Source organism: Schistocerca serialis, chromosome 7, assembly GCF_023864345.2.
Source record: "Schistocerca serialis cubense isolate TAMUIC-IGC-003099 chromosome 7, iqSchSeri2.2, whole genome shotgun sequence".
NCBI classification, from domain to species: Eukaryota; Metazoa; Arthropoda; class Insecta; order Orthoptera; family Acrididae; genus Schistocerca; species Schistocerca serialis.
The window spans coordinates 377,864,896-378,153,253 of NC_064644.1; the positions used below are offsets into that span (position 1 = coordinate 377,864,896).

A 288,358-nucleotide genomic window follows, 5' to 3' on the forward strand; every position below is an offset into this window, starting at 1 on the left:
TGGTACTGCGAACGGCTGAAAGCAAGGGGAAACTACAGCCGTAATTTTTTTCGAGGGCATGCAGCTTTACTGTATGATTAAATTACGATGGCGTCCTCTTGGGTAAAATATTCCGGAGGTAAAATAGTCCCCCATTCGGATCTCCGGGCGGGGACTACTCAAGAGGACGTCGTTATCAGGAGAAATAAAACTGGCGTTCTACGAATCGGAGCGTGGAATGTCAGATCCCTTAATCGGGCAGGTAGGTTAGAAAATTTAAAAAGGGAAATGGATAGGTTAAAGATAGATATAGTGGGAATCAATGAAGTTCGGTGGCAGGAGGAATAGGACTTTTGGTCAGGTGAATACAGGGTTATAAATACAAAATCAAATAGTGGTAATGCACGAGTAGGTTTAATAATGAATTACAAAAATAGGAGTGTGGGTAAGATACTACAAACAGCATAGTGAACGCATTATTGTGGCCAAGATAGACATGAAGCCCACGCCTATTACATTAGAACAAGTTTATATGTCAACCAGCTCTGCAGATAATGAAGAAATTGATGAAGTGTATGAAGAGATAAGAGAAATTATTCAGGTAGTGAAGGGAGATGAAAATTTAATAGTCATGGGTGACTGGAATTCGACAGTAGGAAAAGGAAGAGAAGGAAACGTAGTAGGTGAATGTGGATTGGGGCTAAGAAATGCAAGAGGAAGCCGCCTGGTAGAATTTTACAAAGAGCTTAACTTAATCATAGCTAACATTTGGTTCAAGAATCATGAAAGAAGGTTGTATACGTGGAACATCCCTGGAGATACTAAAAGGATTCAGATAGATTATGTAATGGTAAGACAGAGATTTAGGAACCAGATTTTAAATTGTAAGACATTTCCAGAGGCAGATGTGGACTCTGACCACAATCTACTGGTTATGAACTGTAGATTAAAACTGAAGAAACTGCAAAAAGGAAGGAATTAGAGGGGATGGGACCTGGATAAACTGAAAGAACCAGAGGTTGTACTGAGTTTCAGGGAGAGCATAAGGGAGCAACTGACAGGAATGGGGCAAAGAAATACAGTAGAAGAAGAATGGGTAGCTTTGAGGAATGAAATAGTGAAGGCAGCAGAGGATCAAGTAGGTAAAAAGACGAGGGCTAGTAGAAATCCTTGGGTAACAGCAGAGATATTGAATTTAAGTGATGACAGGAGAAAATACAAAAAGGCAGCAAGTGAAGTAGGCAAAAGAGAACAAAAACGTCTCAAAAATGAGATCGACAGGACGCGCAAATTGGCTAAGCAGGGATGGCTAGAGGACAAATGTAAGGATGTAGAGGCTTATCTCACTAGGGGTAAGATAGATACTGACTACAGGAAAATTAAAGAGACCTTTTGAGAAAAGAGAACCACTTGTATGAATATCAAGAGCTCCGATGGAAACCCAGTTGTAAGCAAAGAAGGAAAACCAGAAAGGTGGAAGGAGGATATAGAGGGTCTATACAGGGGCGATGTTCTCGAGGACAATATTATGGAAATGAAAGAGGATGAAGATTAAGATGAAATGGGGGATATGATACTGCGTGAGGAGTCTATCATACCACTGAAAGACCTATGTCGAAACAACGGCCTGTGAGTAGACAACATTCCATTAGAACTACTGACAGCCTTGGGAGAGCCAGTCCTGAAACTCTACCATCTGCTGAGCATGATGTATGAGACAGGCGAAATTCCCTCAGACTTCAAGGAGAATATAATAATTACAATCCCAAAGAAAGCAGGTGTTGACAGACGTGAAAATTACCGAACTATCAGTTTAATAAGTCACAGCCTTACAGACGAATGGAAAAACTGGTAGAAGCCGACCTTGGCGAACATCAGTTTTGGATTTCGTAGAAATGTTGGAACACGTGAGGCAATACTGACTCTACGACTTATCTTAGAAGACTTAGAAGGAAAGCCAAACCTACTTTTCTAGCATTTGTAGACTTAGATAAAGCTTTTGACAATGTTGACTGGAATACACTCTTTCACATTCTGTAGGTGGCAGAGGTAAAAAACAGGGAGCGAAAGTCTATTTACAATTTGTACAGAAACCAGATGGCAGTTATAAGAGTCGGGGGACATGAAAGGGAGGCAGTGGTTGGGAAGGGAGTGAGGCAGGTTTCTAGCCTCTCCCCGATGCTATTCGATCTGTATGTTGAGCAAGCAGTAAAGGAAACGAAAGAAAAGTTCGGAGTAGGTATTAAAATCCATGGAGAAGAAATAAGAGCTTTGAGGTTCGCCGATGACATTTTAATTCTGTCAGAGACAGCAAAGGACTTGGAACAGCAGTTGAACGGAATGGACAGTGTCTTGAAAGGAGGGTATAAGATGAACATCAACAAAAGCAAAACGAAGATCAAGGAATGTAGTCGAATTAGGTCGGGTGATGGTGAGGGAATTAGATTAGGAAATGAGACACCTAAAGTAGTAAAGGTGTTTTGCTATTTGGGGAGCAAAGTAACTGATGATGGTCGAAGTAGAGAGGATATAAAATGTAGACTGACAATGGCAAGGAAAGCGTTTCTGAAGAAGAGAAATTTGTTAACATCGAGTTTAGATTGAAGTGTCAGGAAGTCGTTTCTGGAAGTATTTGTATGGAGTGTAGCCATGTATGGAAGTGAAACGTGCACGATAAATAGTTTAGACAAGAAGATAATAGAAGCTTTCGAAATGTGGTGCTACAAAAGAGTGCTGAAGATTAGATGGGTAGATAACATAACTAATGAGGAGGTATTGAATAGAATTGAGGAGATGAGACGTTTGTGGCACAACTTGACTAGAAGAAGGGATCGGTTGGTAGTACATGTTCTGGGGCATCAAGGGATCACCAATTTAGTACTGGAGGGCAGCATAGAAGGTAAAAATCATAGAGGGAGACCAAGAGATGAATACACTAAGCAGATTCAGAAGGATGTCGGCTGAAGTAGGTACTGGGAGATGAAGAAGCTTGCACAGGATAGAGTAGCATGGAGAGCTGCGTCAAACCAGTCTCAGGGCTGAAGACCACAATAACAACAACAATTCAGTGTCCAGAAATTGTTCATCCATATGTGTGCAAGCTTCACTACCTGCATTAGCTTTACTATGCTTCATCACTTTATAGCTCACTTTAGCACACCCAACTTCAAAATATTGAAAATGTAACTCACTCAGTAGTTTCAAATATCTGTCTGCTAAAATAAATTCAAACTCTTTATTGGGTTCCATAATTTTTTCTCCATATCTTGTGTTCAAGTAGTAACATCCAGTAATGTTATATGAAGTGTTGTAATTAGGCTGTTTAGGTTTTTATATTCGTAACGCCACGTAGCGCTCTGTATGAAAATCACTGGCTGCACTGTGTGCAGTCTGTCGCTGGTTTGCATTGTTGTTGGCTCATGTAGTGTTGGGCAGTGCGTAGTGTTGCGCAGTTGGAGGTGAGCCGCCAGCAGTGGTGGATGTGGGGAGTGAGATGGTGGAGTTGTGAGAGCGGCTGATCTGGACAGAGACAGTAAATTTGTAATACTGGATGTCATGAACTGATATATATAATATGATTTTTGAACAATATTAAGGTAAATACATTGTTTTTTCTCTATAAAAATCTTTCATTTCCTAACTATGCCTATCAGTAGTTAGTGCCTTCAGTAATTTGAATCATTTATTTAGCTGGCAGTAGTGGCGCTATCTGTATTGCAGTAGCTTGAGTAACGAAGATTTTTGTGAGGTAAGTCATTTGTGAAAGGCATAGTTTAATGTTAGTCAGGGCCATTCTTTTGTAGGGATTATTGAAAGTCAGATTCCGTTGCGCTAAAAATATTGTGTGTCAGTTTAAGCACAGTGACACAATTTTTCTAAGGGGACATTTCAGTGTTTACTTCTGACTATTTTTAAATGAAGATGCTATCAAGACTGCTTTAGCTGTCACAAGTAAGTATGTTGATCCTCTTCAATAGAGTACCCACTTATATAGAAAAAATTTCTATAATTTTCTTTTAATAAATGGAAGCGATTAAATCAAAGAAGTGTAAAAAATGTGACATATAGAAGTGATTTGATGACTTCCATTCACTCTGCTGTACAAAGGACAAAATTCATATAATATAAGGAAATGTTAATAGCTGTCTGAACGTAGCACTGATAGAATTATTTGTGTATGCCAAAAAATATCATATCTAAATATTATAAGAAACATTTAAAAGAAATTTATAACTATGAGCTCACTAATCTTTTGTTATGCACAAAGAATTATACGTACTTCATCAATTGTTTAGCATGAAAACGCATCTTCAAATAAAGATATAAGTTGTCAAGAATTTAAGTTTGAGTTTGCTTTTAGTTCAGCATCTAAGGATTTGGATACAAATAATGTAAGATATGTCTCTGAGAGTGCAGGAAAATATTATATTTTGTAAAGTGGTATCTAAATGTTAAATAGTAATGTTTGAAACAGTCTTAACAAACATTTACTATTAGCCAAAGACATAAAATTAACAGAAAAACAAGAAAGTGAGTTTTCGTTTTTGTACAAGCGTTTGCTAAATTTTTTACGTACTTTTTATCCTATATCTTCCTCACCACTTTTGTTTTAAAAGTTCTTATTGAGTATTTTCTCTAATAAATGAAGAGCAAACTGGAGCAATTCACAATTCCTGAACTGCACCTCTTTTGTAATGCAAACAGATTTACTGTCTATAGTAAACAAAAAATAAATTAACTGCATTTATTAACCAACACAATACTAAGGGGGGAGGGAATATTCTACGGCCACCTTTTGAAAATACTGAAATCTAGTCAACTGCCTATATTTTAAAATTCTTAAAAAAATTATAAATGGTTTTAATGAATTTCTCAGTTAAAGTTACTGTAAAAAGTTCAGTAGTACATGCCACTTTTCCCATTGTGTACCGAATTCAAGTTCAGTAGTACATGTCAACTTTACAATTGTATACTGAATTCAGTATCTCAAGTTCAGAGCCATACTTACACGTCAGTATCTCCTTAACAAGTTGGTGACAGTAAAAGTAACAAAATTGAACGAATTTTGCGTCTTTAAATTTTTTTGTGGTAGTCATAAAATTGTTACTACACATGATGTGACTTCATAATGCTAACAATGTGCTGGAAGGAATTTTTAGGTTCCAGAGCACATTTGTGCATCATCAACTCTTTAAAAGGAATTTTTATATTTTTTTGGGTGGCCATAAACTGTTCCCACCACCTTGGTAATGTGTACAGTCTTGTTCTAAATTGAAAATGTTGATGAAATCTCCAAAAGAGATGACTTTTGGAATTGGAGGAAAATCATCTCACTTTCTACCTATGTGTTTGGGTCACAAAGACACAGAAGAACAGTTAATCAATACATATATATAGAGAATTTGCAGAAAGACCATAAACCATAAATTGAGAGAAAAATTTAATTTTGTTTACCCAAATTTCTTCTTGAATGCATTAAAGCAAAGAATTAAGAGAAGTGTGAAAGACTGTGTAAAAACACATAATGGACTGAAAGTTTATTATATACTGTTCTGCATACACAAAATGCTCTCAAATGTAAGAACTGTGGAATTTATGTTTCGAGCACAGATGTATAGGATCACAAATTAAAGAAACTTTATCAAGCTTTCCAAAAGAGGAAAAAAATTATGTCAAGGATGTCTGAATTTCAAAATTATTGCTCACAATGGATGTTAAACAGAATTATTGGCTGATACATAGCAATCAATATATATGTTCCATTAAGAGGCTCATCTTATATTGAACCACTGGAAAAAGTAAAAGACAAGAAAGCTTGTATTTTGTCAAATATTGAGATCAGAATATTCTCTATGGCCCATAAAATCTGCATTATCTTCTGTGAAGGAAGATCAACTAAGAATTAGTTTACATTGGTGAAAAACCTGAAAATTTCGAATTTCTAGTTATGGTCGATAATATTCCCAATCATCATTAATGTGCTGAACATTGTTTACTTGTCTCACGAAAAACGTCAAGTATACCTACTAAAAATAACAAAATGCAGGAAATAAAAGTATCTAAAATTACTATATTTTTAAATAGGCGAAAACTCTAACTATTGTTGGATAAAAGATTTACTTCAGCTCGTTTCGACATAAAGAAGCAAAATTTATCTGATAACTCTGTCTACCCCATTTTAACAAGAAGGAAAAGTTGTATGATTACAAAAATAATATTTAAGTTAAAAAGTCATTAAAAGTAGAATTACTAGAAGAAGGCTCATATCTAAGTTTTAAGAACTATCATCGTACAATGAAGGTCGCATTTGTAATTAACACAGATTCTGTGAGTTTGCTTCTAAAGATGAACGAATGTCAGCCAAGCTCCATATACAATTACTATCAAAAACATCAACCACGTGGTTTGTCTTACCATATCAAGTCTATAAATGGAAACTATAAAGATCCAGTTGTGCAAAGAGGACCAACCTGTTTTAAAAAATTTATTGGATGTATCGAAAAAGAGGTACCAGAAATTTGAAGAATTTCTTTCGAAACTGACCAAATGAGACAAATAACACCTGAAAAACGAACAAATCATGCAATATCATAAAGTTCTTCGTTGTGAGGAACTTATTATTCACAGACAACCAAAAAAAATCACCTTTATGATAATCTGACTGGAAAATACTTAAATCCAACAACTTTAACTCAAAACTAAAAAATCCAACATTTGTACCTATTAATCTACATAATATATCTGGATATGAATCACATTTTTTGTACAAGAGCTTGGTTACCACGATAAAGATATAGATTTAATACCCAATAATGAAGACAGATACATCAGTGTTGGTAAGAAAATGGGAAATTTGAAAATGAGGATTACTAAGACATTTATGTCCGTTTCTTCAAGTCTTAACACACTTTAATCACAACAGCAGAAAGGTCAAATGACAAATATTAGAAAAATTCTCTGAGAAAGTGTAGTCAATCTAGCCTTTAAAAAAGGTGTTTGTCCTTATGATTATAAGGATAGTTGGAATAAATTTGAAGAAATACAGCTTCCACCGAAACTAGAATTTTAAAATAAATAAACTACTATGATATAAGCGATGAATACTACAAACAAGCAAAACTGGTCTTAAAAATTAATTTCAAGAATATTGGTGACTATCACATTTTGTATCATTTAACAGATGTTTTGTTATTTGCTGATGTGTACGAAAATATTAGAAAAACCTGTATGAAAATCTATGATCTGGACGCATCCTCGTATGGATGCAATTTTCTAAATGTTTGAAAAATCACTTGAATTATTACACAATTGTTACACGGTTCTAATGACTGGAATAGGTATAAGATGTGGTATATCTCTATCTTGTAAGATATATGAAGGTAAACAACAAATATCTGAAGGATTATGATGTAAAAAAGATGTCACATTATCTAGCATATTTAGGTGCAACAATCTGTATGGTTGGGGCATCAGCCAATATTTGCCATATGGAAGACTTCAATGGGATGAGCACAATTGTTTTGATTCCACAAAAATAAGCGAAACTTCAGATAAATCTGCACATGGATATAAGTTTGAAGTATATCTCGAATAACCAAATTTACCACTTGCTCTTCTAAACAAAATTATAAAATTACACAAAGTTTTAAAAGTTGATTAATCTGACTGACTGAAAAAAATACATGGACATGAATACAGAAATTTGAGTAGGCTACTCAAATCAAGTTTGTACACTCTGAAATGGCCCCAGCCAGACTGTTTCATTACAAAATGTCACTCGATAGGCGGTATGCTTTATCCGTTAATCACATAGGTATGAAACGAGGGTTAATATACTTTTGGCTACATATTTTCTGTTACTTTTCAATGCCACCTAACTCCCATTTTTGGCTACTTTGCAAGATCACCTTCCAAAAGCCACATGTTGGTGTTGTTGTTGTGGTCTTCAGTCTAGAGATTGGTTTGATGCAGCTCTCCATGCTACTCTATCCTGTGCAAGCTCCTTCATCCCCAAGAAACTACAGCAAACTGTATATTACTGAAACTGCTTAGTGTATTCATCTATTGGTCTCCCTCCACGATTTTTACTCTCCTTGCTGCCTACAAATACTAAATTGGTGGTCCCTCAATGCCTCGGAACCAGCTGATCCCTCCTTCTAGTCAAGTTGTGCCATAACTTTTCTTCTCTCCAATTCTATCTAATACCTCCTCATTAGTTATGTGGTCTACACATCTAATCTCCTCCTGTAGCATCATATTTTAAAAGCTTATATTCTCTTCTTGTCTAAATTATTTATCATCCATGCTTCAATTTCATTCATGGCTACGTTCCATGCAAAAACTTTCAGAAAAGATTTCCTAACACTTAAATCTAACAAATTTCTCTTCTTCAGAAACGCTTTCCTTGCCGTTACTGGTTTACATTTTATATCCACTCTGCCTCGACCATCATTAGTTATTTTGCTTACCAAATAGCAAAACTCCTTCACTACCTTAAGTTTCTCATTTCCTAATCTAATTCTCTCAGAAACACCTGATTTAATTCTACTACTTCCCATTATCCTCCTTTACCTTTTGTTGATATTCGTCTTATATCCTCCTTTCTAGACACTATCCATTCTGTTCGAAGTCCTTTGCTGTCTCTGACCAAATTACAATGTCATCAGCAAACCTCAAAGTTTTTATTTCTTCTTCATGGATTTTAATTCCTATTCTGAATTTTTCTTTTGTTTCCTTTACTGCTTGCATGTAGCTCATGGTAAATAGAAGATGTTTTAAGGTTAGTAGGGTAGCGAATACGAAAGCAAATCGTCTTTGAAATACCTTTAACTTTTTTTATACATTTACTTACAGAAAACAATCTTTCTTTATTTTTGTTTGGTGTTGTTGTAATAAAAGCAAACTTAATTTTTAAATTATAATTTAAATTTACATTCAAATTATCTCACTCTCTGACCATGCGTAATTTTCCAGATTCAAAGAAGGTATATTTTCCAGTTCTAATACATGTATGATTTTTCTCCAGTGAGCTATCACTTTTGTGCTTTAGCAGTTAACTCCTCTCCTTCCTGCAATTCTATGGCTGAGAATATTCAGGGATTCTTAATTTTACCTTTTATTTCCGGCATTACGTTATTGTTATAGCATTCCAAGTCTTCCTGGATGCACGTTTGCAACTCCTGTTCTCCACATTCTTGCAGAAATTCCTTAAAAACTTGAAGTTTACAATTTTTGCAAACTAATTATCATTAAATTTAGTTATTCTGTGGATTTTAAACTCTGCAAACAGTTGTTCTGTTGCAGTGGACGTCCAGTCCAGCTCATTTAGGTACAATGCAATTGAGACTGGATGTTTACAAAAAGGTATTTTGTATATCCTGTAACGTAGTAAATGTATTTGGATTCATTGATTTCTGGAAGTTCTCTAACGCATAATCATTTTCCATTGCTTTTTGCAGCAAATATTGATTTCATTCTGAGGCGTAGCCAGATTTTTGTGCATACCAAGATGGTCCATTTTAAATGTGCTTATACTTGCAGTCCGGTCTGTTTGATACAAACAATTATACAGTACCTGTGCATCATAAATTCAGAAGGTTGTTTAAATTTATGAGGCTGTGTAGTGGTTGCTGGCTATTGTGAGTTGTCAGCTACTGTGGATGTTAGCTACTTGGTAGGTATTAGCTACTGGGGATGTAAGCAATTTATGCCCTACCATGCGTAAAATCCTAGAAAGACTCCTTTTTATGACGACCTGTGTGTGTCTTTTGTTGGTGGCATTGCAAAGTAGCAGCATGTGGGTAGATGACTAACCTTTAGAAGTAATTGGAACTACGTAATTGAAAGTATAGTAACACTCGTTTTGTACCTGTATGGAAAGTAGTTGAAACTACACAGTTGAAAGTATAGTAACCCTCAATTAGTACCAACGTGAAAAAAACGTATAAAAATTCATATGTACTGAGTATCCTTTTCTTTCCAATTCACTCTGTTCTGTATTGTATTCTTCAAGCACAGTTAGTGAACTGACCTCTCTATCTTAACAGAATAGGCTTGGATGAATGTGTTATCAAGACACTTGAGATCTGTGGAGATAACTCCTACACTGGCCGCTCTCTCACGCAACAAGTAGCAGTGCTCACATCCATAATATGTGTGTTAGTAAAGCGTATGATAACTGATCTATATATCTTTGAACTTGGCACCAACAATTTCCATCCACATTTTTTCGCAAAATTCAGGCGTGTGTGTGTGCGCGCGCGCGCGTGTGTGTGTGTGTGTGTGTGTGTGTGTGTGTGTGTGTGTGTGTGTGTGTGTGTGTGTGTGTGGGTGGGTGGGTGGTTGGGAGCGTGAGTGCTTGGGTGGGTGCAATACTAAGTTATAATTAGAATATTTAAATATTTATACTTTTTTTGGACATGGAACTAAAACCTGAGTTCACAGAGAAGTGGATGTCAGCTACTGGGAGATTTTTTTTTTTTTTTATTTAGTGTTGTGTGGACTCTCCTGAGGGATGATATTTAATTATGGGGCAGAAATGTGAAGATATGAAATTTGCTGTGATGCATAAATTATAAAAAGGCAGCAACAGAATACAAGATAGAGAGCAAATTATTGTTTTATACTTTTTCATTTCAGAAACATTGATATTATTCACAGTTATGAGTATATCGCTTTTGCCCAAAACTAGGCCCAGTGCCCTTTCTATTCCTTGATAAAGTTCATCTTCTGTACAGGAGGCTAGACACAGTCGACACTGAAGCATAATGAACAGTCTGGTCTAGTCCACAGTCACATTGATTAACATATTGATCAGTGTGGCTCCATCTTGCCAAATTAACCTTAAAACTGCAAGCTCCTGACGTTAGCCTACTCAGGAACTTCCAAGTCATCCATTTCTCATCATAAACAGAAGGGAATGTTTCAGATACTCTTTTTCCAGGATTGGGGAAGGTAGGTCGTGGCCCTACGTTGTTGAAACCTAGCTTTGGCAGCAGAGGTTCTAAGTGCAACAGTGTTCTAACGAAATTGTTCCTTGACTTCTGTCATTGCACGTGCGATTCGTTCCCATAGAGAGGGTGGATTCTCTCCTACTCCACTACCTTTCGTTCCTCATTCGCAGCTATTTCTCTTTCAGTAGGAGGTTGTGCTATTCCTGTGATGTGGTAAAGTTATTCGACTGGAGTGGATTTCATGTAAACTGTTACGATTGTGCAGACATTTTTAAAGTGGTCGTCAAAGGTAGATCGATGACTGGTCTTAGACATATTATTTGCCGTTTTATTCACGCGTGTGTCAATGTCTTACACCACCGGTATCACACCACAGGGGGGACCATAACAAGAGTGTTGAGAAAGCCTAAACACCTATTGCTGCTTTAGCACGTGTTCAGATGTCAGATGTCACTAGTCCCACTCTGCGCACCAGACCAAGCATTGCGGTCGCACTGCTCTCCAAAAGGGTGCCATCACGTTTAATGGGGTTCCTGACCCACGATGTCTCTAGAAAAGAGCTGAATCGCCCGTATGGTGTCAGCTGTATCAAAGATAGTCGAGAACGTTTAGACCGCGAAATGTGTGTGAATCAACGCACCAATGAAAGGGAAGGTTGTTTTGACGCTCTTTATACCAGTTCTTGAGACCTTCTCGTGTAGAGTTGGATCGGCGTGTCTGAACGTTTTACTCGGCCACTTATAAGAAAGCGGTGTGATTTCATCGCTAGACTTCGCGATTCTGGCCTCCTTTTCAGAGACATTAAAATACAGGGTGAAATATGGGTAAAGGGGGATGTAACAAGCTTCCTATCATGTGACACATCCAGGGAAGCGTTGGGCAGAATTGTGGCGAAATTTGGTGCCAATGCGACATCATTAAGCCACCTAACCCCTAACAACTGCTTCTTAGCTCTGGCCTTTACCTCGGATGTGTCGGTGCTATCTGACGCGTGGCCGAGCTCGAAGGTGACGTCGCAGATGATGATGATGATGTTTGCTTTGTGGGGCGCTCAACTGCGCGGTCATCATCTCCCGTACAAAGTCACAATTTTTACACAGTCCATTTTTTTTATGGCAATCCAATCTAGTCACTGTCACAAATGATGATGATGATGAAATTATGAGGACCACACAAACACCCAGTCCCCGGCAGACGTTGCAGAGTGCCACGTTATTACACCTTCACAGAGCAAGGTTGTAGGCACTAATGAGCCATATTTCAAACTTGCAAGTCTCAATGGGAGACAACTTATACGTCTCAATGGGAGACAACTACGGTGTTTCGATGAAGTGATCCTTTAACTGTATTGCGCAGTGTAGTTTCACAGAATATTGAGCAGATGCAGCTTGCCTGTTTCTCTACTAGTTCAGAAATGCATAGTTTGTAAACTACGGTTAGTGAGGATCTGATTGTACGTATGCGCAAAACTTGTTACAATATATTGCGAGTATATTATTATTATTATTATTATTTCCTTCACTTTCTCAGACGTTAAGTCCGGTTAAAAATGGAGTGACGCGGACCTTGATCAAGCGTCACTTCTTTTTAACTGTACGGTATGTGTTATATTGCATTTAGGAACTTTCGGGTAATTGAACATGTATCAATAATTACGGATTTCTGTAGTTGTATATATACGTTTGGATGTAGCTGTATTGCATTGATGTACTGGTGGATATTGTGTGGTATGACTCCTGTAGTTGATAGTATAATTGGTATGATGTCAACTTTATCCTGATGCCACATGTCTTTGACTTCCTCAGCCAGTTGGATGTATTTTTCAATTTTTTCTCCTGTTTTCTTTTGGATATTTGTTGTATTGGGTATGGATATTTCGATTAGTTGTGTTAATTTCTTCTTTTTATTGGTGAGTATGATGTCAGGTTTGTTATGTGGCGTTGTTTTATCTGTTATAATGGTTCTGTTCCAGTATAATTTGTATTCATCATTCTCCAGTACATTTTGTGGTGTATACTTGTATGTAGGAACGTGTTGTTTTAAAAGTTTATGTTGTAAGGCAAGCTGTTGATGTATTATTTTTGCGAGATTGTCATGTCGTCTGGGGTATTCTGTATTTGCTAGTATTGTACATCCGCTTGTGATGTGATCTACTGTTTCTATTTGTTGTTTACAAAGTCTGCATTTATCCGTTGTGGTATTGGGATCTTTAATAATATGCTTGTTGTAATACCTGGTGTTTATTGTTTGATCCTGTATTGCAATCATGAATCCTTCTGTCTCACTGTATATATTGCCTTTTCTTAGCCATGTGTTGGATGCGTCTTGATCGATGTGTGGCTGTGTTAGATGATACGGGTGCTTACCATGAAGTGTTTTCTTTTTCCAATTTACTTTCTTCGTATCTGTTGATGTTATGTGATCTAAAGGGTTGTAGAAGTGGTTATGAAATTGCAGTGGTGTAGCCGATGTATTTATATGAGTGATTGCCTTGTGTATTTTGCTAGTTTCTGCTCGTTCTAGAAAGAATTTTCTTAAATTGTCTACCTGTCCATAATGTAGGTTTTTTATGTCGATAAATCCCCTTCCTCCTTCCTTTCTGCTTAATGTGAATCTTTTTGTTGCTGAATGTATGTGATGTATTCTATATTTGTGGCATTGTGATCGTGTAAGTGTATTGAGTGCGTCTAGGTCTGTATTACTCCATTTCACTACTCCAAATGAGTAGGTCAATATTGGTATAGCATAAGTATTTATAGTTTTGTCTTGTTTCTTGCTGTCAATTCTGTTTTCAGTATTTTTGTTAGTCTTTGTCGATATTTTTCTTTTAGTTCTTCTTTAATATTTGTATTATCTATTCCTATTTTTTGTCTGTATCCTAGATATTTATAGGCATCCGTTTTTTCCATCGCTTCTATGCAGTCGCTGTGGTTATCCAATATGTAATCTTCTTGTTTAGTGTGTTTTCCGTTGACTATGCTATTTTTCTTACATTTGTCTGTTCCAAAATCCATACTTGTATCATTGCTGAATCCTTCTGTTATCTTTAGTTATTGGTTGAGTTGTTGATTTGTTTGGCCCGCATCTCGTGGTCGTGCGGTAGCGTTCTCGCTTCCCACACCTGGGTTCCCGGGTTCGATTCCCGGCGGGGTCAGGGATTTTCTCTGCCTCGTGATGGCTGGGTGTTGTGTGCTGTCCTTAGGTTAGTTAGGTTTAAGTAGTTCTAAGTTCTAGGGGACTTATGACCACAGCAGTTGAGTCCCATAGTGCTCAGAGCCATTTGAACCATTTTTTTGTTGATTTGTTGCTGCCAGTAGTTTTAGATCATCCATATATAGCAAATGTGTGATTTTGTGTGGGTATGTTCCAGTAATATTGTATCCATAATTTGTATTATTTAGCATGTTGGATAGTGGGTTCAGAGCAAGGCAGAACCAGAAATGACTTAATGAGTCTCCTTGGTATATTCCACGCTTAATCTGTATTGACTGTGATGTGATATTATTTGAATTTGTTTGTATATTAAGTGTGGTTTTCCAATTTTTCATTACTATGTTTAGGAACTGTATCAATTTAGGATCTATTTTGTATATTTCCAATATTTGTAGTAACCATGAGTGGGGTACAGTATCAAAAGCTTTTTGGTAATCAATGTATGCGTAGTGTAGCGACCTTTGTTTGATTTTAGCTTGATATGTCACCTCTGCATCTATTATCAGTTGCTCTTTACATCCTCGTGCTCCTTTGCAACAGCCTTTTTGTTCTTCATTTATAATTTTGTTCTGTGTTGTATGTGTCATTAATTTCTGTTTAATGACTGAAGTTATTATTATTGTTATTATTATTACTTTTTGTATTATTGCCATATTAAATCTTCTGTCCGGAGGCAGGTTTTCTCCCTTGTCTTTTGCTGCTCTCGTTATTTCCATTTCCTTTAGTGTCTTCCACTGACTCAAATGGTTCAAGTGGCCCTGAGCACTATGAGACTTAACATCTGAGGTCATCAGTCCCCTAGAACTTAGAGTACTTAAACCTAACTAGCCTAAATACTTCCCACACATCCATGTCCGCGGCAAGATTCGAACAAGCGACCGTAGCTGTTGCGCACTCCCAGACTGAAGCGCCTAGAACCGCTCGGCCACACTGGCCGGCTCCACTGTCTCATATATTATCCTTCCTTTATACTGTTAATTAGGATGATACGAGAAATTTATATAGAGGATCTGTTGAGGCCCATAGAGCAGTATACAGTTTACGGGAACAGCAAATATTAGGTAAGATGGTAGTACAGAGATTAAATCGATTAAAACATCCCACGTGTCCAATTTTTATTGTTACAGAGATACTGTTGGCAGAAACGATGCATGAAGTGTTAAACGAAGGCTAACTGCTAAGTCATTTGTTATAAATACCACCTCCGATTACAATACACTTTCGAATTCTCTTAACAACGCCACGTGTAGCTTTTCTCAGGTTGGCTTTGCTTTCTTTTATGAGGGCAGCACTACTCTTATTCCCAAGGCAGCAGTTCAGCGATTTCTTGTCCTTTCATTTTGTTTGAAGAGTTCTCCTTTCAACCAGCCACACACGCAAAAATCTGAAGGTCCGGGAACCTATGTGGCCAAGAAACGTGACCTTTCCTGCAGATCCATCTCCCGTAGAGTGTTAGCTTTAGATGATATTTGACCTGACGACTAGAATGTGCAGGGACCCAGTCGTGCTGGAAGAACATATCCATTCACGTAGCCAAACCGGGCGCTGTAATACGATTCATAGATCCAAAAGGTCTGGAGTTTCGTTGGACCATCGATGTTAGCTTCTCAGTAGACTGTATTAATGAGATTACTCGGTGACTTACAATTTGTTAAAGACGGAGTTCCAGACATCTACTTTCATCTCCTTCTCTAATATGTTGGTTCCACTGTAAATGATAAGGATCGAGGCCATGCACACGTATCCTCCATATTCTTGAATGTTGGACACCGATATGCGTAAAATTATGTGTGTGGCTTGTTGAAGGACTACCTTATATCAACTAAATAAGGTCTCCTACCTCGTCCATACTTTGCTAATTAGCATGTTCGGATGAAATATTACTGCTAGGGGCTACACCACTCTCACTCAAGTGTAGTGAAAACGCGAGTAAACACTCTTGACCTTCATACTCTGCTGTTATGTAATCGTCTGCCTCAAGCAGCAGCAGCGTTTCCATTAAGAAATCCATGTACAAAAGTGCATCGGTATACTCAGAATCTGTTAACACGTATGGCATGCTTAGGCGATACTGCAGAATTGGCCAGAAAGCCACAATCATAACCAATGCTGAAAAACTCAATCCTGTAAACTCACACACAGCATCATATCTGTTAGGTTGCTTTGCGTGTTGGTATTATGCTTGCTGTGGATTTATTTTTCAATTGTTACTTCTTTATTTGTAGTTCACTGGTGCTATTTGAGTTTTCATGTCACTATTTTACTCCTATCATTTGGAGATAGTGAGTGGAGCTGTGGATGCTAGAAAATGGAAAGCCAAGTCGAGAAATCTGATCATCTACGACATATTCTTGTGAGTGCAGTAGAGAGGTGACAGCGAAGGAGGCAGCCAGAAACATTTGCGCTGAGTAAGGGGGAAAATGTCAGTGGGCAAAGCACGGAAAGGAAACGGTTTTCTCGTTTTAAGGAGGCTCTTTTTGACATTAGTGACTCTCCACATGCAGGAAGACTTTCGGGGTTTGATGAAGATCGTTCACACTCATTAATCCACAATGATACACATCAGTGTGCACGAGAACTGGTAAATGTGATGAACTGTCATCATTCCACCGTCGTGCGACATTTGCAAGCAATAGGAAAGATTCAAAAATCTAATGTGTGGGTACGGCTCGTTATAAGACAAAATCACAAAAATCAGCGGGTGGTCATACGTGCATCTCTGCTTCCTCATCATCAACAGGCTCGAGAACAGCATGGACCATTCCTAACCAGTATCGTTACTAGTGACGAGAAATCGTGTCTTTATAATAAGGAAAAGAATGTGTGACCCAAACAAAGCAGAAACTGCCGTACAAAGATCTATGTGCATTCACAAAAGATAATATTATGTTTTCGGTAGCCCGCCCGGTTATCTGTGCGGTCTAACGCACGGCTTTCCCGGCGGGAAGGAGCGCCTGGTCCCCGGCACGAATCCGCCCGGCGGACGTGTGTCGAGGTCCGGTGAGCCGTCCAGTTTGTGGATGGTTTTTAGGCGGTTTTCCATCTGCCTCGGCGAATGCGGGCTGGTTCCCCTTATTCCGCCTCAGCTACACTACGTCGGCGATTGCTGCACAAATAAGTTCTACACGTACGCGTACACTACCATTACTCTACCACGCAAACATAGGGGTAACACTCGTCTGGTGTGAGACGTTCCCTGGGAGGGTCCACCGGGGTCCGAACCGCACAATAAACCTGCTTTCGGTGTGGGGCGACGGAGGGGTGAAGTGGACTGCGGTAATCGTCGTGGGGTTGTGGACCACTGCGGCTGCGGCGGGGACGGAGCCTCTCCGTCGTTTCTAGGCCCCCGGTTAACATACAATACAATACAATAAAATGCTTTCGGTGGAACAGCGACGGTGTGGTGTGTTACAAATTGCTTCCCCGAGGTGTAACCATCACTGCTAGCATTTACCGTCAGCAACTGAGAAGTCTTGCACACTCCATCCAAGAGCGTTCAGGAAGACTGCTACTCCACTGGAACACCCGCCCATATTCTGCTTGACTGACAAAAATACTAAACAGGACTTGGGTTGGGAAGTTATTCCGTACCCACGTTATTCACTTGATCTAGCCCTCTCAAATTTTCACCTTCCCCGCTCCCTATCCAACAGCCTTAAAGAAGCTTCCCTTCCGGATGAAAATGTGCTCCGAACGAGATCGCGACGAGTTATTTGCCCCAAAACCACCAGGTTTCTACAGTCTCGGAATCGAAAAGTTACCCCAGCGTTCGTAGACTGTTATAATAGTGAAGGACATTGTATTATTTTCTCTGTCATGTGTATCCACAGTCGCGGAATCGAAAAATTCCCCCATCGCTGTTATACTGTTACCAATAGTGATGAAGAATATATTATTATTTAACAAAATCTCTGTTATGTGTATCTATTGTGTTTGTCAAATGTATGGAAAAACGCTACTAACTTGTGCACAAACCCAAGTGATTTTTATGGCTTATACGCTTACATTTACAGTACTAATAAGGAATCTGAATCGTCGGAAACCTTGTAATCCCATTCGTTCGCAGTTTAAAACTACGTGAAATACTGTCACAGAAGCAACTACCCTCACAAAATCCAGCAGCAGAAGATGTCTCTCTCATATCCCGTGTACCAACGATCCCAATCGACTTAATAATTAATTTCAGTGACTGCAATTCCCAATCAAGGTTTCGTTTGCAATAACAATAAACAACACTGAAAGTCCGGGATAAAGGGGAAAAGAAGATGGACAGAATGAGGTACGATGGAGAAAATGGACACAGAGAGCGGGAAGAACGAATTACGTTCGACCAGTCTGCGACAAAAGGAATGGCACAGGGGATAAAATTGCTGCCAGGAGAAACATGTACCGAGCAAGCACGATTGATGGAGCCACTTAATTTACGCCACCAGTGCCAACGGGCCGCCACTGACGTCACATGGCATTGGCCGCAAATAGATGAGCTGCAGAGTAAATCTTTCGCTTTTTCTATCACTGAGTCAAGGCAATTCAAAATAAAAAAATTGTTAAAATTTTAAATTTTTTTATTTTCTGACAAGATTCCGTAGAAACACTGGAACACGTGAGGCAATACTGACCTTACGACTTATCTTAGAAGAAAGATTAAGGAAAGGCAAACCTACGTTTCTAGCATTTGTAGACTTAGAGAAAGTTTTTGACAATGTTGACTGGAATACTCTCTTTCAAATTCTAAAGGTGGCAGGGGTAAAATACAGGGAGCGAAAGGCTATTTACAATTTGTACAGAAACCAGATGGCAGTTATAAGAGTCGAGGGGTATGAAAGGGAAGCAGTGGTTGGGAAGGGAGTGAGACAGGGTTGTAGCCTCTCCCCGATATTGTTCAAAAAATGGCTCTGAGCACTATGGGTCTTAACTGCTGAGGTCATTAGTCCCCTAGAACTTAGAACTAGTTAAACCTAACTAACCTAAGGACATCACAAACATCCATGCCCGAGGCAGGATTCGAACCTGCGACCGTAGCGGTCTTGCGGTTCCAGACTGCAGCGCCTTTAACCGCACGGCCACTTCGGCCGGCCCGATATTGTTCAATCTGTATATTGAGCAAGCAGTAAAGGAAACAAAAGAAAAATTCGGAGTAGGTATTAAAATCCATGGAGAAGAAATAAAAACTTTGAGGTTCGCTGATGACATTGTAATTCTGTCAGAGACAGCAAAGGACTTGGAAGAGCAGTTGAATGGAATGGACAGTGTCTTGAAAGGAGGATATAAGATGAACATCAACAAAAGCAAAACGAAGATAATGGAATGTAGTCGAATTAAGTCGGGTGATGCTGAGGGAATTAGATTAGGAAATGAGACACTTAAAGTAGTAAAGGAGTTTTGCTATTTGGGGAGCAAAATAACTGATGATGGTCGAAGTAGAGAGTATATAAAATGTAGACTGGCAATGGCAAGGAAAGCTTTTCTGAAGAAGAAAAATTTGTTAACATCGAGTATAGATTTAAGTGTCAGGAAGTCATTTCTGAAAGCATTTGTATGGAGTGTAGCCATGTATGGAAGTGAAACATGGACGATAAATAGTTTGGACAAGAAGAGAATAGAAGCATTCGAAATGTGGTGCTACAGAAGAATGCTGAAGATTAGATGGGTAGATCACGTAACTAATGAGGAAGTATTGAATAGGATTGGGGAGAAGTTTGTGGCACAACTTGACCAGAAGACGGGATCGGTTGGTAGGACATGTTCTGAGGCATCAAGGGATCACCAATTTAGTATTGGAGAGCAGCGTGGAGGGTAAAAATCGTAGAGGGAGACCAAGAGATGAATACACTAAGCAGATTCAGAAGGATGTAGATTGCAGTAGGTATTTGGAGATGAAGAAGCTTGCACAGGATAGAGTAGCATGGAGAGCTGCATCAAACCAGTCTCAGGACTGAAGACCACAACAACAACAACAACAAGTTTCACCACGTCCTTCTTTTTCTTAAATAAATGTAGTGTCAGTGAAAGGTGTCAGAATCTATGTTGAAGTTATCCATTTCACCCGTAGTGACCACTGAAAAAGAAAAAAGATAGTGGATACTGGTGGAAGGAGATGGAAAGAGTGACAGGAGGAGAAGGAAGAGATGGACAGAGAGAGGGGGGGAGGAGGGATTTAACAGAGAGACGGGGCAGACACGGATTAGGATGTATAGCGTGTTTAAAAAGTACGGGAACACATTAAAAAAATAATTGTAATAGAATAGTGGCATTTCAAAGTAACAATATACTTAATTTGAAAGAGTGAGTTTGTAAGTATTTTGGTCATTACGGGTGTGTCGTGTACTTTCATGATGGTCGCTACATGGCATCATAATCGAGATAGTGCTTTCTGAAACTGAGGCGGCTTCTTGCATCTCAGACTTTGACAAAACAAAGACTGGAAGGGATGTTCAACGAAAATGTAGAATGAGGTACAGGAAAACAGCAACAAACTGAAAGGCAATCCACAGCTGGCATGCCAAGTTCGTTAAAAGTGGGTGCTTGCGTGACAAGAAGAAAAGTGGTCGACTAGGTGTGAATGCTAATGGCACGGAACGAATGACAAGAACTTTCACAGCGAGTCCGGCAAAATCTCTACTCAGAGCTACAGGCAAGTTGGAAATGTCAGCAACGACACTGGCGTGTTTTGCATAAAAAATTAAACGTGACACCATACAGACTACAGTTAGCCCCAAAGTTAAATCCTAAGGCAAACACCACTGATTCGAGTTTTGCTGTGCATTACAGGTCGACGATGATGGTTTTAGGAATTCGACAATTTTTTCGGACGAGGTAACATTTCATACGAATGGGAAAGTAAACAGGCACAGTTGTAGGATTTGGGGAACACAAAATATGCTTAACGTTGTTGAACACGTGGGAGATTCTCCGAAGATCAATGTGCCATGTCACACAAGAAACTTTGCGGGCATTTCTTCTCTAAAGAACAAACTGTTAGTGCAGATGTTGCATAACCGGTTAAGGCCTCGTTGTAAACAGTATCAGAGAACTTCGTGCTTCAGTTAGTGATGCCCTCGCACATTTTTGCCTTGATGTTAGAGTGCATCTGAACACACCAATCGTTGGACTGGTGGTGGTGGAGCAACAGACCAATGTGCACAGCAATGGCCTCATAGGCCCCCAGATATTACCCTTGCGATCTCTTTTTTATGGGGTTATTCAAAGAACATTGCTTATGACCCTCCTCTTCTAGGTGATGTTGTGGAATTGAAAAGGAGAACTGAAAATACAACAGCCACAGTCTCAGAAGATATGTTGGCTCGAGTTCGATTATTGCGTCGGTGTTTGTTTTTTTAATGTGTTCCCGTACTTTTTAAACACGCTATACATCCTAATCCGTGTCTGCCCCGTCTCTCTGTTAAATCCCTCCTCCCCCCCTCTCTCTGTCCATCTCTTCCTTCTCCTCCTGTCACTCTTTCCATCTCCTTCCACACATGGTTCCTACATGGAGTATAGGTGTAGTGAACGTTGTTGAAAAAATTTGTAAGTTTATTCATTCAAATTATCGGTATCATTACTTTTTAAGCTATCTATTTTGCTAGAATAAAGCAACTGAAGTTGTTCCAGGACTTTTTAAACACACTGTTCCCACAAATATTTAGCTATTACGAAACGTTTTCGGGTTAGCTAGTCGATAAATTAGATCATAGCAGCTGTGGTACCATCATGCGAAACGAAAACTAATGCCAGTAATCAGCTGTATGTGTGTAATCGGTGAAAATTGCGCACATGTAACAGAGAATCTTTCATTCGAAGTAGGCTGTACTACCACCTCCTGAAATACTTACCATTCCCCTCTGAAACTGCCTATGCACCGCAAAATGGCACCGCGGTTGAGGCACTGGCCTCACAATTTGAAAAAGGAAGGAAGGAAGACTAGAGTTTGCCATCACATTCTGGAGGATCGTGGTACAATGCCCTACCCGGCCAGACACTTTTAAATTTCCATTTTTACCCTACACTGAGGCGACAAAAGTCATGGGATTCGTCCTAATATTGTGTCGGACCTCCTTTTGCTCGGCGCAGCGCAGGAACTCGACGTGGTATGGACTCAGCAAGTCGTTCGAAGTCTCCTGTAGAAATATTGAACCATGTCGAGTCTATAGTAGTCCGTAATTGCGAAAGTGTTTCCAGTGCAGAATGTTGTGCACGAACTGACACCCCTAATATGTCTGATAAATATTCAATGCCATTCATATCGGGCGATCTGAATGGCCAGATCATTCGGTCAAATTGTCCAGAACGTTCTTCAAACCGGTCGGGAACAGTTGTGGCCTGATATCGTTGTTTGGAAACATGAAATCCCTGAATTGCTGCAAATGGTCTCCAGGTAGCTGACCATAACCATTTCTCGTCAATGATAGGTGCAGCAGGAGCAGAGGACCAGCCCATTCCACGTACACACGGTACCCACCGTTGTGGAGCCACATCAGCTTGCACATGGTCTTGTGGACAACTCGGGTACCTGGCGTCGTGGGATCTACGCCACATCAAACCCTACCATCTACAGTTACCAACTGAAACCGGGACTCATCTGACCAGACCACGGTTTTCCAGTTGTCTAGCGTTAAAATACACTACTGGCCATTAAAATTGCTACAACACGAAAATGACGTGCTACAGACGCGAAATTTAGCCGACAGGAAGGAGATGCTGTGATACGCAAATGATTAGCTTTTCAGAGTATTCACACAAGGTTGCCGCCGTTGGCGACACCTGCAATGTGCAGACATGAGGAAAGTTTCCAACCGATTTCTCATACACAAACAGCAGTTGACCGGCGTTGCCTGGTGAAACGTTGTTGTGATTCCTCGTATAAGGAGCAGAAATGCGTACCATCACGTTTCCGAGTTTGATAAAGGTCAGATTGTAGCCTATCGTGATTTCGGTTTATCGTATCGCGACATTGCTGCTCGCGTTGGTCGAGATCCAATGGCTGTTAGCAGAATATGGAATCGGTGGGTTGAGGACGGTAATACGGAACGCCGTGCTGGATCCCAACGGCCTTGTATCACTAGCAGTCGAGATGACAGGGATTTTATCTGCATGGCTGTAACGGATCGTGCAGCCATGACTCGATCTCTGAGTCAACAGATGGGGACGTTTGCAAGACAACAACCATCTGCACGGACAGTTCGACGACGTTTGCAGCAGCATGGACTATCAGCTCGGAGACCGTGGCTGCGGTTACCCTTTACGCTGCATCACACACAGGATCGCTTGCAATGGTGTACTCAACGACTAACCTGGGTGCACGAACGGCAAAACGTCATTTTTTCGGATGAACCCAGGTTCTGTTTACAGCATCATGATGGTCGCATCCGTGTTTGGCGACCTCGCGGTGAACGCATATTGGAAGCGTGTATTCGTCATCGCCATACTGGCGTATTACCCGGCGTAATGGTATGGGGTGCAATTGGTTACACGTCTCGGTCACCTCTTGTTCGCATTGTTGGCACTTTGAACAGTGGACGTTACATTTCAGATGTGTTACGACCCGTGGCTCTTCCCTTCATTCGATCCCTGCGAAACCCTACATTTCAGCAGGATAATGCACGACCGCATGTTGCAGGTCCTGTACGGGCCTTTCTAGGTACAGAAAATGTTCGACTGTTGCCCTGGCCAGCACATTCTCCAGATCTCTCACCAATTGGAAAAGTCTGGTCAATGGTGGCCGAGTAACTGACTCGTCACAATACGCCAATCACTACTCTTGATAACTGTGGTTTCGTGTTGAAGCTGCATGGGCAGCTGTACCTGTACACGCCATCCAAGTTCTGTTTGACTCAATGCCCAGGCGTATCAAGGCTGTTATTACGGCCAGAGGTGGTTGTTCTGGGTACTGATTTCTCAGGATCTGTGCACCCAAATTGCGTGAAAATGTAATCGCATGTCAGTTCTAGTATAATATATTTGTCGAATGAATACCCGTTTATCATCTGCATTTGATCTTGGTGAAGCAATTTTAAAGGCCAGTAGTGTAATATGGTCACGAGCCCAGGAGAGGTATTACAGACGATTTTGTGCCGTTACATAAGGCACTCGTGCTATTAGTCTCCTGGCATAGCCCATTAACGCCAAATTTCGCGGCAGTGTCCTTCCGGATAAGTTCGTCGTATGTCCTACATCGATTTCTGCTGTTATTTCACACTGTGTTGCTTGTCTGTTAGCACTGACAACTCTACTCAAATGTCGCTGCTCTCGGTCGTTAAGCGAACGCTGTCGGCCAGTGCACTGTCCGTGGTGAGAGATAATGCCTGAAATCTTATATTCTCGGCACACTCTTGACACTGTTAACTTTGTAATATTGAATTCCCTATCTATTTCATAAACTCAATGTACCAGTGTCTAGCTCCAAGTACCATTCCGCGTTCAGTGCCTTTTAATTCCTGTCATGTCACCATAATCACTTCGGAAACCTTTCACACGAATCACTTGGATAGAAATGACAGCTCCACCGACGCACTACCCTTTCATACCTTGTATGTGCGATACCACCGCCATCTGTATATGCGCATATGGCTGTTCTATAACTTTGGTCACCTCAGTCTAAATCATTAAATCTTTTACGAGAAATTTCGGGACGCTTATGTGAAAAAAGAGGCTACCGATGTTCTTCCCTATACGTACCGCACTCCGACCTTGCTCTCCCTTCCTGGTGAACGAATCGTTGTTTGTTACCTCCTCTCGAAGTGAGTGGATAATGCGCCGAGTCTACCACGAAATTTTACTTTCACATTTTTGTAATCTGGATTGCGAATTAACTTCAGAATGAATGAACTTCTAATTATCTTGGTTACTCCAGAAAAAATTAATTAACCAGTATTTCATGCAACATCTTCTCGGATAGATTCCGCGATTTTGTAGTCTTTGTTTCATTTGCCTCTCGTGGATTCGACATTTTTTTTTCCGCTACTGGATTCTATCTCTGACCACACATCGCATGTCATCTGTGCAATCACTACTCTGTTTGTGTAAACCTCCTTCATACCAAACTGAAGCGGCCTGATATTCGTGTGCAGAGGCAACAGTTGGACAGGAAGAAATGATAAAACTGGCACATCCCATATCTCACTAGCTACTGCTCAGGGCGTTTGGTCTTTCAAAAATAGATATTTTGAGTTACCTCTTTTCTTATAAGAGTCCTTAACGAATATTTAAACTTCCTAACCACAGCACTGAGTAGGAGTGCACAGAATTTCTAACTTTGATTTCTACAGCAACATCTACCTCCTAGTGTTTCACAATAGCTAAGTATAATACAGTGGTGTGAAGAGAACAACAGGTTTCAGCAAGCAATGGTCGTAGGTGGAAGTTTAACATTTTATTCATAACGTACAGTGTTGTTGTGGTCTTCAGACGGAATAGTACTTTGATACGTTCTTTACTCTAGTCTATATTGTATTAATCACTGGGTCATTCCCATATATACATCATAGACAACTATTTCTGTAACTGGCGTAGGTTTTTGCAACTACAATGGAGTCCTGAAATAAATATCTCAGCTGTAGACAATGGTAAGTAAGCGACACTCGTTGGAAAACTGAGTTATTGGATGTAATACACGATAATTGATGTGATTTAGTCCTAATAAGCAAAAGCTTCTGGATCATCCGAGGGATAGCAGTCCTCTCTCGAAATTCACGTCCTAGCTTTTGGCTAATTTGGCAGGACGTGTGCATGTGAATAGTTGAAGGTGCCACGAATATCGTTGCCTGTAGTGGTAACGTCTTGGGTCGTTGTGCCAAGAAATTTCTTTCCAGGAATAGGCTGTACGAATCGGAGTATCAGGTGCATACGTATGATTCCGACTAAAATCCTGCGTATGTTCCTCAACGTAAATACGCATAAAAAGATCTTACTAAGTAGGCAAATGAGAAAATTTCGTTAAGCAAGTAAACAATTCTAAGACCATAGTTTACTTGCAGTTAACGTTTTCAATGCATTGCAGTAAGGTGTTTGCATCAGTTTATTTTAAGGCATTACCTATTATTGTATCCATACCTCAAAAGCCGTACAAACAAATGTCAATTATGTATTTATCTACCTAATTATACACACGTAAAAAAGAAGTTTTGCATCACCCCGGTTACCAGAACTCCTGAAGCTAGACGTCGACTGTAGGTATTGTATCAAAGACACAGTCCTTTTGACTGTTCAGAGATGTCACTAAAACCGCCCAAAGATGTAATCAACCATGCATGAGCCGTGCCTATTAGACAGAGGGGATCCGACAGCCGATCAGTTCCAGTCATTCCACCAGGAAGGAGCTATTCGTGTTGTCTGTACTTCAGCCATGCCTAGACGATCAATACTGCAGATCAATCGCGTCAGCATTGTTACTTTGTGCCAGGAAGGACTCTCAATAATGGAAGTGTCCAGTCTCGGAGTGAAACAAAGCGATGTTGTTCGGACATGGAGGAGATACAGAGAGACAGGAACTGTCGATGGCATGCCTCGCTCAGGCCGCCCAAGGGCTTCTACTGCAGTGGATGACCGCTGCCTACGGATTATGGTTCGGAGGAACCCTGACAGCAACGCCACCCTATTGAATAATGCTTTTCGTGCAGCCATAAGGCGTCTGTTACGACTCAGACTGTGAACAATAGGCTGCATGATGTGCAACTTCACTCCCGACGTCCATGGCGAGGTCCATCTTTGCAACCACAAACCAGGCAGCGCAGTAAGATGGGCCCAACAGCAAGCCGAATGGACCGCTCAGGATTGGCATCACGTTCTCTTCAGCGATGAATGTCGCATATGCCTTTCGACAATCGTTGGAGCGTGTCTACACACAGTCCAGCGAGAGCAGCAAGGTGGAGATTCCCTGCTGTTTGAGGGTGGCATTATGTGGGGTCGACGTACGCCGCTGGTGGTCACGGAAGGCGACGTAACGGCTGTACGATACGTGAATGTCATCCTCCGACCGATAGTGCAACCATATCAGCAGCATATTGGCGAAGCATTCGTCTTCATGGACGACAATTCGCGCCCCCATCGTGCACATCTTATGAATGACTCGACTAGAGTGGCCAGCATGTTCTCCAGACATGAAATCTATCGAACATGCCTGGGATAGATTGAAAAGGGCTTTTTATGGATGGCGTGACCCACCGACCACTCTGAGCGATCTGCGCCTAATCGCCATTGAGGAATGGGAAAATCTGGACCAATAGTGCCTTGATGAAGTTGTCGATAGTATGCCACGACGAATACAGTCAAGCATGAATGCAAAAGAAAGTGCTACTGTGTATCAGAGGTACCGGTGTGTACAACAATCTGGACCACCACCTCTGAAGATCTCACTGTATGGCAGTACAACATGCAGTGGTTTTCATGAGCAATATAAAGGACGGAAATGATTTTTATGTTGATCCCTATACCAATTTTCTGTACAGGTTCCAGAATTCTCGGAACCGAGATGACGGAAAACTTTTTTTGATGTGTGTATTATTACTGCCTTTATACAGGTTGTTGGGTGTGTATGTGCAGATATTGTGACCATTCGTACCTTAATATGTACCCAGGCCAGTGTGTTTGTTGTTTTTTCTTTGTGTGTAACAATCTTCTCGCAAACACGTCACGTAATTTACTACCTGATGTATTCTGCACAGCCGGCCGCGGTGGTCTAGCGGTTCTGGCGCTGCAGTCCGGAACCGCGGGACTGCTACGGTCGCAGGTTCGAATCCTGCCTCGGGCATGGGTGTGTGTGATGTCCTTAGGTTAGTTAGGTTTAAGTAGTTCTAAGTTCTAGGGGACTTATGACCTAAGATGTTGAGTCCCATAGTGCTCAGAGCCATTTTTATTCTGCACAGTCTTAACTGCACCACTAACTAAATTACGCCAGACCATTCCGCGTCCACGCACCTCTACTTCAACACTTGGCTTGCTGCCCAGGGGAAAATAAACATTATTGGCTTCCTCTTACCACATTTATTTGGAGATACTAACCAACCAAAAAAGTTACTACACGTCAATAGCTGTAATTATTAGTCTACAAATGAAGTAAATACTGATGTGCTGTTGTTCAGTACACTGTCCTCAGTTACGAATAAAAATATCTACATATACACCCTTAACAACATTGTATACCCTGTGAGGTCAGTGTTGTGCATGTATTTCTATTTAATGTATGCATGAGAGTGTTCACTTGTACGTACTAGCGACTATCAGTGGATGTATTTCATTGTTACGCATGAAATTATTCTGATATATTGCTCTGAAATACATAGGTTCAGAGGAACGTGGCAGAAATGATCCTTCAGAAAATGCACCAGGTGCTGACATTCTGCAAACAATTAACAGTTAATGCAAATGATCAGCGGAGCCACAGAGAGGTCGGAAGAGGATGAAACATGGTGGTATCCAGGTAATAATGAAGGGAAAGATAAATAAAGAAATGGAATACAGAACAAACATGCGCATGGGGGTGTTGTTGTCTGAAAAGGTGTAGGTCCTCATGTGAATGCTCTAAAATGTGTTTCCAACTTATAAGTGACGAAGACAAACAATACATACGACAGAATTTCAGACAGCCGAGTTGCTACGATATGGAAATATGCGTAGCTACAACGTTCTTTACGATTAATGATATCCATGAAAGGAGTTATTAAATTTTTATTTTGGAGATGATTCGGAGAAATGTTTCCATAACTCATCTAACAAGTAAACAGTGGCATTTAAATGGTAACTGATGTTAATTACACTCAATTTGCAAGCAAACTATGTTAGTACACATTGACAAAATTTTAAGCACAGATTTCAGGGCTGAGTTCATCATTTTAAAAACAAGTTGTTACGGCAGTTATATATGAAAACATGACGTATCTGGATAAAAACCTAATTTATGAAAATTTATTGGAAACTTATTGTGGAATATCTCTAAATACTCAAAATGTCGCTTATCATTGTTTACAACCGAGGTGTTTAAATCACACATAGATACGATTAAAGAGATGTTTGGTTTCATGTTAGGTGGTAGCTTATGATGCTACTATAACTTGTTTTGACGGCTGGGGAAAAGATGCTGTGTGTGATGTATACTGGTCGAACACCGTCTCAACCTGCTCCACAAAGGCTTATGGGTGACAGACCTTTCATGACAGGCGAGGGACAACACGAACCTCGTAAAGCTCTCTGGATAAAAGAAGGATAACAGAAGGAGTTCCGGCTGCTAGAGAAGCACATGTCTGTGAGTTTACAGTAGAACTTACAACTTACAGAAGCTGCAAAATCCTACGGTAAGACAAACCATATTTCGCCAACACAGAACTACGCGAAATTAATTTTAAGCAAAAAGGTTGCTATCGTTGTGAAAGGCTATGAAATTAACAGTAGTTAATGTCAGAGCACTAATGACCTTGATATCGTGGATCCTTAGGTCCAACAAAAACAAAATTTAACATCTCTCAGTGGTGAACAAAGTACAAAAAGGCCATATTATTTGCACTTACCTCAACTCATTTATCAAAAATGAATGATTCGTCTTCATAATATTGCAGCTGGTATTCCACCCAAACTGAACAAGAGAGCAGTTTTCAGAAGCTTTCTTGTGTTGGTATGGAACAGTGTAATTGTTAATCTGCAGTCACTAGCATAGTAGCACAAATGGGTTTATTGCGGCAGTGCATGTTTTCATCTGTGCTTCAATTTTATAAATCTGATTATACTGAACACGTTCGCAACGATAGCATGCTGCAGACTCAGTGCAGAAAGAGTGATATGTGTTTCCAACTTATAAGTGACGAAGACAAACAATACATACGACAGAATTTCAGACAGCCAAGTTGCTACGATATGCAAATATGCGTAACTACAACGTTCTTTACGATTAATGATATCCATGAAAGGAGTTATTAAATTTTTATTTTGGAGATGATTCGGAGAAATGTTTCCATAACTCATCTAACAAGTAAACAGTGGCAATTAATTGGTAACTGATGTTAATTACACTCAATTTGCAAGCAAACTATGTTAAGTACACAATGACAAAATTTTAAGCACAGAATTGAGGGCTGAATTCATCATTTTAAAAACAAGTTGTTACGGCAGTTATATATGAAAACATGACGTATCTGGATAAAAACCTGATTTATGAAAATTTATTGGAAACTTATTGCGGAATAAAACAGTAAATAACAGTAAATAAACAGTAAATAAATAATAACAGTAAATAATACAGTAAATCCTTCTCATTCTTGAATGTCAATGACTACTTCTACAATTCGTCAAATTCATCTGCGTTTTAAATTTATTATGTAAAAGCTGCAAGTTGCAGCTTCGGCCATTTATCATCAATCCTCTGCACTTCATTGCAGGATTACTATTCTTGGCAACTGCAGTGAAAAAAAAAGGAAAAGAGTAAGATTCCTAGCTCACCGCATATTACCGTTTCAGGCGGTTAAGTGATATTAGTGGAGACAACGTCTCTTCAAAGTCATAACGTTCCTTTATTACTCCACAAAATGCTTGCATAAAAATTTCATTCCGGGTCACTTTCTAGTTGCCAGCTTCTGTGGAACAGCCAACATGGCATTGCTGTCCCAACAGATATTACAAAAAGTTGACGTATTTATATGTGACTGTTCCAAATCTACTCCTACAACAATGGATCGATTTCCACCAAACTTGGTAAACATATCTCTTATTGTCAAGTAACAATCGCTGTGGGGTTATGAATCACCTACCCATCACAATTCAGAAGATATTACATCATAATGAGATGCGTGAAAACATTAATATATTTATCACATCTGTGTTACTAATTTTTGGCAATAAATTTAGCAGACAGTATTCACATAAGCCGCTGAATGTAACTATACAAATGTGTCTCTGTAGGATCCATAATTCAAGATACATAAGACGTCAAATGTTCAAATGTGTGTGAATTTCTAAGGGACCAAACTGCTGAGGACATCGGTCACTAGACTTACGCACTACTTAAGCTAACTTAAACCATTTTATGCTAAGAAAAACATACAAACCCATGTCCGAGGGAGGACTCGAACCTCCGGCGGGAGAGGCCGCGCAATCCGTGACAAGGCACCTCAAACTGCACGGCCACTCCGCGCTGCTTATGACATCACAAACACTGAGATTCATTAAATAATTCCGCATAATGCATGAAGTTGTAATACATTTATTTTTTTACTGCTAAGACACTCCGCAAGTCGAGTCAGCTCAAGGAAATCCCTGACGTATGGCAGAGCTTGAGACAGCTTTCAACAGCAAAGCGCAAACGCGGACGAAACCAATAGCCATCTATAAAACTCTGAAGAGGCGCTGCCATAGGGGTTTACAAAATCGCATTGTAGACACACGATGCAGCTACACCCAGCTACCTGGACATGTAACGAGAAATATTTCTTATAATCGAGTTCTGAGTAATATGAACGATACAGAGATTTTGTATATTGCATACTATGTTTCTTAATTTCGATACCGTACTTTTACATTCGTACATGATACATATTTCTTTATGAGACTGTTTAATAATTTCAAAGGTGTGTTCACAAATACACGGAAATGAAATTTTTTCGATAATACACTACAAACAGAGTTCATTTTTTTCGTTTTCATTTCTAACAGAAAACTGGCATAATGAATACCCGAACACTGCTGGGTTTGTCAGCTAGTATGTAAATATTTTTCGTTTCTGCATTGATCAGATTCAGACAAAGCAGTTTTCATTACGTGTGAACTATCTACATTGCGTTACAATAGGTCCATTATATGAATCTGGCAGTTTCGCAAGCAGTTCATTGAACATAGTTTTACTGCTGTGAAAATACACTCCTGGAAATGGAAAAAAGAACACATTGACACCGGTGTGTTAGACCCACCATACTTGCTCCGGACACTGCGAGAGGGCTGTACAAGCAATGATCACACGCACGGCACAGCGGACACACCAGGAACCGCGGTGTTGGCCGTCGAATGGCGCTAGCTGCGCAGCATTTGTGCACCGCCGCCGTCAGTGTCAGCCAGTTTGCCGTGGCATACGGAGCTCCATCGCAGTCTTTAACACTGGTAGCATGCCGCGACAGCGTGGACGTGAACCGTATGTGCAGTTGACGGACTTTGAGAGAGGGCGTATAGTGGGCATGCGGGAGGCCGGGTGGACGTACCGCCGAATTGCTCAACACGTGGGGCGTGAGGTCTCCACAGTACATCGATGTTGTCGCCAGTGGTCGGCGGAAGGTGCACGTGCCCATCGACCTGGGACCGGACCGCAGCGACGCACGGATGCACGCCAAGACCGTAGGATCCTACGCAGTGCCGTAGGGGACCGCACCGCCACTTCCCAGCAAATTAGGGACACTGTTGCTCCTGGGGTATCGGCGAGGACCATTCGCAACCGTCTCCATGAAGCTGGGCTACGGTCCCGCACACCATTAGGCCGTCTTCCGCTCACGCCCCAACATCGTGCAGCCCGCCTCCAGTGGTGTCGCGACAGGCGTGAATGGAGGGACGAATGGAGACGTGTCGTCTTCAGCGATGAGAGTCGCTTCTGCCTTGGTGCCAATGATGGTCGTATGCGTGTTTGGCGCCGTGCAGGTGAGCGCCACAATCAGGACTGCATACGACCGAGGCACACAGGGCCAACACCCGGCATCATGGTGTGGGGAGCGATCTCCTACACTGGCCGTACACCACTGGTGATCGTCGAGGGGACACTGAATAGTGCACGGTACATCCAAACCGTCATCGAACCCATCGTTCTACCATTCCTAGACCGGCAAGGGAACTTGCTGTTCCAACAGGACAATGCACGTCCGCATGTCTCCCGTGCCACCCAACGTGCTCTAGAAGGTGTAAGTCAACTACCCTGGCCAGCAAGATCTCCGGATCTGTCCCCCATTGAGCATGTTTGGGACTGGATGAAGCGTGGTCTCACGCGGTCTGCACGTCCAGCACGAACGCTGGTCCAACTGAGGCGCCAGGTGGAAATGGCATGGCAAGCCGTTCCACAGGACTACATCCAGCATCTCTACGATCGTCTCCATGGGAGAATAGCAGCCTGCATTGCTGCGAAAGGTGGATATACACTGTACTAGTGCCGACATTGCGCATGCTCTGTTGCCTGTGTCTATGTGCCTGTGGTTCTGTCAGTGTGATCATGAGATGTATCTGACCCCAGGAATGTGTCAATAAAGTTTCCCCTTCCTGGGACAATGAATTCACGGTGTTCTTATTTCAATTTCCAGGAGTGTATTAACTGATAGCACCGCACTTCGATAATTGCCACATTAAAAAGAAGTAAAACAGTTTTAGGAAGGGAATGTGGAAGAACAATGGTTCTTCTCAATAGCTCAGCCTTTCCTCTGCATGCTGATAAGCGAAATATAATCTTAAAACATCCATTTGTTCGACAATTCTTGTTACAATAGTATGTAAGGATAATCAAAGTGGCTGAAACGAATGACCGGTTTTGTGAACAGACAACTCAAGAAACGACTTAAATTCACGTACGTGTACCTGACTTTTCGCACGAGTGCTAAAGCAGCGTACATGTAGCTCGCCAGACCTTGAGACCATCGCGGAAGACAATTGCATTTTTAATTCCGCACAAATTAAATGAATTACATCGCCAGTAATTCGCAACGTTTGATTGAATCGAACTTTTAAAATATGTTGCGTCCATCAGTTGCAAATGTAATAATGCTTTCGTGATCATTTTATAGTTTCAAGAAAGTTGATGCGTAAAAGTTGAAACCAAAACATAGTTCTATTTTTTTTATTTTTTATTTTTTTACAACTTTCTCAAATGTATGTTGTATGTACTTAATTTTTCTATAAAGCAGTTGTAAAATTAAATATGAAATTAAATTTATGCTGTTTTCTAAATCTGTAAAGTGTGAGTAACTATTCATACCACGTTCACGGATGGCCGAGTATGTTAAAGTGGCGCTTCCAAGACGGGGAGATGGCGACGGTCACGGACCGAATTCACCTGGCGAAACAACAACGAGGATCTGTGTGCCAGGCAGCATGGATGAGGTCTTTAGGCGGTTTCCCGCATTCCACTAGGTGAATACATTTAGAAAATTTTCGCTAACATTCACTTGGATAACACTACACGCAGACAGTTGGCGTACACATATTCCGTCCCAGGGAGGACGAGGGTGGCGACAGGAAGTGCCCGACCACCGCTCGAAGTAACCATGTCAGATCCGGAATTCACTTCACCGACTCTGCGTTTATGAGGAGAAAGGCGAAATAAAAAGAGGAAGAAGAAGAAAAGTATTAAATCATATAGATACTGCGACTTTTTCGGGTATACATAAGAGACATAAAATGGTTTCAGAAACTGAACGAAAGGGCTGCGCAGGACATGCTCCGAAGCTCTTTCGTTGTTTATTTAAGAAAAAATAGTCTTGACAGACGTAGCACTCGCGACTGGTGCATAGCGCCGTTGTGTGATTGGGTATTAGACAGGATTCGCTTTGCTAGTTGTCTCCATTGGCATAGAGAGACATGTGCCGTCAAATAGCAGTTCCAGGGAGAATTACCGTATGCCGTGTGCGCCTTGCCAGAAAGATGTGCACGACAGCCCGGTGGATTATTGCGCATGTTCATCGTTTGATACCACCGCTATTAAGACACCGACAATTTGTAACGAACATCGTTTCTGCATCTACATGACTACCCTGCAATTCACAATTAAGTCTACGGAACAGGGTTCGTCGAACCACCTGCAAGATTTTTCTCTATCGCTGCACTTTCGACCAGCACGAGGGAAAAGCGAACACTTAATCTTTCCGTGGGAGATCTAGTTTTTTTATTGCGTTAAGAGGATCACTTCTCCTGATGTAGATGAGCTAAAACAAAATATTCTTGCATTAGACTTTGTAGCATGTAAAACGCAGTCCCAATATGTATGTTGGTTAAGTACTACTAATACAATTTTGTTATTAAAGTTGTTATTTTGTAGGTGTCTTCCCTTGTCTTCACGTAATTTTACCTGGGTTAAGTTCTTGTACTTATTCCTAATTACAAGCGATTAGCGCGACTGCGTTCATGAAATAACACGTATATGCTGATGACCCAAAAAGTATGAGCTCTGTTCACCCCGATACTGAATGCCACTTGGTGGTATATATACTATCTGATCAAGCGTATATGGGCACCTGTTAGTGAAGATTAATACTGGTTGAGTCCGCCCTTCGCTTTTGGGACGGTTTGAACGCTACTGGAGATAATTCAATGAAGTGTCTGACTTTTTGTGGAGGAATGGCATCCTACCCTTCCTCAAGAGCCAAAGACTCTGGGGTCTGGAGCGAAGTCGACTTTCTAACTCGCCCGAAAGGCCATCCTGATTTAGATTTCGCATGATTCCCCTAAATCGCATCAGGCAAATGCCAGGATGGTTCCTTTGAAAGGACACAATCGACTTCTTTATCAATCTTCCCTAATCCGACGGCACCGATGACCTCGCTGTTTGATCCCATCCACCAAATCAAGCAACCAATCACAAAGTGTTCACATACCTCCACATTTGCCGTTTTCTGAGCCACAATACTAGAAGCATAGTGTAAATACGAAAAACAGCCCCATACCTTAACATCTCCTCTATACTTTACTGTTGGCACTTCATTTAATGTAAACTGATTTACTCCTGGTGTCTGTCAAACGTAAACGCTTTCGTCGGATTTCCACGTTGTATACCGTCATTTATCACACCAAATCATTTGTTTCCAGTCACCCACTGTGCAGAGCCACCGCTCTTCAAACCACCTCAAGCGTGAATTGCTTACAGATCTACTATGTGATCAAAATTATCCGGACACCTGGCTGAAAATGTCTTACAAGTTCGTGGCGCCCTCCATCGGTAATGCTGGAATTCAATATGGTGTTAGCCCACCCTTAGCTTGATGACAGCTTCCACTCTCACAGGCATACGTTCAGTCAGGTGCTGGAAAGTTTCTTGGGGAATGGCAGCCCATTCCTCACGGAGTACTGCGCTGAGGAGAAGTGGTGTCGGTCGGTAGGCCTGTGCTGTGATAGTGCCACACAAAACAACAAGGGATGTAAGCCCCCTCCATGGAAAATATTAGCATACCATAATTTTAATATTGGCATTTTACTGTTGGCATTACACACGCTGGCAGATGACTTTCACAGTGCATTCGCCATACCCACAGCCTGCCATCGGATCGCCGCCACATTGTGTACCGTGATTCATCACTCCACACGACGTTTTTCCACTGTTCACTCGTCCAATGTTTGCGCTCCTTACACCAAGAGAGGCGTCATTTGGTATTTACCGGCGTTACGTGTGGCCTATGAGCAGCCACTCGAGCATGAAATCCAAGTTTTCTCACCTCCCACCTAACTGCCATGGTACTTGCAGTAGATCCTGACGCAGTATGGAATTCCTGTGTGATGGTCTGGATAGATGTCTGCCTATTAAACATTATGACCCTCTTCAAAGCCGGCCGGTGTGGCCGAGCGGTTCTAGGCGCTACAGTCTGGAACCGCGCGACCGCTACGGTCGCAGCTTCGAATCCTGCCTCGGGCATGGATGTGTGTGATGTCCTTAGGTTAGTTAGGTTTAAGTAGTTCTAAGTTCTAGGGGACTTATGACCACAGCAGTTGAGTCCCATAGTGCTCAGAGCCATTTGAACCATTTGAGCCCTCTTCAACTGTCGGCGGTCAACAGACGAGGTGAACATGTAGGCTTTTGTGCTGTACGTGTCCCTTCACGTTTCCACTTCACTATCACATCGGAAACAGTGGATCTAAGAATGTTTAGGTGTGTGGAAATCTCGGGTACAGACGTATGACACAAGTGACACACAATCGCCTGACCACGTTCGAAGTCCGTAAGTTCCACGGAGCGCCCCATTCCGCTCTCTCACGATGTCTAATGACCACTGAGGTCGCTGATATGGAGTACCTGGCAGTAGGTGGCAGCACAATGCACCTAATATGAAAAATGTATTTTTTTGGGGGTGTCCGGATACTTTTGATCGCATTGTGTATGTATTACTTACGAGGAGCTGCTCGATCGTTGTGCTTCATTTTTTGTAGCTCCCTACCCACAGTTACTGTGATAGCGGGACTCCTGGTAGCAGTTTGGAACCCAGGAATTATGCCTTCCCCTAATTTTATGTCGTTTTTATATCCACTCTCCGCCATGTTCCACGGTTCCTGTCCGTTGGCACAAGTTGTCTGCCTGTTCTTGGTTTAGCTGTGGTTGTTCCTCCTCTTTTACTCTTCACAGTATATCACCAGCAGTCTACTTGGGCAGACGTAGGAAAATGTAATGACCCTAATGGTTTAGCTACTCTGGTAAATCTAATGATTTTCCCGTTCGAAGTAACTGAGCTCTTCAACTCATTTTGCTATTACTTCGTTTCGCCTGGCAACGCAATGCCTCCTTTTATACTCACGGGTTTGCGTCTTTTGACATCTAGTAGGCAATTACGCATTACATAATGGTGTCCGGAAACTTTTGATTGGGTAGCGTATAGTGTAGCAGCGGGGCGTAAAAATGGGAAGCTGATCCGACCCCTGTTGCGAGCATCTTGCGAACTGCGAAGCTGGTCTGTTGTTCGCATACTGCTGTCGTGAGCATCTATAGGAAGTGGCTGAAGGCCAGTGAAACGGTGACTGGGAGACAAAGGGCTGCACATCGCCCACGTCTCATCACAGAAAGTGGAGACTGGAGGTTTGTCCGCTCTATAAAGCTGGATAGACGGCAATCTGTGGCACACAAGACGACACAGTACACTGCTGGTACAGATACAAGTATTTCGGAACACACTATTGAACGTGGCACTCTCCAGCGGACGTACCCTATGTGGTACCATACTGAAGTAACGATACTGCACATTGCAGTTACACTGAGTGCGGTATCAACAAGTTTCGAAAGGGATCAATGAAAACGTGCCGCCTGGTGGGATGAATCATGTTTCTTGTCGCACCAGATAGGTAGTCGTGTCCGACTACGCAGTCATCCAGGCAAACGGCTGCTTGAAACATGCAGCCCGCCACGAACGCAGGTCGGTGAGGCCATTTATACGCTACGCGGGATATTCACCTGCGCTTCCACGGGACGTGAAGTAGTTATTAAGGGACCAATGTCAACTAAGTGAACATCATGCTTCACGCTTTTTTTAATGGCTTTCGGGACGACCTCATTCAGCCATCTCAACAGTGGAATGTCAATTATAATGATACGAACGACAACACAACACCCAGTCACCCATCGGAAAAAAAAATCTCCGACCCGACCGGGAATCGAAACCGGGCCTCTTCGTTTAGCAATCCGCAGCGCTGACCTCGCAGCTATCGAAGCAGGCAGCCTTATGCTTGACATCTTCCCCGATGGTGGGGGCATCTTTCACAAGGCCACAGTGGTGATGTTTCGAGAAACACCTCAGGGAACTCCCGTTGATGTCTTGGCCACCAAATTCGTGTGGTCTGAACCCGACGTAATACGTCTGAGAGGCTGTTGGAAGAAATCTCCGCCGCCAGAGACCACCGGTCCATAATTTGCAGGAATATTGTTACCTCGGCGTAGACATCTGGTGCAACACACCTCCGGAAACTTTCTGAGAACTTTTCGAATCCACACCACGCCGAACCGCTGTTGTATTGCGCTTAGAGGTCAATCAACACGTTTATACGCAAATATTTTGCTTATCAGCAGATACACACTACCTCAAAAATTTAAGTGCTTCCCAAAGATCTTCAATTTTTAATTCTGAAAGTAGTAAGTGCCCTTTATTGTTGTTAATCTGGAATAAGTTTTCCATATCTGTTCCAACAATTTGTAAAAATGGACGACCCGTGGTCTAAGCGTTTTCTTGTTTTGAGAGTGAAGACAGATGGAGAACGGCTTGACTCAGTTGGTTGCTTCAGGAGAGTAAACAGGGAGACACTAGATCGATGACAGCAGCGACAGCGTTAAGGTAATCCAGCGTCATCCATACCTACCATCTCTGAATTTGTAGTGAAGGTGTGAGAGAGACTGGAAACCAGTGCATATTCGGCTAGCGAGAAAGGGATACCGCTCAAAGGATAGTTTAATTCTCGATGATTTGGGAGACTACTGGGCATTAAATACGGTGCGCTTAGACTGTTCATGTGTAAATCATTTGGTTACATTCTTGCCTTGTTATAACACGGAAAAAAATTGTCTGCTGCAAAGTCTAACCCGATTATCCTCATTCCGTTCTTGTCTTTCCTTTTCTTAATCTAACCCTCATTTTTATTTCAAAGGAGATCTTTCTGTCACTTCATTTTACTTTCAACTCCTATTAAGATAACTTCAACAGTAGCATTGCATTCTGAATAAACGCGTCTATATCACTTAACACTGATCTTTATTTATAATGTCATTCCGGCTATGTCATCACCAGACAAAAACCTAGAACGTGCAAAACGTGTTCAGTGTCGGTATCGACAAAACTTATGCCTGCGCGAGAAGTCCGTTTTCAACTGATGATGTCAGCAGCCGAAACGACATTGGTACACCCTCACTCAAAGTTTATTGATGCAACAGTACATATGGAGCAAATGAAATGATTACATTTACAGGTCAGTAGCACGAACAGTTCTGAGGTGCCAGGTAACGACCCATGCTAAAACACCCATGTTAGTAAATGGAGTAGCCTCTACATAGCCTCTACGGGCGGCGATAGAGGCGCTGACTCTAGCATCCAGTCGATCGTACAGATGGAGAATGCTGTCCTGGTATACGTTATTCCCCGCCTGCTCCACCTGTTCACCTAGTTCTGAAACAGTTGTTCGTTGACGAGTAGCATGAGTCACTTCTCATCATGTACCAAACATGCTCGGTTGGAGACAAGTCCGTAGATCGCGCTGGTCGGGGAATTTATTGCACGCCTTGCAGAGCACTTTGACTTTCATGGAAAGTGTTGCGCGAGCATTATCCACATGGAACAACACACCACCTTCCTGTTGCAAGGAAGGTATTTCTGCACGTACCGAGTACTGGTTGGCGTCCCCTCCAGAAACGCCAAACGTGAATGAGGGTTGTAGCTTATCGAAATATAGCTCATAAGGACTCGGGTGGCGCCAATGAGCCCCGACGAATGTAGTCTACGGGACAACGCTCACCAGATCTACGTCGTAGGCGCGAACGAACATTGCTTGCATGCAGGCAGAATGTGCTTTCGTCACTGAAGATCACGGCGAGACATTCCATATTCAAAATGGTCCTCTGACTACCCCAGTCGCGCCGTGCACGTCGACTCTGTGGCACGAGTGGAAGACGGGCTAGAGCTGTGCGTTCCCCTAACCCCACTGCTAATATTCGGTTGACAACAGTTCGTGTAGACACGTCTAAGCTCACGAGCCGTCTTATCCCTCCTTTGGTAGCTGTACGACCTGCCACTGCCGCCCTTACTATTCTAGAATTCTGGTGGGCGTCGTGTGATGGCGTCCAGAACCTCGTCTAGTGGTGTGAGATGGCCACGTGACCACTGATACCAGCACCGTTGCACAACTCAAGCAGCACGTCCACCTTGTGTGGCAATTCTACAAAAGAACCATCTCACCTCTGGGAAGGCCCTAATGTGATCAGACTCGGTCAGCTGACTGTAGGAAGCACGAGTGCGTCTCTGTGGCATGATTGCCTGCTTGCTTCTCACGTTTGCATCACACTGAGCCTTCTGGCAGTAAGCATACCCTATCAAACGGTAGACACAGATGACGCTCCAGTAGCTATGCCACCAAACCACCTGTTGGCGGACGACGATGAAACAGTTATCAGTAGGTGGCATATGTCGTCATACGGCCAAAATCGACATTGTCTTCCTCGACGTACTATATGTTACACTCCCGAAGTTGCTTTATTCACGGAATATCTGCCAAAGTCGCAGACTCATCAGGAAATTTATTTCCTTTGTTAATAAATACTGCGTCTATCTATTGTTTTTAATTCTTCTCGATAGTTACTGTTACTACCACACATGAGAAATTAGAAATTATTATTATTATCACTGTAATTGTCACCCCACTGCTGGAGTGCCCCAAGGTTCCGCCCCCCCCCCCCCCCCCCACCCGCAGCCTCGCCTTGCTTTTACCTTTTATACACTGCTGAAATGCCCAAACCACCTCCTCCCGTCCACCTCTTTCAGTATACTGATGACACCACTTTCCTCTTCCTCTGTCCTATGCTCCAGAAATACCAACGATCCCTGCAAATCCACCTCAGTTTGCCTCATGATGTAACCAATGGCTCCTTGAGATTAACCCCTCCAAAACCATGGCGCTATTTGTAGGATGCACCATCTGCACCTTCTGACTCCACGGTATCTACCTCACCATTTGTGATTGTCCTATCCAGCTAATTAACAGATTAAAATATCTTGGACTAGCCTTCAACTGGCAACTAACGTGATAACCTCTCGTACTAACCATCCAACAGAAAGTACACAGTAGGCTAAAACTACCAAAACTACTAACTGGCTGAACATGGGGACTACACCCCTCCACTGTTCTTCACACATACAAATCCCTGATCTACCCCATACTTCGCTATGGATATCCATCTCACCCAAGTTCTATGTATCTTTCCAGACCCACGAACGCCATACTTCCCTGCCTTGCTATTCGCATCCCTTTACCTCCCCTCTCTTCCCCAAGGATCATTTAGCAACTCATCAAATTCTCACCTCTCCTCACTCACATTAAACACCTCTGAATAACCTATACTATCTGCAAACTCCAACAATCCTGTTGCGTCCCCTCGCCTTTCCAATCCTAGTGTGCTGCCACGCCTATATCTACACTTGCCACCAACCCTCAACCGTCCACCTGCACACCCTCCATGTTCTCTCCCAAACGAATGTCAAACATCTTCCTCTCCTACACCATGAACTCTGTCCCGACCTATACCCTTGCTACCGACTCTGAATCCATCGCATCCTATCCACCCCTAAGGGCTTCTTCCTCCTCCTGCTCTCCTCATAACACACACCCTTCTTTTCCCCATCCCTATTACCCTCACCCACTGTTCCTTCCAGATTTATATATCCCAACGTCAGCTACCCCTCTCTCTTTGTCCCCCACAAAGACTCTTTGTCTCGTCACCAGCGCTTACCAGTCCTCAGTTTTCATCACCACCATTCTCCTCCCTTCCAACCCCCCTCTTTTCATCAACAATCTACCATCCCAGGGTGGGTCCTCTTCCAATTTTAGTGAAAGTATACAGTGCTCCGTTTTTAGTAGTATGTGTCTCGTATATTTTTCAAGTGTTTAGTGTTCATCAAGTGTTTTCAACTGGACTGCCTGTCCACATTTTGTCACTGTTTTTAAACTTTTCATGGAGACAGCATTATTTCTTACATTCTCCCATTAAGAACATCTTTAAAATTAATTTTAAATTCATGGTAAATATGTCACCCTGTTCTGTGTTCAGGGTCTAATAACAGAATAATCTCTACTAATCGAAGAGCGGCTTGATTGTATCGCAGTCAACCTACAAAGGGTGGATGAAATCACAGTAACAATTGCAACGATCGTCACCATTGTTACTGTTATTACTACGTAGCATCGCTTGAATGTATCAAGTAGAAGAATCGTTGAGAACTATACCTTCCTTGTTGTATGTAAAACGCAGGCTGAACTAACTGACCTGGTAGGATCAAAATTAAATCCAAAATAACTGCAGTAAGAACAAAGACATCTCCTCTTTCCATTAAGCGCGTTATCGGGAAAAAACCTTATGAGTTTATTATTGTACAGTAACAATCTACATGAAACAGCGACATGATATGTACATAGCAAGGTTTTGTTTAATAACAGTGTTGCAAGTTTATTGCTTAAAAACTTTTATTGTGTGCAACCACCGACGTAATGCACTGCTGCTCTCTGTTTCACCATTCCCAGGCCGCTGTTGATTCAGCCTCGGGGACTTGGTGCGAGGCTACGATCTGCTTGTATAACTCTGCAGAGCCCTTAGGCGTTCTCGGCCTGTCGTCGTCTTCGAAGTCGACGTAGTACAGCCCGAATCTCGCTCTGTAAGACACATGAAAGTATTAGTAACGGTTGTTTTCACTCATTTTACAGAAGATAAGTACAGAGAGTTGCAGTAATTTTTTCATTACGTCTTCATGAATTACAAGATAATTTTAATTGTTCAAGAGTTGGTACGAAAAGAAAACTTGTAGTCAGAAATCATGAATTCAGTTTTAGTTGGTAAAAATGTAGTGTTATTCTGTCCTGAAAAGTTTGCATATGTTTATTAAATATACGGTCCATTTATGGCAACATAGTGGTGAGAGTAAATCGAAGAACGACGAAAGTTATGAGAGGTAGCAGGTATGAGAACAGCGTGAAACTTAACGACTGATGGACGCGAGGTAGATAAAGCTAAGGAATTCTACTACCTAGGCAGCAAAATAACCGATGACGGACGGAGCAAGGAGGACATTTAAAGCAGCTAGCTTCGACAAAAAGGGCATTCCTGATCAAGAGAAGTCTACTAGTATCAAACATAAGAAAGTGGTCCATTGATAGGAGGGGTTGCCATCGATAGACTACGTTACTTTGATGTAGCCTAATTCTCAAAATTCTCCGTTATCTGCCAAGATCTACGTAAGGTGCGTATCAGCTTTTTTTCTGAATAATAATATTTTTGTGGGAAAAACGTGGTTCAATTAGACTGAGTGAGGTTAATTACATCTGTCGTCCATCGACAGCGTACCCCTTTTATTGGTATAACATTGAGAATATCTGCGCAATAGTGCTAACGTCGACGGTGTGTGCTCCGTGTCTGGTTTGGAAACAAACTCGTTCCACACACTCGCAGTAGCTGCTGTCGACGACAGTAACGCCTACTTTATTGTTGGTCCTCAAGCATGCATCCTGTATTGCTCGATTCTGTCTCGGTTTCTTTTAGTATTGGTTACATGTTAACAGTAATACACTGTAGAGTGTAAATAAGTGAGGAGTTGACCGGTATTTGCCATGTCTGTGAGTTCATTGAATGCTGTGGGAGAGTGGTATTACGACGCTATTCTCGGATGTTCCCGCCGGAATGGCAATCACATCACAGTAGTTTTGCATCTATACATAGACTCCCCAAGTAACCAGATGCTTTCGTGTTACTAATTTTTGGTGAGTGCGTGTACAAGCTCTGGAAGTACTTTCACAAATTAAAATATAATTCTGGTAAGAAAACCGAATAAATCATAACTACGTCATTACTCTGCAGTGAGACACTGGAGAACACGGGTCATTTGAATCAAAATACTCAGAAAATGTCCTTGAATAATCTCTGAAATTTCGTCGGTGGTGTCTTGACTCATCCTGCATATTTATTACAGTAGGTCTTATATTTAACATGGAAACTGTTTGTTGTTGTGGTCTTCAGTCCTGAGACTGGTTTGATATAGCTCTCCATGCTACTCTATCCTGTGAAAGCTTCTTCATCTCCCAGTACCTACTGCAGCCTACATCCTTCTGAATCTGCTTAGTGTATTCATCTCTTGGTCTCCCTCTTTGATTTTTACCCTCCACGCTGCCCTCCAGCACCAAATTGGTGATCCCTTGATGCCTCAGAACATGTCCTACCAACCGATCCCTTCTTCTAGTCAAGTTGTGCCACAAACTCCTCTTCTCCCCAATTCTATTCAATACCTCCTCATTAGTTATGTGATCTATCCATCTAATCTTCAGCATTCTTCTGTAGCGCCACATTTCGAAAGCTTCTTTCCTCTTCTTGTCTAAACTATTTATCGTCCGTGTTTCACTTCCATACATGGCTACACTCCATACAAATACTTTCAGAAACGACGTCCTGACACTTAAATCTATACTCGATGTTAGCAACTTCCTCTTCTTCAGAAACGCTTTCCTTGCCATTGCCAGTCTACATTTTATATCCTCTCTACTTCGACAGTCATCAGTTATTTTGCTCCCCAAATAGCAAAACTCCTTTACTACTTTAAGCGTCTCATTTCCTAATCTAATTCCCGCACCATCACCCGACTTAATTCGACTACATTCCATTATCCTCGTTTTGCTTTTGTTGATGTTCACCTTATACCCTCCTTTCAAGACACTGTCCATTCCGTTCAACCGCTCTTCCTTTGCTGTCTCTGACAGAATTACAATGTCATCGGCGAAACTCAAAGTTTTTATTTCTTCTCCATGGATTTTAATAACTACTCCGAACTTTTCTTTTGTTTCCTTTACTGCTTGCTCAATATACAGATTGAATAGCATCGGGGAGAAGCTAGAACCCTATTGTTCAAAAATACACTGAGCTGACAAAACCGATGGGATGCTCCACAGTATAGTGTAGGACCTTCTTTTGCACGGCGTAGTGCAGCAGCTCAGCGGTGCATAGAGTCAACAAGTCGCTGGAAGTTCCCTGAAGAAATTCTGGGCCATACTGCCTCTACAGCCGACCAGCCAGTCTCGATTACGTCCCATATATGTTCAATGGGATTCAAGCCGGGCGACCTGGGTGGCCAAATCATTCGCTCGACGTTCTTCGAACCAACCGAGAACAAATTGACTCGGTGATACGGCGCATTGTTATCCTTAGAAATCCCATAGTTTTTTGGGAACATGAAGTCCATGAATGGCGGCAAATAGTCTCCAAGTAGCCGAACATTATCATTTCCAGTTAATGATTTTCTCGTTTCGACCAGACGACCCAGTCCATTCCATGTAAACAAAGCCCACATCATTATGGAGCCACCTCTAGCTTGCTCAGTGTCGTATTGCCATCTTGCATACATGGTTCCGTGTGGCAGTGCCATTCTCGAACACTACCATCAGCTCTTAGCATCTGAAGTCGGTAATCACATGACCAGGCGACGGTTATCCAATCTTCTAGGGTCCAACCAATATGGTCATGAGCACAGGAGAGACGCTGCAAGTGATGTCATGCTGTTAGAAAAGGCACTCGCGTCGTTCGTCTGCTGCCACAGCCCATTAACGCCAAATTTCGCCACACTGTCCTAACGGATGCGTTCATCGTACGTCCCACACTGACTTATGCGGTTATTTCACGCAGTGTTTCTTGTCTGTTACCTCTACGCAAACGCTGCTTCTCTCGATCATTGAGTAAGGCCGTCGGCCACTGCATCGACTGTGGGGAGAATTAAAGCCTGAAATGTGATATTATCGGCACCCCTTAGCACCATGGATCTCGGAATACTGAACTCATTAACTGTGTCTGAAGTGGAAAGTCTCATGCGTCTAACTAAAACTACCATTCCCATCAAAGCCTGTTAATTCTCGTCGTGAGGCCATATCACTTAGGAAACCTTTTCACGTGAATCACCTGAGTACAAATGACCGCTCAGCCAATATACTGCCCTTTTTTACATTGTGTACGTGATACTACTGCCTTCTTTATATGTTTATACCACTATCCCATGACTTTTATCACCTTGATGCAGTATAAACAGTAATAACTATAGAAGAAAAGTCCATTGACATGAGAGAACAGATATGCTTGTGAAATAGTGTAACGTGAAGAAGTGGTAAAATACCATTAATGAAGAGAAGAGGGAATAAAGGTGACAGAGGAAGGAGAGATAGAAGAATAATTAGAAGAAGGGAACGTTTATTTCACTATTTGACGTAGAACAATGGCCATCCATCTTGTGCCTTGAAATAAAAATTTCGTATCAGCTAGTGCCGGAGTCAGAATAAGGGTCAACCGTACGGAAAGAAACCAGCGACGTTCTCTGGGACCAGCAACAGGGCCGCTGCCGAAGCGGCTGACGATGCTGCAGTGCGTCAGAGGGGCCACTCGTTTACGCAACAGGGGAGGTTGTCTGGGGCACCAGCACGCTGGCCAAAGATTTGGCAGAATCAGAGGAGGAGGCTGCAGTACTGGGCCAAACACGCAATATCTACTTGGGCCAACGCCGCTGGTCACAGTGCCAGCGGATTATAAGTTGTGGACGGTGCCGGGGACTTCATCGTGTGCTAACCACACTAGTTTGTGCCAGAGTCCATTGTCAAGGAGTCACACGGGGCGCAGGCATCAGCAAGGAGTGGAAGAATACATCATCTTGTGCCAGCCGCAAATGCCACTGTCGTGGCGGTGGAGTCGTGCTGTAGCGCCCCCTCCAGACATGTACTGGTGTAGATGCCCAAGGGGCTGGCTGCAGTTATCCGTGGAAGGTACCACAGGTATGGCGGAGTGATTCGTTGACGTCTGCATGTGAGTAAGAGAGACTGGAACATTGAGAGTCGTGGAGCTGCAATTTTCCAGCCACAGCTGTCTGCACGGTCAATGCCTAAGCCGTACATGGAAGTCATCTATTTGTGGAGTGAATTATATTTTCACAGTCTCCATAAGAAGACAGCAGCCCACAGGAATGGTGGAGAGTTTAGTTGCTGTAGTGCTGAGCCAGGTGTTGTGGTTTTGTGGCCAACATCTATTAGTGGGCATCTGGTAGATTCTGCTAGACTAAATTATCTTGTAGTTAGTGCTGAGCGAGGTGAAGTCAGCTGGTAACTGTTGTGATGCTTTCAAACATGGTTAGGAATTAGAAATTGTGTGCAGTGAAATTCTGAATTGCACGGCGGTATCATCGTGCGTAAGAGCACGATATTTTTTTTGCATTTTAATTATTGTACTCGCACAGAGATTGTGACTCATTCACTGTATTGTACCAGATGTCTGCCCATCTCGAATCTGGCGCTGGTTTTATAGTCAGAGGAAGGTCCTTACCGCATCATCTACCGAGAATAGGCGGTACACACACGTCATGTCTAGGAGTGGCACATACACATAGTCCATGGGGTGCGTGAGTCTACCTGGACCTGATTAGTGTATTGTTGTGTGGAAACAGTGGTCATGGGTTTTGTTAAAAGAGGTAGTTCTGCTGCAGGCCACTATTCTACCTTGTTTTGATGACAGCAATTGGAACTTTGTATGGCAGTAACCAACATTGATACTGGAGATCATGAGATGGGCAGTATAAAACCTTTGGTCATCACGAGGGCCCATTAGAATTAATGCCTCCGAATTTGTTATTCTGTTCTCAGTATTTTCAAATGTGTTTTAAACATTAAATTGGGATTAGCATCGTTGACTGTATATCATATAGAAATCAGTCAGGATGTACATGTACACAACCCCACTCACCGTCACTCACTTTCTCGCAAGAAGGACGTTAAGGACATAGTGGAAAAACTGTTAGACCAAGGACTTAACCATTCGTCCCTCTGGCTTACCCTATGCTGTCCCTGTTTTCTTAGTTCCAAAGCCAAATGGAGGCAAATGTCCTGTGATCGAATTCCGTGAGTTAAAAAGATCGTCTCACATATGATCCCGCTCTCAGACTTTCACTGCTGTTTTGGTTGGTTTAGTGCCGCTCGCATTTTTGCGGCTTTGGATTTCAAGTCTACAATCTGGTCCCACAAGCGGAGAATGCCAGAAAGCTGACAGCTTTTACTACTGACTAGAATTTAATTGAATTCACCCACATACGTTCCAGCCTGTCCACTGGAGCTGCAGTCATGTCACAACTTATGGGTAAGATATTCTCTGACATTAAATTTTGTCTCTATATCATTTTCTTGATGATTTAGTTATTTACAGTCATAAATAAGTAAGAATATTTTGAGAAATTGAGAGACGTTCTGTGGTGATTGCGGGATGTGGTACTGGCAGTGAACCCAGATAAGTAATTTCTTGCCTATATAGTTTCACCGGGAGTAGTAACTGTGAACCCGGAAGGAGTTAAGGCTGTTTTGCTGGTTTCTAAGTCTAAGAATGTTAAGGCAGTGGCGAGGTTCGTCAGGATGGACGACTCCTCAAGGAAATTAATTTCTGAATTTGCTCATAAGTCTGCTCCACTGAATCTGCTGGGGAAAACGGTCAAAAATTTGAGTGGAGAGAGTCCCAGAAAGCAGGTTTTATAGCGCTAATTGAACCTCTGAGTACAGCACATCTACTAGCATTACCTAACTACAACAGGACTTCTATAGTGCAAACAGATGCATCCACGTAGGGGCAGATTTACTCCAGGCAGACCAGGAAAGGTGACAAGTTATTACTATTCCTCGGGGTTGCCCTAGCACTAACATTCGCTATAGCCTTACCTATATGATTAAGATTTATGTTATTTGGGTGACTCAATCACACCAACCATATGTTTACACACCTTGCACCCCAGCGTAAGTACTTAGTGTACGAGATGGAGGCACTACCACTGTTGTTCAGATTAGAGATACTTAAGTATTACTTCGAACGTAGTGAATTTATAAGGAGCTGTCAAACGAAAACACAGCAGATAGAAAAAGTAAGCTGTTTATTATTTCAAAAGAAATCGCCACAACTGTTGGTACATTTATCCTTCAGGGCTCCCAAAATATGAAAATAACATGGGAAGAGATGGGAACCATATGAAGAATGTGTAAGGGCTTCCCAGGGAAACTTTTCAGGGAAACAAACTTGGTAACACCTGGATGGGCATTTTGTTGGCAGATTGTGTCGACTACACCGCAGAAGTTTCGCAGGGATGGGCTTACACAGCCTCATACAGTCCTAATCTCTTTCCATGCGCTTTCCATAGTTTTGGAGCCCTAAAGAAAAAAAATTCGTGGTTATCGATTTGCTTCAGACGAAGAGGTGAACACCTGGATACAGTCAAGATTCTGTAAGCAACCACGCAATTTATTTCATGAAGGCACTGACTGTCTTGTCTCACGGAGGGGTAAATGTGTTAATAGCCATGGCAATTACTTCTGAAGTAATAAATCGTTTACTTACTTTCGTTCCACCTATCTCGTTTTCATTTGACTGCCCCTTACATGTTGAAAACTGAAAACCAAGCATTAAGCTCTGATAACTGTTTCTTGATTGGTACCTGTTTGTAATGTCACTTGGGCCATGTAAGAAAATTATTTATGTATATGTTATAGTGGAAGTGGAAGACCATGGAAGGTGAACCTTCAGCAGTGTATGTACACCATCGCTACAGTAATGAGTGAGAGCTCACCATAAACTGAAAAAAAAAAACATAAGTGAAGGTGAACCATCACTCTACTCGGCTAGGGAAACTGTATAGCAACATATTATGCACTAGTGAAGGTGTACCACGGCTGCTCCCGGATTATTGGTGGTGCGTCCAACAATGCTACCACGCATCAGCATGAATGTAATTGTCGTCAGCTCGTTATTGTTATGTTATACAGCAGTGCAGTTATAGTTGGCAGTAGTGCAGTTACGGTTTACGGTAGTGCAGCTGCGGTTGATAGTAGTGCAGTTACAGTTCATATCATGGCGGCTATGGTTGAATCCGTGAAGTTCTACGAACCTCTTAGAGTAGAACGGGGAAATCTCAGTTACAATTCTGTCTTCATGGACACAGAAAAGTGCGAGTTACTTCTCAACAAGGCTACATCACTAAAATCTGGACAAAAGAGGGACGGCAACGACTACAAGATTCCCCTTTAAGAATAATCTCGGAGGAGGAAGTTCCAGCAGAGAAAACTGTTGCCCTGAGGACCGTTGAAACGTCTCAGCTGATGAGAAACGGCCAGGGATTCTTCTAATGCAACTACCACCAAAAATGTCAGACTCTGAGATGCTTTCGCAAAAACAAAAATGTGCTGTGCAGCTCAAAGTACGATGGTGCACGTCCTTGCTGCAATAAATGAATTTTAGATAATATGACTATGCTTTCAAACTACAGGTGATAGATGTAATTTTCAAAGTACGACAGTTTTGTTATTACAGCCTTGGTTCACTTTCCTTACCTCTTGGCAGTGAAAGTATACATTCACTAGTGATAGTGCACTATCCCTAGTCAATGTTTATTGTTTGACAGAACTGTAATCAGTAATCCTCTTTCACTAAATGGGCCAGTGAAGGTGCACTGTCACCAGTGTTGGTATACTTTCCTTGAAACTTCGACTTGCCTTATAACAAATATATTGATCTGTTTAGAACAAGTCTTTATTATTATTATCCTTTGTCCGTTTTAAATAAGGGGCATTCTTGGACAGAAAATTGTTTGTTTCTGATTTGAAATCTGGAATATCTAAGAGCTTTCTGTTGAAGCTGTATGCTAGTCCATGTCATAAGATGTGGTAATAAATAAAGGTTTCCTTAAACACCGACCCAAACCTCTCTCCACACAAATCCTGCTCTGCAATATACATATACAGAAGAAAGACTATGAGAATGACAAAATGGAGTGCATCAGTTTGTTCTTAAATGCAACAGAATATTTATCTACAGAAAATAGAGCAGGTACCAGCAGGGGAGGGGTTTAGCAATTGTTTGTTTGACGAAAGTTGTTTAGCCGAAAGCTGTCCTACCTATGGAGCGCTCACATGCTGAAACAGACAAACACGCACATTCCTAGGTACTTGTAATGTGGCACATTCGTCTTTCCTGCCACCGACGGGGCGTGCTCGACCTGCTTCGGTGGTGGGACATGCCTAAGGCCGCCAGCAACACATGGGCATCGGGGCGAGCGCCTCCGCTGCTCGACGATGGGAGCAGCGACGGAGCGGCCTTGGAGTCGCTAACCGCCAGTGAAAGGAAACAGACCCTGGAGGAAGCTCTACAGCTCCGCCTAGAGTCGGCAAGGTTAGCAGTATAGCAGTGGGATTTTTAGCACTCAACGCCGGGTGTGGCCAAGTGTAATGCGTAGCATCCTTTGTCTGGAGCAGCTGACGGCGGAAGAAAGATTCCATTACGGTGAGTGTAAGGCGGTGCATAAGAGCGACTTGGGCCGTGTAGTTGGTGCTATTCATTGAGTCTTTGCTGGCATCAGAGTGAGACAAAGATTTTGAATTGGCAAAATACGGCAGGGCTGCTGCTGGTCAGTATTTGTAGAACAATGGTTTGTATAATTGTACTGCGAGTGGAAAATGTATGGAGGCTGTTCTGGCGTCTTGACGTATTCTAGTGATAAGCGTTTAGTGATTGCCGGCCGGTGTGGCCGTGCGGTTCTAAGCGCTTCAGTTTGGAACCGCGAGTCCGCTACGGTCGCAGGTTCGAATCCTGCCTCGGGCATGGATGTGTGTGATGTCCTTAGGTTACTTAAGTTTAAGTAGTTCTAAGTTCTAGGGGACTGATGACCTCAGAAGTTAAGTCCCATAGTGCTCAGAGCCATTTGAACCAATTTTTTTGTTTAGTGATTCTAGTGAACTGAAGAGGAAGGTAGAAAAGTAAATAGAATGGTAATGAAGGATTTAGAAGATGCAACGTGCAAAATGAAAAACAGAAAATCGTTGCACACTGATGGAATAAACACAGACCAAATTAAATTAGCATTTTCCACACTGAAAACCCGATTTCTTAGTTAAATTAACATATGCTGGAAAAATAAGGAAATTCCTTCCAACTGGACATTAGCTACAATAATTACTATTTACAAGAAAGGAGACAGAAGTAATTGCGAAAAGTAAAGTGGCATTTCTCTGCTAAACACTGAGTGTAGTAACACACAGACTAGCAGCGACTGTTGAAAATATTCAGCTACAAGAACAAACGGGCTTATGATAGGTAGATCGTCCACAAGCAATACTTTGCTATTAGACAAATCATTGAGAAACACACAGTTCAAAAGAGAGAGAAAATTACTACTCACAGACCGTGTGAAAGCTTTCAGTAAAGAAATAGAGAAAAGCTATGGCAGATAGTGAACAAAAGAGGAACACCTCTGCACCTGACAAAGGTAGCAGAAATCAAGTACCTGTGATCAGAAATCGCCCCTGAGAAATGTAAAACCTATAGTAGGACGAAACTGCAGTAAGACCACAGTTTTTCTCCGATTCTTCTTAGTATATATATTGATGACATGCTCAGGCAATGGATAAGTAAAACACGTTTTAATTTTTGAGAGACCAAGGGCCAAGTTCCAGCAAAATAACAGAATGAAGAAAAATTTCACTCGTTCAAATTCTTAGGTAATACTATCTCATTTATCACAGAAATGGACATGCGAAGGAAAGTAGAGTGATTTAATTACCTTAACGGAACAATTTACAGTATTCTCAGAACTAAAGTAAGGAAACAAGTTCTACTTAAATTCTACAAAACGACGTCAGTACCAACCATAACAAAGGGGAGTGAGTCATGGACTGTAACAAAAAGGAATGAACAAAGAATACAAGTATCGGAGACGCTGGGCAACCACTACCCGACAGGAGGAGCAATGCTTACACCAGAGAAGAACAGAGAATGAAAAGGAACAGATTCAGGAGCACAGTAACAACTCGAACTCTGGAAGGACTATGTGACAAGAATGAAAGACGACAGAATATCAAAAGTAGCGATGACTTATTACCTGGTGATATTTAGGAAGACCAAGGAAGAGGTGGAAAGATAAATATTCCAACCAAGAGAGCATAGGAGCTAAATGCCTAATACATACAGAAAGAAGCAGAAAAGTTGCCTGTCTACTATCCTCCACATTCAATGTACATCACGATTAAGCATCTCGCTACACAACCGGACGTCTCTGTTGGTAGTGCTTACTCACTTGTCCATCATTTGGAGTACTCAATGGGGTGTGCACGCTGGGTTCCTCACCGTGTAACAAAGAACTATAATGAGCAACGAACGGCCGTCTGTGCGGAACTGCTTGCGCATTAGCAGACTGATGGTGACAATTTTTGTCGATCATCGTCACAGGTGATGAAACAAAACTGCAAACCATGGAGTGGTGCTACATTACCTCTCTCTGAAGAAAATGTTCTAAGTCGCACCCTCAGCCAATAAAGTCATGGAGACAGTATTCTGGGACTCTGATGGTGTTATTCTGTTTGATGTACCCCCTCATGGTGCAACGATAAACTCTGAAGTGTATTGTTTTACCCTAAGGAGCGCGTTCGTTGCCACAAAAATGCAAACGGACTTCTCCTCCTCCATAACACCGCAGGCTCTCACAGTAGTCCGAGAGAGGAGCTCACAAAACTTCACTGGACTGTTCTTCCTCATTCACCCTACAGCTCAGATTTCTCACCTTCCCACTGTCATCTGTTTGGCCCAGTAAGAAGCAGTACTTGGATAATAGGGAGGTTATTGGTGCAGCAAGACGCTGGCTCCGAGGTCGACCAATAGAGTGGTAATATGCAGGTCTACAAGATCTCCCAGTAAAGTGGCGCAAAGCCATCACACTAAAATAAATAAATGTCGTGCGACGAGGGCCTCCCGTCGGATAGACCGTTCGCCGGGTGCAAGTCTTTCGATTTGACGCCACTTCGGCGGCTTGCGCGTCGATGGGGATGAAATAATGATGATTAGGACAACACAACACCCAGTCCCTGAGCGGAAAAAATCTCCGACCCAGCCGGGTCGCATGCCGGAAACGCCTCTAGGCTGCTTTCAGTCTTCCCGTGGACGGTGGTCATAATGTTTTTGGCTCATCTGTGTATTTAGCTTTCTGACGTGTGACGGTAGACGGGACCTATTTCCTTTAAGGATATTACAAATTTTTCACCATGGAGCGTAATGTAGGGTACTCACGTGTATCCGTCTAGCCACTCGAAGTTATCCATGAGAGACCACGCTGTGTAGCCAATCACGTTGATCCCATCTTCGTTGATGGCCAGGGACAGCTGCCTCAAGTACTCCTGTGTTAAAAGAAAGTACAAGTGTTAGCCACTGTGGCTCACATTTTGTTGCACAAAATAACAAAGACTGGATACCTTGTACGGACTTAACCGATTTACTTATCGCTAAAGTAGCAAAACGTTTCTTGCGGCACAGGTGCTACTGAAAGTTCTGATCTTTTGTCCACATTAGCCTACTATGGTCCTGGAATTAGTAAACAGACCTTAAAATACAGTCATTCAATAATGTGAAGACGTGTTTAGATCTATATGGTTCCGATAATCTAATACAGTTACGTCGCAATATAAATTTAGACAGCAGATGAAAAAATTTTACGTATTTGGGGAAAACATTTCTTTTCTTAATGTTTCTAAGATGTTATTTTGATAGAGGTTCTGTTTAATTATATCTGTATACAATTCTTAGTTAAAATTAGTATATTATGTTGCCAAACGTGACGATGTTGTCAGAAACGACAGAACAGGTCATGAAAATTTAAGATAAGGATTGTTAAAATATAATACATTCGCTTTTATAGTCACGTTAACCAAGTATTAAAATATCGATTCCAAACTTTTAAGTAAGTGGAAAACGTGATTAAAAAACGTGAATATAGAAAATTACAAAACATTTTTAAAATGAAAAATCAACATTACAATCATTTGCTGTCATGCACTGATTGTGGCATCAAAATTTTCAAATCGCGGTTCAGTAGTACGCAGTACTGTGAGGTTAACAGCGATGATTAGTCAGATAAAGTCAGACACTATAGAAGCGAATGTAAAATTTAAAACTGAAAACTGACACGAAGCCATTTTAAATGGCATCACAAACATAAAAAATATGTAATTTATTGTTTAATGGAATAAACCACGAAGAAAATTGCATAGGATCACGAGCAATTAAGTTCGATATCGTCTGCTTATCGACTTTCAACCGTAGAATAACACACTATTAGTTGGCATTTTCCGTTAAGACGAAATAAATTTTACTGTTCCGCTTCTGAGCTAGTAACCGTGCATCTTTCGCCTCCAAGATACAATTGCATCCGTAAAAAACGGTTTCGACGTCTTCGTATGAGAAAGTATACATGCTCTATGTCCTAAGCATCAGGTAATTAGTTTTTTTGTTAGATTTATGTTATGGTTCCCATGCGTCAGGTGAGTCTTGACAGTGAATTGAAATTTCGTATCCGTGATCTAAAACATAAAGACAATAAATAACTTCCAGGTAAACAAGCACATTCGATCCTGGTTGCTAATTTAGTTTAGTTTCAGAACTGAAAATTTCAGAGCTCGTAACATATTCAGGTCAATTGATGCTATCACCAACACCAACCGCTCGTTGGTAAAATAAAAGTCGGGAAAATAGATAAGAGTGACTACGAACGGTATCCGACTATGTCAAGCAGTCCATTTCGTAACAGTACTCATTGAAAACCTGCCTTTCAATCAAAAGTTGCTGAATCCGTACGTCACCGGCTAGGTTCTTGTGATGGAAAAAGATTTGATCATCAGTGTTTAGCTGGTAAGTGGAAGAGGTAGTAGCGTGCTGTTGTTAACCATCAGAGTGTGCACTCATGCCTTGTTCGTAGTGTGTCATGGAATGAAAAAGCTTTATAGTATTCTTAGGATTTGTTGTATAAACTTCGCTGATTGGAGACCAGCAAATGAACCCAGTTCACCAATTCGCTCTTGTACAGTTTGTTGTATAACACTAAACTTTGAATGACTAAGGTTCGTTGTTGATTGAATTAGTTCAAAATGGCTCTGAGCACTATGGGACTTAACTTCTGAGGTCATCAGTCCCCTAGAACTTAGAACTACTTAAACCTAACTAACCTAAGGACATCAACCACATCTATTCCCGAGGCAGGATATGAACCTGCGACCGTAGCGGTCGCGCGGTTCCAAACTGTAGCGCCTAGAACCGCTCGACCACTCCTACCGGCCTGAATTAGTAGAGGTATGCTTGGGAACATCGCTAAATCAGCGGTCTGTACGATTATTGCACTTCGAGCACGGATATTAATCGTACCACCTGCTCCACAATCGAAAAAAATCAAAATAGTTACTCGTAAAGTAAACTAAAATAAACAATATAATTCTCAACTTAAGGCCCTTGAAAACACAACGCAGCCCAGAATAGTGAGCCAGAACGCTCGTATTCAGGTAGTGTAGTTGCAAAATGCATTGCTTTCATATTATCTTTACAGCTGATATCGTAGAGAATGAATCGTTCAGCAGTTGATAATTCAGAGCCAAATGGCGTTGGTAACCTGACTGAGAGCGCAAACTCTAGGCCACAATGGAATCGCGTCAGGATTACAAAAGTTTGCTCAGCACGATGTAAACATATATATCGTTGTCCACGAATTTGACGGCTTTTCTGTGATGATGACAGTTTTAATAAGTCGTAAGGTTTTAATGCCATTGTTATTCAAAGCTAAAGAAACTATCAACGCAGAGAGAGGCTACTTAGGCGGACTGTCACTAACCAAAGGGTTAGTTTGACCACCATAATGATTTATCTCCTTTTGAAGGTGGTATACCCTTACCGTTCTCAGATCTCTGAACAAATGGATGGATTTAACATGGACTCTAAATCACGATACAACTACGACTAGCCTGGGATCGAACTTCAGACTTTTAAACATTAGTCCACTGAGCCTCGGGACGACGCTGTGTGGTATTACTTGCTCGATCGATACAAATTTACTAATAGACTAAATGTGGTCACTATTTTTGTTCATCAATGCACATGCATTAGTCATAAGAGTCTAAGTACATGTTCGGTCGTTGAAATTTAATATGAATAGTGTAACTGCTGCAATTCATGCCTAGGTAGCATTTTTGTGAGAGATATTCAATCATTATCGGCTGCTGCCGAACCCCATACACTAAACTGTTCACTGCATGTAGTTCTAATTTCCCCCTCTTACTCTCCTGCTAACTATCTTTGAAATACCTTTAAACTTTTTCACATAAAGTAAAACTCTTACTCAAGAAATCTTATGGAGCTTTTATTATCTGCACTCATTACTTACATGACAGATGTTCTTATTAACCTAACCTTCTAAATCGAAAAAAATTATTTCGAACTTCAGCTATATGGAAGAGTTAACAACTATTAACTTATTTAATCTGCCAGGACGTTTCATATCAGCGCACACTCCGCTGCAGAGTGAAAACCTCATTCTGGGAACATCCCCCAGGCTGTGGCTAAGCCATGTCTCCGCGATATCCTTTCTTTCAGGAGTGCTAGTTCTGCAAGGTTCGCAGAAGAGCTTCTGTTAAGTTTGGAAGGTAGGAGACGAGGTACTGGAAGAAGTAAAGCTGTGAGGACGGGGCGTGAGTCGTGCTTGGGTAGCTCAGTTGGTCAGTCTGCGTTCGGCAGGGCAGCAGTGCGCACCGCGCTCGGCCGTCCACGCCGCTGCGCGCGCGGAGTGCTTTGTTTACTTCCTCGTCACCGCGCTCTTACAGGAAGAACACTCTTAAGTTCACCTTCTCAAACGAATACGCACGACCCAAAGCACTGGCCGTCGAACGCTTCCTACGCGAAGACGTGAAGATCCCGCGTGACGAACTCATCGGCATGCACCTATCGATCATTAGCAGCGTCGTTTATGTTAAGATGACTTCCGACGCTGCCTGCAACGAGATCATTCAAAGGACGCGACATGGACTAAAATTTCGGCACTCCGACGGAAACGTCGGGCCTGTGGATGTCGACCATGCAGGACTTGGCCGTCGGACGATCCGTGTATTCGAACTGCCTTTCGAGGTGACTGAAGATGAAGTCATCGCGGCGCTAAGCCCGTTTGGAAAAGTCCAGAGCCACGTAGCCGAGACATGGGCACAGTTTACGACGTATCCGGTGCTTAATGGTGTGAGACAAGTCCGAATCGATCTCAAACGACACGTTCCATCGTACATTTCTATCGGCGGCTGCCGTGCGGTGGTCATTTACGACGGACAACCTCGAACATGTTCCGGTTGTGGCCAAGAAGGCCACGTCCGTAATGAATGCCTGCAACGCCGCATCACACAACTAAGGCCCGACGATACGAACACCGACGGAACCACGACCACCCTTCCAGTCACCTATGCGGCGACACTGCACGTCCAGCCCTCACAAGGCGCCGTTCACGAGCGTCTCTCTGGTCCGATACACCCGGAGGCGTCCCAGCACCTTGACACCGGCGATGCCGCCCGTGAACATGTCCAACAGCCGGACACACCCACGCTAGAAGATCACAAGGATACCAATGAGAGTGTTCTGGAGAATGAAGACCGCATCATAGCACCCGCGGCTTTTGTACCGGAACGACGTGAATCTCTTCCTTCCTCAGACACCGAAACTCATTGCCGAAAGCAGAAGTCGCCCAAACGACGAAAAAAAACGCCGCAAGACATCAGACTCGGCCATTGAGCCCCCTCCGCAGGACGAAGAGATGCCACATCACTCCGACGGAGAACACGATAACACCTTCTCCTCTGCCACGGAGACACGTCATCCACAAGACGGTGAACCGTCCAACGGAGATCGTGCGCAAGCCCCGCGCCCAGAATCCATGGAACATAGCACGCCTGTTGTCACCGACACCATTGAGCCGCCTCTGCCAGCGCTGCCACCTCTCGCCGATGTCAAACCTGTCGGACACCTTTCATGGGCAGATGACACGGATTTCCCACCTCCATCTGATGTGGAAATGAGATCTGTTTCTCCGTTAGACCAAAACTAAAATGGGGGAAGTTTCTACGGCGAATCCTGCGACTTCTACGGACTTCCAGCATCCACCACAACAATCTTCACCAGCTACGACCCTATCAACAGCACGGATCTCCCATCAGGCGTACCGAATAGCTACTATCAATACTAATAATATCGGCTACCACGCTAAACTTCAACTGCTCCGTGACACGCTAAGAGCAGCGGACATCGACATCGCCCTGTTACAAGAACTGAGGACAGCGACTTGGACTGGGTGTTATGTATATGAGACGTACGCCGCCCCTGCAGCTATGGAACACACAGACGCAGCCATCCTCCTCCGAGAAGGAATTGCAGTTTCCGATGTCGCATACCTCCCGACAGCGCGAGGGGTGGCCATAACAGTTGAAGGACTCAAAATCATAAATCTCTACGCCCCATCGGGCACTGATAAACGGAGGGACCGCTCCCAGTTCTACGCAGAAGATATCACGCCTTTATTCCTCGGTCGATACGATCATCTCATCGTAGGTGGAGATTTCAACTGTGTTCTCGAGCGCACATACCAATACCCCCATTTCACCACATGTCCCGAACTTCGCTTCCTCGTCCGCCGCCTTCGTCTCCTCGACACTTGGCGAGTGGTACACGGCGACCGCCCGGGATATACACACATCACGAGCCACTCCGCCAGCCGACTTGATAGAATATACATCTCTAACGCTCTAAAATCAGTTCTCCTCGACGCGGAACGTTGACAGTCTGCCTTTTCGGATCATGACATCTATATCTGTACCATGAATCTACGTCGACAATCTATATGGCGCAGTGCAGGACCTTGGAAACTCAATGTCGCGCTACTGCGGGACCCTGAATGTCGACAACAGGTCACCGACACGTGGCACACCTGTGTTCAACGCATTACGCGTTACGAGACCACACTGCAGTGGTGGTTGCTGTGCGCCAAACCGGCCATCCGACGCACATTGACACACTATGGCAGAGCAAAAGCCAGGTGGAATCACCATACAACTGATTTCTACTATAGCGCTCTACGTGAACTCATGGATCATCCTCCATCCCCGGATCGCCTCAAAGACGCTCAACGCATCAAGGCAAAGATTCTATCCTTGACCAGATGCCGTCTAGAGGGAGCCATTGTACGAGCCCGCAGGCAAGACAGGATTAATGGTGAAGAATCTTCTATGCATCATATTGTTCAAAATGTTCGTCGACGCCGACAGGCTTTAATGACAACTCTAGACTTACCTGATGGACGACGGCTGACTTCGCAAGCTACCATTGCGGATGCGTTCACAACGCACTATAGACTTTTCTATCAAGAAGTACCTGCCGGTGCAGAGGCCATTGCTGAGGTTGCCCATGAGACACTTGGTACTCTAAACGCAGCAGCTGCAACCCTCCTGACTGCTGAAGTGACCACCGACGACGTCCAAGGCGCTGTGGCCAAGGGGTCTCTGAATCGATCTCCCGGCCCGGATGGTTTACCTCTCGAATTTTACAGAACCTTCCAAGATTTGATGATGCCACGATGGAGGGACATGTACTGGGAACTTTTGTCCGGCGCGGCGAACCCGCCACCAATGTTCATGGAAGGCTTACTTGTACCAGTCCCGAAACCCGCAGGAGGAACACGACTCGACAGTTATCGGCCGATCACGTTACTCAATTCGGACTTCAAGATTTTCACACGCCTTCTGGCAGTGCGACTCAAACATGTATTACGGGACATTGTTTCCCACGAACAAACATCCTTAGGCGGCGATCGTAATATACAGACGGCCCTCAGTGAATATCGAGATGTGATCGCTGTGGCAACACACTCGCGACTGCCAGGCGCTTTAATCTCCATCGACTTCAAACAAGCGTTTGACCGCGTCAATCATGCATTCCTCAACGCAGTGATGGACCGAATGGCAATTCCCCCGACGTTAACGTAAGTGATTATGCGGCTCCTGCGTGGAGCAACGTCCAGACTTCTCGTCAACGGCAGACTTACGGAACCTATACGGATTGACCGCTCAGTACGGCAGGGTTGCCCTTTGTCGACGGTACTTTATGCCATTGCGATGGAACCACTCATTTGCGGATTACGGCGACGTTTGACAGGTATTCCACTCCTGGATCATTTTATCCGCTGCCGAGCTTACGCGGACGACTTGGCCCTCGTCGTACGTTCAGCGGCTGAAGTACAAGCTGCGATGCAGTGGATTACCCATTACAGTGCAGGGGCAGGGAGCGCTATGAACGTGGCAAAATCATGCGCCATGAAGATCGGCCGCGGCCTTCCCGCAGACAGCGTAGTTCCATTTCAACTGGTAGACACCATTCGTTGTCTCGGATTGGTGTACACGCGAGACATTCGCCGCACCTCGGCGATCAATTTTCGTGCGCTGCTGCAACGCATCCGGGCCAACATACAAAATCACATACTACGCCCGCTGAATATGTGCCAGAGAGTCACCTTCGTCAATACCCATCTGGCAGCTCGGATACCCCATATAGCGCAGATTCTGCCCATCACTGCGACAATGGCGGCCAGGTTACAGGCGGCATTCGGCTATTTCATTTGTTCTGGACACATCTTCAAAGTCCAGTATGAAGCTCTCACCTTACCGAAGCGGGACGGTGGCCTCGATCTGGTTAATGTGAGAGCCAGGACAACGGCACTTTACACCAATACTATGCTCCGGTTATGGAAAAGCCAAACTGCTAGTTTTACTGGAATGTTGACCACCGAGCTCGCGCCTGTTTCGAGACGCCCACCAACGTCTTTGGCACACATCTCACCTCCGATGTCACATATCGGCCGTTTCTTTCTGGAGTACAGCTACATATGCACCGAGCTCCCCAGGACCAGGAAGACGACCACCCGCGACATCTACTGCCTTCTCCGAAAGTCTCCACCCCGCAACCCCGTCGAAACACGTCACCCCCAGGTTTCATGGCCTACAGTTTGGAAAACGATCCACCAACCATATCACACCACTGACACCACCTCTATGTGGTACCTTCTCGTCAACGGCAAGTATACTACAAGACAGAAACTGCATCGCATCGCACTGGTGGACTCACCCCTGTGCCTCAAGTGCAATGTCGAAGATACAGATTTACATCGTTTTGAGTGTGGGCCAGCAGCAGCTGTCTGGACCCTCGTGCAGAAGATTGTGGCTTTCTACCTCCGAGTACCACCACATCACGTTTCTCCCACTATGGTGATATATCCCGACACGACCTACTTTCCATCGGTTAAGTGGCACGCCATCACATGGATCAGTGGCATGGCTGTCGACTACCTCTTCCGAGACGACATCGTCGATCCGGCGGACTTTTGGACACGCCTCCAAGTGTATCACCACACCCTTCGCCGGCATCGACACTATCGGGCCACTTTCGCGAACTATTTACAGAACATTTTCATCAACCCGCCTCAAAGCTGGAATCTCAACGAACCGTGCCAGCCAAGGCTGGACGATCCCACGTTCCCCTTCAGTGGTCAATGATAGAATGCATTTTGTTCTGCTGGCGCGCCAAAGTGGAGCATGGCGCGGAAAGTATTCCTATTTTATTTCAGTTCTCTTTTCTCCTCCTCTTGTAAGTTTTTTTTTTTTTTTCTCTTTACACATGTTTATCCCTTTCACACACAGCTCTCTATCAGAAGCCTATTTGTTTTCTTTCTCTTGTGCTCCAAAAACAAAAATAAATAAATAAATAAATAAAAGAAATGCTGCTGATTGTGAGACTGTACACTCATTTATGTTACCAAAAAAACATACAAATACAAAAGAAGGCCGTTGCGCAAAAATATAACTACCTTTTATGTTTTACGTTTTCAAAGGATATTGTGTTATTTATGAAGAACGTCGTCTTTTATTTTCATACCCAAGAGGTTTTTATTTGTTTTCTTACAAAAATTAGTAGAGCACTTAAAAAACAAAAAAAACAAAAAAAGTTGGTACAGCACTTAAAAAAATAAATAAAAAAAGTTAGTAGAGCAAAAAAAATAAAAAAATTAAAAAAAAGTTGGTAGAGCACTTGCCCGCGAAAGGCAATGGCCTCGAGTTCGAGTCTCGGTCCGGCACACAGTTTTAATCTGCCAGTAAGTTTTTTTACTACTTTATTATTTACTTGTTTTCAACTTGTGTTTCCCCAAAACGAAAAGCGGTCTTCTGTTGTACACCAGATTGTGAACTGAGGTCTGCAGTCGAATTTAAGATGTGAAATTTTGTTAGTCGAAGCCGAAGCTGCGAAATAATCTGTCATTAAAACTTCATGTCAGATTAAAACTTTGTGTCGGATCAAGACTGAAACTTGGGGCCTCAGCCGTTAACGGGCAAGTGCTATACCAATGGAGCGACCCAATCACGACTCACGACCCGTCTTCACAGATTTCTTTCCGTCAGTTTTTCATATCTTGTCTTCCAAACTTCACAGAAGCTCTCCTGCGAAACTTGAGGCACTAGCACTCCTGGAAGAAAGAATATTTGCAGAGACATGGTTTAGCTACAGCCTGGGGGATGTCTCTAGACTGAATTTTCGCACTACAGTGGAGTGTGCTCTGATATGAAACTTCCAGAGAGATTAAAACTATGTGCCGCACCGTGACTCGAACTCGGGACCCCTTCTTCAGAGTTAACAGTCTCCATTACAGCACCGTGTCGAAGCTTTCTGGAAATCTAGGAAAATGGAATCTGGTAGTTGCCCTTCATGTATGATTTGCAGTATATGTGAGAAAATAGCAAGCTGAGTTTCGCACGACCGCTGCTTTTTAAATCCGTGCTGATTCGTGGACGTTAGTTTTTCGGTATCTAGGAAATTTATTGTACTCGCACTTTGAATATGTTCTAGAATTTTGCAGCGAACTGGTGACAGGGATATTGGTCTCTAAGTTTGCGGATCTGTTCTTTTACCCTTCTTATATATAGGAATCATCTGCGCTTTTCTTTCAGTCGCTTCCATCCGGACCTAACGATTAATTTTTTTCTACTCATTCACTAGTTTCTCTACGCGAGGGATGCTTACTGCTATGTCCTCCATACGGGAGTCTGTGGGATGGTCAAACGACGGTGTGTTTGTATGATTCCCTTGCATGAACGATTCTTGAAAAGCAAAATTTAAAAAAAAATTAGCTTTCCTTTTGTCTCGTATTCTGCCACACCAGACTGATCAATGAGTGATGGGACAGAAGACTTACATCCACTTAGCGATCTTACGTCGAACCGCAATTTTCTCGGGTTGACGTCAAGATCTTTGGCTAAGGTCTGACGATGGACGTTCTTTTATGTTTCGCACACCAATTTATAGAATTTCCGCGTCTCTCTCTCTTCTCTCTCTCTCTCTCTCTCTCTCTCTCTCTCTCTCTCTCTCTCTCTTTTGTCGAGATAGCAACGATCTTTTTTTTTCTCAGCAGTTTCCGAATTTTGTCATTAAACCACTGGGGTTTCATCCTTCCTTAATGCTCTTACTACGCATATACTTATCCAGGAAGCGATTTACAATCAATTGAAACTTTCCCCATAATTCCTCTACGTCGATTATTTTGAAAATAAATGTCACCCATTCGTTTAGTAAGATCCTGTCTCCTGCCTATCTATCCCTTTCAGCATTAATACTATCCTAGCCTTCGTGATAGATTTATTATCCACACGAACTATCGCCGCTGTAACACAATGATCACTAGTCCCTGTCTCTGACACTGTCGGTAAGATCAAGCCTGCTTATAGCTGTTGTGTATATGAAGACACGCAGCGATATCTATTAATTTCCATACCGATTTCTTTCATAATTTTATGCCATAAGACTGTCACATACCTGTGTTTCTTTCATGTTATCCTCGCTACCTTGGCCGAGGTGTAAAGCACGCCTTCCTGCTGCGCTCGACTCTAAAGTTAACGGTTCGAATCTTCGGGGTGGCGTAAGAATCCTGATCACCAGCCTTTCCGACAAAGTTTCGGGTTAGATTCCGAACCTCTCTACGCTATCTCACGGCGTGAAGTTGATCCGTCAGTCGGAAGGGGACGTTAACCCGACAGCCTCCTTGGTGCAGTTCGAGAGGAGTCAGTTATGTGACGCCACCAGGCTTCTCCCTTCCCACTCTCTCTTTGTCTTAAAACCTAAATCTGACACCACACTATAAATACTTTCATTACAGTCTCACACATTCAGCTGATACACTTGAGGTACAACTCTCACACAGGCGTGGAATGGAGCGCTATTGTGTGCGGAGAAAGAGAACTTTCCTTATTGGATGGCTGAACACAGGTACCCTACGCAGGTTTCCCATATGGTATTTACTTAGTGATAGTTACGTAGTATCAGGTTTCTGCTGCCTTGCGATAACAAGTTCTTACCCTGTAGTAGTCCTGGCGGCCGGTGTCGTTCAATTCGCCGTGGTCGGAGAAACCGCTCTCGGTAATAAGTATGGGGACGTCGCCATACGTGGCGTTGATCCAGTTCACGATGAGTCGTATTCCCTCTGGATAAACCTGTAACACACATAGAGGGGTTGGACAATAACGTGGAAACACCGCGAGAAATACATGTTTGAAAGTAAATGCAGATGACAGTCAAGCCTGTAGGTTGCGCTGTTGTGTCTGACTAATGTCCTCAATACATCGCAAGTGTCAGTCGTGGTCAGAGTACCGTTCTGTGTACTTGAAGTTGCATTATGTCGAAGCTAAGTAACTTCGAAAGTGCGCAAATTGCCAGAATGGTGTGTGCTTCCGTAACCAAGGTCGCAGAAGTGTTTGGTGACTCAATAAGCACCGTATTTATAAAGCATACAGGGCAAACACCATCCACTAAGAATGAGATTTTCACTCTGCAGCGGGGTGTGCGCTGATATGAAACTTCCTGGCAGATTAAAACTGTGTGCCGGACCGAGACTCGAACTCGGGACCTTTGCCATTCGCGGGCAAGTGGGCAAGTGGTAGAGCACTTACCCGCGAAAGGCAAAGGTCCCGAGTTCGAGTCTCGGTCCGGCACACAGTTTTAATCTGCCAGGAAGTACCATCCACTAAGTCACAACTCGGACGAAAGTGTGTGTTGAGTGATCCTGACAGACGGTCGTCGAAGAGGACTGACGAAAAACAAGAAGACAATAGTTGCAAAAGTCACTACACAAGTGAACGTCGCAATCGCGAACTCTGTCAGCACCAAACCAAGACGAAGCGAACTCTGTAAACCGTGAATTGCAGGGCGACCTGGAATCCGAAAACCACACATCAGCGATACGAGTACCCGTAAATGGAAAACGTGGTGCCGTAGCCGTAAAATTTGGGCTAAGGAGCAACAGAAGAAAGTCATTTGGCCGGATGAGTCTTGTTGCACATTGTTTCCAACTTCTGGCCGAGTACACGTCCCAAGGGTGAAACATGGCGCAAGTTCAATGATTATTTGGGCAGGCATATCGTGGTGTTCCTTGGGCACCATCGCTACTCTGCCAGTTCACATTACTGCCAAGGATTATGTGGCCGTTGTAGCTAATCATATCCATCTCATGGCACAATCTTTATTCCCCAGTAGTGATAGCCCCTGTACATACAGCTTGCTCCGCCTAGGAGTAGTTTTATGAGCACGAGAATGAATTGTCGCATATCCCCTGGCCATCACAATCACCGAATCTCAATATCATCGATCCTTCGTGATTACTTTGGAGAGATGGGTGAGTGATGGCTATCCACATCCATCATTATTACCTGAACCCTTGAAAATTACACAGGATTCCCAGACGAATGGAAGCTGTTTGAAATGTATTAGTCTAATATGATTATATATTTTGTGTTCCCATATTTTCATCCAACCTGTGTACGTTACATATTTAGCAGCACTATGTGTAAGAGCGTTATAATGACCTTTTCGTCATATATTTTCTCATAATTCTTCATGTTGAACAATGCGCTGTTGGTGTTATCTCGTTAACAGCTAATTACATCTTTACTTACTAATAATCGCCCAGGGAAAGAAATCAAAGAGGCCGTTGCCAAAATAAAGGCTTCCACTACGCTATTCACAAAGATGAATTAGTCAGCACTGCTTTCAAGGTTATAAAACAAGACAAATGCAAGAAATATTTTCGAATGCGTCTTTCAGGAATTTCTTCTCGGCATCTGAGAGACAGCAAAGGACTTGGAAGAGCAGTTGAACGGAATGGGCAGTGTCCTGAAAGGAGGATATAAGATGAAGATCAACAAAAGCAAAACAAGGATCATGGAATGCAGTTGAATTACGTCGGGTGATGCTGAGGGAATTAGATTAAGAAATGAGACACTTAAAGTAGTAAAAGTGTTTTGCTATTTGGGGAGCAAAATAACTGATGATGTTCGAAGTAGAGAGGATATAAAATGTAGACTGGCAATGGCAAGAAAAGCGTTTCTGAAGAAGAGAGATTTGTTAACATCGTGTATAGATATAAGTGTCAGGAAGTGGTTTCTGAAAGTATTTGTATGGAGTGTAGCCATGTACGGAAGTGAAACATGGACGATAAATAGTTTGGACAAGAAGAGAATAGAAGCTTTCGAAACGTGATGCTACAGAAGAATGCTGAAGATTAGATGGGTAGATCACATAACTAATGAGGAAGTATTGAATAGCATTGGAGGGCAGCGTGGAGGGTAAAAATCGTAGAGGGAGACCAAGAGATGAATACACTAAGCAGATTCATAAGGATGTAGGTTGCAGTAAGTACTGGGAGATGAAGAAGCTTGCACAGGATAGAGTAGCATGGAGAGCTCTATCAAACCAGTCTCAGGACTGAAGACCACAACAACAACAATCTCACGACCAGTAAATGACACGTATTGCGTTAGAATATTTGTTTGTATGGATTGTTAACCTTAAGGAGATTCCATTTATACTGCTGTAAACGGATAGAATGTAACTGTGCTTATACCTATGCATATATTACGTATAATGAGCGACTTTTATGAAATTATCAAGCTCCCGGTAGTTTCCAATGCCTATGCATGAGGCAAGAAACAGTACACCAATCCATAGTTTGCTCAGTGAAACAATAAACCACTAATTTAGGAATGAATAAATGCTCTTGTGAACGCTGTCTCTTTTTCGGAATGAAAAGTGGAAACAATCCTTAAGTCCACTGGAGCTCACCTTGATAAATTCCAATTCTTTTCACTTATAGAAGTTGATCGCAGTGGACAAAAATCAAATACTCTTGCCCTGCAGAATACTGACAAAGTAAGTGTTCTATTCTACAGTTGTAATTCATTTATGTTGCCGACTGGCTACCAGTTTCGGTACCCAGTACCATCCTCAGGCCACCTATATAGGATTCTGGGTTATTAAAAAGTATACAAATTGGTATTAAACTTGAGAGTCGGCACTCTTACACCCCTGTACAACATTAGAAGCGGAATCTTCCCAGACTGTGTAATCGGTTCTAGATTAGTGTGAATATTTAAACGCTTATACAAATGAGATGACACAATTGTGTCATCTGATTTGTATAAGTAAGTACACCTCGGTTTCATCCTGGATCTCCCATTTAAGTTCGATTCTCAGGTATATATGGAGAGCTTTGGCAGATCTGTTCGTTTGTAAGAGTGAGTTTAAAGTAGACTGGGGCGGCAGTGAGCATTTGGATAAAGGAGGGAGGTGTGCCATGGTAATCCATGCAGTTTTCTGAACCGCTGTGCCAAGGTGGTTAGTGGCTAACATAGTAGACTCGGGTTCGATTCCCAGCATAGTCACAAATTTTCGCTCACCGCGTTTCAGTCTATATACCCAAAATTCAAACAGATGGAACTGTCAATGTTATATTTCAAAACTGCCTCAAGTGACAAACGTTGTCTCGCGTACTGTTAAATATGGAAATGGATGTATGATTCTGTAACTGAACAAGCAAGTCCTGTACATACTATGGGCCCACACTACTTGCGTAAGCGACGATCGAAGGCCGTAGAGTTCAAAACTGGTAAGCAACCGTGGCCTACGAATAGTGATCAAAACATCCACGGTCGCAGGTTGGAACCCCATCAAGGCTTAAATTTTGAATAAGAATCGTCAGCAATATCGACCGAAGACTTCACTCATAAGGAGTCACCCTCATTCTGCCAACGGCCTAGTTACAGAGGACTGAGGAGAGGACAAATTTCTGCGCATTCTCTTGCCCTTGGCGTGGGAAATTATCCTTAAAGACGGAAGAATCAGCGATGATCAACGGAATGAGGATGCAGAAGGCAATGGAAAACATTGCATCAAAGACACGTAATGTGTATCCACAGGACATATGGATTGTATTTGAAAAAGTGTCGTAATGATCTCTCAATTGGAAAAAAATTTCAGACTATCCCTCATTCGGATCTCCGAGAGCGGACTGCCAAATGGGAGGTGACGGTGGGAAAAAGATTGAATAACCAACGAAAGGATAACGATCTACGGGTCGGGCTGTGGAATGTCAGAAGTTTGAACATATGAGGGAAGCTAGAAAATCTGAAAGGGGAAATGCAAACGCTCAATCCAGATATAAGTAGGGGGCGGAGGGGTCAGTGATTTGAAGTGGAAAGAAGACAAGGATATATAGTAATATAAGTACAGGGTAATACCAACAGTAATGTAAAATGGTGTAACAGCGGTAGGATTCCTTATGAATAGGAAGGTACTACAGAAAGTGATATTTCATTATTAGGGTGGTTCTCAGCAGAATCTACAGCAACCCAACACCGTCAACAATAGTTCAAATATACATGCCGACGTCGCAAGTCGAAGATTGAAGAGATAGAGAAAGTGTATGATGGAGGAGTAATTCAGTACGATAAAGCAGATAAAAATCTAATAGTCTTATGGGGCTGTAATACGGTTGTAGAGGAATTAGTAGAAGAAAGAGTTATGGGAGAACATGAACTTGGTACTAGGAATGAGAGAGGAGAATGACAGATTGAGTTCTGCAATAAATTTCAGTTAGTAATAGGGAATACCGAGTTAAAGACTCACAAGAGGAGGAGGTATACTTGGAAAAGGTGGGGAGATACGAGAAGATTTCAGTTGGATTAAACCATGGTCAGACAGAGATTTCGAAATCAGATGTTGGATTGTAAAGGGTACCCAGGGTCAGATAGACACTCAGATCACTATTTAGTAGTAACGAAAAGTAGAGTGAAGCTTAAGACATTAATCAGGAAGAAACCTAGTGCAAAGAAGTGTGATACGGAAGTACTAAGGAATAAAGAGATATGCTTTCACTTTTCTGAGGCTTTAGCTATCACGATAATAAATACCTCAGTAGGCAGTTCAGATGAAAAGAAATGGATGCCTCTAAAAGGAGCAAACACAGAAGTTAGACAGGAAAACATAGATACAAAGAAAGTAACTGTGAAGAAACCATAGCTACCAGAAGAAATACTTCAGTTGATCGGTGAAAGAAGTAAGTACAGAAATGTTCAGCGAAAGTCAGGAATACAAAAATACAAGTGAGTTAGGAATAAAATAGGTAGGGACTCCAAGAAAACTACGGTGAAATGTCTGCATGAAAAAAAAATATGACTACATCTATAAAGAAATGATTATCTGAAGGACTGACTCAGCAAATTTGGAAGACAAAAACAACCTGCGGTGAAATTAAAAGCAAGGGTTGTAACAGGAAGAATGTAATGGTAATCCCACTGTTAAATGCAGAGGAGAGAGCGGATAGATCGAAAGAGTACGCTAAGGCCTCTTTGGGAGGGAGGACATGCCTGATGTTACAAAAGAAGTCGATAATAGAAGAGATGCGGTATCCAGTATCAGAATCAGTATTTAAAAGAGTTTTGGAAGACTTAGGATCGAATAACGCACAAGGAATAGATAACATTCCATCGGAATTTTTAAAATCAATGAGGTAAGTGGCAGAATGGGTCTTGCGATATAGCATCAGACATTCGGTAAAAAACATCATCCACACAATTCCGAAGCCGGCCGGTGTGGCCGTGCGGTTCTAAGCGCGTCAGTTTGGAACCGCGTGACCGCTACGGTCGCAGGTTCGAATCCTGCCTCGGGAATGGATGTGTGTGATGTCCTTAGGTTAGTTAGGTTTAAGTAGTTCTAAGTTCTAGGGGACTGATGACCTCATTAGTTAAGTCCCATAGTACTCAGAGCCATTTGAACCATTTGAACCACACGATTCCGAAGACTGTAAGAGCCGGTATCTGCGAGAATTACCACACAATAAGCTTAACGGCTCATGCATCCAAGTTTCTAGCAAAAATAATACACAAGAGAATGTAAAAGAAAATTGATTATGTGTTAGATGACGATCAGTTTGTCTTTAGGAAAGACAAAGGCACCAGAGAGAACTTCCTGACGTGGAAGCTGATAGTGAAAGCAAGACTCAATACAAATCAAGAAACGTCCATAGGATTTGTCAACCTGGAAAAAGCGTTCGTCAATGTCAAATGGTGCCAAATGTTTGAAAGTCTGAGGGGAAAAGAGGTAATCCGTGGTGACAGACTGGTAATATACAACTTGTAGAAGAGCCTGGAGGCAATAACAAGAGTGGAAGACCAAAAAGGAAGTGCTCGTATTTAAAAGGGTGGAAGACGGGGATGTAGTCTCCCCCCCCCCCCCCCCCCCCTACTGTTCAGTCGGTGCCTCGAAGAAGCAATGACAGAAATAAAAGAAAGGTCCAAAAATGGGATTAAAATTCAAGGTGAACAGATATCGGTGATACAGTTCACTGATGACATTGCTATCCTCAGTGAACAAGAATTACCGGATCTGCTGAATGTAATGAACAGTCTAATGAGTACAGAAAATGAAGGAGAGTAAATCAAGGAGAGCGAAAATAATGAGAAGCGGCGTAAATGAGAACAGGGAGAAACTTAACATCGGGACTGATGGTCACGAAGTAAATAAAGTTAAGGAATTGTGTTAACTAGGTAACAAAATAACCATCGACCGACGGAGCAAGGAAGACATAAAAATGAGATTAGCATTGGCAAAAGGGCTAAGAGATCTCTATTAGTATCAAACATAGACCCTGAGGAAGAAACAGAAATTTGGGGAAAAACATTTTATGGTTGTGAAACAAGGACTTTGGGAAAATCGGAAAAGAGGAGAATCGAAGCATTTGAGGTATGGTAGTAAAGAAAAGTGCTGAAAATTAGGGGGTCTGGTAAGCTAAGGGATGAAGAGGTTCCGGAGAATCGGCGAGGAGAGGAAGATGTAGAAAACACTGACAAGAAGAAGGGACAGGATGGTAGGACACCTGTTAAGACATCATAGAATAACTTCCATGGTACTAGAGAGAGCTGTAAAGGGTAAAAACTGTACCGGAAAACAGGGATTGGAATAAATCCAGCAAATATTTCCGGACATATGTTACATGTGCTTCTTTGAGATGAATATATTGCAGTAGAGAATTTCTTGGTGGGCCGCATCAAACCCATCAGGCAAAATCGCCGTGAGTGTTGAGGCAATCATTCCATCGCCGCACCAGGCTGAAGATACTCGATGCGTGAAGCACATGTCCTGCCGCATGAAGAAATCAATAGGTGCCTGCTGCATATCCTCGTTGAACCCTTTTTAAGAGGCCGAATACGTGATAATCACATGGGGGTAAATCAGGACTTTAGGGCGGGTGTTCGAGTGTTTCTCACTGGAGTTGGCGTAACTTCAGCTGGCCTGCCATGTCGGCCAGCGTATTGTGTCGAATCGCGACCAGCATGGAACTTGGTGCACCATTCCACAATGGTGGTTTTCGCCAGACATATTGCCCCATACAAGTTCTTCATCCTCCGATGAATGCCTGCTGGTGTTTGTCCTGTTTGCTCGTACTTGGTAACAACGTCGCCAACTTAAAGGTCGGTGCTTTTATCCACGCATCGGAGCCGGGCAACGCTGCATTTACGCAGCAGAAACGCCCACAAACGAAAACTTTTTAATCCCCCCTTATATTTCTTAGCGAGGATGGTGATGTCATTACTACCGGAGTAGAGACCTGTTGGCAAGTTTTTGGGTCAGCTTACAGTCTAGTGGAGCAGATTAATGTGCTTTTAAAGCACTATAGCCTTATGCACCTGTGCTATCACCAAGTATCTAATGACGTCCGTGGGAACTGTGGCATAACATTTAACTTCCATTTTAACTGTAAACTGGAGTACTTACATAAGTCGACGGAAAAAATGGCAGTGCGCCAAGAAACATGTAGGCCTCTGGAGATGATAGTACTACTTCTTCACATACTATTCCTGTCGTCAGTAATAGGAAGCTTGTTTGCAACACGTTAGTTGGAAAATTATGTGTTCTTCCTTACAACCACAGCTACACATTGGCATCTCTTACTCCTGAAGGCGTTGAAGTGTTGGGTATGGTTAGTTAGATCAGCCGGATCGAAACTATGCATTTGTTAGTTTTACCGAAAGGAGAAATACTATTAACGATGCATACGATTCATGGGAAGACGTTGTTAACAGAGCTGTAGAGGAAGAAATACAAACAGCGCGCTTGGTTATCGCTTGGCTGCGTCAAAAATATCTTAGTGTCAATGAAGTAGAGAACGATAAGCGTCCCGAATCATTGCTTTCTGCAGTCACTGTAACACGTGAGTGGTGCAAACAGAGTGGAGGCAATTTCGAAAGATTGTTCCTTTTCTGCTTTTCAACAAATGTGCTAAATGGAGAACAGACACAAAACCACACCTTATGCTTTAATCTTGTCGAAATAGTTGACAGTTTTGGGAAATATATCTCAAGTAGCAATTTATCGTCATGAATCCATTTATCATCACCTAGCCACTAAAGCATAACTTAATCACAGCTAACACTTGGTTCAAGAATCACAAAAGAAGGCTGTATACGTGGAAGAGGCCTAGGGATACTGACAGGTTTCAGATAGATTAATAATGGTAAGACAGAGATTTGGGAACCAGGTTTTAAATTGTAAGACATTTCCAGGGGCAGATGTGGACTCTGACCACGATATATTGGTTATGAACTGTAGATTAAAACTGAAGAAACTGCAAAAACGTGGGAATTTAAGGAGATGGGATCTGGATAAACTGACTAAACCAGAGGTTGTACAGAGTTTCAGGGAGAGTATAAGGAAAAAATTGACAGAAATGGGGGAAAGAATTACAGTAGAAAAAGAATGGGTAGCTTTGAGGGATGAAGTAGTGAAGGCAGCAGAGGATCAAGTAGGTAAAAAGACGAGGGCTGGTAGAAATCCTTGGGTAACAGAAGAAATATTGAATTTAATTGATGAAACGAGAAAATAAAAAATTGCATTAAATGAAGCAGGCAAAAAGGAATTCAAACGTCTCAAAAATGAGATTGACAGGAAGTGCAAAATGGCTAAGCAGGGATGGCTGGATGATAAATGTCAGGTTTATCTCACTAGGTGTAAGATAGATACTGCCTACAGGAAAATTAAAGAGACCTTTGCAGAAAAGAGACCCACTTGTATGAATATCAAGAGCTCAGATGGAAACCCAGTTCTAAGCAAAGAAGGGAAAGTAGAAAGATTGAAGGAGTATATAGAGGGTCTATACAAGGGCGATGTACTTGAGGACAATATTATGGAAATGGAAGAGGATGTAGATGAAGATGAAATGGGAGATACGATACTGCGTGAAGAGTTTGACAGAGCACTGAAAGACCTAAGTCGAAACAGGGCCCCCGGAGTAGACAACATTCCATTAGAACTACTGACAGCCTTGGGAGACCCAGTCCTGACAAAACTCTACCATCTGGTGAGGAAGATGTATGAGACAGGCGAAATACCGTCAGACTACAAGAAGAATATAATAATTCCAATCCCAAAGATAGCAGGTGTTGACAGATGTGAAAATTACCAAATTATCAGTTTAATAAGTCACAGCTGAAAATACTAACGTGAATTCTTTAGAGACGAATGGAAAAACAGGTAGAAGCCGACCTTGGGGAAGTTCAGTTTGGATATCCTAGAAATATTGGAACACGTAAGAAGAAAGACTAAGGAAAGGCAAACCCATGATTCTAGCATTTGTACACTTAGAGAAAGCTTTTGACAATGTTGATTGGAATACTCTCTTTCACATTCGAAGGGTGGCAGGGGTAAAATACAGGGAGCGAAAGGCTATTTACAATTTGTACAGAAACCAGATGGCAGTTATAAGATTCGAAGGGTATGAAAGGGAAGCAGTGGTTGGTAAGGAAGTGAGACAGGGTTGTAGCCTCTCCCCGATGTTATTCAATCTGTATATTGAGCTAGGGAGAGAAGGAAACGTAGTAGGTGAATATGGATTGGGGGACAGAAATGAAAGAGGAAGCCGCCTGGTAGAATTTTGCACAGAGCACAACATAATCATAACTAACACTTGGTTTAAGAATCATGAAAGAAGGTTGTATACATGGAAGAACCCTGGAGATACTAAAAGGTATCAGATAGATTATATAATGGTAAGACAGAGATTTAGGAACCAGGTTTTAAATTGTAAGACATTTCCAGGGGCAGATGTGGACTCTGACCACAATCTATTGGTTATGACCTGTAGATTAAAACTGAAGAAACTGCAAAAAGGTGGGAATTTAAGGAGATGGGACCTGGATAAACTAAAAGAACCAGAGGTTGTACAGAGATTCAGGGAGAGCATAAGGGAGCAATTGACAGGAATGGGGGAAATAAATACAGTAGAAGAAGAATGGGTAGCTTTGAGGGATGAAGTAGTGAAGGCAGCAGAGGATCAAGTAGGCAAAAAGACGAGGGCTAGTAGAAATCCTTGGGTAACAGAAGAAATATTGAATTTAATTGATGAAAGGAGAAAATATAAAAATGCAGTAAGTGAAACAGGCAAAAAGGAATACAAACGTCTCAAAAATGAGATCGACAGGAAGTGCAAAATGGCTAAGCAGGGATGGCTAGAGGACAAATGTAAGGATGTAGAGGCCTATCTCACTAGGGGTAAGATAGATACTGCCTACAGGAAAATTAAAGAGACCTTTGGAGATAAGAGAACGACTTGTATGAATATCAAGAGCTCAGATGGAAACCCAGTGCTAAGCAAAGAAGGGAAAGCAGAAAGGTGGAAGGAGTATATAGAGGGTCTATACAAGGGCGATGTACTTGAGGACAATATTATGGAAATGGAAGAGGATGTAGATGAAGATGAAATGGGAGATACGATACTGCGTGAAGAGTTTGACAGAGCACTGAAAGACCTGAGTCGAAACAAGGCCCCCGGAGTAGACAATATTCCATTGGAACTACTGACGGCCGTGGGAGAGCCAGTCCTGACAAAACTCTACCATCTGGTGAGCAAGATGTATGAAACAGGCGAAATACCCTCAGACTTCAAGAAAAATATAATAATTCCAATCCCAAAGAAAGCAGGTGTTGACAGATGTGAAAATTACCGAACTATCAGCTTAATAAGTCACAGCTGCAAAATACTAACACGAATTCTTTACAGACGAATGGAAAAACTAGTAGAAGCCAACCTCGGCGAAGATCAGTTTGGATTCCGTAGAAACACTGGAACACGTGAGGCAATACTGACCTTACGACTTATCTTAGAAGAAAGATTAAGGAAAGGCAAACCTACGTTTCTAGCATTTGTAGACTTAGAGAAAGTTTTTGACAATGTTGACTGGAATACTCTCTTTCAAATTCTAAAGGTGGCAGGGGTAAAATACAGGGAGCGAAAGGCTATTTACAATTTGTACAGAAACCAGATGGCAGTTAAGAGAGTCGAGGGACATGAAAGGGAAGCAGTGGTTGGGAAGGGAGTAAGACAGGGTTGTAGCCTCTCCCCGATGTTGTTCAATCTGTATATTGAGCAAGCAGTAAAGGAAACAAAAGAAAAATTCGGAGTAGGTATTAAAATTCATGGAGAAGAAATAAAAACTTTGAGGTTCGCCGATGACATTGTAATTCTGTCAGAGACAGCAAAGGACTTGGAAGAGCAGTTGAATGGAATGGACAGTGTCTTGAAAGGAGGATATAAGATGAACATCAACAAAAGCAAAACAAGGATAATGGAATGTAGTCTAATTAAGTCGGGTGATGCTGAGGGAATTAGATTAGGAAATGAGGCACTTAAAGTAGTAAAGGACTTTTGCTATTTGGGGAGCAAAATAACTGATGATGGTCGAAGTAGGGAGGATATAAAATGTAGGCTGGCAATGGCAAGGAAAGCGTTTCTGAAGAAGAGAAATTTGTTAACATCCAGTATTGATTTAAGTGTCAGGAAGTCATTTCTGAAAGTATTCGTATGGAGTGTAGCCATGTATGGAAGTGAAACATGGACGATAAATAGTTTAGACAAGAAGAGAATAGAAGCTTTCGAAATGTGGTGCTACAGAAGAATGCTGAAGATTAGATGGGTAGATCACGTAACTAATGAGGAAGTATTGAATAGGATTGGGGAGAAGAGAAGTTTGTGGCACAACTTGACCAGAAGAAGGGATCGGTTGGTAGGGCATGTTCTGAGGCATCAAGGGATCACCAATTTAGGCAGCGTGGAGGGTAAAAATCGTAGAGGGAGACCAAGAGATGAATACACTAAGCAGATTCAGAAGGATGTAGGTTGCAGTAGGTACTGGGAGATGAAAAAGCTTGCACAGGATAGAGTAGCATGGAGAGCTGCATCAAACCAGTCTCAGGACTGAAGACCACAACAACAACAACATTGAGCTAGCAGTAAAGGAAACAAAAGAAAAGTTCGGAGTAGGCATTAAAATCCATGGAGAAGAAAAAAAAAAACATTGAGGTTCGCCGAAGACATTGTAATTCTGTCAGAGACAGCAAAGGACTTGGAAGATCAGTTGAACGGAATGAACAGTGTCTTGAAAGGAGGATATAAGATGAACATCAACAAAAGCAAAACAAGGATAATGGAATGTAGTCTAATTAAGTCGGGTGATGCTGAGGGAATTAGATTAGGAAATGAGGCACTTAAAGTAGTAAAGGACTTTTGCTATTTGGGGAGCAAAATAACTGATGATGGTCGAAGTAGGGAGGATATAAAATGTAGGCTGGCAATGGCAAGGAAAGCGTTTCTGAAGAAGAGAAATTTGTTAACATCCAGTATTGATTTAAGTGTCAGGAAGTCATTTCTGAAAGTATTCGTATGGAGTGTAGCCATGTATGGAAGTGAAACATGGCCGATAAATAGTTTAGACAAGAAGAGAATAGAAGCTTTCGAAATGTGGTGCTACAGATGAATGCTGAAGATTACATGGGTAGATCACATAACTAATGAGGAGATATTGAATAGGATTGGGGAGAAGAGGAGTTTGTGGCACAACTTAAGAAGGGATCGGTTGGTAGGACATGTTCTGAGGCATCACCAATTTGTTATTGGAGGGCAGCGTGGAGGGTAAAAATCGTAGAGGGAGACCAAGAGATGAATACACTAAGCAGATTCAAAAGGGCGTAGGTTGCAGTAGGTACTGGGAGATGAAGAAACTTGCACAGGATAGAGTAGCATGGAGAGCTGGATCAAACCAGTCTCAGGACTGAAGACCACAATATTAACGACAGCCACTAAAGAACTTTTCGATGAGCAGTCCTGATCACATCGCAGTCACAGCGTGTGTGCAGGGCTAAAATAACAGGACCATTAAGTCAGATCCTATAAGTTTTGTGAGAGATACAGTCGGATTACTCACAACAAGCCAGTCGGAGGCGCTCGTCGGCCACGAGGGGTCGAAAGACGTGACGTAGCCGCCGTCTCGCACCCTGGAGGGATCCTCACCCGTCAGCCCGTCCTCCGCGAGCCTCGTCGAGTAGTGGTTCAGCCCGAAGAAGTCGAACGTTCCTGGAAAAGGAAGAATGTATGTTACAACATCCTTATGCGATTTATGAGACATCGGTTTGCACTTGCCTTAGTAATGAAAAATTCATGTAAATGTTTCCAAAAAAAATGCGAGGTGTAGTCATAGAGCCACCACTTCCAAAAATAGAGATTCATAAGTGAGTTTCTCTTTGTTCGCAGGTACATGTCTGTAAGCCTGAAATATACAAAAACTCCCGCGCCATTATACCATAGAAAGCAGGCAGAGGAGCCAAAAGCTCAAATGGTTCAAATGGCTCTGCACACTATGGGGCTTAACATCTGAGGTCATCAGTCCCCTAGACTTAGAACTACTTAAACCTAACTAACCTAAGGACATAACACACTTCCATGCCCAAGGCAGGATTCGAACCTGTGACCGTAGCAGCAGCGCGGTTCCGTACTGAAGTGCCTTGAACCGCTCGGCCACAGCAGCCGGTGGAGCCAAAAAAAAACATACTTTTGATAAAGTGGAGTATTCTACAGTAACTCATTTCTACATTTGAATTGGGGAAACGTTGCAACAATGTATGCTCGGTTCGTGGAAGTGTAAGACAATAACGCACCATCATATGACGCGGTGGTTAGGTGCTGCAGACGCTTCTAGAGTGGTAAAACAAGTAGTAGACCATCCCTCTCTGAAGAACCGCGAACCGGACGAGGAGATCCTGGTGTCTGAAGATCAGGGCATCACGGTGGAGACGATAGTGGAAAAATACTTGCGGATAAATTTTCAACGTCTTACTAGTTATTTTGTAGTTATTTTTAAGACTAAAAAGATCGCCGCCCGCTGGGTATCATCCCGCTCACACCCATTGAAAAAGCCCGCCGAAAGGAGACGGTAGCGGAAATTTTGTTGCCGTGTCACGCCAGTCCAAGAGACATCTTGAGCCGCCTAATCACAGTGGACGAGCGCTTCAAGTATCACTATGACTTCGAGACGAAGTAGCAAAGAAAGCAGTGGAAACATGTGGTACTACCTTTACCGAAAAAGGCGAAGACCGAGCCATCGTCGGGCAAGCTGGATATTTTCTGGGACACACGTGTGAACGTGGCAGAATATACTCTTCAGCGCCATAGCAGCATACGAACGGAATGTTCTAGTTAGGTTAAGGTATGCTGTCATAATGAAGTGAGAGAGAGGCTGTCCAAGGTGCGGTTTTCTGCGCGACAAAACCGCCATCTCATTCTGCATAGGACTCTGTGACACACGCTGTTTTACTTCACCCAACGTAGTCTTCTGACGCCCTGTGACTTCATCTTCTTCCCTCGATGAAAAAAACAAACGCGTGGCAGGAATTTCTACGATTATTAGGAGGTAATTTCCAGTTTGGGCGTTTCTTGAACAGCCGAAGTACAGTCTTCTACGGCCAAGGTCTCGGAGTAGTCATCCATCGTTGGAAAAGAAAAGGTGTCCCATTGAAGAGTTAATACGTAAAGAAGAGCTTCTCTTCTTCAGCAATGAGTGTAGAAGTAATAATAGATGAAAATCTAAATTGGTCTGAGCATATAACTGCAGTTAACGAAAAGGCTGACACCATCTCTCCATGACCTACAAAAATATAAAAAGCTCTCCCTTCTTGACATCAAAAACGGACTTGTATACAAACTCTAATACTTCATTATTGATGACAGAGGTGCTATCCTGCAACGATTTTCTCTGGAAAGCTAACGACGCCTGGAACCGTTCATGAAACCCTGTGTTCGTTATATCTGTGGTGTTCACCTCTTTGATCATATTTCACCACCATAAGCACAGCTATCCTGGCTGTGTGCAGACAAGCGCAGAGATTTCCATACCGTCTGTCTTCTCTATTGTGTTATCAGTAAACATTGTCCTTCATATCGCTCCTTGACCTTAACGCTTTTGTCTAAACAACACGGCAGGAAGTCCAGCTCGCTTAAGAGCAAAATCCGTTCCATCGTTCAGCCACTTCCTCGAAGTCCTTCTCATTACTAGGAACCCAACTCTGGAATAACCTCTAGCATTACATTAGAGAACTGAATAACATCTACAGCTTCAGCAGACGGATAATGACATACCTACTAAAGCAGCAATAAGGATTACTATTTTCGCCGGCCGCTGGAGCCGAGCGCTTCTAGGCGCTTCAGTCCGGAATCGCGCTCCTGCTATGGTAGCAGGTTCAAATCCTGCCACTGGCATGGATGTGTGTGATGTACTTGGGTTGGTTAGGTATAAGTAGTTCTATGTCTAGGGGACGGATGACATCAGATGTTAAGTCCAATAGTGCTTAGAGCCATTTGAACCATTTTTGAACCATTACTATTTTCCCTGTACGCATACGTTACCCTGTAAATCAACCAGATTTCCTCATTTCCCAGTATTCTTAACTTTTCCTTTCTGCAGAGCTCCCTCTATGAGAAAACATCTATTTTTACACCTATACATTTTTCTTATGCCTGCCACTATCATTATTGCCATTATTGTTTTTTTTTTCTTTCTCAGACGTTATGTCTGGTTAAAAATGGAAAGTGACGCGGACCTTGATCAAGCGTGACTTCCTTTTGTGCTACATTGCATTTAGGAACTTTCGGGCAATTGAACATGTATCAATAACTACAGATTTCTGTAGTTGTATATATACGTTTGGATTAGCTCTATGGCGTTGATGTACTGGTGGATATTGTGTGGTATGACTCCTGTAGTTGATAGTATAATTGGTATAATGTCAACTTTATCCTGATGCCACATGTCCTTCACTTCTTCAGCCAGTTGGATGTATTTTTCAATTTTTTCACCTGTTTCTTTCTGTATGTTGTATTGGGTATGGATATTTCGATTAGTTGTGTTAATTTCTTCTTTTTATTGGTGAGTATGATGTCAGGTTTGTTATGTGGTGTTGTTTTATCTGTTATAATGGTTCTGTTTCAGTATAATTTGTATTCATCATTCTCCAGTACATTTTGTGGTGCATACTTGTATGTGGGAACGTGTTGTTTTATTAGTTTATGTTGTATGGCAAGTTGTTGATGTATTATTTTTACTACATTGTCAAGTCTTATGGTGTATTCTGTATTTGCTAGTATTGTACATCCGCTTGTGATGTGATCTACTGTTTCTATTTGTTGTTTGCAAAGTCTGCATTTATTTGTTGTGATAGTGGGATCTTTAATAACATGCTTGCTGTAATATCTTGTGTTTATTGTTTGATCCTGTATTGCAATCATGAATCCTTCCATCTCACTGTATATATTGCCTTTTCCTAGCCATGTGTTGGATGCGTCTTGATCGATGTGTGGCTGTGTTAGATGATACAGGTGCTTGCCATGTAGTGTTTTCTTTTTCCAATTTTCTTTCTTCGTATCTGTTGATGTTATGTGATCTAAAGTGTTGTAGGAGTGGTTATTAAATTGCAATAGTTAGCCGATGTATTTATATGAGTGATTGCTTTGTGTATTTTGCTAATTTCTGCTCGTTCTATAAAGAATTTTCTTAAATTGTCTACCTGTCCATAATGTAGGTTTTTTATGTCGATAAATCCCCTTCCTCCTTCATTTCTGCTTAATGTGAATCTTTCTGTTGCTAAATGTATGTGATGTATTCTAGATTTGTGGCATTGTGATCGTGTAAGTGTATTGAGTGCTTCTAGGTCTGTGTTACTCCGTTTGACTACTCCAAATGAGTGGGTCAATATTGGTATAGCATAAGTATTTATAGCTTTTGTCTTGTTTCTTGCTGTCAATTCTGTTTTCAGAATTTTTGTTAGTTTTTGTCTATATTTTTCTTTTAGTTCTTCTTTAATATTTGTGTTATCTATTCCTATTTTTTGCTGTACCCTAGATATTTATAGGCATCTGTTTTTTCCATCGCTTCTATGCAGTCGTTGTGGTTATCCAATATGTAGTCTTCTTGTTTAGTGTGTTTTCCCTTGACTATGCTACTTTTCTTACATTTTTCTGTTCCAAAGATCATATTTATACCATTGCTGAATACTTCTGTTATCTTTAGTAATTGGTTGAGTTGTTGATTTGTTGCTGCCAGTAGTTTTAGATCATCCATGTATAGCAAATGTGTGATTTTGTGTTGGTATGTTCCAGTAATATTGTATCCATAATTTGTATTATTTAGCATGTTGGATAGTTGGTTCAGAGCAAGGCAGAACCAAAAAGGACTTAATGAGTCTCCTTGGTATTTTCCACGCTTAATCCGTATTGGCTGTGATGTGATATTATTTGAATTTGTTTGGATATTGAGTGTGGTTTTCCAATTTTTCATTACTATGTTTAGGAACTGTATCAATTTAGGATCTACTTTGTATATTTCCAATATTTGCAGTAACCATGAGCGGGGCACACTATCTAAAGCTTTTTGGTAATCAATGTATGCGTAGTGTAGCGACCTTTGTTTAGTTTTAGCTTGATATGTCACCTCCGCATCTGTTATCAGTTGCTCTTTACATCCTCGTGCTCCTTTGCAACAGCCATTTTGTTCTTCATTTATAATTTTGTTCTGTATTGTATGTGTCATTAATTTCTGTGTAATGACTGAAGTCAATATTTTGTATATTGTTGGTAGGCATGTTATGGGGCGATATTTTGCTAGGTTTACTGCGCCTTATTTCAAATAAGTTATTCCACGTGTAACTGTATCAGGGAATGTGTATGGGTCTGCAATGTAACTGTTAAATAATTTAGTTAGATGTGAATGTGTTGAGGTGAACTTCTTTGGCCAGGGCTTTCCAATTGTGCGTACAATTAATTGCTCGAGTGACTTCATGTTGCAAAGTTATCACTTCAGGCATTTGTGGTATCATCTAGTATGTGTCTGTTTCTGCTTGTATCCACCGTGCATGTCTGTTTTGTTGTACCGGGTTTGACCATATGTTGCTCCAGAAGTGTTCCATGTCTGTTATGTTTGGTGGACTGTCTATTTTAATGTGTGTGGTATCTATTGTCTGGTAAAATTTCTTTTGGTTTGTGTTGAATGTTTGGTTTTGTTTCCTTCTATTTTCACTTTTTTTTTGTATCTTCTAAGTTGTTTGGCCAATGCTTGTAATTTCTGCTTCTTTTCATCTAATTGCTCTATCGCTTCTTGTTGTGAGATTTTACCTAAACTTGTTCGTTTTTTGTCTGATATTTCATTTCTTATAAATTGTGTTAGCTGTCCGATGTCTTTTCTCAGTTTTTCTATTCTGATCTGTAGCCTGTGTTGCCATGCTGGTTTTGTGGGTTTCCACTGTGTGTTGGTTGGTTCTGATCTCTGCCTAGTGTATATATTTAGTGTAGTGAGTGCTCCTATATAAACCAGTAGTTGTAACTCTTCCATAGTAGTATTTTCATTTATTCTGTTGTGTATGATTGTGTTGATAGTTGTTATTGTTGTTTCGACTTGTGGGTTATTTGGTGGTGTATGCAAGAAAGGTCTAATGTCTGTATTTGTGTCTTTGTATTCTATATATGTCAGCTGAAATTTTTCTTCTATATCTAACATGTCTGTCACTTCATGTTCTATTTGTGCTTGTTCTGGTGGTTGTCTTACGATTTCGTTTTCCTCTGATTGTTTAATTGATGCGTGTTGTTCTTTGTTTACATGCTCTGGGATGTTGGAGTCCTTTACTGTATTTTCTTCTTCTTCTGCATGCACATTATTTTGTTCCAGTATTTGTTGTACTTGTTTTTTGATGTTTTCTAATTCTGACTGGGGTATCCCGTTATTATTGATTATTACACGGATCTGATCAGTTAGTTGTTGTTCTGTTAAAAATTTTAATTCTGGGTATCTGGTAATAAATGTTGTGTATACCTGTGATCTGTATCCAGTTGTGTTAGTTCCTAAGTTTGTTGCTTGGTAATAACAGAACATGAGGTGTCTGTTAACTTCATCTGACCATCTCATCCTCTGTCTTTGTTTTCCTTCTAGAGTGGTTGCAGGAAGCATATCCTGCAAAACACCTCTATTTTGATTTAAATCACTTTCCGTGTGGCTAACAGTGTCGTTACCATTGTGGACGGGCATAGGGTTCAAGCGTTGTCCCCGACCATGACAGCGCTTGTCCGAGGCTTCATTAGTTCTGTCCTGAACCAACTAATCACACTAAAAGGTGGGGTAGCCCTATTAGTGATTTGTTCTTTTCGTCGCCTTTTACGACTGGCAGAACATACCGGGGGCCTATTATTATTATTATTACAATTATTATTATTATTAGTGTCAGCAGCTGCAGTAGTTCAACTACTGCCAGCATTAGCATTATTAGCTCAGTCAGAATAACTTACTCACACTAGCATTTTCGGATATTCAGATCATTTTAATACTATTTTTCATATAGAAATTGTTGTTTGTTTCGTAACTATGGTGTAAAAAGGTACTGTAAATGTAAAATCCTGCTCTGATATGAGAGGGACGTAATGGTTCCAGTCAGATCAGATTAAATAAATAATTACATAAAAAAGAAACAAATTAGTTAAAATGTCTATGATCATCACCAGGTTTCTTGCTCCCTGCACGATTTTATCGAAGAGGTAATTATGACACAATCACCAATAATACACCACTGGCCATTAAAATTGCTACACCACGAAGATGATGTGCTACAGACGAGAAATTTAACCGACAGGAAGAAGATGCTGTGATATGCAAATGATTAGCTTTTCAGAGCATTCACACAAGGTTGGCGCCGGTGGCGACACCCACAACGTGCTGACACGAGGGAAGTTTCCAACCGATTTCTCATACACAAACAGCAGTTGACCGGCGTTGCCTAGTGAAACGTTGTTGTTATGCCTCGCGTAAGGAGAAGAAATGCGTACCATCATGTTTTCGACTTTGATAAATGTCGGATTGTAGCCTATCGCGATTGCGGTTTATCGTATCGCGACATTGCTGCTCGCGTTGGTCGTGATCCAATGACTGTTAGCAGAACATGGAAACGCTGGGTTCAGGAGGGTAATACGGAACGCCGTGCTGGATCCCAACGGCCTCGTATCACTAGCAGTCGAGATGACAAGCATCTTACCCACATGGCTGTAACGGATCGTGCAGCCACGTCTCAATCCCTGAGTCAACATATGGGGACGTTTGCAAGACCACAACCATCTGCACGAACAGTTCGACGACGTTTGCAGCAGCATGGACTATCAGCTAGTAGACGATGGTTGCGGTTACCCTTGATACTGCATCACAGACAGGAGCGCCTGCGATGATGTGCTCATGGACGAACCTGGGTGCACGAATGGCAGACATCATTTTTTCGGATGTATCCAGGTTCTGTTTACAGCATCATGATGGTCGCATCCTTGTTCGGCGACATCGCGGTGAACGCACATTGGAAGCGTTTATTCGTCATCGCCATACTGGCGTATCACCCGGCGTGATGGTATGGGTTGCCATTGGTTTCACGTCTCGGTCATCTCTTGTTCGCATTGACGGCACTTGAAACAGTGGACGTTACATCTCAGATGTGTTACGACCCGTGGCTCTACCCTTCAATCGATCCCTGCGAATACCTGCATTTCAGCAGGATAATGCACGACTGCGTGTTGCAGGTTCTGTACAGGCCTTTCTGGATACAGAAAATGTTCGACTGCTGCCCTGGCCAGCACATTCTCTAGATCTCTCACCAATTGAAAACGTCTGGTCAACGGTGGCCGAACAACTGGCTCCGCACAATACGCCAGTCATTACTCTTGATGAACTGTGGTATCGTGTTGAAGTTGCATGGGCAGCTGTACCTGCACACGCCATCCAAGCTCTGTTTGACTCAATGCCCAGGCGTATCAAGGCCGTTATTACGGCTAGAGGTGATTGTTCTGGGTACTGATTTCTCAGGATCTATGCACCCAAATTGCGTGAAAATGTAAGCACATGTCAGTTCTAGTATAATATATTTGTCCAAAGAATACCCGTTTATCATCTGCATTTCTTCTTGGTGTAGCAGTTTTAATTGCCAGTAGTGTAGTATATTTATTAAATTATGGAATTAACCTCTACGATTGCAGCTTCTTTGCTTTATCATTCTTTCGATATTCCTGAGTAGAAGTTTGGTCTTGGCGTAGCCTATTTATTAGGGAAAAATGTTATATCTTGGAACACTTTTCAGACATCTGCCTCTAGCTAGGGCGGTAACAGAAGTTTAATTCATTGTCTCTTTCCATTCCGAAGTGACAGCATTCACTTTATGTGTGTTGCAGTCTGTTTTTGAAATTATAAAAATTACTCTGGAACAGTAAGATCATCAGGGCTTAGTTAGAATCGGGATTCACCACTGAAGGCAAGTCTGCTTCAATCAATGACATAGCAGTCCGAAGACGTATCGGGAGACTCCCTGAGCATCGGTGGGATACCAACCTGACTGCCGGCCGCCATACGGCGCGACATCCGCGAGTGACGGTCTGGGTGCCATTTCTTTTCATAGAAGGATCCCTTCGATTGTCATCCGTCGTAACCTTACAGCATAGTGGTATGTCGGGCTACGCCCCGTTTTGTTGCCCTTCATGGTAAGCCATTCTGGGCTTACATTTCAGCAAGATAATGCGCGTCTGCACAAGGCCAGAGTTTCTCCTGCTTGTCTTCGCGCTTGCCAATCCCTGCCTTGCCCAGCCAAGTCGCCGAATCTCTCCGCCAACTGAGTATGTTTGGAGCATTATGGGCAGGGCCCTCCTCAGGAGCATATCCAACAACTCTGTCAGGCAGTGCCATAAGGGCCAGAGGTGGGCCAATGCATTATTGATTTGCTCAATTTATGCAGCTCTTTCTCTTGAATAAATCATCCAATTTTTCTGAAAAATCGCCCCATTCAAATAATTTTTCGTGGTTCGTTGTTTATTTTAATTCCAGCTGCTAAGCTTCAAATCGGATACGCCACATTACCTAAATTTAGCTAACATGTAATATTTCAGGCTTAGGTTAACTGTCTGTAACTCAAGTTAGTGTACGATACAATTACAGTCTCATTCGAATTATACAGGTCGTATTGTAATTAATATAGGCAAGAATGTCAGAGTGAACGTGCGCCCACAAATGTGGTGTTTGCGTGATAATTTCTAATGTGTCGTTGTTAAATTTCAGAGTTCGCAAGATTGATTGTCCTAAAAGAAGTTGAACGCAGTACAGTGCGATGCTTAATACAGTGAAATGCTCTTCTTAGCATTAACTACAAAGACATTTATACATAGGTTGGAACTTAAATAGTGGCAACACTGCTGTGGAAACACTACGCAATGAAATCTACTATTGTCGCTGATAGCAGACGTTGCTGACATACCTAGCTTATCTCCGAGAAAATGGACTTGCCCGTCCCATGTCACAGGCACGCGCACTATCGAGGGAAACACAGTCACTTGTGAGCGAGCGGTCTAATGTAACGGTGTCACTATGTTTTCGAAACAGGAACAACGCAGTTGGATCAAGATTGAATGTGCCAGACGTCGTACAGCACGACAGTGTCATCAACGTCTTCAAGAGGCGTGCGTGGAATCGGCATTGCCGTACAGAACAGTGGCACGTTGGGTTAAAGCCTTCAACGAAGGTGGGCAAACTGTGGCAGGTGCATGCTGTTGCCGTTAATGGACAGTGATAGACGCCATACGATTGGTGAGCTCACCCACGAAATCGAATTAGCGCATACGACTGTGCTTCGCGTCCTGAAGGAACGCCTGGGCATCAGAAAAAATGTAACACGTTGGGTTCCGCATGACGACGGAAATGCAGAAATGGATGCGTTGCGACACTGCTCAGACGCACTTGGAGCGCGATGAGCGCGAAGGAGAGGCTTTCTTACGCCGTATCGTAACACTGGATGAGACGTGGGCCACATCGTACGAGCTGAAACAGAAGCGCCAATCCAACGAATAGCGTCATTATGGATCTAAGCGAAAGTTGAAAGTGCGTCAGAGCCCCAGTATGGTTAAAGTTACGCTGATTCTCGTGTAAGACTGTGATGGTGTTTCCTAACACATTACGTTCCTCCACGGCAGACCGTCAATGCACAGTGTTACTGATCGTTTTTGAGGCATCACCGGTGACCAGCTTTGCTGAAGAAGCGGCGACACTTTATATGCAACCCACCAATCATTTTGCGCGATAATGCGCAGGCACATACAGCGCAAGCTGTGGTTCCTCTCTTCAGCCGATGGGACTGGGAAGTATTGTACCATTACTCCCCGAACTGAAGTCCTTGTGTCTTTGATTTGATTCCGAAGATGAAGGAACCACTTCGTGGCATTCGCGTCAGAACTGTACGAGATTCGACGGGCAGTAGACTGCTCCATTCGCACCATCAACAGTACAGGCGCTGCTAACGGTATACTACGCCATCGACATCGCTGACAACGGGTTCTACACAGCCCTGGTGACTACGTTGAAGGACAGCTATGCCTACCTGAACAAGAAGTGTAATACTGCTTCAACGCGTTACATGTTACAGTTTACCGTATAATCGTATTAATTAAAGATGGTATTCCACGTATCATCCTTATTTTAGGGTGTACTACTGCACTCGTCCCTGCAATAAACTATGAGTACCTTCAAATACCACCACATCACCTCATGAAGCTTTACAATACTCTACATTTCACTGCTCTGGTATTTCAACCGATTCAACACGGGTGCTGTGCGCTTCGCTTTTGAGATGACCAGAGACAGAAACGTGCAGAATACTGAAGTGCTCTTGTAGACCTAGGTGCAGGCCTCACTCTCCCAGTCCATCTAGGACCATATAGGCCCATTACATGTCGTATTATGTTAGCAGCAAAATGTCCTGGTACGCATCCATATATATATATATATATATATATATATATATATATATATATATATATATATATATATACTGCATTTGGCTACAATGGGCCGTGGGCGAAATTACAGCTCAATTAGCTCAATCAGCTGAGTCGAAACGTTTACGTTCCTAAAACATTTGTAAGAACTAGGATAACATTTCATACTGAAAGTCAATGGTCAGCGCCACCAAACACTTTGGGTACGTGGATCGACGATGAGTCGCTGCTTTCAGCAGAGGTCTGTGGTATTGCCTCACACCCGTAGATCAGGTTTTGGACGTCCGCGGAGTACAGACGCTCGTCATGATCGACGCACTCTGCGAGCTGTGGCCGACCGAACATCATCGAGGGACGATATTTGGGAACAATTTGTACTTGATGTGTCACCCAGGAGCACAGTGAATCGCCTATTTGCAGTAGGACTATGATCACTCGCGCCTCTCACCAGGCTACTTGCTACTCACACCTCGACACCGCTAAGCATGGCTACTTTGGTGTCATGAAAGAGTAGAATGACAGTAGTCTCCAGTGATGAGAGAAGATTCTGTCTGTGAGCGAATGATTGATTTACATGTGCACGGCATGGACTTGGTGAGCGGCCTATTCCAGAGTGTATACGCCCATGACACGCAGGTCCCACCTCTGGCTTCGTGTTGTGGGGGCCATCACTTACAACTCGCGGTCATATTTGGTGTTTCTGCAGCGTCTACTGGGTAGTAGCCGATACACTGCGTGGCTGGTAATCCCGTGCTATTGTCATTTCTTCGACAGGAAGGTGATAGGCTTTTACAAGAGGACAATACGGCTTTGGCGACGCAACATGCCTTTCGGTGGTGTACAACAGCTGCCCTAGCCAGCTAGATCACCAGATCTCTCGCCAATTGAAGACGTATGGGACATAGTGAAGTGGGAACTTTCTCATTCCCCAGACCCTACAAGAACCATAGCTGAATTCAAGCTAAGATTCAAGATGCTTGGGACAATTTATCGCAGTATTCCATTCGGCAGCTCTGTTATCGTTTGCATGAAGAATACACGCTTATGTTGCTGCCAGAGGTGGATACACAGTGGATTGATCCGACTATCCGGGCAGCCTTCATTGTCACATGAGTGCTTCATTTGGTCTAAAGTTATCATACACTTCTACAAAGGTGGACACCCGTCACATCACTTGTCGGCAAAATGGCCTTGTTCCTGAAGATATCGCTTTTTTCCAGCAGTTTATATTTTAAGTGCGCTGAGGAAGTGATATTAGCCGCCTCCTTTTAGATTTATTCACTATGTGATAACCTGCGTGACAGGGAAGCAATAAAAATTAGCACTGAGCTGTGTCTACAAAACGTTCATCACAAATAGTCAAATGAAAAGTGAGAGATTTATTGCGTTTTACCTTTATCGCAGAGTTCCTTTTATAGCCCTATACAAGAGCCATCCTTCCAATTTAGCTTACCGATTGCAGTGATTTACTGATAAGCTGCCGTCGCGCACCTCTGTTTCTTTAACAGACTGGAGCAAAATTCGAAGTGAAATACAACATTTTGTCTCCCTATACTTCACTGTTACGAATGTAATTCCGTTAAAATGTTAGAGTTTACGTGCAGACGATGTTATTTCCATATGTTCCTTTACATTAAGAGCAACTCCACGAAAGCAGCGACTGCCGGGTTAAAGGCTCTTACAACGTGGAGAAAGTATCGAAGTTGCTTAAAGATGCTTAATTTCGAGAATTGGTTTCGTGTATTCGCATGTGCGTTTTACAAATTCCTATTTTGTCTTTTTCTTGGCATTGAAGGTGAAGAAGTATGGCGATAAGAAAGTGGTGGTTCCAGCTTTCATGGTAGCCGGTAGAACTTTTTAAAGATATCTTCAATCGTGTTTCACAAAATCTCTGTCCATTATAAGTATCCATGTAGGTATGTTCCACATCACCTTATGAACCATTCGATCCATTTCAACTAAAACTTGGTAGACACAGCACTTAGTATCAGCAAATAAATATTGTGGAGGTAAAATCCACCAAACTCCCATTATGAAGATAAGGTGATGAAGGACAGAGAATGGGGTGGAGGAGATGGACAAAGAGAAGGGAGGATAAGGAGGTGGACATAAGGTGGGGAGGGCGCGGATAATCACAGAGTGGTGGGGGGAGGTACATATAAAGGGGGGGGGAGGAAGAAATGGACAAGGAGGAACAGGTGGAATGGATAGAGAGAGGGGGGAGGCGGAAGTGGTTGAGAGAGGAGAGAAGACATTCACAGAGAGCGAGGTGGAAGGACAAGATACAGAGGTACAGAGGGGAAAAGGATATGGACAGATTGTAGGGAAGAGGAGATGGACATACAGTGGGGGAAGGAGGAGAAGGACAGAGAGAGGAAGTCAGACTGGCTAACAGAAGACTGGAATAAATACACTCCTGGAAATTGAAATAAGAACACCGTGAATTCATTGTCCCAGGAAGGGGAAACTTTATTGACACACTCCTGGGGTCAGATACATCACGTGATCACACTGACAGAACCACAGGCACATAGACACAGGCAACAGAGCATGCACAATGTCGGCACTAGTACAGTGTATATCCACCTTTCGCAGCAATGCAGGCTGCTATTCTCCCATGGAGACGGTCGTAGAGATGCTGGATGTAGTCCTGTGGAACGGCTTGCCATGCCATTTCCACCTGGCGCCTCAGTTGGACCAGCGTTCGTGCTGTACGTGCAGACCGCGTGAGACGACGCTTCATCCAGTCCCAAACATGCTCAATGGGGGACAGATCCGGAGATCTTGCTGGCCAGGGTGGTTGACTTACACCTTCTAGAGCACGTTGGGTGGCACGGGATACATGCGGACGTGCATTGTCCTGTTGGAACAGCAAGTTACCTTGCCGGTCTAGGAATGGTAGAACGATGGGTTCGATGACGGTTTGGATGTACCGTGCACTATTCAGTGTCCCCTCGACGATCACCAGTGGTGTACGGCCAGTGTAGGAGATCGCTCCCCACACCATGATGCCGGGTGTTGGCCCTGTGTGCCTCGGTCGTATGCAGTCCTGATTGTGGCGCTCACCTGCACGGCGCCAAACACGCATACGACCATCATTGGCACCAAGGAAGAAGCGACTCTCATCGCTGAAGACGACACGTCTCCATTCGTCCCTCCATTCACGCCTGTCGCGACACCACTGGAGGCGGGCTGCACGATGTTGGGGCGTGAGCGGAAGACGGCCTAACGGTGTGTGGGACCGTAGCCCAGCTTCATGGAGACGGTTGCGAATGGTCCTCGCCGATACCCCAGGAGCAACAGTGTCCCTAATTTGCTGGGAAGTGGCGGTGCGGTCCCCTACGGCACTGCGTAGGATCCTACGGTCTTGGCGTGCATCCGTGCGTCGCTACGGTCCGGTCCCAGGTCGACGGGCACGTGCACCTTCCGCCGACCACTGGCGACAACATCGATGTACTGTGGAGACCTCACGCCCCACGTGTTGAGCAATTCGGCGGTACGTCCACCCGGCCTCCCGCATGCCCACTATACGCCCTCGCTCAAAGTCCGTCAACTGCACATACGGTTCACGCCCACGCTGTCGCGGCATGCTACCAGTGTTAAAGACTGCGATGGAGCTCCGTATGCCACGGCAAACTGGCTGACACTGACGCGGCGGTGCACAAATGCTGCGCAGCTAGCGCCATTCGACGGCCAACACCGCGGTTCCTGGTGTGTCCGCTGTGCCGTGCGTGTGATCATTGCTTGTACAGCCCTCTCGCAGTGTCCGGAGCAAGTATGGTGGGTCTGACACACCGGTGTCAAAGTGTTCTTTTTTCCATTTCCAGGAGTGTATTTTTTTATTTACCGTATGGTCTTTAGGTAAAATACTAAATATAATACAATAACACATTTAATTTAAAACTAGTCGTCTAAATTTTAATATAATCAATCGTTCGCTGCCATTGGGACATCGTCGAAATCTCCACAGTAGACCCAGTGAAACATTTTGTAACAGTGTGAAGAATGGTTCGCCTGGCTGCCCCACACTCGGAATTTGGAGATGGAGTGTTAGGCCGCCTATGAAGAGAATCCATGCATCTGCCATGATTAATGCGTATTCTGTTAAGCATTGTCAATTTTCTGCGCCACTGGTCAAAGGCAGTGGGTTTCCTTCTTATGCAGGGCAAGTTCTCGCAATGTGTAGACCAAGCCTCTGTCCAGCTTCGTTCCCATTTGTCTGTTAAGTTGAACTGAGACGTGTGTGGTTCCATGGTTGTTTTCATGGATGGTTTTCTTGATCGAAGCCAGTTTCTTTCTAGGATAGCCGCAGCTTAATGGGTAGGGAGTTGCGGGTTGCCTTCTGTGAGTTTAAACTTCTTAGTGTACCACTGATAATTCTCATTTTGTTCAGATATGCGTCGAGTTTGCGTCTGTGCGTTATAGAGCCATACAGGGGCACCATAATCCTCAGTAGAGTAGACAAGTCCAGGTGCTGAACGGCACAGAGTTTCAGCAGCGAAGCCCCAGGTTGTTCCACATAGGTTTCTTCCTGTTTCGTATCTCCGCAGCGGTTTTTTCCAGATGCTTCCTGTAGAACAGTGTCCGGCCCAATGTTACGCCTAAATATTTTAAGTACAGATCATGGTGAAGTAGCCCGCCAGCAAGATAGTCCTGGAGCTGTCTATTCGCCTTTCTGTTGCACAGCCGTCTCTATCTTGGTCCGGTAATAAATAAAAACACAGTTTCAAAATGGTTCAAATGGCTCTGAGTACTATGGGACTCAACTGCTGAGGTCATAAGTCCCCTAGAACTTAGAACTACTTAAACCTAACTAACCTAAGGACAACATACACATCCATGCCCAAGGCAGGATTCGAACCTGCGACGTAGCGGTCGCGCGGTTCCAGACTGTAGCGCCAGAACCGCTCGGCCACTAGCGGCCGGCAACACAGTTTCAACTGATTTGTCCTTTTAAAGGCAAGTCAGGTAATGCACAAAACAAAAGACAAAAGACAACAGATTTCTACTTCATGCGATTAATTTGTACTAATTTCGCAAGCTTTCCATTGACGAGTTCTTCTACATTCTTAATTTGGATTTTTCACTATTTGAATAAAATTACTTGACTTTTCAGCTGCATTTTATACCATTCGGAATTCGTATCCATTTTTTGCACACTCGTGAAACTTCTTGAAATTGGTGGAATGCATCATAATGACTGCAGTCAGAGCAGATTTAGGGCACATTCGACACAAGCTGCGATGGGCGCCAAAGGCGCCACAACTTTTAACATTTCAGTACAGGACTTAACATAATTAGTAGCGGCAGCTTGGGGCACCAAGCTAAGAAGTGGACCAGAATTGTCCAAGTGCAAGATTTTTATACATTAGTATAATAAGTAGTAGCGAAAACTGATGGCCTTTGGTGAGCCAGCCATGACAAAATTCTTCCATTGGTGAACAAGATGTATGAGATAGGCGAAATACCCTCCGACTTCAAGTAGAATATAATACACACATCAAAAAAAGTTTTGCGTCACCCCGGGTCCCAGAACTCATGAAGACAGACGTTGACTGTGGATATCGTATCACAGACACAGTTCCTTAGACTGTTCAGAGATGTTACTAAACGCGCCCAAAGATGTAAATAACCATGCACGAGCAGCGCCTATTAGACAGCAACGCCACCATGTTGAATAATGCTTTTCGTACAGCCACAGGACGTCGTGATACGACTTAAACTGTGCGCAATAGGTTGCATGATGCGCAACTTCACTCTAGACGTCCAAGGCGAGGTCCATCTTTGCAACCACGACACCATGCAGTGCTGTGCAGATGGGCCCAACTACATGGACCGCTCAGGACTGGCATCACGTTGTCTTCACCGATGAGAGTCGCATATGCCTACAAGCGGACAATCGTCGGAGGCATGTTTGGAGGCAACTCAGTCAGGCTTATCGCCTTAGACACACCGTCCAGCGAGTGCAGCAAGGTGGAGGTTCCCTGCTGTTTTGGGGTGGCATTAAGAGAGGCCGACGTACGCTGCTGGTGGTCATGGAAGGCGCCTTAACGCCTGTACGATACGTTAATGCCATCCTCCGATCGATAGTGCAACCATATCGGCAGCATATTAACAAGGCATTCGTCTTCATAGGCGACAACTGGCACCCCCATCGAAAAAATCTTGTGAATGACTTCCTTCAGGATAACGACATCGCTCGACTAGAATGGTCAGTATGTTCTCCAGACATTAACCCTATCGAATATGCCTGGGATAGAATGAAAAGGGTTGTTTATGGATAACGTGACCCCACTCTGAGGGATCTACGCCAAATCGTGTTGAGGAGTGGGACAATCTGGACCAACAGTGCCTTGATGAACTTTTGGATAGTATGCAACGACGAATACAGGCATGCATCAATGCAAGAGGACGGGCTACTGGATATTAGAGGTACGGTGTGTACAGCAATCCGGACCACCACCTCTGAAGCTCTCACTGTATGGTTGTACGACATGCAAAGTGTGGTTCTCATGAGCAATAAAAAGGGCTGAAGTGATGTTATATTTTTATGCTGATTTTCTGTACAGGTCCCGGAACTTTCCGAACCGTGGCGATGCAAAACTTTTTTTTGGTGTATGTAATTCCAATCCCGAAGAAAGTAGGTGTTGACAGGTGTTAAAATTCCTGAACTATCAGTTTAATAAGTCACGGTTGCAAAATACGAGCATGAATTCCTTACAGACGAATGGAAGAACTGGTAGATGCCGACCTCGGGGCAGATCAGTTTGGATTCCGTAGAAATGTTGGAACACGCGAGACAGTACTGTCCCTAGAACTTGTCTTACAAGATAAGTTAATGAAAGACAAACGTACCTTTCTATCATTTGTAGACATAGAAAGCTTTTGACAATGTTGACTTTAATACTCTATTTCATATTCTAAAGATGGCAGACGTAAAATACTGGGAGTGGTAGGCCATGTGCAGTTTGTGCAGAAACTAAATGGCAATAATAAGAGTCGAGGGGCACGAAAGGGAAGCAGTGATTGAAAAGTGATTGAGACAGGGTTGTAGCCTATCCCCGGTGTTATATCAATCTGTATATCGAGCAAGCAGTAAACGAAATAAAAGGGAAATTTGGAGTAGGAACTAAAATCCACGGAGAAAAAATAAAAACTTTGAGGTTTGGTTCAAAATGGTTCAAATGGCTCTGAGCACCATGGGACTTAACTGATGTGGTCATCAGTCCCCTAGACCTTAGAACTACTTAAACCTAACTAACCTAAGGACGTCACACACATCCACGCCCGGGGCAGGATTCGAACCTGCGACTGTAGCGGTCGCGCGGTTCCAGACTGTAGCGCCTAGATCCGTTCGGCCACGCCGGCCGGCATTTGAGGTTTGCTGACGATATTGTAATTCTGTCAAAGGCAGCAAAGGACCTGGAAGAGCAGTTGAACGGAATGGACAGTGTCTTGAAAGGAGGATGTATGATGTGCATAAAGAATAGATAGCGAGGATAATGCTACGTAGTCGAATTAAATCAGGTCATACTGGGGGATTTAGATTACGAAAAGAGACGCTTAAAGTAGTAGATGAGTTTCGCTATTTGTAGACAAGATAATTGATGAAGGTCGATGTTGAGAGGATATAAAATGCAGACTGGCTATCGCAAGGAAAGTATTTCTGAAGAAGAAAAATTTGTCAACATCAAGTATAGATTTAAGTTTCAGGAAGTTCTTTCTGAAAGTATTTGTATGGAGGGTAGCTATGTATGGAAGTGAAACATGGAAGATAAATAGTTTAGACAAAAAGAGAATAGAAGCTTTCGAAATGTGGTGCTACAGAAGAATGCTGAATATTATATGGGTAGATCACGTAACTAATGAGGGGGTACGAAACAGAATTGGGGAGCAGAGGAATTTGTGGCACAACTTGACTAAAAGAAGGAATCGGTTAGTAGGACATTTTCTGAGGCATCAAGGGATCACCAATTTAGTATTGGAGAGAAACGTGGAGGGTATAAATCGTAGAGGGAGACCAAGAGATGAATACACTAAGCAGATTCAGAAGGATGCAGGATGCAGTAGTTATTCGGAGATGAAGAGGCTTGCACAGGATAGAGTAGCATGGAGAGCTGTATCAAACCAGTCTCTGGACTAAAAACCACAACAACAACAGCGAAAACTGACACGGATGAAAGCAGAAGAGAGAAAAGGAGGGAGAATGAGAGTGTCAAATAACGTTTATTTTGTGATGAAATATGTTCTCGAGCCGGCCCTGACTGCCATGCGTTGTAAGTGGCCGGTAAAGCTCACACAACTCAGAAGTCCGTCTTTAACTGCTGTAGAACAATGCTGGATATAATGACAGCCAAAGCAAACTAAATGTTCTCTTTGTGCCAATTACGTCTTTCTTGAAATTATAATCTTTGTTAGGTTGCTATATATGCAGTGAAATCTTATACTTTAGGCAGTCATAAATCTCCTTTCTTTCAACGCAATTTCCAGCATCGGAAATACTGACCCCTTGCAGCAAAGCACACCAAGCTTGCAGAGGTGATTTCTAGATCTATGTTTCCTCCATCAGTACAATCACTGAGCTCTGTAGAGAAGTATTTGACTGTCGCGTACCTTTTCCTTATGGTATTACATTTGGTAGTATATTTTCAAATCACTGACTTTAATTTTTCATTAGTTTACGGAATACAAAAAACTTTCAATACTGGTCACTCTTTTCACTCTATTCTCTATGCTTTTTCAACTCTGTGTACAAAATTATAAATAACCCACATTCACGCACCACTGCTCACTTACAACTCACTGTTGATTATGGGGAAAATGGAAGAGTGTCTGAGTCGTCCTATCAAATGTTCAGTGGTGAGAACGAAAATATGGAGTATAAATGGAAAAAAATCAAAAGTATACTTCAGTATGCCTTAGATAAAGATGTTCTGAGCGTGGTCTAAAGGGATGGGAAAATAGAACAGTGATGTAATAGCCGGGTTAGAAAACTGCTCTGTAAACAACGAAAGCTTCATCTCAGATTCAAGAGAAATCAAAACACAGCTGATAAGCAAAAGCTGAAAGAACTGTAAGTAGCATAAGGAGAGGAGTGGGAGTGGCATTCAATTACTTTGAAAGCAAACTTTTGTCACCAGATCTCAGTATAAATCTTAAGAGGTTATCTTCTTATGAAAAACCAGTAACCGGTTTGAAATCATTCGTTGATATACTCAGAGGCCATATTGGCACCCAAACGGGAGAAAGAGGACGGCGATATACTGAATTCGGTCTTCCGAAATTGCATCCTTTCGATTATCGTGCGAACGTTGAAATGACAGAAATTGAGATCGCGGAATAGAAACGGAATTATAGAAAAGGAATTTCAATCCCTTAGTAGTGGGAGGACATCAGGACCAGATGAGATACCTATAAGTTTCAACAAAGATTGTGAGAAATAACGTGCTCCCTTTCTAACAGCAGTTTATCGTAGATCGCAGGAGCAACGAAGGGCACCAAGCGCCTGGAAAGGAGCGGTGGACATTTCCATTTTCAAGGACAGCCGTAAGACGGATGCACACAATTATAGACCTTACCGAGAACCGTAGCAAATTCTGAGCCAACCTCAAACAACAAAGCGGATCGAAGACTTCCACCCCAATCCTCGTCGACCAGCCTCGTATGGCAAAAGAAGACTAGACAGATAAAGAAGAAGTTCTAAATTTCACGTTTAAAAAATCATTCACTCAGGAGGATTGTACAAACATACCATTCTTTGACTGTTGCACAGAACGCAATATATGGAGGATAAAGAAATACGCTACTGGCCATTAAAATTGATACACCAAGAAGAAATGCAGATGATAAACGGGTATTCATTGGACAAATAAATTATACTAGAACTGACATGTGATTACATTTTCACGTAATTTGGGTGCATAGATTCTGAGAAATGAGTACCCAGAACAATCACCTCTGGCCGTAATACCGGCCATGATACGCTGCCCATGCAGCTTCAACACGATACCCCAGTTCCTCAAGAGAAGTGACTGGCGTATTGTGACGAGCCAGTTGCTTGGCCACCGCTGACAAGCCGTTTTCAATTGGTGAGAGATCTGGAGAATGTGCTGGCCAGGACAGCAGTCGAACATTTTCTGTATCCAGAAAGGCCCGCACAGGACCTGCAACATGCGGTCGAGCATTATCCTGCTGAAATGTAGGGTTTCGCAGGGATCGAATGAAGGGTAGAGCCACGGGTCGTAACACATCTGAAATGTATAGTCCACTGTTCAAAGTGCCGTCAGTGCGAACAAGAGGTGACCGAGACGTGTAACCAATATCACCCCATACCATCACGCCGTGTGATACGCCAGTATGGCGATGACGAATACACGCTTCCAATGTGCGTTCACCGCGATGTCGCCAAACACGAATGCGACCATCATGACGCTGTAAACAGAATCCGGATTCATCCGAAAAAATGACGTTTTGCCATTCGTGCACCCAGGATCGTCGTTGAGTACACCATCGCAGGTGTTCATGTCTGTTATGCAGCGTCAAGGGTAACCGCAACCGTGGTCTCCGAGCTGGTAGTCCATGCTGCTGCAAACTTCGTCGAACTGTTCGTGCAGATGGCTGCTGTGTTGAAAACGTCCCCATCTGTTGACTCAGGGATCGAGACGTGGCTGCACGATCCGTTACGGCCATGCGCATAAGATGCTTGTCATCTCGACTGCTAGTGATACCAGACCGTTGGGATCCAGCACGGCGTTCCGTATTACCCTCCTTAACCCCACCGATTCCATATTCTGCTAACAGTCACTGGATCTCGACCAACGTGAGCAGTAATGTCGCGATACGACAAACCGCAATCACAATAGGCTACAATCCGACCTTTATCAAAGTCGGAAACGTGATGGTACGCATTTCTCCTCCTTACACGAGGCATCACAACAACGTTTCACAAGGCAACGCCGGTCAACTGCTGTTTGTGTATGAGAAATCGGTTGGAAACTTTCATGTTGTAGGCGTCGCCACCGGCACCAACCTTGTGTGAATGCTCTGAAAAGCTAATCATTTGCATATCACAGGATCTTCTTCCTGTCGGTAACATTTCGCGTCTGTAGCACGTCATCTTCGTGGTGTAGCAATTTTAATGGCCTGTTAAAATGCAGCCCAAAAAGTAGAAAACCAGTTTCTTAGCTTGCCCTTACCGCGATATGATGAATGGCTGTTTGCTCTAAATGTAGAAAATGTAAGTTAATGAAGGTGAGTAGGAAAAACAATCCTGTAGGGTTCGAATACAGTATTAGTGGCAGGCCATTTGACAAAGTACAGACGATTATATAAGCAGGGTGTAAAGTTGCAAAGCGATATTAAATGGAATGAGCACGTAAGGTCGGTAACAGTGAGGGTGAATTGTCGGCTTCGGTTAACTGCGCCTGTTTTAGGAATGAGTAGCTCGCCTAGCAAGGAGATCGCTTACAGTACACCAGTTCGATCCGTTCTCGAGAACTGCTCCAGTATTTGGTTGGTTGGTTGTTTTGGGGAAGGAGACCAGACAGCGTGGTCATCGGCCTCATCGGATTAGGGAAGGATGGGGAAGGAAGTCGGCCGTGCCCTTTCAGAGGAACCATCCCGGCATCTGCCTGGAGTAATTTAGGGAAATCACGGAAAACCTAAATCAGGATGGCCGGACGCGGGATTGAACCGTCGTCCTCCCGAATGCGAGTCCAGTGCCACCTCGCTCGGTGCTCCAGTATTTGGGATCCCCACTATGCACGCTGCTAGATCTGTTACTGGTAGGTTCGGTCAACACGCAGGTAATATAGAGATGCTTCTTAAACGCAAATGGGAATCTCTGGAGATAAGATGTTCTTTGCGCGAAACGTTGTTGAGAAAACTCTGAGAAGCGTCATTTGCGGCTGACTGCAGAGCGTTTATATTGCGACCAACGTCGCGCAAAGATCGAAAAGACGAGATAAGAGAAATTAGTGCTCATAGTGAGATATATAGATAGTCGTTTTTTCCCGTTTGCGTTTGCGAGAGGAACAAGAAAGGGAATGACTAGTATTGTCACAAGGTACCCTCGGCCATGCACCATATGGTGGCTTGTGGAGGGTCTATGTGTGTAGGTGTAGATGTAGACGCAGATGAAGACGTAGACCTCTTACATATATACTAGTTTACGTATATACTAGTTTGAACTGGCAACTTCATATAATTTTATTACAGCTTATTACTGATGCCCCAAGTTTCTTGACACGTACGTAATCATTCTTTTCCTATGACCCATGATTTGTTCACAAATTTTTAAATCCCGAGTACTCTGACTATAGAAACGCAAATTTAATTTTGCCTTTTCAGTCACACAGGTGCCGTACTTCATATAAATTTTCAATAATGGTGCCATCCTATAAATTTTTTCATTAGTCTAGCTCATTTTATAACTCACATTACATATGTTTGTATCATTTCACATAATGAGATGACTATAGTTTTTACATTCTACCAGGTATATGTTGCACTGTGGGTCGCTCACTGTATTTTGTCGGTTCCTCACACACAGGAGAGAAAACATTAGTTTGGTATGAAGCACATAGTATTCTGACGATTCCTCAGAAGTGGGTGTGAAATGCTTTACTATATTTTTAAAAGAAATGACATGTGTTTCTATCCACAATTTCCGGGTTTTACATAAAATAACTGGTTATGTTTTCTGACTTTTGAATTAGGCAGCACAGATACTGAAATAATATTCAGGTAAGTAGCATAATATATTAAAAACGTTGATAATAGAGAAAAATCTACCAGTGAGTTAGATATTAACATGCTGTTGCCTCAAAATCTTCGTCATTGATTGAATTTTAGAGCAGAGGACCTACGTATTTTTACTAGATACGTATATACTGACACTTTTTATTCAGTTCATAACATTTAGACACAAAGAAATACTCTCAAACACAAGATCATTTGCATCTGCTTCGTAACGATATGACTCCTTAGCTTCAGCCAGCAAATCCACTAATGTAACCCCGAAAATTAAGTCCGGAATTTTTTGTCTTTTATAATAACTTTACCTGGGAAATGCTTGACAAGAGTTCACCATTGTAACAAAGAAACCTTTACCTAAAAAAACTTAGATGAACTGAACAATAGTCCAGAAGTCTTCTGCAAATGGGCGCCGCCACGAATCATCTGGTAGACATAATGGTTTCTAAAAAAACATGCGATCTGCATCACCTCCAGCCCAAGTAATAAACAACCACTAAACAAGGTTTGTCCTTCTTTCAAATGTTTCAATTCATTTCTGACATATGAAGTCACGGACCTGCAACCGTAAACTAAACAAATTAAGATTGTTGTTGTTGTGGTCTTCAGTCCAGAGACTGCTTTGATGCAGCTCTCCCTGCTACTCTATCCTGTGCTAACTTCCTCATCTCCCACTACCTACTGCAACCTGCATCCTTCTGAATCTGCTTAGTATACTCATCTCTTGGTCTCCCTCTACGATTCTTACCCTCCACGCTGTCCTCCAATACTAAATTGATGATCCCTTGATGCCTCAGATCCCTTCTTCTAGTCAAGCTGTGCCATAAACTTCTCTTCTCCCAAATTCTAGTCAATACCTCCTCATTAGTTATGTGATCTATCCCTCTAATCTTCAGCATTCTTCTGTAGCACCACATTTCGAAAGCTTCTATTCTCTTCTTGTCCAAACTATTTGTCGTTCATGTTTCACTTCCATACATGGCTACACTCCATACAAATACTTTCAGAAACGACTTCCTAACACTTAAATCTATACTCGATGTTAACAAATTTCTCTTCTTCAGAAACGCTTTCCTTGACATTGACTGTCTGCATTTTATATCCTCTCTACTTCGACCATCATCAGTTATTTTGCTCCCCAAATAGCAAAACTCCTTTCCTACTTTAAGCGTCTCATTTCCTAATCTAATTCCTTCAGTATCGCCCGACTTAATTCGGCTAAATTCCATTATCCTAGTTTTGCTTTTGTTGATGTTCATCTTATATCCTCCTTTCAAGACACTGTCCATTCCATTCAACTGCTCTTCTAGGTCCATTGCTGTCTCTGATAGAATTACAATGTCATCGGCGAACCTCAAAGTTTTTATTTCTTCTCCATGGATTTTAATACCTACTCCGAATTCTCTTTTGTTTCCTTTACTGCTTGTTCAATATACAGATTGAATAACATCTGGGATAGGCCACAACCCTGTCTCACTCCCTTTCCAACCACTGCTTCCCTCCCTCGACTCTTATAACTGCCTTCTGGTTTCTGTACAAATTGTAAATAGCCTTTCACTCCCTGTATTTTACCCCTGCCACCTTCAGATTTCGAAAGAGAGTATTCCAGTCAACATTGTCAAAAGCTTTTTCTAAGTCTACAAATTCTACAAACGTAGGTTTGCCTTTCCTTAATCTATCTTCTAACATAAGTCGTAGGGTCAGTATTGCCTCACGTGTTCCAATATTTTTACAGAATCCAAACTGATTTTCCCCGAGGTCGGCTTCTACCAGTTTTTCCATTCGTCTGTAAAGAATTCGTGTTAGTATTTTTCAGCCGTGACATATTAAACTGATAGTTCGGTAATTTTCACATCTGTCAACACCTGCTTTCTTTGAGATTGGAATTATTACATTCTTCTTGAAGTCTGATTGTATTTCGCCTGTCTCATACATCTTGCTCACCAGATGGTAGAGTTTTGTCAGGACTGGCTCTCCCGAGGCTGTCAGTATTTCTAATGGAATGTAGTCTACTCCTGGGGCCTTGTTTCGACTTAGGTCTTTCAGTGCTCTGTCAAACTTTTCACGCAGTATCATATCTCCCATTTCATCTTCATCTGCATCCTCTTCCATTTCCATAACATTGTTCTCAAGTACATCGCCCATATAAAGACCTTTTATATACTCCTTCCACCTTTCTGTTTTCGACTCTTTGCTTAGAATTAGGTTTCCATCTAAGCTCTTGATATTCATACAAGTGGTTCTCTTTTCTCCAAAGGTCTCTTTAATTTTCCTATAGGCAGTATCTATCTTACACCTAGTGATATAAGTCTCTACATCCATACATTTGTCCTCTAGCCATCCCTGCTTAACCATTTTGCACTTTCTGTCGATCTCATTTTAGAGACGTTTGTATTCCTTTTTGATTAGGTTTAGATTTTAACAAAAGATTTTAATTAAGATTAGTATCAATATATCCAGGGGAGTTGAGGATTTAAGAATCTACTTGCTGGGAATTGCTTTTGCGCCAAAACTACAAAACATATGCAGGTCTCAAAGTTGTTACGGTTATTGAAAGGAGCAGAAGGCCTCAAAGAACTCACCCTTGATGTATTCAACCTGCGCTGAGGTGAAATACGGCAGCCTGGAGAAGGGCCGACCCTCGGCAGCACTGTTCTCGTCGATGCGCGTCCGCATCACCTCAGGGTAGTCACCCTCCTGCGAGTAGATGGGGTGCGCGAACCAGCCGAGCTGCAGTGAATAACAACACTTGTCCGTCACACGACAGGCCACAACACACGCAAATTTGTTCTCAGTTACTGCATTGTGATTTGTACGATACATTCAACACTATTCACAGTCACAAATACAGGGTGTTTCAAAGTCTCTGGGGAACGACTTTTGTTGGAGACAAAATGTTCTTTGTCACTTCCCGACAGCGTTAGGCGTCTTCTGTTTTGGGTTATGCCCCTGAGGGGCGGCTGGTTGGTGGCCCGCTGGAGCGCGCGTATGCCTTACACGTTGCCTATCGTACAGTCAAAATATTGAAATGTGTGTGAAATTTAATGGGACTTAACTGCTAAGGTCATCAGTCCCTAAGCTTACACACTACTTAATCTAAATTATCCTAAGCACAAACACACACACCCATGCCCGAGGGAGGACTCGAACCTCCGCCTGGATCAGCCGCACAGTCCATGACTTATTATACAGTCATCAGCTGTGTCTACAGGGTCCGGTAAAATGACCTCCCGTATTTGGAGAGGCCGCAGTGTGACCCGTGGTGGGGATACAGAGGATGAGATGGTATCGACCTATAGCGGTTTATATGACGTTTCCAGCAGCCGCAACGCATTGTCTAGGTGAGCATCGCGTGTTTATTAAGGAGGAGTATATTCATAATGCTGATTCTGTTATTACTATTCAGCGAGCATTTCGCATTCGGTTCGAGCTCGGCCGAAATGATTCTCTTCTTGACAGAAAAACTGTTCCAGTTTGAGTCGATATTGCAGTGCCTGTGTCATCCGAATTACACGATGCAAAGTTCCTTTGGGCATGCGTGCATGCATATAGGAACAGACACTGCAGCAACTACAGCCATTATGAAATACCTTAAATGTACTCGCACATGCGAATATTGACAACCATCAGTTGTATAATAGAATGACAATCAAAAATTTGTGCCGGTCCGTGAGTCGAACCCAGATTTCCCGCTTATCGCTAGCGGTCGCCTTGCCATTTGGCTCTCAGAGCAGCAGACTCACGTCGAGTTTCAAATTTCCATGTGTCGTCAAGTATCTGTGTACATTCTGTGCCCGTACATCCATTATGTATATTCCCATACAGGGGAGACATTTTACTCGAAAGTCTTTTGCTCGGTGTTGGCGGATAAACACGATATTGCAGTGCCTGTTGAGACGTGGTAAAAATTGCTGCTTTGAAGAGCGCGCCGCAGCGCGATGTGTGAAGCAGTCGCCCTCCGTTTCTGGCGGTGGCGCCCCTGTGGCAATCGCAGCTTTTGTGTCTCCCCCTGGCTGGGAAAGGGGAAAGGTTGCCTGTTCACGTGCATTTAAGGGACGCTATGAGCTCGCCAGTTGGTCAGTCTGGGTGAGTCTGGAGTCAGTCTGGGTCAGTCTCTCGTCCCCAGCTTGCTAGTCTGTCTCTCGTCCGAATTTGTGGAGCAGTGAGGGAACTCAACAAGTGGTCGCCCGGTCGGGGGCTTAGTTCCTGCATCTGAGTCTGCGAGTTAGGCCGCCAGTCTGCTCGAGTTGCTCACGCAACGGTCATTGGCAGTTGGATCGATCGGTTGGTCGGTCGCGCACTGAGACACAAGATGACTTGTCCGCCTTGAGCGTCGGCGCATGTGAGGTCGCCACGTCAGTCCAGTGGGCCGCGCCATATAGCGAGGGGTAGTGGCTTCGCGGCCCACACGAGAGCAACAGGAGTCAACCCACGACATCGGTCTGGCTGGTGCGAGCTGCGACGCCATGAGACGGGGGATAGGCGCCTTCCTGCGTCCGTTGAAGCGGCTGGCAGCGGACTGTTCGTGAGAGCGTTTTGGGAATGCCGCGCCAAGTCATCGCCAGAAATCTCAGTTTATTAGAAGTTAAGTGATTGGTTATATGTTGTTTCATTTACTTGTTAAATTCTAGTTGTTTTCTTGGTGGGGTCACCAGCCGCTTTGTTTCGGGGTCGTCCCACCATTATTCTCCGTTTGCCCACCCGCGGGAAGGTGGTTATTTATGAATTTGGTGGTCCGTTTTTACCTTGTGGAGTAGGGGCGGTTAGAGCAACCTGCTGTTCGGGTTGTTCGGTAATCGGCCTATCAATCTGCGGTACGTTAATAGCTACCTCTGTCATGTTTGTCGGATTCGGTGTGTTAACGAATTTATTGCTTGAAGTGTAACGGCTTAATTCCTGAAATATGTTTTTATCTTGCTTATCATCTTGAGAGGTGGCATATGTGTACTGTAGAGCATGTTTGACCAACCTTGTATAGTTTTATGTAAGATTGCATTTCATGGGCTTGATAAATCGCTAGTAAATAAAGTAAATTCTTAAGGAAAAGTTTTGAGAGTAAATTCACGGTTCACCTGCGTTATTCCGAATTGCATGTCCGAAGGAACTTTGGATCGTAATTCGGAAAAACAAAGGCACTGCAATATCGTATTTATCCGTCAGCACCGAGCAAGCGACTTTCAAGTAAAGTGTTCCCCCCTTGTATAGGAATATACACTACTGGCCATTAAAATTGCTGTACCAAGAAGAAATACAAATGATAAACGGATATTCATTGGACAAATATTTTATACTAGAACTCACATATGATTACATTTTCACGCAATTTGGGTACATAGCTCCTGAGAAATCAGTACCGAGAACAACCACCTCTGGCCGTAATAACGGCCTTGATACGCCTGTGCATTGAGTCAGACAGAGCTTGGATGGCGTGTACAGGTACAGCTGCACATGCAGCTTCAACACGATACCACAGTTCATCAAGAGTAGTGACTGGCGTATAGTGATGAGCCAGTTGCTCGGCCACCATTGACCAGGCGTTTTCAATTAGTGAGAGGTCTGGAGAATGTGCTGGCCAGGGCAGCAGTTGAACATTTTCTGTATCCACAGAGGCCCGGACACAACCTGCAACACGCGGTCGTGCATTATCCTGCTGAAATGTAGGATTTCGCAGGGATCGAATGAAGGGTAGAGCCACGGTTCGTAACACATCTGAAATGTAACGTCCACTGTTCAAAGTGCCGTCAATGCATACAAGAGGTGACCGAGACGTGTAACCAATGGCACCCCATACCATCACGCCGGGTGATACGCCAGTATGGCGATGACGAATACACACTTCCAATGTGCGTTCACCACCATGTCGCCAAACACGGATGCGACCATCATGATGCTGTAAACAGAACCTGGATTCATCCGAAAAAATGACGATTTGCCATTCGTGCACCCAGGTTCGTCGTTGAGTCCACCATTGCAGGCGCTCCTGTCTATGCTGCAGCGTCAAGGGTAACCGCAGCCATGGTCTCGGTACTGTTAGTCCATGCTGCTGCAAACGTCGTCGAACTGTTCGTGCAAATGGTTGTTGTCTTGCAAACGTCCCCATCTGTTGACTCAGGAATCGAGACGTGACTGCATGGTCCGTTACAGCCATGCAGATAAGATGACTGTCATCTCGACTGCTAGTGATACGAGGCCGTTGGGATCCAGCACGGCGTTCCGTATTACTCTCCTGAACCCACCGATTCCATATTCCGCTAACAGTCATTGGATCTCGACCAACGTGAGCAGCAATGTCGCGATACGATAAACCGCAATCGCGATAGGCTACAATCCGACCTTTATCAAAGTCGGAAACGTGATGGCATGCATTCTCCTCCTTAGACGAGGCATCACAACAACGTTTCACCAGGCAACGCCGGTCAACTGCTGTTTGTGTATGAGAAATCGGTTGGAAACTTTCCTCATATCAGCACGTTGTAGGTGTCGCCACCGGCGCCGTACTTGTGTGAATGCTCTGAAAAGCTAATCATTTGCACATCACAGCATTTTCTTCCTGTAGTTTAAATTTCGCGTCTGTAGCACGTCATCTTCGTGGTGTAGCAATTTTAATGGCCAGTAGTGTACATATTGGATATACGAGTACAGGATGTAGACACATGACTGAAGACAAATGGAAGTTTCGGTCTCGCCGTGAGTCGTGCTCGGATAGCCAAATGGTAAAGCCAGCGCTCGCGATAAGCGGGAAATCCGGGTTCGAGTCCCGGTCCGGCATTAATTTTCATTGACGTCATTCCATTATACAGCCGAAGGTTGTACACATTGGTAACTGCGAATACTGCTAATGTATTTAGAGCACGAGGTTCTATAGTAAAAGGAAAATCTACTGGCCGACTTCGGACTGTAACAACGCCGGAGAAAGTGGCGCGTATGAGAGCGTCCGTCCAGCAACCTCGGAAGCGTTCATCACGTAAACATGCAGTTGCCCTGGGATTGTCATAGGAATGTAAAGGAGGATCTTGCACAGATTAGAGGCGCCATGTCACGGATTGCGCAGCCCCTCCCGCCGGAGGTTCGAGTCCTCCCTCGGGCAAGGGTGTGTGTGTGTGTGTGTGTGTGTGTGTGTGTGTGTGTGTGTGTGTGTTGTTCTTAGCATAGATTACTTCAAGTAGTGTGTAAGTCTAGGGGCTGCAGACCTCTGCAGTTTGGTCCCTTAGGAATTCACACACATTTGAAGATTTGAAGCGGCTTTCCCCGTCGGAAGTTCGAGTCCTCCCTCGGGCGTGCATGTGTGTGTTGTCCTTAGCGTAAATTAGTTTAAGTTAGATAAAATAGTGCGTACGCTTAGGGACCGATGACCTCAGCAGTTTTGTCCCATAAGACCTTACCACAAACATTCGAACAGAGGTCTTGACAAAATGATTACCCAAAAACAAAGAGGGGGAGATTTTGAAACTCGCAGAGCTTTGTGCGAGGAAATTCTTCGACACTTTCCTCCTCGTACTGTTCTGATTTATCTTGATGAAACCCACTTGCACTTCTCAGGTACTGGAAACAAACAAAATTTCTGATACTGGGCAGCAGAAAACTCTCAAGGACTTCACCAACAACCACTTCACAGCAATCTGTGAGAGTTTTGTATGCCGTTGCTGAATTTGATACGTGGGGATAGTGTTTCATTCACAGAAGATGACGTCAAGGTAAGGTTAATTCATATGGCTACTGTCATCTGATAAGAGACATTCATCCGTCCTAAAATAAATCAGTGATTTGGGGACCAGGAAAAGGGAGAAGTCTGGCTCCAGCAACACGAAGCCAATCTCACATTTCTCGGCGTTCTCTAGAAATTTTCAGATATTTGTTTCCTGGACGTCTTCCCTCTTTGCGAGGAGAAATCGCCCGGTTCCCAAGGTCACCCGGTTTATTGCCTTGTCGTTTTTTTCTGTGGAAACACGTGAGGGCTGAAGTGAACAAATATCGCCGCACAACCTTGCAAACTCTGAAGGAGCCAATCACCCAGGAAGTGTCTGCCATTCCACCGGAAGTGATACGAAGAACTACGGACAGCTTCCTGGAAGAATCTGTCAGTATATCAGCATCGGAGGACGCCATTTACCAGACATAGTTTTTAAAACAAGTTAATGTAAAATAGTATAGCATTGTTGTTCACTAATCAAAGTATTTTCTATGTATTTTTTTATTTGCTTATATTAACCTTCTGAAATACGGGAGGTCTGTTTTCCGTACATTGTAAATATATATTAATATTCCGCAAGTCCCCCTTCCCTATTTTATTAGCGAAGAGCGCGTGGAAAGAATGACTGTCGGTATATCTCTGTACTGGCTCTAACTTTTCGAATTGTTTCGTTGTGACCATTTTGTGAGACGTGTGTGAGAGGAATTAGTATATTGCCCGACTCTTACCGGAAAGTACTCTCTCGACATTTCAGTAGTAAATCTCTCCGTGATGCTTCGTCCGAAAGGTGCAGGTCCAACCAAATTTAAAGTTCCTGATTCACTTCTAAAATATCCTTCTCCGCTTACAGACATACCTTTTTAGGATTTTCTTGTTATAAATTGCCCTGTCAATTTACTGAGGAAGAGTTCATAGCACATCAGGTTAGTAGACCATGCTGCTTCGGTGATATCTTGTCGTCCCAGGATTGTCGAGAACTAAGGAACGTCTTGTGTCGCCGGGAAGCGTCAGTGAGCGTTTTCTCTCAAACAAAAAGTGTTCCTCATGACGTGGTCTATCACGCCTAGACGCATGATGCGAAGATTTTGGAACACCCCTTACCTTTTTGTAGTATCACCTAAGGCTGAGGGAAGATGAAGCTGGCTCTGAGACGTGTCACATCCGCGAAGTAGCACTCTCTACTCTCTCCGTCCGAACAGGTTTCATATTGCTCAACGGTACCGACCGACAGCCATGTCATCCTTTGACGGTAGTGTCACTGGACGTGGCGCTGGAGAGACACGTGGTCAGAACACCGATATCGTAGCAGTTGTCAGTTTCCTTGACCGTAGCCACCACTTCTCAGTGAAGTAGCGCCTCAATTGACCTCACAAGCACAAAGTGCATCCCACTTGCCAACAGCGGTTGGTAAACCTGGACAGTCACTCATCCAAGTGCTAGACAAGCCCGAAAGCGCTGAACTTCGGTGATCTGACGGAAATGGCTCCAAAAAATAAGATGTAACGTAATTAATCTGAACATTCGACACGTTTCGATTGTTCCACATGTACATTCACATACATACTCCGCAAGACACCATACGGTGTGTGACGGAATTTACCCTGTACCTCTACCAATATTCTCTTTTCCTGTTCCAGTCGAAAACAGAGCCTTCGTACGAGCCCTAGTCTCTTTAATCTTCATGGCCCTTGCACAAAACGTTCATTGGCGGCAGTAGAATCGTTTTGCTGTCAGTCTCAAATGCCTTGCATAAAAGTTCTCGGTTTACTTGCCGCGTCAAATTTGGATAACATCCCAAGCTTTCGATGACTACCTCCGTCATCTTCGTCAGGGGTAACACTGACTATCGTGGACCGGTGAGGCTTCCGCTTTTATGAGCAGTAGACAGCTTCGCATTGGCTGGATGACGTCACGGTGAAAACGGCGCGTACCGAGGTGGAGGCCTCTATATCCATAGATTTTGTTTGCGCGCTTTCTCCAGCGTTGCTTGCAGCGCCATCCATCGCAACAGGCGGAGAACTGCGAGAAATGTAAAAAGTCTCCCTCTGCGCTCTTTCTTTATCAATTGCGCGCTTCCATGTATTGCTGAGTGCATAACCGGAATCCCTGTTGAAAATATTTTCACAGAGTCTAATTTCAACTGCTTCCCTAATGACAGAGTCCCAATAGTTTGAAGCGTGAGCAAGTAGTCTTGTTTCATAGAATAAAATCTTATGTTTATTTAACAAACTGTGCTCAGCCACCTCTGATTTTTCTAGATACCTGTTTTTCAGGTGACGCTGATGCTCCACACAGCGATCGGCAACAGTTCTTATAGACTGGCCCACATAATTTTTGCCACACTGGCAAGGAATGCTGTAAATTCCCGGTACTCTCAGGCCAAGACTATCTTTCACGGGTCGCAACATCTCCTTAATCTTCCTGGGTGGCCGGAAGACTGGTCTGATTCCCTGCCGGCTCAGGACTCTGCCGATCTTGCTGGTCGTTGCACCGCGGAATGGTAGCCGCGCGATGTGTTGGTCCTCTTCATCTGTTCGAAGAGCGTCCTTCCTAGGTTTCTTCACCAGAGTGGATCTGATATCACGATCGGAATATCCATTTTTTCTGAATACCATCGTCAGATGGTTAATCTCGGAGCCGAGATGATCCTTGTCCAAAATAGTCCTTGCTCTGTGTACCAAGGTATTCAACATAGCTCTCTTCTGAGCTGGGTGGTGAAAACTACGTGCGTTTAGATATAAATCTTTATGCGTCGGTTTTCTGTACACAGCATGTCCGAGACGTCCATCTGATTTTCGCTCCACCAGCACGTCTAAGAAGGGTAACTTCCCATCCTTCTCCACCTCCACTGTAAATCGTATGTTCTGATGTATACCAATCAAACGATCAACAAACTGCTGCAGTGCCTCATTGCCATGTGGTCAGATTAAAATTTGACACGGCAAGAAACCGAGAACTTTTTATGCAAGGACTCCCCAGGGAAGCGTCCTGGGACCTCTGCTGTTCCTGATCTATATAAATGACCTGGGTGACAATCTGAGCAGTTCTCTTAGGTTGTTCGCAGATGATGCTGTAATTTACCGTCTAGTAAGGTCATCCGAAGACCAGTATCAGTTGCAAAGCGATTTATAAAAGATTGCTGTATGGTGTGGCAGGTGGCAGTTGACGCTAAATAACGAAAAGTGTGAGGTGATCAACATGAGTTCCAAAAGAAATCCGTTGGAATTCGATTACTCGATAAATAGTACAATTCTCAAGGCTGTCAATTCAACTAAGTACCTGGGTGTTAAAATTACGAACAACTTCAGTTGGAAAGACCACACAGATAATATTGTGGGAAAGGCGAGCCAAAGGTTGCGTTTCATTGGCAGGACACTTAGAAGATGCAACAAGTCCTCTAAAGAGACAGCTTACACTACACTCGTTCGTCCTCTGTTAGAGTATTGCTGCGCGGTGTGGGATCCTTACCAGGTGGGATTGACGGAGGACATCAAAAGGGTGCAAAAAAGAGCAGCTCGTTTTGTATTATCACGTAATAGGGGAGAGAGTGTGGCAGATATGATACGCGAATTGGGATGGAAGTCATTAAAGCAAAGACGTTTTTCGTCGCGGCGGGATCTATTTACGAAATTTCAGTCACCAACTTTCTCTTCCGAATGCAAAAATATTTTGTTAAGCCCAACCTACATAGGAAGGAATGATCATCACAATAAAATAAGAGAAATCAGAGCTCGAAAAGAAAGGTTTAGGTGTTCGTTTTTCCCGCGCGCTGTTCGGGAGTGGAATGGTAGACAGATAGTATGATTGTGGTTCGATGAACCCTCTGCCAAGCACTTAAATGTGAATTGCAGAGTAGTCATGTAGATGTAGATGTAGATGTAGACTCCGTCGCGAAAGACTTCGTAATCATATTAGTCTCAAATGCCGATTCTCAAAATTTTCTCAATAGTGCTTCTCGAAAAGAACATCGCCTTCCGTCTAGTGATTTCCAAAGCATCTCTGTAATACGTAGTTGTTCGAACGTACCGGTAACAAACCTAGAAGACCGCCTCTGAACTACTTCGATGTCTTCCTTTAATTCGACCTGGTGGTGACCCCAAACACTCGAGTAGTACTCAACAATGATTCCCACAAGTGTCCTATTTGCTGTTTCCTTTACAGATGAAACACACTTTCCTAAAATTCTGCCAATAAACCGAAGTCGACCATTCGCCTTCTCTACTACAGTCCTTGCAGGCTAGTTCCATTTCATACTGCTTTGCAACGTTACCCCTAGGAATGTAATCGACGTGACTCTGTTAGGCAGCACACTACTAGTATTATACTCGAACATTATCGGATTGTTTTCCTACTCACCTGCATTAACTTACATTTTTCTACATTGAGAGCTAGCTGCCATTCATCATAGGAACTAGAATTGTTTTTTCTAAGTCCTCTTGTATCCTCCGATAGTCACTCAACGACGACACTTTCCAGTGCATCACAGCATCGTCAGCAAACAGCCGCAGGCAGTTGCCTACCCTGTCCGCCAGTTCATTTATGTATATACAAATAAAATTAACAGCTGCTCTATCAGACCTCCCTGGGGCACTCTTGACAATATCGTTGTCACTGACGAACTTCGGCCGTTGAAGAGAGTATACTGGGTTCTGTTGATTATAAAGTCTTCTTTATGCTTGCACCTTCTTTAACAGTCCGCAGTGCGGCATCGTGTCAAATGCTTTACGGAACTCTAGGAATATGGAATTCGCCTGCTGAAGTTCATCCACTGTTCGAAGGATATCATGTGAGAAAAGTTTCGCAAAAATGTCGCTTTCTGAAAATCTAAAGTGGACAGACACTTTTTCCTCTCAAATAAATTTATTGTATTCGAACAGAGAATATGGTCAAGAAATCTGTATCAAGCCGATGTTGAGGACATTGGTCTGTAATTTTGTGGATCCATTGTGCTACCCTTCTTATATACAGGAGTCAATTGCGCTTTTTTTCCCAGTCGCTTGGAACTTTGCACTGGGCTCGAGATTCGTTGTAAATGCAAGGTAAGTAAAGGACCAATGCTGCAGAGTACCGTTTGTAAAACCGAACTGGGATTCAGTGAGGACCTGGCGACGTATTTACTTTCAACTCTTTCAGTTGTTTCTCTTCACTAGGGATTCTCATTATTATGTTCTATCCCAGTATATTAGCAAGGAAGATGTCATTCGAACTAGAACATAGGTACTAGTGGGTCACTGTGAAGTTTCACTTGCAACAGCATGTTGTGAAGGTCGATATCTGACACATCTTAAGTAGAAAAACTTGGAATTGCGCTCCCCTTTCCAGTATTAGGACACCGACTGTTAAACTCTCAAACAATACCCACAAAGTGTCGATATTTGGTTTAAGTACAATGAATGAATATAAGAGTGAAATTCTAGAAATTAACGCCTTAAGCATTAAAATACATATTTGCATTTCTTATAAAGGTTCAGCACTTCACGTTCTCATACAATGCTTAGTATTATAGTGTTAGATAATTAGCTATCAAACATGTGCAGCCTTCAACTTACTTCGAACTGATTGCATCTGTCGGCAGCGTCTTTATTCTCCTCTGAATCGTTCTTCGGTATGCAAAAGTCTTGGTTCAGCGTTATGCTGACCCTTCCTGAAAACAGACAACAGAATACATGAGTAACAATATGTCTTAAATTTATACACAACTGAAGAGTCGTTTTTGCTAAAACTCGCCACAACGTTTCTGAGTATTTGAGGCAAGTCAAGATATGGTGGTTTTGAATACTTTCTATCTGTTCCCTATGGCTATTAGTAAAAAAATTTTCTCAAGCTATTGCCCAGAATGTTCCCTCATTAAGTTCACTATATTGCGGTTACTTCCCAGATATCATCACAATCTAAAAACCACTCATGCAACACTCCTTAGCCCTGTTCCAGCTGGCCGACTGCTGCTTACAAAGCAATACAAGGAGTGATGTGAACTGCATCTCGATAATCCTTTCAACCTGTATTGCCAGTACAAGAATCCTGATAATGTCCCGTCTTCTTTATTCAAGCAGCTCGTCATTTGGCCTTACAAGGCTTGAGTGGGCCCCGTACAACACCTCTGAATCTCGTAAAACATCTTAGCAGGTCCTGGTAATCGAACTTGGGTCTTTCAGCAACGAAAGCAGCGACGGTCACCATTCGGCAACTGAGGTGGATATCATACATTACGGTGTAGGCTCTACCGAAGCTGGAACTCTATCCACTAAGATGTGTGTAAATAATCCTCCTCTGATGTTATTTTGGGCACCAACACTAAGAATGAGTTGGTGGACATCACCATTACTGTCGCTTGCCGGCAACTGTCTTCATTTCATCACAACAGCTGCTTCCCACACGTATTTGAATATACTTTTCATTGTCTATAAGCAGTGGGCTGTTCGAATAATGACTCATGTTCAGCCAAATACCTCGCAACCTCGTAGTGGCGCAGAGGAAGTCTCAATTGGGAGTATTTAGGAGGGGGTTATAAATCCCAGCAATTAACACATAATCAAGGGGAGTCTCAAGAAATCTTGGGCGGGGGAGCTGTTTTAATTTAGTTCTGTAAGAATCTCTTCGACATAAAAAATGAAGCCCACTGTGTAAGAAGGTGTATTTGTTTATGAGTGTACAGAGTAGCATACGCACAAAAGCACAAAATAATTAGGCTTGCTGCCGTATGTGCATAGATGGCGATGTAGTGGAGGGGGGTGGGGGGTGCGGCGCTTCGTTTTGAAAAGACACCGAATGGTAGGAGGGAGATGCAGTTCGATAACTGAAGCCTGTGCGAGAACTCTTATCTCACATAATATGTAAAGTACAACTGGAGACTCTACAGACGATCATATTAGCAAATTATGTCAGTACAACCAATAATGCGACAAATTATAGGTGTCCAAAGTCGATAGTTTCTCACTGGAGTACCGAAAAGGATGTAGTCGCATAAGCAAAGAATAAACCAAAGCAAAACGAGATCGATCACGTGATAACAGAAGAAAATTTCATAAAAAGGGGTAGAAACTGTAAGGTAATGGGCAAAGTAGCTTACTACAATACTGACAATATATATCTATATGTGTATACCTTCTGTAGAACTAATAAAACTTGAAAATTGTCGTGTCTGTTTGTTTGAAAACGCAAATCTTCAAAACTGCATACGATTTTCATGGGGTTTCCACAGGTAGTCTGCATGTATCTTGGGACAACGTATAGGCTTTATTTAATCAAAAACGGATTACGAAAGAAAAGGATATCGTAATTTAAAGTTGTAGGACTCTGCTCAACTTATTAGTTCGGATGTTTATCTTAGTGACTGCGTACTACAGCAAAAACCAATATATGGCATTGTTAGTTCGTTGTATACCAAAGAACCAATAGATGGCAGTCGTTTTCTAGTTCACCAAAGACCCAACATATGGCACTCTTAGGTTTCTTTAACTCGTTGACAGTAGTATTTTCGGACGTTTACGTCGGTCACAGAATGAAATGAAATTTCAATGAATTACAAACATCAGCTGTGTATGCAACGTAGATAGATATCAACGGGGAGAGTTGAAAAATGTGTGCCCGACTGGGATTCGAGCCCTGGGTCTCCTGCTTACAATGCGTTATAACCCCTAAGACACCGATAACACAGAAACAAGTCGGTAGCGCGGACTTATCCCAAGCTCCCCCCCCCCCCCCCCCCCCAAGCAGACCCACATTCTCAACTTGCTCTTACTGCACACACTACGAAAGTAGTGCTCCCTGCCCATTAACCTTAATGCTCGTGCAGATGCACGCACACTCTTGAACTCATGTGGGAACAGGATTTGCCACGAGCATTGAGATTAATGAGCAGGGTAGTTGTACTCTCGTAGTGTCTGGAGTTAGTTGAGACTGCTGTGGGGGCACGCTCGCGGTAAGTCCGTGCAGCCGCGCTGATTCCTGTGTCCTCGGTGGCTTTGGAGTTAGCCGGCATGGTAGCTCAGCGTGGTCGCTCAGAGGGTTAGCTGCCCTCTGCAATAAAAAAAAACTGAAAAAAAGGAGTAAGGAAGTAGGAGATCCCAGTAAGGCACACATTTTCAACTCCTCCCGCCGATTTTTATCAACGTCCCGTACACAGTTGATGTTTGTAATTCACTTAAATTTGATTCTTCACGGCTGTCATGATCGACCATGGTGTTTGTTCTTCCGGACATGTCTTCGCTTGTCTCCACGGGTTTCATTTATATTCAACTTCTTGACTAGGAAAAGCGAATTTGTTGACAAAGTGATCATTCAATGTCCCCCCTTTTTATGAACGAAGATATGAAACCGTAAAAGACAACGGTAAAGAGCGGTCCGTCTTTAACTCTCGTTGCGAAGCACGGTCGAATAAAAAGTGTAAAATAAAGAGTATGTGTTTTGTGGAAATTATGTATCAGTCCCCTGACAACCTGTTCGACAACCTGTTCCATAATAATCTTTGGTCATGGTATACTGAATATAAACACGTTGCATTAGGACCTTGTCCTTTCGTATTATGAAAATATACAGTTTGAGTGCTGTATCGTAATAAACGTGTCATCAAAACACCTTCTTCCATCATTCCTAAAAACGTGTTTGGCCAGTTCATTTGTCTTTAGTCGATTTTGAATGTGTTTTTACATCAGATATTTTGATTAGACATTGTAGTATTATTTATTAGTTTATTATGAGAAATACAGTCGGCAAACGTTTTAGAGAGAACCATAGCTGAGGTCGGTAGACATTGCAACCTGTCTCGAATGTTGTTATAGTACAAAAGCTTGAGTAATCCTGACTCTTTTGTAGTAAAACAATAACTGTTATCACACGACACTTACATTTTTATTTATAAGTATTATCGCTGTATTTTTCTGTTGCTTCGTAAGGTGTAACTTTGCGGTAAAAATTTTAAAACCATCTGGTGATGTCAGATTGTTCTACGAACCACGATTAACATTGCCTCAAATTGAAATTTTGACACCCTTTTCGTATTTCAGCCATGGTAATACCATTACAACACTTGACAAGCAACACAGAACTTCTTAGATGTGAAAATATTTAGTTTGAAGACCCACTGGTCCTGATACAAAGTGCATGCTAAAAAGTTACCTGCTTAGGATAATATTTTTCATTCACTTATGTTTTTTTTAAGAACTCAGGCAAGAAAATAGCATTGGGGCCCTTCATCTGAGAGTTCACAATTACGTTTTAGGCAGCAATTTGACGGATATGAGAGTAGGTGGAAAATAAAATTGTGCCACTTAACATAAACATTGCATTTTTTTGTTGTTGATGTATTTCTGCAGACCTTTAGTCATTGAATTAACATTGAAACCCTTGACATACGTTATAGAACAATTTAAATTTGAAGTATTTGATTTACAAAGCGTAGGCCCGAAAAATGTTATTTCTTAGCTACATATGTTTTATAACTATTTAGAGACAAAAATAGTGCCTGAGTACTTAATTTGAGAGTTTGTGAACATGTTTCAGGCACCATTTTGGGGCTGTGTGTGTGTGTGTGTGTGTGTGTGTGTGTGTGTGTGTGTGTGTGTGTGTGTGTGTATGTGTGTGTGTGTGTGTGCGTGTGTGTGTTCAACTGACGAATTTTAGACATGGAAATTATACAGTTTTAGATCTTTCGAATACTTTTGAGCGTTGTCAGTATGGCTTCTCTGCGACTGCCTTGTGACTGGGTGTTTCATTTTGATGCGAGCTATTTATACTACACTGTGACAAAATGTTCATTTTAATACTACGCTGTTGTTAACTGGAGAGAAGAAGGGAAAGAAGATGGGGAAAGCGTGGCTTGTCATGGGATAGGTAAGAGTGCTGTCACTTGCCGTCCTCTTGGATTGTAACGTCAGAGGATCAGGTCTGTACCTATCACTGTGCTAGCCACAACATCACAGAGTCAGACGATTAGCCAGTGAGCGTACTTGCCCGTGAGTCGCCTAGCATTCCTAAGCTACGCGCTGACGGAAACGGCAATCTGGTAAACATTTTGGAAGAAATAGGAATGTTCACATATTTGCGAAAACATCTTAACATTATTTTGAAAGAATAGTCTGACCTAAAAACAGCAATCATCAAAATTTTCAACAGTAATATCGTAAATCTTGAGCGCTGAAACACATCCCTTTGTTTAGAAATTCTGTTAATACAGATCAGAAACGAATTAGTACAAGATAATCAACATGTTTGAATGTTGAGAACATTGCCATTGATAAGTACATGACAGCCCAAAAGGATAGGCTGATTAAAACTATAATATAATTATATAATTATCAGCGTATGGCTGTTCCACATAATACTGCATCTGCAGCAATAATTCGAGCAGCAGTCAGCACCAAAGTGACAGAACGAACCGTTACAAAACGGCTACTTCAAGGACAGATCCGAGTCGGATGCTCTGTAGTGAACATTCCGCTGACCCCAAACCACCGCCACTTGCGACTTCAGTGACGTCAAGCGAGATCTCATTTGAGAGCAGAGTGTATGTCCGTTGTGTTTTCTGATGAAAGCTAGTTCTGGCTCGGTGCTAGTGATGGCCGTATATTGGTTAGAAGAACGCCAGTTGAGTATATGCAAACAATCTGTCTTCCGTCTAGACAAACTGGACCTACACGGGGAGTTATGATTTGGGCTACGATTTTGTATGCCGGCAGGAGCTCTCTCGTGGTTATCACATACGTCCTGACTGCAAATTTGTACGTCAGTCTGTTGATTCGACCTGTTGTGCTGCCACTCATGAACGGTTTTCCAGGGAATGTTTTCCAACAGGATAACGCTCGCCCACATACCGCTGTCGTAGTCTAACATGCTCTACAGAGCGTAGCTTGGACTGCTCCCTCGCAAAATCTGTCTCCAACAGAGCACATATGGGACATTGTCGGACATAACTATAGCGAGATCATCCACAAGCCGCATTAACTGTCCCTGTATTCACCGACCAAGAGCAACAGGCATGGAACTCCATCCCACAAACCGACATCCGGCGCCTGTACGACACACTGCTTGCGCGTTAGCATGTTTGCAGTCAACATTCTGGCGGTTACACCGGTTATTAAGGTACCATAGTTTCACATTTGCAATGTCTTTTCCCGCGCGTACATTTACCTGTGATCTTGCAAGGTAATCCATTAAATATGTCACCTGAACAAATGCATTCCCAAAATTTCATTACTCTACATTAATTACCTCTTGGTGTATTTCACTCGAGTTCTACTTGTTGCGACAATTTCGCGTCTTCGGATCTTAAAAGTCAGATGCCATTTAATTTAACGCACACTATAATTACCTTGTTGCGTGGCGCGGAACTCCTCATCGTACATGTGGTAGGTCCTGGCGTGCGCCAGCAGGATGGTGTGCGCCGACAGGTACTCGCCGATGCCGTGGGTGTTGATGCGCGGTGCCTTGTCGTTCTCACCGTAGCCGCGGGTCACCTCTTTCGGTTCGTTGAACGTGATCCACCACTTCACCTGTGGTGCAAGAGACCAAAAACATAGACAACAGCTGGCTTCTAGTTCTCCTCGAAAGGAAATGACGAGATCGTATAGGACCGTCGTTCGGCAGCCTGGTGCAAGCCTTTCTATTTGACGCCACTTCGACGACTTGTGCGTCGATGAGGATGGCATGAAATGATTAGGACAACACAAACAATACAAACACCCAGTCGCCAAGCAAATAAAATGTACAACAATCTGCTGTGGCGGAACATAGTATTGACGAGAAGCACACCTTCGATTTCGAGGACACAAAGAAAATATGCAGTACAAACGGATTTTGGGACTCACTAACCAAAGAGTCCATATAAATAAGTTTCATCAAGATTCTTAGGGGAGTAAAGGCCAACAGGCCACAAACTTCCACTTGAACTTCCTCACAACTTAATCAACCGCGACAGTGGCTACCGTCTCAGCACAGCCTTGGAGCCTGCAATCAGGAAAATCAGAGAACAGCGTTCCGTTCCACCAAGGGCCACGGACGGAGCAGACAGAGACGGACGCCGGGACACGAACCCCGCACACGAATCCCCCCCCCCCCCTCCCCTCCCGCCACCTCCACCGGCCGCTCCAGGCGCATCGGGCGATTCCGCGGGCGCGTGATTGGCCGGCGGCGGGAAGCGGAGAGCGGTCCGGCAGATATATCAGCTCGCGACCGACTATATCCCGACTACAAAGGGTTTTAGACGACACAGAAACCTGGGCCCGTCGCTGGCGCATCACCATCAATTCTGAAAAAACGCAGGCGATGCTGATCACCGTAGGCTCGGAAGGCGCGAATCTCCTCAACACCCCCCCCCCCTCCACCTTCACCTAAACGGAACCCAACTCCCCTGGTGCAGAACCGCCAAGTATCTTGGCGTAACCTTGGACTCTCGTCTTACGTGGAAACCCCACATAGACGAGGTCCATAGGAAGGTCTGCGCCAGAAAGTCCATCCTGTACCCAATCCTCAACATCCAGCTCCCTTTCCTGCTCAGTAGGAGTGAACGTATACCAGGCCCTGATCCAGCCAGTCATGGAATACGCGTGTCCTGTCTGGGGATATGCGGCGAAGCAGCACCTGGACAAACTCCAGAGGCTGCAGAACCGCGCCCTCAGGAGGGCACTGCGTTTACCCCTTGGATTCCCTATCGACGATTTGCATGCCGCTGCGGAAATCCCACTCCTGAGAGAGCGATTTCAAGACCTGGCAAGGGCTTCTATGAAGGTACTTCCAGGTCGGGAAACGCCCTCATCCACTCCCTAGGTCGGTATGACATGTCCTGCGATAAACACAATCGCCCCATGACGATCTTCGACGACTAAGTCGAAGAGAAAAATCCCAATATCCATTCCCAAACCCTGCTCCTACCCAAATTACTACAATTATCTCGCCAAACCTCAGGCAAGTACCTGACTCTCACAGAACAATCATCACAGTTCACAGACACCAAAAAAGTACAGAAATAATCACACACACAAGTACACAGGGGAGTAAAAGCCGAAAGGCTACAAACTCCCCCTCACACTTCCCCAAAGGGGGGAAAGTATTAGATGAAAGCAGCAGCATATCCCGACTACAAAGGGTTTTAGACGACACAGAAACCTGGGCCCGTCGCTGGCGCATCACCATCAATTCGGAGAAGATGCAGGCAATGCTGATTACCCGCAGGCTCGGAAGGCGCGAACCTCCTCAACGTCCCCCCCTCCACCTCCACCTAAATGGAACCCAACTCGCCTGGCGCAGAACCGCCAAGTACCTTGGTGTAACCTTGGACTCTCGTCTTACATGGAAACCCCACATAGACGAGGTCCACAGGAAGGTCTGCGCCAGAATGTCCATCCTATACCCTATCCTGAACACAACCAGTTCCCTTCCCTGCCCAGTAGCAGTAAATGTATGCCAGGCCCTGATCTGGCCGGTAATGGAGTATGCGTGCCCTGTCTGGGGATACGCGGCAAAGCAGCACCTGGACAAACTCCAGAGGGTGCAAAACCGCGCCCTCAGAAGGGCACTGCATCTACCTCTCAGATTCCCCACAGACGACCTGCACACCGCAGCCGAAATCCCACTGCTGAGAGAGCGTTTCCAGGATCTGGCAAGGGCCTTCTATGAAGGTACTTCCAGATCCGGAAATGCACTCATTCACTCCCTAGGTCGGTATGACATGTCCCACGATAAACACAAGCGCCCTATGACGATCTTCGATGATTAAGTCGAAGAGAAAATCCCAATACCCAATCCCTAATCCAGTTCCTTCCCATATATCACCAATCATCTCGCCTACCTCAGGCAAGTACCAGACACACTCACAACAATTCATCACATATCACAGACACCAGAAATATATAGAAAAATCACACACACATGTACACAGGTTAGTAAAAGCCAAAAGGCTACAAACTCCCCCTCACACTTCCCCAAAGAGGGGAAAGTATTAGATGAAAGCAGCAGTATATCCCGACTAACGTCCCCCCCCCCCTCCACCTTCACCCAACTCCCCTGGCGCAGAACCGCCAAGTACCTCTCGTCTTACGTGGAAACCCCACATAGACGAGGTCCACAGGAAGGTCTGGGCCAGAATGTCCATCCTATACCCTATCCTGAACTCAACCAGCTCCCTTCCCTGCCCAGTAGCAGTAAATGTGTACCAGGCCCTGATCCGGCCAGTAATGGAATATGCGTGCCCTGTCTGGGGATACGCGGCAAAGCAGCACCTGGACAAACTCCAGAGGCTGCAGAACCGCGCCCTCAGGAGGGCACTGCATCTGCCTCTGGGATTCCCCACAGACAATCTGCACGCCGCAGCCGATATCCCACTCCTGAGAGAGCGTTTCCAAGATCTGGCAAGGATCTTCTAAGAGGGTTCTTCCAGATCGGGAAACTCCCTCGTCCACTCTCTAGGCCGGTATGACATGTCCCGCGATAAGCACAAGCGCCCTATAACGATCTTCGACGATTAAGTCGAAGAGAAAATCCCAATGCCAAATCCCAAATCCTGCTCCTTGCCCACATAACACCAAACATCTCGCCAATCCCAGGCAAATACCAGACACATACAGAACAGTCATCACATATCACAAACACCAAAAAAGTACAGAAGAATCATACACACACGTACACAAGGGAGTAAAAGCCGCAAGGCTACAAACTCTCCCTCACACTTCCCCAAAGAGGGGAAAGTAAAAGATGAGAGCAGCAAGTATATCCCGATCTCAGGCTGCGGAGTGGTACGGATCACTGTTGTAGCTGTTGCTGCTCGAGATGTCGGGACGCGGAAGGGGACGCAAAGCTGCAGCCCTAGCGGAGTTGCTGCTCACGCTACGGCAACAGGAAGAAGAAGACTGTAGCGCAGTGCCTTCGTTTCCAAAAGCTTGGCCACGTCGCCAAGCACTGCAGCGGCGCAGTCGCGTGTCTGAAGTGTGCGCAAGCTCATGACACACGCGACTGCAAGAAGGAGAAGGATACCCCTTGTACCTGCGTCAACTGTGGCGGCGCACACGCGGCGAACGCCCGTTCCTGCGCCTACAAGAGGAATTGCGGTGGACCAGACAAGAAGAAGACGCAGAAGCAAGTGGCCATCTCACATGAAGAGGTGGTCTCTTGTACAGAAGACATCGTCTCCAGGCGTCTAAAGGACGCTGTACAAGAATCCATGTCCGCCTTCAAATCCGCCATGGCGGAAGAGAGGGCGGCCATGTTGACGGAACTGGGCGAGGCTCGGTGTCAGATTGCTGCGCTGACGCAGGAACTTCGCTCAGCCAAAGAAGACTCCGCCACAAGAGAAGACACCGCCACCCAGACGACTCCTGCACGAGAGAAGGAGTTAGCAACGGTGGCTAATCAAACCGACGAGCCTGCCGAAGGGGAGGCGACACAGCAAAAGGACACTGAAGCAGCTGCCCAAGAGGAAGAAAAGTGGAAAGAAGCACCATTCCTCCCGCTTCCGGACATGTACAGCGCAAGTGCTGTACTGAAGAAGATTGCTAGTTCGCTTCGCGACGGTACATACCCTCACCACGAAAATCCCTATCCTTTTGTCCCACTAAACCATCAAAAACCGTCACTCCCACATCAGGCACTTGGCTATCAGAAGGTCTTACTGGACTTTCCAGGGAGGATTATGAGATCGTTAATTCCTACCCTATCTTCACTACCCTGCAGATGCATTGTTTAATCATTTGTCTGGTTTCCGGAGAACAATCGAAGGCACAATACTTTACGTATCAAACCAACCCCGAGGAACAGTCCTCAGTCATCAGTAAGAAGAAAAAGCGTCACATCGACAAGAACAAGAAATAGATTATAGGCACTCCTTGCCAGTTCCAGATATAATCAAATAGTCCAAGAAACAAGTTTCATCACTATTCTTAGGGGAGTAAAGGCCAACAGGCCACAAACTTCCACTTGAACTTCCTCACACAGAGGAAATTTAAAAAGGAGCAGAGAGAGAGAGATATCCCGACACTTCGCCTGAAGATGATGGAGACGCATTCCATCGAAACGTTGCTACGAGACGACGACGCTATTCGGCTGACAACCCGTGAAGACTTCACATGAAATTCGTCCAGAAAACCTGCGCTCACATATAACAAATAAATTGTGTTACCCGACCAGAAATCGAATCAGGGACTGCGCGACCTAGAGGCAGCGACGCTGACCACTAGACAACAAACTGCGAACAATTGCTCCTTCGAGGAAAAACATTAGAGAAGGCTGAGATTTCGCCACTTTCTTGTGACACGAGAACAGTCTGCAAAACATTCCAAATGATAAAATACTTTCGAAATATTCTAGTCAGCTGTCTTTATTTACGATATTCTTATGTGCAATGTATTATCGATATCAGAGGTACATAAATCGACTGTGAGCCATCCACGTGACTGTCCAAATAAATGGACAATGTAATACAGCAAGAAAATCAAATAGTGTACATGCAGACGCTGTATCATACGAGCCAATTTTTGAAGAATGATACTAGAGAACACATTGTCAATAGATATATCATCGTCTATATACAATCACCTGCTGACAAGCGGGCCACGTGACATCTGATTAACCATACTGACACAAATATAAACCGATTTGTTCCCCGAAATTCGGCCACGAAAAATTACAGTGGGTTTATTTGCGGTACCCCACATACGCCGCTATATTTTTGCTCCCTTAAAACTTTGGGAGTAGTCCTCGTACCTTTTTTTGATTTGAAGAAATCATATCGCTAATTTTGGAAATTATTAGTTGCATGTGAAATACGATGGTGGTCTACCGGTAGGCGACATGGTAGCTCAGCCTGTTCGGTCAGAAGGTTAGCTGCGCTATGTAATAAAATACTGAGTGAATGGATCAACAATGAATTTGAACAAGCTTCATGGGACATCCGCCCCGAACAAATACAACGAAGAATAACGAACAAAATGAGCTTTAAAAAAAAAGGAAGGGGGCTAGCGTCTTTGATCAGTAGTCAAAACGTAATCAGTGCGGGGTCCGAAACACCCCACCGTTTAAATTTTGATTAATAACTAGCACTGGCCGTCGAAGACTTCCAGCATAGGAAATCACCCTCATTCTACCGACGGCCTTCTCAAAGAGAACGGAGGAGCTCACTGAGGTCCAGATCACTCTCCTCTCCTTGGGGTGGAAAACTGCCCCTAAAGGTAGGAAGAATCAGAAAAGATCAACGGCATGAGGATGAAGAAGGCAATGGAAATCAGTGCATTAAAGACACATAACGATTATCCACAGGACATGTGGCCTGTAACTGAAAAAATGTCGTGGTGATCTTTCCATTGGCAAAAGATTCCTGAATAGTCCCCCGTTCGGAACCGCGAGAGGGGACTGCCAAAGGGTAGGTGACCATTTGAAAAAGACTCAATAACCAACGAAAGGATAACGTTGTACGAGTCGGGGTGTGGAATTTCAGAAGCTTGAACGTAGTAGGCAAGCTAGAAAATCTGGGAAGGGAAATGCAAATGCTCAATCTAGATATAGTAGGGATCAATGAAATGAAATGGAAAAAAGACAAGGATTTCTGGTCAGATGAGTGTGCACTTTAAGATATTAAGCATTTTAGTATGATTTACGAAATTACAAAGCTCTTGCAGTAGTCTCTGATGTCCTATTTCTTTTGCGGCACTGTAAGACATCTTAATGTTAAGTAATTACGGACATACGTAAATATTCACTTGAAGCTCACTAAGCAGGCAAATTTGGTCAGTAGTTTTGAATTAAATACTTTGTTTCAAATATATTGACGACTTTAGCAGAAATTTACAAATCTGCTTTCCATTAAACGCAATGTTTTCTTATCACAAGACACTCTAGGCTTTACATTATTTCTTAATTTCTGTTGTTTACATCTTAAATTTATGGAATTCCACTCCATGCTAAACTGTAGACTAGCAGCATACCGTGTTTTATCATTTAACTCCCCACATGGCTTTATATTTATTCCTACGGCAGAATATAAACTGTCACTTGTACAGTTTCTTTGCCTCACAAACAAACTTGTTAATTTTTTACACATTTGGAAATAGTCAAAAAAATAATCTATTGTCCTTTATTCTGGTGTTTAGCAAATTCCTTCCTACTAGCTTTTTGCAGTGCTGTGTAGATGTAAACCTGATTGGAAATGCTACATAAAAAATTGCAGGTAAGAATAAAAAAATCTGTTAAAGTCACCACATAGCAAAAGGTTAGGGTACTTTGAGCTGTAGAGTCTACTTTTAAATGAGTATTACGTCAAGAACTGCTTTCTTATTTGGATTCCTTAACTGGGTAGGATATTATAAAACAATTGCTCTAGGTGCGACTCCGTATGATCTTTCAACATGTCGCAGGGCTGTACATGGCCACATGATGCCCCATCACGCACGACATTTCAAACAGAAATGCGAAGAAAAAGCGCGGGCTGCCTACGTCATCGTAGCTGCGCATGCACAGTACGGCCTGTTTTCTGGTGCTGTCTGGCAACTGCTCAACCGAATCTTAACAGTTACTTCTGCGAAATCTAAGCGATTCAGGACGGTGTACAAACTCGAGATTTCACTTTCTATTTTAACCGAAAGCAAGAGTTTAGTTGCGGTCTGGCTGTGACGTCATTCGATGCAACGCGTATTACGGCGTTTGACTGATGTGGGCTGTACGGTAGCTGGGTACGAAGTGAAGTCAGGGAGGTGATCTGATGGGCAATGTACCCCTGTGTTCAAAGGATCGGATCTGATATGATCCCTGCCTTTTGTCTGGTGATGATGATAAAGAAATGATGGGATGAAAACGTCATGATTGTGTGTATGTGTTTAGTGTCTGAGTGTATTACGGTGTTTGTAGCTTATATGCCGTAATTAAAATAGTACGTTATAGTTCCTGGTAGTGGTCATGATGGGGAATTTAGTTCTGGCGGCGTGTGAATTTTGTCCCAGATGCCTGATGAGCAGGTGGTTGGAGTCTGAGGTTTTGCGGAAAAAATTTAATGGACTTCTTTTCGGTGATTTCTGGAATTTTTGGTATACTATGAGTTGCGTAGATGGCTCTGTTTGATTGATACCGGCTAGCATCAGCAGCAATTCTGATGGCTGGTTCAATGATGGTTTTTAAAATCTTCTTTTTGGCTTGCATGTTAATTCTATTGCCTTTAATGATGGGGTAGAGTCTGAAAATCGTTCTGTAGCCTTGTTGCAGATGTCTGTGACGTGGTCTCTAAATGTCATTCTTTTATCAAGCTTGATGCCAAGATGTTTTACTGTGTCTGCCCATGGAAGGTATTTGTTGTTGAACTGGAAGTGGAGGTTAGAAGGTATTCTTTTATAAGTAAAAAGTATGGCCTGAGTCTTCTCCGCGTTGATGGTAATTTTCCATTGGTTTGCCCATTGCTGGATGATCTGGAGGTGTTGCTCTATTTTATTGACTATGTATTGGAGGTTTGAACTACTGCGGTACACTGCAGTATCATCTGCATATAGGGATAAGTGACCTCCTAGTTGTTTGGGGATGTCGTTTGTGTAAATTGTATAGAGAATAGGCCCCAGGACTGATCCTTGTGGTACCCCAGCCGCTATTGTTCTGGTGTTACTAGTCGCTCCTGGAACATGAACATAGAATGTCCTATTGCGAAGAAATGATGCTATAGTATGAATGAGACTATTGGGACAATTGTATCGATGAAGTTTGAAGATGAGGCCGTAATGCCACACTCTATCGAATGCTCTTCCGATGTCAAGCAGGACCTCTCCATTGCCTCTCAGGCCATATTTAGATACGGGAGCAGCGGACGACCAAGAGAACATCGGCTGTTATCCGCTCTATGCTCACGGTAGTAGCCCCTAAAAGGCCGCTTTCTCGGACACACAATATTTTATGACACTGTTGTGTATTAATTTATGACCTTCGAAAGGAATCAGTTCACTGCTAGTAGCGCCACGTCACCATAACGCGTCTGTGCGTAGCACACAAGTATTGCACCATAATTTAAAAATGAAATTAAAAGTTAAAGTTGCTTTCCCAAACTTTGTCAGCTTGTGCTTTAGTACACAAAGCACAATCTGTGCTGTAGTGGGACATTTCGAAAGACAATGAAGTTAAAAGAAATTCACGTTTCTTACATTTGAGGAACAGTAGTGAAATTAGGAAAGATGCTCTTAAGCCAAATGTTGTCTGGTTGCGACGGCAGGTCTTCAATGATAGTGATGGGAAAATTAATCATAACGTCGACATCATACGGTCCGCCGTAATGAGTGAATATACTGAGACGTTAAGTGAGCCTGCCGTATCTCGAGTAGCACGAGCGTCTTCAATGGGTGGATATTTTCCGTATCTACACTCCTGGAAATTGAAATAAGAACACCGTGAATTCATTGTCACAGGAAGGGGAAACTTTATTGACACATTCCTGGGGTCAGATACATCACATGATCACACTGACAGAACCACAGGCACATAGACACAGGCAACAGAGCATGCACAATGTCGGCACTAGTACAGTGTATATCCACCTTTCGCAGCAATGCAGGCTGCTATTCTCCCATGGAGACGATCGTAGAGATGCTGGATGTAGTCCTGTGGAACGGCTTGCCATGCCATTTCCACCTGGCGCCTCAGTTGGACCAGCGTTCGTGCTGGACGTGCAGACCGCGTGAGACGACGCTTCATCCAGTCCCACACATGCTCAATGGGGGACAGATCCGGAGATCTTGCTGGCCAGGGTAGTTGACTTACACCTTCTAGAGCACGTTGGGTGGCACGGGATACATGCGGACGTGCATTGTCCTGTTGGAACAGCAAGTTCCCTTGCCGGTCTAGGAATGGTAGAACGATGGGTTCGACGACGGTTTGGATGTACCGTGCACTATTCAGTGTCCCCTCGACGATCACCAGTGGTGTACGGCCAGTGTAGGAGATCGCTCCCCATACCATGATGCCGGGTGTTGGCCCTGTGTGCCTCGGTCGTATGCAGTCCTGATTGTGGCGCTCACCTGCACGGCGCCAAACACGCATACGACCATCATTGGCACCAAGGCAGAAGCGACTCTCATCGCTGAAGACGACACGTCTTCATTCGTCCCTCCATTCACGCCTGTCGCGACACCACTGGAGGCGGGCTGCACGATGTTGGGGCGTGAGCGGAAGACGGCCTAACGGTGTGCGGGACCGTAGCCCAGCTTCATGGAGACGGTTGCGAATGGTCCTCGCCGATACCCCAGGAGCAACAGTGTCCCTAATTTGCTGGGAAGTGGCGGTGCGGTCCCCTACGGCACTGCGTAGGATCCTACGGTCTTGGCGTGCATCCGTGCGTCGCTGCGGTCCGGTCCCAGGTCGACGGGCAAGTGCACCTTCTGCCGACCACTGGCGACAACATCGATGTACTGTGGAGACCTCACGCCCCACGTGTTGAGCAATTCGGCGGTACGTCCACCTGGCCTCCCGCATGCCCACTATACGCCCTCGCTCAAAGTCCGTCAACTGCACATACAGTTCACGTCCACGCTGTCGCGGCATGCTACCAGTGTTAAAGACTACGATGGAGCTCCGTATGCCACGGCAAACTGGCTGACACTGACGGCGGCGGTGCACCGCGGTTCCTGGTGTGTCCGCTGTGCCGTGCGTGTGATCATTGCTTGTACAGCCCTCTCGCAGTGTCCGGAGCAAGTATGGTGGGTCTGACACACCGGTGTCAATGTGTTCTTTTTTCCATTTCCAGGAGTGTATATCCGTACTTCGAATGACATCCTTATCTCGGAAGCGGTGGAATCCCAATTGACAGACGTTACGCTACATTGTGCAAACGATGTAAGAACTGCACACTGTTAGACAAGGAGGGATGATGGAGAAGGGTAAATATACTAATTTGAGGCAGGAAACCTTGAACTGGAAGCCATCGAGGTGCAAGCCATAGGCGAAAATGATAAAACTTCTAATTCACTATTGGTCTGCTTACGGTGATAAAAATCCAAGTAGGAATTTCTGTAACAATTTTATGTATCTGAACAACTTGTTCAGTTGTTGAAAGTGATGTGCTCCTGCTTCTCTGATCAGCAATGACAATGTTTTCTTACTCGTTCTAACTTCCCGGATGTTAATCGATCAGTCGCACGGATAGCAAAAATTGGTAGCAGGAGACTTTGTTCAATCTGCTTAGGTGATTGTATACGAAATTTTTCATAGGATCGCACTAGAAGAAACCAAATGGAGTCAGATCCGGTGAACGATCTGAGCACGAGTCACAACTCCTGGTAAAGTGTGTTTACCAGCTGTACAGTGTTTTACCTAAAATATACGTAAATATTGTATTATATTGTTTAAACAATTATTTATTGATCATCGTATTACACTGGCAGGGGTTTCCTACAACACATCTGGCTTCGTAACTTTGTCACTTTTGGGCAAGATGTAAGTAGGCAGTTTAGGTTTTTATGTTGGTAACGCCACGGAGCGCTCTGTATGAAAATCACTGACTGTGCTGTGTGCAGTCTATGGCTGATTTGCCTTATTGGAATATTGCTGTTGTCGTGTTTGGCAGTTGGATGTGAACAGCGCGTAGCGTTGCGCAGTTGGAGGTGAGCCGCCAGCAGTGGTGGATGTGGGGAGAGAGATGGCAGAATTTTGAGAGCGGACGATCTGGACGTGTGTCCACCAGAAAGAGTAAATTTGTAGTACTGTATATCATGAACTGATATATATATATATGATGACTTTTGAACACTATTAAGGTAAATACATTGTTTGTTCTCTATCAAAATCTTTCAGTTGCTAACTATGCCTATCAGTAGTTAGTGCCTTCAGTAGTTAGAATCCTTTATTTAGCTGGCAGTATTGGCGCTCGCTGTATTGCACTAGTTCGAGTAACGAAGATTTTTGTGAGGTAAGTGATTCATGAAAGGTGCATAGGTTGTCAGTCAGGGCCATTCTTTTGTAGGGATTATTGAAAATCAGATTGCGTTGCGCTAAAAATATTGTGTGTCAGTTTAGTGTTGATCAGAATAAGTAAAGCGAGAAATGTCTGAGTACGTTCAGCTCTGCTCAGCTGTTTGAAAATCAAATAACGTAAGGGTTTTTCCAGCACTGTCATTTATAAAAATTTTCTAAGGGTACGTTTCAAAGGGTTACTTGTTTCAAATAGGTAAATTTGCTCTTCTTCGCCACCACTAAAAACATGTATACAGGGTTAGTGGTGCTGGATAACATTAATAGGACAGGATGACACAAAATTCTTTATTCTTAGAGCAAAGTTTCATGCAACACAAAATACATAACTTTATAGGCAGCGATGGTGTATGTATGGTATATAATAAAATAAGAAAGCAAAGAAGTCATTAAAACAATCACTTACAACTGACTGAAGACAGCAAGACCAATAAATCGACTACAAGCACCAATGATGTAATGATTGATAACATGAGTGTTAATATATGATTTAGTTTTATAGATGCCTTATGAGTGTGCTAAGCGCCACTGAGAAAGTAAGGAGATCATAAGATTAAGTAATTAAAATTATTTTCCTCTGTGATGAAGCGTAGTAGTTATCAGGATTATGTTGTTGTTGTGGTCTTCAGTCCTGAGACTGGTTTGATGCAGCTCTCAATGCTACTCCATCCTGTGCAAGCTTCTTCATCTCCCAGTACCTACTGCAACCTACATACTTCTGAATCTGCTTAGTGTATTCATCTCTTGGTCTCCCTCTACGATTTTTGCCCTCCACGCTGCCCTCCAATACTAAATTGGTGATCCCTTGATGCCTCAGAACATGTCCTACCAACCGATCCCTTCTTCTAGTCAAGTTGTGCCACAAACGTCTCTTCTCCCCAATCCTATTCAACACCTCCTCATTAGTTATGTGATCTACCCATCTGATCTTCACCATTCTTCTGTAGCACCACATTTCGAAAACTTCTATTCTCTTCATGTCGAAACTATTTATCGTCCATGTTTCACTTCCATACATGGCTACACTCCATACAAATATTTTCAGAAACGACTTCCTGACACTTAAATCTATATTCGATCTTAACAAATTTCTCTTCTTCAGAAACGCTTTCCTTCCCATTGCCAGCCTACAGTTTATATCCTCTCTACTTCGACCATCATCAGTTATTTTGCTCCCCAAATAGCAAAACTCCTTTACTACTTTAAGTGTCTCATTTCCTAATCTAATACCCTCAACATAACCCGACTTAATTCGACTACATTCCATTATCCTCGTTTTGCTTTTGTTGATGTTCATCTTATATGCTCCCTTCAAGACACTATCAATTCCGTTCAACTGCTCTTCCAAGTCCTTTGCTGTCTCTGACAGAATTACAATGTCATCCGAGAACCTCAAAGTCTTTATTTCTTCTCCGTGGATTTTAATACCTACTCCGAATTTTTCTTTTGTTTCCTTCACTGCTTGCTCAATATACAGATTGAATAACATCGGGGAGAGGCTACAACCCTGTCTCACTCCCTTCCCAACCACTGCTTCCCTTTCATGCCTCTCAACTCTTATAACTGCCATTTGCTTTCTATACAAATTATAAATAGCCTTTCGCTTCCTATATTTTACCTTCAGAATTTGAAAGAGAGTATTCCAGTCAAGATTGTCAAAAGCTTTCTCTAAGTCTACAAATGCTAGAATCGTAGGTTTGCCTTTCCTTAATATAGCTTCTAAGATAAGCCGTAGGGTCAGTATTGCCTCCCGTGTTCCAATATTTCTACGGAATTCTAACTGATCTTCCATAAGATCGGCTTCTACTAGTTTTTCCATTCGTCTGTAAAGAATTCGCGTTAGTATTTTGCAGCCGTGACTTATTAAACTGATAGTTCGGTAATTTTCACATCTATCAACACCTGCTTTCTTTGGGGTTGGAATTATTATATTCTTCTTGAAGTCTGAGGGTATTTCGCCTGTCTCATACATCTTCCTCACGAGATGGTAGAATTTTGTCAGGACTGGCTCTCCCAAGGCCGTCAGTAGTTCTAATGGAATGTTGTCTACTCCGGGGGCCTTGTTTCGACTCAGGTCTTTCAGTGCTCTGTCAAACTCTTCACGCAGTATCATATCTCCCATTTCATCTTCATCTACATCCTCTTCCATTTCCATAATATTGTTCTCAAGTACATCGCCCTTGTATAGAGCCTCTATATACTCCTTCCACCTTTCTGCTTTTCCTTCTTTGCTTAGAACTGGGTTTCCATCTGAGCTCTTGATATTCATACAAGTGGTTCTCTTTTCTCCAAAGGTCTCTTTAATTTTCCTATAGGCAGTATCTATCTTACTCCTAGTGAGATAAGCCTGTACATCCTTACATTTATCCTCTAGCCATCCCTGCTTAGCCATTTTGCACTTCCTGTCGTTCTCATTTTTGAGACGTTTGTATTCCTTTTTGCCTGCTTCATTTACTGCATTTTTTATATTTTCTCGTTTCATCAATTAAATTCAATATTTCTTCTGTTACCCAAGGATTTCTACTAGCCCTCGTCTTTTTCCTGCTTGATCCTCTGATGCCTTCACTACTTCATTCCTCAAAGCAACCCATTCTTCTTCTACTGTATTTCTCTCCCCCATTCCTGCCATTTGTTCCCTTACGCTCTCCCTAAAACTCTGTACAACCTCTGGTTTAGTCAGTTTATCCAGCTCCCATCTTCTTAAATTCCCACCTTTTTGCAGTTTCTTCAGTTTTAATATACAGTTCATAACCAATAGATTGTGGTCAGAGTCCATATCTGCCCCTGGAAATGTCTTACAATTTAAAACCGGTTTGCTAAATCTCTGTCTTACCATTATATAATCTATCTGATACCTTTTAGTATCTCCAGGATTCTTCCATGTATACAACCTTCTTTTATGATTCTTGAACCAAGTGTTACCTATGATTAAGTTGTGCTCTGTGCAAAATTCTACCAGGCGGCTTCCTCTTTCATTTCTTACCCCCAATCCATATTCACCTTCTACGTTTCCTTCTCTCCCTTTTCCTACTACCGAATTCCAGTCACCCATGACTATTAAATTTTCGTCTCCCTTCACTATCTGCATAATTTCTTTTATGTCATCATACATTTCTTCAATTTCTTCGTCATCTTCAGAGCTAGTTGGCATATAAACTTGTACTACTGTAGAAGGCGTGGGCTTCGTGTCTATCATGGCGACAATAATGCATTCACTATGCTGTATGTAGTAGCTTACGCGCATTCCTATTTTATTATTCATTATTAAACCTACTCCTGCGTTACCCGTATTTGACTTTGTATTTATAACCCTGTATTCGCCTGACCAAAAGTCTTGTTCCTCCTGCCACCGAACTTCACTAATTCCCACTATATCTAACTTTAACCTATACATTTCCCTTTTTAAATTTTCTAACCTACCTGCCCGATAAAGGGATCTGACATTCGACGCTCCGATCCGTAGAACGCGTTTTCTTTCTCCTGATAACGACGTCCTCTTGAGTAGTCCCCGCCCGGAGATCCGAATGGGGGACTATTTTACCTCCGGAATATTTAACCCAAGAGGACGTCATCATCATTTAACCATACAGTAGAGCTGCATGCCCTCGGGAAAAATTACGGCTGTAGTTTCCCCTTGCTTTCAACCGTTCGCAGTACCAGCACAGCAAGGCCGTTTTGGTTAGTGTTACAAGGCCAGATCAGTCAATCATCCAGACTGTTGCCCCTGCAACTACTGAAAAGGCTGCTGCCCCTCTTCAGGAACCACGCGTTTGTCTGGCCTCCCAACAGATACCCCTCCGTTGTGGTTGCACCTACGGTACGGCTATCTGTATCGCTGAGGCACGCAAGCCTCCCCACCAACGGCAAGGTCCATGGTTCATAACGAGATACAGTTGATGTTATCTAAGGTTATAGGTACTGCAGTAAGAAATCAGTAGGCAGTACAGTTGATATCTCTAAAAATGGCAATCATAGAAGTTGGAAAGAAAACAATACGTACAGAGAAGTTAACTGCGAAGAAACCATCGGTAACAGAATAAATACTTCAGTTTATCGATGAAAGAAGGAAGCATATAGGAAAGTCAAAATAACCTTCGGTGAAATTAAAGACAAGGGTGCGAACATTAAGAGTGCAACGGGAATTCCACTGCTGAATGCAGAGGAGAGAGCGAATAGTTGGCAAGAGTACATTGAAGGCCTCTATCAGGGGGAAGATCTGTATGATGTAATAGAAGAAATAGAAGTCGATTTAAAAGAGATAGGGGTCCAGTATTAGAATAAGAATTACAGCGAGCCTTGGAGGACTTAAGATCATATAAGGCAGATGGGAACGATAACATTCCATCATAATTTCCTAAAATCGTTGGGGGAAGTGGCAACAAAAGTATTACTCACGTTGGTGTGTAGAATGTATGAGTCTGGCGATTTACCATCTGACTTTCGGAAAAGTATATCCACACGACTCCGAAGACTGCAAAAACTGACAAGTGCGAGAATTATCGCACAATTAACTTAACAGCTCATGCATCCAAGTTCCTTACAAGAATAATATAAAGAAGAATGGAAAAGAAATTTGAGGATGTGTTAGATGATGATTAGTTTGGCTTTAGGAAAGGTAAAGGCACCAGAGGGGCAATTCTGACGTTGCGGTTGATAATAGAAGCGGGACCAAAGAAAAATCAAGACACTTTCATAGGATTTGTCAAACTGGGAAAAGCGTTCAACAATGTAAAATGGTGCAAGATGTTTGAAATTCTCAGAAAAATAGGGGTAAGCTACAAGGAGAGACAGGTAATATAGATTATGTACAAGAACCAAGAGGGAATAATAAGACAGGACGACCGAGAACCAAATGCTCGGATTAAAAAGGGCGTAAGACAGTAATGTAATCTTTAGCCTCTACTGTTCAATCTGTACACCGAAAAAGCAATGATGAAAATAAAAGAAAGATTCAGGAGTGGAATTAAAATTGAACGAGAAAGCATATCAATGATACGATTCACTGATGACATTGCTATTCTGAGTGAAAGTGAAGAAGAATTACGTGACCTTCTGAATGGAATAAACAATCTAATGAATGAAAAATACAGATTGGGAGTAAATCGAAGAAAGACGAAAGTAATGAGAAGTAGCAGAAATGTGAATAGCGAGAAACTTAACATCAGGATTGATGGTCACGAAGTGGATGAAGTTAAGGAATTCCACTACCTAGGCAGCAAATTAACCAATGACGGACGGAGCAAGGAGGACATCAAAAGCAGACTAGCACTGAGAAAAGGCATTCCTGGCCAAGAGAAGTCTACTAGTATCAAACATAGGCCTTTATTTGAGGAAGAAACTTCTGAGAATATACGTCTGGAGCACAGTATTGCATGGTAGTGTAACATGGACTGGGAAAACCGGAGCAGAAGAGAATCGAAAAATGTGAGATGTGGTGCTACAGACGAATGTTGAAAATTAGGTGGACTGATGAGGAGAATGTTATCTGTCTGTAACACAATGATGGAACTTCAAGCATTCGTGTGTAGTGATAATCAGCAGCTACGGTGTAAACTAGACAAGGAAGTAACAAGATAATGTGAAAGAGTATGAAGGTGAGTAATGAGGAGGTTCCGCGCAGAAACTGAGAGGAAAGGATGATGTGGAAAAATCTGTTAAGACATCAGGGAATGACTTCCATGGTACTAGAGGGAGCTGCGGAGGGAATAAACTGTAGACAAAGACAGACATTGGAATAGATCCAGCAACTAATTGAAGATGTATGTTGCAAGTGCTTCTCTGAGATGAAGAGTTTGGCACAGGAGACGAAGTCGTGGAGGGCTGCATCAGACTAGTCAGAGGATTGGTGACAAAAAGAAATATGAATCAAAATTGTGTCTGTCTCCATTTGCTGACATTTCATTTAGGGGAGCGGCTGATGCTAGAACTCGCTCAGTTTCTATTTAACTAAAGAATAAAAACGTCAGAAAACCATTAAAAAATTTCAAACTCGACGGATTTATTAAGCAGATTTCAGACTCGCAGTTATTCTTTATACGAAGACACATGTAATACAGAAGCTAGCAAATAGCATGGCCTGGACTAACGTCATGTGCGACGTTGGATCGCATTGAGGAATACGCAATAAATGAGCTTTTCACCAATGAAACCATAAAGTGAGCGTGTAGCTAGGGGTATACCGAACTTGAATGTAGGGATAAAAGGGAAGATGGAATACTGACAAGTCGAGAACTACTTCAGCCTTGGAAATGGTGAAGACCTTATACTTTCCACAGACGGATTTTCGAAGGAGTATCGGTTGGTTCCTCCGGTTTGTGCTTAGTTAGTTAGGCTTAACTAGTTCTAAGTCTAGGGGACTCATGACCTCAGATATAAGGCCCATAGTGATTAGACCCGTTTGAACCAGTTGTTCTTAATGTGATACTTTTCGCTTCGTTATAATCAAGTGTCATATAACTCGGTGTATTCCAAGAGACAGGCTTTTCGTCGGTGTTGCCGACCTGGTGTAGAGAGTAAGCCTCTCTGGAAGATGATGAGTTTGCTGGTAAAATCTTTGGGCAGTACTTGCGCTTGTGATGAACTTCGACGAACAGAGAGACCATCAGTCCCCTAGACTTAGAACTACTTAAACCTTACTAACCTAAGGACATCATACACATACATGCACGGGGCTGGATTCGAACATGCGACCGTAGCAGCAGCGCGGTTCCGGACTGAAGCCTAGAACCGCTCGGCCACAGCGAAAAACAACTGGAAACGAAAATCAAAGAGTTACTGAGATTGCAGGTAAAATATTCTAGGATGTTAAGGCGTGTGATATTCCCTTCAAGCCCACCTTGTAACTTCTGTGCTGAAACTTTCTGGTATCCACAGTTAGGTGAACTGCAGAGGCCTCTGAACTTCGATTTGTGAAGTAGGCTCTTTAAGAGGAATGTAGGGCTTTTAGACGATGTTACCTTCAACAACAACTGTTACGAAAGTCTGTACAATTACATAATTACCGGGATGTTATCAGTTGCTCCAGAGGAAGAAATGCTACTCCCCCTAATGTTATTCTCAAGCCTAAATCCTTGACCAACGACAATTTTCGAAAGAAGAAATTAAATAATAAATTTTTTGCATTATAGATAGACTTGGTCGTTATACTTCAATGCATGACTTCAACAGTCTGGATACTTACAGTCGACGTAAAGAAATCATTTAAAGACCGTTCCCTAAAACACTGTGTTCTCACACTATCTAGCAGAATCAAAAAAATATTAGTCAATCTTATGTATGAATGGATTCTCTCTTCATAACGCACAGTATCACCAGATTCTTTCTTCACAGGGCTGAAAACATGCTGCGTGTCCAGCGTCCTTCATTTTGCGAGAACAGGAAAGAAAAATACTGCTAGTGGCAAAATGAATATCGGTGGTAAAGTTAACATTGATATCAGTGAATATTAGAAGGCCGGTATTTTTTGTGCTATTTATCTACGTTACGACATTAAAGAAATGGTTTAAGACTGATCACTTTGTGAACAATTCGTGTAAATGGGCGAAGTGACAAATTTGTCTCCACTGAATTTCTCCTTTTTCTTCCCCTCAAGAAGTGTGCGGCTTATATCTGCAACAATACGGTAAGTCAAGAAGCCTACATTGATGTCGAGATACGTACGCTTGTTGGACTGACATTTGTATCTGTAAATCTTCCGATATATAGCTGAACGTTGATCACAAATTTCACAAACATAAAACTAAAAGGAAATTGGATACATTTTTATTTCGTTCGCCTCAGTTGTATTGACGTTAAATTCAGCTGTAGTGGTTACCGGTTTCGGGCTGACACGTCCATTCTCACATCACTCATCTTGCTATAAACGGTAATTATTCACACAATGTTGTGCCAAAAGGCACGAACAGCTTCTGTACAGCAAAGTACCCAGTAGGCAACAAGTACGCTCATTGATCTTAGCCAATGTGTCCTGCAGTATGTCCCATGGGAGCATGCCTCGAACAAGCAAACAAAACTATAAGGTTAAAACATCACTTTCTGTTCTCGTGACTTGAGCTCATCACAGTACAGGGAGGAGTGTGGCATACATCATTAAAATCTGTAATGATTTATCTAATGATATGAAAGATCTAAAGTAAAGCTTCCCTAATCCGAAAGCAAGTTTGAACGCTGCAGTGTTTGCTAGAGGTGGTTCTCCTAGTCTGTCTCCGACGTTTGATGTGACTTACTTAGCCCTTTTACAGGAGACCTAGAATGTGACTTAAATTTCCGTTGACATTTAGAAGTAATTGCTAGTGGTTAAAAAACAAATAATTTTCAGGGAAGTCCATAGCACGCCAGACCTTTTGAGTCTTAGGCTGACGTATATCCGATTAGCTACGGACCTACACGCGAATTACTACCAGATACTAAAAATAATGCTATAGATATATTAGAAGCGTATCTGCATGGCGACGTTTTCTATGTCGGGGATGAATTTCTAAACACTGATACTATATATAACTTTTTATGTGATATTTTCGTTAGTGTTAACCTATAATTAATGCCATTCATCAAAAATGTTGAATAAATAAAAAAGTTATCCAGCATATGGGTTCAAATGGTTCAAATGGCCCTGAGCACTATGGGACTTAACATCTGTGGTCATCAGTCCCCTAGAACTTAGAACTACTTAAACCTAACTAACCTAAGGACATCACACACATCCATGCCCGAGGCAGGATTCGAACCTGCGACCGTAGCAGTCGCGCGGTTCCGGACTGAGCGCCTGAACCGCTAGACCACCGCGGCCGGCATATGGGCAAGATACGATAGGAGTAGGTCGCGTGTTGACTTGGTAGCTCATGTCGCGCCCCAGATCACTTCCATTTGTAATGCATGTGATAGATGGCACAAGTGATAATTTAACAAAATCGTTGAATTATAAAAGAAATTGTGATCAAGGAAAATGATGTGGATATGACATGCAAACCAGCCCAGTGATTGGAAACTATAGCCTATGACACCATACATTACGTGGATCATGATCTCAAACATATATGAATGCTGACGCTTCCTATTTCAATTTTTTTCAATTTATTGGTAATATTGTGTTACATGTGGCTGAAAAGTGTTGAACTGGATATTTCTAGAATACAAATTGCAACAAAGTTCTGTCCTCAGAGTACGACGTCAATGCGAACAGCAATTAAAAGAACACTAAATCTTTTCTCATTGTAAATATTACACTAAGTTCCTCATATCCGAAAAAGGCATTGCCCGATTAATATGTGTGGAGAAACATTACACAAAGCTCACTGAAGAAAAATAATAAAAAATAATACGAACAATAATGTGTACAACCAACTGTGGAATTAAAATTTAAGTTTACTATTTTATCTCAAGTGAAAATGAAATAAATCTGTTTCATTGTAAGTGGTGATTTTAAAATAGTTTAGTGATAGTGATAGGCAGGTGTGGACATAAATTACGGAACTAGAGGATAAATGAGACGACAACGCCTGCAACAAATCTCAGGACACAAAAGAGAAATATTTACAAATTAGAAGAATAACTAGAAATGTCCTACTGGAAAATCAGAACATATGACTAAGTTTATTATGAAATAAAAGAAATTATTCAGATTGTGACGGGAGATGAAAATTTAATAGTCATGTGTGACTGGAATTCGAGTGTAGGAAAAGGGAGAGAAGGAAACATAGTAGGTGAATATGGATTGGGGGACAGAAATGAAAGAGGAAGCCGCCTGGTAGAATTTTGCACAGAGCACAACATAATCATAACTAATACTTGGTTTAAGAATCATGAAAGAAGGTTGTATACATGGAAGAACCCTGGAGATACTAAAAGGTATCATATAGATTATATAATGGTAAGACAGAGATTTAGGAATCAGGTCTTAAATTGTAAGACATTTCCAGGGGCAGATGTGGACTCTGACCACAATCTATTGGTTATGACCTGTAGATTAAAACTGAAGAAACTGCAAAAAGGTGGGAATTTAAGGAGATGGGACCTGGATAAACTAAAAGAACCAGAGGTTGTACAGAGATTCAGGGAGAGCATAAGGGAGCAATTGACAGGAATGGGGGAAATAAATACAGTAGAAGAAGAATGGGTAGCTTTGAGGGATGAAGTAGTGAAGGCAGCAGAGGATCAAGCAGGAAAAAGACGAGGGCTAGTAGAAATCCTTGGGTAACAGAAGAAATATTGAATTTAATTGATGAAACGAGAAAATATAAAAATGTAGTAAGTGAAACAGGCAAAAAGGAATACAAACGTCTCAAAAATTAGATCGACAGGAAGTGCAAAATCGCTAAGCAGGGATGGCTAGAGGACAAATGTAAGGATGTAGAGGCCTATCTCACTAGGGGTAAGATAGATACCGCCTACAGGAAAATTAAAGAGACCTTTGGAGATAAGAGAACGACTTGTATGAATATCAAGAGCTCAGATGGAAACCCAGTTCTAAGCAAAGAAGGGAAAGCAGAAAGGTGGAAGGAGTATATAGAGGGTCTATACAAGGGCGGTGTACTTGAGGACAATATTATGGAAATGGAAGAGGATGTAGATGAAGATGAAATGGGAGATACGATACTGCGTGAAGAGTTTGACAGAGCACTGAAAGACCTGAGTCGAAACAAGGCCCCCGGAGTAGACAATATTCCATTGGAACTACTGACGGCCGTGGGAGAGCCAGTCCTGACAAAACTCTACCATCTGGTGAGCAAGATGTATGAAACAGGCGAAATACCCTCAGACTTCAAGAAGAATATAATCATTCCAATCCCAAAGAAAGCAGGTGTTGACAGATGTGAAAATTACCGAACTATCAGCTTAATAAGTCACAGCTGCAAAATACTAACACGAATTCTTTACAGACGAATGGAAAAACTAGTAGAAGCCAACCTCGGGGAAGATCAGTTTGGATTCCGTAGAAACACTGGAACACGTGAGGCAATACTGACCTTACGACTTATCTTAGAAGAAAGATTAAGGAAAGGCAAACCTACGTTTCTAGCATTTGTAGACTTAGAGAAAGCTTTTGACAATGTCGACTGGAATACTCTCTTTCAAATTCTAAAGGTGGCAGGGGTAAAATACAGGGAGCGAAAGGCTATTTACAATTTGTACAGAAACCAGATGGCAGTTGTAAGAGTCGAGGGACATGAAAGGGAAGCAGTGGTTGGGAAGGGAGTCAGACAGGGTTGTAGCCTCTCCCCGATGTTGTTCAATCTGTATATTGAGCAAGCAGTAAAGGAAACAAAAGAAAAATTCGGAGTAGGTATTAAAATTCATGGAGAAGAAATAAAAACTTTGAGGTTCGCCGATGACATTGTAATTCTGTCAGAGACAGCAAAGGACTTGGAAGAGCAGTTGAATGGAATGGACAGTGTCTTGAAAGGAGGATATAAGATGAACATCAACAAAAGCAAAACAAGGATAATGGAATGTAGTCTAATTAAGTCGGGTGATGCTGAGGGAATTAGATTAGGAAATGAGGCTCTTAAAGTAGTAAAGGAGTTTTGCTATTTGGGGAGCAAAATAACTGATGATGGTCGAAGTAGAGAGGATATAAAATGTAGGCTGGCAATGGCAAGGAAAGCGTTTCTGAAGAAGAGAAATTTGTTAACATCGATTATTGATTTAAGTGTCAGGAAGTCATTTCTGAAAGTATTCGTATGGAGTGTAGCCATGTATGGAAGTGTAACATGGACGATAAATAGTTTGGACAAGAAGAGAATAGAAGCTTTCGAAATGTGGTGCTACAGAAGAATGCTGAAGATTAGATGGGTAGATCACATAACTAATGAGGAAGTATTGAATAGGATTGGGGAGAAGAGAAGTTTGTGGCACAACTTGACCAGAAGAAGGGATCGGTTGGTAGGACATGTTCTGAGGCATCAAGGGATCACCAATTTAGTATTGGAGGGCAGTGTGGAGGGTAAAAATCGTAGAGGGAGACCAAGAGATGAATACACTAAGCAGATTCAGAAGGATGTAGGTTGCAGTAGGTACTGGGAGATGAAAAAGCTTGCACAGGATAGAGTAGCATGGAGAGCTGCATCAAACCAGTCTCAGGACTGAAGACCACAACAACAACAATATGACTAAGTTACGGTAGGGATATAGGCAAAGATTCTACGAACAAGACAAATGAATTAAAGGAACCATTAGAGTAAAAGTGTGCTGTACCTTGCTGTGCTGGTACTGCGAACGGTTGAAAGCAAGGGGAAACTACAGCCGTAATTTTTCCCGAGGGCATGCAGCTTTACTGCATGGAGAGCTGCATCAAACCAGTCTCAGGACTGACGACCACAACAACATAGAGTAAAAGTACTGAATGCATGAGCTTTGTTCGTAATACAAAAGCAGAGACCTGAACTAGAGGAAGTGAAAAGACTTGTCACCGTAGATGAACACAATGAAGTGTATTGGACGTTATGTGTGGGACGCCGGTAACATATCACTATCGATGCGAAAGGATACTTTATACTGATAAGGCCGATAATAACATAGTGCAAAGGTGCTGGAAGTGGTTTTCAGACTCACCCTGTCGCCGAAATTCTCGAAGAGCACTCGGGCGTACTGCACGAAAAAGTCAGCGGTGAAATTGTTGGGCCACCCACCAAGGTCCTGCAGTGGCGAAGGCAGATCCCAGTGATACATGGTGGCCTGTAAAATAACGAAGAGTTATGTTTCGCCTTTTGCATTTCAGCATATATACACACATCGAAAAAGGTTTGTATCACCTCGGTTCCGAGAGTTGCGGAACCTGTACAGAAAACTGGATCAGAGATCAACATAAACGTCATTTCAGCCCTTTTTATTTCTCATGAAAGCACACATTGCATGTTGTACCACCATACAGCAAGACCTTCAGAGGTACCTCTAATAACCACTAGCACGTCCTCATGCACCGATGCATGCCTGTATTCGTCGTGGCATACTGTCTACAAGTTCATCAAAGCACTGTTAGTCCAGATTGTCCCACTCCTCAACACGATTCTGCGTATATCAGAGTGGGGTCACGTCGTCCATAAACAGCCCTTTTCATTCTATCCCAGGCATATTCGATTAGGGTTCATGTCTGGAGAACACGCTGACCACTATAGTCAAGCGATGTCTTTATCCTGAAGGAAGTCATTCACAAGATCAGCACGATGGGGGCGCGAATTGTCGTCCATTAAGACGAATGCCACGCCAATATGCTGCCTATATGGTCGCACTATCAGTCGGAGGATGGCAATCAAGTATCGTACAGCCGTTATGGAGCCTTCAATGACCACCAGCGGCGTACGTCGGCCCCACATAATGCCACCCCAAAACAGCAGGGAACGTGATGGCAATCCTGAGCAGTCCATTCGTCATGTTGCTGGGCCCATGTGTACTGCGCTGCATGGTGTCGTGGTTGCAACGATGGACCTCGCCACGAACGTCGGGAGTGAAGTTGCGCAGCATGCAGCCTATTTCGCACACTTTTGAGTCGTAACATGACGTCGTGTGGCTGCGCGAAAAGCATTATTCAACATGGTGACATTGCTGCCAGGGTTCCTCCGAACCATAATCCGTAGGTAGCAGTCATCTACTGCAGTAGTAGCCCGTGGGCGGCCTGAGCGAGGCATGTAATCGACTGTTCCTACCTCTCTGTATCTCCTCCATGTCCGAACAACATCGCTTTGGTTCACTATGAGACGCCTTCCTGGTGGAATGACTGGAACTGATCGTCTGTCGGACCCCCTACGTATAATTAGGCGCTGCTCACGCATCGTTGTTTACATCTTTGGGCGGGTTTAGTGACATCTCTGAACAATCAAATGGACTGTGTCTGTGATACAAGATCCACAGTCAACGTCTATCTTCAGTAGTTCTAGGAAACGGGGTGATGCAAAACTTTTTTGTTGTGTGTATATAGTACGTCACAGTGATCACTTTAAAGATATCTGCAGACAAAATTCATTGAGCAATGTTTACAACAGAGCTTTTAATATATTCCTCCAGTGTCAGTGAAGTTTATCTCTGACCAGGGTATATACATGTGGTGAATATTTAAAAAAATGCCACGGAAAGTATTTTACAAAAATCCACCTAAAAAGACAAAAGTTCACTATTTGCGATTGACGGATGTGTAGAACAATGTACTTAACGATTTCTGGTTTAATCAGCAACACGTTAACAAAAGTTTGATCATAGTCATAAAAACATATGTTAAAGATATCCCAGCTGAAACAGTCCGATAATTTTGATTGATGAGCGAGTGACAGTTACACTTCCATCCCATTTCCTGCGAGTAGAGCTTGCAGTGCAAATATCTTTGGACTTGGGTCGAGTTAAGTGAGCTGGCGCTAAGATAGTAGTGTACGTGTAACGGATGTCGCGATAAAACGCAGTACGGTGCCGTGTAATTTATGTGGAATGGTAAAATTTAGTGTAGAAAGAAACGCTAAAGATCTGACGACCACTAATTATGAACAGCGCTGTTAATATGGATTGAATATATTGGCAAGTGAATTTAATATCTTTCAGCGACTAGCTAAATTTATTAAAGATGCAGTGCTTCGCAACGCATTTTCCATATTGCAAAAAGTGTCATCATTGCACACAGTGTTTCGCACAGACCAGCTCGTAATAACTATTAAGAACGGCCATCTTCTGTTAAAGTATGAACAGACAGCTACATTTACTGTGTTTATACGGACAATACATCGGTTTGATTTTCAATTGTGGATGCTTACTTTGCTTCTTGTGTATGAACAGTCATAGTGGGCATGAGTCAATTTTATTGTAGTGTACGACCACAGTGTGTGCGGGAAACAACACTAACGATATTTGCGGGCGAACCGACGTCACATACACCAGGCAAGTGTGTTTAGGCACCGGTCGTAACATCTGCATCGTGATATTTACATGTGAGACTTACTAGCATTACGTCAAAATCTTATCAGTGTGGAAACACCGGCCGTGTGATAAGTGGTCTTATTGCACGGAGACTGTGGCAGGCGAAGGCATAGGGAGTCAGTAGCTCCTTCATTTCTGTATCTACTGGTGGTGACTGGTGGAATCCCAGCTGGGTGAAACTTCGTTTTCTTTTTCTAGTTTCAGTCCCCTCCCAGCCTTAGATTAATAAGGCAACTACAAAATGTTTCTCACAAGGGAACCTCCCCATCGCACCCCCCTCAGATTTAGTTACAAGTTGGCACAGTGGATAGGCCTTGAAAAACTGAGCACAGATCAATCGAGGAAACAGGAAGAAGTTGTGTGGAACTATGAAAAAATAAGCAAAATATACAAACTGAGTAGTCCATGTGCAAGATAAGCAACATCAAGGACAGTGTAAGCTCAGGAGTGTCGTGGTCCCGTAGTTAGCGTGAGCAACTGCGGAACGAAAGGTCCTTGGTTCATGTCTTCCTCGAGTGAAAAATTAACTTTCTTTATTTTCGCAAATTTATGATCTGTGCGTTCGTTCATTGACGTCGCTGTTCACTGTTATAAGTTCAGTGTCTGTGTTTTGCGACCGCAACGCAAAACCGTGCGATTAGTAGACGAAAGGACGTGCCTCTCCAATGGGAACCAAAAACATTTGATGGCACACAGAAAAACACGTCTGATATGTTCTATACGACACTGGTGACGGCATGTGCGTCGCATGTCAGGAATATGTTGTCGACCCACCTAACTTGTACACTTGGCGAATGGGTAAAAAGATTCTTCTACCTTGCCCGATTTAGGTGTTTCGATGTTTGTTTAGGTGAAGCGTCCCCATACTACGGCGCAGTTACCTCGCATCGGACGGACGGACGGACAGATAATAATTATTTGAAAATAAAAAATTAAACTCCATACTCGAGGGAAGACTTGAACCAAGGACCTCTGGATCTGCAGCTGCTCAGGCTAACCACGGGACCACGGCGCTGCTGAGCTTACACCATCCTTTATGTTGCCTATCTTGCGCATGGACTACTCAGTTTGTATATTTTGCTTATTTTTTTCATAGTTCCACACAGCTTCTTCCTGTTTTCTCGATTTATCTGTGTTCAGTTTTTCAAGGCCTATCCACTGTGCCAACTTATAATTAAATCTGAGGGGGGTGCGATGGGGAGGTTCCCTTGTCAGTAGATTATGCAGTGGTTGTTATTTTCTTTGTCAATTCTGTTGTGGCGTAACAAGCCTGCTACGCCACACTGGGAAGGGAGCCGAAAGAAAGGCACGCGTACACACACGCCGACTGGCGTGAATTCTGGAACAGGATAGTATTCAATGGTAGCAAGAAAAGTACGTAGCTGCTTTATACTTAACTTTTAATCTTGGTTTGTTTACAACGTTCTTCGTGAGACATTTATACGATAACTCTCAAACTAGGTAAAGTTAATGGCGCCTTTCTAGGTCGTAGCCATGGACTTAGCAGAAGGCTATTCTAACTGACTCTCGGCAAATGAGAGGAAGACTTTGTCCGTATTGTCGCTAGCAATGTCATCGTACAACTGGGGCGAGTGCTATCTCGTATCTCGAGACCTGCCTTGTGGTGGCGCTAGGTCTGCGATCACAGAGTGGCGACACGCGGGTCCGACATGTACTAAATGGACCGCGGCCGATTTAAGCTACCACCTAGCAAGTGTGGTGTCTGGCGGTGACACCACAAATTCTTATTTAGGTACTAGAGTATAGCAGAGTAATTGGTACTTTCTTATAGAGGGTCTGTCTTTGGGAAGTATTTCTAGGATCAAAACACTACAAAATGTTCTCACGAACCTAAAATCACATAAAGCGCAGTGACTACATTCTACATCTACATCTACATAGATACGCCGCAAGCCATCGTACGGTGGCGGAGGGTAACCTGTACCACCAGCAGTCATTCCCTTTCCTGTTGAGCTCACAAATAGAGCGAGGGGGAAATGACTGTCTGAATGACTCCGCACGTGTCCTAATCTCTCTAATCTTATCTTCATGGTCCTTACGGGAAATGTAGGTTAGCGCCAATAGTATCTTTCTGCAGTCATCCTCAAATTCTGGTTGTCTAAATTTTCACAACAGTGCTGCTCGAAAAGAACATCACTTTCCCTCCACTGATTTACATTTGAGTTCCCGAACCACGTCCGTAATACTTGTGTATAGTGTAACGTAGCGGTAAAAAATCCAACAGCTCGCCTCAGACTTGCCTCGTTGTCTTCCATTAATCAGACCTGGTGCGGATCCCAACCAAACACTTGAACAGCACTCAACAGTGGGTCGTACTAGTGTCCTATACGCGGTCTCCATTACAGATGAATCACACTTTCCTAAAATCATCGCAATAAACCGAAGTCGACCATTCGCCTTGCCTACTACAGTCGTTATATGCTCATTCCATGTCATATTGCATTGCTAACGTTCAATCATTTAAATGACCCGACTGTGTCAAGCAGCACGCTGCCAACGCTGTACTCGAACATTATGGGTTTGTTTTTCCTGTTCATTCACATTAACTTACATTTTTCTACATTTAGAGCTAGCTGCCGTTCATCACACCAACCAGAAATACACACTGTAACGTCACAGGACTTCCAGTGGCAGCATCTCACAAGAGCTCGGAGTGACAGTCTTAAGCTGCATGAAACGAACTGTTGCAGTGATCAAGACGCGAACACACAAACCTCGTCTGCCCATCCAGATTTAGTTTTCTTGTTGTTTCAATAACTCGCATGAGGCAAGTACTGCGATCGTTTATTTGTGAGGAATAAAGCCATTTTCCCCCTCCTTCCCTAAATAGATCTGAACTCCCAACACTAAAAACCTCGAGTGGACGGGATGATAAACTCCAATCTTACTTCTTTCCCTCCTCTTCTATGTTCGGTGGCGGATTGTGCTTTGCTTATGACGCCGTTGGGACTTACTTTTTTGCTTCTTCTATGTGCACTTGACCAGCTCGCGGATATGCTGTTGACGACTGAAGCAAATTTGATCATACCAGACATATTTCTTTAAGATATTGGAAGAATTCAAGGTTACACGAGTACATTCCGTTTATCTTGATAGTAGCAACACAGGGTGTTTCTAAAAGGACTTTGTTTGTGATGTAGCCAAACGCTAAATAAATAAATCAACAAATAAATCTTTGAAAATTCATACAAAATTATTCATATGACTCACAGAAGTAGTATAAGCGTACTTTTGTAGGAAAATACTTCACGTCCTGTCGCAGGTAATGTGCTAGTACTGAATCACACCACCGAAAGCTCTAGCAACAGCCATAGCATTCACTGATTCCGAGTGCGCTCGCTGTGTGTTTTGGTTTGATGAATCAGTCTGCAACAGTTGTGCAACTAATTTTCGTAGGGAGTATGGTAAAGATCCTCAAAATAAGCCTTCCATGTAGGGGTGATAAGTTTTTTCTTGAAAATGGGTGCTTGATAAGTGATAAAAATCGTCAAGTCAACTGCGTGTGTCTGACGACGTCGTAGAGAAAGTGAGGCAACGCTTTGTTAACATTGCCACAAAATCAAACCAGCGTGCTTCTCGCGACCTGCGCATCCTACATGTTTCTGTTTGGCGAGCGTCAGGGAGATATTTGTATCTCAAACAGCAAACATTAAATGGTGTAAGAACTTAAAGACAATGATAGTGTTGCTTGTAACGACTTTTGAGTGCAAAAGTAACATTGATTGGATCAAGGCGAAGATTTCGTTATCTTCAGAGATGACTGCTCTTCTCCTAAATGGTAAAAATAATAAACACAACTGTAGATTTGGGGCAGTTATAAGCCACGACAAACCTCGGAATATTGTCGTCGTAGCCCAAAAGTTAACATCTTTTGTGCATTTACCATGAGCAAAGGTATGGATCTTTCTTTTTCCAAGTGAAAATAATCAACGAAGTGATTCACCATCATGAATCTCAGTGACTTCATTGAAGTTATTGTATTTCAATAATAGTGATACTTCTGTTTTTCTCACTGTCTTTTTTTTCAGTTACTATACTGTAGCAGTTCTTTCTATGTATGGCCAAAGTTTCATCGAGTTACGTGTTAGTGACACATCATGTGAAAGTTACTTACACCCCTACGTTTTGCCACCAGTGGAGAAAGTGCGGGAAAATAACAGAGTCCAACCTCTTTTAACATCTTTCCCAAATCCATCGACCCTTAGAGCAACATTGAATACTCTGAAAAATTTTTATGTTAAACATAACATAGTAACAGAGTCACACTCACAGTTCAAACTCCGAACTCGTATTAAATTATTTATTTACTGTGCGTCCCACATTTATTGCTTCTTCATTTTGCCTACTGACAATTGCATCAAATTGCATGGCAAAGTTGGTGTGTGTAGGTAACTGAAGTATGGCTCCCTAAGTTGATCATTTCTTGGTAAAACCTGCCGTTGTCACGCTTAATTTCGAACAGAAATTCTCAATGGCGTTTAGTTAACAGTTTCACGGTGGCAGTAGCAGTTCTGCATTGTTGTTTAATGTGCAGCAGCTTCATACAGGGAAGACATCACTGTTGTAGTGTACTCCAGAGCGCAGAAATTCTTGCTCAATTCAGCGAAGATTTTTCAGCTGATGTAGGAACGAAAATGTTGTATAACAGACAAAAGCAGTAATCTGAGTATATGACTGTACAACCTGAAATCGAATAGCTATATTCCACTCTTTGACAGGACGAGAGAAAATAAAACAAAAAAATATGTGCAGCCTTAGATAGAAAATTTCGTATTTTGGTTCTTCCCTTCCCACTATCTACATTTGTTCACGTGACCTGGAAGACGTACAGATGAACGAATGAACTGATGCTAAATCATTTTATTTCGACCTACAATCAAATAATCACTACATCAGTTTACGTTTACGCAACTTAAAAGTTATCTCGATAAGGACGCTCATAAATAAGCACGCTTAACTGATTATATCAATTAAGACGTTCGCTCATCAGTTCTTTTGTGTAGGTGCAGAATCGTTTCGAGATAAAGATAAAATCTGTAGCGCTCAATCCGTGGACGTGCTTTTGACCTGACTGTAGTTACGAGTCCACAATTTTGTTCGCCCAGAATAGTGGCCAGTCCGTCTCCCAGGTCTCCATTCAACTCCTCCCCCCCCCCCCTTCTTTTTCCCCGCTGGGGGATGGGGCTGGAACGAGGAAATTTTCCAGTTCCTGCCCGAAACTGAACCAAAGACGCCCAGGGCTAGGGTCAATCGCTCTGTCCGTTAGAGTACAGGCTGTAACCATAACAGTTAATAAAACTAATGTTTCTTTGTATCCACCTTCTTTGTAACAGCTTTGGGTTCTAAAATAGATGCAGTATTATAGCCTTTCATTGCTAAATCTTGGAAAATAAGATACAAAAGAATTTTCCACATGAAGCACAATTTGGTACCATAACATTTCCACAAGTTTATCAGACTGGTCCTTATTGCTCACTAGCAAATATATTTAAGATGTTTCATGGCGTCACAGATAAACAGGAGACTGTAACTAAATATTATTCCAAACTATTGTGTCAATTACTCATTACTACTAAATACGTCTCTCTCTCTCTCTCTCTCACACACACACACACACACACACACACACACACACACACACACATACACACACACACACGCACACCGTTTTCTGTTTATAGAGGAGGTGTTATAATTGACGTAGACAATGTAAACAAGACATAATTATGCACATATCCTTGATAAGAATAACTCTGACTTACATAAAGCAGTCGGAACCAGCAGGGGAGGAAATGCAGATACCCTGTATAATGCGGCGGTTTCACTTGTTTACTCAGCTACTTGATGTTGTGTCCCTTCTTCGGGAAAATAGAACTTATACTACATGTACGGCGGGCTTCAAAAAGTATGTTACACATTATTAAGGCATGCCAAGTATCCTTGATTGGATGCTACACTACACTTCAAAGTGACACAGATACATGACACTATTTTCAGCATAATCACTCCAGTCCCCGCAAACAACGGTCCAAACTTACTACCAGTCGCCGGCCGGGGTGGCCGAGCGGTTCTAGGCGCTACAGTCCGGAACCGCGCCACCGCTACGGTCGCAGATTCTAATCCTGCCTCGTGCATGGATGTTGTGTGATGTCCTTACGTTAGTTAGGTTTAAGTAGTTAATTCTACGGGACTGATGACCTCATAAGTTAAGTCCCATAGTGCTCAGAGCCATTTGAACCATTTTAATACCAGTCGTTCATTTCCTCGTTGCTTCGTGCGCAATTTTGAGACCACGTTGCACGTGGATAATTCGTTAGTATAGTGGAGTTAACTGATAAATATTCGTGTTCGCGTTAATAGTAATAACTTTGCTTTCAAATGATCCTAGAATCGCGTGCAGAGTTTACGCTCAAGTTACGTAAAATCTGTCTAGAGCCCGCTTTGTTCTTTTAACAGCCATGTAGCGAATACTCCTATCGATATAATCTGCCACTGCTGAGGAATGTGTCATGCCAATTAGATCAGATTAAATTCTGAGAGAACAGAGCGAATTCCAGTAACTAATTATTCTTCTCTTTTGAATTCAAAAGTAAAATAATTTGTGTAGTAAATTTATGTCTGTCTATGAAATCTCCTTTATTAGTAAAGAAAACAATAAAAACTGCATAATGCCGTTGTAAGGCTGGTCGGACCTTTGGTTGGCATTGCGTACAGCCTGATGAATTAGGTTCAGAATAGGGCTTCTATTCTTCTACGATCCAGTACGATCATTGCACATGCGGCAGACATAAATAAATTACTTGTTACTCTTACACACAGAAAATTAACATGCCTCAATAGCTGGCACTAAACCAAAATCCACTGGATGTGGTAAACGAAAGTGCGTTGTTAGGAGTCTTATAGTGAGACAGATTACTTATAGTTGTCTTAGGCAGGTATTCTGTCCTTCACCTAAAATTCCATATCCCTTTTTGGTTAAGCAACACCACCCAATGAATTTAACCTATGCCAGAAATTCCATAATGCTACTTCTCACTAAGAGACACATCTTTTAAGGTCTGTGCGGCATTGGTCAGATTCTTGGCAACATTTCACATCGGCTGGACGCGACATTGTGTTTCGTTCATATACCGCCAGAATTTAATGGTGAATCTGTATGCAGTTTATTTCGATTTTCCCACAAAAATTACACTGCTAACTTTGGAGCACATTTCCAGTTACCGCGCAATTTTAGTCGCTCACTGTGATGCACCTTTCATCCGTTTAACACAGAACTGTGTCTGCGAGAAACCCGGAACATCTACTATCTTCTGAGAATGCACAGCTCTTGTTGTGCAACGGTCTTAGCGCGGGGCGACATGTGTCTGAAGTCCATTAGTTCACCTAAATGAGGCAACAAGTACCATTACCGCCACTGTCAGATAAACTCACGCTCAGGGGCTGCCTACATCCAACATTCCTTCTATATATCTCAGAAGAAAAGTTTCTGAGGTGCAATTTCTTAAAAAGACATAGCCCCACAAGAACTCAGTCCCAACTGATGCTTTCCAGGACTCCGAAACAGCGATGCTCAACAGGCATCAACTGAGGCGTTGTGCATCATGGAGCAGTTTTAGTGTAGAAATTTTGAGAGCGCATGTATCAAGAAAAGCGTAGCAAATACTCTCATGCTCAACTGATACATACACTACTGGCCATTAAAATTGCTACACCACGAAGATGACGTGCTACAGACGCGAAATTTAACCGACAGGAAGAAAATGCGGTGATATGCAAATGATTAGCTTTTTAGAGCATTCACACAAGGTTGGCGCCGGTGGCGACACCTACAACGTGCTGACATGAGGAAAGTTTCCAACCGATTTCTCATACACAAACAGCAGTTGACCGGCGTTGCCTGGTGAAACGTTGTTCTAATGCCTCCTGTAAGGAAGAGAAATGCGTACCATCACGTTTCCGACTTTGATAAATGTCGGATTGTAGCCTATCGCGATTGCGGTTTGTCGTATCGCGATTGCTGCTCGCGTTTGTCGTGATCCAATGACTGTTAGCAGAATATGGAATCGGTGGGTTCAGGAGTGTAATACGGAACGACGTGCTGGATCCCAACGGCCTCGTATCACTAGCAGTCGAGATGACAATCATCTTACCCGTATGGCTGTAACGGATCGTGCAGCAACGTCTCGATCCCTGAGTCAACAGATGGGGACGTTTGCAAGACCACAACCATCTGCACGAACAGTTCGACGACGTTTGCAGCAGCATGGACTATCAGCTCGTAGACCATGGTTGCGGTTACCCTTGACGCTGCATCACAGACAGGAGCGCCTGCGATGGTGTACTCAAGGACGAACCTGGGTGCACGAATGGCAAAACGTCATTTTTTCGGATGTATCCAGGTTCTGTTTACAGCATCATGATGGTCGCATCCATGTTTGGCTACATCGCGGTGAACGCAGATTGTAAGCGTGTATTCGTCATCGCCATACTGGCGTATCACCCGGCGTGATGGTATGGGGTGCCATTGGCTACACGTCTCGGTCACCTCCTGTTCGCATTGACGGTACTTTGGACAGCGGACGTTACAGTTCAGAGGTGTTACGACCTGTGGTTCTACCCTTCATTCGATCCCTGCGAAACCCTACATTTCAGCAGGATAATGCACGACCGCATGTTTCAGGTCCTGTATGGGCCTTTCTGGATACAGAAAATGTTCGACTGTTGCCCTGGCCAGCACATTCTCCAGATCTCTCACCAATTGAAAACGTCTGGTTTAATGGTGGCCGAGCAACTGGCTCGTCACAATACGCCAGTCACTACTCTTGATGAACTGTGGTATCGTGCTGAAGCTGCATGGGCAGTTGTACCTGTACACGCCATCCAAGCTCTGTTTCACTGAATTCCCAGGCGTATCAAGGCCGTTATTACTGCCACGGGTGGTTGTTCTGGGTACTGATTTCTCAGCATCTATGCCCCCAAATTGTGTGAAAATGTAATCACATGTCAGTTCTAGTATAATGTATTTGTACAATGAATACCCGTTTATCATCTGCATTTCTTCTTGGAGTAGCAATTTTAATGGCCAGTTGTGTAGCTCCCAACGCCGTTTCCCCTTCCGGAAGCAGTCTTGGTACGCCTCTTGGTGAAACGCGCAAAGCGCCCTCTGCGAATTTTTTTTCCTCGATTATCACTGCAAATCTTCGCCCATTCTACGGGGCTTTCAACTTTGGAAATAAAAAACAAATTCTGCAGGAGCCAGGTCTGGAGAGTCCAGAGGATGGGGCAGCACGGTGATGAACAGGGTGAATGTGTGGGTGCGTTATCGTGATGCAAGAGCCATGGATTGTCTCGCCACATTTCAGGCCATTTCTTTCTCACATTTCCTCGCAGGCGTCGCAACACGTCTCGATAGTAGCATCGATTCACAATTTGTGCCTGTGGCACGAATTCTTGATGAACAAAGAAAACTATCAGCATAGCTTTGACATTTGACCTGACCTGAGGAGCTTTTTTGACCTTAGAGAATCTTTCCCAACCAATTGCGAAGATTGAACCATGGTCCTAACATCAAAACCGTAGATCCACGTCTCATCGCTAGTTATGATTCTCTTAAGGAACATCTCATTCTCATCTGCGAGTTCCAAAAGCACTTCACAGATTGCAAGGCGAAGGTCTTTCCCGTCTTGACTCCTGAGCCGTAGGACGAAGTTGGCGGCAACACGATGCATTCCGAGACACTGTGTCAGGATTTCATGACATGATCCAGCTGAAATGCTGCATTATTCTACAATCTCTCGGACAGTTAGTCTTCGATTGGCACCCACAATTTCGGTGACTTTCCTCACATGAGCGTCATCGTCCAATGCCGATGGTCATGTGCCCATTTCAATCGTAGCTGCCGATGTCTTGGTGTTAATACTGGCAAGTGCAGGGGTAGTCAGCTGCGGAGGCCCAACGTTAGGAGTGTTCGGTACACTGTGTATCCGTCCCGAGCCTCCGGCCATCACAATTTGCCCTCTGTCATACGCAGATAGATCGCGCGCCTTTCCCATACCACACACGGACAGCACTCTCGCTGATACTACACAGACCGTGCACTTATTCCTCGCCAGGTGAAGCTGCTAGTGCCTGGACAGGTTTACACGTACAGTGCGTCGGTGACCATAACGTTCTGGATGATCATTGTACTTTAATAATGAAATGTTGTTAGCAAACATCAAAGTTGTATTTATGACTTACTGGTTTACGATTAGAATGCTAGTACAAAATCTGAATTAGCAACTGCAATAAACAAGGTCAGATAGAAAGGGGGGGGGGGAGATGGAATGAGGAGGAGATGGACAGAGAGAGCGGCAGGAGGAGATGGAGAGACGGGGGGAGGGGAAGATGGACAATGAAAGGGGGAGGAGATGATGGACTGAGGGAGAAGGAGACAGAGTGGAGCAGGAGGAGATGGAGAGAGAGAGGGGGGGGGAAGGAGGAGGGTGGAGAAGATGGACAGAAAGAGTGTTGGGAGACGGTGGTCAGAGAGAGACTGAAGAAGGGCGTAGAGGGAGAGGGACTCGGGACATGGAACAGAAGGATATTAGGACGTATATCCATTTTCCTAACACATCAGAAAAGTGTACTTTGTCTAATCTTTCTTTTATATTTAGGCATACTGGGCCACAGCGAAACGTAGCCGGGTATAGCTAGCATTAAATATATCTTACATCATCTAAAATAAGTCCTTATAATTAATATAGTTTGTTCACGCCTTGTTTATCTTACAGTGAAAACTGTTAATTTTTACCTAGTTTTCTCTTTAGCTATCCAGTCATACCCCAAGTTCCCCTTCCGCAATTTTCTTTCAACTGCAGCGGTTCCTTACTCTCTCTTTAACACGAACTTGTTTTTCTTCTCAAATGAAATACAGTCAAGTAACTTGCTACACTGCTTGTGCACTTATGTGAAACTGTAAGTAATAAACACATCCAAATAGGCATGCGACAGAAAATCTTCGAAGAGAAAACAATGACTCAGATGAATTGTACTCACCACAGGCTGTATCCCAGCTGCTAACAAACCATCTATTAGTCTGTTGTAGTAGCTGATGCCGTCCGGATTGATCTGATCAGTGTGGCCCTCGGGAAGGATTCTGCTCCATGCGAAGGAGAATCGGTAGAAGTCGACCTAAATGAAAAGAATAAGGCCAATATAAATTCTTTGTTTGTAATTTTGCTTTCATTTGTTATCCCATGTCGTATCATACAACTCTGCACATTATCCCCTCTTCCATCCCCCACTCCCCCACCATCAATCAGGTGATAAAAATCGAGTTCCTTGGTTTTATTATCCTACTTTATTGATACAATGTTGTGCTCTGATCTTCATAAATTAGTGCTACATTTTTCAATGGTAGAGATCGCTTAATAGCATTATCACGGTCAAATTTAACCTACGAGGAGTTGAACCGTGCTGGCCGAATATTGGGCAACACAGTCCATGTTAATGTTGTGGTCTTCAGCCCCATGACCGGCTTGATGCAGTTCTCCATGCTACTCTATCCCGTGCAAGCCTCTTCATCTCTAAAAAACTGCTGAATCCACTTATTTTTCTCATCTCTTGGTCACCCTCTACGAATTTTACCCTCCCCGCCGCACTTCCCTCCAGTACTAAATTTGTGATCTCTTGATGTCTACACTGGACTCGCATTCGGGAGGACGACGGTTCAATCCAGCCATCCTGATTTAGGTTTTCCGTGATTTCCCTAAATCGTTTCAGGCAAATGCCGAGATGGTTCCTTTGAAAGGGCGCAGCCGATTTCCTTCCCAATCCTTCCCTAACCCGAGCATGCGCTCCGTCTCTAATGACCACGTTGTCGACGGGACGTTAAACACTAACCACCACCACTCTTGATGTCTCAGAATGTGTCCCTTCAACCGATCCCTTCTTCTAGTCAGGTTGTGCCACAAATTTCTTTTCTCATCAGTTTTATTCAGTATTACTTCAGCGATCACACAGACGTTAAGTCGAGATGTACGGAGTGGCCCATTAAACGATTCTGCGCAAATATCTCTGGAACAGCAAAAGATATTGAAAATCGACTTTCACGGGTATGAATGTAAGGCAAGGGCTAATGAAAGTAAATACTATGAGACAGCCTACAACGAAACAAATATGTTTCTCAAGGCAAGGTTTTTTTAAAAAAAAAAAAAAAAAAAACAGACACTCCCTATTATTTATTACACAATCAGTAACATGAAAAATCAGAAAAATAATGGGGTGGGTGCATCGTAGTACGTCAATTACATCCCGAGAAACTGCAAAGTAGAGTTGACGTTTGAAATAAACGAATCGCGCCGCTATTGCACAACATGAGATGCAAACGTGAACCCCAGGTTGCTCTTAATTGCGATATGATTAATGCAGTGTGACGCAACAATCGCTGTATTTAATTCCGTTTGCACTGTTATCAAGTCGATTGGAAAGAACACAGATGTACAATCATACACAATTAAAAATAAGGAAAGCGTTTGCTCGTTCATATTTACTGATCTTTACTGTAGCGCTAGAATCGACATAACGGTAACAAAAAAGCGAATATCATCGGCCATGGTAAACATAATTAATGGCTGGCCAAGGATCTAACAGAGGTGTAAACGGCACTTCTGCGTAGTTGTGTGACTGGACATCTATAATGTTTCCAGACCACTTAATAACAATGAAAATGGCAATAAGTACAGCGTTTCTTGCATCGTAGTGAGTCAATCACATCGCGATTACGAATAACGTGGGTTTCACATTTGCATCTCGGAGTGTGCAATAGCAGCACGTTTCGTTTATTTCAAGCGCCAACTTCACTTTGTAATTTCTCTGGATGTAAGGGACATATTGCGATGCAACCACCACCATTCTTTTTGTGTTTTCTTCGTGTTAATGACTGCGCGAGAAATATTACAGGGTGTCCATTTGAAAACACATAAGTTTGATATTTACTTACGTTTTAGAATGTCTCATAGTATTTACTTTCATGAGCCCCTGCCCTACCTTCATACCCGTGAAAGTCTTTTTTTTTAGTATCTATTGTTGTTACACATATATTTGCGCTGAAACGATTAAGTGGACCACCCTGTATACATAGCCTCCCATTAATTTCGAAGAATTAAACACGGGATGTCTGCGGAGAAAGGACTGGCACTGGTAAGATGAAATCATGTTTGTCCCCACACGATCAACGAGTATTGCTGATGACAGTAGTTACGGCACTCAGGGGGCCGTAGTGCATAATCGAAATATTGAGATTATGTAATAAAATATATGACAATGGTGAATGACTCTGGACTTTCTGATAACTGTAACGATTCCATTACCAAAAAAAAAAAAAATAAATAAATAAAAAACAAGGAACCAAGAAATGCAATGAGCACAGGACAATCAGCCTCATTTCACATGCAGCCAAAGTAATGTTAAGAATAATTAACAAGAGTCTTGAAAAAGTAATAGAAGAGAATCTTGGTGAGGAGCAGTTTTGCTTTAGATGGAATACGGGCACCAGAGATGCAATAGGGCTCCTACGAATTTTAAGAGAAAGGTTTACTAACAAGGTGCGCAACGATGAAGAGTTTGCAGAGATGATTGTGTGGTCTGATGAGGCACAGTTCAAACTCAATGGTACAGTAAATAGCCACAATTGCGTCTACTGGGCCGCCGAAAATCCGAATGTCCATGTAGACAAAGCCGTGAATTTGCCAGAAGTGTGATGTGGGTTGTCTTACCGGGGCCATTCTTCTTTGATGGCACAGTTACCGGTGAAGTGTACCTTCAGAAGCTTCATCGATCTAGAAAAGGCATTTGACATTGTGGTTTGGGACAAACTGGCGACTATAATGAGGGAAAAGAGAGTGGACAGGAAAACCAGAAGACTTGTAAACTCATAATATCTTAATCAAAAAGCCTCAGTTAAAGTGAGAGGAGAAAGTACAAACTGGATTTGACTAAGAAAAGGAGTAAGACAAGGATGCTGTCTGTTATATCCTAGCCAGTAATGCCACCCGAGCCCGCTGCCAAAAGGTTGGCAGCATCAAAGTCCGGACGCCGTCTGCATAAGCAGCGCCAGTGAGACAGGAAATCGCCGCAAGTCTGCGCGCGCCACCGCTGGCTTCTGGCTTCTTAAGCGCTGGAGTCGCGAGCGCTAGGACAGTTCTGTATTCGCCGCTCAGTTGTATACTCGCCACCGAATTGTGTACTTGCTAGTCAGTTGTGTGTTCATCGCAGCAGAGTAGTTGTTTGTCGTCAGCCGACGCTGACCTAGCCGCTCCGACTCGAACTAGACAGATTTCTGCAGACACCGAGTTCACTACTGTGTTGCTGTATCTTCGTTAATAAAGACAAGTACCGACTTTTATTTAATCGGAGTGTTTGGGTTTTCCTCTTTCTGTTCACTGTTCCAGCGGACCGGTCGGCCCGCTATTAAAAGTGTGGCGGTGACTTCGTAAGTCGTTTCGACAGCGAATTGCTTGACGCTACGAACACCGCCACAAAACTGTCTATCACCGATCCTTTTCAACCTCTACTTGGAAAATATGATGGACCAATGCTCATTAGATGACAAAGGAGTAGAAATTGGAGGAAGAAGAGTAGGGAGTTTGAGGTTTGCTGATGATATGGACCTTCTAGCCACAGGGGAAAAAGAATTACAGGATTCGGCGGACACAATTGAAGATAACGGAAAAAATTATGGAACAGGTGCAAAATTTTAAGTATCTTGGAAGCAGGATAGACACCGGCTGGAAATGCGCCACAGAAATTAAAACAAGGATAGAAATGGCAAAAGAGGCATTTTATAAGAAAAGGAGAATTTTCTGCAGTGGTCTGGACAGAGAACTCATGAAGAAATTCATAAAATGTCTTATGGAGTGTTCTTCTGTAAGGTGCTGAAACATGGACTTTGAGGAAGAAAGACAGAGAAAGGATGGAGGCTTTTGAGACGTGAACATGGCGGAGGATGGAAAGAATAAGTTGGATGGACAGAGTGAAATATGAAGAGGTACTGAGAAGAATGGGAGAGAAAAGACAGTTACTAGATGTAATAAAAAGAAGAAAAAGAAATTGGACTGGGCATATAGTAAGAAAGAATGACGGACTGATAAAAACAGTTTTAGAAGGTTGTGTAGAAGGTAAAAGGAAGCGAGGAAGGAAGAGATTTGATACTGGATGACGTGATGGACGGAACAACATATAGCAGCCGTAAGAAGGAAGCAATGGATGGCAGAAAATGGAGAGGCAAACATAGCAGAAAACTGATGGTGATGATGAAATGTATCGAACCGATAGGGGGCTGGGGGGGGGGGGGGGGGGGAGACAATACAACAAGTCTACTGTCTCTGTTACAGGCCTGACTTAGCGATCAAGTAAGGTTAAAAGACATAGCAAGGCATACATACACCAGTTTTTTCCTCACTCTCAACACGAATGGAAAAGAACAGTGGCTGGCTGAGTTTGAAATAAAGGACACATCAGCTTACACTGTACAGACAATGCCGTACGATACTTATTTTTTCTTTAACTTGGAATCATATGTATTACACATTTGTGTTTCACTTCCGATCCCTATTCACCCTCCCTAATATATTACATGTATACGCAGACGCAGAAAAGTGTAGGCGTCCATCTCACGATCACCCACTTATCCGTACTGTGTTCTGTGCCATGACTTCTTTCAACCGAAGTGTCCGCTGTGTGAAGCCTTGAAGCTATGTTTGGTGCTACTGGAGAAGAATGGGCTATGCAGCCCCACTCCACACTTGACGTACAAAACCATGTCTAATGGCACATATGTTCTATATGTACTATTACACGGGCACTGTTCATGAAAGTGTTCACCAGAAACTAACAAAATCAAACATCTCAGAAGTGAGTTATAATAGACCGTCTTTGCCAAGATGCGACCATTGGGTTAGCACAGCTGTAAATAAAAGTAAATAAAGTAAATGATATGCGGAAAGGCGCTCTTCGCGTTCGTAATTTAATTCTGTAAACGTTTAAGATTTACTTCCGCAATTAGGGAGGGTAAACAGGGATCGGAAGTGAAACACAAATGTGTAATACATATGATTCAAAGTTAAAGAAATCTAAGTATCGTACGGCATTGTTTGGTGGGACATCCTACGGAATGTGTTCATCCGCCTGCCGGAAAGGGAGTTGTCCATCACCGTACATGGGCCACTCTCCTTATTGATATATGGGTGTTGTGTCGTAAGTGTATTTCTAAAAAAATGGTTCAAATGGCTCTGAGCACTATGGGACTTAACATCTATGAACTTAGAACTACTTAAACCTAACTAACCTAAGGACATCACACAACACCCAGTCATCACGAGGCAGAGAAAATCCCTGACCCCGCCGGGAATCGAACCCGGGAACCCGGGCGCGGGAAGCGAGAACGCTGCCGCACGACCACGAGCTGCGGGCTAAGTGTATTTGTACTGTAATGTATTTGTAGTGTAATGGATGCATGTGTAGTGCAGTGTTTGTATTGTATGGTGATGAGGAGAGAAGGGAAGGAGTTGAAACCCGATGCCGGCACATAGTCTAATCCTGCCGAACAGCACCTAGGTGGCCGCCGAGCTTAACGTCCCATCCGGCGGACGGATCACCATCACAGTGTCACCTGTGACACAGCGAAGAGATTTGGAACTTAATCCAGGACTCTGGCGCAAAGACCGGTGATCAGGGGCTTTACGCCGCCTGCTCTCCTCGCCTTATTGATCAAATAGTGGCAGTTAAGTTGTCATCCTGCACCAGCACTCAGACCGGATACTTTCGAACCGAGCACCACCGCACGGGCGTGCGTCAGCGACCACAACTACGGTGGCAGGTGATCAAATGCTACCCTTGGAGTCAATTACTGTGTCAGTACCATTCTGTCAGAACAGGAAACCTCTTTGGTATCTACGACGATAAACTATCATATACCTAATCAGCCAAAACATTATGACCACCTGCTTAATAGCTTATTTGACCATCTTTGGAACGAAATACGTCACTGATTCTTCTCACCAGAGGTCCGAGGTTTGTTGGTAGGTTTTCGGAGGTATGTGGCGTTAGATGGCTACGCACAGGTCATGTAAATCGCGTAAATAACGGCCCGCTGATTCTAGTACGAGGCGATGGTTCCCACTAGCGACCCAGATGGGCTCCACAGAATTTACTTCAGGCGAATTTGGTCGCCGAGATATCAACATGAGTTCACTGTAATGCTCCTCAAGCCACTATAACACTGTCCCATTACGAGACACGGACAATCCTGAAAGATGACAGCACCGTCGGGGAAAACACCAAGCATGAATGGATGAAGGGAGTTCGCTGCTATCAGCATGTCTTCCATTACTACAGCAGATCCCATGTGTTGTGTACATAGTTCCGCGTAGTCAGCGCGTACACAACTTTCCCACTAGATCGCGCCCCGCTAAGCACAACACCGCAGGCGCAGCGCTCGTCCGTCTCCGCTCTACGAGAGGGCGCTGTCTTAGAGACGGACCAAATTCTGCTTCCGCCGATCCGCGTATTAATATGTAACGCAGCCAATGAGACCCTGCTAACATAGAACCTTTTCTCCTCACAGATCGCACTCGCGCAGTGATACCTGAACGCTCGAGGTATTACAACGAGTGTACAGACCTCCGATTATTCAGTCTGCATTAGTCTGTAGTCAAGTTTCAGTCTGCGCCTAATAAGATTATCATATTCCTGTACATAGCCATGGAGATAAATGAATAGACAATTTTGTCAAGTACCAGAGATATGTGAGAATAAGATTAACGTACCAAGACCAAAGGAACTTCCGACTGTCAATTGTAAATAGCATCCAGAACCAAGTTAAGTAGTTTTTAGGCTTGTTATTATTTTAATAAATGTGTGTGAAAATTAATCAAGTTCTGATTAAAGTTGGTCACCGCCAATCTGCTACTCTATGCGTGCAAGTGGCATTTCTATCGTCTGACCTAACGGCAGAAGATAAACATGCCACGATAAGACCAACAGACATATTGCTGACACTCGCCTACTTCGTTAGAGCGACACGTCAAATAATCTGATGGTGTGTGTACCGAAGGTGTAACAGTACGCACACCACACCATGCAAGCGCAGCATAATACCCGTAGCATAATAGTGCACTCAACAGCCTGTGTCTGTGGGGCGTTGCACGTTTAGAGCCGCCGTTCATGTCGATGACGGTGTTTGTGTAGACGACCATCGGTCTAGTGTAGCAAACATGTGATTCACCCGAAGAGCCGACACGTTTCCATTCATCGACGGTCGAATCCGGATGGGCCTGTACCCACTGCAATCGTAATTGACGATGTCGCTGCGCCAACATGTGAAAACGCAGGGGTGGTCTGCTGCGGAGCTCCTTGTTCAACAATGTACGATGACCGGTTTGCTCCGAAACACTTGTGCGTGCACCAGAATCGTGCTCTTTAGGCAGAGATGCCACAGATCACCAGATCACCATCCATCCTACTTAACAAAGCAGACCAGCCTCCGAACCCCATGTTCTGTGAAGAGTCATGGACGTGTCCAACCATTTAGCGCCTAGTGGTAGTTTCACCGTCTTTCTACATATTTCCACAGAAGCTCACGACAGTAGCTCGTCAACATTCGACCAGCTTCGCCGTTTTCATGATACTCGCTCACAAGCTCTTCTTCGTAAAGTCGCTTATCTCAATGGATCTCCCCACTGCAGCCCATATCTTCGCTAGTGTGATCCCCCTATCGTGTCTGCTCCGCTTACATGCTTCTATTACCGCGTCACGTGCCCGAAACGCCACCAGGTTACATCCAACGTCGCGGTGGGCGGTGGTCATAATGTTTCATATCTTCGCTAGTGTGATCCCCCTATCGTGTCTGCTCCGCTTACATGCTTCTATTACCGCGTCACGTGCCCGAAACGCCACCAGGTTACATCCAACGTCGCGGTGGGCGGTGGTCATAATGTTTTGCCTCATCAGTATATGTGGTGTCTGTTTCTTTCGAACATGTCCGTAAGGACAGACACCATGTATGATTCAGCGATCGTATATATTCAAGACGCAAGAGAACTTCAGCACATATACATGACACAACAGAGAATCAGGTATCAACCACAATTGGGCACTGAAATAAATAAATTAAATAGCGACAAGTGAATATTTATGCCCGGCCGTGACTCGAACCCGGATTTCTCGATTTACGCGCCAGATCATCTTATTCGTTTCTGCTATCCGTACACGCTTACTGGCCGACCCAAATTATCAACTTATCGCAAATTACGAAGTAGCTCCCTGTTGATTCACCTCACTTGCTCGCAGCGTTTCCTGTATTTCCGCAAGAGGTACGGACAAGTTTAAAGAAAACCTTCGTTGGTGCGATCTAACAGCAGTGGTTACTCATTGTCCTGGTTGCGACTGTTCCTGCTGTTAAGGTACCCGATAAGTGTAAAGATAGCTAATCTGTAAATAAAACACATATGCGGAAGGAGCATCATTCACTCTTTGGTGTGGTACTCATATGGTGTGGTAACCAGCTGGTCCTAAAATCTGAAATATTTGAAGATGGTATGCGTGTAGATTGTACTCCCGCGGTGCTCTCCAAACAGAACAGACACATTTTCCGATACCACAGGCTGTAGGACATTTTCTGCTTGAAGGTTCATTGCAAAATCTGGTGTTCTCAGGTCACGCTATCACCACCACCATGCTGATGACGTAGAGTCCGTTTATCGAAGCGTCTGTGAATTGCAGCGAAAGTACTGTGGTTTGATGTCTTCTGCTAGGGAACCGGTTTCCGTATAGCTGCTCCTCCGTTTTCCTTCTCCTCGCCGTAACACATAACTTTGTCACTGAGCTCATCAAAGACGTACTCTATGTTTCATTGAATACTAACAGCAAGAAAACCTGAATTCAGGACTAGTAAGACGAACAGCACTGAAGATACAGTCTTACAATGAATACTGCTTTGGTAAGATGCACACCACTGTAGACACATTATTGTTACAACATATGCTAAATTCAGCAACGGTAAGACGCACGCTACTGAAACAACAACACAAGCTGAGTGACAGAACTGGGACAACACCACAGAATAACAACCTCACTAGGAGCTGCGTAGCAGGTCGCTATTAGCGAGTGTGTATAATGACCATGCACATAGCTCATAAACGGAGGATCAACAAAGAAACAAAATTAACAAAAACTGATCGTATTTGTCCGATCTACCGTCCATAAACGTTTGTCGATATCTTGAAAAATCCTGCACGGTTCACTGCGAGGTGAATAAAAGAATGTATTTCGCTTCCTCATCCCAGTTACGGGTAAGAAGGAGAATCAGGTCTTTTCTCCAACTACCTCCAGTGATTGTAACTCACCCCAAGGTCCTGGAGCATTTCGAGGTCGACATCCAGCTTATGGTAGGAGTCGCAGGCGACGTCTCCATTTGAGCCGTCTGCGATCCAATCCGGGTGTTCGTGTGTAAAGTCGTCCCATATACTCTCCCGCTTGCCTGAAAGCAATAACATGCCTCAGCGAAACAGACTCTTTTTCACTCCGTGAGATGTGCACCTTACACTATGACACAACAACTCGTATAGGCTCTGATGCCTGCAAATATCTTTCGGAAAAAAAGATGTCCAAAAATATGTGTAGTTCATAAGATGCTGTTGAACTGTAGCCAAGAAAGATGTTCCTGTCAGCACTACAGGGTGTTACAAAAAGGTACGGCCAAACTTTCAGGAAACATTCCTCACACACAAATAAAGAAAAGATGTTATGTGGACATGTGTCCGGAAACGCTTAATTTCCATGTTAGAGCTCATTTTAGTTTCGTCAGTATGTACTGTACTTCCTCGATTCACCGCCAGTTGGCCCAAGTGAAGGAAGGTGATGTTGACTTCGGTGCTTGTGTTGACATGCGACTCATTGCTCTACAGTACTAGCATCAAGCACATCAGTAAGTAGCATCAACAGGTTAGTGTTCATTACGAACGTGGTTTTGCAGTCAGTGCAATGTTTACAAATGCGGAGTTGGCAGATGCCCATTTGATGTATGGATTAGCACGGGGCAATAGCCGTGGCGCGGTACGTTTGTATCGAGACAGATTTCCAGAACGAAGGTGTCCCGACAGGAAGACGTTCGAAGCATTTGATCGGCGTCTTAGGGAGCACGGAACATTCCAGCCTATGACTCGCGGCTGGGGAAGACCTAGAACGACGAGGACACCTGCAATGGACGAGGCAATTCTTCGTGCAGTTGACGATAACCCTAATGTCAGCATCAGAGAAGTTGCTGCTGTACAAGGTAACGTTGACCACGTCACTGTATGGAGAGTGCTACGGGAGAACCAGTTGTTTCCGTACCATGTACAGCGTGTGCAGGCACTATCAGCAGCTGATTGGCCTCCACGGATACACTTCTGCGAATGGTTCATCCAACAATGTGCCAATCCTCATTTCAGTGCAAATGTTCTCTTTACGGATGAGGCTTCATTCCAACGTGATCAAATTGTAAATTTTCACAATCAACATGTGTGGGCTGACTAAAATCCGCACGCAATTGTGCAATCACGTCATCAATACAGATTTTCTGTGAACGTTTGGGCAGGCATTGTTGGTGATGTCTTGATTGGGCCCCATGTTCTTCCACCTACGCTCAATGGAACACGTTATCATGATTTCATACGGGATACTCTACCTGTGCTGCTAGAACATGTGCCTTTACAAGTACGACGCAACATGTGGTTCATGCACGATGGAGCTCCTGCACATTTCAATCGAAGTGTTCGTACGCTTCTCAACAACAGATTCGGTGACCGATGGATTGGTAGAGGCGGACCACTTCCACGGCCTCCACGCTCTCCTGACCTCAACCCTCTTGACTTTCATTTGTGGGGGCATTTGAAAGCTCTTGTCTACGCACCCCCGTACCAAATGTAGAGACTCTTCGTGCTCGTATTGTGGACGGCTGTGATACAATACGCCATTCTCCAGGGCTGCATCAGCGCATCAGGGATTCCATGCGACGGAGGGTGGATGCATGTATCCTCGCTAACGGAGGACATTTTGAACATTTCCTGTAACAAAGTGTTCGAAGTCACGCTGATACGTTCTGTTGCTGTGTGTTTCCATTGCATGCTTAATGTGATTTGAAGAGAAGTAATAAAATAAGCTCTAACATGGAAAGTAAGCGTTTCCGGACACATGTCCACATAACATATTTTCTTTCTTTGTGTGTGAGGAATGTTTCCTGAAAGTTTGGCCGTATCTTTTTGTAACACCCTGTATATATGAGGGCAGCCAAGTGGAAACCGAACACCGCCACAATCAGACCATGGGATGATTCCGTTCAAAAGTAATCAACACATGCGTTAAGATATTTATCCCAGCGGGAGACGATACGATCAATTCCCGTTTCGTAAAACGCCGTCAGCCGCCGACCCACTCTTGCATTTCCTCGCCTGACTGAAGCCGACGTCCACGAATATCTTTCTTCGGGTCGCCAAAGATGTGAAAATCACACTGTGAAAGTTCCGGGCTGTAAGGAAGATATTGTAATTTTTCCGAAAGAAATAGCTGAAGCGTAGCCTTCGTCAGCCTGGCACTGTAGAGTCGAGCACTATAGTGCAACAGGATGATTCCATCCGACAGCATTGCGACAGCCCGAGGACAAACGTCAAAGCCAATAATAGAAACATCCCACATCTCCCACGTCAAAGAAATCCGAAGCTGTTCACACGAGTTGTGGCAAGTTCAGCAACAGTCATTGCTCAGGGAAATGAAGAGATTTTGCAGAAACTGCGACATGCTACGGTCAAACGCCGGGAAATGCCGCCGGACGGAATCACCCTCTAGCACGATAACGCCCGCCCCCACACTGCCAATCGGACGAAAGCTACGTTTCAGCAGGTTCGATGGGAAATACAGGATCATCCTCAGTACAGCCTGCGTCCTTCAAGTGATTTTGGCGTCTTTGGCCACCTGAAGAATGACATGCGTGGACGTCGATTTCATTCGGACGGCGAAGTGAAACAATGGGTGTGGTTCTAGATCAGTTACGGACCGACTGCGTTCTACAAAACAAGAATTGATCGTCTCATCTCCCAGTGGGATAAATGTCCTAAGGCGTGTAGTGGTTACTTTTGAGTGGAACCATTGCATGGTCCCGTTGTGGCGGGTGTTGGTTTTCATCTGACTGCTCCTTATATCTACTGAGAATAACTGTTACACTTTGAGCGAAAGCTACCAAAGCGATCTCCAGTGATTCTATGCGAATGATAGTGCGATTAAAATTTAATCCTCACGAAACTTTATTTTCAGTACAGCCGTTCCTGCTGATAAAGAAGGACATGAAGGATATGACTACAAAATGGCTAACATTACTGAAAATTTTCTGCTGGAAACTGCAGCACAGCGTACCAAGAAGACTTGCAAAAAAAAAAAAAAAAAAAAAAAAAGTTCAAATGGCTCTGACCACTATGGGACTCAACATCTGAGGTCATCAGTCCCCTAGAACTTAGAACTACTTGAACCTAACTAACCTAAGGACATCACACACATTCATGCCCGAGGCACGATTCGAACCTGCGACCGTAGCGGTCGGGCGCTTCCAGATTGAAGCGCCTAGAACCGCTCGGACACCACGGCCGGCCGAAGACTTGCACCTACAGCTTATCGTCATCTTGCTGTCTTTGAGAAAACTCGAATTAGTGTCGTAAGCAACGTGGAATCATCATACAGACAGATCGCTTAGACAGTTGACTGTGGTGCAATGAGTGTGGAACGAGTGGTAAAAGAATAGCAACAAGAGAAGGCATGAGTCCTTCCAAAAGAACTGTACTACGAGAGAATCCTAGGACTTTTGGACTAGTTTAGACAAATAAACGGATGACGACAGCTGACGTTCGGACAAAGCGTCACCACGAACCACTGGTAAGAGATTGCTGGAAGCTTGGTTGAGATACCGAAATGCCTTCCTTCGTTTATAGTTGACACTATACCACAGACACTATACCACAGACAAGTGCGGCTTGGATGGTCTAGAGACAGTAGGGAATACTTAGTGGCACTAAGAGGTGCCTCCGATTTTTTTACAATTCCCAAATCGCCGTCCCAGTTCGCACAGGAGCAGCACGTCATACTTACGAAATGTGCAGTCTCTTTGCAACTCGCCAAGTTGGTGCCCCCTCAGCTTCCGTCCAAAATCCAAACTGCCTGGGCTCTACGTGCAGAGAGCGAATGAACTTGGTGAGAGCGCACTGCCCAATCGCCGAGACCAATTTGTTAAAAATTGCAAGCGTTTCCTCCAACCGGAAGACAGAAGGGGCAAAGCCTGTTTCTATCATTTCCAAATTTTCCACTCGATCTAACGTCCAAAAAAATTGGAAAAAGGCGTTCCTAACGCGTAGTTGTAGAGAAATAAATCGCGACATCACGCTTGGGCAGACGACTCTAGCAACAGAGTGCCGCTGCGGGTCGGAAGACTACATCCTACCGCCTTTGTCAGGCTGCTACTGCAAAATGAAATCAAGAATTTCCGCTTGAATCCACGCAGGCAGAGGCGTTTCAATTACACCTGCGTCCATTCATATCATGCATCCATGCATATCAAACGTTGTATAAAAGAGCACAAACACACGAAGTAATGGTTGCCAGCGTGATATTCCTCCCCGGCATGTTAAGTACGAAGACATGCAGGCAGAGAAACGATGGTCTGCCTACTTGGTCAAACCACGAAACTATAAAACTACAAAATTAAATGAAAGCTGGTTTGATTTGCCTCTTTAGCATTGTGTGTCATAGAACGACGAGTCTCGCTTCTGGTTGTGGAGGTGCAATCGACAACAAAGTGCTAGTAGACGTCCTGGCGACCCGGATACCAAATAGCATACTCCAGCTAGATAAGGCAGGATCCAATATCGCAGTTCACAGCACAAAAGCCTTGACGAATGTAAGGACCCTTGACTGACCCGCCTGTTCCCCTAATAGGTCACCCATTGAGCGTCTCTTGCATGCTATAGGAAGATTTATACTTTCATATCAACTTCTAACCAGCAATATTCGTGAAATTACACAGCATGTTTCCAGAATACTAGGAAATTCCTCAACAAGACAGCCAGAGGTGGTTTTTTTCTTCCCTGCGACAACGAATTGGGTGACACGTCATACTGACAGTAATGATAGATATCTTCTCCCAACCGAATGAAAGTTTCATCATTTAATACCCGTTATTGGATGAAATCCGCAAAAAATTGATAAATATTGGACTGGTACTTCACAGTGTAACATTTTCTTTTCCGTAAGTATATGTAAAAGACTGAAAAATATTTTTCAAGATGAGGAGTGACAGGTTCAAATGGTTCTGAGCACTATGCGACTTAACTTCTGAGGTCATCAGTCGCCTAGAACTTAGAACTAGTTAAACCTAACTAACCTAAGGACATCACACACATCCATGCCCGAGGCAGGATTCGAACCTGCGACCGTAGCGGTCACGCGGTTCCAGACTGAAGCGCCTTTAACCGCACGGCCACACCGGCCGGCAGGAGTGACAGCGATCCATTGTTATGAAACATTGTAAATACCCCAATAGACTGTGATTGCAGACATTTTTTTCTTAAATTACCGATTTCAGTCATGATGATCATCTCCAGATTGATCTAAAAAGAGAAACCGTGCACATTTATGAAAAATTACGTAATAGTAGGCTGTCAACTATTACAAATAGTATCGTAATATACACTCCTGGAAATTGAAATAAGAACACCGTGAATTCATTGTCCCAGGAAGGGGAAACTTTATTGACACATTCCTGGGGTCAGATACATCACATGATCACACTGACAGAACCACAGGCACATAGACACAGGCAACAGAGCATGCACAATGTCGGCACTAGTACAGTGTATATCCACCTTTCGCAGCAATGCAGGCTGCTATTCTCCCATGGAGACGATCGTAGAGATGCTGGATGTAGTCCTGTGGAACGGCTTGCCATGCCATTTCCACCTGGCGCCTCACTTGGACCAGCGTTCGTGCTGGACGTGCAGACCGCGTGAGACGACGCTTCATCCAGTCCCAAACATGCTCAATGGGGGACAGATCCGGAGATCTTGCTGGCCAGGGTAGTTGACTTACACCTTCTAGAGCATGTTGGGTGGCACGGGATACATGCGGACGTGCATTGTCCTGTTGGAACAGCAAGTTCCCTTGCCGGTCTAGGAATGGTAGAACGATGGGTTCGATGACGGTTTGGATGTACCGTGCACTATTCAGTGTCCCCTTGACGATCACCAGTGGTGTACGGCCAGTGTAGGAGATCACTCCCCACACCATGATGCCGGGTGTTGGCCCTGTGTGCCTCGGTCGTATGCAGTCCTGATTGTGGCGCTCACCTGCACGGCGCCAAACACGCATACGACCATCATTGGCACCAAGGCAGAAGCGACTCTCATCGCTGAAGACGACACGTCTCCATTCGTCCCTCCATTCACGCCTGTCGCGACACCACTGGAGGCGGGCTGCACGAAGTTGGGGCGTGAGCGGAAGACGGCCTAACGGTGTGCGGGACCGTAGCCCAGCTTCATGGAGACGGTTGCGAATGGTCCTCGCTGGTACCCCAGGAGCAACAGTGTCCCTAATTTGCTGGGAAGTGGCGGTGCGGTCCCCTACGGCACTGCGTAGGATCCTACGGTCTTGGCGTGCATCCGTGCGTCGCTGCGGTCCGGTCCCAGGTCGACGGGCATGTGCACCTTCCGCCGACCACCAGCGACAACATCGATGTACTGTGGAGACCTCACGCCCCACGTGTTGAGCAATTCGGCGGTACGTCCACCCGGCCTCCCGCATGCCCACTATACGCCCTCGCTCTTAGTCCGTCAACTGCACATACAGTTCACGTCCACGCTGTCGCGGCATGCTACCAGTGTTAAAGACTGCGATGGAGCTCGGTATGCCACGGCAAACTGGCTGACACTGACGGCGGGGGTGCACAAATGCTGCGCAACTAGCGCCATTCGACGGCCAACACTGCGGTTCCTGGTGTGTCCGCTGTGCCGTGCGTGTCATCATTGCTTGTACAGCCCTCTCGCAGTGTCCGGAGCAAGTATGGTGGGTCTGACACACCGGTGTCAATGTGTTCTTTTTTCCATTTCCAGGAGTGTATATAGTCTGGAAGGTTAGCGTACATACCTGTTTTAATCACGTTAACGGAGTAAGCGAATGAAACATTGTAGTATCCACCACTATTAAATCTCCACACCAAGGAGCGGCGTATTCCATTACGCCGCTCTTCTCCGTGTACAGCCCGTTGCTAACATCGCAGGTCGCCTTCGCGCGAGTGCGCGCGCGCTTCAAATCACAGCCTTAGAAAATTGTTTTACGATTGAAGGTCTGCCAAAAGTGCTCGTAACTGACAACGATCAACAATTCCATAGCAAAGTGTTTCGTGCTTTCTGTGCCCAGTATGGAATTCGCCACATTCCAATGCCCCCCTTCAATCCAAAATCTAATGGAGAAGCCGAGAGGAGGATCGATATTTTCAAAACTAAGATGAACAAATACCTCCAGATTCACTCCACCTATGCATCATCATCATACATTCATACATCTCTCTCTCTCTCTCTCTCTCTCTCTCTCTCTCTCACACACACACACACACACACACACACACACACAAACGCACTCTCTCTCTCTCTCTCTCTCTCTCTGGAGCAGCTGGCTCCATTAACTATGGAGCCTTATTTAATGCCGCTACTGAGTCTACAAGCCAGCTATCATCGTACTGTGTTCCACTCCACAACTAGGACAGTCCACGCTGCGGTGGACCTGTTGTCGATGTTGATTGGCTGCGCTGTGGACTTAGAATCCGAATACTATACTGGAAACTGGACTTCAAAGTTCACTAGTCTTAGTGTGACAACGGACTTGTGATTTCCGCCGGACTTTTGCATTTCACTTGCACTTCCTGGACATTCGTGTAACCACCATCAATCTATATAATTTCCGTAAAGTGTTCATCTACGACATGGTGCTTAGTAACAGAATTATTTTGCATCAGTGTTGTGTCAATAAACCGTAGAACCGGGATATATTTATTGTGTTATTCCTGATTATAATACACTAAAAATGGTGAAGATCCAGCTAACCTCTACATTGGAAACTCTACTCATGCATCTTTTTCATGAACAGTACGAGACCCAGAAGTTGCTACTGAACACCCTCCAGCCATTTCTTCAAGGCTGACTGCAGACGCAAGCAACTTAGCAACTGCCGGCTTTTCTTTCCCTTTATGAGACTTTAGAGGATTGGGAAGCCTACGGATCAATATTACTGCAGCATTTCCACGCAATCGAGGTAACTGACGCCAGCCTCATGAAATCTTTGTTTTTGTCTTAGTCAAAACCTGAGATTTGCCGGTTGCTGTGCAAATTGGCCCCTTTATCTAAGCCTTCAGAGGTCGCCTTTTCAAATACTGGTTCATTGCTGACTAAATATTACCAGCGACATACCCAAGCTATTTCCTCCCAGGTAGCATTTTACCAATGCAAGAAACAGCCAAACTAGACTCATGAAGAATGGGACGCAGAATTGCAAGGCTTAGGGAGAAAATGTCATATTGTTACTCCTAAAAGAAGGGAGCCTACGCAGAAGAAGTGATCAGGGACATGATCATCTGGGATTTCTAGTACGAGGCATTTCAACTCGAAGACCCCTCATTAGACAAAGTTTTGGTCTTACGAGGGCAGTTCAATAAGTAATGCAACACATTTTTTTTCTCGGCCAATTTTGGTTGAAAAAACCGGAAATTTCTTGTGGAATATTTTCAAACATTCCCGCTTCGTCTCGTATAGTTTCATTGACTTCCGACAGGTGGCAGCGCTGTACGGAGCTGTTAAAATGGCGTCTGTAACGGATGTGCGTTGCAAACAACGGGCAGTGATCGAGTTTTTTTTGGCGGAAAACCAGGGCATCTCAGATATTCATAGGCGCTTGCAGAATGTCTACGGTGATCTGGCAGTGGACAAAAGCACGGTGAGTCGTTGGGCAAAGCGTGTGTCATCATCGCCGCAAGGTCAAGCAAGACTGTCTGATCTCCCACGTGCGGGCCGGCCGTGCACAGCTGTGACTCCTGCAATGGCGGAGCGTGCGAACACACTCGTTCGAGATGATCGACGGATCACCATCAAACAACTCAGAGCTCAACTTGACATCTCTGTTGGTAGCGCTGTCACAATTGTTCACCAGTTGGGATATTCAAAGTTTTGTTCCCTCTGGGTCCCACGTTGTCTAACCGAACACCATAAAGAGCAAAGGAGAACCATCTGTGCGGAATTGCTTGCTCGTCATGTGGCTGAGGGTGACAATTTCTTGTCAAAGATTGTTACAGGCGATGAAACATGGGTTCATCACTTCGAACCTGAAAGAAAACGGCAATCAATGGAGTGGCGACACACCCACTCCCCTACCAAGAAAAAGTTTAAAGCCATACCCTCAGCCGGTAAAGTTATGGTTACAGTCTTCTGGAACGCTGAAGGGGTTATTCTGTTCGATGTCCTTCCCCATGGTCAAACGATCAACTCTGAAGTGTATTGTGCTACTCTTCAGAAATTAAAAAACGACTTCAGCGTGTTCGTAGACACAAAAATCTGAACGAACTTCTCCTTCTTCATGACAACGCAAGACCTCACACAAGTCATCGCACCCGAGAGGAGCTCACAAACCTTCAGTGGACTGTTCTTCCTCATGCACCCTACAGCCCCGATCTCGCACCGTCGTATTTCCATATGTTTGGCCCAATGAAGGACGCAATCCGTGGGAGGCACTACGCGGATGATGAAGAAGTTATTGATGCAGTACGACGTTGGCTCCGACATCGACCTGTGGAATGGTACCGTGCAGGCATACAGGCCCTCATTTCAAGGTGGCGGAAGGCCGTAGCATTGAATGGAGATTACGTTGAAAAATAGTGTTGTGTAGCTAAAAGATTGGGGAATAACCTGGTGTATTTCAATGCTGAATAAAACAACCCCTGTTTCAGAAAAAAAATGTGTTGCATTACTTATTGAACTGCCCTAGTAGTACAAAAGCTTCGAAGTAATACGAGCAGCAAACAAGAAACTAGAGCAATGGATCGATGCAGCAGCTGTTAATAGAAACACATCCAAGCCAGCAGTCAATTACATCTTGGGTTGTCGGGTGTTCTGCCGGATATCAGCGTCGTACTTGCACGATATTTCGGTCACTGATTCTGCCAGAATCAGTAGGATCCTGCGTAAACACAATATCAAGTGTGTTTTCTGTCCATCCAACAAGATCGGGGGACTGCTGGGGAGTGTCAAAGACGACCTGGGGTTACGAAAACCAGGGATTTACAATATACCTTGTCAATGTGGCATGTCCTACATTGGCCAGACGACAAGAACAGTGGAGATCAGGTGCAAAGAACATCAGAGGCACACTAGATTAAGACAGGTGACTAAGTCAGCCATTGCTGAACACTGTCTAGAACTAGATCATACTATGAAGTATGAGGATACCAAGATTCTAGCACAAACACCCAGATTTTGGGACAGTGTTATAAGAGAATCGATTGAGATTAAAATGGCTGACGATCTTGTGAATCGTGACACAGGGTACCAGCTAAGCAGAGCCTGGGATCCGGCTCTGGAATTGTTAAAGGAGCAACGGGGCCAGCTGCAACACTACACAAACAGAAGAACCAGAGACATGGAGATGGTAAACGAGCCCCTGACGGACTGCCAGGAGCACCAGACCGAAGATGGAACACCAAGAACTGGGACTGGTGGGCGCGGACCGCAGAGGGAACATCCAGAGCCGCAGCGGACGAAAAACGGAGCGGCAACGCTCCAACAGGTCGTGGTGAGCGGGCGCGGACCGCAGGGGGAACGCCTGGTACCCCAGACCGTAGATGAAACCCCCAGGAGCGGGTTTGGTGGGCGCGGACCGCAGAGGGAACACCTAGAACCGCAGCGGACGGAAAACGGAGCAGCAACGCTCCAGCAGGTCGCAGGGAATGGGCGCGGACCACAGAGGAAGCGCCTGCAGCCGTTGGTGGAGGGGAAGGCCATAGGCATAAATACTGGACCAGGTCCACTCGAGGAGCAGTCTCAGGTCGCACCTGATGAAGGTCTCGAGCTACGTGACCGAAATATCGTGCAAGTACGACGCTGATATCCGGCAGAACACCCGACAACTCAAGATGTCATTAGATCGCCGGGAAAGCCTGAAGAGTTACATCAGCAGTCAATTGCCGCACTAGTGGTGATTTGGACGTAGCAACAGTACAGGCGGGTCGCCGTAGCATTAACCAACATCGTCTTCCACTTTGCGCGAGCTGATCAACCCAGTCTTGGGTACCAAAACGATTTCCATCTTGTCCGGATTGTTTTCAAAAACATCAACTTGAAGAGTGTCCTGAGAGATGATCCTGTTGCCAACACCATTCTTCCAATGTCCATCAAACTTCTGTATGTCGTAAGCCCGTCAATGAACTTAAGATAAAGTAATCATAACAACAGTACGGCGCCGTGATCGCCGACTGCAGCATGTCCCGACGTGTACAGGCTGCCACAAAATTGTTTGGTCGGTCGGTCGGCTGATAAATTGGTGCGTGTGTAGGGACCTTAAGATTGGATTTATAACTTTGTATCACGCCGTTGCGAACTGCCTTCGGCCAGCGACATCTAGCGGCCAAGCCCCCTCAGCTGTTTCCATTGTTGTAAGTGCAATACACCAGCGACGACCCGACATTACGGATGGTGACTGTTTACCATTTTATCAGGATTTTACTCTATATGACCTCGCCATTTATGACTGCATATTTTATTTGCTTACTCTGCCTTTCTGGCTTTGTATATTACGATACTGCTAATAATATTTGATAGCCTACTATTACGTAATTTTTTCATAAAAATGCAACTTTTCTCTTTTTAGATCAGTGTGATGATGATGATGATAATAATGATTGAAACTGTTAAATGAATAAAATGTTTGAGATCAAAGTCTACTGTGGTATTTACGTTATTTTTGATATTTTAAGAGGATGTGAAAAATCTGTAAACACAAGATTTCACTACGATATTCTACAGACGACTTAGCCTCACTTAGTTACGGAAAAAGTCGCTTATACAATCAGTCACGTGGTCCTGGAGTATTCGCAGAGAATGCGGCAGCAAAATCTACAGTTGAATCTATCACCGTTCTGGAATTTTGGAAATTTGTGGTAAGGTCTTAACAGACCAAACTGCTGAGGTCATTGGTCCCTAAGTTTACGCACTACTTAATCTAACTTAACCTGACTTACGCTAAGGACAACAAACACACCCATGCCCGAGGGAGGACTCCAACCTCCGACGGGGGCAGCCAGACCGCGTGCCTATCCCGCGCGGCCACCGTTTTCGTTATGGAGAGTTGCTGTAATTGGTGGAATATAAGCTTGCTGTAGGTTTCAAGGGTGAGTGTTTCTGGGCGTTCACGAAAACGAAAACGACTTCATCAAATTCGGATAGAATAGAGAGAGGGCGGGGCGAGGAGGGAGGGAGAGAGAGAGAGGGAGAGAGAGGTGGGGGAGGGAGAGTGTGAGAGAGTGAGAATATGAGAATGTGAGAGTGTGAGACTATGAGGGAGAGGGTGAATGTGAGGGTGAGAGGGTGAAGGTGAGGGATTGTAATGGGATATCAGTCTGAGATGGATGAATTGAGAGAGAGAGAGAAGTAATAGTTAAATGATGAGGACGAGAGTGTCTTCTTATTCGCCCACAGTCGCAATTTTTTGAAAACATAAATTCTTGGAACAAACTCCACATTCGTACGCCGAAATCCTGCTAACATGATGAATTCTGCTGCTTTGGAGAATTCCTGCCTTGTCATTAACAGCTTCTATTTAATGACTATCACTACAAACATCTAGAGCTATAATCCATTAAACGTTTCTTTGTAGAGTATTTGTCGTGGGTTTTGAGTCCTGTAGAATTTTGTAAATGACAACATTTTCGCCGGTTTGGCCGAGCGGTTCTCGGTGCTTCAGTCTGGAACTGCGCGACCGCTACGGTCGCAGGTTCGAATCCTGCCTCGGGCATGGATGTGTGTGATGTCCTTAGTTAGGTTTAAGTAGTTTTAAGTTCTAGGGGACTGATGACCTCAGATGTTAAGTCCCACAGTGCTTAGAGCCATTTTTGAACCAACATTTTCCCTATGGATTTCTGTATTTTAATGTCCACAGTTGCAATTTTTATAGTTTGTTACATACTGGAGGTGTATGTGACGAATGCTGACATGAGCCATATAAAAGCACATCCTTTCTACTTATTTTACTGATTCCGACAGCTACTGAGTTTTCAGCATCTTAACCACCAAGCTGCGTAACGACGACTCAGCAAGTCATATCTGCGCAAATTTCTTCCGCATATTCTATTAAATAAAACATAAATTAATCTCTGTAAGTCATAAATATTGGGGTAACACTAGACTAGCATTTAAACTGGAGTAATTTTGCTGTAGCTGTGTGGAAGGAGGTAATTGTGGTACTCTACATTTTACAAAAATACGAGATAACCTTTTTCTTTATATATGGGAAGGAAAGTGGTTCAAGAGCTAGGTTTATCCATTTTCTGTTATTTTAACCCACTGCAACAAAATGTAAATAGAAACAACTCGCGACACTTCGCCCTTGCTGTAAGTTATTGAGTGAGATACATTATAGTATGTTATTAATGCTTCCGTCACAGAAATATCTTCGTTACAAACAATCCAATGGCACCTTCACAGATTTTTCTTTCTTTTATCCATCCGTATACATAGCATTAAAACTTTACCAACACTGGCGGGACAGCAAATCTTTTGCGTTGGTAATTAATTTAGCATTTTACATACCACAAGCGTTTATGTACGGCATTCCGTGTTACAAGTGCTCGCTTATGGACTAACCTCCCCCGCACCGTCAAACAACGAGCAATTTCCCCCATTTGAAAAATAAAGGAATGGTTTATCTCTTGATATAATGGTACCTCTTCATTACTGCTTATTGAACCCATGTAGCCTATGATCAGCTTTGTCAGTATCAATATCTCAAATCATAGTAACGTTGGATTTAACGCCTTGTCTCCTATTTCCTTTCCCCTTTTTTGCTGTCCTCTTTTATCTTCCTCTCTTGCTAAATTTTGGTTATGCTGTGATGTAAATAAGGTTTTTATACTAACATAAGCAATGTATGTAATTTACAATTGTCGTTTAAAACTAAGCATATCTGCCATGGTAAGTGAAAGGTGTCTATTAATGGTAAATAAGCAGAAACTAAATAAACAAACATATACAGGCATTACTGCTACTCCCGATGTGAGAGATATTTTTGGTGGCATAATATCTCTCCAGTACTGTTTTAGTCTATTAGTGTGCCACGATTCCATCAAGTATTAGTTACCTGTAAATTTCCTATAGACAGTGGCCTCACTGACATTCGTCGCAAAGACAAATAACTTTTTGCAGCTCCACTAATGATTGCGCAGAGTCATAGATGAGGAAATAGATAACAATTTTGGGACGAGATGTCTCGTTTCCCATCACAGATTTCGGACAGTTAAGGGGTAGTATAATGTGTAAGGTCCGTAACTCACCGCTTACGTTCCACGCGCCTTCGATCTGGTAGGCCGCGGTAGCGACACCGAACATGAAGTCCTCAGGGAAGTCCAGCGAAGCGTTCTGGGCGGCACAACCGTATACCGCCAGAGCGGCGGCAACCAGTAGACGGAAACCTAACATGCTGCAGGAGGGAGCAGACTACGACAGCTGGGCCCGGTGCAGCTCTGACCACATTTATATGGCACGGCGCTCCGATAACGAGAGAGAAAGAGCGAGTCAACAGCTGCCAATTGGCAGTTGGATATCACGATAACGAAGTGGCGAGTAAGCGCTATGATAATGCATTCACAGCGTGGACGCGATACCTCGCTGCTGACAGGGCAGGCGGTGTAAATTGAAGTAGCCTCTTTCAGACTCTACGCAAAAGAGCGAGTCAACAACTGCCAATTGGCAGTTCGAATAACGACAACGACGTGGCAAGTAAGCGCTATGACAATGCTTTCACAGCGTGGACGCGGTATCTCTCTCATAATAGGCGGGTGGTGTCAATTTAAGTAGCCCCTTTCAGACCCTAGGCAGCAGAGCTGGATATTTGATGACTCAAATATCACAAAAGCACCGAAAAAGTGCTGTTGTGCCAAAAAATTTACAAAAATATGCATAATGACATACAAAAACTGAGCAGATGGGTGTAGGGGTCGCGCACTGAGAATTCCGCAGAAAGTTCATTATGTAGACAGACAGTTCATCCATTCCGGGAATCTGGAATCTCGACCTTTTCTGCCTGTTATCGACATTGATAATGACGAGATATCGGTCCCAGGGACTCCAAGATCTTGGAGAACGTTTTAATATCAATAATATAAATGTGACTTAAAGTCAAATATCAATAAAGGAAAGACATTATTCCTCATATGACGGATATCGGAATTTATCCATCAGTTATGTGAAACAAAAATTTGCAGATTTCTTACACAATTTGAAACGTCATATATACGTGCAATAATCGCTAATGGATAACTGATGATAGATCAATTCTGAAGTGCCTCATATGAACAACAGTCATTCCTTACCTGAAGTTCAACTTTTGCCATTGCGACCCAGTCAGCCTGAAATCGTAATTACTGATTGTTTTAATTTAAAGTATGACGTCGGATAACTTATGAGAAAAGAAATATTTTTTGTGTGATATAATTACAGAGTAACAACTTTGTTTTTTTTTCCTTTACTTGTACTGTGAAACCTTGCTTCTTCCCAAATTTCATGATTCTTGACCAACAGGATATACCCAGTAGGTTTTTACGGGTGAATTTGTTAGAATCAGAATATGTGACATAAATTGTCGTATCTTTTGACTGCACTGACTTAGAAGCTTCAATTGTTTCCACCAGCGAGAGACGTAGGCATTAGTATGTGACATAAATTTCAACTTGATAAATGTTCTGTTTTTGCCCAACTGAGGTACGGAATCCTAAAAATACAGTATGACCTAACAATACTGAAATGCTATTAAATTCCTGTCGTAAAATAAATTAGTCAGTTTGTGATAATAAACTATTTATTTAAGAATTAAATGCACTTAAGTAACAAGCTTAACTATGGAATTTGATGTTGTTGTATACTTTTTACTAACACTATCGAAACATATGTAAATTTTTTACATCATCATTTCTACTTCAATCCATTTGCTCTCATTTGCAGTATACTGTGAATACCTTGTGCAAATTCTACAGTAAAAAAGATTTCCTTCTGCCGGTCAACCATGCCTTGGACTTCGACAAACTTTTTTTTCTGCTAAAAATGACACAACAAAGCATATTTAAGATAGACTATACCATTTGAATCTAAATCTAAATAATTAAGCGAGAACTTTTTACCTTCGATTTTTTCTGACACCTTTTCCATTTCCTTTGATACCTCTTTCTCTAGTTGAACATGAACAGTTTACAATTTATGCATAACATTTTTCACTTGCCCTATCTGCTTCATTATTGGCACTTCTGACTGCTCTAGAGCAGCAATGACAGCAGAAAGAAATCCATACTCTGAATACGAAAGCTTGCCTGAAACGTAAGTGTTAGGCTTTAATTCTTGAGCCAGTCCAATTCAAGCAGCTTCACTGCTATCAAATGAATCAATGATGCTTTTCGTAGCATTGAAGTTCTGGCAGTAATATTTGCTGGCATCATTCTAGGACCCCGGTCTTGTGAAGATGATATCAAGGAAATTTCTGGAGCCGGCCGGAGTGGCCGTGCGGTTCTCGGCGCTACAGTCTGGAGCCGAGCGACCGCTACGGTCGCAGGTTCGAATCCTGCCTCGGGCATGGATGTGTGTGATGTCCTTAGGTAGTTAGGTTTAATTAGTTCTAAGTTCTAGGCGACTGATGACCTCAGAAGTTAAGTCGCATAGTGCTCAGAGCCATTTGAACCATTTCTTTGAAATTTCTGGATCTAACAACTTCACCGCTGTAGCACGTGAAGGGGCTATCAAAAATACTTTTTTGCCACACTCAATAAGTGTGTCAACATCACTGAATATACTAAGAGTCTCTTCTGTAACTTTGTGTGAGGTGTTAGCTAAACTAGTCACGAGCATCATTTTACTGTTGATAACCATATTTTTTATTTGCAACTCGTTGTCCGAGTTGTCATAGTTTTTCTGCAGCTTCGGCTGACCTATACCTTTCTTAATGTTGAATAATCAGGAACAGATTTGCCTGTGTATTTTTCTAATGATTCATGAAATTTTGGATGGTTTGTTTACCTTAGAACATGTAATATGAAGTATCTCTATGTAAGGTGGCAGCTTGAATGAATGTTAATTTCGCACCTTACATGAGATTTTACAAGTCGAACAAGTAGATTGATATGTCACCTGACATACTTCGCCGATAGTGAGCAGATTTGCCTATCAAAATGTACAGTATGTAATTGAATGGGATGACACTCTGTTCTACGGTATTGACACACACCAAGCCCAAATCCTGCATGTCAATGAGCTAAAGGTGAAAAAAGCTGCAGCAAGAAATGTTTCAGTTTGGGGACAGACGCGAGTTGCACAGTCATGGCACGCATACAATGAAAGAATTCTAACAGGGGTCTGTCACCTGAGGCAAGAGAGACAACGAATGTGCTGGGCGATACTTCGAGGGGAGCAGGTAGCGGCCCAGCGCTGCCTGCGACAGAGAAGTTCTTTAGAAAACTGCGTTCGGGAATTTCCAGATGGATACAAACAGGCCAGAGATGCAGCTGATTACGTGAAAGGTCCATGATGTTCTCGTCATGTACGAGTGTAACTTTTAGGCGTCAGGAGCGGGCACAAAATGTCCGATTGGCTGAAATAAACTCGGAAGGAGTAAAAGGGGTGATATTTCGACGCAATTTTAAGATAGGCCCTTTACGATTGGCAGGCTTAGTTTCCACAAGATGAATGAAATGCTCCCATTGGTCTGAAAGAGCTGTGACGTGAAGCACGAAAGGACACAGGTGGGGGACAGTTTGCTGCGAAAGACACAATATCGAAAACTTGAGAGACTCTCCTCTGAAACAGCGTCAAGTGTAGAACAGGGCGGAACATGCTCTGTACGACGCCAAAAGAGTAATTTTAGTGTGAACATTGTGTTCACTTTGGCTGACGTTCAGCTAGAAATTACCTGAAGAGTCGCTGAGCCAGCGACTGTGGCCGAGCAGTTCTAGGCGCTTCAGTCCGGAACCGCACTGCTGCTACAGTCGCAGGTTTGAATCCTGTCTCGGGTGTGGATGTGTGTGATGTCCTTAGGTTAGTTAGGTTTAAGTAGTTCTAAGTCTATGGGACTGATGACCTCAGATGTTAAGTCCCATAGTGCTTAGAGCCATTTCAACCATTTGAAGAGTTGTTGAGCTCCGATTGTGGAGAAATGAAACAGCTCAAATGGTTCAAATGGCTCTAAGCACTATGGGACTTAACATCTGAGGTCATCAACCGCTGGACTTAGAACTACTTAAACCTAACTAACCTAAGGACATCACACACATCCATGGCCAAAGCGGGATTCGAACCTGATACCATAGCAGCAGCGTTGTTGCACTGAAAGAGCCATGTACCTAATTGTTCTTGCTACAACTGAGAGGGCGTTGAAGAATACACGCTACTCCATCTATGCACATGTATATCGCCATATTTTTTAGACTAGGTATGAATGCACGTTTTCTCACCTAGCAAGAAACCTAGGACAGTTTCAGCTGATAAAATCAGTAAAGATTTTGATTAGCTGTTTGTAGGATTTTCAGAGGGCGAGAGTAGCCATGCAGACGACAGCACGTCGCAGCTAAAGGTAAGTGCCGCTGGCAGAGGTGTAAAATTGTTGGATCATCAGCTTGCATCCACTGTGAACTCGAGCAACCTTGAGTAATCTTTTGCTCACCTGGTCAGAAAAACTAACTATCCTCAATAGACTTGATTGTCATCCCAAATAGTACCGAATTTAGACCTGGAATCGGATAATTTGTCATAATATTGATCAACTCAGACAGTACTTCACTGTCAAGAAATAAGACAAATCTTGTAGAGAACCTTCTATTTAAATTTGATATTGTTGTGTTCAGTGTTATTTCTGCTGATCAGGACGTAATACACTATCTTGACAATTGTCCTGAAATTGCCATGTCACAATCTATATAAACCCATGTGCTTCTTTGACAACAAAAGAGAAATTAAACAAATGTTACAGCTAAACACCGCTGTGCTCTGCCAAAGAATAAGGGTCCACTCCAGCAATTTATTCTAATGACGCTAACTCACTCACAGGGTGTTTTTACTGATGTCTAACGAATGTGAAAAGGAGTGGAGTGTCAGAGCTGTAGAAAGTCCTCCATAGAATGGTGAGTAAGATTGGCGGGATTTCCGTAGAGGCATTTGCTGTATGTTTCTCCACTTTCAATCCGTTGAACACGTTTGTGCTTTTCTGTTTCCACATGTTTCTCAGTGACTTAACTGCAGTTACTATTACGCCGCACAATTCACTGTATAGTATTTCACCGTCACGAAAATATTTCTCTCCTATTGAGAAATGAACTGTTGCAGTTTTAAAACTTACTTCCGAGACTCAAACTCGTTAGAGTACTTGCCCGCGAAACGCAAAGGTCCCGAGTTCGAGTCTCGATCTGGCACAAAGTTTTAATCCGCCAGTATGTTTCATATCAGGGCACACTCCACCGCAGAATGCAAATTTCATTCTGTTGTAATTTTACTTCACTTTTGGAATATTTTTGAACTACTTTGTGCACACCGCAGACCTCAACAAGAGTGAATGACACAATTACATACCTGTCTACAATATAGTCAACGGCCTTGCCGCAGTGGTTAAACCGGTTACCGTGAGATCACCGAAGTTAAGCGCTGTCGGGCGTGTTCGGCACTTGGATGGGTGACCATCCAGGCCGCCATGGGCTGTTGCCATTTTTCGGGGTGCACTTAGCCTCGTGATGCCAATTGAGGAGCTACTCGACCGAATAGTAGTGGCATCGATCAAGAATACCATCATAACGACCGGGAGAGCGGTGTGCTGACCCCACGCCCCTCCTATCCGCATCTTCCACTGAGGATGACACGGCGGTCGGATGGTCCCGGTAGGCCACTCGTGGTCTGAAGACGGAGTGCTACAATATAGGGAACAGAACGGCTCAAGCAACTACCTGCTGACACAGAGGCAATAGGTTACACAATCTCACTATTGTGTACAGCTGAAATCCATATTTTGAATTCAAAAGAAATAGGGGATGTAGATAGACAGTTGCCATTTGCCAGGAAACAAAATGAGATGCGTATTTCTGGAAAATGTAGCAAGGAAGAAAGAAACTGCCTGAGGATATCCTTTTACTTCTTGAAAGAATGAAGATATAACGATGTTAACAATTTATTTACAAAAATATACTGTATTAAAGAGAAGTGACCATATTTGCATAAATATGACTTAAAAAATCACAACTAGCGTTCAGGAGGACGACAGTTCAAAACCGCTTCCGCCCATCCATATTTAGGTTTTCCGTGATTTCCCTAAATCTCTCCAGGCAAATGCTGGCATGGTTTTTGAAAGAGCATGGCCTTCCCAGTCCTTGACACAGTTCGAGCTTGTGCTCCGTCTCTAATGAACTCGATGTCGACGGGCCGTTAAACCCACTCTTCCTTCCTTCCCTTTTTAAACATTACAGTATCTCGTTTAGTTCTTTTTCATATCAAGCATTTACCTGTATTTATGGAAAATGTCAGTCATACCAAAATATATAGGCCCTACCATAAAAATCCAAGCCATATCAATCAACATGTGTATTGACCCATACACGTGATCAAGTAGTGACACTAAAATTCCTATGTTGAAGTACGGCCAGTCCTTAATAACTCCATGTCATAGCTTAATATGATCCTAAAGTACGTCAGAGTAGTCACAAACTTGGTTTTAAATTATAGTTATATTACTTACGGTGCTTAAAAGTGCAAGTGGTTTCACCTACTTGGTGCTGGAATCGGGTATTAACACCGTAGCTCGAGGGTACAACACTCGGTTGAGCCTCGATTTTTTTTCGTCATTACCATGATATTAAAATTTGCCGACGCGTTGTATATCTGGGGGAAAAAAGGTACATTACGCTTCGTCCTTCCTGTTAAATCTTAAGTCCCAAAACAAGTGGCCATCTGAATGGGTTCTCAGGTCAGAGAGAGGCACGGACAAAAATAGCATACCGCGAGACAATACAGTCACCTTCCAGGAGACACCTCATTAATAATAGTTACCAGACTTTACAACTGCACCACTTCGGAGAGGGAGGAAGTCCACAGTTTAAACCACTCAGTGAAGAGTAGACTATTGTAGCAACCAAATTGCAGGGATGTTGATTGCTACGATTCTCCCACTGTTTTAAGTATTCCCCAACATTTTCTGTTGGCTTACTATTGGGTGATTTAGCGGTGTCTGAGCATTAGTCAAAGCAGGAACATAAGTATCCAGTCCTGAGTCATCATGTAGAAGTAAGAGCAACACTTAGTCACCGAGACTGTTTAAATGCACATCCTGGTTCATATTCAGACTAACTTGAATGATTTTGTCGGCCAGTGTGGCCGAGCGGTTCTAGGCGCTGCAGTCTGGAACCGCGTGACCGCTACGGTCGCAGGTTCGAATCCTGCATCGGGCATGGATGTGTGTGATGTCCTTAGGTTTAAGTAGTTCTAAGTTCTAGGGGACTGATGACCTCAGATGTTAAGTCCCATAGTGCTCAGAGCCATTTGAACCATTTGAATGATTTTATCATACGAAAAACACTCCCGAAACATCACTGACCCATCTCCATATTAAGGGTTAACCACTACACTGGACCATCAATGCACTCGACGTTTTGCGTCTTTTAACACGATGCAAAATCTCAGCTGAACGAGTTGGTAAATTAACCAGGTAAGTCACGTTTACATAGTTTCGAGTAAAACACAGAACATTGTCCACAAATTGGAGAAACATAATAATCGGTCTAGTCTTTTCCCTATCTTTACTTGGGCCACCAGCAAACTACAACAGGTTATCACAACCAAACTAAGATGTATTACACGCTGATCAGACAGAACGTTATCAGCACCTACCTAATAGCCGCTACGTCCACCTTTGGTACAGATAACAGCGGCGATACGTTGTGAGATGAAAGCAATGAGGCCTTCGTAGATGGCACCACATCTGCACACGTAAGTGACCTAAGTTCCGTAAGTTCCTTAGAGGCGAGCGATAAGCTGTGACGCCACGTTCGATCACACTCCAGACGTGTTCGATAGAGTTCACCTCTGGCTAGTTGGGGATCCAACACGTCAACTGGAACTTGCCAATGTGTTTTCGAACCACTCTTTCCCTTGTGACATGGCGCATTATCTTGTTGAAAAATGTCACTGCCGTTGGGTTACATGTTCCGCATAAAGGGGTGTAAATGGTCTGCATCCAGTGTACGACACCCCTTGGCCATCACCGTAGCTTCTACGAGCTCCACTGGAGAAATGGATGCCAGCGTGAATGCTCCCCAGAGCATAATGGTGCCGTCGCCAGCTTTTCTCCGCCCGCAGTACAGATGTCAAGGAGCTGTCGCCATGGAGGACGACGGATTCGCGCAATCCCATCGTCATGTGTAAACCCTCGTTAAATGTCTGTTCTTTTTTTGAACCTAACATTTATTCTAACTGGCCATGAACAATTCCCAAATTTCATATAAAATCACAAATTCTCGTTTTAAAGCAGAAAAATTACACTGCTGACCATTAAAATTGCTACACCACGAAGATGACGTGCTACAGATGCGAAATTTAACCGGCAGGAAGACGATGCTGTGATATGCAAATGATTAGCTTTTCAGAGCATTCACACAAGGTTGGTGCCGGTGGTGACACCTACAATGTGCTGACATGAGGGAAATTTCCAACCGATTTCATCACAAACAGCAGCTGACCGGCGTTGCCTCGTGAAACGTTGTTGTGATGCCTCGTGTAAGGAGGAGAAATGCGTACCATCACTTTTCCGACTTCGATAAATGTCGGATTGTAGCATATCGCGATTGCGGTTTATCATATCGCGACATTGCTGCTCACGTTGGTCGACATCCAATGACTTTCAGCAGAATATGGAATCGGTGGTTTCAGGAGGGTAATACGGAACGCCGTGCTGGATCCCAACGGCCTAGTATCACTAGCAGTCGAGATGACAGGCATCTTATCCGCATGTCTGTAACGTATCGTGCAGCACGTCTCGATCCCTGAGTCAACAGCTGGGGACGTTTGCAAGACAACAATCATCTGCACGAACAGTTCGACGACGTTTGCGGCAGCATGGACTATCAGCTCGGAGACCATGGCTGGCGTTACCCTCGACGCTGCATCACAGGCAGGAGCGCTTGCGATGGTGTACCCAACGACTAACCTGGGAGCACTAAAGGCAAAACGGCTTTTTTTCGGATGAATCCAGATCTCTCACCAATTGAAAACGTCTGGTCAATGGTGGCCGAGCAACTGGCTCTTCACAATACGCCAGTGACTACTCTTGATGAACTGTGGTATCGTGTTGAAGCTGCATGGGCAGCTGTACCTGTACACGCCATCCAAACTCTGTTTAACTCATCGCCCAGGCGTATCAAGGCCGTTATTACAGCCAGAGGTGGTTGTTCTGGGTACTGATTTCTCAGGATCTCTGCACCCAAATTGCGTGAAAATGTAAGCACATATCAGTTCTAGTATAATATATTTGTCCAATGTATACCAGTTTATCATCTGCATTTCTTCTTGCTGTTGCAATTTTAATGTCTAGTAGTGTAAATAAAAGAAATAAGAGTCAATGGAATAGAGAATTATATGCGAAGTAGCAAAGGACTTTATTCAAAGAGTTTCTAACGGCGTTTCTTTTTGTTTAATAACTATTATATGAACCCAACGCACGTGTTGTTACCGTCTTTCGCGGTTGTTAGTCTCTAGCATCTATGAGTCCTTAGCGTCTGTGAGGCTCTATGTCGAAATTTTAGTGTTCGAGCTTTTAGCGTTGTAGCTCTGAATATTCGCGACTCTTAAGTTCATGCGCCGCCGCGTGAAATAGTTAATCTCACTGGAAGCAGGGCTAATTAAAAGTAAATTTCTTTGACTTTCGGTTATAGACATTTATTATCGGACGTAAGTATGAATATCCTTCATAATAAATCATATCAAATAATCTGTGTTAAATGAACTCTGTGACTTTTGAAGGAATTAATTTGGTGTACACGTGCAACGCAAAATCAAAGCAGGACTGATAGAGGAGATAGAGAAGATCCAACAAAGAGCGCCGCGTTTCGCCGCGGGATCGCTTAGCTAGCGAGAGAGCGTTACGGAGATGCTAAACAAACTCCACTCGCAGACGTTGCAAGAGAAACGTTGTGCATCACGAAGAGATTTACTATTGAAATTTCGGGACAGCACTTTTCAGAAGGAGTCAGACAACTTATTACTTCCCCCACCCCCACATTCATCTCAGGTATTGACGACGAGGAGAAAATTCGAGAAATTAGAGCCAATACAGAGGCTTACCGTCAATCATTCTTCCGACGCACTATTCGCGAGTGGAACAGGGTTGAAAGGATCAGACAGTGTTACGGCGGGCACATTCCGCCACATACCATTAGGTGGCTTGCAGAGTATGATGTAGATGAAAGATATCAGTTCATTTTGAAACACGAATCGGTAGCCTAATAACTGTTAATGAGCAACTTTGGCAACAACCGCTAAACAACGCTGCTAACTGAGGGTTATAATTTGAATTTAAACTTATTGATCAACGAATATTGACTGTTATGACAGTGTTGTGTCGCTTGGCTTTCACGTACCTCGACGAGGTGAAGAATACTGGCGGGCATAGAAAAAGGACATTACATCTTCACTGATCGTGGAAGTGTCAGTAGGCATCAATAGCAGGCGTCACACATGGTGAAGAAGTTATCGGGATTCATTACACCATGCAACGGACTACCACTGCGCCCACGTCCATGCCGATTGTCTCGTGCCCATTTCAGTCAAAGTTGCCGATTTCGTGGTGCTAACATTGGCACATGCTTGGATCGTTGGCTGCAGAGGCCCATCATTAGAAGTGTTCGGTGCACTGTGTGCTCGGGCACAAGTGTACTGTATCCAACATTAAAGTCTGACGATATTTCCGTCACAGGTCGCCGCTTGTCCCGTTGTACCAGTCTGTCCAGCCTATGACGTCTGACATCTGTAATGAGGGATGGCCGCCCAACACCACGACGTCTGCACTTGGTTTCACCTTGGTTTCGCCACGTGTTGAAAACACTCACCACAGCACTCGTCGAACATCCGGCAAGTCGTGCATTTTCCTAAATGCTCCTTCCGAGAACACTCACTGACTACAGGCACTATGAGTGTGTATAGCAGTCATTTGTCGCCAAGTGACGCTGCTCTCACCTAGCTGGGGTCTATATCGTAGTAGATCGGTGGTCATAATACTCTGGCTGCCTAGTGTATTTACAGAAATTTACAAAATTTGGCTTGTCTCTCTCTTTCACCAAACAACATTGTTTTATGGATATGATGCCTTGCACCAAACAGCTTTGTTTTATGGATATGATTTCTTTAACCAAACAACTTTGTTTTATGGATGTAATATCCGCGGTATAAACAAGTAAATAAAGGAACAGCAACTATTCTCAATTTACGAGTTACTGAATTTAGCAGGAGTCTGGGAATTCGTTCTTTTAAGAGCGACGTGTTGAGTTCTATGTGCAAGAAAGTCTTGAATCCAATAGCAGGTCTGCTCCGCTACTCCGTAAGCTCGTATATTTTTCATTAAACGGCAATGCGGGACGGTGTCAATTGCTTTACTGAAATCAAGGAACACGGCATCAACCTGAGCGCCGTTGTCCACTGCGCTGTGGATCTCATGGAAGAACAGAGCGAGCTGAGTTTCGCAGGATCTCTGTTTGTGAAATCCATATTGATTTTTATAGAGAAGTTCATTTTCCAAGAAACTCATTATTCTTGAACATAAAACATGTTCCATAATTCTACAGCAGATTGATATCAATAATATAGGTCTATAATTTTTTGATCTGTCTTACGACCTTTCTTAAAAACGGGAATAACCTGCGCTTTTTTCCAGTCGTTGGGTATCTTTCGTTGGTCAAGTGATCTACGATAAATTACTGCTAGAAGGGGAAAAAGTTCTTTCGCATAATCTTTATGGAATCTTATAGGTATCTCATCTGCTCCTGAAGCCTTTCCACTACTAAGCGAATGTAATTGCTTTTTCAATTCCGCGATCGGTTATCTCAGTATCTGCCTTTTAGAAGTTCGTATGACGATCGAAAGGAGGGACAGTGTTACGATATTCCGCGGTGAAGCAACTTCGGAAGACCGAATTCAATATTTCGAATTTCTCTCTGTCATCTTTCGGTACCGGTGAGGTCGCTGAGAGAATGAAAGGATGATTTCGATCCACTTACTGATTTTACATACGATCAAAATTTCTTAGAGTTTTTACTCAGATCGGCTGACAAAGTCCTACTTTCAAAATCATTGAAAGCCTCTCTCATTGCTCTCCTTACGTTTATTTTCGCTTCGTTCAGCTTTTGTTTGTCAGCTAGGTTTTTACTTCTCTTGAATCTGAGATGAAGTTCTCTTTGTTTACATATTGCTTTTCTAACACGGCTATTGAATCAAGGTAGATCTTTCCCATCCCTTAAAACCCTACTCGGAATATACTTGTCTCGGGCATATTGAACGATGCCTTTGAATTTTTTTTTCATTTGTTCTCGACATCTTCGTCCTCATCATCGAATATTTGATGCTGACTGCTGAGATATTCTGAAATTTGTATCCTGTCACCCTTGCTGAGCAAATATATCTTCCTACCTTTCTTAACATTCCATGTAGGACCCGTCGTCATAGATGCTGTCACAACCTTATGATCACTGATATCTTCCTCTACGTTAACTGATTCGATAAGCTCAGGTCTATTTGTTGTCAAGAGGTCTTAGACGTTACCCTCACGACTTGGTTCTATATCTGCTCAAGGTAATTTTCGGGAAAGACATCCAGAACAATGCCACATGATTTCCTGTCTCTGGCACCAGTTTTGATGGCGTAACACTCCCAAACTGTACCCCCTATTACAACGGCATGATCATACGATCGAGCAATTTTCAAACTTTGTAACCGCAGGAAAATCTCTTTTTCAGCCCAGAGTGGTCGTATCTTATTATTTCACCGGTGCCTTTAGTTCGTCGGAGAACGTTACACCCCCCCCCCCCCCCCCCCCGGTTATTTATCTGTTATCCAGTTTCTGTGCTGTCTGGCCCATTCCTTCGCGATATTCCTTCGGACACGTGTTGATGTGGAACTGCATTCACTGAATGCAGTAATTCTGTGGGTCTGATTCTCATTGACAAGGCGTTACTTACATCTCTGATACTTATCGGTGAGGCTTTACTGCCACTGTTCTTACACTGTGTCACATGAATATGAGAGGCACACCATTAATTGCATTAATTGCAGACACCTTGAAATATCTGCGTTGATAAACCAAAAAGATTCAGCCAAATTCTCCAAATGTGTGGTCGTGGGCATGTCCAAACACGATAGCTCTGATCGTGGTGAGGACACTGAGTGAAAAGTTTTATTGAAAGGTTTAATGGAATTCAACTTTTTTTCTTTTGTTTCTTTCTTTGAGTTTCTGGCGTATTCAGCTGCGTTTTGCAGTAGATCTATGACTGCATCTGGACTGACGCAACGCCATATGTTCCTAGATATCGCACCTACCCACAGTCCACGTAAATAGAGTTCTCACACCTGGTACTGATCATTCGGGACGCTATTTCAAAGCGTTTCTGACAGAGGGGCGCGTACAAAGTATCCTCTAACTGCCAACCACAGGGCTGAAAACGGTCACATGGGAGACGCGGAGTAGGCTGGCGAGAGCGCATCGGTACCACGGGGTCCCTTCTTGCCCGCCAACTCTCGTCCGGACCAGATTTCTTCTCCTGCTCTTCTTTCCGGGCAATACCCCCCTCAGTCCGGCTGTGGCAGCCTGTTTCCACGCAGAAGTTTGTACTTTCCTGCATCCCTTAGTAGTTGGAGTTAGATCAATGAACTCCAGTCTGCGATCTAAGCACTTCTGGTTTTGGTTTATCAACAAATTTCCTGATATTCCCGGACGCCCACATCCCGACTAAGTCCTAATCTCGGTCCATCCATGTTCAGCCCCTCCCTGCACTTTGTCACGTCATCACGTCAACCACTCTTATTGCACTGATTCAATACATGCCAACAGAAATGTATCACTTAACTGCCATGATTACACCAAAGCTGGAGGAAACTTGGATGTCTGGTACCAAATCTACACAATCTACAACGCTGCCCAGAGACCAGTGTGCACTCTCAAGGGTAGTGATTAATATCTTCTTCAGTGATCTTACAGTCTCCAAGCAAAGCACTATGACAGTGAAACCAACCATTTGGGTAATGATACCAGTCTTGTGTAGACTTGATGAGCCTGTCTCCTCTAGAATACCCATTCCTAGAATAATTACTAAAGCTGAAGCATTTCCAAATAATATTGCTTCCCAGGCCATATCAGAATCATCATTTCGCGCTGCTCTGCAATCCTACTAAAGAACTACTGTAACCTTTTTAGGAATAATCAAAATATCCACGGGTGTACTGCCGGTCTACAGTGTCCAACGGGCACAATATTTCGGCGATCATACATGTCGCCATCATCAGGTGAACTGACGGACTGAGCTCCTGTGAACGTGCCGGTACGGAGATCCGTACGCTATGGCTGCTCATGGGGAACGCGCGGCGGTCGCTTTAAATACCCTCCGCCCGCGGCGCGCTCCCTCCGCTGTCCGCGCCCCGCGGCACGGTCGCGCAGTGGAACACATTGCGACGGCGTCTGAGATGACGTCGGAGTGATGGCTCTGTTTTCTGTGGTCGTCACAACTATACGTTTGCTCGATTTACTCTTGATTAACCCAATCGCTGGTTCCCAAGCCTTGCTAAGATTAAAGCCACAGTCACGGTTTATGAGGTCGTCATTGGTGCGAATTTCGATGGCCTCTCTAACAACGCTGTCCCAGAATCTCGACGTCTGTACCAGAATCCTCGTGCGTTCATACTCCGTAGCGTGATTTTCCGACAAACAATTTTCAGCGACCGCCGACTTGCTCGGATACATCAATCGAGTGTGCCTCTGGTGTTCACGGCATCGATCCTCGACGGTACGCATCGTCTGACTAATATACGACTTGCCACATTGACACGGAATCTGGTACACGCCGGCCTTCCTCAAATCGGAAAATCACGCTATGGAGTAGGAACGCACGAGGATTCAGATTTTTAACCTCAGGTAGCAAATGTGAATACCATGAAGTTTAATTGATCATCGACACTAGTATTACGTAAAAAGGGGGTGTAACAGATGAGACACCTGCAGTTCTGAGTGAAGCCTTATGCGCGTGCGTTCATTACCTTGTCGGTGGTTAGGCAGCGTCAGGGGTGGCGGGCGGCGCAGCTCCACACACCTCGCCATCTCGGTAGCAACTCCCTCGAACTTCTCCTTACTACAATTTACCGAAGTTGGCTTAAGAATAAGGTATCTGGCTGTGTTTTCTATTGACCAATCAGCATCTCAATGTTAACGTTAAGCTCCACCTACAATAATTCTGTCTATCCAATGAGAAACGTTATACTTTTCGTGGTGGGGCAATGTTTTTTAATGTCTGCTAGGTAACAGAGACACGTATAGTCTCACGCAGGCAGTTTTTACCCCAAAGCGATTCCTTCCAGACACTAAGTGATATGTGCACCAAATTTGGTTGAAACAGGTCTAGTGGTATCGGGGGAGATATGGAAAATATTCCACAAAATTATTTTTATAATAATTTATGGATATGTTTAGTGTCCAAAGACAAACAAAGACAAGGCGGTTTCACAGATTTATTATTAGTATAGATTTTCGTTTCTATTTAACTGAACTACTTACTGTGATATGCAGTACCTACTGCTTCAGAGAACTTCGAACGTACATCACCATTCTTCATTAACTCAGCTTCCCATTTCCCTTACGTCGATTCTTCATGATGACTTTCGGAAATTACAGCGTACTCATCACCATCACTCAACTGCGATCTGTGTGTGCGTCTGATCCTCGGAATGCTGTATAATTCCTTTCAACTTCAGCCTAATCGCTTCGAAAGGTGTCGTGACTTCTTAAACCCATTCCGAGGGTGTAACATAGTCATCAACATCATAATACGCCTCCCTGCATGTTATTTAACATTAAGGTGTAATCGCGTTTCGCAATTCGGTGTTTTTGCACACAAAAATTATTAACAGTGTAACGTTCTTTATAACAATGATATAATAAACTTCAGGATTACGTTGATCTGTGGAATGTGTCCTGAACTCGATTTGTCGTGTTGCATGTTTTAAGTGCAAGTGGTGTGCTTATTCTGTGTTATTGTTAGAAAAAATTTACACATACCTACTAACTGTGCAATGCAACTCTCAATACCAATAAAGGAATACAGTCACCGCAAGATACCTTCAGCCTCTTAGGCACTGAATCATCTGGCCCTGTACAAAACTGATAACTTATTGTGAAAGGAATATACTGGGGCACATTTGTATGTGGCACCCGAATATGATTCTATAAACGATTTATGTCTTTGATAGGCTTTATATCGCAGATCCAGAGATACTGTTAGTGTTGTAGAAAGAGAGTGCTTGGCGCTCAGTTGTAGGTATCTGTCTGTGAGGGAAAGACGATGGAGTAGCCAAATTTTGTGGTGTGCTGAATGAAGCACCCAAGAGTTAGATTAATGCAGGAATGTCAGTATTGTAGAACATGGAAGCAGAAGCCTTCATGCAACCAAGGTAAAGAAGTTAAATAATTATGATTTCTGTTTCTGCCAGCGCGTTAGTAATGGTGGGTTCGCTGATAATTTGTAATTGTTGAGTGACCCCATAATGCACGTAAACTGTTTTGATAAAAAGGCTAGTTACATATTTCATTTTTTGTAATGCTTCTAAGTTTTGTTAATGGAGCTATATGTAATTTGATGATTTGCATTTATACTGCTTTAATGAGGTTATATAATACTTGCTGTTTAAATCTCATTGTCTGTGAACCAATTGTGAGTAATGTAACTTCAATTGTCAGATGTTTTTGAAAAGACAAACTTAACTTGAAATATAATTGTGCTAAAAAAAGTAGTTTAGCAATTCACCATAATTACTACCGCCTCCCGGTCCAGTCACACATTTTTTCAAAGCAGTTGGATTTTCTTAAATGTTCTATTTTATCAGCCAAAAGAATTTAATGTGCATTTCACAGTATTATGGCCAACACTGCACACTGCTGAACCTGTAGTTAGCATATTTATATTTTTATGAGAGGTCAGGAAATGTCGCGTTCCACCGTTGCTGCTCTAGAGGCAAGACAATTTAATCTATTTGTTATGTACACAGGGACCAAAGTTATCAGTTTTGAACAGAGCCAGATAATTCAGTGCCTAAGGGACTGACTGTATTTTGCAGTGACTGTATTTCTTTATTGGTATTGGGAGTTGCATTGCGCAATCAATTCGTGTAAAGTTCTGTTACCAATAACACAGAGTAAGTACGCTGACAACAACAACACAACAATTCGAGTTCAGGACTCATTCCACAGATCAGACATTCATTCAACGTAATCGTGAAGTATATTATTGACATGAAAGTTACAACAGGTCGTTAGATAGAGAGCGTCTGTGAGACACAAAATAGTTCTTTTTGTCATGTTCTGTGTGATTCCATTCTACTGACAATATCGTAGCATATAGCAGTAATGTATCGCCAATCGTGTTCGTTATGATGTTAGAAATGTACAGACTTTTTTGATAAAGATCATATGGTTATCACAGCGGTCACTGAAGCCGTCTGTATTCTTCGTTGAAGAAGCTACACCCATGTTCCTCTGCCCCAGTGGTATGGAATTTTCCTTGCTTTAGTTCGTGATATACGAGCCAACTATCTCATTTGTTAATGTAAAATTACTCGACTGAAAAAGAGGAAAGATACAGAAGATGACTTTCAGCTTTCGTCCAGCACGCGGATGCCATTCACAGCCAACATCTCCTTACAAAAAGCAATTACATCACTCACGGAGATAACAAACAAAGCATCTTCACTCGGGAAAAGCGAATGTGGTATTTCCTAAGCGCGAATCGAGCGTCTCATAGTTCATCGTTTGATAAGATACGCAATAAGAAAAGAACTTCATTCTTCAGAAACTTCACGGGCGTAGTTTCGATTCTGTGTAACACAATTAAATGATCGCTTAGGCCAGACCCTCGCTACGTTCTTTATTGGCTTCTTCTGGTTTTGTAATTAAGGAGGCCGTTGCAACATTAACTGAGAATCACAACCACCGCCTAATGTTTTATTTATTTTTCCACAATGCCTCTTGAAGCTTCAGACAAGATTCACATACACAATAAAGTTTATTCTTAAATGGGTCTTACGTGTGATGCGTATGGTTGCTATTGCACAATTCGAATACTCCGTCTTTTTCTTTTTTTTCTCATAATGAGACTGCAGGCATTTCAGCCTTACCACTATCTTTGAAATCTTGACCTATATTCTAGCCTCATTAAACCATTAACTACTACTAATATTTGTTTCCAGGAAACAATGTCCATAGCACTGTAGCACTTAAATGCGTTATTTACGACATTTCATAGAATGCGCAGGCAAAAAAACTATGACCATCTGTAAAACACCAAATAAAGGCTTGTGACTCCACGGAGAAAATGTTAGTTATCATTCAATACGAAAAAGAATGAGCAGTTTTCCTAAAGGTTTGCTTATTACACGTAGTTTTAACTTAAAATCATTTATGCTAAACAATTTAAATAACATGGTAAACACAAGACTGTAATAGTGGCAATCATACTAAAGAGAGGCTAAATAAGGAGAGCTGCTGGTTTAGTATAAACTGGATACATATTTTATTTTATGCTCACAATGCGAAGAAACTGAGGAACTACTTGACTGAGAAGTAGCGGCTCCGGCCTTGGAAACTGACGTAGGCTGGGAGAGCGGTGTGTTGAGCACATGCCCTTCCGTATCCGCATCCAGTGACACCTATGCGCTGACGATGACACGGCGGCTGGTCAGCACCGTTGGGCCTTCATGGCCTGTTCGGGATGAGTTTAGTTTTAATGCAAAGACTGCACTACAGTTCCTCTCCAGCATTGGAGTAATGAGAAAATTTGATTCCAACGTTAACACCTGTTAAAGGTATCAGTAGTGATATTCTTAAGAGCGCCTTAACAAACAGCTTCCAAATTTGTTATGCTGATAACTGACATCGTAAAACTGATAAGTTTGTTTATCGTTTTTTCCCTTAAATTAGCGCTTAGAAATTTCTGAATTCCGTAGCAGAAAAATGGGTTAGGCTAAATTCCTTTTGACGTCCCGATTCAGTTACCAAACACTCATTCATCCAGATAATTTTATTTCAGTTACTTCTCTCTCTTCTCCCACTAAAGCCGAGTTACTTAACATAGTTTTCCGAAATACCTTCACAAAGGAAGACGAAGTAAATACTACAGAATTCGAATCAGGAGCAACTGACAAAACGAGTAATTGAGAAGTAGATATCCTCGATGTAGCGAAGCAGCCTAAAATAAAAAGGGCAAGGCTTCCGGTCCTGACTGCATACCAGTCATATTCCTTTCAGAGTAATCTGATACAATAGCTCCACACTTATCAATAATATATAATAGCTCGTTCGTAGAAAGATCCTTACCCAAGGACTGTCAAGCAGCAGAAGTCGCACCAATACCCAAGAAAGGAGGTAGGAGTAATCCGTTGAATTACAGACCCATTTCACTGACGTCGATTTGCAGTAGAATTTTAGAACATATACTGTGGTCGAACGTTGTGAATGACCTAGAAGAAAACGATTTGTTGACAAATAGCCAACACAGATTCAGAAAATATCGATCTTGTGAAACACAGCTATCTCTTTATTCTCACGAAGTGGTTAGTGCTATCGACAGGGGACATCAAATTGATTCCATATTTTTTAGATTTCCAGAGGGGGTTTGACACCACTCCTCACAAGCTACTTCTAATTAAATTTCTTGGCTATGGAGTATCGTCTCAGCTGTCCAAATGGATTCGTGGTTTCCTGTCAGGAACGTCACAGTTCGTAATAACTGACGAAAAGTCATTGAGTAAAACGGAAGTAACATCTGGCGTTCCCCAAGAATGTGTTGTAGCTCTTATGTTGTTCCTGATCTATATAAACGATTTGGGGTCATTCTAAGCGGTCCTGTTACATTGTTTGCATATGATATTTAACGCCTTGTAAAGTCATCAGATGATCAAAACGAATTGCAAAGTGATTTAGGCAAGATATATGTAAGGTGCCAAAAGTGGCAGTTGACTCTAAACCATAAAAAGTGTGAAGTCCTCCATCTGAGCACTAAAAAGAATGCGCTAAATTTCAGTTACACGATAAATCACACAAATCTAAAGGCTATAAAGTCAACTAAATACTTAGGAATTACAATTACGAATAACTTAAACTGGAACGATGACATAGATAATATTGTGGGGAAAGCAAGCCAAAGGCTGTGATTTATAAGCAGAACACTTAGAAAATCAGGAGGCTTACACTATGCTTGTCAGCCCTCTTCTGGAGTATTTTTATGCGGTGTAAGATCTCGTTTTGTATTATCGCGAAATTAGGGAAGTGAGTGCCACGGATATGATACACGAATTGGGGTGGCAGTTGGTAAAACAAGATATTTTTCACTGCGGCAGGACTTTCTCGTGAAATTTCAATCACCAGAGTTCCCCTCAGAGTGTGAAAACGTTTTTTGGCGCCCATCTACAAAGGGAGAAATGATCATTATAATAAAATAAATCAGAGTTCGCACGGAAAGATTTAAGTATTCTTTTTTTTCGCACGCTGTTCGAGAGTGTACCGGTAGAGAAGTAGTTTAAAGGTGGTTCGATGAACCCTCTGCCAGGCACTTAAACGTGAACTGCAGAGTAATCATGTAGATGTAGATGCAGAGGCTTTGATTCAGAAATGAACTCTGTGACTTGATTTTCATTTGTTTACACACGCAAACGTTAGCAATACGCCAGAGGAAAAGGTCACATGGTATCAAGTAACAAAATAAAGATGTTTACTAATTTTTATTGTCCTTCTGGACATGAAGCGAATGTGCGCAGGAAGTTGTTACCACCTTCCGTTTACCAGGATAGCTGATTCTCACCAAATGAACGATTTTCTTAATGTGATTAATCACTCCTTATTTCTCGTGCATCCAATTAACAAATTCTTGCCTATTTAGGAAGTCACTTGGGTATAGTTCTTAAGTCACCTGCATTTATAAACGTGTGACTTCAGATCTCCTACCACAACCCTTTGTTGCCTCCTGCTGTTTACTTGGGTAGTTGAATGTCATGACAAGAACGATTTTCTTTATGAGAAGATTGATCGCTTATTGTTTCTGAAGCATTCAACTATAAAATTTTTTACTGTTTACCAAGTTTCTTGGGTTTAATTCTTGAGAGACTTGAATTTGTATGCATAAAAATTCGTTTTCATTTCAATATTAGGTGCGTAGTGTAATTACGAATGATCAGACGTCGTGAACATAGACGAATCGATTGCTGCAAGATATATATAAATATATTCTTGCTTTGTCTCAAAGTTGTGTACTTTTCCAATACCTATTTACCTATTTCATCGTCAGCGTCTCTCCTTTTTTTTTTCTTCTTTTTCAATGATGCTGCTTGTTTTCGAGGAGACTAGACAAACATTTTAGTATCTAGCAGCTGAATATGCAAAGGGACTCAGTTACACCTAACAGAACGTGCGACATACTATAGGATACTACCCCCGCAATACTTCTGAGCTCGATGGGAAAATCAAGAATGAGACACTAAAAATATTTATACCCGATGGATGCGTTCAGAAACTGAAGAGGACGGGTCTGCAAGTATCACTGACAAGTAGGTTTCCACTTGCTTAGAACGATACTAGTTTAGTCCTTGGTTCTCAATGATCGTTAGTTGTACAGAACGCCGATACGTTTGTGAAAGACAAAAGTAATTTCATACCTTTCTCATGGTTAAAAAATATTTCGGCTCAACAGTCTGCGAACTACAGGTTCAGAAACTACAGAAAAAAATAAAGTAGATAACATCACGATTAACACAGCCACAAAAATTTACCATTATGGTGCAGTTCCGAAGAAAAAGGAAAATCAGGACTCGACATCCCGTCGATGGCTAAATCATTAGAAAGAGAAAAAAGTCGGGTTGAGAAAAGGAACGACCCTGGCATTTGTGTTAAGCAAGGCAAGGAAGCCAAGGAAAACGGTGAATTGAACCACCGTCCACAGGAACGAGAATCCTGTGTCGTTAGATAACGCAGGTTGGTATGGACTACTAGCTGGAGGCATTCGCTTTCGTGATGATATAAACACAATATGTCACCGCGCTATGCATGTTCCATTTCTTTGTCCAGACCTTCTTAATGAGAAGTATTCGACATATCAGGTCCAACTATAAAAATTTTCGGAACGTCTGGAAATTTTATCTTTTATAATCTTCATAACTACTACGCTTCATCACTGAGGAAAATAATTTTACTTACTTAATCTTATAATCTCCTTACTTTCTCAGTGGCGCTTAGCACATTCATAAGGCATCTATAAAACTAAATCATAAATTAACACTCATTACATCATTGGTGCTTGTAGTCCATTTAATGGTCATGCTGTCTTCAGTCAGTTGTAAGTGATTGTTTTAATGACTTCTTTGCTCTCTTATTTTATTATATACCATACATACAGCATCGCTGCCTATAAAATTATGTATTTTGTGTTGCATAAAACTTTGCTCCAAGAATAAAGAACTTTGTCTGATCCTGTCCTATTAAGGTTATCCAGCACCACTAACCCCATATACACATTTTTAGTGGTGGCGGAGAAGAGCAAATTTACCTATTTGAAACAAGTAACCCTTGCCCCAAAGCTTCAAAGTTATGAATCTAGATGTGTTGTAGGAAACCCCTGCCAGTGTAATACGATGATCAACAAATACTTCTGTATACAATATAATAAAATATTTACATATATTTTAAGTAAAACACTGTACAGCTGGTAAACACACATTACCAGGAGTTGTGACTCGTGCTCAGATCGTTCACCCGATCTGACACCACTTGGTTTCTTCTTGTGCGATCCTATGAAATATTTCGCATACAATCACCTAAGCAGATTGAACGAAATCTCCTGCTACCAATTCTTGCTATCTATGAGACTGATCGATCGACATCCGGGAAGTTAGAACGAGTAGGAAAACATCGTCATTGCTGAGCAGAGATGCAGGAGCACGTCACTTTCAACAACTGAACAAGTTGTTCAGATACATAAAATTGTTACAGAAATTCCTACTTGTATTTTGATCACCGTAAGCAGACCAATAGTGAGTTTGAAATTTTATCATTTTCGCCTATGACTTGCACCTCAATGGCTTCCAGTTCAAGGTTCCCTGCCTCAAATTAGTATATTTACTCTTCTCCATCATCCCTCCTTGTCTAACAGTGTGCAGTTCTTACATCGTTTGCACAATGTAGCGTAACGTCTGTCAATTGGGATTCCACCGCTTCCGAGATAAGGATGTCATTCGAAGTACGGATATAGATACGGGAAATATCCACCTATTGAAGACGCTCGTGCTACTCGAGATACAGCAGGCTCACGTAACGTCTCAGTATATTCACTCATTACGGCAGACCGTATGATGTCCACGTTATGATTAATTTTCCCATCACTATCATCGAAGACCTGCCGTCGCAACCAGACAGCATTTGGCTTAAGAGCATCTTTTCTCATTTCACTACTGTTCCTCAGATGTAAGAAACGTGAATTTCTTTTAAATTCATTGTCTTTCGAAATGTCCCACTACAGCACAGACTGTGCTTTGTGTACTAAAGCACAAGCTGACAAAGTTAGGGAAAGCAACTTTAACTTTTAATTTCATTTTTAAATTATGACGCAATACTTGTGTGCTACGCACAGACGCGTTATGGTGACGTGGCGCTACTAGCAGTGAACTGATTCCTTTCGAAGGTCCTAAATTAATACACAACAGTGTCATAAAATATTGTGTGTCCGAAAAAGCGCCCTTTTAGAGGCTACTGCCGTGAGCATAGAGTGGGTAACAGCAGATGTTCCCTTGGCCGTCCGCTGCTCCCGTATGTAAATATGGCCTGAGAGAATGGAGCGGTCCTGCTTGACATCGAAAAAGCATTCGATAGTGTGGCATTACGGCCTCATCTTCAAACTTCATCGATACAACTGTCCCAATAGTCTCATTCATACCATAGCATCATTTCTCCGCAATAGGACGGTCTATGTTCATGTTCCAGTCGAGCGACTAGCAACACCAGAACAATAGAGGCTCCGGTACCACAAGGATCAGTCCTGGGACCTATTCTCTATACGATTTACACAAACGACATCTCCAAACAACTAGGAGGTCACTTATCCCTATTTGCAGATGATGCTGCAGTGTACCGCAGTGGTTCAAACCTCCAATACATAGTCAGCTTCATAAACGAATGACATTTAGAGACCACTTCGCAGACATCTGCAATAAGGCTACAGAACGATTTTCAGACTCTACTCCGTCATTAAAGGCGATAGAATCAACATGCAAGCCAAAAAGAAGATTTTAAAAACCATCATTGAACCAGCCATCTCCTACGGATTCGAAATTTGGTCAATTGCCGCAGACACCAATATCGCAAAAGTACAAAAGTGCAAAACAAATATTCAGAATTGCTGCTGATGCTAGCCGGTATCAGTCAAACAGAGGCATCTACACAACTCTACAAAATTCCAGAAATCATCCAAAAAAGTCCATTAAATTTTTCCGTAAAACCTCAGACTCCAACCACCTGCTCATCAGGAATCTGGAACAAAATCCACACTACCCCAGAACTAAATTCCCCAACATGATCACTACCAGGAACTATAACGTACCATTTTAATTACAGCATATAAGCTACAAACACCATAATACACTCAGACACTAAACAGATACAATCATGACGTTTTCATCCCATCATTTCGTTATCATCATCACCAGACAAAAGGCAGGGATCACATCAGATCCGATCCTTTGAACACAAGGGTACATTGCCCATCAGACCACCTCCCTGTCTTCACTTCGTACTCAGCTACCGTACAGCCTACATCAGTCAAACGACGTAATACGCGTTGCCTCGGATGACGTCACAGCCAGACCGCAACTAAACTCTTGCTTTCGGTTAAAATAGAAAGTGAAATATCGAGTTTGTACACCGTCCCGAATCGCTTAGATTTCGCAGAAGTAACTGTTAAAGAGTCGGTTGAGCAGTTGCCAGACAGCGCCAGAAAACAGGCCCGTACTGCGCATGCGCAGCTATGATGACGTAGACAGCCCGCGCTTGGTGTTCGCTCTGCTGATACGCTTTTCTTTGCATTTCTGTTTGAAATGTCGTGCTTGGTGGGGCATCATGTGGCCATGTACAGCCCTGCGACATGTTGAAAGGTCATAAGGAGTCGCACCTGGAGCAATTGTTTTATAATATCCTACCCAGTTAAGGAATCCAAATAAGAAAGTAGTTCTTGACGTAGCAGTCAGTTAAAAGTAGACTCTACTGCTCAAAGTACCCTAACCTTTTGCTATGTGGTGACTTTAACAGATTTTTTTTATTCGTATCTGCAATATTTTTATGTAGCATTTCCAATCAGGTTTACAGCTACTACACAGCACTGCAAAAAGCTAGTAGGAAGGAATTTGCTACACACCAGAATAAAGACAGTAGATTATTTTTTGGCTATTTCCAAATGTGTAAAAAATTAACAAGGTTGTCTGTGAGACAAAGAAACTGTACAAGTGACAGTTTATATTCTCCTCTAGGAATAAATATAAAGCCATGTGGGGAGTTAAATGATAAAACACGGTATGCTGCCAGTCTACAGTTTAGCAGGGAGTGGAATTCCATAAATTTAAGATGTAAACAACAGAAATTAAGAAATAATGTAAAGCCTAGAGTGTCTTGTGATACGAAAACATTGTGTTTAATGGAAAGCAGATTTGCAAATTTCTGCTAAAGTCGTCAATATATTTGAAACAAAGTATTTAATTCAAAACTACTGACCAAATTTGCCTGCTTAGCGAGCTTCAAGTGAATATCTACGTATGTCCGTAATTATAAAATGGTTCAAATGGCTCTGAGCACTATGGGACTCAACTGCTGTGGTCATTAGTCCCCTAGATCTTAGAACTAATTAAACCTAACTAACCTAAGGACATCACACACACACCCATGCCCGAGGCAGGATTCGAACCTGCGACCGTAGCAGCAGCGCGGCTCCGGACTGGAGCGCCTAGAACCGCACGGCCACCGCGGCCGGCTCTCCGTAATTACGTAACATTAAGATGTCTTACAGTGTTGTAAAAGAAACAGGACATCAGAGACTACTCCAAGAGCTTTGTAACTTCGTAAATCATACTAAAATGCTTAATATGGCTTAAAGTGCACATTTGTATGTCCAGATTCACACTAAAGTACCTGATGTTCAGGTTTTCCATGTGGTTTTCGGGATACTAATTTTCTTAGGGCACCAGGGTTGTATTATCTCATATTTGGTTCTTTATTATGGTTTAATGCCATTCGTGTCAGAAAAAGAAAACGTGCACTTGAAACTGAATGATGTTGAAACTAGCCAATAGTGTGGAATGAAACACTTCGTTTCAAATGAATTGAGTGCCTCGGCGGAAAAGATTTATGGAAGCAAATTTGTCCAGGAAACCGACAAAAAAACTTCATTTAGACGATTAATGGTTGATTGCTAATAACTTGGAAATAATACAAAATCACCGAGCGAGGTGCGCAGTGGTTAGCACATTGGACTCGCATTCAGGGATTCAATCCCGCGTCCGGCCATCCTGATTTAGGTTTCTGTGATATCCCTAAATCGTTCCAGGAAATGCCGGGATGATTCCTTTGAAAGGACACGGCCGACTTCCTTCCCCTTCCTTCCCTAATCCTATGAGATCGATGACCTCGCTGTCTGGCGTCCTCCCGCAAAAACAACCCAACCTCTAATACAAAATCAGAAAATTGAAACCACTAACTTATTTTAAAAAGATAAAATAAATTATTCAGATAGTGAAGGGAGACGAAAATTTAATACTCTTGGGTGACTGGAATTCGATAGTAGGAAAAGGAAGAGAAGGAAACGTAGTAGGTGAATATGGAATGGAGGTAAGGAATGAAAGGCGAAGCCGCTTGGTAGAATTTTGCACAGAGCATAACTTAATCATAGATAATACTTGGTTCAACAATCATGAAAGAAGATTGTATACATGGAAGAAGTCTAGAGATACTGACAGGTAAGACATTTCCAGGGGCAGATGTAAATTCTGACCACAATCTATTGGTTATGAACTGTAGATTAAAACTGAAGAAACTGCAAAAAGGAGGGAATTCAAGCAGATGGGACCTGGGTAAACTGACACAACCAGAGGTTTTAGAGAGTTTCAGGGAGAGCATTAGGGAACGATTGACAAGAATGGGGGAAAGAAATACAGTAGAAGAAGAATACGTAGCTTTGAGAGATGAAATAGTGAGGGCAGCAGAGGATCAAGTGGGTAAAAAGACGAGGTCTAATAGAAGTCCTTGGGTAACAGAATAGATATTGAATTTAATTGATGACAGGAGAAAATACAAAAATGCAGTAAATGAAGCAGGCAAAAAGGAATGCAAACGTCTCAAAAATGAGAGCGACAGGAAGTGCAAAATGGCTAAGCAGGGATGGCTAGAGGACAAATGTAACGATGTAGAGGCATATCTCACTAGGGGTAAGATAGATACTACCTACAAGAAAATTAAAGAGACATTTGGAGAAAAGAGAACCACTTGCATGAATAGAGATCTAGAGCACAAGAGCTCAGATGGAAACCCAGTTCTAAGCAAAGAAGGGAAAGCAGAAAGGTGGAAGGAGTATATAAAGGGTCTATACAAGGGCGATGTACTTGAGAACAATATTATGAAAATGGAAGAGGATGTAGATGAAGATGAAATGGGAGATATGATATTGCGTGAAGAGTTTGAGAGAGCATTGAAAGACCTTAGTCAAAACAAGGCCCCGGGAGTCGATAACATTCCATTAGATCTGCTGATATCCTTGGGGGAGCCATCCCTGACAAAACTCTACCATCTGCTGAGCAAGTTGTGTGAGACAGGCGAAATACCCTCAGACTTCAAGAATAATATAATAATTTCAATCCCAAAGAAAGCAGGTGTTGACAGATGTGAAAATTACCGACCCTTAGTTTAATAAGCCACGGCTGCAAAATACTAACACGAATTCTGTACAGATAAATGGAAAAACTGATGAAGCCGACCTCGGGGAAGATGAGTTTGGATTCCGTAGAAACGTTGGAATACTTGAGGCAATACTGACCCTACTGCTTATCTTAGAAAATAGATTAAGGAAAGGCAAACCTACGATTCTAGAATTTGTAGACCTAGAGAATGTTTTTGATAGTGTTGACTGGAATACTCTCTCTGGAATTCTGTAGGTGGTAGGGGTAATATATAGGGAACGAAAGGCTATTTACAATTTGTACAGAAACCAGATGGCGGTTATAAGAGTCGAGGGGCATGAAAGGGAAGCAGTGGTTGGGAAGGGCATGAGACAGGTTTGTAGCCTATCCCCGATGTTATTCAATCTGTATATTGAGCAAGCAGTAAAGGAAACAAAAGAAAAATTCGGAATAGGAATTAAAATCCATGGAGAAGATATAAAAACTTTGAGATTCGCCGATGATATTGTAATTCTGTCAGAGACAGCAAAGGACCTGCATGAGCACCTGAAAGGAATGGACAGTGTATTGAAAGGAGGAGATAAGACGAACATCAACAAAAGCAAAACGAGGATAATGGAATGCAGTCGAATTAAATCGGGTGATGCTGAGGGAATTAGATTAGGAAATAAGACGATTAAAGTAGTAAATGAGTTTTGCTATTTGGGGAGCAAAATAACTGATGATGGTCGAAGTAGAGAGGATATAAAATGTAGACTGGAAATGGCAAGCAAAGTGTTTCTGGAGAAGAGAAATTTGTTAACACCGAGTATAGATTTAAGTGTCAGGAAGTCGTTTCTGAAAGTATTTGTATGGAGTGTAGTCATGTATGGAAGTGAAACGTGGACGATAAATAGTTTAGACAAGAAGAGAATGGAAGCTTTCGAAATGTGGTGCTAAAGAAGAATGCTGAAGGTTAGATGGGTAGATCACATAACTAATGAGGAGGTACAGAATAGGATTGGGGAGAAGAGAATTTTGTGGCACAACTTTGACTAGCAGAAGGGATAGGTTGGTAGGACATATTCTGAGGTATCAAGGGATCACAAATTTAGTATTGGTGGGCAGCGTGTAGGGTGAAAATCGTAGAGGGAGACCAAGAGATGAATACACTAAACAGATTCAGAAGGATGTAGGTTGCAGTAGGTACTGGCAGATGAAGAAGGTTGCACAGGATAGAGTCGCATGGAGAGCTGCATCAAACCAGTCTCAGGTCTGAAGACCACAACAACAACAACTTATTTTAGTCTTCCATGATTATGAGACTGTATATTAGTTCACTTGATGACTCCCGGTCACATAAATCTCTTTTGTTTTCATTTGACGCGGGAGCTGTAAGCGAAGAGTGAACAGCAATATCACGAAACATATGCTCGGGTCACGTGGAGAATGACTCCCCATTATAACTTAGATTCCTCTGTGCATGCGTGAATCTGGCATCTTGGGCGCTCCAGAAAATATTTGCCGTGTAGCATCTGGCTACTTGGTGCTACTGCTCGTATGGTAAATAGCCATACTTAAAGTAGCCAGAAGCGGGAGACGGCACTGCTCAAACACGAATTCAGCTCTGCGCATGCGCTCGAACCCTCTGGCAACTGCTCAAACGAACCTTTAGTGTGCCGCCCGTAATGTTTACAAATCCCCCTTATTTTCCACTTTTGTGACGAGCAATTACTTTCATTGTCAGAAGTCAGGGCGAAAGATCATTTAATGGGAAGTTACCATAGAGGTCGCCTCTGAACTGTTCATAGTGTTGTTTAGGATAGAGAGATTTATTATTAGTATTTACGTCATCTGTATTACAATGTTGTGCGTGTGAAAATTTATCAAATATGTCTGTCAATCAGAACTCAAAATCTTAATTTAAAATCATAGTTCCTGACCCCGCTGAGTAAATAGAGAATAGAAACATTTATTTCAATGGGCTGGACATGCATGTGCACTTGCAGACTGGTCAGTATGTTCCCCATCACTTTCTGGCTGACCACAAAAATAGTTTCCAGATTCTCTTAAAAGATGACGAACAATATTCCAATATTTCCTATTACTTATGACTTATTATTGTTTTAAACACGTCGCCCCACAACACTACTTAAACTAACTTACGCTAAGAACAACACACACACACACACACCCATGCCCAAGGGAGGACTTGAACCTCCGGCGGGAGAGGCCGCGCAGGCATGGCCCTTCAAACCGCGCGGCTACTCCGCGCTGCTATTCCTATATATCTCGCTTCTCAGTGAGAACTATTCGTGCACCCAGACATTACTCACGTCACCATTAAGCTCCAGCTAAAACCAGACAGTCATATGCTCACAGCAGGATTTTGGTCGGATCATGATGGCCACCGACTGGCACAGTTATGACGTCAGGACCTCTCCTTTTATTTTATACCTCCATGATAGCAACTGAGATTGTGTAAGTTTCAGTCTAGCAGAAATATTAACCCATTTATTTGACAGCTTCAGATCATAATAATCATATGCTATAGTTTGTTCGATTTAAAGAGTGTTAAGCTTTGTGTGATTGCATCACCGGATATGGCTACCATGTATTTGAGGGTGTGATTATTTCAGCATCGCAGTTTATTTTACATTCGATGTTTCTTGTTTGTTTCCTCCCTTTATTACAGCGGAAACGGGGAATGTTGGTACTTTATTCTGCAAAATAACTTGTTCAGCCACGTGGCTTTTCTTTGGTCCGTGTTAGGTACCTATCTGTATTTCTGTGCCTTATTGACTCTCTATTTCCGATCTGAATTGCATTTCGTGTCGTAGTTCGCACTCAGTTCTACGGTATGAATTTACGGTGTTCATCACAGATGATTTTGGCCTGTGGAGCAAACCTTTGTCGACTATAAGTATTCGTGGTACATGTCGTAATTCTTATAGCTCCTTTCCTTTCTAATTCTTATAGTACCTTTCCTTTCATCTCTGTGCTATTAGTATGAGTTTGAAGGGCGTGTGTTCTTCTCTTAGCATAACACATTTCCTATTTTACGAGTACCCAATGATTTATTAGCCCATCTAAAGCAGACACCAGCATCCATTGTATTTTTATATAAATGTATAGTTTTTTCTAATAGTCTGCACAAAATAAATGTTAAGTATAGTTTGAATCGAATTTCATTGTTACTGGTACGTGGCTTAGCCTTCATATCTTTTTTTGGTAGGATACATCCTACAACGTTTCCCGTTGTGTATATGTATACAGGCCCATTCACTTGTTTTCTTATTAAGTAAAGATTCATTTTATACAGTACTCAACCTAGGAACAGATTGACTATCTGATTAATGATGTTTAAAGTATGAATCTACTTTCAGACTATCCCCCAAAAGAATCGATATTCGAATGTGCACTATCCTTCGGTGATAGAGGCTTACCCTCTGCTTGTTAAATTCACATTATTTGCTGCCGAGTAAGAAATTTACACGTTGTTGGAGATGCTCTCAGTTGATCATAAGACTCATCTAGCAATTACACCACTCGATCATCTGATTACTACTTTTAAGTAATACAAGTGATCAGTCGGTTCTTACCCATATTAAAATCATATAGCAACGACTATATATTTTAATGGCGAACTTGGATTATACCTTGCGCAAAAATTAAAACCTTATTGTATATATCTTTAGATGCACAAGTAACTGGTTCTATAAAGCCATTCTGCTATAGCTCAGGTATGTATTTATTCTAGTCTTCTTTTTATCCATCTCCTCCTTCTCCTTCTCTTTTTCCATTTCCTCCTTTTTCCCCTCTGCCACTCTCCTCTGCCACCATTCTCTGTCCATCTCCTCCCGCCCCCGTCTCTGTCGATCTCCTGCTCCCCCACCTCTCTGTCCATTTGCTCCTCCCCTCTCTGAGCATTATCTCCTTCCCTCCGTGTCCTATCTGCTCTCTCTCCTCTAATTCCACTTCCTCCACCTCCCTATTTGTTCATCTTCTCTTCCCCCTCTCTCTGTTCATCTTATCCTCCTCCTCTCCCTGTGCATCTAATCCTCTTCCCCCCGTCTTTCTCGCCCTCTTCCCTTTCTCTGTTCATTTCCTCTTTCCCCTCTCTCTGTCTATTTCCCCCTCCCCCTCTGTCCATCTCGTCCTCCTTCCTATCTGTGTCCATCTCCTCATTCCCCTCGCTGTCTATCCATCTCCTCCTCACCCTTTCTCTTTACACAGCATCAAGCTCACCCTAGCAAGACGCTAGTTCTTAACCTCACAGTATTTCTTCCCACATCGTAACTAATATGTGTACCAAATTTGGTTGAAATCGTTCCAGGTGCTTAGGATGAGCTTTTTACGTGCGTCTTTGTCCATGTACGCACATATCAAATATATTTCAGATATGTTCAACACATTTCATGCGTATTTGTACACGTATTTCACCTGTACTTCTAACGAATTTCGACCTGCAATTTCATTTTCATGCAGCTGTTTATGACGACGTATCTCCTGAACTATGTGCTGTACGAATATATTATTGTTCTGATACATCCCGTGGTATGGGTGGCTACTGTCTGCGAAATGTATAATGTATGGAATTAGTAAAAATATAATAAATTAAAACGTCTTGCAAGAGACGGCAGTTTTTCACGTATCTCAGTATTTACGACGTCATATCTTCTGAAACGTATGTTGTACAGTGATATAATTTTTCTGATAGAGTCAGTGGTGTATATGAATACTGTCTGCAAAATGTGTCGCGAATACAGTTAGTAGTAAAGAAGTAGCAATGTAAAACGTCATGCTTCAAGCGGCAGTTTTACTGCATGAACAGCGAAAATGTAGTAAACGATAAACTCTTTCTCCTTTCATTGTTTTGTGGGAGTTTCCAGCGAGATAAAGTTCTGTAAATGTTTGAAATTACGTGTCAAGTTTGTTGCAAGTCAGTAAATGCTATTTCTTAAATAGTGAATGACGAAGTATGGTTATTCGCGTATAGTGAGCTACAGTACTTTTTCACCCCCACCCCTTTGACAGGTTTACCCCACAGCGGCTCTTTCCAGCCTGTAAGTAATTTGTGTGCCAAGTCTGACTGAAGACTTGGAGAGAGATGTGGTACATACATACAAACAAGTATATACATCCACTGTCACAATATGTATGTATACAAACATACTTACCGTTCAGGAATAACGCCACCTACGTTGTGCACAGGGTCGATAATGGAGTAAGTTTCCCATTCATCAAATTTGAATGCTATTTGTTGGTAAGAAGATGGCTGCCCAAGAGTGCCGCTCAGGTTAGTTTAGATGCCGATATTTTTATGCGAATATACACTCACTGGGGTCAAGAGGGTCATACTCAACATCATGCACAATCTCAGTGGTTCAACGCGACTAGCGACCGAAGGGACAGACATATTGTTCACCCGGCCATGCAGGATTGGACAGCCAGGTCACGTACCTCGAGTCAGGAAACTGGATTGCTTGTAACAAGACAAGTATCCACAGGGACAATGCGATGATGTATGGGGCAGGACGGACAGTCAGCATAACGACTATGTTGCATCTTCTCTTGACGCGGCAGCAGACAAGGGCGCGCCGAACGCAGAGCGCCGAATGACAACATTGGACACAGGTGAGTCCTCTTATCATTTGAGTGCTGGTTCTGTGTGCAGCATCACGATTATCATATCCTTGTATTCGGGCTCCGAGGAAAACAAACGTTGCTACGTTGCCATGCTTCCATATTGCATTCGAATCGTTATGTCGTCCTAGCATGTGGTGTGATTATATGGGGTGCCATTGGGTGCTATGATCACCTTTGGTTCACACACCGGCGGGGTCAGGGATTTTCTCTGCCTCGTGATGACTGGGTGTTGTGTGCTGTCCTTAGGTTAGTTAGGTTTAAGTAGTTCTAAGTTCTAGGGGACTGATGACATAGATGTTTTAAGTCCCATAGTGCTCAGAGCCATTTGAACCATTTTTTTGGTTCACACAGCCGGTAATTTTCACAGCAGACATTTTACGGCCCATGAACGTTCCCTGCCTTCGAGGTATCCGCGACGTTATCTATGAACAACATAACGCAAGACAGTATGTTTTCTGTGCTGTCCTGATCAATTTCGATACAGAGAGTGTCGACTGTTTCCCCGGAAAACTCGGTACATCTCCCATCCACTGAATTCATTTGGTCATGGTTTGCCGAGCGAATGGTACTTCACCATTCGCCAGCCACTACAACCACTGATCTCTGCCACAGAATTAAAGCAGCATGAAATGACATGTCTCTACCTGTCATCTATGCTCAGTTCGTTTCGATCCCCAGCCGGGTTAGGGCCACTGTTCCTACCCCAGGTTTGTGATATTATTGGATTTCAGACATTTTGCATATGAGAAAAGGACAGCCATCGAGCTGTAGTTTGTAATGATACTAAGCATGACAACGCGAGAGTAAAGAAACGAAATCTGTTTATATTGCTTTTTTCTCATATACCAAGGTACTTTTAAACACTATGACTCGCTGGGCGCAGATATTTAAAATCATTGCTGCAGCGCTTGATAGCAAGAAGCTTGGAAACAGAAGAAAGAACAATTTATCATTTGTTAGGAAAATTCTAGAGTCTTTATAGTTAGTTGTACTTCTGGTCGCCGATATGTTAACATGTACTTCATTACCTTTGATGTTTAGTCGCCGACTTGTTAAGACGTGTTGTGTAGCACCGCTACAAGTTATATTTCATTTAGTGTGAAAAACCACGTTATCACCAAAAAAAAAAAACACTTTTGTAAACTTTGTGACGATAAAAAATACTTATGCGCACGCCAGGACATTTAATTTTTACAAAATATCACACATACAAAAGGAGCGACTGTTGGACTGCTCCATGTATGAGAAAAACATAAAAATGTAAGTTTTGTATTCATTGTAAATTTGTTAATGTTTATAGTTTAACGCCTTTGTTCTTTGAGAATACATTGATGCTTCACTGTACAGAAAATCTATGCTTATTCTTTTCTTTAAATTAACCACAAATAATGTTTATGTTTAAATGAACTTTGTTACAGGTTCGCTCTTTATCGCGGTGTCTCGATTGTATTTGGGAGACCATTAATGTGTTCAGTTTCCGATCTCACAACTTTTTTTACAAAATTGTACTGTTTTGCATTCATTTCCATTTTTTTATTATTCAAATAGGTCCCTTAGGTAATTTCATTGAAGAGTCTGATTGCGTGAAAGCAATCCGGGTTAAGAGGTCATTTGAGAAACTATTTTCGCGCAATCAATCTGTACGTCTCCTGAACACAATCGAGAACCGACGCATCGGCGATCATTCATTAATTTTTCTCTCTTTCCAAGTCGTACCAAAAAAAAAAACGGCCAAGGAGAACTGCCGTGAGTACGCAGTCTAGTGTTAAAAGGTTGCATTCTTTATCTTGTCGGCAAACATTGCCATAAATTATCATCATCAATGTTATATTTGGTTAAATACGAAAAGGAAAAAAACCTTTTAACGCTAGATGTGGCGCCCGAACAGGGACATGACTAAAAAACTAATATGTTCCTTTTATTTTCATGCTACCATCTGGAGAAAATTGGAAGCCAAAACCAGTGATTAAAAAAAAAAAAAGGACGCATGTGCAGAAAATCGCAGTAAGAATCCACAACAGCAATAAATAGCAGCGCGCAAGACAACTAATGTGAGTACGATTTTTCAATACGTTTGAAGCTTTGCGTACCGAGCATTCAGTCGGCTCGTGACATTCACTCTCTACGCTTTTTTCCTTTTCCTCAAGCAATTTAATTTCCAAATTTCTGTTTCCTTTTGCTATTAGATCCGCCTCTATCTCATCATTTCGCTTCCAATAGTTAGAAATAGTTAGCAAGAATTTCCATTGTTGTGCATTTTAGTAAATCACAATGGCCGCTATCTGTGCCAGTTTGAGTGCTCTATAAGTGTTTTTCATTTTATCACTCCCGTTGCCATATTGGCATTTTCGTGTGTCAGAGTTTCAATTGTTTATAACGCGCAAGCAATATCTGAGAAATCAGGACGCGAAATCCTTGGCGCACCTGACAAGTGAAAATCATAATTTAAAAAAAAAATTATCTTTTCTAGCTCGTGCAGTGTAACTACTTTAAATTTACGATGGCTGATGAGCAACCAAGGCAACTTAGACCGCGCGCGGGTGTAAACAAACCTGAATCTCGTAGTGAGGGAACAACAGACGACGAAGCGACACGTGAGCTGTCGGCGCCACAGACCGCGTCGCAGTCACGTGAATGCTCGCTGTCAGATATACTAAAATTGTTTGCTGATATGAAAACCAGATTTGAAGCAAACATGGCACAGCTTACAAACCAAAGTGACAATTTTTGAACGCAAATCAGTCAGCAAATCAAAGTGACAGCAGGTTCAACAGTTTAGAATCAAGGATAGAAGACATCCAAGCACAAATCAAAAATTCGAATGACACCATGGAGGAAAAAATTAAAGCCATTACCACTGCTTACGCAAGCGAGCTAAACGCAAGCGTACACGCAAAAATTGATAGTGTTCTTTCGATGGTGGAATCCGCCGAGACCAATACTGGTAGCAAGTTCATAGATATGCAGGCCCAAATAGATGTGTGTAAATCAACTGCGAGTGACTCTTTGAAACATTACCGTGATGTTTCAAAGAGAGTAAGCCAATTGACAGAAGGTGTCAACCACGTTGGCGAGCGAGTTGAAGACTTTGCTCAGCAAATATCCGATGTCAATATTGACAAAAAGATCGCAGATGTCAACACCGGTATAAGCAATACACTTAATAGGGAATTTGAAGAGTGGATGCAATCCAAAGAACAGTACATTGTCAGCAAGGTACACGCTGAACTAAAGGGTACGGTTAAATCTGCTACAGCAGAAATCTTAACCGCTCCCGGTACTTCTGGTGACACTTTAACCAGTGAATTAGGTGAAATCAGACGAGCATTTAGCCACGATCTTCCGGAGTGGAAACATCAGCTAAGCAATGATATAGATTAACTGAAACGACAATTTACTGAATTGCAAGGTGACAATCAAAGTGAGTATTCGCTACCGCCAGAACACGATAATCGTCAATATCCCGCGTGTCAGGTACAATTCTCACCAACAGTAAATAATACGCGTGACGAAACTTCGACGTCACGTAGTCATGCCGATCAACTAACACTCGTTTAACTAATGCGAGACGAGAGTGTGCTAAAACAAAGAGTTTTTCAGCCTTTTATACCTGAAAAACGAAATATACATCCAATGGTATTTCTAAAATCATTCACAGGCGCTTTTCCAGAATCATGGAACGACAGGCAGCGGATACAGTTCATCTTAGGCTATGTACACGGTGAAGGATCAATTTGGGGTACAGAAATAATAGACAAATGTCACACCTATGCAGATTTTGAAAAGCATTTTTTGAATAAATTCTGGAGTTCAGGTATACAACAAAGACTCCGAAAAGAGGTTTACAACGCCGAACCTTTCAACACCTAAGGAGGAGATTTGAGACGTTATTTTGAAAAATATCTACGTAAAATTCAGTATTGGGACACGCCCATTTCAACCAAAGATGTAATCATGATCTTAAAGTCAAAACTTCCTGTGTCAATAAGAGAAAAACTAGTTAATGTGAGTGAAGAAGACCTAGAAGCCTTTCTTTCTGTTCTTGACAATTTGGATATGATCTATGAAGATGTGCGTGCGAGTGCGCGGAAAAATTATAATAATGGACCGCCCGCTCCGCAGCAGCACATAACAAATTGCGTCAATGGAATGTCGTACCAACATAACACGGGACAACCAAACGCTCAGCCTTACGGCAATCATAACAGCTTCAACCGCTGTAATGGAAAACAATATAACAAATATCCACACCAGAATAGATACAATCCGATTTATGAAAACACACAGCAACAATACGGTAATTCACCGATAAATCACAACGGTAATTACCAGTACCAGAACAACAAGACGAATAATGGAAATCGTCACAAGGGAAAGAAATGGAACAATTATAACGGACCACAACAGTACAGTCAGCCCAGTCACTTCACTCCCTCTCACCAAATGAATTTTTCACAGCCGAAAAATGCGACATTTTCTCACCAACCCAACCAACAGTTCAGGAACAATAGTCAGGACAGTTCGTCGCATGCTTTTCCTGACACCGCCGGTCATAATAGCCAAGGATATCCGACCATTTTTTACACACAGGCGAACCAAGCACCAAACGCGTTGTCAAATAACACGCAATCAAGTGATGCACAGTTCGTATGGGATACGAACGCAAGTTTTCAGCCTAACATGACACAAAATACTAATCAAGTAAAAATAACTGATATTTCAACTCCACCCAAGTCGGAAAACCATTAGTAGCTTCTTCATGCCTCCACGGGGAAGCTGCGGACCGAAATTACAACAGCCTGAAGGAACATTAGACGACAAGTTAAGACAAGCTCTCATATCTTTAACCACTCATGCCAACCTAAGAAAAAAGGCGCATGACAAACACATTAGCAAAGTCTTATCGTATCGTATAAATGAACGAGTGCTATTAAAGACCCACTTCAAACCATCTTCGATTCATCATAAGAATCGCAAGTGGCAGCACTTGTATGAAGGACCATATATTATCTTAAGAAAGCCGCACATTGGTTGCTATCTATTAGCTGACCCTGTATCTGGACGAATAAAAGGATTGTTTCATCACGCAGACTTGAAGAAATACAGTCAACCATTGAAAATATCTGTTAAGTTACGCTGCTAAAATAAAATATACACACACTAGAAGTTGTCATACTATGTGTGAAGTACCAACGTATGTAAGAGTAATGCACAGGACTAACACCCTGTTGACCTGCCACAGCAAGATAAGTAATTTATATGAGCACCTTAAGTAAAACACATTTATTGTAGGAGAGCAAGATTTGCCTTAGATGTAAGTTAGTTTTAAGTTAATTGAGCCATGAACGGCCACAGCCGAAAGAGCTGACAAATATTATAGTAGGGACGTGCTAAGTGCCACCTGCTATCACTAGTTTTAAGTATAGCAAAGCTCTCTCCCCTTGAATGAAATAAATTAAAATGATCATTCAGACCAGAATGATTGCTCGTAGGTTAAAAAAAATTGATTAAGGTCGCTTACACTAATGAGGTAAATGTTATGTTATGCATAAGGATTGTGTGACAACAAATTTTATGAGACCACCTATGAAACGCAGCAGGCAAAAAGCAGCAGCTTAGCATATAAGAATCAAGTAAGTCAATAACGATCCAGGTAGCAGGAAAGAAGTGCGCAACTCAATTATTTTATTATAATACGGAGAAAACCGTATACGCTCGTAACAATTTTACGGCACAGTGCAGCTGAAATACCTACAAAGATCATTTATAAATAAACTAATTTAGTACTAGAAATATCTATTTCAGGTCCTCGAGATACGACTACGACGATTTTTTTTTTTTTTTTTTTTTTTTTAGGAAACCAATTTTACGATACATGGAACAGAAGATAGTTAACAGACACAGTTCACGGCTAATGCATGGTTTAAGTAATTTTAGATATGCATAGAAAATTGTTTAGAGAGCTGGATCAGACGACAAGGAAACTACTGTATCGGTTTAATTATACTATTTGTCATGAAAAACTAAGGTGATAATAATTTATGTTAAGCTCATCATATCATACGTCATTAACACTGTGTCTTCAAATCTCTTCACTCCATAAAAGTCTTTTGTGTTTTCCTCTAACCAGTATCCTTACCATCCTACCTTATCCAGTAGAGAAGTGAATTTTACGGGCTGGTTGCATGATTGATACATACAGGCTATACGAATGGATAGTCGTGACACATTGGTTGTCGACGGGCTATGCTTATTCTCCGCAAATTGCGAGTTCAGTTAAGATATGTTATGTGCAATTGCACGACAGGGAACACCAAGCTTCCTAATTTCCCTAATGGTAGTTTGAACACGAACTGCTCATCACGTAAACGAAGCCACATTGACTATGTCTTCAAACTAACGACGTAATAGAGAGAAAATAAAAGAGCTAAACTTGAGAAAAGAGTAACTATGGTAAAAAGAAAAGAATAACAAGATTTCTAACAAAGTGTAAACCTAAAGTGCCTTGGAAGCACAAACTACGAACAAGAGACACGCTTTTCGTCAGGCCTTGTAGTCACAGAGGCTAAATATTTCTTTGTAAATATTTTTTAGACATGATATATATACTAAATGTTAACTGTACTTTTTAGTAATAATGCAGTCAGTAATAAATGGACACGTATATGCTGCTGCATGTGAACCGACTATAGGCAAGTAATTAATGGACACGTATAAAAGTGGTGCGTGTGAACCTTAACATGACGACCAAACAAATGTGAACACGAATTAATAATAACGTGTGAACTGAAAAGGTGATAACTCCAAGGACACGTGTGAAATACCGTGTGTGAAGTAATGTTATAAGTACTTGTACCACGATGTAGAAAGCCGAAGAGTGAAAGTGAATAAGTGTTGTACTTGCCACAAACGGTACTGTACGCCTTTTCACGGACACATTCTTCGAAACAGCTGCGGGAGTCGCCGCATCTGGCTGCTTCCGTAAATCAGAGTCGATGAAAAACTGTGTAAAATCTCACACCACGGCTCGTAGACACCAAACGCTCTGCTTCTCGCAGAGTACTGCTGCTAGCGTTGTGGAACTGTCAAGTTATTATCACGTGATTGTGACCAACGGACGTAACACTATGTACGCTGAGCGCTCAACAATCAATTTTTCTTTGCACAACGAGCGCGGATGCCAAATGTGTTTGAAATGCATTCAAAATAAAATATGATATAGCAATGAATTAAGCACTCATGTACCTTGTGAAATTATAAAGACACTAATCGGAAGAGTCTTAAGCTCAAATTTGACAATTGCTACCGAATTTACTGACCAGGCCGAGTAATGACGAAAACGTGTCCAACCAAATAAACCCAGAAAAATAGATAAATGTGAGAATTAAGCATTCCTAAGAGAATGAAACCTCATGTACATAAACAATTGTTATCCTTACCTAATCCAATTTTCTTATAGACTAAGTTATTAGTAAGTAAGCACATTCTAATACAGTTTTTTTTCTGTATTTTTCATGTACGAAAACATAAATGGAAGCACGGACATGTGTCAAGTGAAATAGAGACCGCCACCATACGGCTCAACATTTTGCAGAACCAATCCTCCAGTTCCTGCCCCACGACGTATTTCCAACCCAAGTGTAGTGAAACATTTTTTTTTGCAGGTCATGAAAGCCACAAATAAGTAAAGTGCTACGTATTTACTGTAAGAAATCTTCGACGAAACAACGACAAAAATATTCCTGTAATATGTCATTGTAAAACAAGAATGTCAATTTTTTGTAACACATTTTTTCCACGAGTGCACACAGCACCCAGACTTCCTGCGAAGTCAAGTAATTTATCTCTTTGTCATTTTTTAATATTTATTGTGCCATGTATAATGTATCTATGTATGTGTATCTTTGTCTTAATTTCATTATCTTTTACCGAGAAATGAACATTTGTTATCCTTGTACAATACATTAGAAAGAGCACAGTTCAATTGTCATGTAGTTACCCTATGGACAAATTACTATCAATTTCAGTCGTACGAATATACTTACCTGATACTCTGTATGTTAACCACTATGCCTGATGTAGTGTGTAAAATCTATTGTAAAGAATTTTTGCAAGTAGTACTAACTTGTTTCACGAAAACAATAATATCACGACTACGCGTGAGTCGCGATGATGCTGACGGAGTCATCGCTCCTCACGCGGGAAGCAATGTGATATTATTGGATTTCAGACATTTTGCATTTGAGAAAAGGACAGCCATCGAGCTGTAGTTTGTAATGATACTAAGCATGACAACGCGAGAGTAAAGAAACGAAATCTGTTTATAACGTGCGCCTATACCAAGGTACTTTTAAACACTATGACTCGCTGGGCGCAGATATTTAAAATCATTGCCGCAGCGCTTGATAGCAAGAAGCTGCGAAACAGAAGAAAGAACAATTTATCATTTGTTAGGAAAATTCTAGAGTCTTTATAGTTAGTTGTACTTCTGATCGCCGATATGTTAACATGTACTTCATTACCTTTGATGTTTAGTCGCCGACTTGTTAAGACGTGTTGTGTATCACCGCTACAAGTTACATTTCATTTAGTGTGAAAAACCATGTTATCACCAAAAAAAAACGCTTTTGTAAACTTTGTGACGATAAAAAATACTTATGCGCACGCCAGGACATGTAATTTTTACAAAATATCACACATACAAAAGGAGCGATTGTTGGACTGCTCCATGTATGAGAAAAACATAAAAATGTAAGTTTTGTATTCATTGTAAATTTGTTAATGTTTATAGTTTAACGCCTTTGTTCTTTGAGAATATATTGATACTTCACTGTACAGAAAATCTATGCTTATTCTTTTCTTTAAATTAACCACAAATAATGTTTATGTTTAAATGAACTTTGTTACAGGTTCGCTCTTTATCTCGGTGTCTCGATTGTATTTGGGTGACCATTAATGTGTTCAGTTTCCGATCTGACAACTTTTTTTACAAAATTGCACTGCTTTGCATTCATTTCCAATTTTTTTTTATTATTCAAATAGGTCCCTTAGGTAATTTCATTGAAGAGTCTGATTGCGTGAAAGCAATCCGGGTTAAGAGGTCATTTGAGAAACTATTTTCGCGCAATCAATCTGTACGTCTCCTGAACACAATGGAGAACCGACGCATCGGCGATCATTCATTAATTTTTCTCTCTTTCCAAGTCGTACCAAAAAAAAAAAAAAAAAACGGCCAAGGAGAACTGCCGTGAGTACGCAATCTAGTGTTAAAAGGTTGCATTCTTTATCTTGTCGGCAAACATTGCCATAAATTATCATCATCAATGTTATATTTGGTTAAATACGAAAAGCAAAAAAACCTTTTAACGGTAGAGGTTGTGCTCTAACGTGGAGAACTTTGCAAGTTGTAGTATGTACAATCCAATAACGAGGAGAAGCCGCATAACTTATTACTGTAAGGGACGGCCTCGTCGCCCTGATCTGTCCAGGATAAGTAAATCAGTTAATCATACTTCCTACGTCACCTGTTCGAAAACCAACTTTTTGAAAAATGTGATTGCAATGGAGTGATAAGGATTACACCTTAAATACGGCTACCATCCAAAAATATATAGAGAAAAGTTAATTCATTCAACCACAACCGGTGTAGGAGCTTTAAACATCCGACATCAGACACCTGTTTCAGACTTCCATGCTGGGTCTTCGCTTTGTGCTCGTTAATTGTTTAAAATTGAGCAAATACGTGGGAGAGATTTATGCTGTTCTGTAACAATAATGTGACTGTCTGTCAAAAGCCTGAATAACCGCCTTTTGCAGCACGGATATGTAGGAAGTGTGGCCCGAAAGGCAGCGATCATGCCCTTTTGGGCGTCAGATAAATCGCTCCACGTAGCGACAGCGACTGCACATGGTTCAAATGGCTCTGAGCACTACAGGACGTAACTTCTGAGGTCATCAGTCCCCTAGAACTTAGAACAACTTAAACCTAACTAACGTAAGGACATCACACATATCCATGCCCGAGGTAGGATTCGAACCTGCGACCGTAGCGGTCGCGCGGTTCCAGACTGAAGCGCCCAGAACAGCTCAGTCACAGCGCCCGGCGACAGCGACCGCACTGTTTTCCTCCCCCCCCCCCCCCCCCAAAAAAAAACACACTTTATGTACCCTCCATTGCTAGTGCTGCCACGTGTCGTCTGTCAGTGGTTATAGCACGTTGACGTCAAACATAGGTGGTGGTCACATTAATCTCACCAGACCATGCATAGTTTGAGGACTCCTACAGGAACGATTTTTAAATCGTTTGATACATGATTTGTGGTATATATATTTGCTGTTTGTTCCTGAGTGACGTATTCGTTGGATATTTCTGTCGTATTTTCTTAAAATTTGTTTGTGTTGTGCGTGCACTGTGTGTGAGTTGTACAACTAACTTCCCAATAGAAACGTACCTCTATAACGTTCCCAGATGAGAAGTTTGGTGTAAGTTTTTGGTTCGTTGTGCAAGGCGGTAAGACCCAGAACCAATGACTGCTGTTTTGTTTCCTCATCAGCAACGGTAACTATTCTAAAAGCAGACCACCTCCTTTTCCATCATAATGGAAAGAAAGTCTAGTCTTCCGTTGATTTTTGTGGTTCTGAAGAAGAAGTTTAGGAACCCAACGTGTACTCAACTTGGAGTATTTTAGATGTTCAGTCTCGGTCTCGTGCAAAATACTCTGATAAATCTCCGAATATTTGTCCAACAGTTGAAATATCGTTGGAAGCCGGTTTGCACGAATTTTTTGATCAATTAACTGTACAAATGCTGACTACAGGCTGACAGCTACATCTGTCATAATTAGTAAAAGTCATCCTCTTGTTCTTAAGACAAACACCACTGAAGCACCAATACCTTCACTCATCACATTCGGTCCTCGCAGCACAAATTTAACGACGAATTTCAACGGCTGTGAGATTATTAGCCATTAAAAACCGTGTTACAGAAAGGATTTCAGGTTTTCAATTGCAAAGGTCTCATAGAACGACTATTGTAGGTCAAAGAAAAGCATGCTGGAAGCAAGTAAAAGGATACGTAGCATCCTCACGCTCACACTGACCTAACACCTCAGTTAACAACTGCTCCTCTCCCTAGCACCCACATTATTTCTCATTATAGGTGTAAAAGGTGACCTTGCCGCTTAGTCCTGGTAACATGCCAGTTATTAAACTTCGGCAATTAAACATAAAGTAATTCCAACGTATCAGATGCGTTAACAACCAGCAGCTGGTGAATAAAACACACCAAACTGGATGCTTCCTAGCTACACCCTCTCGTCTTAAGGCAGTGTGTGAGGATGCACTATAGGTCGAATCAGTTGTGATGGGTTATGTTATCCCCTTTGCTTTTTCATATCACTTCGATAAGTCCTAAAAATTTCAGTACAAACGTGACTCAGGATAGAATCTGCCGTGACGATCCAAAACTGTGACTGCTGACCACCTCCGTGAAACTGAAAGCCATGCCGAGACGTTCCGGGCATGTAACGCGTTAGGAAAAGTTTATAAGCGGAACGGAGACCAATGGGGAATCATTTAGCGACGACAAGGGCGGCAAATGGGGAAATCTGCTGACGTAAGTGAACTTCGACAACGGCAGATTGTTATCACCCGGCTACTGGGAAGGAGCATTCTGGAAAAGCAAAATCGGTCGGCTGATCGCATGTCACTGTTTTAAGAATCTGTGGAAAGTTGTTGAAGAACGGTGAAACCATGAGTCAAACGTTCACGCCTCATCTCAGAACGAGAAGATCGAAGGTTTGTACGCTCTTTAAAGCACGATAGGCGGCAATCTGTATCGGATCTGACAACATAGAATAATGCTGGTGCAGGCAGAAGTAATTCGCAGCTCGTCTTTCAGCGCCTAACACTCGCATTCGGGAGGAAGACGGTTCATACCCTCACCTGGCAATGCAGATTTAGGTTTTACGTGATTCTCCTAAATCGCTCCAGGGAAATGCTGAGATGATCCCTTTGAAAAGGTAATGCAAATTTCCTTGCCCATCCTTGACACCATCCGAGCTTGTGCTCTGTTACTAATGATCTTGAAGACGACGGGACGTCAAGCTCAGCCTTGCTTCCCTTTTTCTTCGCTCATACTTATTTTCGTTGTCATCTTCATAAACTGTTTAAAGACATCGGGCCTCTCCTCAGACCTTTTAGTCAGCGATAGTTTCTCAGTGCAGCATTAAAATGGTTGCCGTTAACATGAAACAATTTCACTAAAATAGCACAGTCTCTCTTCTCGATATCCTCTCTGTTCACTCACATTCTGGCTTGTCAAATGACAACGTAATTTCATACCGTCATAGAAACGGTGTACAGCGCCAGATATGCACGTGGAGGCCATAACTGGAAGTAATAGTTTTCGACACATTATTGAACATGAGGCTCTGCAGCAAATGACCTGTGTGTGCTCCTACCCTGACTCAACAACATCGTCAGTAATGATTGCAGTAGGCATGAGATCATCGAGGCTGGACTGTGATTCAATGGAAATAATCAAGTTTCGTGTAACACCATGTCGATGATACTATCTGAATATGCAGTTCTCCAGGCGAACATATATGGAACACTATAGGGCACCAGCTACGCACCCACGAACTATCGACCTTTAATTTACGGGACCTGCTCCACCTGTGCGTAGACATTTGGTGCCATACACCTCCAGAAGGAAAATTAAAGAGACCTTTGGAGATAAGAGAACCACTTGTATGAACATCAAGAGCTCAGATGGAAACCCAGTTCTAAACAAAGAAGGGAAAGCAGAAAGGTGGAAGGAGTATATAGAGGGTCTATACAAGGCCGATGTACTTGAGGACAATATTATGGAAATGGAAGAGGATGTAGATGAAGATAAAATGGGAGATACGGTACTGCGTGAAGAGTTTGACAGAGCACTGAAAGACCTGAGTCGAAACAAGGCCCCGGAGTAGACAACATTCCATTGGAACTACTGACGGCCTTGGGAGAGCCAGTCCTGACTACCATCTGGTGAGCAAGATGTATGAGACAGGCGAAATACCCTCAGACTTCAAGAAGAATATAATAATTCCAATCCCAAAGAAAGCAGGTGTTGACAGATGTGAAAATTACCGAACAATCAGTTTAATAAGTCACGGCTGCAAAATACTAACACGAATTCTTTACAGACGCATGGAAAAACTAGTAGAAGCCGACCTCGAGGAAGATCAGTTTGGATTCCGTAGAAATACTGGAACACGTGAGGCAATACTGACCTTACGACTTACCTTAGAAGAAAGATTAAGGAAAGGCAAACGTACGTTTCTAGCATTTGTAGACTTAGAGAAAGCTTTTGACAATGTTGACTGGAATACACTCTTTCAAATTCGAAAGGTGGCAGGGGTAAAATACAGGGAGCGAAAAGCTATTTACAATTTGTACAGAAACCAGATGGCAGTTATAAGAGTCGAGGGACATGAAAGGGAAGCAGTGGTTGGGAAGGGAGTAAGACAGGGTTGTAGCCTATCCCCGATGTTATTCAATCTGTATATTGAGCAAGCAGTAAAGGAAACAAAAGAAAAATTCGGATTTGGTATTAAAATCCACGGAGAAGAAATAAAAACTTTGAGGTTCGCCGATGACATTGTAATTCTGTCAGAGACAGCAAAGGACTTGGAAGAGCAGTTGAATGAAATGGACAGTGTCTTGAAAGGAGGATATAAGATGAACATCAACAAAAGCAAAACGAGGATAATGGAATGTAGTCGAATTAAGTCGGGTGATGCTGAGGGAATTAGTTTAGGAAATGAGACACTTAAAGTAGTAAAGGAATTTTGCTATTTGGGGAGCAAAATAACTGATGATGGTGGAAGTAGAGAGGATATAAAATGTAGGCTGGCAATGGCAACGAAAGCGTTTCTGAAGAAGAGAAATTTGTTAACATCGAGTATAGATTTAAGTGTCAGGAAGTCGTTTCTGAAAGTATTTGTATGGAGTGTAGCCATGTATGGAAGTGAAACATGGACGATAAATAGTTTGGACAAGAAGAGAATAGAAGCTTTCGAAATATGGTGCTACAGAAAAACGCTGAAGATTAGATGGGTAGATCACATAACTAATGAGAAAGTATTGGTTCAAATGGCTCTGAGCACTATGGGACTCAACTGCTGTGGTCATAAGTCCCCTAGAACTTAGAACTACTTAAACCTAACTAACCTAAGGACAGCACACAACACCCAGCCATCACGAGGCAGAGAAAATCCCTGACCCCGCCGGGAATCGAACCCGGGAACCCGGGCGTGGGAAGCGAGAACGCTACCGCACGACCACGAGATGCGGGCCTGAGAAAGTATTGAATAGGATTGGGGAGAAGAGAAGTTTGTGGCACAACTTGACCAAAAGAAGGGATCGGTTGGTAGGACATGTTCTGAGGCATCAAGGGATCACCAATTTAGTATTGGAGGGCAGCGTGGAGGGTAAAAATCGTAGAGGGAGACCAAGAGATGAATACACTAAGCAGATTCAGAAGGATGTAGGTTGCAGTAGGTACTGGGAGATGAAGCAGCTTGCACAGGATAGAGTGGCATGGAGAGCTGCATCAAACCAGTCTCAGGACTGAGGACCACAACAACAACAACATACTTCCAGAAATCTACCGAGGACTTATCGAATCCTCATCTCGCAGAATCGTTGCTGTATTGCGTTCCACTACATGATAATGTCTGCTCACAGCTGACTGGTCACATGCACATTCCAGCGAAAATCGGTGCCTCATTAACGCTTTAGCATGACTACCAAATTTCGCTGTCATACTTTGTGACGTATTGACTTACTTATTTAATGAATCCCTGTACAGTGGTACTTTTCCAGATAGGCTTAAATACGCTATTGCCAAACCATTACACAAAAATGGAGACATATCATCAGTGGAAAACTTCCGTCCCATTTCATTATTGGCAATATTTTCAAAAGTGTTTGAAAGGGTTATATACAATAGACTTCATAAACACTTAGTACAGAAAAATATTGTCATTCGTAATCAGTTTGGATTTCGGAAAGGATTGTCAACTGATCAAGCTATATTCACTTTTACATATGATATATTAGAATCAATAAATCAAAATTTATTACCACTTGGAATATTCTGTGATGTGGCTAAAGCTTTTGATTGTGTTAGGCATGATATCCTTGTACAAAAGTTAAAATATTATGGGATAACACGAGTAGCAGGCTCATGGTTCTCATCCTATCTTTTTAATAGAAATCAGTGTGTGTCTGTATCAGGTTACCACATAATAATCATTCAAAATATGAAACCATCACACATGGGGTGCCCCAGGGCCCTATTTTAGGTCCCTTGTTGTTCCTACTATACTGGGTGATCAAAAAGTCATTATAAATTTGAAAACTGAATAAACCACGGAATAATGTAGATAGAGAGGTACAAATTGACACACATGCTTGGAATAACATGGGGTTTTATTAGAACCAAAAAAAATACAAACATTCAAAAAATGTCCGACAGATGACGCTTCATCTGATCAGAGTAGTAATAATTAGCATAACAAAGTAAGACAAAGCAAAGATGATATTCTTTACAGGAAATGCCCAATATGTCCACCATCATTCCTCAACAATAGCTGCAGTCGAGGAATAATGTTGTGAACAGCACTGTAAAGCATGTCTGGAGATACGGTGAGGCATTGGTGTCAGATGTTGTCTTTCAGCATCCCTAGATATGTCAGTCGATCATGATACACTTGCGACTTCAGGTAACCTCAAAGCCAATAATCGCACGGACTGAGGTCTGGGGACCTGTGAGGCCAAGCATTACGAAAGTGGCGGCTGAGCATACGTTCATCACCAAACGACGCGCGCAAGAGATCTTTCACACGTCTAGCAATCATTGTTTTTTTTGTTCTAATAAAGCCTCATGTCATTCCAAGCATGTGTGTCGATTTTTACCTCTCTATCTACATTATTCCGTGGTTTATTAAGTTTTCAAATTTATACTGACTTTTTGATCACCCGGTATATTAATGACATTCCATATACAATGTCACAAAATGCAAATTTTGTCTTATTTACAGATGATACAAGTATTGGTATAAAAAAACAGTGTCCGTGATCTCACTGAGCAAGCAACTAATGAAATATTTGTAAGTATCAATGGGTGGTTCACAGCAAATGGATTGTCACAGAATTTTGACAAGACCCAGTTCATGCAGTTTAGTATCTCACAAAGAATACCTCACCCTATAAGTGTAATGTATTCAAACAATGAAATTAAAGCAGCAGACAGTGTCAGATTTTTAGGGCTACAAATCGACCACAACCTAAATTGGAAAACTGACACTCTAGACCTAATGAAACGCCTTGGTTCAGCTACGTTTGCAGTACGCATGATAGCAGAAATAGGTGATTTAAAACTGAAGAAGTTTGTTTATTCGGCCTACTTCCATTCATTAATGAGTTATGAAATCATCTATTGGGGAAACTCCTCTCACAAAGAGAACGTTTTCAAAATTCAGAAACATGTCATCAGAATTATACATATCTCGTGTCAGTCCTAGATCATCATGCAGAGACCTCTTTAAGAAACTTGGTATTCTAACTACTACTTCTCAGTACATATACTCATTGATGTCCTTTGTCATTTCCAACATGTCTCTTTTTACACAAAATAGCGCAAAACATGATTATAATACCAGAACCAAAAACAATCTGTATAAAGACTATAAAAGCTTGACAATAGTACAGAAATGAGTTAAATACATGGGTAGCCTACTCATATATTCAGTAACTTACCATAGCATTTCAAAGGTCTTGTAAGTGATGAAGATCGGTTTCAAAGTGAATTAAAGAACTTCCTGTTGGCCGACTCCTTCTACTCCATGTATGAATATCCTCACAACAAGGATTATAGCTCATAACTCTGTATGCATTAGAATTGTACAATATCCATGCACCTGTGAAAAAAAAAAAAACTTTTTTACTCTTTCTACATCCCAGAGACTCCTCTGCAAGGGATCCATGAAAAACGACGAATGCAATGTAATGTAAAAGTAATACTATAATTACAGTGCGCACTGGATCTTTGCGAGTAGTTGCACTTTAATTATAACCACCCTGTAGTGGATGTACTTGTTTCAGTTATTAAAGCCACCATTCTAAATTATTAACGTTCATGTAACACAGCGTCACAATGAATGTGTTTGTAGGATCAAAGCGGGTGAAGTTGAGAGAACAATAATTATATAATGTGAACTATCAACGAAGTTCACAAACAAAAAGCGATGTATGTGGAATGTCATACTAAGTTTACACCATCTTTCCAAACACTTCAGAGACCATTTTATTTCCTGGCGTATAAACGACATCAGTGCAGCAACTACGGCGGCAGCTTAAACTAACAAATGTAAACTACGGATGTGCATGCATGGACGTCCAGCCGTGATGTGTCAACATCGTTGCGTCACAAATCATGCTTGCCATGCCTTGATTGAAGTGCAAAACGCTGACAATTCTCTCCTGGGAAAAAAAAAAAAAACAAAACGACACTTTGACGACATAACCGACTTTCAAGCCAATGTGGCGCGCGAGTCGGACAACATTCCAAAGGAGGACTTTCTTGACCATTAGATATGGTGTTTTTGGACTGACAAGTTATGTATTACTGGTAAATGCAGCTACGAAGCACGAATAAAGTAAGCAAGCACTGTGTGTAGCGGAGAAAAATCGAAAGAAATTGGCTTTGATTCTAATAACATCTGCATCTAGAAGATAAATCCACGAATATTCCTAATGTCCTCTAAGGATTGTTCCTCCTAAAGCGCGAAATTCTCGAGAAAGATTAAACTACGCAACAACTGCCATTTTGTTTGGCAACTCTACGATTTGATTTTTATTTAGTCCTGTAAAATTACATTTTGTACAAAGATTTTACTGTAACGGAGGACATGAAGCTGCTGTGGCCAGAGAATTAAAGGAATGAGTGAAACAGTCCATGGAAAAAAAAATTCATTCGCGGAGTATCACACACGAACGTGGTCCAGTATTCCCGAACTAGCAAGTGTCTACTTGTGATTTTATCTGCAACCAGATAAATAACAAATCATCACTGAGTGGTAGCTATCTTTTGAAGATAATCTAAAGAAACAGAAGTGGTCTGGATCTTTTATTGCGTGATCAGTTTTCGGAGATGGGAGACTGTAACGAGGACATTGCACTAGCCCACAGCCTACACCTTTGAATATATAACCTGTTTTTGTATGTAGATACCCAAAGAAGACTGTTAATTGTTAATTGTCACGCAAGGATATTTAATTAACGCTATAGACTTCAGAAGGATGGCGGAATAGTGATACTGCAACTTAATTTTGTGGTCAGATAAGATACGCAATAGAAGTAAAAGTTACAATAAATTATATTCTTTGTTAAAAAATCTGTTATAAATGTGAGCAGTAGTAGCACTGAAGTACAATATAAACACGTTTAATGATCTTATTAACTATCAAACATGTTTACAAGTATGAGAAACAATTACAAGCAACTATGGTTGGTGAGGATTCAACATAAAGAACTCATAGGTAAAGTTACTACATTCCAGACAAGACTGACCCGTTTTCATAATACGTTGACAGTGAGTACTATAAATCTACTTTTTAATGTTACGCATTCCTGAAGGACATGTTCCCCCAACTCCTAAACCCACTATAGTGTGAGTCTGGTTTAATGACACGGGCACCAGCTGGAAAATGTTATCGCCACCAGGGAAGACACCAGGCTGCTCCAAGAGATACACGTGGTCATCAATAATGTTTAGGTAATCCACAGCTGTCTTGATGACTTCCATTACTACCACAGGTCCAATGGAAGAGCAAGTGAATATTCCCCCTGGCATAATCTGCCCCCATCCCCTGCCTGCTTCCACACCGCAGTACATGCTTCCAGCAAACGTTCGCCTAGAGCTCTAACACGCTACTAAAGAGTTGGTTACAATGTTTGGCTCATTAATGTACGTTTACTTGCTTGACACCGCATAGCAAAATTTGACTAAAGTTTCTGTCTTTCAAATGAAAACCAGATCTTTCTCGTCTCTATATTACTTACATGTTTGGAAAAAAATTGATTCAGGAAAAAGGAACATGGTTCTGTTTACATTTATAAAATAAAGAGAACAACGACTTATTCTCCAATACTGATTAAAGCGATCTCTTTAAGGCAATAAAATTGTTAGTAATCTTCGTTGATGATTACACTGTCCTGTTAGTCAACGGAATTATTTACTGACAAACAATTTCAGTACTTTCATATTTATCAGTAGGATCCGAAATTTACCTAATATTTAATCACAGATTTTTACAGTGAAGGTCTTTTCCTTTATATTAAAAATAAGAATAATGTATTTCAGATGGAAGACGTCACAAAGTGACTAATCAATTTATCTCTTATTTATACTGAACACAATAACCAAAGTGTATTCTACTGAGAGACATTTACATGGGTTTTGCAAATACTAAGACTTTAAAAAAACATTTTCTGAAAACATATTTATTATTTTTCAAATCGAATGAATAGCTTTGATTTTACTGATGTATATGTAAAAACAAATGAAAAATTCGACATATGTGCTGTTGTGTAAATCCTAAACCAAATTAGCTAACACATTCTGTCAGTCTTAAGTTTCTGCAGGTTTGTTGTGCTGGATCACGAGGTGCATTTTCAGGTTTTGTCCATCTTCAAAGAGTTAAAATTGTCGCTGAAGATAGCTTTATACCCAAAAAAAGCTCCTATCCACATCACTGGAGAGCATATTTGAAGGTGATTCGTTCACTGCAGGCCAGATGGGTGCATTGTCAACAAATAGTATTCCCAGAGAGACAGTCAATAGTATTCCCAGAGAGACAGTCATTAATTTCGCACACTGTAGAACATCTAGGACGCCGCTGGAGAGCACTGTAATTTGTTTTGCCCTTGGTCAGTCACACGAGCATGAGCTTGACCCAACGCACTCTACACATGTTGCGCTATTTCCAGCGCAACATGCAGTTGATTACCGGCAGCTTCCAGTCATGTCATGGCTTTTGACACACTGAAAAGTTGGTGTTGATGTACCAGTGGCGTAGCAAGGTGGGGGCAAGGGGGCCTATCAAGCCCTGGGCGCCCCTTCCAGAAGGCCGCTAAACTGTCTCCAAGACAAACAGGATTTTCAGGAAAATATATTATTATTGGAGTAAATTCTATATATTACATTACTGTATGTGTTTCTGGTTCTGGAGGGCGGCAGGGGGAGTGGGGGGAAGAGGGCAATAAAGTGTAGTGTCCATATCCTATCCCCTGAGGAGGGGGAGACGCCAATAAAGTGTTGTGACTCTGGCACCGATTGTGGGGGAGGGAGAAGTGTGTGTGTGGGGGGGGGGGGGGGGGGAGGCGCCAATAAAGTGTCTGCCCCAGGCCCCAGTAATGTTCACTAAGCGACTATGATGTGCGTCTACTTTGCACTCAAGGGACATGTAAAGTCCTCTTTCACAGTTTTGATAGTACTTGGTTCATCGCTGTAAAGCTCGCAAAAGATGGTCTTTATTTTGATGTAGTATTTGCATTAATGTTTAGCAGCATTAAGCCAAGAACCTCACAGCAGAACAGCCTGAGGAGGTGGAAAAGGGGGGAGGGGGAGTCAGTGAATGTGTTTGTTTGGTGAATTTCTACAGTTGTAACGGAGCTTTCGCATAGATTTTCTTGCCACTGGAAATTAATTAGTCCATGTCAGGGAAATTTCATCGCATCTCTTCTCCAACTCTGTGTAAGGCATGTGCAAGGCAAGTGACGTAGTACACCATACTCAAATAGAGAATCTGAAGCCCCTAGGCAGCTCTGGCCATGTATGAAGCACCATCTGTTACAACTGGCAAAACATTGTCTCTGTTCACGCCATCCAGCCATAGCAGCTTCATGTCCTACCTTGCAGTAAAATCTTTGTACAAAATGTAATTTTACAGGACCAAATCAAATCATAGAGTTGCCAAACAAAATGGAAGTTGTTGCATAGTTGAATCTTTCATGAGAATTTCACACATTAGGAGAAACATTCTACCAGGCCCATCAACTTTCAGAACACCAACAACAACATTTGCAATGTAACACCGACCCACATTGGTGGTTTCACCTACGACACCCATATCTTTTGGTAAGCAACACTATTTCATATTTTGTTGAACACCTCCTCGTTTCTGTTGCACATTACAGCGCTTCTCTGCACCAACTTTATCCCTTCACTGTGCTGCTTTGCAGATTTGCAAACAAGCAACGTTTCAATTCTGCCTTGTAGACTGGTGATGATGCTTTATGATGGTACGTGAAAAGAATCTACCACTAGAATGCGCTACTGAGCCCATGATGCGGCAGTGTGTATTGCTCTGTGTAGCATTGTCAAGTGCAGCACACAAGCTCTTTTGATGGCGATTGTTGGTAATTCCACACATGAACGTAAATAAAGTTAAGTGCTTTTATTGCCTTTGGAGCATGTATTTCTGCTAATAGATGTATAAGTACTACATGAGTCCGCTTTGTTTGCATACTGTATATGCAACGGTGCCACAGACCATGATTAGTGCATGGTAATGCTCCTATTTACACTTGAACGATAACAAATTATTGATTCCTTCATCATGCTTTCTTCTAGTTCTTCATGCTAATTCGAGTATTGAATTGATTCAGTCTCATATTCTGAAAATGTGCAACATAAAGTGATGACTTAGGAAGTATGCATGGCCATAGAATGTACTGACAGTGAAGATGGTTTAGATTCTGATGATTCAGATGAAGTTCATACTATAAATGTAAATGATCTGGAATATGCAGATAATTATAGTGGGACTGAGACTGTTAGAGGGACTACTCATAATTTAAATATTTTTGTAGCATGCAGATAATAAATTTTTTGCTGATATATTGATACTAGAAGCTTCCTAAAGAAAAAAAAAAAAAAAAAAAAAAAACCACCCATAGATACAGAAAGTCAAATCATTTGAGAAAAAAAGCTTCATTTGTAAATAACATTTTTATATTAAAAAGAAAATACCACACTGTCCCAAACAACTCTAGAGTTGTCTATGATATAAGCCTACCAGTTTTTTAAAATATTCTTCTGCTGAAAAACCTATAGATGAAACTAATATTTACAGCTCACAGAAAAACCCAGACAAAACATTCAATTGGAGTTTTCGTAACATTTATAAACACTGCCAGAAACATATTAGTTCACCTTTTTAGAGATTTTCAATTCACTGAGGATATTTTGTTTCAGCAATGCATATGGAGTACTTGAAATGAGTAAATTTACAGTACAAGTAGTTCTGAGGTATCAGGTATTGGCGCATGCTGGAACACCCATGTTAGTGCGTGGTGTGGCCTCCCTGGGTGGCAATGCAAACGCTAACTCCAACATCCTGTCAATCATACTGATGAATAGTCTCCAGAGATACGTTATTCCATGCCTGCTCGAGCTGTTCACATACTTCTGCAAGAGTTGTTAGCAGACGAGTTGCACAAGTAATTTCTCATCCCATCATATCCTACATGTGCTTGATTGGAGAGAAGTCCACAGATCATGCTGGCTATGAAAGTTGCTGCACATCTTGCATAGCACATTGAGTTTCATAGGTAGTGTGTGGGCAAGCATTATCCTGTTGGAACAATGCATCACCTTCCAGTTGCATCTTGTGTGGCTGTTCTATGAAAGGACCGTCCTGACACTCGGAAGGCCATCCTTTCAAACTCACTCAGTTGGCTGTATGGAGCACAAGTGTGCCTCCAAGACATGGCTGCAAGCTTACTTCATATGTATGCTCTACACAGCATTCTGCACATACCGAGCAGCAGTTGTAATTCGCCCCCCCCCCCCTTCCCAGTAACACTAAAGGTGAACAAGAGTTGCAGCTTACCACACCCCAGACCATAAGGCCTGGGGTGGGGCCACTGTTAGTTGTCTGGGACAAATGCACTCTACAAGACAGTGCTCGCCAGATGCATTTCATAGCCGCAAATGACCATCACCTAAATACAGGCAGAATCAGCTTTCTTTGGCGAAGACCACAGCACACCATTCCATCTTCCAAGCAATGACACTAGTTCAGCTGTGCATGTCAATGTTGTGGCTTGAGAGGAAGATGGGATGGAGCTATTTTTGTTCTTAGTCCCGCTGCTAATAATAATCACAACAGTTCGTGTTGACATTTCTGGGCTCACAAGCCCTCTTATCTATGCTATCATAGCTGTACAATTTGTCACTGCTGCATCTACAAGACAACGATCCTAGCAAACATTTGCGCTGCATAGACATCCAGAACTTTGTTTATAGTGTGAGAATGTTCACGTGACCACTGATACCAGCATGGTTGCACAACTGATGCAGTATGTTCATCTTGTGTGGCTGTTCTACGAAAGGACCGTCCTGACACTCGGAAGGCCATCCTTTCAAACTCACTCAGTTGGCTGTATGGAGCACAAGTGTGCCTCCAAGACATGGCTGCAAGCTTACTTCATATGTATGCTCTACACTGAACCTTCTGGCTGTGAGCACTCATTAGTAAGGAGTAGACACAGATGGCACTCTGGTAGCTACGCCACTTCACTATCTGTTTGCAGATGATACTAAACCATTATCAATATATCTACTATCCCCCAGGTGGCAAATGCTGTCGCCAGATCACAATTGAAGTCATATTTCCAGGTGTGCTATCTTTTTTTCTTTTTCAGCATTGTATTTACAGGCATATCTGTTATTAGCACTTTGGGTCCTACTACCAATCATAAACTCTGGAATGATGTTACTGGTGCTGAGCTAGTAAAACAGACAATGTCTCAGAGACATTTTGAGAGTCTGATGACCACTTTGCATTTCAGTGACAATATGGAGCAACCAGATCCTGAGAGTGGGGATCACAACAAATTGTACTAAATGAGGCCTATATTTGATAATGCAAAAAAAATTCTTTCAATTTCAATTGATGAACAGATTCGTACAACAAAAATAAGGCCTCGCATGAAGACATATATGAAATACAAACCACATAAATGGGGACATAATTTTTTCATTTTATATGGAGAAATGGGATTTGCACACAAAATTGAAATCTACAGTGAGCAAACAAATAATCCAAAATTCAGATCAGATAATGAATCAGATATTGGAGCATTTTCCTTGTAATGGAAATTCCAAAGGACCAGAACTACAATATCTATACTGATAGCTATTATACCTCTGTAGATCTGGTCGTATAGTCTTTAAAAGTTGAGCTATGTATGTATACTTCAGTATGCTTAACTATAAACTAATTCTGAAAACAAGTAAACACAGCAATATATAACAATCAGACCAAGTACATATACTGGCATTCCCGGGTCCAGGATTAATGCAGGTATGCTTGGCCCTATGGATTCTAATACAGGAAAACACATTTTCATTAGTTTTTATATGAACGTGAAATTATTGGATATTTTGTAGAAGGTTAAAGACTACTATTCTTTTTCATAAATTAAAGTTGCAGAAAGATTTTATTTTTAAAAATTAGTCAAAAGGATAACGCAACTGAAAATTATTCAATATTGTATTGAGCAAGATATTCCTCATACTTCCTGTCCACTCAGAGCACAAAAAATATCTGATGACAAATTTATTCTCTTAACAATTGCAGCTTGTTGTTCTTGAGTGGAAGTGGCATTAAATCCCAGAAGACATTTAGTTGTTTTATGTTTCTTCCTAAGTTCTTGTAGATGGCTAAATGAGATATTGAATATTCTGTTTCCTGCATAAATGGAATTACCTTCAGCAATCAACTTCAACATGTTTTAAGGGCTTTTTTGGAATAACTGCCCTGATTTGTGGTTCTTTTCCATATTCTTGCCATCTGTAAGCATTTAAAGTATGACATGTTTCTAGTTCTACTGAAAATAAGCATTTAACTACATGAGAGGGAGTGCCAGTACTCTACTGACACTACCCCATTGATATCTACCCATTTTGCTTGGTTTGAAAAAAAGTCCTTAAAGGTTAGAAATTATTATCTAAAATACTTGTGTAGTACAGCAAATGAAGCCTTAAGTAATACAAGTATTCACTGAATGTGAAGTACCAAAAAATTCCAAAGCAAGTGGAGCTTACAACAGATATAAAACTGAAGAAAATTATAGTAGAAGCATAGTAAAACAGTCCCCAAACATAACTGTAGAACAGATAACTTAGTAATGGCATCACTGGAGAACTGAGTTCACCATACTCTGCATAGACAGAAGCACCAACCAGTTACTTCCAGATGTAAATAATGGCTGAAAACTGATCTACTGGGCCTACCTCCCTACATGGGCTACCCCATTCTCACATACAATTCAAGCTATCAATCTAGTATGTAGGAATAGTCCAAACTAATAGAATACCAAATTGTAAAAGCCTAAATGAAAAGGAGCTGAAGAAACAAGCATGTGAGTATTCTGAGGAATATATTACTACCATTGACCAAGAGGACATTGCCTCCATTTTGTGTAAAGACACTAGTATTTTCTGTTTCCTATCTACTTTTGTGGGTGACCTGCCAAAATCTGAGGTGAATAGGTTTGACAGAAAGGAGGGAGGACACAGGCCGGTAACATGTCCCGCTGTTGTTTCTGTGTGCAACTCACAAATAGGAAATGTAGACTTATTAGATAACTACATTGACAGATATGTTAAGACTATATCCAAACAGTGGTGTTTAGATCTGTTTTTGCATCTGATTGATATAACTGTAGTAAATTTGTGAATTCTCTATGTAAGGATAAACCCTGAAAAAAGAACAGCAGACATGCCAGTGAACCAGAAGCTTAGAACTGAATTGGCTTAAACTCTTTGCCATATTGGTCCTGGAGCAAATGAGTGAAGAAGACCAGCTAGACCACATCCGATAGAGATCAACTGGCTTAAGTATAGGGGATCATCATTTCCTTCAAAGGAAGTGGGATTAGATTCACTTAACCACGGACCCAGTGTGGAATGAGAAGAGAATAATATGCAAATGCATTAACTGCCAAGCTATACTTTTGTCACGTAGAAGTGCAACATATTCTTATGTTTAAATAAAGACAAAAACTGCTTTCTTGCATTCCATAGTATCTAAAGACATATGCCATCCATCCATTTTCCACAGCATCATTAATTCCATCATAACTGTTCTTCACTTGGCATTTAAAACTATGTTTCTATGCTTAACAAATGTGTTATTAATTATGTAAATTTCACATAGTTTTGAATAAGTGCGAGGTGTGAATGAATATGATAAGTTTCATGCAATTTTGTATAAATACAAAACGTAAAAAAATAAAAATAAATAACATTGTAGCTCCTTCCAGAGGGAATGTGTTTTTTTCCTGACATACTGGGGAGGAGGGGGAGGGGGGGGGGGGGGGCGGAGGAATTGGTGTTCTACAAAAAAAATGCAGAATGAAGGGATAACTTCCCATAGTTTACAAAATATGTCCCCATCAGTGCTGAGGAGCTTCTCTTCAAAATCATTAAAAAACCTTATAACTTCATTCTGTTGGAGCACTTTACTTTCACGATGTTGGACCAGAGTGAGTCTGTATTCAAACTGAACAGTGTGACAATTTGTGCTACGTTTAACCCTTAATTGGAATCATGGGTCATTTGGACTCGCTGACAACAATAAAACCGTCTAACAATAGAAATGCACAGAATTTCAGTTTCGCTTCCCAGTGTCATCTCAGTATATTATGAGGTGCAGCAGGGACCAGGAGCTTGCTGCATTAAATTTACTGGAAGTGGATGTGTCATCCTTGGGTCAAATTTGACCCATGATTCAAGATATGGGATGTTTTTAGTCTGTGTGTACTGATTATTTTGTGGTGTTTCAGGCACTTTATTGCCACAATGCAGCAGGATCTCACTGGAAAAGAAATCTGTGAACTATTATTAGACGAAAATTATTCAGACACAGAGTCTTTTAAGAGATTTTTACCTTCTGATGAAGAGAACATAACTGACAATGACATAAGTGACAATGAAAATACACAACAAGAAATTTCTTCTGATTCAAGTAATTCATCATCTGATGATTCAGTAGAGAGAGATAGCCAGTTGTCAGTAGTGCATATTTTTGAGGTAAAAATCAATCCAAATGGTCTACTCATCCACCAGCTAGGTCCAGAGTCAGAAGCCGTAACATCACTCACCTGCCTGGTCTCATTGGTACACCTCGTGAAGAACGGAACGTGTCACCAATAGAATCATGGCAGTTGCTGATACAAATTTAATGAGCGCACATATTTGCACTCACACTAATCAGAAAATAACAGAATATTCATAAAAGTATAAAACTAATGCTACTTACACTAACCATGTGAGTATTATGGAAATGAAAGCATTCTTTGAGTTGTTGCTATTATTAGGTGTATTCAAATCTCGCCTTGAAGATATAAATGGAACAGGCCAAGATATATTCAGAACAATGATGTCAGTAAAGCAAGTTGTGTTCCTGTTATCTGCTTTGAGATTTGATGATGTGAATTCTAGGGAAGAAAGAAGAACTAATGATCATGCTGCTCTCATCTCAGAAATATTTGGAAATTTCATTCAGGACTGTCAAAAAACTATAGCTGCTCAGAATATTTTACAGCTGATGCAATTCATTCCACTCTTAGGGGGAAATGTTTTTTCAGGGTTTATATGAAATTGAAGCCTGAAGCCTGTTAAATATGGCATCGACATTATGTGCCTTTGCAACACTAAAACACACTATTTATACAATGCTTTTATCTACACAGCAAAGCAATCACTGGTAAAACAAGCCAACTTTCAGTTCCAGCACAAAATGTACTGCAGCTTGCAGAACCTTTATTTGGAACAAACAGAAATATAACTGCTGATAACTTGTTCTCTTCTGTGGAGCTGGTTGACAAAGTGATTGAAAATGGTTTGACTTATGAAAGGAAAATACCACCAGAATTTTTAGCCAATAAACACAGGTAGTAGAATCGATGTTATTTGGTTTCATGAAGGATAAAACATTGGCAACTTATGTCCCAAAAAAGAATCGAAGTGTAGTGGTGATCTCATCAATGCATCATGACAATTCAGTCACTGAAAACAATGGAAAACCTGAGGTAATTGAGCTTTACAACAGAACAACAGGTGGTGTTGATACATTAGATCAGAAATTCGCCAGTTATTCAGTCTCTAGAAGAACCCAACGATGGCCATGTGTAATTTTTACGGAAATTTTGAATGTTGCAACTGAAAATGGATTTGTATTATGGAAGCCTTCAGATGGTGGAAAACGTATGAAATGTAATCATTACATAAAATAAATTAGACTAGGTTTGATAAGGCCATTTATCACAGAAAGAAAGATGGAGTTTTCTTGATTTTCAGTAGATTCACAGAGTAGGGTTGATAATTATCTAGGAGCAGCTGATGAACCACAAAATGACCTACGACTAGAAAATTCACCTTGTAATCCAAGTGACTCATGAAAAAGAGGAAGATGTTTTTTATGTGATCCTAAAACTGACAGCAAAAAAACAAAAAAATGCAACAGATGATTTAAATTTGTCTGTAAACGACATGCAGAAAAAAAAGTGATGTGTACCAAGTGCCATTCTTCAGGCACTGATATAGATAACATTTGGACACTTCCATGTTTCTTTTTCATTGTTTTTGTTTCTAATTGATGACATGAAGAGTCCCTATTTATATTAAGTGGAAGTTATGAGAAACTCCATAGTACATCTAGGTTTTTTTAATCTAAGCCTTTTTTTGTAATCCTGTAGCATTCCGAAGTAAGGTACTAAAAATTCTTGTAAAACATGAGACATAGGACTTAAAGTTATAAATAACACAATGTAAAATTTTTGCCCAATAAAAGTTGATTTATATTTGAAATAAAACTTATTTTAATACAATCATTACACATTTACATATGAGTTATATCTTTTATGGGGATCATGTTGAATTTTTATTCTATGGTCCATTTGGACCCGCGATTCCAGTTATGTTTGTCAAAATATCGATTCCAGACAAGGGTTAATATGTCAGAATCCATCTTTATTGGGTTTCAGAGTATCATTTTTTTTTTTTTTTTTTTTTTTTTTTTTTTTTTTTTTTTTTTGTGTGTGTGTGTGTGTGTGTGTGTGTGTGTGTGTGTGTGTGTGTGTGTTACCGTCTTATGTCAGTAAACTGATTAGTGGGTTATGCTGCTTGTCTACAACAGTCCTGATAAATAAATCTTTGTAGTAATTGTTGTTTATTTGTGACAATATCACCCAAAACAGTATCATGTAAACAAGATTTTCATGTATTTATTCCTGTGTCCTTGGAGATACAGTGAATACAAGCATTTTTGGTAAAACTTGGCTGAAATATGACCTGTTATGGCAAAAAATTGTCAAAATGTGGTCTGTTTCTGAAAAAAGTGGTAAATATGACTTTACATGCACAATAACAACAAATTTTTCTACACAAAAGTACCTGGATATGTACAGAACTTGTTGTAAAATTCATCCTAAAGTTCAGGAAAGAGGCATATCTTTAAAATCTGGTCCCTAGTAATGAGGATGATATAGTTTAAAAGAAACAATGTGCAAGAAAGTGGGCTACTAAAGTTTTTTAAGGATGTGGATACTGAGATAAGGAATACCAGAGCAGTCAGTCAGTGAAGAGGAGCAGACAGTTGACTGATGAAAGAAGAAAGTACAAATCCATTTTCAGTTGCAACATTCAAAATTTCTGTAAAAATTACACATGGCCATCGTTGAGTTCTTCTAGAGACTGAATAACTGGCGAATTTCTGATCTAATGTATCAACACCACCTGTTGTTCTGTTGTAAAGTTCAATTACCTCAGGTTTTCCTTTGTTTTCAGTGACTGAATTGTCATGATGCATTGATGAGATCACCACTACACTTCGATTCTTTTTTGGGACATAAGTTGCCAATGTTTTATCCTTCATGAAACCAAATAACATCGATTCTACTACCTGTGTTTATTAGCTAAAAATTCTGATGGTATTTTCCTTTCATAAGTCAAACCATTTTCAATCACTTTGTCAACCAGCTCCACAGAAGAGAACAAGTTATCAGCAGTTATATTTCTGTTTGTTCCAAATAAAGGCTCTGCAAGCTGCAGTACATTTTGTGCTGGAACTGAAAGTTGGCTTGTTTTACCAGTGATTGCTTTGCTGTGTAGATAAAAGCATTGTATAAATAGTGTGTTTTAGTGTTGCAAAGGCACATAATGTCGATGCCATATTTAACAGGCTTCAGGCTTCAATTTCATATAAACCCTGAAAAAACATTTCCCCCTAAGAGTGGAATGAATTGCATCAGCTGTAAAATATTCTGAGCAGCTATAGTTTTTTGACAGTCCTGAATGAAATTTCCAAATATTTCTGAGATGAGAGCAGCATGATCATTAGTTCTTCTTTCTTCCCTAGAATTCACATCATCAAATCTCAAAGCAGATAACAGGAACACAACTTGCTTTACTGACATCATTGTTCTGAATATATCTTGGCCTGTTCCATTTATATCTTCAAGGCGAGATTTGAATACACCTAATAATAGCAACAACTCAAAGAATGCTTTCATTTCCATAATACTCACATGGTTAGTGTAAGTAGCATTAGTTTTATACTTTTATGAATATTCTGTTATTTTCTGATTAGTGTGAGTGCAAATATGCGCGATCATTTAATCTGTATCAGCAACTGCCATGATTCTATTGGTGACACGTTCCGTTCTTCACGAGGTGTACCAATGAGACCAGGCAGGTGAGTGATGTTACGGTTTCTGACTCTGGACCTAGCTGGTGGATGAGTAGACCATTTGGATTGATTTTTACCTCAAAAATATGCACTACTGACAACTGGCTATCTCTCTCTACTGAATCATCAGATGATGAATTACTTGAATCAGAAGAAATTTCTTGTTGTGTATTTGCATTGTCACTTATGTCATTGTCACTTATGTTCTCTTCATCAGAAGGTAAAAATCTCTTAAAAGACTCTGTGTCTGAATAATTTTCGTCTAATAATAGTTCACAGATTTCTTTTCCAGTGAGATCCTGCTGCATTGTGGCAATAAAGTGCCTGAAATACCACAAAATAATCAGTACACACAGACTAAAAACATCCCATATCTTGAATCATGGGTCAAATTTGACCCAAGGTAGACACATCCACTTCCAGTAAATTTAAAGCAGCAAGCTCCTGGTCCCTGCTGCACCTCATAATATACTGAGATGACACTGGGAAGCGAAACTGAAATTCTGTGCATTTCTATTGTTAGACGGTTTTATTGTTGTCAGCGAGTCCAAATGACCCATGATTCCAATTAAGGGTTAAACGTAGCACAAATTGTCACACTGTTCAGTTTGAATACAGACTCACTCTGGTCCAACATCGTGAAAGTAAAGTGCTCCAACAGAATGAAGTTATAAGGTTCTTTTAATGATTTTGAAGAGAAGCTCCTCAGCACTGATGGGGACATATTTTGTAAACTATGGGAAGTTATCCCTTCATTCTGCATTTTTTTTGTAGAACACCAATTCCTCCGCCCCCCCCCCCCCCCCTCCCCCTCCTCCGCAGTATGTCAGGAAAAAAACACATTCCCTCTGGAAGGAGCTACAATGTTATTTATTTTTATTTTTTTACGTTTTGTATTTATACAAAATTGCATGAAACTTATCATATTCATTCACACCTCGCACTTATTCAAAACTATGTGAAATTTACATAATTAATAACACATTTGTTAAGCATAGAAACATAGTTTTAAATGCCAAGGGAAGAACAGTTATGATGGAACTAATGATGCTGTGGAAAATGGATGGATGGCATATGCCTTTAAATACTATGGAATGCAAGAAAGCAGTTTTTGTCTTTATTTAAACATAAGAATATGTTGTACTTCTACGTGACAAAGGTATAGCTTGGCAGTTAAGGCATTTGAATATTATTCTCTTCTCATTCCGCACTGGGTCCGTGGTTAAGTGAATCTAATCCTACTTCTTTTTGAAGGAAATGATGATCCCCTATATTTAAGCCAGTTGATCTCTATCAGATGTGTTCTACCTGGTCTAGTACCAACAGACTTGTGTTTGTTCATTTGCCCTAAGATACTATCAAAATGCAGTTATTTTGTAGATGTTTCAGTGCACATTATACTTTTTTGGTGTTGTAAGGTTTGTAATAGTCATAAAATATTTAAAAATGTACAGTTACTCTGTCCACACTATGTGGCATATAGTTAAATCAACAAAATTTCAATGTGGTACAAAGTAATGATGCTATTCACCATACTAATTGCCTTCTGAGAATAATGCAATGTAATATCCAGTTTTTAAATATGAAAATACTAAGTTATGGCAGTTTAGAGATAAGTTAAAAAAGGTATAAGGAAACTGACTGTGAAGAAGTGTGATAATACATAACTTAAATGTCGATGCTATAAATAGTGTGTAAGCAGAACAATATCTTTACTTCTCAATCCCTAAAAGTGCAGTCTTTTGATTGCAGTAATACATATGTGGGGCACCAGCATGAGTAACACCTCAGAGCAGAGGACACATGGTGGCTGAGTGAAATATCTGAGTGGACTCCAGGGAAATTAGCTCGGTTTAGAACTTTATATTTTGTGGATGTACTGCGTAATAACAAAGCAATATCATCAGAACAATATGTCATCTCTGTTAATGGTACAATTACTGTGCCTACCACACATACAACATATTGAACTGCAAGATAATAAAAACCCAACAATAATATCAGTGAGAACGAAGTCTTTCATGACAACACTGATATATAAAACATTCTTGGCTTTCTTGCCGCATCTATTCGGGATAAAATCTTCAGCTTTTGACAATAGCCTCCATTGTCATTGTCAGGAGCAACTGACTACCTTCACTGCTGCCTTTTATAGCCCATGGACAGCTTCTGATTGATTGGCTTGGCATTGGCCGGCAATTACGTACTGCAGTCGCAGACGATGTCATTGTCTACACTGGTGGTGCCACCATTTCCGTGGGAACGTAAATCCTGCAAGGAATGTCTCTGCTGCTTCTCTGCATCAAGCACTCATTTCCATGCACCACTCAGATAGTACCCATGGTTAAAGTTCTTCTTGCTCATTCTTATTCCAACAGCCTCCTTAATAATAGAATCCCAGTACATGGAAGCATGGGACAAAATCGGCAATTGCGGAGCACAGTCTCATGAACAAACATGAAATACTGTTTGATGAAACAAAAATTTTGTCCCATGCCTCCACACACTGAATCATGACTTCTCAGATATACTTGAAACAAAAGCACAAAAAGAAAGTGGATTGGCCTTTTAAGTTGTGAAGCAGTGAGGAGTCAAGATTTGTGATGGGCAGAGAGGTAATAGTCTTGACTGGATGAAGTTCCCTCTTAGCAGTTATCATTGCATTTTGGAAGTCCAAATTTATTGCATTTTAGTGACCAACACTGTTGATGCAACATTTGTAGAGAAGATCTAAGAGGAGAACTTTATAAAGTAAAAAAGGTTGCTTACTTTGTACTGGTGCTGGGACCTAATCATCATCTCCAACTTATAACCTAAATGAAAGTAAAGTTTGGTGATGAGTTTTGTTTCAGAGGCAACTGAAGTAATGTTTGTTAAATTTTACATCTCCACTTTTTATTTCCACTTGTTTCAATTTGGTTGACATAAACTCAGACATTTTCACACCAGGTAAAATGACAGAATTCATACAAAAACAGTATGCATACAGTGGAACTTCAATTTTACATTCTCCAATCTTATGTTTTTTTGCAATTCTTCACCATAAATTCATAGTTCCTGTGAAAAATCCATAAGATCAATGCTAAAAATAACCCAATTTTATATTTCTTCCAAGTAAGGATTACCTCTATTCTAAGTTAATTAAGGGAACATTTTAGGTCATTGTGGTGAGGGTAGACATGAAAGAGTAAATGCAGATGTAATCGACAATCAGTGTTGCCAACACAGCATTTAGCTTCACTGTGCAATTATGATACAACTATTGCTAGGTTGCAGTGGTAAGGGAAAAACAAGACAGCTGACATGAAGTGTCTGGATCAAGACACTCTGTGATGAGGGAGCCCAGCCACCATCTTTTCTTGTGCTACTTATAACTCAGTCTCATCTTTTTTCATGTATTTCTGACATATGGTATTCAGCAAGAACATCAATTGTCAGCCTTTTAAGTCAAACAGTGAGTCTCGAAGAATTGGCTTGGTCATAATCAAGAAAACGTCACCTATTTCTGGCTAGTGAACTCTTATTGACTGCTAAGTCACCCAATATCCAGTGCATCCATCATACCGCACTAACACACCTAAAATGAGCTTGTCTACTGGATGTGTGGAAGGGGGAGTGGCCCTTCAATGATGGGAGTGGAGGTAGGGGTGAAAGCATTTTCTGAAGTGCTGAAAATATACTTTTCATGCAGATGATGTGCTATGACAGAGATGTCACATGGAAATAGAGAAAGGGTTTTGCAGTAGTACAATTTAAAGATATGTGTGCTCAAATCTGTTACGGTATAATTGCTATAACTACATATACTAATCACTTGTATACTTTGCACCACACAATGTGGACCATGAAGATTGGCAGCAGTGATAGAGAGCACAAAGTGAGACAGTAGCACCTTAGTTTTATATCAAATTTACATTTTACGAAGTGTACAGACATTCACTGAGCCAACTTCTAACAACCTTGCAATGTCACTTGAGGAAGTGAACTCTTTTTTCTCATGCCTCTGTATCTTTCAATAAGCCTAAAATAACACTTTAATGGTGGTGAGCATATGAAGTGCAGCTCATAAGAAAAGCATTAAATAATAACAGCAATGGCGACAAAGTTTGTCATTAAGCAGATGTGCACATTTATGCTTATGGTTTAACTACTTAGCTGCTGTGATGTTTGTGGTTTAATTCAACATGTTTGTCCATTTTTGCTTTTTTTCTGGGTGAACACTAAGGAGATCTCACAAAAACGTGTGTTTTGAAAGTATAATTTGTAGTCATTCCATGTCAGAAAATAGCTTGATTACCTTGTACCCAGATATCAATTTCAATTTTGTGGTGAGTTCTTATTTGCTGTTACACATTTCTGACTTTCTTAGAGTTGATGAAATTCATTACCACAAATTATTGTATAAACATTGTATTGTGCATTTAATTTCCTTCACTTGGGCGGATTTTATAAAAAGAATTGGAGAGGATTGTGATTTTTAATCACACATCCCAATTACATGTGTTTCTATTTTTTTTTGGGGGGGGGGGGGGGTAACATGTTTCTCGATTCTTCATTTCCCTCATTTTTTTTAAAAAAGTCTGGACTACACGTAAACATAAAATAGAAAATAGGGGTTTTGTTATAATTGTTTATTGTTGTTGGTTGGTTTGTGGGGGTGGGGGGGGGTGGGGGGGGGGGGTTCAGGGACCAGACTACAAAGGCCATCGGACCCTGTTCATTGTTGTAAGTGGTTCGAAGCAAAGAATCTCATGAACTGTACTTCAGCACAGTCAAAATACTAGTGAGCTAGGGAACTAGTGTGCCATTTTGGCACCAGCTACAGAGTGTGTAAGAGGTTTGTTTGAGCAGTTGCCAGTGGGCTCATGGGCATGTACAGAGCTGAAATCACATATGAGCAGCACCTTCTCCTGCTTCTAGCTACTTGAAGTGTAGCTGTTAATTGTATGAGGAGTAGCAGCAAGTTGCAAGCAGCCAGATGCTATATAGAAAAATTTTCCTGGTGCACCCATGCTGCCACATTGGTGCATATGCCAAGCAGTCTGAGTTACAGTGGGTGGGAGGCGGAAATAGTCTCCATGTGACCCATGCTTATTTACATGATTTTGCTGTCCCCCCCCCCCCCCCCCCCCCTTTTCAGGTCTCATTCATGTAGAATGAAAAAAAAAAAAAAAAAACAGAGTTCTGTGGCTGGGAGCCATCAAGTGAATTAAAGTACATTCACATAATTATGTGAGACTAAAATATGTTATTAGTTTCAGTTTTATGATTATGTTTTATTTCCGCATTACTAGCAGTCAAGCATTAATCATCTTAAATGAAATTATTTTTGTTGATTTACAAAAGAAATTTTGTTTCTATTAATCAGTTCCACAGAGACAGTCACTTTATTTGAAATGAAGTGTTTCATTCCACACTATTCTCTAGTTTCAACTCTTCACTGAATTTCAAATGCAAATTTTCATTTCCTGTCACATGTGGCATTATGCCATAATAAAGAGCCAAACATGTGATAATACGGTACTGGTACTCCAAGAAAATTGGCATCCTGAAAATCACACTGAAAAGCTTAATACTGGTAGAGGTCTACTTCAGTCTGAATTTGGAAATACAAATGTACTCTTAAAGCTGAATTATTCATTATAGCATGGTTTACAAAATTCTGATGCTCTTGAGATATTTATGACATAATGTAGGATCCCGTACTGCTATATATGTATAAACATACATAAACATACATTTGAAAACGAATAAGCAGACAAATTTGCTCAATAGTAGTTAATAAAATGTTTTATTTCAAATACCGGGTGATCAAAAAGTCTGTATAAATTTGAAAACTTAATAAACCACTGAATAACGTAGATAGAGAGGTAAAAATTGACACACAGGCTTGGAATGACATGGGGTTTTATTAGAACAAAAAAAAAAAAAAAAAAAAAAAAAAAAAAAAAAAAAAAAAAAAGTTCACAAAATGTCCGACAGATGGCGTCGTTTGGTGATGTTCGTGTGCTCAGCTGCCACTTTCGTCATGCTTGGCCTCCCAGGTCCCAAGACCTCATTCCGTGCGATTATTGGCTTTGGGGTTACCTGAAGTCGCAAGTGTATCGTGATCGACCGACATCTCTAGGGATTCTGAAAGACAACATCCGACACCAATGCCTCACCATAACTCCGGACATGCTTTACAGTGCTGTTCACAACATTATTCCTCGACTGCAGCTATTGTTGAGGAATGATGGTGGACATATTGAGCATTTCCTATAAAGAACATCATCTTTGCTTTGTCTTACTTTGTTACGCTAATTATTGTTATTCTGATCAGATGAAGCGCATCAGTCGGACATTTTTGGAACTTTCGTATTTTTTTGGCTTTAAGAAAACCCCATGTCATTCCAAGCACGTGTGTCAATTTGTACCTCTCTATCTACATTATTCCGTGATTTATTCAGTTTTCAAATTTATACTGACTTTTTGATCACATGGTATATCAACAGCTTTAGCAGACTTTTATAAATGTGCCATATGTGAAACATAATGTTTTCTGATTACAAGACATGTTTCAACACTCATCTGGTACCTCCTCCAGGCGTGTCATTATTTCTTCATATGTGTTGTTTATGTCTTAAAGTTGCACTACTCCATTCTCAGTAAATTACAGACTGGCAGCACATTGTGTTTTATCATTGTAACTCCCAACATGGCTTCATATTTATTGCTAGAGTAGAATATTAACTGCCAGTTGTACAGTTTCTTGGCTTCACAGGTAACCTTGTTAATTTTTATACAGTTTAAAAGAGTCATGAAAATCTTATTGTAGCTCATTCTCCTTACAAATGAAATGGTTTTGCATCAGTCACTTTTTTTGCGACTATGTATTTCAAAGATTCACACCATCACCTTCAGGTGGAGAGATATTTATTTACATAGCTGGTGTTGGTGAGGAATACAGACATATTTTCACAGTAGCAAACCTAGGGCATTGAAGGTTATGAAGCGTCTTTTGCTAATGATAAAAACTTTTTATTTGGAAAGGACACTTTTCAGGTTAAGCAATGAATTTATGGCAGTAAATTGTGCTTGCAGAATGGTAGAGTTGTAAAACATCTGCATACTCCTGCCTGATGTATGTCCTCTCTACTGTAAACAATTCTCCACCTTAGGAGGATGATGTGAACCAGAGATGGTAGAGTTGTAAAACATCTGCATACTCCTGCCTGATGTATGTCCTCTCTACTGTAAACAATTCTCCACTGTAAACAATTCTCCACCTTAGGAGGATGATGTGAACCATCAAAACACATAGTGGCAATATAACAACTGACTGATGCAGCAACTGTTCTATTTTTGATTATCAAAAATCAAAGTGCTCATAATGCCATCTCTTACAGGTGAAATATTCAGTATTGTTCTTAGTTCTGGTGAATCTAAACAACTGTTTTTTTTTATTTTAGCAAGAAATTCATATTCTTTCTTACTAGCTTTTTGCAGTGCTGTGTGGATGTGAATCTAATCAGAAATACTACATATCGGAATTGCAGAGCATGAATAATAAAAAAGAAAAATCTAGGTTTAAGTCACCACATAACAAAATATTAGGGTTCTTTGAGTTGTAGAATCTAGTTTTGAAATGAATATTATGCCAAGAACTGCTTTCTTAATTTGCATCCCTTATCCAGAGAGGATACGACAAAACAATTCTCTTAAATACAATAGCTCAGTATGCCTCTCCGAACAACATGTCGCAGCACTGCAGTTGGTCATATGATGCCCCACTATGCACAAGATTCTGAACAGAAATGCAACAAAAGTGTATGAGCAGAGCAGACACAAAGCACGGGCTTCTTACATAATTGTAGCTGTGCATGTGCAGTAACACAAGAGCACGATCTTAATAAAAGGTTTAAGGAGCACATTACCAAGTATCACATAGAAAAAAGTGTTTATTGTCGATGTTCCATTTAGATATGATCTTACAAAATGATCCTGCGTAAATCGCAAAGTATTGGAAGTAAACAAACAGCTATATCACTTGTGTTCGAAATTCAAAAGTACCACAATCATTAAAGCTAGCGAGTTTGACAGGGAGTGCTATAAATGACAAGGATTCCACCTCAACAACCAAGGAAGAAGATTAATTAATCTCGAAACTGATTACCAAAACTGTGAGTAAATAAGTGGCCACCTTTACAGTAATACTGCTGGACCAGGGAAACCTGTAAAGCCTGCTGGTCTGTCTGGCAAAATATTAACAGATATGCTCCAGTAGGATCAAAATAATCTTCAAACCATTCACTCTGAACCCAGGAAACTAGATGTATCTGAACGTTGTCAAAATGGGGCCTGGCTACCAGCAGTAGACTTACAAACAGCTAAAGATATCCGCTGTATAGAAGTGCCCTTAAGAAGACAATCTGAACCCTCATCTTTACTGCCCAGGGTAAGCAAAATTAGTCTTCTGTTATTACCTATTAATATACAGTCTTTAAGAAAGAAGTTGAAAGAATTGCAGAACTGGTTAGAAACTTCCAACTGTGGTATACTTAGTGTAAATAAGCACTGGCTATATTCATCAGAAATTGACCTCAATATTCCATTTGATTACTCCTTAGCTAGTAGTTACTGCAGATCAATAATTGGACATGGGGGTGTTGCAATATATATTAAGAATGGACTAAATCTACAATACTCTTGATGTCACAGACCTGTGTATAGACACCACCTTTGAGGCTGCAGTTGTACATATACCTAAACATAATATTATTGTTGCATCTGTATATCACACACACCATCTTCCAGAGAATATGAATTTATAGTAAATTTAAAAAATTGTTAGTCTTACTAACTAAGCCTAAATATAAATACCAAAGAATCTTGATTTTTGGTGGTATTAATATGGATATCAGGGTACAGAGTCAGAGTCATATCATATTGGAATTCTTCGGTAGCCTAAGAGCTTTTGATTGCTATTGTCTAAATGATAAGCCTAAAAGATATAATGCATGCTTAGACAATATAATAAGTAATATCCATAAAAATAATGTTGAAATTGGAGTAGTCAAGTTAGGCCTAGCTGACCATGATGACCTATGGATTACAGTTCCAGTCAGCATTCCAGATGAACAACACAAAACTGTTAGACCTATGAATGAATGCAACATAAGAGAGTTTAGAAGTAGATTAAGGTCAGTTAACTGGAATGACATCTTATACAAAGATATGTGTGTGAATAACACAAGCAAATTATTTATAGAGGAAATTGCAAGAATATTTGATGAGTGTTGTCCCAGATTAGTAAAAAGACAGAATAATAACCAGGCTCATAAACCACAGAGACTAAATAATTGGTTTACACCATACCTCAACAGCATCAGGATTATGCTTCTTATGTTTAAGGAAAGATCTCATAACAGCAGTGAGTACAAAGAGATGAACATTAGAATAAGAAAACTTTATAGATCTGAAATAAGTTTGGCAAAATGTAGAGCAAATGATAACTATATACTTAAATCCAGAAACAGCTGTAAAGCTGTCTGGGAAGTATTTAAAAGTGAAATAAATAGACCAACAACTCAACTAGCTATACCCATAGCCCCAGATATCTTAAACTCACACTTTGTTAACTACAGTTTACAACTAGATTTGTCTCCCCTCAACGCCATGATTGATGCTAAAACTCTTTTAGGTTCAAATAAGTATGTAGTCCATAAATTCTGCTGGGCAACAGTAACTGAAAATGATGTTAGCAAAACAATAGGCAAACTAAGTAGTTCCAGAGCAGAGGACTTCTATGGTCTGTCAAACTTTGTCATAAAGCAGATATCAAGTGATCTTCTGTCCCCTCTAACCACTCTCATTAACTGTATATTACAGCAAGGGATTTTCCCTGACTGTTTGAAAATAGCAGTAACTATTCCCATATTTAAGAAAGGACATAAATCAAATCCAAGTAAGTAGTGCCCTATGTCATTAATCCCAATGATATCTCAAATAATCGAAGACTGTGTTCACCAACAAATGAATCACTAATTTGAGAGGAATAACCTGTTAAGTAACTCACAGTATGGATTCAGGTCGAAACTATCCACAGTTAAAGCAGTTGAAAATATTGTTAGTGATATATATGATGGCTTTGAAAATAAATTAATCTCTTGCGCTACTCACCTAGACTTGAGTAAAGCATTTGACACTGTGTCTCATAGTATTTTGATCATGAAATTAAGACACTATGGCATGGAAGAGGACACCCTGAAATTATTAGAATCCTACTTAAGCAACAGAGTACAATTTGTTAGTGTAAATGGGCAGCTGTCAAACCCACAAACAATAAAAAGAGGTGTGCCTCAGGGCTACATACTTGGGCCCTTCCTCTTTGTAGTGTATGTTAATGATATGCCACAGTATTTACCCTGTAAAACAGTCCTCTATGCGGACAATACAACTTTTATCAATTCAGGACAGACTCTTGAATCTGTACGAGAAAAAAATAATATAATATTTGAGAAATCAGTTCATTGGTTTAGTGCAAACTCCCTATTCATAAATGAAACCAAAACTGAGGAAATATTCTTTAATTTGAAGGTGTCAAACAAAGAAAATAAGTCCGTTAAACTGTTAGGAATGATGATTGACCAGAAACTTAGCTGGGATAAACATATCACATACGTCTGTTCTAAACTTGCACATGCTATATTCCTACTTTATAAGCTTAGGAGTAATGTCAGCCAAAACTTACTGCTGCATTCATATTTTGCTTATATCCACCCCCATATGGTATTCTGCTCAGGGAAATTCTCCCAATTCAAAATCAGTTTTCAGATGGAAAAAAAAGCTCTTCAATGTATAGTGGGTTTATCTGCTAGGGATACATGCAGGGAACATTTCAAAAACTTAACATCATGACAGTTCCTTGCTTATTACACGTAAAAGAAAACAAAGCTCAATATCCCCTTAGATCATCTTTCCATACCCACAATACAAGACGAAACCACACAACTGACCTGCCATATTCTAGATTCTAGTCTGTCCAAGATACATAATAGTTATCAATATAATAGAGGGAAACATTCCACGTGGGAAAAATTATATATAAAAACAAAGATGAGGTGACTTACCGAACGAAAGCGCTGGCAGGTCGATAGACACACAAACAAACACAAACATACACACAAAATTCAAGCTGTCGCAACAAACTGTTGCCTCATCGGGAAAGAGGGAAGGAGAGGGGAAGACGAAAGGAAGTGGGTTTTAAGGGAGAGGGTAAGGAGTCATTCCAATCCCGGGAGCGGAAAGACTTACCTTAGGAGGAAAAACGGACAGGTATACACTCGCACACACACACATATCCATCCACACATACAGACACAAGCAGACATATGTCTGTAAGTCTTTCCGCTCCCGGGATTGGAATGACTCCTTACCCTCTCCCTTAAAACCCACTTCCTTTCGTCTTCCCCTCTCCTTCCCTCTTTCCTGATGAGGCAACAGTTTGTTGCGAAAGCTTGAATTTTGTGTGTATGTTTGTGTTTGTTTGTGTGTCTATCGACCTGCCAGCGCTTTCGTTCGGTAAGTCACCTCATCTTTGTTTTTATATATAATACATAATAGTTATAAATATGTAGGCCTCGAACTGTTTAATATGCTCCCTAAAATTGTACAAACAGTATCTAAAAATAAATTTAAGACAACATTGGGTCGATGGCTCAAAGCATTTTACTCACTTGATGAATATAAAGATTGTAATATGACAGATTTGCTGTTTTAACGTAGAGAAAAGTACCTCTGCCTGTAGTATGACCTAAATTTGGCAGAACAATATCTAACATATGGGCATAATAGACCTATTTCGGGTGCTCTATATTTGTATCAATAGCTTAGGATAATGACATAGTGTTATCAACATGTATATGTTAATGACATGGTGCCATCAACATGAATACTCCCCACTTAATATAAATCTGTATAATGTTTTCTTTTTTTATTGTAAAATTAACAATATATAAAATTCCAAATGTGTGCTATTGTGCTACACTAACATTCACATGATTTATATATACATTGTTATGAGAATATAACCATCTTTATACTGTAATTGAACTTATTTACAAAGCCCATTGTATAAGAAAATACCGAACGGCTAATAAAGATTCTTATTCTTATTCTGTTTTCTGGTGCTCTCTGGCAATGACCCAAACAAACCTATGAATTACATTTTGTTCTAGAATCGTCCAGAACATCTGATGAATCAGATTGGTAGTGGATAAACTTCTGGTTCAATATTTAGTACAAATAAAAGTTACACAATATTTTTCACAAATGAAAATCCTTTGAAAATATTATGGTTATAAAAGATACACTCCTGGAAATTGAAATAAGAACACCGTGAATTCATTGTCCCAGGAAGGGGAAACTTTATTGACACATTCCTGGGGTCAGATACATCACATGATCACACTGACAGAACCACAGGCACATAGACACAGGCAACAGAGCATGCACAATGTCGGCACTAGTACAGTGTATATCCACCTTTCGCAGCAATGCAGGCTGCTATTCTCCCATGGAGACAATCGTAGAGATGCTGGATGTAGTCCTGTGGAACGGCTTGCCATGCCATTTCCACCTGGCGCCTCAGTTGGACCAGCGTTCGTGCTGGACGTGCAGACCACGTGAGATGACGCTTCATCCAGTCCCAAACATGCTCAATGGGGGACAGATCCAGAGATCTTGCTGGCCAGGGTAGTTGACTTACACCTTCTAGAGCACGTTGGGTGGCACGGGATACATGCGGACGTGCATTGTCCTGTTGGAACAGCAAGTTCCCTTGCCGGTCTAGGAATGGTAGAACGATGGGTTCGATGACGGTTTGGATGTACCGTGCACTATTCAGTGTCCCCTCGACGATCACCAGTGGTGTACGGCCAGTGTAGGAGATCGCTCCCCACACCATGATGCCGGGTGTTGGCCCTGTGTGCCTCGGTCGTATGCAGTCCTAATTGTGGCGCTCACCTGCACGGCGCCAAACACGCATACGACCATCATTGGCACCAAGGCAGAAGCGACTCTCATCGCTGAAGACGACACATCTCCATTCGTCCCTCCATTCACGCCTGTCGCGACACCACTGGAGGCGGGCTGCACGATGTTGGGGCGTGAGCGGAAGACGGCCTAACGGTGTGCGGGACCGTAGCCCAGCTTCATGGAGACGATTGCGAATGGTCCTCGCCGATACCCCAGGAGCAACAGTGTCCCTAATTTGCTGGGAAGTGGCGGTGCGGTCCCCTACGGCACTGCGTAGGATCCTACGGTCTTGGCGTGCATCCGTGCGTCGCTGCGGTCCGGTCCCAGGTCGACGGGCACGTGCACCTTCCGCCGACCACTGGCGACAACATCGATGTACTGTGGAGACCTCACGCCCCACGTGTTGAGCAATTCGGCGGTACGTCCACCCGGCCTCCCGCATGCCCACTATACGCCCTCGCTCAAAGTCCTTCAACTGCACATACGGTTCACGTCCACGCTGTCGCGGCATGCTACCAGTGTTAAAGACTGCGATGGAGCTCCGTATGCCACGGCAAAGTGGCTGACACTGACGGCGGCGGTGCACAAATGCTGCGCAGCTAGCGCCATTCGACGGCCAACACCGCGGTTCCTGGTGTGTCCGCTGTGCCGTGCGTGTGATCATTGCTTGTACAGCCCTCTCGCAGTGTCCGGAGCAAGTATGGTGGGTCTGACACACCGGTGTCAATGTGTTCTTTTTTCCATTTCCAGGAGTGTATTTACAACAGTGATAAAATTAACTGTGTTTTTCAACACTACAGATGTTATGCCATGTCATATGTTCAACATAATATAGCTAGTAAATTAAACAAATATAAGTGGCATCTCTCATCAGTAATATTGTACTGAGGTTACAAAACAAAATTGAAATTGTATTTTATATTCTGTTGTGACTTTTGCAGGAAGACTAATTTCTGTAGCATAAAATCGTAGCATGTCAAAATATCAGTATATACTTGACTAACTCTAAGCAAGTCAGAGCTTCATCAGACTGCTAAAATATTTTGTATATATTCAAAAACATGAATCATGTATTATATGTCAGAACATGGGTACTTTAATGCGATTCTGTCCGTTTTAATTATTCGAGAGTTGACTGTGTGCTTTTAAACTTTCTTTGCTTTTTGCGTTTAATTTGATTGGGAAACAGTTGAGATTGAACTTAACATATACATGGATGGACGTGAGAAATGAAAGGTTGCAATAAAGTTTTCATCTGTGATTATTACTTTATGTATGAAATATTCTGTTGCAGATTAATAAATATTAATTTCTTTGAATATTCCAAAGTTATTATTCAACTTTTACTTTTATTCAAGTACTAAAGCTGTTTGTGCAAGAATGAAAATATTATTGTCCATCAAACTTAGCAAACATTTTCACGTTGTAGTGGATTTTTGTTTAACTGGATATACCCTGACTAGCTTTGAAGCATAAAACTATCTTTACTATATGAAAATATTTTCTTTTTATATTGCTAAGCTCTCATGAAAACTATCCACTTTTAAATACACTTTATGATATGTCCAGAATTTATCACTTTTTTGAATGAAAATTTACAAAGCTGCAGCTGTGAATGCACAAGATAAAATCTACTATCTCCTTTTATTCTGCATCTGGAATGCTGTGAAAAGAAGCATTTTATCATTTTCGTTCATCTCTACCTGTACCCTTTTTAGGATATTGTCGTTATTGCGATCGTATATTTAAATCTGCTACTGCTGCAGACTGCTCGCTCGCAGCACAACTCCGCACCACCAGCGATATCCAATAAAATGATGAAATTTCTTAAATAAAATGTGTAATGTCCGGTGCGAACTTTGCAGTGATTGTGACAAACAGATTTTACTAGATAAATATATTTTAACAGAAACAATTAAAATCTTTACACACCTTTTACAATCCCAGCTACAAATGGTGTCAATCATTGATTATGACAAATGAAGACTACGTAAGAGCGTAATGCAATGCCACAGGTCCCTCTCCCATTCAGTCCGTGCAGGAGACAAGCGATTCTATTACAATATATTGTCTATTTATATCTTATATAATTCTTGTACAGTCTTTGTCATTTCTCATGACATATCGTTTCTTCTGTGGTGGTTTTCACATCCTCCCCCACAGATAGTATTTTACACTTTTTGAATAATCATTTATAATAGCAAAATTCATAGTTATCTTTTTCCTCACAAAATTATTTTGATTTCTGGTTTTGTAATCATTCTGAAAATGATTTGCTACAAATAAAACAGAGTTACTGTGTACATAGATAATCAGCTCATATATGTATAGTGAAGGAACACTTAACATACTTAGATTTTTTAGGAGTGAGCAACATGATTTTCTTCATCCTACATTGTGCCTATTTGTAATAATGGTTTTCTGAAGTTTTAGTATTCGATACATATGGTCTGCATTACTTCAAGAATTCCATATCTTATTACTGACTCAAAGTAGCTGTGCTACACTACTTTTCTTATGCCTAAACTAATAGTATTTTACAGTATCCTCATTGCAAATGCTGGGCTATTTAATTTATTTGCAAGGTACTATACATTTGATCCCAAAGATAGGTTTTTGGCTAGTTGCATTCCTAGAAATTTCACATTGTTAACTTCCTGCAAATCCTGGTTTCTGTGGCTGACCAGAATATCATTTAATTTTGCTAGTTTTGTTTCAACCTGCATTAACTGAGTCTTTTCCATGTTTAATTTTAACCCATTTAAATCAAACAAGGTACGGTATCTAATTTTTCTAAAGTATTTAATACAGTTTCTGGAATTTGATCGGTACTCTTACATTCAGTGATTAAAGATGTGTCATCTGGAAATAAAACTGAGTGACACTCAATATTAAGTGGCAGATCATTTATGTAAAACAGAAACAGAATGGGACCTAAGACAGAACCTTGGGGTACTCCATATGAAATGGTTTTCCGTTTTGAAGTATAAGTTCCTCTCTCTGATGATATAACCACTCTTCATCTTTTGCTGGTTACATAGGACTTAAACCATTCTAATACCATGCCCCTAATTCCATACTTTTTCCAGTTTACAGAGCAGCAAGGACTGATTCACACTATCAAAGGCCTTTGATGGGTCAAAATAAATTCCTTTGGCATGCAGTGAGTTGTCTAGAGATGAGCTGTTTTATCAACAAAATTGTATATAGCAGATACTGTGGTTTTGTCTTCTTGAAATCCATACTGATTTATTGAGATTATTTTAAATTTTTCTACAAAATTTGAATTTGTATGGTGACTACATTTTCAAAATTTTTATAGTGATGGAAGAAGAAAGACTGACCAGTAGTTTCCCACATGTTCTTTTGTGCCTTTTTTAAATAGTGGCTTAACTACTGCATACTTCAGTGTGCCTGGAAAATAACCTTCTTGACGGGAAAGACTGACCAATCATTTCCCACATGTTCTTTTGTGCCTTTTTTAAATAGTGGCTTAACTACTGCATACTTCAGTGTGCCTGGAAAATAACCTTCTTGACGGGAGTGGTTAACTATTGTAGTTAGTGGTTGCCCAATTATTTTAGAGACTGTTTTTAGCACTGTTGTTGGTATCCCACTGTAACGATCTCTTCGGATCATTAATACTTCACTTCTTGTTTGCCTGGTTCATTGATGATTGATAAGAATATCACAAAAGTTTCAAGCTTCACAAAATTATTTATTAACATTCATTGACAACCGAACTGCACAGATCCTGAGGTAAAACAAAACACTACCTGACTGACCTTTTCACAGTCTCACTGCATCGCTTTATATACAAATTTAACAATTATTACCATTGTTAATTTATTATAAAATGTAACTTACAATTAAAAACAATTTCATCTAACCTAACTGATGTTACATTTGTACAGGTTATAACATATAATGTAAAATAACATATTATATTTCTCATCATCTTTGGTTTTATGTTTGAAATTTATTCAAAATCTTATTTCAACAATTAATTTGATTTTACTTTAATTTTGTAATTAGTGAGTGTATGGATTTTATTGCTAACATTTGTTTGAATTATACACATCGTCCTTTGCCAGATTACATAAATTAAATACACACATGCTTTCTTAGATACGGGAATTTTGTAAATTAGGGTTGTGTAACTAACAAGAGGTAATTATCTGCATAATTTACAAGCAACATTAATTAAAATGAATTACATAAAAATGAAAAACAAAGCAAATTACATCACTGGATAATAGTTGTTATTTTCTTCTGAATCGGAATGAGGTTTCTTGTGTTAGCTAATATACCAATTGCAGTTATGGTAATTAGAGGTGTTAGTTATTTATGCTGACATTTCCACAGCCTCTTAATATTTGTTGCCAAACACCCACTACTTCAATTTCACGATTTGATATTCATTTTGGAATATGCATATATTTTTGTTAATGACAACAATCTATTAACAATCAAGAGAATTTACATCATTCCAGAATATTCTATATGTGTTTACAAAGAAAATAGGTTTTTGGGCAAACTGAATTGAACCATACCTATAAAAATACACATAAAAGGCCTTAGGAAGTACTGAATCGAACGATAAATACATGGATGCATGTAAAAGAAGGTTGTACCAGACACTTCATAATGGTCTTGGGGGGAGGCTGTAGCTTTATGCATCTCCCCAGCCGCTCTTACAAGTATTACATGTAAGAATACATATACACAAACGGGTACTTTCAAATCATATAATTTTCAATACATTTAAATTTTCATAGTATTTGTTTTAATAGAAAAAAACGTAAATTTTTTTTTAACTGTCATTCCAGAAACAGGTTCACATGACACATCTTAAGGATTTGGTAGCTCACATTCATCAGTCCTTTTGTGCTGTCCATCTTATGTGCCCAACTCCTCTAGTTCTGGCAGTCTCTACACTTCAATAGCACAGTCCACTATTAGTTTCACAGTTGTCTAGTTCTTTTTTTGTTTTTTTTTTTTGTTTTTTACTTCTAGTTCAGGTAAGGATCATGGATACAGTTCTCTAGGTAGGAACAAGGATGAACTCGTTACTCAAGTTACTCGTGTAGGTTACAATTAAGGTCATGTCATGTACGAGGGTTATTCCAAAAGTAAGGTCCGATTGGTCGCGAAATGGAAACGACTATGAAAATCCGATAAAGCTTTGCACAGATGTGTTGGGTAGTGTCTCTAGTATAACCCCAGTTAGCATCACATCACTCTTCTCATTTCTGAGCTCGCAGTGAGTGCGTAAAGATGTCTAGAAAATAGTGTCTGCCGCCAAGTACGAGGGCCTGGTGAGAAATTTCGCCTGAAGCTATGCAGCCAACATTACATAACTGTCGTGCTGTTTCGTCTTCACGACAATTCTCAGCCGCATTCTGCAGGGGCAATGAAGATGCTCCTGCATCGTTTTCAAATGGAAATGTTAGATTACCCACAATACAGTCCGCAATTGTCTCCCCCTGAGTTTCATCTCTGGTCACATGAACCGCTGTCTTTGAAGACAACATTTTGACACAGACAACGAGGTGTAGGCCAGCGTGGAGAATTGGCGGAAAGCACTGGCGGTTGCCTTCTATGATGAGGCTATTGAAAAGTTGGTACAACGCTATGACAAAAGCCTAAGTCAGAACGGCGACTACGTAGAGAAGTAGCTGAAAGGTGTAGCTAATTGTTACAAGTAAAACATTTCTGATGTTCACTGTGGTTTCAATTTGGCAATCAATCGGACCTTACTTTTGGAATAACCCTCGTATAAATACATCAAAATCATTCACACATTATTCTATACTATTAGTATATTTATAAACAAAATCACACAAATATAAGCATATCTAAACTGTAAACGTTTAACTATATACAGATAAAAGTCAATGAACAAAATAAATTATTTAATTATCCTTTCATTTTGATTAGTATTTCAGAATATTCCACTATACAGTATATTTGACCCCTCAGATCTCATTGAACTCTTTATCATATCTTGTAATGACATACAGTCTTGTAATGACATACTTTTCACAAAATGTCTTTGGTCACAGTGCAACTTGTCCATTTAATAACAAGCGTACATCTTTAACAGTGTCCATTTGTACATCTCATTAGCAAATTCATAAAATCATGACCATGCCTATAATTCTCATAGAACCACCTTTGAACTACTTCATGCTATCACTTCCCACAAATCAAATACAAGGGGCATTTGAAAAGTCTGTGCAAAAATAAAAACTACTTACATGTTTGGGGTAAACCTTTTTTATTTTTCGACATAGTCTCCTTTTAGACTTATACACTTGGTCCAACACTGCTCTAATTTGTTGATCCCTTCCGAATAATAAGAATAGTCCAAGTTTGCAAAATAGCTATTAGTTTCTGCAATTGCCTCTTAATTTGAATAAAATCTTTGTCCTGCCAGCTATTTCTTCAAATTGGAGAACAAATAGTATTCCAAGGGAGCCAAGTCTGGAGAACAGGGGGGATGTGAAACGGGTTGGAATCCTATTTCCATTAATTTTGCAACCACAACTGCTGAGGTGTTGGCTGGTGCATTGTCTTGATGGAAAAGGCCTTTTTTTGCGGTCCAGTCACCAGCATTTTCTTGCAGCTAGGTTTTCAAACAATCCAATAACAATGAATAATATGCACCTGTAATAGTTTTACCCTTTTCTAGATAGTCAATGAGGTTTATCCCTTGTGAATCCCAAAAGACAGCTGCCATATCCTTTCCGGCCGAAGGACTGGTCTTTGCCATTTTTGGTGCAGATTCTCCCTTGGTAATCCTCTGTTTAGATTGTTGTTTAGTCTCAGGAGTATAGTAATGTATCCATGTTTCATCCACAGTGACGTAATGATGCTTAAAGTCCTGCAGATTCTTCCTGAACAGCTGCAAACCATTCTTGCAACACTTCACACAATTCCATTTTTGGTCAAGCATGAGCAATCGTGGAACCCATCTTGCGGATAGCTTTCTCATGTCCAAATGTTTATGCAAAATATTATGTACCCTTTTGTTTGAGATGCCCACAGCACTAGCAATCTCACACACCTTAACTCGTCTGTCATCCATCACCATATCATTGATTTTATCAATGATTTCTGGAGTCATAACCTCCACAGGGCATCCAGAACGTTCAGCATCACTTGTGCCAATATGCCCATTCCAAAAATTTTGAAACCACTTAAAGTAATGTTTAATCACCTCACGAAATTATTCTTCGTCCATTTTTTGACAATCACTTGACTTCCTTGATTCACACGAATGCCACACACAAAAAAATAGACCAATATGGCTGAAACTTTGTGTGCATTCTTGCCAAAGATGCTACTAACTAAACATGACTTCGATATGTGCCTGTGGTGCCATTTCTTGGACTTTGTGTGCATTCTTGCCAAAGATGCTGCTAACTAAACATGACTTCGATATGTGCCTGTGGTGCCATTTCTTGGACTTTGTACGGACTTTTCAAACACTCCTCCTACATGCTCTACAGAGTATAACTACAATAATTTTCACTATCTTATATACTCCCAGATTCTACTCCGTCATGAAAATGATAACACTAACTTATCTATAACTATTATACACTGTACAGTACACACTCATATGGATCTAGAAAATTGTCTTTCACTCCAAGAACTATACACTGTCCCATCAATTACCTCCAGAACATCACCACAGGTTCACAAAACTAACAACATGCACAGAAAAAGTAAACATTATTTACTAATGCAGATTGTCCACAGGGTGTGATAGCCAGAAAGTGGTTTCTTTACAACACTTACAATATTTATTATATACATAGTACACACTTTAACCTATTATCATCCTCATCTCTACAAAGCCATCATAACTTTCTCACTATATTTTACACAACTCATTTCTCATGAACTAGTTTCAAAATGTGCTTTTCATTTATGTTTCTGCTATAATAGTAACTATTATCTGGAGTGCTTAAAGAATCATTATTTACACATCTTAAAAGTTTCAGAACAATTATAAATTATTGGTTAATCATTACTGTAAGAAAGTCAATTTTAGTTCACAGTTTACAAATTATTCCTCAAATAGTGTCACTCAGTATTCATATTACATACAGAAAACGTATGCTACAGAGAATGGATAGTATTTACAGTAAGAGAGAACTTCATTACCGGTTTGTAGATGAGTAAAAGATGTAGCATCAGAAAATGAAAAGAAGAAAGTAGAATGCTACATAGCTCAGAGACCTAGTGCTCATCATGCACTTGACACAAAGATGTTGTGTCCTCCTGAGGGCTTTTAGATCATCTTACTTTTTCTTGGTGTTTGACACTTGCTTATAGGGTTTCAGTTCAGTTATATTACGTGAACCAAATAACCTTCCAGATTTTGGATACTCTAACTTGTATGCATTTGGGTGTGGCATAGACTGAATTTTGAATGGTCCAATATCGATGTCAAAGAATTTTATCATGTCTGTTTTTCCTCAGTTTCACTTGTTGTTCCATTACTTTCTTGACCAATTCTTCTATTTCCTGTGGACTCATAGCCTTACATGTTGGGAATTCAATTAATTCAATGATCAGATTTGGTGATTTCTTGTGATACATTATTTCATATGGGCAAAACCTACTCACCATATAGTGGAGATGCTGAGTCACGATAGGCACCAGAAAAAGATTGACACACTCATAGCTTTTGGCCATTAAGAAATTTGTCAGCAGTAGTCACACATACACACATGCAAACACAAATTCACGCAAATGCAACTTGCACACACGTCTGCAGACGTGTCTGCAAGTTGAGTTTGCACGCGTGTGCGCCGATGTGTGTGTGTGTGTGTGTGTGTGTGTGTGTGTGTGTGTGTGTGTGTGTGTGTGTGTGTGTGTCTACTGCTAACTAAAGCCTTTATGGCCAAACGCTATGGGAGTGTGAATCTTTTTATTGTGCCTATCATGACTCACCATCTCCGCTATATGGAAAGTACACTCTTGTATATAGATTAAAGCCCTATGTCTGTGTGTTCTACTACTTGATGTCCCAATAAATAATTCTTGAAAATGATGAAAGCCCAATAGACTGCTAACAATTCTTTTTCAGTGATAGTGTGTGACTTCTCATGTTTTTGTAAAGTTCTACTGGCAAAAGCAATTTATATATGCTCTATCACACCATCTACAATCTTTTCTTGGAACAAATGTAGTCTGTAGTCAATGCCATCGGTCATGTTGCAAAATGACTCTGTAAGATCAAGTGTGAAGAACATTCTACTATTGCACATCTGTTTCCTGATGTCGTTGCATGCCTCCTGACAATCGTTGTCCCCAACAAGTTGTTCAAACATGGTGCATTTAAAGCTTGAGTGCTGACAAAGTTATGGTAGTAGCCACAAGTTCCATAGAACGATTTAAGTTGTTTCTTTGTCTTGGGTGCAGGAAATTTTGTAATGGCTTCAAGTTTTTCTTCATCATGCAAGATTCCTTATTCTGAGATGGAATGGCCTAAAAATTTTAGTTGTTTAACCCTGAATTAGCACTTCTCTAGTTTTAATGACATACCTCCCTGTCTCAATCTATAACACATTTCACCCAACAAACATATATGTTTTTCCCAACTCTTTCCTGTTACAAGTATGTCATCAACATAAAGCACTATTTTGCTTAACAATTCTTTTCCTAGAACAAAATCTAATGCTCTGATAAATTCTGCAACTGATACATTAAGACCAAATGGTACAGCACAATAGCAATAGCATCTTCCTCCATACACAAATGCAGTACATCTCCTAGATTGAATCTCCAATGGTACCTGATGGAAACGTGCTATTAAATCTAAACTACACATGTACTTCGTATGTTCACATTTACGTAATAACTTATGTATGTTCCCAGGGTGATCAGCTTCCCTCTCAAGGTATTTGTTTAAATGTCTTGAATTGAGCACAAGTCTTACTCCACCATCACATTTGGACACTACCGCCAATGGGTTATTGTATGCACTAGTGCACCTTTCAATTACTTCCCACTCTTCCATCTTTTGTAGTTTTTTCTCCACAGCTTTTCTTTTTGAGATGGGTACTCCATATGGTTTGATAAAAAATTTTTGTGAGGTTTTAGATTAAGTCTACATTCATAGTTTTCCACTTTCCCGGGTTTCTCACTAAACACACCTTTGTACTCCCACAATGAACTACCTAACTGATCTGTCTGTTCTTTACTTAGACTCCCAGCTTCCTTTAGTTTGGTGGCCACTAATTCAGCATACTTGTCTTCACTGCATTCTTCTTCATTGTCTTCCTCATTAAAGTCAATCTTTCCATTTACGGAAATCACTCTTCTAACTTAAAAATTGTTCTCTAAGCAATTTTGGATGAGCAGTTCAGTCACATGTGTTACATCTGTCTTTGGATTGGTAAGTTTTAACTTTTTGTTATTCCAGTCAAAATCTGCATTTACTCCTTGTATCCAGTTCATTCCAAGCAAAATATTTTCATTGAGGTCAGGGACTATGAAACATCCTTGGTTATACTGTACATCATTAATGCTGAAAGATATTGAGGCTTGCCTGTTTACAACTTTACTGTGCCTAACAATTACTCCCTTAATTTTGATTCCAATAACAGGACATTCTTCAAAGTCAGCACTATGTCTTATTTGGTCTCTAAATTTTTCAGAAATGGCAGAAACACGGCTACCCGTGTCATAATTTGCAACTTTTATATGTATGTATGGGCAACCTAAAACTTTTTCCTTCCTGCTTTCCTCATTGTCATGCAACAAATGGTCCTCAATCTCTCTAAAGTGTAAGTCATTTATGCCATTTTTGCCTGCACAATTTCTCTTACTTGTCTGTATCCTACTTAAAGCTACATCGAATGATTGCTTGATGTCATGTCTCTCTTTTACACACTGTCTACTTTTCCTGGAACTGATCTCACTGTAAGCCTACTGAATGGTTCTACCTTCCCAGTTGGAATGCAATTCTTTACAAATAATCTTGATGACCCTTTTTACTCTACTGTCACTGTAACCCTTGTAAGTACCCCATAAAGTTTCTAGCATCACATCTAAATTATGATGGCTGTCCACGTATCTGATGATACCTTCCCAGTTTCCATTGGAACAATCTGGTTCCCATATTCTACAAAAATATTACTGGCATCATCTTCTTCACCATTAATTAAATCTTCTTTAACCTCCATACACACCATGCCATTTAATTCTTCCTCCCATTCATCATTACTACTGGCACTTTCACTATCAACATTACCACACATCCTATCATCTCCAATACTAGACACTTCTACAATATCTTTACAATGTTCATCAGAATTGTTGACACATACGCCAGCGCAAGTGTCATCACTTAAGTGCTTAACAAGGATAGATTCTTCCTCCATTAATTTACCTAATCCAAACTTATCAAGATTACTATCAGAACCAACATTTTCTTTGCAAACTTCTTCACCACTCTGATTATATAGACTTGAAATAGTTTTCTCCTCTAACAGAATCTTTTTGACATTCTTACAGATGCTAATACTTCTGTCTTCAACACTTTCATTCATACTTTTCCAGAAGTTACTGTCAAACAGTAATTTGCTAATCACATTTGCTCTTCTTACATTAGTTCTGTCATTTCTACTCCAATATCTTTGATTACTCTATCTTATGCAATTATTTTCAGTGTCTCTACACCGGTGATGTTTAGTCTCATTTTGGTACTTATTTCTCACCCCAAACTGACAGGCTCCCAATGAGGCGTCCATCAGTTTAAATTGCCTCATCTTGACTGGTGATTATCTACTTGTCTGTTACTGCACCCCCTGAGGTCTCTCCCTGTTGTCATGTCCTCTGATTCCATTCCTATTACTATGGCTGATCCATCTATTAGCACTTCTCTTGTAACCACTATTATTATTCTGATTTTCATTATCACTCTTACCATGAGTGCTGCTCTGATTCCACCCCCCAGATGGCTGATTGCCAAATCTGCCATTATTTAACCTCTCATATCTATCAAAGGCTCTATCCAACTTATCTACTTATCTCAAGAACTGATCCACAGAGTTTTCTGGTCCTTAAACCAACTCCCACTGTAATGTTTTTGGTAATCTCCTTTTTACGGCATCCATTTGTATTAATTCATCAAAAGGTTTGCTAAGTGTACTAATTTATGCAATTGGTTTTCGCAAAAACACTTCAAGCTACCATCACTTTCCCTACACATTCGACCATTCAAGAACTCCTTTTAATCCTAGCTTGCTCAGATTCTGACCAAAACTTATTTAAGAACTTTCTTTCAAATTCATCATATGACATGGTAGAATTAAGATTCTCATTGGCCCATGAGATTGTTTCTTCATCCAAAATCACCTAACAACTTTAATTTTAACATTGTCTGTCATGTTGTTGTTGTTGTGGTCTTCAGTCCTGAGACTGGTTTGATGCAGCTCTCCATGCTACTCTATCCTGTGCAAGCTTTTTCATCTCCCAGTACCTACTGCAACCTACATCCTTCTGAATCTGCTTAGTGTATTCATCTCTTGGTCTCCCTCTACGATTTTTACCCTCCACGCTGTCAATACTAAAATTATCCTGACAATGCTGTAAAAAATCAACAGGATGCACTTTCCCATCTCCTGGAAAGCATTTTCAAGGTATGCCACCCCATACACAATTAATATTGCTAACAAGATTTCTTTGAGCTATCCCCTCTTGTAATTCTACAACTTTCTTACTTAAACCTATAACATTATTTTTACACAAATCTACTTTTTCATCACACTTCAGTTCTACATTACTTATTTGATTGGTCATGTCTGTAAGTTTTAACTCAGGATTCATTTTGTAAGCTTCTACTTTTTCTTCTAAAATTCTCCTAGTCTGAACAAACTCTACTTTAAATTTAGAATTTTATGCTTCTACATGTTTATCTAGTTTCTCAAAACTCTCCTCATTTTAGGACAACTCTTGTGTGTAATTAGTTTCTAATACATCTACCTGTTCTTCTACCACTCCCACGCAAGTCCTGAGTTCACCATGCCCTGTCTCAACAGTAATTCTTAGTGCTGCCAAACCCTACAGGATCAACCTTATCTGATTAGTATTTTCAGTGACAGTATCATTTAATTCCGCCATTTGTTCACTGAATCATTGTCTTAACTGTTGATTTTGCTGACTTATATCCTGCCTATCTATCCCATATGTTCTTTTGCTTCTTGCCTAATCTATCCTATCTGCTCCTTCGATTATTTCATATGCTGCATTAATAACATTAACAAATTATCTCCGCCTACACTTCCCTGTGTAATTGGAGTACTCATGGCAACGTTTTCACTGGAACCCTCTCCACCAAAACTTTGATGTACACTTGGATTACTGCTGGACTACAGTTCATTGATACCCAATCCTAGGTCCAAAGTGTTTTCTACATATTCACAGCCTATACAGTTCCCTTCATTCATTCTCTTGTTCTCATCACACAACACTATTTAAAATTAGAAAATTAAAAGAACAGTTACTCATCTGAATTCCAGCGGTGCAATCTGAGAATTTGGTCCATTATCATCAGGTAATGATATCCAAAACAGATGATTTGCAATCCTCCCAAAGTAGGTAATGATTTTTTTTTTCTTTCGATCTTTCCATAAGCTGTCACCATTAATAATTCTCTGGGCAAAAGTTGTCTTGCATTCACGTTTTTTACATAGCCTGAAACACTCACTCATTAAACAAAGTTCCAATTTCAAACAACAATCCCAGGTCAACTCCACCACATGTAACAATCTCTTCGGATCGTTAACACTTGACTTGACTTTGTGTTTTCCTGGTTTATTGATGATTGATAAGAATATCACAAAAGTTTCAAGCTTCAAAAAATTATTTATTGACATTAGTTGACAACTGAACTTCACAGACTCCTGAGGTAAAACAAAACACTGACTGACTGACCTTTTCACAGCCTGGCTGCATCGCTTTATATACAAATTTAACAATTGTTACCATTGTTAATTTATTATAAAATGTAACTTACAATTAAAAACAATTTCATCTAAACTAACTGTTGTTATATTTGTACAGGTTATAACATATAATGTAAAATAATATATTATATTTATTATCATCTTTGGTTTTATGTTTGAAAATTAATTCACAAACTGATTTCAACAATTATTTTGATTTTGCTTTAATTTCGTAATTAGTGACTGTATGGATTTTATTGCTAACATTTCTTCGAAGTATACACATCATGCTTTGCCAGATTACATAAATTAAATGTACACATGTTTTCTTAGATACTGGAATTTTGTAAATTATGGTTGTGCAACTAACAAGAGGTAATTATCCACATAATTTACAAGCACCATTAATATAATGAATTACATAAAAATGAAAAACAAATCAGGTTACATCACTGGATAATAATTGTTATTTTCTTTTGAATCAGAATGAGGTTTTTTGTGTTAGCTAATGTACCAATTGCAATTATGGTAATTAGAGGTGTTAGTTATTTATGCCAACATTTCCACAGCCCCTTAATATTTGTTGCTAAACACCCACTACTTCAATTTCATGATTTGATATTCAATTTGGAATATGTATACATTTTTGTTAAAGATAACAATCTATTAAAAATCATGAGAATATACATCATTTCAAAATATTCTATAAGTGTTGAAAAAGAAGAATAGGTTTTTGGGTGAACTGAACTGAACTATACGTATAAAAATACACATCAAAGGCCCTAGGAAGCACTGAATTGAACGATAAATACACGGATGTGTATAAAAATAAGGTGGTATCAGACACTTCATAATGATCTTGGGGGAGTCTGAAGCATTATACCATCCCATCCTGCTGCTGTTTTGATGAGCAGGCTCCGAACTTTGCAGTATTGCACCCGTCTTGGTTCGTTAGTTACGTTGGTGACACCTTCCTCATATGGACTCATGGTGAAAATATACTGCAGCAGTTCATGGACCATATGAATAGTATCCATCAAATCAATAAATTTACCATCGAGATGGAGAAGGATGGCAAGCTACCATTGTCAGACGTTTTAGTTAAACGGAAGGCAGGAGGTCATTCAGCGTGCACAAAGCTAACACACACTGATCGATATTTGAATGCTGGTGGTTTTCACCATCTTGTACACAAGAAAGTGGTACTGAACACGTACATACACAGAGCTGAAGTTATTTCTTACGTCAACCAACAACAGTCTGAATTGCAGCACTTGAGGCACATGTTCAGAGAGAATGGTTACAGCAAATGAGAAAATGCAAATCCTTTCAGATGTCACCAAAGAAGGACACCCTGTGAATCAACACAAGAAGCCAAGCCTGCGGCTTTCCTGACGTACTGTGGGCAATGAGCAACAAGTTAGGATGTTTATTGCAGAGACATGGATTGAGACCAGTGCTCTGGCCCTCCCCTTGATACAAGATACATTGTGCTCTGTTAAAGATGACATTGCTCTTCGTGTGCCCAGTGTGTATGGTATCCCTTCTCAGTGTGGTAGCATCTCAATAGGCCAGATAATTTGCACAGTTGTGGATCATTGTACTGAGCACAAGAGACGTACTAAGCAAAGTTGGCCATAGCTGAGCATTGCCTTGAAAATGGACACAAAATACAGTTTGAGAACACGAGAGTTTTGGTTCATGCATCAACATACTGGGACTCCATTATAAAACAGGCAGCTGATATTAGAATGAACAGCAACAGGTTTAACAGAGGCCAGGGCTACACCTAAGTAGGGCCACCTGATGTCAATCAGTCCTGCAGCAGTGTGGAGCTGCTATGAGCTGTCCAGCTCGTGTTGGTGCACACGCATCATTTCAGCTCTCTCTGACTGGTGCCAGCAGCTGTAACTGTAGGTATATAAGCAAGAACTAGTGCCAGCTTCAGCAGTCAGTAGTTTCCCTCCTGATGATGATGATGGAGATAGCTATTGAAAGCTCAAGAATTTCATTGGAATTTCTGTGGCTTCAAAACGGAGAAGATTTTATCCAGTGACACCACAGCGAAAGACACTGAGGACACAAAGAATAACCATGCCAATTGCCACCTGTGATTGTAATGTATGAACTACCATGAAAATCTTGCTTTTTGTTAATATTAGTTTCTCTAAGCAAATCATCCTCTATATAGTCAAAATATAAATCTTTCTTCAAATGGTTTTCATTATCATTAGATAGCTGTGTGGGGCACAGTGGTACCTGTGTGCTTGTGTTCTGAATAACTTCTAATGCTTGATTAGACTTACAAATTGGACTTGAAAGGTGTACTCATTAGTTTTGCAAATATAATCTGGCTGAGAATGATCAATGAACTAACTATTTGAATTGAAGTCTGACTCATCCTCACCAGCATCTCTGAAATGTCCAATAATCCTCTCATTTACCTCACAATGGTGTTGTGTAATGTCCTGGCATTCATTCTAAATATCACTAATGTCAATTGGAACAAGCTGACTCTCCTGAACCTCGCCACTGGTCAGGGCATAATCAGTTACTTCAACATAAACCATACCATCCAGCTCTCCTAAAAGTAACCATGCCATCCAGCTTTCCTAAATTAAGTGTATCGGCTTCAGCCATTAAGTCATTAGTGCTGACACCGCTCACCCGGGTGTCACACACTTCAACCACTACTGACTCAGGATAAGCTTTCCCTCCTCACAAAAGTCTCCTGCCACAAAAGTTTCCTGCTCAAGGTACATTAAAATACCAATACCAAAGCAATCACTACCAATATCTACATCTTCCACAGAACATTCAGATTTAAACAATTTTACTAAACACCTTCTTGAAGTTCAAATTTCTTACCACTACACATCTGGTTGATTATAACATCCCAAAACTTACTTTCAAAATTAGTTGCTTCAACAGGATAGTCATCTACATTCTCATCATCACATTCCCCTTATCACATTCCTCTCAATCTGAATTTGTTATTTCCTGGCCATGAAAATTATTTGGCTCCTCTACCTGACAGGCACTAAGTGAAGGTTGTGGTTACTATGGTTTCTGTTCTGACAATTACCATTAGCACTATTACTGTTATTATTATAAGTATTATGGTTCTTCTGTTACCATTCTGCCTATTTTGCTGGTTGTGTTGAGATACCGCCCATTGTAATGGTTGTTTCTATTGTGAGTCATTAACCCTGTCCTCTCACTTAAAAGTTTTGTCAAGTTTATCAATATATTTTAAAACATTCTCTAATGAATCATTGAGACAGTGAACAAGGCCCCAATGAGCTTTCATTGATAGACATCCTTTCAAGGTGTCAGTGAGAATAAGACCACTGTTTTTGCAGATAAAGAGATAGGGTATAGTTTAATCATTAACTGCAATACTGGAGAAAAGACTATGCATGTCAAATGAAACAAGAGACATTCATCTGATCTAACATATTTACTAAATATATACTATCCCCAATGCTGGGTTTTGCTTTGAAGTTTAGTTCTTCATGTTATCACAATGTTAATTTTTATTTCTATATTGTGCATTGGGGCTAGAACTGCTGCAGACACTGCTTAAGTGGACAGTTGTCTTTATGAAGCTTAAGTAAACTATAAAGTAATGGTGCATGTGGATTTATTTGTACCATGGCTCTTATCTCAGTCTTGCAGAAAATTGTGGTTGTATTTAGAAACACCACTCTACACACTTTTCACCCCTTCTTCCCCTCTCCTCCTCCCCCTGCCCCCCTCCCAACCTGTCTGCTTTTGTCAATACCACTTCCCTGTAATTCATTTCCTATTTGAACTAACTAAGAATGTTTGCTTCTCTGTTGTACTTACTACTTTGATGAAACCTGGTACAGAAATAGTTGATCAGTTTCTTCTTCACATCTGTATTTTGTAAGGTTATTATTTTGCAGAGTTAAGGTTGCCATACTATAAATGGACCTGCCAGCAATTTCTTTTAGTGTCTTGTGATATTTTTTGTGGTCTTCAGTCCACAATTGGGTTGATGCCACTCTCCACACAGCTCTATTCTGTGCCAGCATCTTCATGCCTGTATAACTGCTGCCATCTGCATCCATTTGATTCTGCTAACTGTAATCATCCCCTGTTCACTCTTTACAATTTTAAACCCCCAACTACCCTCCATTTTTTAAATGACAATTCCTTCATGCTCATGATACGTTCTATCAACCTATCCCTTCTCTTAGTCAAGTTGTGTCAAATTTCGTTTCCGCCCCCCTCCCCCCCAATTCTGTTCAGTACCCCCTAATAAGTTACACTATCTATCCATCTAATCAGCACTAACACCATGTAGCACCAAATTTCAAAAAGATTCTGTTCTCTTCTTGTCTGAACTGTTTATTGTCCATGTTTCACTTCTACTCAAGGCTACATTCTAGACAAATAATTTCAGAAAAGACTTCCTAATGCTTAAATTTCTCTTCTTCAGAAACACTTTTTTTGCTATTGTCAGTCTATGTTTTATGTTTTATTTGGTCATCATCAGTTATATTACTGCACAATTCACCCACTGCTTTTAGTGTCCTGTTTCCTAATCTAATTCCCTCAACATCATCTGATTTAATCTAACTAGATTCCTGTGCTCATGTTTTGCTGTTGTTATTGTTCATTTTATATTCTTCTTTCAAGAAACTGCCCATTCTGTTCAACTGCATTTCTGGGTCCTTTGTTCTGTCAGAAAATTATAATGTCATCAGAAAACCTTGAAGTTTTTAATTTGTTCTCCCTCAACTTCAATTTCTTCCTAAAAATTTTCTTTGGCTTTCTTTACTACTTGCTCAACATACAGAGTGAATAATGTTGGGACAGACTAAAAACCTGTCTCACTCCCTTCTCAACCACTGCATCCTTTCCATGCCCCTCAATTCTTATAACTGTCATTTGGTTTCTGTACAAGTTGTAAATAGCCTTTTGATCCCTGTATTTTATCCCTACTACCTACAGCATTTCAAATAATGTATTCCAGGCAACATTATCAAAACCTTCCTCTGAATCTAGCAATGCTATAAATGTAGATTTTCCTTTTTAACCTGTCTTCTATGATAAATCTTAGGGCCAAGTAATTTCCCATATGTTCTTACATATCTCCAGAATGCTTACTAGTTTTCAATGAGGTCAGCCTCCACCAGTATTTCCGTTCTTCTGTAAATAATTTGTGCCAGTATTTTGCAACCATGACTTATTAAACAGATAGTTCAGTAACATTCACATCTGTCAAGAGCCTTCATCTTTGATGTTGGATTTACTACATAATTTATGAGTCTGAGGCTATTTCACCTCTCCCAAACATGCCAAATAATGACAGTAAAATTAGGTATAAGAAATTGCCCAAACTGCAGGCCTACAAGAGACATTTATCAGACTCAAAACACTAGATTTTTCATAAGACCTAGCAAACCAAAGCTGGGATGAAGTGTATAGAGAAACCAGTGTCAATGTGAAAATCTCCAAATTCTCAACATTCTCAACTTTATTTAAATGGAACTTTGAAAAAGACGTTCACAAAAGTGTCCATGTCTCACATAAAACAAATTGATAACAGCTGGTATTAAGAAGTCCTCTCAAACCCCTCCAAGTACATAAGTTCCATGAAACAGAGTCATAATGAGCCAGAGTTCTTAAATTTCTGTCATGTCTACAAAAAGATTTATAGAAAGGTACTAACTGCTGCAAAGAATCATTTAATGACAAAATAATATACAATGCAGAGAGTAATGGTAAAGCAGCCTGGGATGTCATAAAAAAGGAAACAGGGAGAGACAAACAAAGATGTAATAACATACTTACAAGGGAGAGCGGTAAAGTAATAAACAATCCATGCCACCCTTGAAACTGTGTGAATGAACATTTTTAAAGTATTGCAGAGAATTTACAGCAAAAATTCCCACAGACGAATATAACAGCTACAAATAATTATGCATAAGTACAATGATCTTACTACCATCCACAGAGCATGGAGTTAGTAAAACTGTACAAAAACAAAAAGGTAAAAGGTCTGTAATGTTAGATGAAGTACCAATGTATGCACTGAAACAGTGTATAGACAGTTAGCAAGCCCCCGTAACAAATATAATAAACAAATCCCTCATGTCAAGGAAATTTGCAGAGTTTTTAAAATAGGCAAGAGGTGTATTTCTGTGTAAAGAAAGGTAACACAGAACACATAGAATACTAGTGGCCCATTTCCCTGCTGTCAGCACTCTGAAAAATAATTGAAATAATTATGAAAGACATAATAATGAATTACTTGAATAAATACAACCTTTTAATTGAATCACACGTTGGTTTGGGAAGTAGTAGGAGAATGCAGTCAACCATAATAGAACTCACAGAAGTTGTACTTGATGCTCCTGACAAAGATGAGTCTGTCACAGGCATATTTTTGATACTGTTGACCATATGATTCTACTAAATAACCTAGAAGCATTAGGAATAAGAGGGGTAATGGGTAGCTAATGACTGCTTCCAACCACGCCTAATAAATAGAGGACAAAGAGTAGAGATCACACACATCTCAAATAAGTCTAACTTTTTACTGAAAAACTAATCAGAACCAGTAGGTGTTCCTTAGGTTAGAATTTTAGTACCAGTACTGTTACTGATATACATCAATGGCTTTCCCAATAGAGCTAGGCGTGTGAGGAGAAAATTTATCTTTGCTGATGACAGCAATATTGTAGTTACTGATAAAACAAGAGAATTCCATGCTGAGTAAGCAAATGAAATTCTTCAGGAAGTTTACAATTAGTCAAAAAACAATGAAGTTACATTTAACAGAAAGAAAACATATGCCATAAATGTAACTTTGAAGAGGGAAAGTGATACTGTTTAATTACACATAGATGGCAGCTCTAGATACTGTGTAACAAGCTCATAATTTCTTGGAAGGTTCGCACCACAACAGAAACTAGTAGTTGAGCTCACTGTAAAGATCTGTGCAGAACAGTGGGGTTTTTAAATGCACTGTGTGAGCACATTATCAGTCAGTTGTACACCTCAAAAATAATGTTGATAATTACTATACAAACAGTTATATCTATGACAATGGAGCCAAATCAAGACTGAAATTACATTTAGCAAGAAAGCAGAAACATAAAACTCAAAATAGCATTTTCTACCAGGGAAAACAATGTGCAATAAATAACCATTGCTAAAACAAACTTATTTAAAAACAAAAAGCCTTCCTTTTTGCTTTCCTGGAGAAACTTACTCCCAAAGCTATGCAATGTTTCTAACACCTTATTCTCTTTCTGAGCTCAACATCTTATGTCAGGCTAGAAAATGGTAAATAGTGGTGCACAAAATGTTTCTGATATCAGCTGACGTGTGTGTGGTGTTATGACAGATTGTGTGTATAGTGTGTGCAGTGATGGGGAATGAGAAATGGACAGAGTAGCATTAGTCTCTTTCATTATAAAATAACTTACCTATAAAAAAGAAAAGGGTTGTACATTAGGGACAAATCAAATGATATATCACTGTTTTAAACAGAATGTCCCTACATTTGGGAGGGCGCAGGCTTCAATCTTCATCCATTCATCCTGATTTAAGTTTTCCACAGTTTCTCTAAATTACTTCAGGCAAATGCTGGTATGTTCCTGCTGTAAGGCCATGACTAACTACTTGCTCCATACTTATCTTACTAGACTCGTAAGTCTTTGTAAATGACTGTATAGTCAATTACTTTATTTTCATGCTCATAAATTGTAATATTGAGACATGTCCAGTGTCATTGTTGTTTTACTGGTTTGGAAATCTCCATCTTATCACTATGTAATGCAATAGGATGGATAAAAAAATCTACTCACCAAGTGGCAGAAGGAGAACACATATTCACAGGTACGGACACTTGCAAGCTTTTGGAACCAGTCGTTCCTTCTTCTGACATAAGGATTGAAGGGAATGGCTCTATGCACCCTCTTACCAACACTATACCAGCCCTATAACTGCCAAAACATATAATATCAAAGGGAGAGCCACTTGTGAAATGACACAAATCATGTACCAGTTGTTATGTAAACATTGTTCAGCCTTTTACATTAGCATGACTACCACCACATTGTCAGTTGGATGAACAGGAATAGGCAGAGGGTGTATACTGGCAACACACAATATCCTGCTCCACAAGATGATGGTTGTGACCTCACTGTCTGCTTCAGCACACATACCAACTGAATTCTTCTGCCAGACAGCAGTTTCTCAGATCTCCACAGGTGGGAGCTGATGTTTCAACATGTCCTCAATTCTCGTCATCCAACAGGCCTTAAGTTACATAAATTTCTTCATGCTCAGCATTTCTGCTGAGTAATTATACCTTTTTTCACTCCCTTCCAGTTTTCAATACACTTTGTGTTGTAATGGCGACCGGAATGGGGTAGTAGTGATGGAAACGCGGCGGGACCCGCAGGGCGGCCCGCGAACAACAACACAATGGGAGAGGACGGACATGACCAATGGAGGACCTTACGACACAACAAGAACAGACAACAGAGTATGAACCAAAACAAGACAACCACGTCCACTGGAATAGAAACACAAAGTCAATACACTGTCCGAAACGATATATACTGAGACACAACGCAATGTTAGACTGCTGGCTGAGCGTGAGGCAGGAGCTTAAGTATGCTATCGGGGGCGCCACTATTGGCCACTGGGATCACGTGTTTCACTGTGGCGCCCTCACACTAAAAGCAGGCCAGGAGGTGCACGCCACCACAGCTTATGGCGCAATCGTGCAGAGACCTCTATGGGTCTTCGACGTCCATGACGTCTGGTGCGGATTCAATTCCGCAGTGCATGGTACCAGATCCCTCCCCCTTGAAACTTGCACATAGGGGTGGAAACGCCCCAGACAGTGCCGAGGTGGGTGGCAGTGGGAAGAGGAATGGGGCATATCAACCGCAATTGGCAGGGAGGAAGGGACGCTCGAAGTATCCATGACAGCGATCCAGAGTCCAGGACAGGGGAGGGAGCTGCCGATCAACCCAGAGGCAGAGAGGGCTGGCGGCAGCCCCACAGGAGATGGCTACCGGGGGCTGGGACGGTGACTCGAGGACCATGTCCATACCCGAAGGAGGTAGGGAAAGAAGCGGCGGCACGAGTCCTGAGGCAGCACGAGGGCGTAGCTGATTATGATGGCAGCGCTCCAACCCTTACGACATCTGCACTGATGTCACATGCCGCCCATGGGCCGCGACGACCGTGGCACGTGTCCAACCCGCCTTGTGCCCGTACTCGCAGGCCCATACGGATGTGCCAGGGGCATGCCGCCACGAGAGCTGAGAGTGGGGGCAGGAGGAGGACGGCATCAGTAAATGGAGCATGGTGCGTGGCTGTCGCCCATGAAGGAGCTCTGCCGGACTGCATCCATCAATGGGTGTAGTGCAATAGGTGCTCAAAAACAGGGTGAGGGGTGACGCGGTTGGGGATGTGTCGACCGCCTTACCAAGCCTCTCCACTGCGCCATTGGACGAAGGGTGGAAAGGGGGGCTACGGATATGTTTGATACCGTTGGTGTGCCAGAAGTCATGGAAGGAGGATACTGTGAACTGGGGACCATTATCAGAGGCCAACATGTGGGGCAGGCCCTCAATGGCGAGATCCTGGGCCAGAGCCATGAGTATGGCCTCAGTGGTGGTGGATGCCATTCAGACAACATATGGGTATTTGGAGTAGACACTAATGATGAGTAACCACATGGACCCCAAAAACGGGCCCGCAAAATTGATATGGATGTGATCCCAGGGCCGGTGAGGCACAGGCCAGGGTGCAAACGACTGAGGGGGGCTTGCCTGGTGACGCGCACAGACAGTACACCCATGGACCAGGCACTCAATATCACCATCGAAGGCCAGGCCAATACACATGCTGGCGAGCCTAAACTTTCATATGGGACACACCCCAGTGCCCGTGCTGTAGCAAACTGAGCACCTGAAGCCGCAATCGGGAGGGATGACCACCAGGTGGGCATCTGACTCCGTGGCCAACAAAAGGACATCATTAACCACGGAGAGCCTGTGGGACAGGTGGTGCCAGGGGCTGAAATCGGACTGCATCCGACGAGTAACATAGGATGGCCACCCATGGACCACGTAGTTGAGAACCTGCCGCATGACAGGGTCGCGGCGGGTAGCCGCAGCAACGTCAATAGCCATAAGAGGAAGACTGTCCAGTGCATCCCAGCGGGTGGAATCAGTGTGAAAGCAGAGGACCTCCTGTTGGTCAAAGGCAGGATCAGGGCCTACTGGGAGACACGACAAAGCGTTCGCTTTAGCTTGCTGGGCGGTGGGCTTATACCGAATGGTGTAAGCATAATTACGTAAAAACAGTGCCCAGTGCTGGAGACATTGAGCCGTCCGCTCGTGAAGGTTTATGGTCCATCAGGAGGGTGAATTTTGCCCCAAAGAGATAGGTGTGAAATTTTTGGGCAGCGAACGTGATCGCCAGGGCCTCCTTTTCAATCTTGGAGTAGTTCCGTTGTGCTGGGGTTAATGTCTTAGAGGCATAAGCGATGGGCTGTTCGGAGCCATTGGCATCCCGGTGTGTGAGGGCGGCCCCAATGCTGTATGCTGACGCATCAGCTGCCACAACCAAGGGGCAGTCCAGAGAGAAGGGAGTAAAGCAAGGGGGCGGACTTCAGCATCGCCTTTAAATGGAGAAAAGCCTGGTCACAGGCAGGAGTCCAAACAAAATGTACCACTTTGCAACACAAGTGTTGAGGGGTTGAGCAACAGAGGCAGCCTGTGGCAAGAACTTTAAGTAACATGCTGTTCAGATAAGTCCTTGGGACGAGGAAGGGCCTCAATGGCCGTGACATTAGGACCCGAAGGGCGAATGCCATCTTTGTTAAGCCAGTGTCCTAGGTATTCCACTTCCGGTTGAAAAAAACAACACTTGCCCAGCAGACAGTGGAGACCAGCAGACTGCAGAGCGTGAAATAGGGCGCTGAGATTCTGCAAATGTTCCTGGTAGGGTCACCCGGTGACTAAGATGTCATCCAGATATTTCACACATGCAGGAATAGGCTGTGTAAGCTGCTCCAGGAATCGCTGGAAAATGGCCGACACCTAAGAGACAATGGCGACTTCTGCCAGTACCTCTTTCCAAACTTTACAGAAGCTCTCCTGCGAACCTTGCAGAACTAGCACTCCTGAAAGAAAGGATATTGCGAAGACATGGCTTAGCCGCAGCCTGGGGGATGTTTCCAGAATGAGATTTTCACTCTGAAGTGCAGTGTGCACTGATATGTAAAGTTTGGAAAGTAGGAGACAAGGTACTGGCAGAAGTAAAGCTGTGAGGATGGGGCATGAGTCGTGCTTGGGTAGCTCAGTTGGTAGAGCACTTGCCCGCAAAAGGCAAAGGTCCCGAGTTCGAGTCTCAGTCCAGCAAACAGTTTTAATCTGCCAGGAAGTTTCATATCGGTGCACACTCCGCTGCAGAGTGAAAATCTCAACCTGAATAATTTCTTATATCTCATTATACATTTCTTCAAATCTCTTTATCATATGTAAAGCTAGGTAGTGTATAATTTTGTACTACTGTGGAGGGTGTGAGCTTTGTGTCTATCTTGGCTGTGATAATGCATTTACTAAGCTATTCACAGAAGCTTATCTGCATCCTACTTCCTTATTTATCATTAGATCTGCCCCAGCATTACCTCTATTTCATTATGTGTTTGTAAATCTGTAGTCACCTGATTAGAAGTCATGTTCTTTATGCCATTACTATTTTCTAATTCAGCCTGTCCATTTCCCTTTCTAAATTCTGTGCTATAACTACCCAATTAAGGGCTCTAACATTTGATGTTCTAACACGCATATTCCAGTTGGTGTTTCCTGATGGCAACACCCTCCTGAGTAGTTTCCACTGCATGTTAGCTAATGTTACAAGCCCAAATTAGTAGATCATCCAGTCATCTACCCCTGCAAGCACTAAAAGATTGCTACAACTCTTCATGAACCATGTGTGTGTCTGACCTCTTGTGACACAGGAAGTCAGAACTATTCCGTATGTTATGACATCAGTTACTATAAATAACTATTCCCCCCCCCCCCCCTGCTCATTTTCACAAATTTTGTGTATTTTCTAAGTAGTGTACACATGGCAGATGTTTGAATACTTCAAAACATCTGCTAAACTGTTACCCACATAGATTATTCATTCAAAGTAGTATTTTTGATGCATTGATTCTATGGATTTAGTTTTATTGGAAAATTAGATAATTGTAAAATATACCTAACTGAAGATTCTAGCACATGGCATTATAAGAAAAACATTGTGAGCTGATGTGTATTACTGAACTTAGTGACATCACTAGTTACAGAAACTTGAAGTTCAACTTTTGAATAACGTATTCCAAATTCTGTGAAACTAATTAATTTATGAGATAATTAATGTCCATTTTTCAGAATTAGCTACATTTTCCATTGAAGCTTCTTGCCTCAGTACTTGTTATGGTCCAACCTTTGCCCTTGTACTTTTATTAACCAGAATTTTATGTGCTAGATGACATACTTCTTAATTGACTGAGGCATTACTTAATATTTTTGCATAATTTACAATCATTTACTTGTACTTAAAAGTCATGTGGATGCATAAAGTGATTTCATAAATTTTCCTAACTTTCTAGAGAGCCATATTTTTCAAAAACCAACTTTTTAGCAATACTTAGAGCTATTCTGAGTAGCAAAATGTAACCTAGACTTCTGGAAATGATTTTGGAGCTTCTGAGACATCAGTAACAATTTGCTCAATATACTGGTCTTCAAATAGTCAGGCATCATGCAAGATTGACATCTCTGTCCTGCGCTCATTGAGCTAAAAAAGCATATAACTCCATTGTGAAGGGTGGTGTTTCACTATTTACTCATGCAATAGCTGTGCTATCGAGGCAGAAATAGAGACTCCAGATAATCGCATAGGATGCTTACAATTTGGTGATCATCCACCCCGGCACAGTAGAAATGAAAGGACTAAAAATAAAATAAAGTTAAAAAATTATGGATGCGTGGGAAGAAAAAGGTGACATTTGAAAGTATAAACTGGGGGTTATAGTGGCACAGAACAGTAAAAACATTTCATGTGGCAGTAGTGAAACAAAACTGTGAATAAGGTAGTGTATGAAAATAACTGCCATTCCTGCATCCTTAACAGCATCAAGTCTCCATATTTGCTTTCAATTTATGTCCAAAACATGTGCCAGCCTGGGCAGGCACATAATGATAACAACATTAGTCATGATTCCTCATTGTCTCACATTCCCTGCTGTGGGAATCCAAGTAATTTTGCAAGCATCAGGGATGGAATTAGTGGAATATGGTGTAAAAATGTAGCCAGTGTGGTATATGGATGTCTGGGTTGGTACATGCAGTGTGCACAGGTAGCAAAAGTGGTTAAGATGACTGCTCACGACATGAAGGATATCTGGGTTCAAGTCATGGTCCAGCACAAATTTTCATGTGTCACTATTGAGTAGCAGACCTGTGGGAATTGATGATCCACTTCAAATACTTACACTGTTTATAAGTGATTAAAACTTTAACTTGCATTATTATGCTTCTCTTAAGTAGAACACTTTTATTACACATTCAGAACATGGGCCATCATATACAAGTACCATAGAAGCTAGTAACACCAAAGACAAAGACAATTTGCATATCATAGATCAATTACTATTTTACTGTTTGCAATTAATCTCTGTTGACAATTTATTGATGCCGTCATATCAGCCCCCTGCCCCCCCCCCCCCCCCCCCCGTCCCCACTCCCCTCTCACTGCCCCCCCCCCCCCATCTTTTTCTGGAGAGCTATGACTTGGAAAGTCTTCCAACACTTCACAGATATTACCTAAGCAGTTCACACATTACTTGACCCAGAAACTTCTTTAACCATCGGGGTGCTTACATGTCACCTGTCTGCCAGACTGTGTGTAAACATTCTGGTTTTAGAAGGATCTGGAATAGGTACCACATCTGACATGACATGTGTTGTACTTTGTGACTGAGGCTTGAGATGGATTGGGTCACTCACTGCTGTTGATACAGCCTCTACTGTGTAAGAAGGCTTGAGATGCTGTAGTGATACATTCCATTCCTTGGATGAGAGTATCACATCCTTAAATAGATATGTCAGAGAAAATATGTTCATGGCTGAGAGTAATCCACCTCGCTG

General features: G+C 41.9%; 1 protein-coding gene across 1 annotated transcript; it reads right to left on the minus strand.

Moving 5' to 3' along the window:
- Positions 1-43,038: 43,038 nt before the first annotated feature.
- On the minus strand, positions 43,039-182,953 carry LOC126412387 (myrosinase 1-like). The gene is made up of 11 exons (XM_050081964.1): positions 182,833-182,953; positions 168,578-168,711; positions 159,231-159,365; positions 145,827-145,949; positions 121,672-121,852; positions 115,913-116,007; positions 105,256-105,403; positions 79,023-79,171; positions 65,796-65,930; positions 54,625-54,731; positions 43,039-43,181 (listed from the first exon to the last, which is right to left on the minus strand). Exons 1-11 carry the CDS (start codon positions 182,885-182,887, stop codon positions 43,040-43,042), a joined length of 1,404 nt encoding a protein of 467 aa, XP_049937921.1. The 5' UTR covers positions 182,888-182,953; the 3' UTR covers position 43,039.
- Positions 182,954-288,358: the final 105,405 nt, after the last annotated feature.

What these genes read in the sequence shown, in the direction of transcription:
- LOC126412387 (XM_050081964.1), bottom strand. Translation starts at nt 182,887, where the DNA reads ATGTTCGGTGTCGCTACCGCGGCCTACCAGATCGAAGGCGCGTGGAAC. An exon ending in GCGCCTCCGACTGGCTTGTT is followed by an intron (nt 65,931 to 79,022) that starts GTGAGTAATCCG and finishes TGTGTGTTACAG; the next exon opens with GTTTATCCAGAGGGAATACG. An exon ending in GAGTGGCTAGACGGATACAC is followed by an intron (nt 43,182 to 54,624) that starts GTGAGTACCCTA and finishes TGTGTCTTACAG; the next exon opens with AGCGAGATTCGGGCTGTACT.